Source organism: Carica papaya, chromosome 5 (genome assembly GCF_054855325.1).
Source record: "Carica papaya isolate Zhongbai chromosome 5, ASM5485532v1, whole genome shotgun sequence".
Classification (NCBI taxonomy): Eukaryota; Viridiplantae; Streptophyta; class Magnoliopsida; order Brassicales; family Caricaceae; genus Carica; species Carica papaya.
In genome coordinates, this window is record NC_142313.1 from 12634120 (window position 1) to 12904020 (window position 269901).

At 35.8% G+C, this 269901-nt stretch overlaps 19 protein-coding genes across 50 annotated transcripts; 8 read left to right on the top strand and 11 right to left on the bottom strand.

The window, feature by feature from the left end:
• Positions 1-10209: 10209 nt before the first annotated feature.
• LOC110814167 (3-oxo-5-alpha-steroid 4-dehydrogenase (DUF1295)) lies at positions 10210-12864 on the bottom strand. Of its 3 annotated transcripts, none has more exons than XM_022041542.2 (4): positions 12725-12864; positions 11479-12639; positions 11102-11365; positions 10210-10987 (listed from the first exon to the last, which is right to left on the bottom strand). In XM_022041542.2, exons 2-4 carry the CDS (start codon positions 11707-11709, stop codon positions 10508-10510), a joined length of 975 nt encoding a protein of 324 aa, XP_021897234.1. In that variant the 5' UTR covers positions 11710-12639; positions 12725-12864; the 3' UTR covers positions 10210-10507. The 3 variants fall into 3 exon arrangements, with proteins under 3 accessions (XP_021897234.1, XP_021897232.1, XP_021897233.1); XM_022041540.2 differs by lacking the exon at positions 12725-12864 and having other exon boundaries at positions 11479-11970; positions 12241-12589; XM_022041541.2 differs by lacking the exon at positions 12725-12864 and having other exon boundaries at positions 11479-12023; positions 12241-12589.
• Positions 12741-24247, bottom strand: TOC33 (translocon at the outer envelope membrane of chloroplasts 33). Its single transcript, XM_088219443.1, has 8 exons — positions 24082-24247; positions 23786-23904; positions 23551-23662; positions 22851-22971; positions 22470-22734; positions 13382-13450; positions 13133-13294; positions 12741-13043 (listed from the first exon to the last, which is right to left on the bottom strand). Exons 2-8 carry the CDS (start codon positions 23879-23881, stop codon positions 12975-12977), a joined length of 894 nt encoding a protein of 297 aa, XP_088075569.1. The 5' UTR covers positions 23882-23904; positions 24082-24247; the 3' UTR covers positions 12741-12974.
• Positions 24248-83334: 59087 nt separating this feature from the next.
• Positions 83335-88764, top strand: LOC110813860 (transcription factor-like protein). 2 transcript variants are annotated; one of them, XM_088220238.1, is made up of 4 exons: positions 83335-83776; positions 84990-85549; positions 86849-87760; positions 88052-88764. In XM_088220238.1, the coding sequence occupies exons 1-4, from the start codon at positions 83585-83587 to the stop codon at positions 88350-88352; spliced, it is 1965 nt and encodes a 654-aa protein (XP_088076364.1). In that variant the 5' UTR covers positions 83335-83584; the 3' UTR covers positions 88353-88764. The 2 variants fall into 2 exon arrangements, with proteins under 2 accessions (XP_088076364.1, XP_088076365.1); XM_088220239.1 differs by having other exon boundaries at positions 83340-83776; positions 84996-85549.
• Positions 88765-89107: 343 nt separating this feature from the next.
• LOC148253757 (UNC93-like protein 1) lies at positions 89108-91354 on the bottom strand. Of its 2 annotated transcripts, XM_088220243.1 has the most exons (3): positions 90477-90697; positions 89580-90378; positions 89108-89518 (listed from the first exon to the last, which is right to left on the bottom strand). In XM_088220243.1, the coding sequence occupies exons 1-3, from the start codon at positions 90553-90555 to the stop codon at positions 89248-89250; spliced, it is 1149 nt and encodes a 382-aa protein (XP_088076369.1). In that variant the 5' UTR covers positions 90556-90697; the 3' UTR covers positions 89108-89247. The 2 variants fall into 2 exon arrangements, with proteins under 2 accessions (XP_088076369.1, XP_088076368.1); XM_088220242.1 differs by having other exon boundaries at positions 89580-91354.
• A 767-nt stretch (positions 91355-92121) lies between these two features.
• On the bottom strand, positions 92122-106421 carry LOC110825494 (uncharacterized). 2 transcript variants are annotated; one of them, XM_088220244.1, is made up of 9 exons: positions 105903-106421; positions 105721-105774; positions 105542-105625; positions 93847-93972; positions 93361-93428; positions 93073-93142; positions 92880-92945; positions 92731-92808; positions 92122-92646 (listed from the first exon to the last, which is right to left on the bottom strand). In XM_088220244.1, the coding sequence occupies exons 1-9, from the start codon at positions 106233-106235 to the stop codon at positions 92605-92607; spliced, it is 921 nt and encodes a 306-aa protein (XP_088076370.1). In that variant the 5' UTR covers positions 106236-106421; the 3' UTR covers positions 92122-92604. The 2 variants fall into 2 exon arrangements, with proteins under 2 accessions (XP_088076370.1, XP_088076371.1); XM_088220245.1 differs by lacking the exon at positions 105542-105625.
• Positions 106422-106656: 235 nt separating this feature from the next.
• Positions 106657-110044, top strand: LOC110814180 (Plastid-lipid associated protein PAP / fibrillin family protein). Of its 2 annotated transcripts, none has more exons than XM_022041559.2 (8): positions 106657-106821; positions 106911-107024; positions 107117-107251; positions 108309-108404; positions 108905-108985; positions 109356-109442; positions 109634-109695; positions 109785-110044. In XM_022041559.2, the coding sequence occupies exons 1-8, from the start codon at positions 106657-106659 to the stop codon at positions 109900-109902; spliced, it is 858 nt and encodes a 285-aa protein (XP_021897251.1). In that variant the 3' UTR covers positions 109903-110044. The 2 variants fall into 2 exon arrangements, with proteins under 2 accessions (XP_021897251.1, XP_088076372.1); XM_088220246.1 differs by having other exon boundaries at positions 106944-107024.
• Positions 110045-110809: 765 nt separating this feature from the next.
• On the bottom strand, positions 110810-129298 carry LOC110814140 (DUF3754 family protein, putative (DUF3754)). Of its 7 annotated transcripts, XR_015819212.1 has the most exons (15): positions 128785-129289; positions 128388-128708; positions 127964-128143; positions 127284-127419; positions 126164-126498; positions 125696-125825; positions 125352-125480; positions 125146-125211; positions 123331-123410; positions 122991-123087; positions 122772-122861; positions 111718-111771; positions 111551-111625; positions 111337-111432; positions 111156-111266 (listed from the first exon to the last, which is right to left on the bottom strand). XR_015819212.1 is itself a non-coding variant. In XM_022041504.2 (14 exons), exons 1-14 carry the CDS (start codon positions 129180-129182, stop codon positions 111114-111116), a joined length of 2235 nt encoding a protein of 744 aa, XP_021897196.1. In that variant the 5' UTR covers positions 129183-129298; the 3' UTR covers positions 110810-111113. The 7 variants fall into 7 exon arrangements, 3 of the variants coding, with proteins under 3 accessions (XP_021897196.1, XP_021897197.1, XP_088076363.1); XM_022041504.2 differs by lacking the exon at positions 111551-111625 and having other exon boundaries at positions 110810-111266; positions 111337-111402; positions 128785-129298; XM_022041505.2 differs by lacking the exon at positions 111551-111625 and having other exon boundaries at positions 110810-111266; positions 111337-111402; positions 125146-125190.
• A 455-nt stretch (positions 129299-129753) lies between these two features.
• Positions 129754-133340, bottom strand: LOC110814188 (uncharacterized). 4 transcript variants are annotated; one of them, XM_022041573.2, is made up of 3 exons: positions 133187-133339; positions 132292-132357; positions 129754-131728 (listed from the first exon to the last, which is right to left on the bottom strand). In XM_022041573.2, the coding sequence occupies exon 3, from the start codon at positions 131655-131657 to the stop codon at positions 129873-129875; it is 1785 nt and encodes a 594-aa protein (XP_021897265.1). In that variant the 5' UTR covers positions 131658-131728; positions 132292-132357; positions 133187-133339; the 3' UTR covers positions 129754-129872. The 4 variants fall into 4 exon arrangements, with proteins under 4 accessions (XP_021897265.1, XP_088076367.1, XP_021897263.1 ...); XM_088220241.1 differs by lacking the exon at positions 133187-133339 and adding an exon at positions 132967-133172; XM_022041571.2 differs by lacking the exon at positions 132292-132357 and having other exon boundaries at positions 133187-133340.
• Positions 133341-133984: 644 nt separating this feature from the next.
• On the top strand, positions 133985-136404 carry LOC110814129 (GRAM domain family protein). The gene is made up of 4 exons (XM_022041494.2): positions 133985-134562; positions 134710-134811; positions 135678-135952; positions 136109-136404. The coding sequence occupies exons 1-4, from the start codon at positions 134505-134507 to the stop codon at positions 136283-136285; spliced, it is 612 nt and encodes a 203-aa protein (XP_021897186.1). The 5' UTR covers positions 133985-134504; the 3' UTR covers positions 136286-136404.
• Positions 136405-144238: 7834 nt separating this feature from the next.
• LOC110814176 (cathepsin B-like protease 2) lies at positions 144239-147145 on the top strand. The gene is made up of 10 exons (XM_022041556.2): positions 144239-144464; positions 144911-144964; positions 145069-145149; positions 145327-145483; positions 145615-145694; positions 145777-145902; positions 146102-146320; positions 146644-146757; positions 146847-146882; positions 146975-147145. Exons 1-10 carry the CDS (start codon positions 144381-144383, stop codon positions 147107-147109), a joined length of 1086 nt encoding a protein of 361 aa, XP_021897248.1. The 5' UTR covers positions 144239-144380; the 3' UTR covers positions 147110-147145.
• A 3292-nt stretch (positions 147146-150437) lies between these two features.
• Positions 150438-171959, top strand: LOC110814134 (metal ion-binding protein). Its single transcript, XM_088219493.1, has 19 exons — positions 150438-151039; positions 151446-151577; positions 155256-155327; positions 155724-155794; positions 155917-156016; positions 156113-156211; positions 157425-157551; positions 161509-161642; positions 161725-161784; positions 161979-162214; positions 163555-163984; positions 165574-165897; positions 166019-166654; positions 166771-166944; positions 168394-168624; positions 168703-168986; positions 170047-170331; positions 170510-170632; positions 171417-171959. The coding sequence occupies exons 1-19, from the start codon at positions 150890-150892 to the stop codon at positions 171547-171549; spliced, it is 3801 nt and encodes a 1266-aa protein (XP_088075619.1). The 5' UTR covers positions 150438-150889; the 3' UTR covers positions 171550-171959.
• A 4838-nt stretch (positions 171960-176797) lies between these two features.
• On the top strand, positions 176798-183132 carry LOC110814154 (glucose-1-phosphate adenylyltransferase large subunit 1-like). 9 transcript variants are annotated; one of them, XM_088219388.1, is made up of 16 exons: positions 176799-177150; positions 177778-177811; positions 178300-178824; positions 179026-179148; positions 179249-179422; positions 179600-179692; positions 179869-179952; positions 180045-180100; positions 180248-180341; positions 180435-180547; positions 180799-180871; positions 181087-181167; positions 181251-181337; positions 181417-181521; positions 182194-182300; positions 182583-183132. In XM_088219388.1, the coding sequence occupies exons 3-16, from the start codon at positions 178597-178599 to the stop codon at positions 182770-182772; spliced, it is 1608 nt and encodes a 535-aa protein (XP_088075514.1). In that variant the 5' UTR covers positions 176799-177150; positions 177778-177811; positions 178300-178596; the 3' UTR covers positions 182773-183132. The 9 variants fall into 9 exon arrangements, 8 of the variants coding, with proteins under 8 accessions (XP_088075516.1, XP_088075514.1, XP_088075511.1 ...); XM_088219385.1 differs by having other exon boundaries at positions 176799-178202; XM_088219386.1 differs by having other exon boundaries at positions 176799-177811.
• On the bottom strand, positions 183029-185900 carry MAN1 (Glycosyl hydrolase superfamily protein). Of its 2 annotated transcripts, XM_088219394.1 has the most exons (6): positions 185745-185900; positions 185222-185583; positions 184902-185081; positions 184681-184800; positions 183720-183925; positions 183029-183582 (listed from the first exon to the last, which is right to left on the bottom strand). In XM_088219394.1, the coding sequence occupies exons 2-6, from the start codon at positions 185549-185551 to the stop codon at positions 183222-183224; spliced, it is 1197 nt and encodes a 398-aa protein (XP_088075520.1). In that variant the 5' UTR covers positions 185552-185583; positions 185745-185900; the 3' UTR covers positions 183029-183221. The 2 variants fall into 2 exon arrangements, with proteins under 2 accessions (XP_088075520.1, XP_021897212.2); XM_022041520.2 differs by lacking the exon at positions 185745-185900 and having other exon boundaries at positions 185222-185724.
• A 7582-nt stretch (positions 185901-193482) lies between these two features.
• On the top strand, positions 193483-206880 carry LOC110814184 (knotted 1-binding protein). 7 transcript variants are annotated; one of them, XM_088220611.1, is made up of 7 exons: positions 193485-193694; positions 194199-194285; positions 195283-195350; positions 195453-195605; positions 195792-195865; positions 195956-196093; positions 199766-200235. In XM_088220611.1, the coding sequence occupies exons 3-6, from the start codon at positions 195303-195305 to the stop codon at positions 196089-196091; spliced, it is 411 nt and encodes a 136-aa protein (XP_088076737.1). In that variant the 5' UTR covers positions 193485-193694; positions 194199-194285; positions 195283-195302; the 3' UTR covers positions 196092-196093; positions 199766-200235. The 7 variants fall into 7 exon arrangements, with proteins under 7 accessions (XP_021897258.1, XP_088076735.1, XP_088076736.1 ...); XM_022041566.2 differs by lacking the exons at positions 194199-194285; positions 199766-200235 and adding an exon at positions 206571-206880 and having other exon boundaries at positions 193483-193694; XM_088220609.1 differs by lacking the exons at positions 194199-194285; positions 199766-200235 and adding an exon at positions 200345-200521 and having other exon boundaries at positions 193483-193694.
• A 2348-nt stretch (positions 206881-209228) lies between these two features.
• Positions 209229-210521, top strand: EXPA17 (expansin A17). The gene is made up of 3 exons (XM_022041569.2): positions 209229-209448; positions 209550-209871; positions 209961-210521. The coding sequence occupies exons 1-3, from the start codon at positions 209313-209315 to the stop codon at positions 210268-210270; spliced, it is 768 nt and encodes a 255-aa protein (XP_021897261.1). The 5' UTR covers positions 209229-209312; the 3' UTR covers positions 210271-210521.
• A 483-nt stretch (positions 210522-211004) lies between these two features.
• On the bottom strand, positions 211005-214869 carry LOC110814196 (integrator complex subunit-like protein). Its single transcript, XM_088219784.1, has 6 exons — positions 214643-214869; positions 214257-214454; positions 212730-212853; positions 212091-212164; positions 211714-211871; positions 211005-211415 (listed from the first exon to the last, which is right to left on the bottom strand). Exons 1-6 carry the CDS (start codon positions 214732-214734, stop codon positions 211249-211251), a joined length of 813 nt encoding a protein of 270 aa, XP_088075910.1. The 5' UTR covers positions 214735-214869; the 3' UTR covers positions 211005-211248.
• Positions 214870-221744: 6875 nt separating this feature from the next.
• LOC110825031 (germin-like protein subfamily 2 member 4) lies at positions 221745-222871 on the bottom strand. The gene is made up of 2 exons (XM_022055497.2): positions 222634-222871; positions 221745-222523 (listed from the first exon to the last, which is right to left on the bottom strand). The coding sequence occupies exons 1-2, from the start codon at positions 222746-222748 to the stop codon at positions 221976-221978; spliced, it is 663 nt and encodes a 220-aa protein (XP_021911189.1). The 5' UTR covers positions 222749-222871; the 3' UTR covers positions 221745-221975.
• A 20619-nt stretch (positions 222872-243490) lies between these two features.
• LOC110820030 (germin-like protein subfamily 2 member 4) lies at positions 243491-244741 on the bottom strand. Its single transcript, XM_022049401.2, has 2 exons — positions 244352-244741; positions 243491-244243 (listed from the first exon to the last, which is right to left on the bottom strand). The coding sequence occupies exons 1-2, from the start codon at positions 244464-244466 to the stop codon at positions 243696-243698; spliced, it is 663 nt and encodes a 220-aa protein (XP_021905093.1). The 5' UTR covers positions 244467-244741; the 3' UTR covers positions 243491-243695.
• Positions 244742-248108: 3367 nt separating this feature from the next.
• On the bottom strand, positions 248109-254255 carry POL (Protein phosphatase 2C family protein). Of its 2 annotated transcripts, XM_088219494.1 has the most exons (5): positions 253682-254252; positions 251095-253537; positions 250376-250489; positions 248705-248969; positions 248109-248379 (listed from the first exon to the last, which is right to left on the bottom strand). In XM_088219494.1, the coding sequence occupies exons 2-5, from the start codon at positions 253315-253317 to the stop codon at positions 248264-248266; spliced, it is 2718 nt and encodes a 905-aa protein (XP_088075620.1). In that variant the 5' UTR covers positions 253318-253537; positions 253682-254252; the 3' UTR covers positions 248109-248263. The 2 variants fall into 2 exon arrangements, with proteins under 2 accessions (XP_088075620.1, XP_088075621.1); XM_088219495.1 differs by lacking the exon at positions 248109-248379 and having other exon boundaries at positions 248773-248814; positions 253682-254255.
• Between the last annotated feature and the right edge of the window lie 15646 nt (positions 254256-269901).

Genomic DNA, 269901 nt, shown 5'->3' on the forward strand with positions numbered 1-269901 from the left:
TCAAAATGAAATGTAAATAAATTACAGCAAAATTATGTTGACATTCATGAAAAATTATCTCTTTCAACAACCTCAGCCATACCTTGTAGAGGATGATATTCCAAAGGGTCTGAAAAGGCATTTTCTTCATAATTCGTGCATTTTATTTTTTATTTTTATTATTTTTCAAATAAATTATTATTATATTTTTTTAACCTTTTTGAGAGTAGCCCTTCTTTTAACCCAGTAAATCATGTTGTCATATTTTTCAAATTTCACATTATTGAAGATGTGTGTGATAGTGTTATTAGTGATACGGTGCGTATCACTTAGTTTGTGATGTAAGTAGTTGTCGTGTTCTGTTATGGGTGGCTTTTCAAATTTTCATTTTGCCTCTTTTCTGTATCTTAGGTTCTGTATCTTAAATTATGGATCATCAGATGATTCATTTTCTACCCCTAATAAAATGAGTTTGCTCTCATTAGATCTCATTTTTTTGAGCTCTGAAAACTTATTTATGGAATTAGAATGGTAAGGTCCATAGAAAAGAGGATCAACATTTGTAAGATTTTAGAGATCTTGAAATTGACAATTCAGAAAGATTGAAGGATAATGGAGATTGGAGGAAATAATAAAGAAACATAATTGAGATTTGGAAGTATACCAAGAATAAGAGCCATTACTAAAGCAAATTCTCTACATCTGCATTCATTCGATAATCCAAGTATGTCAATGGTTTCTACTTTGTTGAGTGAGAATAACTATCTCAAATAGAGCAAATCTATGAGGATAGGAGCAAAACTCAAATTAAGGTTTATAAATAAGCAATTGCAGAAGACAAATTTTTTAGTGCAGACGTGGAGTTTGAATTCAATTTAAAAAGATATAGTAGATATTTTCTTATATACTACATCTGGTAAATAATTGTGGGATGAGTTGGCAGAAAGATTTAGAAACTGTAATGGTCCTCAGTTGTATCAACTTCAAAGAGAAATTAGCTTGATTACACAAGACAATCAAATTGTTTCTCAATATTTTACGAAGCTCAAGAAGCTATGGGATAAGTTACAGTGTTCGATGCCTTTGCCACAGTATACATGTGGAGTAATAAGAGAAGTAGCTGATCATAATTCTTCAACCAAATTGATGCAGTTCTTGATAGGGCTTAATGAAAGTTATGATGGTGTACAAAATCAAATCCTGATGCTTGATCCATTACCTAATATCAACAAGGCTTACTCCATAGTATTAAGGGTTGAAAAGCAAAAAGAGGTGCAAATATGAATCACTGATGTGATAGGTAATGCAAAAATGTTGGTGCATGGTCAAAATTATAAAATGCGTAAATAAAGGAGTTGTTGATAAAAAACTTCTTGGTAAGCCTGATTTTTATAGAGTTGATAAATCAAAATTATAGCACATATACTGTCATTACTTAGGACATATAAGAGAAAATTGCTTCAAATTGCATGGTGTGCCAAATTGGTACAAAGAGGTGGCGGAAACTAGGAAGAAAACTGGAGTTTGTAATGTGGCTAATGTAGCAGAAGTAGATATAGAGGATGAAAGTGAGAATAATATTTCAATATATTTGAGTATAAAAATATAAAATATAATACAGACTGAAATGACAAAGCATATGAACAACAAGAATATTATAGCAGAAGGACCTATGGTGAACATTGCATACTTTATTGATTTTGTAGATACTATCTTGTCTAATATTGCATTTGGTGCATTGAGTTTGTTAGAAGTAGGGAGCTGGATTATAGAAACTGGAGCTTCGAATCACATATGTCATGACCTTAACAACTTCAACATATTAAACTAGTAAATCATAAAACCCAAGTCTACCTACCTGATGATATACTCAAACTAGTCCATCATATAGGAGATGTTCACCTATATATCAGCCTCATTCTTACAAAAAACCTTACATATACCTTTAAATCTAACTTATTTTCAGTCAACAAGTTATCAGAAACAATTTTAATTTGATTTTTGTTTTACCCTTCATATTGTTTGTTGTAAGACCTTCAGACTGAGAGATTGTTGGCTATGAAAAGGTGGTCTATAAGCTATACATCCTATATTCTACTTTATTTGATGCTGATATGATTTATTATCATAATAGTTGCTTGAAACAAATTCATAAGATTCCTAGTTTTTTGTCTATGAATTCTCATTGTAATGTTATTTTTTATTCTCGAAATAAGTTGTTTGTACAATTAATATCTTCGCAAAAGACTTGGTTATGTATCTCCACAAGTGTTGTCTTACCTTTTTTTTTATCCATAATAAAATGACTCAAGATTTATTTTTGTGTGATGTATGTTCTTTGACTAAACAACAACAGTTGAGTTTTTCAAAAAGTGTTTCCAATTCTTATGAGATTTTTCAATTAATTCATATTGATATTTAGGATCCTTACTCTCAACCATCTATGACATGCACATTATTTTCTCACTATTATTGATAATTTCAGTAGATCCACATGGACTTTTTTAATGATATACAAAATACAAGTGGTTTTCATTCTTTCTCTTTTTTTTAAAAAAAATGGTGCATACACAATTTAATGTTTCTATTAAAACTATCATATATAATAATGACAGTGAATTTACTAGTCATAGCTGCCAAGAATTGTTTTCTTATCAAGGCATTTTACATCAAGAATCTACATTATATTCTCATCAACAAATGGTAGTTTTGAGAGAAAGCATAAATAAATTTTACAAATTGCGAGGGCTTTTCTTTTTCAATCTAGTTTACCAACAAAATTCTAGGGTGAGTCAATTTAATAACTTTACATTAACTCACTATCATTTGTAAAGATTTTTTGTAAGCCTTATAACTTATAACTCTCTCATCTTTGATACCCGTTAAACAAATTTTCACGTCTTTTAAATGTTCTTATATTCTTATCTTGCAAATCAATCTCATCACTCTAACACACCTACCTACACAACTTATATGCTTACATATTTTCACTCATAACAAGTATACAATATTTACACATATTCTGATGCACGATTTAACTTCCACAACTATTCAACCATCAACCAATATACATATATACATGCAAACCCTTTATACAAATAGTTTTAGACATACACATACAACCAATACACATATATACATGCACACCTTTTATACAAACAGTTTTGTACATACACATACAATAACTCATAATAGATGTATAGCTTTATATATAGACATACATATTCACTTTCACACATTTAATTATATATATATTCATGAAGCACTCACACACGATAACATACAGACACATGATGTGTTTGCTAAAATGTGTTAGAAAACTTAAACAATTTATAAAATCTGTAAATAATTTCTTTTAAAGAAAGTAAAATTTTATAAAAACATGAGCGTCTCTAAATGAGACTAACCCAATCTCTTACTTAAAATATGATCAGATAGATGTTAGAATCCTTATTGATTTGGATTTACAATCATCTTTATGTCCTAGTTATTACCCACATATTTTTCTCGTTTACAAAAAAAAAAAATTAAGCACGTTAAACGATGAACACTTCAAAAATAAATATAATACAAAAGTTGATAGATTTTTACCTTTGATGTGGAGTTTAGGTCATTGAGGTAACCGCATGCCGCCAGATATGCATCACCGGGATCACCACATACTGCCACATGCCTAACACGTGCTTTGAGAGTTTTGTTTTGCAACATAGAGCTAATCAAACGATAGTGAGGTAATGTAAAGATTTTTTATAAACTTTATGACTTGTAACTCTTAAGAAGGGATTCATAGTTAAAATTTTAAATTTTAGCATGCTGTTACATAAATTGTAGCGCCCGGGAAATTGAAGAAGAAAAAAAAAAAAAAAAAAAGGGGGGGGGGGGGGGGGCCACGTCAGCAGACCCAGTCAGCAGTCTCGGCCAACCGGGACCTGCCACGTGGCAAGACCACGTCGATCCGGGACGGGCTACGTTGGCGATCCGCGTATGCGCGATCGGACGGCCCAGATCAAGCGTGCGATCGGACGGCCCAGATTAAATCAAAATGGACGGCTGAGATCAAAAGGCAAAAGGGTATAAATAAGACCCCCACACCAGACCACAAAACCCTAGCCACCTGCCCTCGCCGGAGAAGACGAACTAGAAGCCGGCCGCCGCCACCCGCCACCGCACCGGAGGGATTTCTGACCGCCGATCGAGGTAAATTTCATACCTCCGACTCGTTTTTCTGCGCTGATTTCCCCTGTGGCCAAATCAGAGCTAAAATCCCGGCCAAACGGCCGGAAAACACGGCTGAAACCCAGCGGCGTCGCCGCGCCCCTCCTCAGTTTTTGCCTCCGATGAGGCCCTTCCCGGCCTCCGTTTAATGCAATTTTTATATCACCGTGATCACCATTCTTTTCTCTACAGGTTGATCGGAGCCGAATCACCAAAACACGAACTTCACCGGAGAGCCGCCGCACCCGAGAGCACCGCCGCCGCACCCGAGAGCACCGCCGCCGGTAAGCTTCGGTTTTCCGTAATTTTTTGGCCCCCCGAGGGCCCTAGAGTTGTTTAATCGCAAGGATCGATGCAAGTGTAGCCAAATTCGGCCGAAAACGGCCAAACCGAGGCGAATCGCCGCCGCAAGCGGCGGTGCCGTCGCTGGAGCACGGCGGAGCTGCCGTGCCGGAATTGCGATATTGGCCGAAAGGGGCCCTGGGCCTAATTTGGGATTTTTTGGAACACGTGCAGGTACCAGTAGTGCGTTTCAGTTCCCCGGGAAAAATTCAGGAAAAATTATGGACAGTCTGTAGGCGCACTGTGAAGCCGTGTTCGGACCCCGAAACAAGTAAGGACCCCTCACCCTATTTCCTATCACGGTATTAAAGTTCAATAAATGATAAAGTGGTATTTCATGAATCAACGAATGTGTGAAATTGCTTAAGGTCGCTAATGGAGCCCGAGTCTAGTGTGGTTGTCGGTTAACTGTTATTTGCCATGTTTTACAGTTTTAAAAGCAGTATGAGGTTTGATGTTTTCATTTTATAGTTTTGTGTGCATATTTTACTGTTTTACTGATTATGGATTGAATGACTAGGGTATTGATGCTGTATGTTGTCTGTTTGGCATAAATTACCGTTTTGCTTGTTTGTATGTGGATTGATAATGCTGACTGAGGGAAAGGAGAATGAAAGATTATGTAAATGGGTAGTTGTATAATGTGGTCAGCCTGACTAGATATCCTGGGAGATGGTGGACGGACCGGGTCCGTAGGGAACCCTACCGGGATTGTGGTCTCCCATACCGGACGGGGTATGGAGATCTTATGTGTTTTGGCGCCCATACCGGATGGGGTATGGGGACGGCCCGTTTCACCCTCATACCGGACGGGGTAATGAGGTTTATAGTTTTGGCGCCCATACCGGACGGGGTATGGGGACGGCCCTGGAATATGATTTCAAGTATTAAGGGTTAACGGGTAGCGGGACCCCTATGGATCCCCATGGATACTAGTGGGCTGGTAAAAGAGAAAAAAATATGTTGTGTAACGATTGAATTACAAAAGGCTTTATAAGTATTATGTTATACAGTTCGTATATAATTTCATGATGATGATAATGTTATTGCTTTCGTATACTGTTTTATGGATTCCATCGAGGTAAGTGGATGGTGAAGGATTTATTATTGATAAAAGAATTTGTTGTAAATTATGCTCCATTGGTCTTTTTGTGTTTTCTACCCACCTTTACCTCCGTGACGGTGAGATATCGTGATGTCTTTACTGGGCTAGTGTAGCTCATTCCTTATTTAATCATTTCAGATCAAGAGGACATCGTTCCCGAGCCGGTTCCGCAGGAGGACGACAAAGGGGACGCCTAAAGACTCCATAGTCATATTCGTAGCTTTTACTTTCAAGTTTCTCCTTTAGGTAGTTTGATATTTTATATTTTGTGAGCACGTTTTTGGTTTTAGTGTAAGGGATGTTATTCGAATTTTGACTTCGCTTCCGCATTTGATATTTTTAATATACATTTCATTTTAAATTTCCGGGGCTTTACATAAATTCATTAGGTTATGTACCTGGAGTAGCACTCATTTCTCAGTAGAGAAAGTGGAACGTTACAATTTCATCATGTTAATACCTCTCTTCTTCCATTTCCTATTCCATATGATTATAATTATTTGAATGATTCCTCTATTATGATTATACAGTTGTTGATACAAAGTCACTTAACCAATTAGGTGACCTCCTAATTCTAGAACTATTACCCCTTATCCATTATGGATTTATCCATTTTATCATTCACCTAATTTCACACCTGAATATATGTGTTTCTTGGTAAAAGTTTCTAGTATTTTAGAACCAACGACTTTTAAACAAGCATTTACTGATGCAAATTGGATAGTTACTATGCAAAATGAATTGCAGGCCTTTGAAACGAGTGAGACTTGGGAGTTAGTTGATTAGCTTGTTGGAAAAAGACTTATTGGATCAAAATCAGTTTACAAAATTAAATACTTACCTGATGGTTCTATAGATAGGTATAAGTAAGACTTGTTATTAAGCTATAACCAAATTGAGGGTATCGATTATATTGATTCATTTTCTCCTGTTGCCAAGTTAGTGATTGTTAGGATGTTTCTAGCACTAGCTACTGCTAAACATTGGTCTATTCATCACTGTGATACAAATAATGTTTTTCTTCATGGTACATTACATGAAATATATATGTTACCACCACAAGGTTATGATAAAGCTTTACAAGATCAGGTTTGCAAATTGAAAAAGTCCCTTTATGGGCTTAAGTAGGCCTCTAGGGAATGGAATCATGCTTTTACACAACATTTACATGATTATAGCTTCACTCAGTATGCCCATGATCATTGTTTATTCACTTTATCTTGTCACCAAAAATTTTTTGCCCTCCTTATTTATGTTGATGATGTTTTAGTTACGAGTACTAATGAGTATGATATTATAATAGTTAAAGCTTCTCTTCACCAGTAGTTTACTATGAATGACCTGGGGCATGGTAGACATTTTCTTGGTGTTGAAATTGCTAGGTCTCCACTTGACACTTATCTTTTTTAGAGAAAATATGTACTTGATATATTAAAAAACTAAAGATTACTTGGTACTAAGCCCACCATGACACCTCTTCCTAAAGGTTAGAAATTCAATACTGATTCTGGTTCAACATTTAATGAACCAAATAAATACAAAAGGCTCATAGGGGGGTTGTTGTATCTTAATATTACTAGACCTTATTTAACTTTTGTTGTTCGACAGTTAAGCCAGTTCATGAGTCATCCTATTTAAGTTCATTGGGATGGTGATCTTCATGTGTTTTGTTACCTCAAGCAAACTCCTTCAGTTGGCCTATTCTTTCCTGCTGATAATAATTTCTCTTACTGCATTTTGTGATGCTGATTGGGCAGCATGTTAAGATATTAGAAAATTAGTTATTGATTTTTATATTTTCTTGGGTTTTTCTCTCATTTCATTGAAGACCAAGAAGCTTTCTCATTTAAGTGCTAAAAGTTGAGTACAGGAATATGACTTTTTACAGTATGGGAACTGCAATGGGTTTCATATTTGTTGAAAGATTTTGGGATTTCTCCTCCTTTTCCTATTGACTTGTATTGTGATAATCAAACTATTTTATATATTGCAGCAAATTATGTTTTCCACAAAAGAACCAAGTATTTGGACTTAGATTGTCATTTGGTTTGCCAACAGTTTTAAAGTGGATTCATCAAACCTTTGCATGTCTCTTCTAGCCACCAACTTGTTGACATTTTTACTAAACTACTTTATGTTCCCCAATTTTCCTTATTATTGCCCAAGTTAGGGTTGGTTGAAGAAGTAAATGCTAATGCTATTAGTGATACGGTGCATATCACTTAGTTTCTGATGTAAGCAGTTATTGTGTTCTGTTATGGGTGAGTTTTTGAATTTTTATTTTTCCTCTATTTTGTTTTTCAAGTTCTTTATCTTAAATATTATATTATAATTATGAATCATCATATGATTCATTTTCTATCATCAATAAAAATAAGTTTACTCTTATTAGGTCTCGTTTTTCTTAGCTCTGAAAACTTGTTTAATTATTGTCCTCATCGTGCTTCAAAAGTGTAAAGGTAATTTGCTAAAAAAATAAAAGTAATGTGCACAATCATTCACATTAAGTGGTTAACATAAACACATGAAAATTATATTAAATATCACAATTTGGTATAGACAGATCTATTTTTGTTTTTCTTTGTCTTTTTTTTTTAACCAAAGTGAACGTAAGACAAAATAAAATAAATAAAAATAATAAAAAAATAATAATAATAGTAACAATAATGATAATATTATCTGAGTATGGACAAATTAAATCTCCCTATCCTCTTAGATTTTAACTATTACTATTATTATTACAAAAAAAAATTTGTTGCCAGACAAAATTAAAATATGACACATAAGCTTATGTCAGTAGATAGGTGTTTTACGTATTTTCGTTTAGTTTCATTTTCTACACTTAATTTTCCTCCATTAGACCTGGTGTATCTTTTAGTGTCTAATTTCATCTTAGACGGATTAGTGAGTAACTCCATTTTATATTTATTATAAATTATTATTACAGCAATCATGAGTACGATAATTTCTACTAAAATATATTAAAAATTCTGTTTAGAATTATAAGAGTTGAATTGATACAGAGATAGAGCATTTCAAAATGAAAATTGAAATGTATTATTTTAATTACAAATAAAATAATTTATATCACCTCAATTTTTTTGTTATTTTATTGTACTCTACATTTTCTCATATGATTTTATAAATAAAGTATATACTATGTCCCAAACATAGTCGTGGACACTAATCTACCTTCTAACCTCCTCACAAAAAAAGGCTCAAACTCTGAGTTCTACATGGAAGAGGGAGAAAAAAGAGAGAAAAAAAAAAATCAATTATAAGTTTAAAAAATAAGAACTATACAAAAGATTGTGCATAGAAGTATTAAGAAGTTTTATTACTACAACAGAAATATTAAGAAATTTCAGGTATTAATCTATTCTTTTAATATAATATTTAAAAAGAAAAACCAAATTATATCTTTAAATGGGCATAAAAACACTGTAAATATCTTTTCTTTTTTCCAAGTAACTCATCATTGCTCCTCAAACATTTAACAATTACTTCAATAGGTGGCTAAGAAGATCTACTTACATAGGTTGTACTTGTGATGGATATGCCATTACTTCAACAAGGGCTTGAAGCAATCTGGTGTATGCCTGCTCAAAGTTGGCAATGCAATTATATTATTTGAAATAAAAGAAAAAGTAAATAAAAAAAAAAAATTATTATTAGATATAAAAAATAGTAGTGCATGTCAGATAAAAGGCAGACGCTGAAGAACAAAAACTCTCCCCATCTCTGTTTACTAGTTTGTTTATGCAATAATAAAAACAAAAGGAGAAGAAACAACAATTCTGACACCCCAAAATGTAGCTAGAAGAGAGGCTACAGACAGATCTCATCACATGCATTTGCAGAATTCTCCATTCCTCAATTATCTAAAATCAGACTTTACAAACAATCATGTCTTTTTCCTCACACTGCATAGAATTTTACTAATATTCATGCCAAAATCGAATAAATGTTAACTCACAAGTGCTAACTGAGCTCAGACATCTGTAGCCAAGCACGAGTAAAAGTCGACAATCAAATATGACATAAAACTTGGCAATTGGTTATTATAACAATGAGCAAGATCTTAATGTATGGGGTAAGCTGATATATAAATGTCTCATTCCCCTTTTGTTGGTCCACATTGTAGAATAACTTTGTATATTACAACTACCGAGGTGGTGGTGAAGTTGATCGGTAGCTAGTAATTTATGCAGGCTGTCTTGTCTTAAACAGTAACTCAGAACTTTCAGGTAATCTCTTGTACATTTCATAAATGAGATCTTACCGAAGTTTCCCTCACAGATACACCTAAAACACAAGTAAACTACCAGGATGTAGCGGTATGTACATATCTATCGTACGACATTGGATACACCCACCAAGTTAATCGCTCTAACCAACAGATCACTTAGTATACCAACTAATACCCACTTGCCCAAGCTTTCAAGAAAGGCGATTAAAAAGCCAGTATTTTTTATGTCATTTCATCTTTATTTTACTGCTTCTGAATTTTGAGGCAAAGAAGCAGTTAGCAGCAGACGCATCCTCACGATAATATGAAGCTAAATTCATAAGGCATGAATCATAAACTCCCATATTAAATATTTAGTTACACTTTGTAGAGATTTCACACTTACTACATCATACAGCTTCAAAGAAATATTGGAAAATAGAAATTTTAGAGAAAAGCTGAGAGAATTCTCACAACTCTGTTCAAAGATATTTGAGCAGGCAGAAATAACTCCCATCCTCCTTCCAATTCAACAAAGTACATGAACAAGTGCTCAAGGTACAAGATAGGAATTCAAGATATGGATGATATGAAATAAGTTAAATTCCGAAGCTTGTACCACAGTTACAAATGTCAGATCAAGTGTCCTTCTCTTTAACTGCAGATGCAGATGACCTGAACCAGGGGATCCACACTGATGTTGTCTTCTGATATAGACTGTACGCTTCAGCTCTATATTGTTGCTTCAACATTCGTTCCTCCACAAGCAAAGTCACATAAGCTAAACACAAGCTATTGATTAGTGCTCCAACAACAGTCCATCCCTGTCCCAAGTTCCATGCAAATATAACCAGTCCCCACCACCATAATTGTTCCCCAAAATAGTTAGGATGACGCGAGTACTGCCACAACCCACTGTCTAAATTAGGCACCACTGGCTTTCCAAGCTGTTTTAGCTTGTTGTTTCTGGTTACAAATTCATGGAGCTGTGTGTCAGCGTAGTGTGCTATGACAATGCCACTGAAGCAAACCGACACAGCAACAAAATCCCAGACATTCAACGCCTTATCAATCGAATGAACCACATACAACGGGAGACAAATCCCAATAAGGAAAACCTGCATAATTCAGCATAAAGAGATTCTTTCAGGCAATTCATTGAACAGTCAGATTCATTTTCAGGTTCGTCATGTTATGTTAGCCTCAACCAGCTAGAAACAGTTCAAATTTACCTGCTGCGAAGCGTAGACGGCGAAGAATGAGACCCACCACCAGTGTTTGCCATATTGTCGGCGCAAATCGTAGAACCTCCAATCTTCCCTCGCACCCCACTGCCATTTTTCACGCCTGAAGTAATTGTGGGTGAGCCTGATACTCCACACCCACGTCATTACCATCACAATTCTAGATCTCCACCAATTGTACTGCGCCAAAGGGTGCGTTGCGTAGTAGTGAAGAAGCATCACCGGTATGACAGTCCAATACAAATCTATCATCTGCAAACAAGGAACCAGCAAAATTCATGTCGACCAGGAAAGAGATAAAGGAACTAGGAATTATAACTAAGAACAGATCAAATTAGACGAAGAGGAAGGAAATTAGTACTGACCCAGTGACTGGATTGGATTTGACCGATGACCCAGAAAAGGACGTTGACATTGAAGAAGAAGAGGATGTTGGCTAAGAGAAGAGGCTGGTTAAAGCACCACGAAAACAGAGAAGAGAGAAAGCTGGTTTCTCCGGTAGGAGACTGTTGGTAGTTGAGGAAGAAGACATAAAACAATATTGACGGAAGCGAAACGAGAAATGCAATCACCGCATTTTTCAAGTTACCGGCCATATCGAGATCTCTAACTGGCTTTTTTGGTGGCTGCTTACATTTCGAATCACAAGCCTACTTATATCTGTAGTTTTTGCTCTGCAACGTTCAAAAAGTAAATAGAAAAAGGACAACGGAGGAGTCTGGAGTGGATCTGTCCGTTGATGACGGAAGCGGTTGCCCACAGCTAATTGCCGATGGCCCATAGGCATGATTAGGTTTAGTTAATCATACTCATGATTTGATGAATTTTAAAATTTGGAATTTGTTTGGAGGAGTTTTCTGCAAAAAAAAAAAGAACAAAAAATGTCTGCAATCTGCAATCTTCGTGATTTCTGCTAAGATTGACACTGGTCAATTTTCACGGTCATACATTAAAACATTACTAAGTAATTTACTTAATAGTAAATAAAAAAATAAAAAATAAATAAATTCGCGTAGCAGAAAATAATTAATTTGAAAATTAACAGGAAAGGCAAATATTAAGATTTCAAATCATGTAAAAGCCGTTCAGAATCTGTGTACAATCATGAGAGTTGTTAACATGCTTACGGTGTCTTTAATGATGATGGTGATTTACGGCCGATAGCTGCAATCATATGCTCAAATGCCTATGTACATTATCATGGTCCCCCCATGGCCATCCTCTTATTCTTCATCTTCCAGACCTTCCAATCTCTCCCCAATCTACGCACATAGAAAGCAAAAACCTGCCCAACTCACTTCCAGCCACCTACTCTTGGGATGGAGGGGCCATCCATGGCTGCTCCCGCCGCTTCATAGGCTTAAAAGAAAGGGCAGAGGGTCCTCTTCAACATGCAATATTTTATTCCTACTTTAGCAGGCTTGGTTAGGTGCTGGAGAAAATTATGTTCCCTAAAGCATATCAGTGCTCGAAGCATCATGGGCTGTTCTGGTCATTCCGATCTCTCTACTTCAAATCAAAACAAGCTGGAATAACAGGTCAGATGCTCAAATTTATTTGCCATCCAGATTGAAGAAAGGGAACAAGAGAGAAAAAACAAAAACAGAAAACCTGAGATAAAATGCAGTGACAGATAAGCAGCAACTCTATTCTCCAACCAAAAAGAAAACTGAAGGTACAGATCCTGCCTACTAGAAGAATTACACAGAGCAGACTACAGACTACTAAAAGAAACATTAACAAGCTTCAGGAATGACAAATTTTAATCTGGAAAGACTGAAAAAAAGAAACAATAATAACAAAAAAGCACTGGAAAGGGATAACAGGATTAGCAGTTGATGAGACAACCATCTTGCAGCTCTCACAAAGGTCTGCCGCTTTTTGCTATGTCATTTCTGATCGCTCTTTGTATCAATTTGACAACAACAAACTGCAACACGGACAGATGAGCCAGTTTAATTGATTTTATAACAAATTAGTCAACTGAAACTTCAAGTTACAGAAGTCCAGAAACTTTACCTGAACCGCAATTATGAGTGGGATCAACATCTTTCCCCTGTCATCTGAGTTAGACCCATCTATCAACTTCTTGTCAACCACAATAGCTTTGCTCCTACTAGTTGCAACATCTACAATTCCTTTTACCAAGTTTGGAACCCAAGTTTCACCATTTGGAAGAACCTACATCACCACAGGAAGCAATATTTTCAAGAACAAAACCACCAAAACAAGCAAATCATCCACAATTTTAGGAAAGGTGGTACAGACCTTTTCGTCATTCTCATTTTTATTGCATCTCCCACTGTTCTCAACCAAAATAACTGGAACAAAAGAGTCCTACAAGAAACAAAAATGAGCAGCAACCAACTGAGCTTAGCAGTAATCGGATGAAGTAGCAGTTCTCTCATGTAGCAGTCTATTCTGTTTTTTCATCCAAGTTCATGAGCCGATAAGGCTACCAAAAACTGAATCTCCTATGATGCCATTACGAGTACAAGTCACTATCTTTTACATGTCTACCCATAAAACTCCACTTTCCAGACATTGATCTATGCAACTCCCTAATTTTACATTTTAAACGTTTCACAGGATTTGAAGCGAAGACATGTTTTATTATCCATGTTTAATATCTTCTAGCCGCAATTTTGTATAATCTGATTTAGACAAAAAAAAAACTGTCACCATGTGATAAAATTTTGTTCCTCCACTGATTACAATCTGCCTTAGGTTCAAGAATGAAAACACAGGCCACATCCCACTCAAAATTATCAACTTATCCAGGGTAGAATTCAAGTGGAAGAATTTCAGTTGGAAAAATATAGGCAGCACATGGAGAAAATAAAGGATAAAGGTAAAAATCTACAGAAAAATGGCTTTCGATATTAGTCAGTGCAACTGGATTAAATGGTTCATCTCTTCAGCCTCCTTTGTTGTTCTGATTAATGGGGGACCTTGCAGGTTCTTCAAGCCCTCCTGAAGCAAGGTAACTCTCTATCCCCCTTTCATGTTATTTTGTTCATGGAAACTTTCAACAAGATGACCACCAATGCCATAGAGAAAAATCTGTTTCAGAGGAGGAGGATGGTGAGAATGAGCAGGTGCTGGCCCATCTCCTCTTTGCTACTCTCTTTTGTAAGCAAACATAGCCTCATTCATCTATATTAGATGCCTCCTGTTGCATTTTAGGCTCTCTGCTTAGAGATCCATCTAGACAAATCAGAATTGGTCCATCTGGAGGGTGTGCTTGCTCAAATTTGGAATCCCATGATCAGTAACATGGAAACATCGCTAGCAGTTGGAAAAGAAGATATCTCCCTAGAGGTGGCAGATTTACTCTCATTAGAAATACACTCTCTAATCTCCAAATTTATTCAATTTTTCTGTTCTCCATGCTCATCACTGGCTAAAAGCCTTGAAGAAATCCAGTGTCGTTTCCTTCAGAGCAACTTGGAGAAGAGAGGAATTATCACCTGGTTAATTGGAAATATATCAAACAGCCTATATCTGCTTGGGGTTGAAGTATTTGATCTCTCTCCCTATTTAATATGGCTCTCGGGCTCGGTGATTATGGAGACTTCATATGAGTCAAAGGAAGCTGTGGTGGAAGATGATTAGGACTAGATATGGCCTCATGAAAGGGGATTGAATGACAGGTATGAGTAATAATGCCCAAGCTTTGAGTTCATTGAAAAACATTATAAATAATTGTCATGAGGATTCTGACCTTATTAATTCCAAGGGCTGGATATGGATTTAGAATAAACTTATGGGAGAACTTGTAGTGCGGCACCTCTTGAAATATCCTTTCCAATCACTTTTAAACTAACTTTTAAAAAAGAAGCTAAAGTTTGGGATTGTTTTGAGCAGATCAGGGTTGTGTTTCCCAGCAGATTACCTCTCTAAATACATCTACAAAGAAGATTAAAAAATTGTAAAAATTTGAGAAAAATATTTACTTTATTTTCTACTAGATTTTTTATGTTAAAAATGATAAATATATGTATAAAAATTTCCAAATACAAATAAGAAAATTTTATTATAGAAATTATAATATTATGAGAGAAATTAATGGCAGAGCTATACACAAAAAATATCACGGTTATTTAGGTAATAAAATATTCGTGTCAATACTTCTCTCAAGTTGATGCAAAGATATCGCACATGCCCAATTTGCATATCAAGTTGTAAAGAATTTTGTTGCAAAATCTTTTGGTGAAAATGTCTGTCACCTGATTGTTAGAAGACACATGATGTAAGCATAAGGAGTCACCAACCACTTTTTCTTTTATGAACTGACGCGGTTAATCTCAACATGTTTCGTCCGATTATGTTGAACTGAATTTTGGACAATACTAATAACTGCTTTATTGTCACAAAACAACAATAAACTTTCTTTTTTAAACAATTTTAATTTCTTAATTAGTTTTTACACCCATAATAATTCACATACCCTTGAGCCATTGCTCTGTATTCTACTTCAGCATTAGAACAGACAACTATACTGAGCTTTCTGTTTTTTCATGTAATCAAATTGCCTTCAACGAATGTGCAGTATCTGGTAATTGACCTTGTATCATCTGTAGATTCAGTCCAATCGACATCCGAAACCGAGTCTGGTCACAATTTGCTGGGAGGATGCGCAACACTGCGCGTTTGGGAAGTGTGAAAACTAGAGAGTAGATCACGATAATCAAAGAAAGAGGAAGGGCGTGCAGCTCTGCGTCAAAAACAATAGGAACTCGATGTGAAAAACCAGCAAAAAACATGCACGGCTGCGTGAAAACAGATCTGCAAAATAGGGACCTTACACGAGTGGCCGTGTGTGAATTAGAGCAGATGGGTCGGGTGAGACCGAACATGCAATGCGTGAAGGGAAGGGTTGTGTGTGAAGAAGTGGCACAATGCGCAAATAGGTGGGTTGAGTTGTGCATGCGCAAAGGGACTAGGTGCTGTGTGCGAGGGAGCCAGACACCATGCGTGAAGGAACCAGAGAAGCAGCGCAAACCAAAGGCGTCGGGCGTGCGCGATAAAATTAGACACCGTGCGCAAGGGAAGCAGAGTGAACCAGCGAGTCGGGTCAGGTTGCATGAACCAGAAAAGGGAGCAGCGGGAACCAGAGGCCATGTGCGAGGAAGCAACGGGAACAACTAGGTGCGACCGAAGCAGAGGGGTCGGGTAGGGCAGAGATGAACACTGGAATAGAGCGACAGGCCACCGGTGGGGTTAGGACCCCATTTGAATGGGGGTTGAGAATATTCTAAGGTTTTAAAGAAATTCTGAAATTAAAAAATCCTAAAATACCCTTATTTTACTCTAATATCATGTAGAAATTTAGAAAAAATATTTACTTTATTTTCTACTATATTTTTACCGTTACAAATGACTCATATATATACAAGAATTTTTAGGTACAAATAAGAAAATTTTCCCTATAAGAATTACAATATTATGAAAGAAATTAATGGTAACTCTATATAGAAAAAATATCACGGTCATTTAGATAACAAAATATTCATACCAACAGAAATATGTAACCCTTTATCAGGTTCCTTAGACATATACTCAGCCAAGGATTAGGGTTAAGAATAGTAGAGTAGCATTAGGGAGAAGAAGGCAGCGAGAAATGAGAAAGAAATGAGGGAGAAAAGAGAGGAAGAAAAGAGGAAGAAGGAAGAAAAGGTGAAAGACAGAATTTTCTGGTAATTGAAATCAGTAATCGTATGCCTGCTTTGCATTGCTATATTCCAGCCTTTTCTACCCCTTACTGCTAATTCTGCTCCCAAATAAGACAAATGACAGAAAGAAGCAAATTAGAAAAGTAAAACAGAAAACCAAAAAAAGAAATCAAATATGCTAGAGGCAGTACATCTGCAACGAACCCTAGTAACTAAACCTAACATTTGCTAAAACACTAGTAATTAACTGTAGTGATCAGAATTTGATACTAATGACCTGATAACCAGTCATTTGGTTACCATTAAGGGTTGACGCCTCTTCTTGTACACCTTTGGTGGCTTCATGGGCCCTGCAGGTGGGATCTGTGATGTATGGGATGCTGGACTTGGGTCCTCAACCCTTACAATCCCCCCTTCCCTCCCACCTGCCTTAAAGTCTATCCTTGTCCTCAAGGCAGAAACTGGAAAATGTTTCTGCAGATCAATTTCATCTTCCTTGGTGGCTTCCCCCTCAGATTACATTCCTTTTATGCAAGACAAGACTGTCAAAGGTTCAGTCCCCAGTAAGCCTTCTTGGTCCACAACTGGGATGGCTGGCCTTGGGCTCTCCCTCTCCCTCTCTCTCCCTCCCTCTCCCCCTCTCTCCCCCTCTCTCCCTCCCTCCCTCCCTCTCGCCCCCTCCCTTCCTCTCTCTCCCTCCCTCCCTCCCTCTCGCCCCCTCCCTCCCTCTCGCCCCCTCCCTTCCTCTCTCTCCCTCCCTCCCTCCCTCTCGCCCCCTCTCTCCCTCTTGCCCCCTCTCTCCCTCTCCCCCTCTCTCCCTCTCCCTCCCTGTCCCCCTCTCCCTCCCTCTCCCCCTCCCCCTCCCTCTCTCTCTCCCCCTCTCCCTCCCTCCCTCCCTCTCTCTCCCTCTCCCTCCCCCCCTCTCCCTCCCCCTCTCCCTCCCCCTCCCCCCCTCCCCCTCCCTCCCCCCCCCCCCCGCTCCCCCCCCCTCTCTCTCTCCCTCTCCCTCTCTCTCCCTCCCTCTCCCTCTCTCTCCCCCTCTCTCCCCCTCTCTCCCTCTCCCTTCCTCCCCCTCTCGCCCCCTCTCGCCGCCTCTCTCCCTCTTGCCCCCTCTCTCCCTCTCCCCCTCTCTCCCTCCCCCTCTCCCCCTCTCTCCCTCTCCCTCCCTGTCCCCCTCTCCCTCCCTCTCCCCCTCCCCCTCCCTCTCTCTCTCCCCCTCTCCCTCCCTCCCTCTCTCTCCCTCTCTCCCCCATCCCTCCCCCCCTCCCCCTCCCCCTCCCCCCCTCCCGCTCCCCCCCCCCCTCTCTCTACCTCTCCCTCTCTCTCTCCCCCATCCCTCCCCCCCTCCCCCTCCCCCTCCCCCCCTCCCGCTCCCCCCTCCCTCTCTCTCTCCCTCTCCCTCTCTCTCTCCAAGTCCATCCTTGTCCTCAAGGCAGAAATCTGGAAACTGTTTCTGCAGATCAATTTCATCTTCCCAGGTGGCTTCCTCAAGATCCCAATTCTTCCACCGTACCAGAACTTGTTCAACTCTTATTCCCCCTCAGATCACATTCCTTTTATGCAAGGCTCTCAGAGGTTCAGTCCTGAATATATCTTCAAAGCGCATATGTTTTCCTGAGTAGGACTTCTTAAGTTGAGAAACATAGAACACTGGATGGATATGGGACCCTTCTGGCAATTTGAGGCAGTAGGTAGCGGCTCCAATTCTCTTTTCTACTTCATATGGCCCGAAGATCTTGGCTGACAGCTTAAGCTGTCTCTTGTTGGACACTGAGACCTACCTGTAGGGTTGTAACTTAAGCAACACTAATTCTTACTCCTCAAATTCACACCTTGACATGTGTTTATCTGCATATTGCTTCATGCAGTTATGTGCTCCCAGGAGATAGTGCCTAAGCATCTGACCCATTTTTTCTCTATCTTCCAAAAACTACTCCAACTTGGCTGAAGGTGTCTTTCCTTCAAAAACATCAGAAAAATGGGGAGGAGGAAATTCATAAAGCACCTGAAGGGGCTCATCTTCAAGGTAGAGTAATGGGTAGTGTTATATCACCAGTCAACCAAACTTAACCATTTGGCTCAAAGTTGCGGGTTATGAAAAGTCATGCAGTGCAGATAGGTTTCCAAAAATTGGTTCAACCTCTCTTTTTGTTCATCCGTGTGTGGAAGATAGGTGGAACTAAGGTGCAAGATGCTACCAGTTAGCCTCATAAATTCTTGCCAAAACAAGCTAGTGAAAACTTTGTCACGATCCACGACTATTACCTGAGGAGGACCGTGTAGTTGGTGGATGTTGTCTACAAAGAGCTGGGCAACTTTGAAGGCTGTAAAGGGCTGCTTAAATGTCCATATTGAGTGAACATGTCCACCACCACCAAGATTGGGTCCATGCCTTGTGATTTGGGTAAGCTTTCCACAAAATCAATCGAGATGTGAGACCAAGCTTGTATGGACAGGTAGGGGCTGCAAGAGGTCTGGCAATGGCACCCTTTCGATTTTACACATTTGGCAAATATTGCATTTTTGCACTCAACTCATTACATCTTGCTTTCCCTTCCCAATAGAAATATTGTTTGAGTCTAGCATAAGTCCCCCTTGTACCAAAAAGGGCTCCCACAGTGGAGCCAAGACATTCTTGGACGAGTCCTTGCCTTAATTCTTTGTTGTCTCCAACCACAAACCTTCCCTTGTAATGCACAACTCTATCAAGAATTTTATAGTGAGGCTTGGTATCTGGTGCCACTCGAAGTTCTTGAATTAAATCAACACCTTAGCATCTCTGCCATAATTGTTTTCTATTTCCTGCACCCATGCCGGTGCAACCATGATAACCAGTGTACTCAGCTCGCTGTCCGCTTCTATTTCTGTCCTCCTCTCACCCAATTGTTCCTCTTTTGTATCCCTCTGTTAGAGGATATCCACCACCTTATTTCTACCTCTTTTTAATACTGAATTTTGCAATTCAGGCTCAAACAAGTGTTTGATGCTCTTTTTGTCGGTTTTGATGATGAAAGAGTTTCCCTCCAAGTAATGTCTCCGCTTATAAACCTCATACAAGATGGTTTGTAACTCTTTTAGGGCTCAAAGTCTGGCTAATATATGTAACGGGACACCCTCTTGTATTAGGACAGCTCCAATTCCCCTTCTTCTAACATCAGGATCCGCTACAAAGGGTTGAGTGAAATCTGGTAGTCTCAAAATCGGAGCTGAGGGCATCTTTTCCTTCAACAGTTCAAAAGCTTTCAAGGCTTCTTTGATCCACTTGAATCCATTATTCTTGAGCATGTTTGTGAGAGGGCAGCTGATCAACCCATGCGCCGGATATGAAGCAAGTCGTTCGTGTTGAGCCTTTGATTGATAGCATCACATACAAAGACCTCTACTTTCGAAGGAACTTTAGCTTTTCAAAATACCTTGTCATTGTAGAACTATGTAGTTGTGGGGTTTTCAATTAGGTGGCTAAGAAGGACTTATATGAAAACAACCCTGAAGGCTTGAAAATCCAAGACCAACTATTAGGGTCCCATGTAGTGTTGGATCAATTCAAGCATGGTCAGTAGGATTAGAATATCAGAAGTCTCCCTATCATATATGTTTCAATTGAAGCAAAAGTTTCAAGATAGTCCTCCCCCGTTATTAGATGTGCAACTAGAGACATGGGCATTATGGCTACTAGATAACTTACAGGTCTTCTTCTTTAAAAAAAGTCACTATCTTCCCTCATTCTTCCCCTTAACTCTTGGACTCACAAAAAGAATCTTATGCTTTTTATGCTTATGAAAAAAAAAATCAATTTCGCTTGCAATCTCATCCGATTATGTCCCTATAGAAAATCTAAAGCCATAACAAGGTGGTGACCCATGAACAACTTTGAAATGTGTTATTGTTGATTTTAGAGAAAGAAATAATAATTTTATTTCTCACCTTTTAATCTGTTACACTTAAGGTATTTATAAAATTTTTATTCAATTGATATAGAGAAATTCTTATTCTATTATATTTCTAATAATATGAGATTATTATTCACATAAAATCATAAATATATAATATCAACTAATTAAATAATAAATTAAAATAATTAACTACCAAAATATGATAGTTAACACTCCTCCTCAAATTGGTGCAGGGATATATCTCATGTCAACTTGCAGACCAAGTTTTAAAGAACCATTCTATAGTTTACCAATACCAAAGGATGCCCAAAAAGTATTGCAAACTAGAACTAGATCTGTCAGGCAACAGCTGCCTTGGTTCAATTGAAAAACCGGTTCAGGTTCAGCTCAAAAAGGACTCGAAATTGGCTCAAAAAAGGGTTTGCACTCAGCTCAAAAACAACTCAAACTCGGCTCAAAAAAGCTCAAACTCGACTCAAGAAACGATTCGGCTAAAAAACAGCTCGCCTAAAAAACAGCTTGGGTCGGGCTTAATGTTGGCTCGACTGGCTCGGCACAAGCGGCTCAGCTCAAGCTTCAACTACCTAAGCTCAAGTAGATCTACAGTACACGACACGACCACAAAAGTGAAGCAGGTCGCGCCTGCAATCTTATACGAAGGCATAGCAGGCAACATGTCTGCGAAGTGAAGCAGATCGCAGCCAGAAAAGCTTCACCGCATGTGGCTCTGCGTGTGGCGGAGAAAGAAGGTTGTGTGTTTGTGCATCTGTGCAATGCAAATCTCTCAGGCAACGCCTCTTAGTCGATTTGTGTGCGACAGGAAGGAATGTACAATTTGGGTGCTTGTGAAGAGCAAAATCGCGCGGCCAATCAAAATGAGGCAAATCTAAACAAGGCGGTCACGAGGCTCTATGCGCGGTGGAAGAAGGAACCCATGGCTTTGAGCACGGTGGAGGAAGGAACCGGCTGTCTTATCACTTCCTCTGGTATGTCCTCTCTTCCCCTTATCTGGCTCTCTTTCTACTCAACCTATTTTTTTTATTTTAGGGTTTGAAAGAACCTGAAATTAAAACTCTAAAATAGGTTTATTTAACTCTGATATCATGTTGATTTTAGAGAAAAAAATAATAATTTTATTTTTCACCATTTAGGTTGTTACACTTAAAGTATTTATAAAATTCTTATCTTATTCTACTAGATTTCTAATTATATGAGATTATTATTCTTATAAAATCATAATTACATAATATCAACTAATTAAATAATAAAAATCAATTAATTAAATAATAAACTAAAATAATTAACTACTAAAACATGATAGTCAACAATTACTAAAATTTGTAACTCTAGTCAACACTCATGTAGGCATTATCTTATCCTACCATGGTCTCTCTACAAGAATGAAGCACTCCCCAATATAAATTGGAGCTAAAGTATCAACCCTTATTTACTGATATGATCACCCCAAAAAATGTAATTGCTTCAAATATAACTGCCTCCAAAAGGGAAGCATTAGTATTGTAACTACAATCCCATTGTAATGGGAGCCCCAATTAGAAAGCTTGAACTCATTGACCTTACCTCCTACTTTGGTTAACTCACAGGCTCCATGGGAGATCAGATAACCTCCCATCCCAATATTTAACAATTCCCCAAATGAAAAAAAAGTAAAAGCAAATCAATAAATTATTTTGACTGCAGATTTCATTGTAAACCATTGAAGGATACATTTGATGTATTTGTATATAGAAATATGTTTATAAATGAAGATAGAAAGAAATAACCTACCTCAGACTCTCGTTTCCTAATCCGAGCACCCAAGCGGATGGTCTTTATAAGAGCCTCTGATCGTTTAAAGGAAAATACATCATAGCTAAGTTCATCAGGTGGGCATAATTGGGCATGAGTCAGGACAATCAAACTTCTACACCAAATTTCCTTTCCAAAACTTTGGGTAATAGCTTTAATGACCTGCTTGTCTAGGTCATCCACTCTGTATGCATCCAAACGGTCAACAAACAGCATGACATCTATGGTCTTATTCAAGAGAAATCTGCATTGTAAGAACCATCTATGATGATAAGCAATAAGTAATAAGCAAGTTGTAAGCAATGATATCTCATGGAAAATAAATAACTGGAAATAAGGTCACAAAATCCTAGTACTAACCCCTTTATCAACTCGAGTGCTTGATAATTCACATATCCACCCTCCACAAGTCCTGGTGTATCAATGATGTTAATGGTGAATCCTGCCCGGCTGCGTGTAACCATTACTGGTCTCAGCCCCTCTGCCTGCAAATGAAAGAGATTTGTAATAATAGAGATTTGAGGTAGAAATCACAGCACACCAACCCAACAACGCACAGGATTTATCTTTGTTTGGACCATACAGACAATTAAATTTCATTTCATTTGTAAAGGAATAAAAGAATGAAGTCATTTGCAAATGAATTTTACTATTTGCAATAATTCCTGATATTTTATTAGTTTCTGTAGAATTCAATCAATTGTTAGACTTTGGGAAACAGAAACATGAGTATGAAAAGATATTTCAAGTTCTACCTTTCCAAATTCCCAATTTTATTTTCAAATCTCGTCAAATTTGATAAATTTAAAAATGCACTTGGATTCCATATGAAATTCATTTTAAAATGACTTCCATAATTTGGAATATTAAACAAAAAATGTGGATTAACAAATAAATTCTAAACCTTTTACAGAACTAATTCTCCCTCTCTAATGCAGTCTATTTAAGCATGAAAGAGTGGAAGAGGAAAAAGCTCTCCTTCATTCATTCTGTTGTCATTTAAATAGTTTCACTCCCCTTCATTCACTCTGTTGTCATTTAAATAGTTTCAAAAGACTACGTGCCTGGAAAGAACTCACTCTGACGGCTTGTTCTCCGATAAGAGAGTTGACAGTTGAAGATTTCCCCACGCCACCTTTTCCCAAAACGAGAATTGTCAAGACATCAACATTCTGCAACAAAATCAGAATTTTTTTTTTTTTATAAAAAAAAAGGAAAATCACAGAGATAGTTTAATCAACAATATGCAGCCAAAACCATAGTAGCAGCGATAAGGTAAATTCAAATACTAAAACCTGTTGCTTCAACTTCCCGAGCAATTCAATGAGCTTGGACTGCGTGGCGGCGGGGAACTGTTGGAGCCCGACCCATTCACGGATGAGGGACCCCATTGATTCCTTTACCTTACTAATTTCTACACCAAAGAACCCAGAGAACTGGTAGTAAGTATACCATCTCAAACTAAAATGAAATTCGAAAAGAGGGAGAAATGCCGACTGTAATAAACCATAAATCCTTAAGAAATGATAGTAATAACCGAAAAGATAAAGAAGAAGGTAACGGGATGATATATGCTGCAGTTTCTACTTACTTTCAGTGTGGGCTGCAACTGGAAGGAAGCAATGAGTTCATGGAGATTTGGGGATTTAGGAATTTGTTTTTTTCCGCCCAGAGAAATGGTATAATCCTCTCCTCTCCCGGATTTCACTTCGCACTATTATGTATCAGAGTTATACCTTCATGTTATTCCCCAAATGGGTGACCAACAAAAAAAACAAAAAAAAAAATTCTATATTATAAAACCAGTTCCGATTTTAATTTTTCTCCTAGTTTTAATTTTTTTTCATATGCAATTTCTCTATTATATATTATATTGTAGTAAAAGATGTTAAGGTTTCATTTTGAGATGCTTTGTCTATTTTGCATCTGGGATATGTCATTAAGTGTGTCCAAAATATTATAAATATTTTTAATTTTTAGTACAGATGATAACAGTTTTTACAATATACCATAAAAAATAAAATGATGTATATGAGTAAGTATTGTATTATGTTTGGTATTTAGTGGAGTATTAATTTTTTGGACAAGTTTTAGTATTTTTTTAATATTTAAAAATATATATATTAATTTAACTTGATTTATGTTTATGTTTTTTTTGTTTAAAAGTAGAAATATGATAAAATAGTTTTTTTTTAAAAAAAGGTAGTAGTACTTTTAGCTAATAAGAGAAATTCCTTTTAATTTTTTATAAGGTAAAATTAAAATTTAGAAATAGATAATCATGATAAATAATTTCTGTTGTGTAAAGTAGATAATATTTTGAATGAATATATTTATTAACTTATCTTTCATAAGTTAATGAATTAAATATTTTTAAAATAAAGATATAATATTAATTTGTCATTAAGAATTTTATATTTATTATAAATTATTAAAATAACATTTATTTTAATTTTAAATAAAATAAAATATATATTTATATTAAATAAATAAAATACTTTTTAATATAGGAAAATAATAAGTATAAAACTATGCTGACTTTCTTCAAAAATCTCGCAAACATTTACCCTTTTGTTGATTTTTCAATTCACAAATTTTGATTATGAAATGGAGAGGTAACAAATTATAGTAAACCCTAAGTGATTCAATTGATTTATATGTACTTGAATATAGAAGTCTTGAGTAGTAAAGATACGTAGTAATATAGAAACAGTAAGTATTGAAACTTATCTATAATTATTGTATAAAATTAAAAATGGTCACGATACCAATTATAAAAAGATACGATCATTCATAAGTTTATAAAATAGAAATTTTTTTTTTATAAAAGGGTATGACTCTTTATGAATATATAAGGAAAAAAAAATTATTTTTATTTAATTAAAAAAATATATAACATTCAGAAAAAATATACATTATCATTTTTTCTTTGACGTTAAGTTAAATCATAAGTAGATTTGAATTTTCGGGTGTGAAGATTAACCAAAATTCTAATAGCATTTGGGAGAAAATAAAAGTTATCAACAATTGTTTTCTATAAATAGAAAAATAATATTTTATCGTATTGCCTCCCCATTAAAAATAGTCATAATATTCTCTAACAGTAGTATCATAGTCAAATTGTTTGCATCTGTCTCCGTAATAATCATTCTCAATCTAGATTAAATTTGTTGATTTTTTTTTATGATGAATCTAGATGACATATATATTTTTCATTAATAATCAGTAACTTCTTATTTCTTTTATGTGTCAAACACTAAATTATAGTAAACCCTAAGTGATTCAATTGATTTATATGTACTTAAAAATAGAGGTTTTGATTAGCAGAGATACGTAGTAATATAAAAATAGTAAGTATTGAAACTTATCTATAATTGTTGTATAAAATTAGAAATGGTCAGCATACCAATTGTAAAAAAATATGACAATTCGTAAGGTTATAAAATAGAAATTTTTTTTGTAAAAGGGTATGACTCTTTATGAATATATAAGGAAAAAAAATTTGTTTCTATTTAATTAAAAAAAAATAGAAAATATTTAGAAAAAAATGTATTATCATTTTCTCTTTCACGTTAAGTTAAATCATAAGTAGACTTGAATTTTTGGGTATGAAGATTACTCGAAATTCTAATAGTATCTAGGAAAAAATAAAAGTTATCAACAATTGTTTTCTATAAATAGAAAAACAAGTACTTTATCCAATTACTTCCACATTAAAGATAGTCATAATATTCTTTAACATTAATATCATAATCAAATTATTTGCATCTATCTCCGTAATAATCATGCTCAATCTAAATTAAATTTGTTAGTTTTGTTATGATGAATTCAGATGACATATATATTTTTCATTAATAATCAGTAACTTCCTTTTTCTTTTTTATGTCGAACATTAAATTATAGTAAACTCTAAGTGATTTAATTGATTTATATGTACTTAAAAATAGAGGTCTTGATTAGTGTAATATAAAAACAGTAAGTATTGAAACTTATCTATAATTGTTGTATAAAATTAGAAATGGTCACGATACCAATTGAAAAAAGATACGACAATTTGTAAGGTTATAAAATAAATTTTTTTTTTGTAAAAGGGTATGACTCTTTATGAATATATAAGGAAAAAAAATTTGTTTCTATTTAATTAAAAAAAATAGAAAACATTTAGAAAAAAATGTATTATCATTTTCTCTTTCACGTTAAGTTAAATCATAAGTAGATTTGAATTTTTGGATATAAAGATTACCCGAAATTCTAATAGCATCTAAGAAAAAATAAAAGTTATCAACAATTGTTTTCTATAAATAAAAAAATAAGTACTTTATCTAATTACTTCCACATTAAAGATACTGTTAATATTCTCTATAAGTAATATCATAGTTAAATTATATGCATCTATCTCCATAATACTCATGCTTAATTTAGATTAAATTTGTTGATATTTTTATGATGAATCCAGATGAAGATATATGTTTTTCATTAATAATGATTAACTTCTTTTTTATTTCATGCGTCGAACATTAAATTAATATAATTAATAAAAATTAAAAAATCCCAAATATTTTGTCTTACCGTCAGTGGAACAATAAAAAAAAAGGGATGTGTGTGTGCATTGTATGCATGAAGGAAGAAAAAAAATGGGAGAGAGAAAAATGTTGAAGATATATATATATATATATGTAAGCATATATATATATATATAATACTAAAACAATAAAATCAGAGAGGGGAGTCACACTGTGTGTGCTTGAAAGATAAAAAAAAGGAAGAAGATACACTCTGATGTGTGAAAAAAAAAAAAAGCACACCGTGGGCACGTGAAAGAAGAAGAAAAAAATGGGAAGGAAAGAAGAAAATGAGAGAGATATATATATATATATATATAGATATATGCATTATATAGATATATAGAGATATAAATATATATGCATATATGTATATATATATATATATATATACACGTCTATTCTTGGAAAAGAAGAGAAGCCTTAGATGTTAAAAATGGAAATTGAACCATTCACCTTGTCAGCGTTACTCTTAATGTAGCACTTTCATCACCGTTGGGCTACCTGCATGTTTGTATTTTTTTAGCAAATTTGTTGATTTGCAGTACGAATATTTTAATAGTATTTGGTGTGTGCATGTTATTTTATTTATTTGTCCTGACATGTTAATATTTTATAGTATTTTTTTAATTATCATTATACTAATATATATTAATTAGTTTATATACGTTAGTTAGTTACGTATTTTTTTGGTTAAGTTGAAATAATTACATATATTTATGTTATAATTTTTTTATATTAATTAATTTGGTAAAATTAAATAGTTACATTTAATTTTTTTGATTACGATAATTAAACTATAATATTTCTAATTTGTATCATATGTGATAATTATAAGTTTAGTGAAGTTTTCGAACATGTAATATAAATAATAAAAATTTGATAATTTAATTATAAAAAATCATGCCTAATATCTATTTTTTTTATATAGTTGTAGAAATGGTAACCAAGAACATGATTACTGATTTGTCCAACAACGAAAAATTGGATGGGACAAATTATGATATATGGCATAGAAAGATTATGTAATATTTGGGTAAAAAAAAATGACACGAGATAAATTTTTTTCTCTTTAATGTTTAATTTAAAATATTTGATTAATTTAATTTAATTTATTTTTATTTAAGTGAAATTTTGAGAAAAAAATGAATTAAGGACGAGATTGAAAATAATTTTGGAGAAAAAGAGCAAAAATTTAGGTTCTGAGAGTGTTTTTGAAAGAAAAATTAAATAGGATGTCAAAGTATAAATAAAAAAAGTTCGGCCACGTAGGACTGCCCAATTAGCAGCCTAGACGAATCAAAGCGCAACGCATGACAAGGCGCATTGACATCGGTGCCACGTGGGAGGCCACGCTGGCGATCCGCATGCCCCACGATCAAACGATCCAAGCTTGATCTCGCGCGCATGGACGGTCTGGATCTGTTTCCCCCTTACGTGTGATCAGACGGTCAAGATTAATCACGATGAGCGGTTCAGATTTATTTTCTCCTAAAGCACGATCGGACGGACGAGATCGATCATGATGGACGATTTAGATTAACGTGGGATGGTTATAAATACTTCGCACCACACAAAAACCTAAACTCTAACTACCAGCCCCCGTTGGAGAAGAAGAACCAGACGTTGGAGAAGGAGGCCGACCACTGACCGTTGCCGCGCTGGAGCCACTGTCGACCGCCAGAAAAGGTAAAAATTTCTCCTACCTGCTCAGAATTCGATTCTAAGTATCCCTGTGGCCAAATCAGAGTAAGAAAAATGGTGGGTGAGCCAAAAATCACATGTAAAGCCTGGCGGAGCCGTTGCGGCTAAAACTCCAAAACCTTTTCGATGAACCCCTACTCGATTATCGTTTCACGTAATTTTTCAATCATTGTGTTCACTATCCTTTTTTGTGCAGGGTAACCGAATAAAGAATCTCAGCCGCGAAGGAGGACCAGCGGAGCTGCCACACCCGGAGGTCCCCCCACCGGTAGGTTCAGTTTTTTGTGATTTCTTAGCCAACTGAGGTTCCTAACGTGTTTTTTTGCAGGGATACGGCTAAAACTGATTAGTTCACAATTGTCTTGATTCTTGTCTATTTTTTGTACTATCCTACTTACTTGATTTTCGTATAGCATATATTCTTATCTTATAGTTCAATAGTCTTATCAACTTATCTAGTTATTTTATTTATATACCGTCAGCATGAATGTAGTTTTAATTGATTTGTGAATGTGATATGAGATGTTGGTATGAGTTTGTTGGTTGTTTGCTATGAGAATCTTTATGTGAAATATTTATTAGGTACCTAGGAAAAGGGCGGACGAATCCGGTATATAGGAAACCCTACCATGAACGTTATCTCAGTCGGACGGGACTGGGAAGTCCCTTACTGGGAAGGTTTGAGAAGTATGATTCATCCTCATACCAGATGGGGTATCAAGGCAATGAAATGTTTGGTGCCCATTACCGAACGGGATATACGAACGGCTGATTAATTATTAAAATTAAATATTGGGTTCATGAGTAGGAGGGAAATCCCTATGGACCCCCAAGGGTACCAGTAAGTAGGTAAGAAAGGAAAACTATTATCTCTCGTTCTCTTATGTGTGAAAGTAAAAAGTGATATAGATATGGATCTTCATAGGTTGTTTATAGAAAACTCGTTACTGTAGGTACGGAATAGACGGTCTTCTTTATATTAAATGAATTTACTCAAATTAAGTGCTCTATTAGTTGTTTTATGATTTTTACCAATCTTCAGTTTTCAGTATCTGTGATTAGTATCATATTCTTACTGGGCTAGTGTACCTCACCCTTTCATTAACTATTTCAGATCAAGAGAATTAAGACCTAGATCTCAATCAGCAAGAGGATTGTGAGTAGTTCATTATCCAGACTTTCTTCAAGTACTAGTGAAGGTTGTCCTAAAATATTTAGTTATTCGCTTTTTGTTTCATTTCTTTAATTTCTATTTGTCTTTTATAAGGAATATTCCCATAGTCTTATTGGGCATTCAAAATTATTGTGTAAGGAATATAAACTCTAACTCTATTAATTGCTTCTGCATTAAATTTATGAATTTATTTTCCTTTAAGTTTCGGGTCTTTACAGTTGGTATCTGAGCCGTATTCCTCAGAATTATTCCTTGTACAAAGATTTAAAAACACCAAATACAAACTACCACTCAACCTTTAATTGTGAAATACAGGCATAAGAAAATGAGAAGAGGAAGAACCCCACTAAATCGAGCAACTCGGGATGACTCATTTCAAGAGAATGTTAACCGACTCTTTGCGATGCTGGAGAGACTCATCTCTGCCCAGTAGCCCTGGAAGGAAATGATGGAGCCACCCTTGCAGCGGGAAGATTCAGAGCCACCTCAGTATAACCTTGCTCCTCCACTGTACCATCCCGACACCATTACAGTACAATCTGGTGCCTCCACCACATCATCCAGTACTGTCAAATACAACTCGTTGTCTCCACTATATCATCCGACACCACCACAGGGCCATACGGTCCCTCCCTAACATAATCCAGTTCCTCTTCCGCGGGACCTAGTTCCATCCATGATGGAACTACGCTACATTAAAAGGTACAAAAGACTAAACTCATTTACTTTTGCAGGTGCATCCTCTTTTGAAGATGCCGAGTATTGGTTTGCTGAGATAGAGAAGACTTTCGCGACTATTAGGGTGGTTCCTGAACCGAAAGTTGTACTTGTCACCTACATACTTGTAGGAGAAGCAGACAATTGGTGACATCTCAAGTAGGCCATCTTGCCCGATCTAGTTATTTGGGAACAGTTTTTGATGACCTTCAATATAGAGTACCTCCCATAGCACCTCTGATATTTGAAGGAGATGGAGTTTGTACAACTAGTACAAGGTGAGATGACTATGTCGGAAAATGCCCGAAGGTTCCTAGAGTTGAGTTGATATTTCCCTGAGAGCATGATGGATGAGGGCAGGAAGGTAAGGAAGTTTGAGTGGGGTCTCCGCCTTGAGATCATACAGCAGCTGTACGTATTTGAGCTTAGTACCTACTCGGCTGTTTTGGCCAAGGCACAAGTAGTGGAGAGGAACCTTCGCATCTTTCCTCCAGCAGTGGGAAATCCTAGATCTCCAGTTTCATACCACTAACTAGCACCCACTGCATCAGTTCAACATAACAAGAGGCCTAGGCCAGTGATTCAGGCTCCTCCTCAGGCTCCGGTAATAGGCTGCAGTAGGACTTGCCAGTACTATGGCAAGGATCATAAAGACCGACCCTGCTATTGTCTTAATTATACTTATCGCATATGTGGAAGTACCCAACATTGCACGAGAGAGTGCTCGCAGAATCAGAACCAAGCCAGACCTTCTATCCAAGGCAGAGCTTACAACCTAACTCAGCAAGATGTTGCAGCCAACCCAGACGTGATACAGGGTACGTACACTATGTATAATCACCTTGCACATGTTTTAATTGATACTAGTACTTCACATTCATTCGTCTCACACACATTTACACAAAACTTAAATGTATCACTGGAAAGACTTGATTTTGTATTGTTTATATCTACTCTTGAAAGTAGGACACTACTAGAAAATGTTATATACAAAGCTTGTGTTATAGACACAACAGGTAAAAAGTTGAGTGTGGACCTGATAAAGATTGACACGGGAGACTTTGATGTAATCCTAAAAATAAACTGGTTAGCAGCGTACCACACCACCGTAGATTATTTTCATAAGAAATTTGTATTTAACCCTCCTAACAACGAGTCATTTACAAGTTAATGAAAATTTTAAATGTTATTTCCCCATGATAATTTTCTAATTATATAGTGCTTTAACTATGTTATCTTCTGTACATTAGACAAACCTAAGAAAGACGTTTGCATTCAAGAGATCCGGATAGTTCGAGAGTTCCTGGATGTATTTTCTGATGAACTACCCGGATTGCTAGTAGATAGAAAAATTGAGTTCACCTTAGATCTTTAACCTGGCACTGAGCCTATCTCTGTTGCCCCTTACCGCATGAGCCGTATTGAGATGGAAGAACTGAGGAAATGGATCAATGAATTATAAGACAGTAGGTTCATCCAACATAGCGTTTCTCCTTGGGGTGTTGGAGTCACATTTGTAAGAAAAGGGGATGGGACGTTACGATTGTGTATTAATTATAGGGGATTGAACTGAGTTACGATCAAGAATAAGTATCTCATTCTTAGAATTAATGATCTTTTTGATCAGTTGTAGGGTGCCTAAGTCTTCTCCAAAATATATTTACATTCAGGTTACCACTAGGTAAAGATCAAGGCAGAGAACATTCTTAAGACAGCTTTTAGAACCAGATACAAACATTATGAATTTCTAGTCATGTTCTTTGGACTAACCAATGCACCAACCATTTTTATGGACTTAATGAACAGGGTTTTCAAATAATTCTTATATCAGTTCGTTATTGTCTTTATCAATGATATTTTTATCTATTCAAAAAGCAGAGAAAAACACGCTCACCACCTGACTCAGATTTTATAGGTTCTCAGGGAGAAGAAACTATATGCAAAATTGAGTAAGTGTAGGTTCTGGCTCGAGCATACTACCTTTCTAGGATACATCATATTAAGAGATGGAGTATCAGTGAGCTCTGAAAAAGTTGAGATAGTGTTGAGATGAGAAAAATTAACATCGGCTAAGGAGATTCGTAACTTTCTGGGAATGACAGGTTATTACCACAGATTTGTAGAAGAATTTTTCAGCCTAGCCGCTCCTTTGATTCAGCTCATAAAGAAGAATGTCAAGTTTGAATGGAACATGGATTGTGAAAAGAGCTTTACAGAACTTAAGAAACGGTTGACTACTGCACCCGTATTAATTTTATCGAGTGGAATATATTGATATATAGTGTACAGTGATGCCATTTACCTGGGATTGGGTTGTGTTCTGATGCAGCATGACAAGGTTATAGCTTATGGATCCAGGCAGTTGAAGAGTCATGAGAATAATTACCTCACCCACAACTTAAAACTTGTCGTCATTATCCATACCTTAAAGACTTGGTGCCATTATTTGTATGGAAAAAATTTTGAGATTTTTACTGATCATAAGAGCTTGAAGCACATATTCACTCAGAAGGATCTGAACATGCGTAAGAGGCATTGGATAGAGCTCCTTAATGATTATGATTGTAATATCTTATATCACCCGGGTAAGGGCAATATAGTAGTTGACACGCTCAACAAAAAAAGTGCAGGTATGTTAGCTCACATAATGGTTTCTAAATACAGGATAATAGGAGCCACACAACAAATATGACTTCAGGACTTAAAGAGAGTTGCATACTTGGCCCACCTGACTGTCCAACCCGACTTGATCCAGAGAATAAGAGAAGCTCAATTAACCGATTCTACCATAGTCGTCCTCAAGAAAGATGTAGAACAGGGAGTATATCCAAAATTTTGAGTCTCTGTTGATGGATTGCTCAGATTTCATGACAGGATGTGTGTTACAAATGACAGTGAACTAAAAAGAGATATCATGAGAGAGGCTCATAGCTCCAAAGTTCGCCATACATCCCAAAAGTACTAAAATATATCAAAGTATGCGACATCGGCTTTGGTCTAGCAAGATGCAAAGAGAAGTAACCGACTTTGTTTCTAAATGTCTAGTATGCCAATAAGTTAAGATAGAGCATCAACGCCTAGATGGGTTACTTTAGTTATTACTGATCCCGTAGTGGAAGTAGGAACATATCATAATGCATTTCGTAACAGGGTTGCCTAAGGTATGGTCAGGACATGATACCATTTAAGTAATTGTTGACTAGCTCATCAAATCTTCTCACTTCTTGGCTATCAAGATGACCAACCTCTTGACAAGCTATCAAGAATGTATATCCGAGAGATAGTCAGGTTATATGGAGTTCAAGTGTCAATGGTATCCGACAGAGATCCTAAGTTCACTTCTCGATTTTTGTCTAGTTTTCAGTAAGCTATGAGAACGAAACTGTCCATTAGCATCACATTCCACCCTCAAACTGATGGATAATCAAAGAGGACGATTCGAACACTGAAGGATATGTTCTAGGCTTGTGTTCTAGACTTCGAGGGCCATTGGGATGATCACCTATCTCTGATAGAATTTGACTACAATAACAGCTATCAGGTAAGTATTGGCATGGCTCCATATGAGGCATTGTATGCCACCCATACAGATCACTGATCTGTTGGGAAGAGGTGAGTGATAGAAAATTATTTGGCCCAGATCTTGTGGATGAGACTATAGTCAAGATAGTTAAGATCATAAAGAACATTCAGACAGCTCAAAACAAACAAAAAAGTTATGCGGACTCTTAGAGGAAGGATTTAGAATTTGAGAAAGATGACCGCGTGTTTCTTAAGGTCACTCATTTCAAAGAGATCACTAGGTTTGACAAGAGAAAAAAATTAAATCCTCAATTCATTAGACCATTTGAGATCTTAAACTAAATTGGTATGACTGCTTACAGACTGGCACTACCTCCAGAGTTATCTAGGGTTTATAATGTGTTCCACGTATTTATGCTACGCAATTACAACCCAGACCTCTCACACATTTTGTCCCATTAGCTCTTTTTACTCCAGGAGGATCTATCCTATGAGGAGGTACGAGTAAGCATTATAGATCGGAGGAGTAGAGTACTCCGCAACCAAGAAATTCCATTCATCAAGATCCTGTGGCATAACCATACGCAAGAAGAGGCCACTTGGGAACTGGAATAAAGCTTCAAGGCCCAATACCCCCAAGCTATTTAATTGAGTGAGAGAGTGACCAATTTGAGGGACTAAATTTTCTTAAGGAGGGAAGAGTTGTAATACTTGGGCTTGAAAAAACGACCCGAGATAAATTTTTTTCTCTTTAATTTTTAATTTAAAATATTTGATTAATTTATTTTATTTTTATTTGAGTAAAATTTTGAGAAAAACGAATTAGGGACGATCTTAAAAATAATTTTAAAAAAACAGGTAAATATTTATGTTCTGGGAGAGTTTTTGAAAAAAAATTAGAAACAAAGGGTCAAAGTACAAATGGAAACATTTTGGCCACGTAGGACCACCCAATCAGCAGCTTCAACGAATTAGAGCGCACCGTGAGGCAAGGCGTGCTGACATTGGTCCCACGCGGGAGGCCACGCTGGCGATTCGCATGCCCTACAATCAAATAACCCAGGATCAATCCCACTCGCGTGGATGACTTGCATTCGTTTCTCCTTAAACGTGATCGGACAGACTAGATCGATCGCGATGGATGGTTCATATCAACGCGAGATGATTAAAAATACTTCGCATCACACGGGAACCTAAACCCTAACTGTCAGCCCCGTTGGAGAAGAAGAACCAGAAGCCAGAGAAAGAGGTCGACCACCAACTGCCGCCGCACCGAAGCCACCGTCATTGCGTCGAAGCCATTGCCGCGTCGGAGCCACCGCCGACTGCCAAAAAAGGTAAAACTTTTTTCCACTCAAAATTTGATTCCGAGTAACCCTGTGGCCAAATCAGAGTAAGAGGAATAGTGGGTGAGGCGAAAACTATGGGCAAATCCTGACGGACTCGCAGCGGCTAAAACTCCAAAATCCTTCTGATGAGCCCCTTTTCGATTCTCGTTTCATATAATTTTTTGATCATTATATTTACCGTATTTTTCTATGCAAGGTAGCCAAAGAAAGAACCTCAGCTGCGAAGGAGGACAAGCGGAGCCGCTGCACTCGGAGGTCCCCTGCAGGTAAGTTCGATTTTTTTGTGATTTTTCAGCCAACTGAAGCACCTAATGTGTTTTTCTATAGGGATACAGCGTAAATTGGTTAAAATTGGCCAAAACTGACCAGGTTGAAGCGAACCACCATCATGGGCGGTGGAGCCGACGTCAGAACACGGTGGTAGAGCTGACGTTAGAACACGATGGTGGTGCGGTGCTGGATCCCTAACATTGGTCGGAATAAGTTTTGGACACCGATTTTGGATTTTTTTTAGTATTTTTAAGTGTGTGACGAGTATTTTGAATTCCAAAAAAAAATTTAGAGAACTCAGTATCCATTATGAGACGTAGTAGACAACTCGACATCTTGAAATACCGAGACGGATAAGGATCCCTCACTCTGCTCTCCGTTATAGTAAATTAAGGCTTAATGATGTCTAATTTTGTATTTTTGTGAAAAATTAAAAAACTTCAAAATAATTACAGGTTACTAGTGGAGTCGAAACCAGTTAGTTAATAATTGTCTATTTTTCTATACTGTTCTACTTGCTTGATTTTTGTATAGCACATGTTCTTAATTTATAGTTCAATAGTCTTATCAACTTATCTAGTTATTTTGTTTATATATCGTCAGCATGAATGTAGTTTAACTGATCTATGAATATGATATCAGATTTTGGTATGAGTTTGTTGATTGTTTGCTATGAGAATCTTTATGTGAAACACTTACTGGGTACTTAAGGAAATGGCGGATGAGCCCACTACATAGGGAACCCTACCGTAAATGTTACTTCAGTTGAACGGGGACTGGAAAGTCCCTTACCAGAAAGGTTTGGGAGATATAGTTCACATTCATACCTGACGGGATATCGAGGCAATGAAATATTTGGTGCCCATTACTGGACGGGGTATGAGGACAACTGGTTAATTATTACAATTAGATATTGGGTTCACAAATAGGGGGGACACCCCTATAGACCCATAGGGATACCAGTAAGTAGGTAAGAAAATGAAAGTTTTTGTTTCTCGTTCTTTTATATGTGAAAGTGAAAAGTGATATAGATATGGGTCTTCATAGGTTGTTTTTGGAAAACTTGTTACGGTAAGTATGAAATAAACGATCTTCTTTATATTAAATGAATTTACTCAAATTAAGTTATTCATTAGTTTTTTTATGATTTTTACCAATCTTCGATTTTTTGTATATATTATTAGTGTGATATTCTTACTGGGTTGGTGTAGCTCCTCCTTTCATTAATCATTTTAGATCAAGAGGACCAAGATCTAAATCCCGATCAGTAAGAGAGTTGTGAGTAATTCACTATCCAGACTCCCTTCAAGTGGTAGTAAAGATTGTCCTAGGATATTTAGTTATTCGCTTTTTGTTTCATTTCTTTATTTTTTATTTATTTTTTATAAAGGACATTCTTGTACTTCTATTGGTATTCAAAATTATTGTATAAGAAATGTAAACTCTAACTCTATTAATCATTTCTACATTAAATTTATGAATTTATTTCCCTTTAAGTTCCGGGTCTTTACAGATTCAGTATCCTCTTAATGAGTGTGAGGTTTTGGAAACCTTGACCACTACTGTACCTGAGAAAAAATATATTAGTAATGACCAGTACAATGAGGTTCTGGCTGTATACCAGGAATGGTCCAAGAAATATCGTTTTTGGTGTTATACTATGTTGTATTACATGCATAACGATCTCATTGGAGAGTTTGAAAGTTGTTCCACAGTTAAAGACATACGGGACAAGTTTATGATCAGTTATGGCCAGACATCTGCTACAAGGCTCCGTGCCTTGGATTTAAACTGGATGAAATATGAAATGGATCGAAAGCACAGTATAGCTGAACACTTACGTGTCATGAGTGCTATGGTTCGTGACCTTAAGGCTGAAGGGCATGACATAAGAGATCAGGAACAGGTTTTAAATGTGATTCGTTCACTTCCAGATGAACCTGAATGTTGAAAAAATTTTAAACTCTTGATGGTTTATAATGAACACATTAATACTTTTTCTGAAATTGGTAGGCACATTGAGATAGAAGTTGAGCATCAAAAAGGCACTTAATTCTTCTAATGTGGCACTTGTTGCCCATCGGGTCAAACCCAAAGGAAACAAACCTAATTATGCCAAGAAATTTAAGAAAAGTCAGCACCCATTTCAAGAAAATGGACCTAAATGTTGTGTGGCCAAACAACATAAGGCTAAGGGTTATAGAGAGAAAAACGTAGCGCGCATGAAGTGCTACAACTGTGGTAACAAGGGTCATTTTGTTCGTGATTGTTCCGAGTCAAAGAAGGTACCTTTATCTATTTTACCTCTTGATTCATTTGTTTGTTCTCATGCATTAGTTACTAATTCTTTTCCTAATTGGAATATAGACACGAGAGAAAGTAAACATGTAGTTTAAGATCGAACTGGATTCGTGGACTACCATCGTGACCCGGTGGGTTCGCAAACTACTTTATTGAGCAACGACAGCGAAAAAGATGTCTTTAGAATCAGAGTATACCAGCTCAAAATATGTGAAAGAAATACTTTACTCCTTCATTATACTCTCTACGAATCTGGGGTGCGATGTTGTTTACTTTTAGTTATTTCTTTATTGAGATTTGGTTTCTCTTTTAACTTTAAGCCTAGTACTTTAGACATTTTATATTATGGCAATGTATTTGGTCATGGGTCTTTAAGAAATTATTATTTTTTTATTAACTTAGAAGATAATATATATAATAATTCTTTGTGTACTTATGTTTCTCGTTTTGATTGTGATTCTGAATCTGTTAAGTGGTATGCTAAATTTGGCCATATTGGGCAAGACCGAATGAGTAGACTTGCTAAAGAAGCTATTCTAAATCGACTTACTAAGGTTAAGTTACATAAATATGAGTCATGCTTAGTCGGTAAAGCGAGTAAAAAGCCTTTTAGTAAGGCTTCAAGGGCGTCAAGTCCCTTAGAATTAGTCTATTCTAATATTTACAATCTTTAAATATCAAATCACATCATAGTGCCATATATTTTCTCACTTTTATATATGACTATTCACGATATGGATATGTGTCTCTAATTTCTCATTACCATGAAATGTTAGATATGTTCAAAACTTTTGTAGCGAAAGTCAAATATTAAATGGATCAAAGAGTAAAGACTCTTCGAATCGATCGTAGTCGTGAATATCTTTCTAATATGTTCAAAGAATATTGTGAGAAAAATGATATACGTAGCCAACTTACAATTTTTCATACTCCGCAACAAATGGTGTTGCAGAGCGAAGGAATTGTACATCACTAGACGTGGTTAGATTGATGATGACACATGCCAACCTCTCTAATAATTTTTGGGGAGATGTGTTACTTATAGCAACCTACACCAAGTAAAAGTATACCCGTCACTTTATATGAGTTATAGAACGGTAAGAAACCCATTTGGATCATTTCAGACTATGTTCATAACCCAACCCATAAGCACGGAAAACTAGGTCCAAGAACAACTAAGATAGTTTTTATCAGATATTCCAAACATTCAAAAGAATATATAATGTTTGGAGAACACCCGAATGGTGGCATGACTAAAATAGACTCCCGTAATGTTGATTTCTTTGAGGATGAATTCCCAAATATTGATGAAATAAAAGAGAATTATGAACTGTATGGGTTACAGGAGGACATGCAAGTATCTATTAGTGAAAGAGAGATATTGAGAACCTATCAAGTCACCAAGGCTAGTGACATTCCACCAAATGAAAGAGATAATAGGAGTGATTCTATTATTTTAAATGGTGAAAACTTGCTTACAAATGATAATCCACCAGAAAATGGGGTTAGTCCTCAAGATCCAAGCTTGAAACATGAGCTTAGTTTTCAAGTTCCAAATCCCATGACAAGGGACAGTGAGAGAGATTTATCATTTAGTTAGACAGGTGATGAAGGTCCTAGAATCCGAAGGAGTGAACGTGAAAAAATTACCGGATGATATTTTTAAATCAAAAGAGAAATTTTCGTATGCACTCCTTTAGAAATTGAGGAATCCATCTCCTTTAAAGAGGTTATGAATTCACCAAACAATAAAGAGTAGATTGATGCCATGATGGATGAGATGGACTCAATGACAAGAAATAAGGTTTGGGAACTAGTTGATCTCCCGCCTCGATGTAAGTCAATTAGAAAAAAGTGAGTTTTCAAGATAAAACGTGGAGCAGATGGATCAATTAAAAAGTTTAAGGCCCGACTAGTAGCGAAATTTTTTACCCAAATTGAGGGTATAGACTGTGAAGAGACTTTTTCTCCTATAGTGAGATTTGCCTCTATTCGCCTCCTTCTATCCCTGGTTGCCCATTTGGACTTAGAATTATTTCAAATGGATGTTAAAATTATTTTCCTCAATGGTACACTTGAGGAAAAAATATATATAGATCAACCTATTGAGTTTTTCTTAAAAAGTCAAGAAAAGAAAGTTTGTCGTCTTAAAAGATCCATATATGGTCTCAAGTAGACTTTTAGACAATGGTATTTTAAATTCCGTGAAGCCATTACTTCGTTTGGCTTGTTCATGGTAGATAAAGACCATTGTGTGTATGTCAAGAAAACAACTGGAGGGATTATGCTTATCTCATTATACGTTGATGACATACTATTAGCTAGAAACAACATAAAGATGATCAATTCCACTAAGCAGTGGTTGTCCTTTGTTTTTGAAAGAAGGACATGGGTGAAGCCAGGTTTGTCCTTAATATGGAAATAATGAGAGATTATCCCAAGAAGCTTCTAGGACTGTGGTAAAAAGCATATATTAATAAAGTCTTGGAACAATTTCGGAGGCATTGCTCCAAACTCATTGACACTCTTGTGGAAAAAGGTCTAACATTAAGTCTTGATCAGTGCCCAAAGATAGATGAAGAGAAAAAAAAAAGAGCAACATTCCTTATGTTAGTGCAATAGCCAGTTTAATGTATGTCACGTTGTGTACACGACCGTACATTTTTTTACGGTTGATTTGGTAGGTCGTTATCAAAGCAACCCTGGACCTGCTCATTGGCAAATAGTTAAGAGAATCTTGCACTCCTTTATGGTACAAGTGACCTAGTCCTCTATTATCAAGGAGGGAACTTAAGGTTAAAAGGATATTCAGGTGTAGACTGGGGTGGGGATTGGGATGAGTTTAAGTTAACCTCAAGATATGTTTTTGTCCTTGGTGGATGTGCCATATCTTGGTGTAGTAAAAAGTAAGACTATATTATTTTATCTACAATGGAAGCAGAGTATGTTGCTAGTTGTCTTGTTGTACAAGAGGTAATTTAGTTGAGGAGCTTTCTACAGGATCTCAACATCACCCCTAAAGTTGATGAACCCATAGAAATGCATTGTGACAATACTGTTGTTATACAATATGATCAGGATCTAAAATTTCATAAAAAAATCAAGCATATTAAGAGGCGTTATCACTTTGTTGGAGGCACTATCTAAAAAGGAGAAGTTGTTATTAAGTTTATATCCACTAGCAAAATGGTTGCTTTTGCTGATCCTTTGACTAAGCCTATACCTAGAGATGCTTTTCGGGGTCATGTAAAGAGTCTAGGTTTGCGTAGGCTTTAAGTTTTGATTGGGATTTGATACATAATGTACATGTATTTTTATGTATCGATCATTCATGAAATAAAAGTTGTTATTTTCTTATGAAATATTCATGATCATAATTGCATGATTAGACACGTAATAATGTCTCCAGGCTTTATGATCGAACTTATCACGCGGATGATCTCCCTAACACTTGAGTAGTGGGCAGGATAAGACTAAATTATATCGGCATTAAGTATGTGTAATATGGACTGTCTTTATACTTATGTTGTATTAATGACAAAATACTAAAATTTATAGTCGTCTTAGTATATCTATAAGATGAGACTCTATAGAGTCAAATATGAAATATACTCGATTTCATACTAAAGCCTTATAATTGAATATCGAGTATCAGGTCATACATTGAATATGTTGATTAAGTGGTTCGAGTTAGATACTTGAGTAGTATCTGGACTTGTGATTCGCACGACATAAAAGAGTGGCATGCCCAACTTAGTGGGAGCTATGTTGTGACATACATATCATACTATATGTGTTATATGACGATCGATATAGGGAGTGACAAAATAATTTCCTATTTTTTAACTTTTTGAAACCTATGGACTCTTATGTCCTCATTGTATGATACCCTTCAACTTGGAGTTATCACATGAAGTCAAGATTTGATGTTGCTACTTTAATATGTTTCCAAGGGCCACAACTGATACGATCCAGCAGAACATGTTAGGAAAACAGTCAAGTTGAAATGAATTGTTATGAGTGTCTAAGGAAGAATCTTTCTGACAACATCACATAAGCCCGGACAATTATATTTTGTATATAACCAAGTAATATAATTATAGTATAGAGAGCCAGTGTATACTAACGGTGATGTTCAAATGATCTGGGGTATTATAAATATGAAAGTGTTATATTAGTTATATGGTGACTTAATATAACACTACTTATTGCCTTTTTAGTCGCACACCCCATATCATGTATGAAGCGTGAGAGATATATTGATGTGGTAATATATTTTGGTTAGTGTGGCTGAGTGGGAGATGTTGTATAAAATAAAAAATGTCCACAATACCCATTGTAAAAAGATACGATCCTTCGTAAGTCTATAAGATAGAAACTCTTCTTATAAAAAAGTATGACTTTTGGTGAGTATGTAAAAGAGAAAAAAATTATTTCTGTTTAATTGAAGAAAACAAATAACATTCAGAAAAAAATATATTACCATTCCCTCTAACCATTACCATACTTGGGTTTTGAGGTGTGAAGATTATCCGGAACTTTAGTAGCATATGGGAGAAAACAAAAGGCATCAAAAATTGTTCTCTATGGGTATAAAAATAAATATTTTATCATATTACTTCCGCATTAAGGTTAGTCCTAATATTCTCTAACAATAATCATTTCCTGCTGTCACGAGGGCGGGGGGGGGGGGGGGGGGGGGGGGAACAATTGACACAGTTTGGTTCTTGTACGAAATCCTATATCAAATGACAATATAACTCAATGTGTTTACTTCTTTCATAAAACACAAAGGTAGTGTCTATTTACAAAGTTGTTTTATTATTACAGTGTAACACTATTATTTCTGAATGATTGATTCTAGGACTGTTCAAGAGGTACCCAATCTAAGTCAGCTCATAACAAACACTAGTCATTGCTTTATATTTTACTTTCACTAATGTAGAAATTGCATGCTACTTTTTAGATTTCCAAGAATTTTTAAGTAGAACATAATTTTCTGTGATAAACTTTATTCTATCGAGGCATCCTACCTAGTCACTATCAGTATAAACATTGAATTTTAATTTAGATAAGCTTGGGTAAAACAAACCTTATCCTGGTGTTCCTTTAACATACCTCAAGACTTTGGAAGTAATCTATAAGTGATGATCTTTAGGACTTCCTATGAATTGACTTAGGACCTTAATTGAGTAAGCCAAGTATTATATAGTCAGTGTTAAATACATGAGTCTCTTAATCAAACTCCTGTATATTATTAGATCTAAGATTAGCACTACTCTATCATACATTATTTTGCATTCTAAGCTAGTGACAGTACTAAATTTCTGCCACCCAATATATCTACATCCTTTAACAAGTCAAATGCATATTTCATTTGGAATATGTGTATTCCTTTTCTAAACTTGACAATCTCAATTCTAAGAAAATTCTTTTACATTTACTAAATCTTTAACTTTAAATTCATTATCCAGCCTCTCATTCACTTCATCTATTATGCTTTCATCATCTCCTACCACAATTGTATCATCAACATAAACAAGTCATATTATAAAACTATTACCACTTCTCTTCACGAAGAGACTATAGTCAGCCTTAGATTAACTGAATCCTTGTTTGATGATGAAATCTGAGAACTTTATATACCACTGGCTTGATGCTTGCTTAAGGTTATACAAGTTTTTCAACCTTTTGCATACATTACCTAATATTCTTCTCATATGCCTATGAGGTAATTCTATATATACTTCTTCGTTTAGATCTCCATGTAAAGAGTTAAGAAAATTTGAATCAATATTATATTCGTCATTGGTAAGAAGTTCTCATAATAATCTAAACCTTCTCTCTAGGTAAAACTCTTTGCCACTAATTTGACATTATAACTTTCACTAGATTTATCTGTATTAAACTTTACTCATTTGCACCTAATTACTTTCTTTTTAGTGGGCAACTCTATAATGTTTTATGTTTTATTTTCTGCAAAAGCCTTAAGCTCACTTTGCAAAACATCTTTCTAATCCACATATTTGTTGGCCTACTCATATGAGTTTGGTTCTGTTTGAGATGCCACGATTAATATGGACTTGGACTATAAAGGAATGTCCAAGCATATAGTGTCATACATCAAAAACTTCTTCATTAGGGCCTGAACCTGTTGCACCTGACAAGACTTATTGAGTTGAATCCTCCAAATCTCTTAACTCTTTAAGTTCAAAAAACTCATTCATAACTTCCCTCATTTTAAGTGTTTTCTAGGTCATAAGATATTGAATTACACAATGCTCTTGTGAAAATATTAAACAACATTTGCATCTTATGTTAGTCTTGTCGCGGATATCAAATTAAAGTTGAATGAGAGCATACACAACATATTATTGAGTACTAATTTATCACTTAGTCTAATAACCCTAACATGATACATATTCACCTTTTCTCCATTTGGAAAAACCACTTTAGAACCAGTATTTGATGTGATTTAGGTGTACAAGTATGGTGTATGGACAATATAATATAATGCTCGAGTGTATATGATCTAATGAATATGTGTGTTTTCACATAATTTCAATGAACAAACATTAAAATAAAAACATATGCTAAAGAATCTAACTAAGCTTGATTCTTATGAAGATTCAGATGATGATTGTACCATGTTGACAGGAGGTTAATTATGTTGAATGAGTGTCATTAGTTGATTGTATGGTTTTTTAGTTAGGACATGTGGCTCATTTGCATTTTATTAGCTATGTGATTCAGAGGAGAACACTTGATTAACCTTTGATCCTGTGGCTTTGCTATGAGACTTTTGTCCTTAACCCTTATAATAAGTCTCAGTAGTATGTCATGCTATGTTGCAGTTAGAGCACACACTCATATTTGAATTTTCCTTAAAACATTTCTTTAATGAATGTCCACTCATCTTACAATGTGTGTAGTAATACTTTTCCTTATTAGAGTTTATGGTTTTCCATGTTTGTTTGTCTTCTAATACTAAAGGCTAAAGTTGAAAGATTGTAATGTATTCACAATACGCAACGGAAGATATAAAATAGTTAAATATGATCTATTTGTATTTCAACAATTATATTGCAAATTAAAAATTAAATTTAAAATATATTTGATAGCGGGTTCTCGAATTAAAATTTTTCAAAAATATAAAAACTATATGCGTATCTATACCGAAACTAACATTTACTAATCAACTCTTTGATCAATGGAATGCAAGAATAAATTAAATAATATTTATATTAAAATTTTCTCATAAAATCTTAACAAAATTGAAAGAAAAAATTTCCTTAGTTTGTTTCTTAATTTTAGTGTGTGGTTCACCTTCTATCTTTTTAATTTTCCTGCACCCTTTTTATATTTATATGTATATCTCATATATATATATATATATATATATATATATATATATAATTCGGTAGCACAATTAGGTTTTTAACCTAATTGTGTAGCTGCTCTTTTTATACCCCTTTTTTTCATAACCATATTATATATATACACCTCATATATATATATATATGTGTCAATACCCCAATTATATATATTGTTATATACATATGTATATTTCAAAAACTCAATTACATATATATATATATATGTCATGTCAAGTCCTTTTTTCTTTTATTATTATTATTATTTTAATCATACAGTTTATCAATTAATCTAATTCAAAATTAAATTTTATAATAATTTCCATTATTATAATAATCACACATATTATATTATTACACTAATTGTATAAAAACTAACAAATATAAATATTAATTTTCTATTTTTAAAGTAGAAAATTTTAATTTATCTTCAATATTAATTATATAATATGTACTAACAAAGAATATAATAATATTCTATTTAGAATAAAATTTTTATTTATTTAATTAAATTAAAAATTTTAATTTAATTACTAAATAATTAAAATAATTAATATATTTAACAAAAGTCAAAACATTCATTAATGTGCGATCACATAGGTCCAATACTAAACCAGCAGCAAATTGGTCAAACTAATTTATTAATCAAAGTTGATGTCTGTCAATATTCCTTAATAACTGAATAGCATTAAGTGTACAATTACTCTTAAGAACCTGCTAAAAAATTATATAATATTTTCTTTTGTCATTATTGTTCCGGGTTAACCCTACAATATAGTTTAACTGTCAAATACCAACATGTAACTGACTTTGTTTCAAGTCAATTATAACTGACTAATAAATGACATAATTTTTTTTTTCTTCTTTCATTCAATTACTTTGAGCAAGGTCTGAATGTAATCGTTATAATATATAATAATATAGAGTTTAAACTTATTACTAAAGTTAACAAATTTTATCTTGATCAATCACCAATTTTACAAATATTTAATCTTATTTAATATCCTTTCAACTATAATTCTATGACTATAGATGTGCAGAATCAAAGCATGATATATGACTTATTAATTACTATGATAATTTTAGATCAAAGAAAATTTTTGCATCTCATTATTTTAAGAGAATATTCTATTGATAATTTAAGATAATATTAACCATTAAAAATTTTCAATTAGATTAGTTTAATGATCATATCTCCACATGCATCATATATATATGTGATTTAGTTAATGAGATCAATTAATTTTATCTTATAGAGACCATCACATACATATTAGTCTTACTAGATTATGAATGTTCTATTTTGATTATCTAACTATCAAAAATATTTCAGATTAAAAGATAAAAGACTTCACTCTTATTATCAAGATCTCCATCTTTATGTAAAGTCTCTAAATTTAATTAAATATTTTATCATATAAATTAAACAAAAAGATAATAAATATTATTAATAAAAATATTATTGTCATATATTAAAATAAATTGTCAAATAAAAATGCATTCAATATATTATACAAATAATTAGATCTTGGTCATAACAATTAGATCTCTAACAATCTCTCACTTGTACTGATCTAATTTGTTATGTACTTCATTCCCAATTTCCATTTATGCTTGTCAACCCTTTGCACCAAGAGCCTTAGTAAATGAGTCAGTTGTATTATCCATTCCATTAATCTTTTGAATTTTAACGTCCACACGTTCAATGATTTTCCTAATTAAGTGGTACCTCCATCAGAATGTATTTGGATTTTTTATGCGATCTCGGCTCCTTTACTTAAGTGATAGGTCCAGTATGGACACACAATAATGGAATTGGACCTTCTATTGAAGGGACCGCACTAAGTTCAGTTAAGAACTTTTTCATCCAAACAGCTTCCTTGATAGCTTCATTTGCTGTTATATATTCTGCTTCGGTTATTGAATAAGGTATCGTAGCTTATTTGGAACTTTTTTAACTCACTGCACCACCATTTAAGGTGAACACATAACCAAATGTAGATTTGTTATCATCTTTATAACCTTACAGCTTTAATTCATATTTTCTATAGATGAGGAATTGGTCTTTAGTTCTTCTTAAGTACTTGAGATTGATTTTTACCACTTCCTAATGTTATTTACTAGGATTTCGTCTGATATCGGCTAATCACTCATAGTGCATAAGCCACATCAAGACTTGTACATGTCATGGTATATATATAAGTTCCCACTGCGTTAGCATATGAGACTTTACCCATGCGTTCTCTCTCTTTAGAGGTTTTAGAACAATTCTCTCTACTGAGAGTAATTCCAATGCCTATCGATAGATAGCCTCTTTTAAAATTTTTCACGTTAAACCTCTTCAAAATGGTGTCAGTATACATAGACTGAAAAAATCCAAGCAACTTCTTATATCTACCTCTATAAATCTTTATTCCCATATAAGCTGCTTCTCCCAAGTCTTTCACAGAGAACTGTTCAGATAGTCAAATCTTAGTATTTTGTAGTGCTGGTATATCATTCCCAATGAGCAATATATCATCAACATGTAACACTAAAAAATAATCGTACTTTGGCTAACCTTTTTGTACACACAAGGTTCCTCTTCATATCTAACAAAATTGAACTTTTTAATTGTTCTGTTAAAACAAATATTCTAGCTCCAAGATGTTTACCTTAATGCATAAATGGATTTTTGTAGTCTACATACTTTATCATGATCAGATGGGGATATAAAACCTTCATGTTGTGTCATATAATACATATCCTCTTCCAACTCATTATTTAAAAAAATTATTTTCACATCCATCTGTCATATCTCATAATTATAGTAGATAGCTACAACAAGTAGAATCCAAAGAGCATTGCTACAGGGAAAAATATTTTGTCATAATCGATTCTTTCTTTTTGACGGTATCCCTTAGTAACAAGACGAGCTTAATAGGTCTCCACTTTTTTATCTGCTCCATTCTTTTCTTGAAAACTCATTTACAACCAATAGACTTTATATCATTTGAAGTTTCAACCAAATTCTAAACTTTATTGACTTTGATGGATTTCATTTCAGATTCTATGCTCTTTATCCATTTTTCATCATCAGAGCTTTGCGTAGCCTCTTCGTAGGCTTGAGGTCATCATTATCATGCCTAACCTCATTTGATACATCATCTTACACCATAAGATTCAACTTATCTGGTGTACGATGTTATCTAGCAAACCTTCTAAGAAGTTCGTATACAACTTGTTCACCTTATACTAGATTAGGTTGTTGTTCAATTTGATTTTGAATAGGTTTATTAACTAGTTTTTGAATAACATTTATTTCTTGAATCTCAACAATTGGAGATGACAACTTCTGTAACGATTCCGCAAATTCTAAAGGAGATAAATTATAAATTTAGTGCGGAAGTGAAATAAATAATTAGGGTTTATATCCCTGACACAATAACTAAAAGTACCAAATAGAGCTTACAAGCATAACCCTTTTAAAAGAACAACTAATAACTAAAGAAATAATTTAAAAGTGAACAAACTGAACATTCTACTCGTAACCCTCTTGTGGATGGGGCTCTAGATCGTAGTTCTCTTGATCTGAAATGGTTAATGAAAGAATGAGTTACACTATCCTAGTAAGAATATCATGCTACTCACCTACACAGAAATGAAGGTTGGTAGAAATAATAAAAATAACTAATGGAGCTCTTAATTAAGCAAATTCGTTTATCATAGATAAAATCATTTACCACCTACTTGTCGTAGTAAAATTTACAAAAATAACCTATAGAGTAAATAATAGAACACATATCATAATTTTATATGCAATCAGTTGTAACAACAATTTTTTCTTTTATCAGCCTACTGGTATCCATGTGGGTCTATAGGGATGTCTCCACTACGCGTGAACCCCTTTTTTTAATATTTTTAATTTAACGGGTCGTCCCCATACCCCATCCGGTATGAGTGCCAAATTATCAAATCTCAATACTCCGTCCAGTATGAGGGTGAAACGAGCCGTCTCCATACCCCGTCCGGTATGAGTGCCAAATTATCAAACTTCGATACTTCATCCAGTAAGAAGCAACATTCACAGTAGGATTTTTTATGTACTCGGTCCGTCTACCATCTCCCAAGATATCCAGTGAGGCTGCCGTCTCATCCACCAACTTAATCAAATAATTTTTCATTTTCCTTTAATTTTCAGTTTTTCAATTCAACCGTAATCACATAAAACAAGTAAAACATGCATCAAAGGAATACAATCGCATCATTATATCAATTTCAATATATTATTATGCACTTGAAAACAGTAAATCAGATAATCGGTTAAGTATAGCAACAATAGTAAATAATAGGTTCTGGCTCTATTAGTAACCTATAATTAATTATGAGTGTTTTCTAAATTTCACAAAATACCATATTATTTAAAATTAGACTTCAATTCTATAACAGGGAATAAGGTGAAAGATTCTTACTTAAATTGATGTTTGAAATACTAAACTTTTGACTGCACCTACTGACAATCCCTAGGTTCCCTAAATTTTTCCTTTGGGGATTAAAATGTGCTTCAAGTACCTAAAAATATCCCAAAAAATCCAAAATCAGTGTTAGGAACCCTTTTTGGCTAATTTTGGAATTCCAGCACGGCAGCTCCGCCGTGCTTCACCGATGGCACCGCTGTCCACGGTGGTGGTTTGCCTCGGATCGACTATTTTTGGTTGTTTTCAGCCGATTTTATACCAATCCTTGGAAAAAAATATGCTAAGGGACCTTAATTGGCCGAAAAAAGTCAAAAAACTAAAATTTACCAGCAGCAGGGTTTTACGATTGGGTGTTTTGCTTTGGTCAACTTGTAAAGAAGGAAACGATTATTACAATGGTAAAAGAATTACGCAGAACGGGAATTGGGAAGGGCCTCATCAGAGGCATTTTTTACAATTTTTCGCTTTGCTCGCAGTTTTCGACCAATATATCGGTCCTTTTGCTCTGATTTGGCCATGAGGGTGTTTAAAATTGAATTTCAAGTAAAAGATTTTTTTAACCTCTTTTATGGTCGGAAGTGGCTCCAGCACAACGGTGGGCAGCGGGCGGCTTCCTTCCCAGCGGTTGGTGGCTTCTTTCCGGGTGGCTGGCTCTTCTTCTCCGGCGGTGGTGTCTGGTGACTAAGGTTAGGATTTGGTGTGAAGATGGTTATTTATATCCATCTTTTTTTAATCTGGACCGTCCAATCTCGATTAAATAAAAAGTGGATCTGAATCCTTCATCGCGTTTAATCGTGACCGTTCGATCGCGTCTGAAGAGGGAAACAGATTCGGACTGTTTGTGCGCTCGGGAACAAATCTGGATCGTCCAATCGCAGGTACGCATATCGCCAGCGTGGCCTCCCGCATAGCACCGCATCAGCATCCCTTGCCACGCAGTGTGCTCTGATTCGTCGGAGCTACTGACTGGGCATCCTACGTGGCATAATTTTTTTAAATTGCATTTTGACCACAAGTTTCTAATTTTTCTTTTAAAAATACCCTCAGAACCTAAATTTTCATCATCTTTTTCTAAAATTATTTTTAATTTCATGCTCCATTTAATTTCTTTCGTTTTTACATTAAATAAGAAGTAAAAAATTAAAAAATTATATTTATTCATTAATTTTAATTACAATTAAAATTAATTAGGGCATTACAACTTCCTTATCATCTTCAAAACATCTAGTAAAGGTTGCTCAACTTGTTTCTCATGATTCTCTTCTTGTATTGTTCCATTAGTTTTTTGAACTTGATCAAGTTTAATTCTTTCACTATGATTTCCTTCAAAAAGAAATTTTCTTTCCAAAAGGTTGCTCCGTTGGCCACAAAACACTTTATGGTCAGATGTTTGATAGAAATAATATCTCATTGTTTCTTTGGGATACCCAATGAATCTATACTTATCAGATCTTGAGTCAAATTTATCAATTTGCAATTTCTTAACATAAGCTGGACCACGCTAAACTTTAAAACATCTAAGGCTCAGTTGACATCATTTCCATATCTAATATGGTGTTGTAGAGATTGACTTAGTGAGTACTTTATTTAACAAATATGTTACAATTTTCAAAGCATATCCTCATAAATTAATTGGAAGATTTGTAAATACCATTATTGACCTCACCAAATCTAATAAGTTTCGATTTTTCTTTCAAACACACCATTGTGTTGTGATGTTCCAGAAGGGATCCACTGTTAAAGAATCTCACTCTCTTTGAGAAATCCAGTAAAACCATCATTAAGATATTCTCATCTTCTATCAAACCTTGGCACTTTAATGTTTTTACCAATTTGTTTCTCATGAAATCTTTTAAATATTTTAAAAAACTCAGATTCATATTTCATAAGACACACAAATTCATATCTTGACATATTATCAATGAAGATGATAACGTAAGAATATCCTCCTCTAGCTTAAATTTTTATGGGGGCACAAACATAAGTATGAATTAGTCTCAATAATTCAGAAGCTCTTTCTCCACTTCTAGTAAATGGAGATTTGGTCATTTTTCCTTTGAGACAAGATTCACACGTTGGATATAATTCATAATCATATTTTTTAAGGTAACATTCTTCGTACAACTTGTTTATTCTTTTCTCTCCAATATAACCAAACCTATAATGCCAAATATATGTATGATTTACTTGATCATCTTTTTTTCTCTTAAGACTAGAAACATGTAAACCTGAATTTTCACTCATATCAGGTAAGACCTAAATATCATGTTGAAGATAACTATTTGCATATACATCATCACCATGATAAATATAGCAAATTCTATTATTTAAAATAATATGAAAACTATGTTGGTCCATAAAAGATATTGATATTATGTTTGAAAAAAATTTAGGAACGTAATAACAATCCTTCAACAAAAGTATTTTGCCCATAAGCATCCTAAGAGAAATTGATCCTATAGTTAGGGCCGCAACTTTTGCACCATTTCAAACTTGAAGATTAACTTCGTATTTCTTCAATCTTCTACAAATTTGCAGTCCCTGCAACTTATTGTAAATGTTAAATAACTACCGGTATCTAATACCCATATAGACGGATTAATAGAAGTTAAAGAAATCACAAAAATATTTTTCATTGAGGTCTCACATTGTTTCTTATCTTTCAGATAAACAAGACACTCATTGCAGTTTCTCTTCCAATGCCTTTTTTTCTTGCAGAAGAAACATTTAACATCAAATTGGTTAGTTTTTCCCTTACCTTTTAGTTTGGTCACACCACCTTTAAATGCAATGGGTTTATTCTTGGGTTTCTTCTTACCATTACCCTTCTTATTAGAAGAGTTGCCAACCAACATGACAGTTCATTTCTTCTTCTTAGTTGCAATTTAATTTTCATAATCAATCAATATATTAAGCATTTTATGAATGTAACAGCCCCAAAAATTCATAATGAAATGTATATTAAAAATATCAAATGCGGAAGCGAAGTCAAAATTTGAATAATATCCCTTACACTAAAACCAAAAACGTGCTCACAAAATATAAAAGATCAAACTACCTAAAGGAGAAACTTGAAAGTAAAAGCTACGAATATGATTATGGAGTCTTTAGGCGTCCCCTTCGCCTTCCTCCTGCGGAACCGGCTCGGGAACGATGTCCTCTTGATATGAAATGATTAAATAAGGAATGAGCTACACTAGCCCAGTAAAGACATCACGATATCTCACCGTCACGGAGGTAAAGGTGGGTAGAAAACACAAAAAGACCAATGGAGCATAATTTACAACAAATCCTTTTATTAATAATAAAACCTTTACCATTCACTTACCTCGGTGAAATTCATAAAACAATATACGAAAGCAATAACATCATCATCATCATGAAACCATATATATAAACTGTATAACATAATACCTATCAAGCTTTTCGTAATTCAATCGTTACACAACATATTTTCCTCATTTACCAACCCATTAGTATCCATGGGGATCCATAGGGGTCCCGCTACCCGTTAGCCCTTAACACTTGAAATCATATTCCAGGGCCGTCCCCATACCCCGTCCGGTATGGGCGCCAAACCATAAACCTCATTACCCCGTCCGATATGAGGGTGAAACGGGCCGTCCCCATACCCCGTCCGGTATGGGCGCCAAAACACATAAGATCTTCATACCCCGTTTGGTATGGGAGACCACAATCCCGGTTGGGTTCCCTACGGACCCGGTCCGCCACCATCTCCCAAGATATCTAGTCAGGCTGAACACATTATACAATTTCCATTTACATAATCTTTCATTCTCCTTTTCCCTCAGTCAGCATTATCAATCACATACAAACAAGCAAAACGATAATTTATGCCAAACAGACAACATACAGCATCAATATCCCGGTCATTCAATCCATAATCAATAAAACAGTAAAATATGCACACGAAACTATAAAATGAAAACATCGAACCTCATGCTGCATTTAAAACTGTAAAACAGGCCAAATAACAGTTAACCGACAAACACACTAGACTCGGGCTCCATTAGCGACCTTAAGCAATTTCACACATTCGTTGATTCATGAAATACCATTTTATCATTTATTGAACTTTAAAACCATGATAGGAAATAAAGTGAGGGGTCCTTACTCGTTTCGGGGTCCGAACACGGCTTCACAGTGCGCCTACAGGTTGTCCCCAATTTTTCCTGAATTTTTTCCGGGGAACTGAAACGCACTACTGGTACCTGCACGTATTCCAAAAAATCCCAAATTAGGCCCAGGGCCCCTTTCGACCAATATTGCAACTCCGGCATGGCGACTCCGGACAAATAAAATTTTATATTTTTCGCGTTCTCCAGACAAATAATATAAAATTAAAATAATTCTCCTCATATTTTATGCAATAAATAATTTTATTTTATTCTCGAACTACAAGTTTCTTTATTTTTAGACCATTCTTTATAAACAAGAAATAAATAAATTTATTTGTTTTGATAGTAAACTATATAATAAAATATCTTATATTTTATTATCATGAATTCAATTTTAAATTGAAAAATATAATTATCAAAATAATTGTAAAAAGTATAGTAATCAAATTATCTACATGCAATATGTCCTAATAAATTTATATCACATGTAACAATTAATTCAAAATTATATAAAATAACAAATATACATACTACAATTAAATAAAATTAAATATGCTAATAATATATATTTATGATTATCAAAATGAAAAAATATTCAAATTTTTTTTTTGTAAATATATAAACAAAATATTCCAAAAAATTTTACCACCCACACATTAGATATATACATATCTCATATGTCTATATATATAAGTTGGTAGCAGGGGCTACAACCCTAATTTGTATTTTTCTTTTTTGTAACAGCTCGTGAACTAAAAAGAAAATAAACTATGAATTGAATGCGGAAGTGAAAAAAAATAGTTAGGGTTTACATTCCTTACACAATAATTTAGATTACCAAATAGGGTTATAGGAATGATCATTTTAAAAGAAATAATGAAAAATTGAAGAAATAAACGAAAAATAAGCAACTGAGCATCCTACTCGCAACCCTCTTGCGGGTCGGGCTCTGAATCCTGGTCCTCTAGATCTGAAATGGTTAATGAAAAAATGAGTTACACTAACCCAATAAGAATATCACGTTACTCACCGACACAGAAATGAAGGTTGGTAGAAATCATCAAAATAACTAATGAAGCTTTTAATTTAAGTAAATTCGTTTTTCATAAATAAAATTATTTACCGCATACTTACCGTAGTGAGATTTTTAAAAACAACCTATAGAGTCAATAACATATAACATACCATAATTTAATATACAATCAGTCGGAACAACAACCTTCCCTTTTATTAGCCTACTGGTATCCATAAAGGTCCAAAGGGATATTCCCACTACACGTGAATTTTTATTCAATATTTTTAAATAACGGGCCATCCATATACCCCATCCGGTATAACCGCCAAAAGATATCATCCCTCAATACACCGTTCGGTATGAGGGTGAAACGGATCATCTCCATACCATGTCCGGTATAAGTATTAAATTATCAATCCTCGATACCCCGTTCGGTATGAGGCAACGTTCACGGTAGGGTTCCCTATGTACCCAGTCTGTCCACCATCTCCCAAGATATCCAATAAGGTCGTCGTTCATCCATCCACTTAATCAAATAATTTTCCGTTTACCTTTAGTTTTTCATTTTTCAGTTTAACCGTAATCATATAAAACAAGCAGTACATGCATCAAAGGAATACAATTGCATCATCACACTAATTTTAGTATATTATCATACATCAAAAGGTGTAAAATCAGGCAATTGGTTAAATATAGAAAACAATAATAAATAACCAGTTCTGGCTCCATTAGTAACCTGTAATTAATTATAGATATTTTTTAAATTTCACAAAATACCATATTATTTAGAACTAAACTTCAATTCCATAACAGGGAATAAGTTGAAAGATTCTTACTCAAACTAATGTTTAACATGCTAAATTTTGACTGCGCCTATTGGCGGTCCTCGAGTTCTCTGAATTTTTTTTCGGAGATTAAAACGCACTTCAAGTACCTAGAAATACCCCAAAAAATCTAAAATTAGTGTTAGAAACCGATTTTGGCCAATTTTAAAAATCCAGCACGACGGCTCCACCGTGCTCCAACGACGGTACCGCCGCCCACTACGGCAGTTTATCTCGAGTCGGCTGTTTTCGGTCAAATTCGGCCGATTTTGTACCAATCCCTGTGAGAAAATACGTTAAGGGACCTCGGTTGGCCGAAAAAAGTCAAAAAATAAAAACTTACCAGTGGCAAGGTTCTCCGGTGCGGCGGCTCTACCGGCTCACCTTCGCGGTTGAGTGTTTTGCTTCGGTCAACCTATAGAGAAAGGAATGGTGATTACAATGGTGAAAAAATTACACGAAACGGGAATCGAAAAGGGCCTCATCGGAGGTGATTTTTGTCTTTTTCTGTGGCGGCATTGTCGGGCTTTGTCTACGATTTTCGACTCATCTGCAGGTCTTTTTGCTCCGATTTGGCCATGGGGGTGTTCAAAATTGAATTTCGAGCAAATAAATTTTTTTTTTACCTCTTTTGGCAGTCGAAAGTGGCTTCAGCACGGCGGCAACTGGCTCTTCTTCTCCGTTGGGGGTGTATGGCGGCTAGGGTTAGGATTTGGTGTAAAGAGGGTTATTTATATCCGTCTCCTTTTAATCTGGATCATCCATCGCGTTTGATCTGAACCGTCTGATAGCGATTAAATTGGGAGTGAATCTGAACTGTTCATCGTGATTTGATTTGAGTCGTCCGATCACGTTTAAATAGAAAGTGGATATGGACCGTTCATCACTTTTAATCGTGACCGTCCGATCGTTTCTGAGGAGGGAACAGATCCGAACCGTTCGTGCGCGTGGAAATAAATCTGGGTTGTTCGATCGCGGCACGTAGATTGCCAGCGTGGCCTCCCGCGTGGCACTGCGTTAGCGTGGCTTGCCACGCGGCGTGCTACAGTTCGTCGTGGTTGCTAACTAGGCGTGATACATGGCGTAATTTTCCTAAATTATATTTTGACCCTCAATTTCTAATTTTTCTTTCAAAAATATCACAAAACTCAAATTTTTACCATTTTTTCTCAAAATTATTTTCAATTTCATCCTTCATTCAATTTTTTTTCAATTTTACCTTAAATAAAAATTAAAAAATTAGAAAATTATATTTATTCATTAATTTTAATTACAATTAAACTTGATTAGGAGCATGCATTTTTCGTTTTTCTTTTTTTTTTAAATTTTTGTTCATCCACATTATATATATATATATATATATATCACTCATATATTCATATACATATATTTCGGTGGCAGGGCAGCAGGGCCAACAGCCCAAATTCTTTTTTTTTTCTCGCACATTATATATATATATATAAATAATTTGGCGAAGGTGTAGTGACTGGAGAAGAAAAAAAATGGAGGAAATAACGCCATTTTAAAGAGGGGGAAAAACGACATCGTTTTAGAAGGGAGAAAACGACGTCGTTTTGGAAGGAAGAAAACGACATCGTTTTGAGTAAGCTGGTAAAGTATAAATAGAGGTCGGGAAAGGGAGAAGAGGAGGAGAAAAAAAAAGAAAAGAGAGAAAAGCAGAGAAGGAAGAAAGCGGAAAGGAGGAAAAGAATAGGGGAAAGAAGGTTCCAGAAAGAGAGAGATGAGAGTTAGAGCAGAGAGGAGCGAGAAGGGAGAGAGAAGAAGGCCGCGGACGGTGACGGTGATATCAGCAGAAGGAAGGAAGATGGAAATGGGAGGTACGGTGAAAATTTCGGTTGCGTAGGTGTAGTGTGAGTTGTAAATTGTATGTAGGTTGCGGAGTCCGTAGGTGGCGTGACAGAGCTGAGAGGTGGAGGTAGGCGGTGGAGTGTGTGACTGTTCCGTACATTCGTGGAGGAGACCATGGGGAGGGAGAGGATGGTGATGTTTGGGGCGTATAGGAAATCCGTGGGAGAGAGTGGAGGTTGTGCGAGGATAGTGTGAGCATAGAGGGATGGCCTCTGAGAGGAAGAGTGAGTGAGAAATTTACTGTGTGTGGGGGATCTGAGATGACGGGGGGAGTTGTGTGCGTGAGTGGAGGTGCGGAGTGAGTCGCGAGCGGAAGGAGAAATATTCGGTGAGTGTTCAGTGGGAGGGATGAGTGCAGTGATTGTGACGAAATGAGTCGGGAGGCTTCGAACAGCCCTGGGGGGCAGAAGAATAAAGGAAGAGTGAGTGATAAATTTAGTGTGTGTGGGGGATCTGAGATGACGAGGAGAGTTGTGTGCGTGAGTACGCCGGAGAAGAAGAACAAGACGCCGGAGGAGCCGGCTGCCGCCACCCGCCGCCGCACTGGGGAAGTTTCCAATCGCCGATCGAGGTAAATTTTCTCCCCCTTGCTCGTTTTTCTACGCTGAGTCCACCTATGGCCAAACCGGAGCCAAACCACCGGCCAAACGGCCGGAAAACCCAGCCAAAACCCAGAGGCGCCGCCGTGTCCCTCCTCGGTTTTTACCTCTGATGAGACCCTTCCCAGCCTCCGTTTGATACAAATTTTATACCACTGTGATCACCGTTCTTTTCTCTACAAGTTGATCGGAGCCAAACATCAAAACGCGACACACGCCGAAGGAGCCGCCGCACCTGAGAGCACCGCCGCCAGTAAGTTTTGGTTTTTCGTGATTTTTCGGCCCACCGAGGGCCCTAGGATTGTTCTATCGCAGGGACCGATGCAAGCATGGCCGAATTCGGCCGAAAATGGCCAACCCAAGGCGAATCGCCGAAGCTTGTCGCCGGAGCACGGCGGAGCCGCCGTGCCGGAATTGCGATATTGGCCGAAAGGGGCCCTAGGTCTAATTTGGGATTTTTTGGGACACGTGCAGGTACCAGTAGTGTGTTTCAGTTCCTCGGAAAAAATTCAGGAAAAATTAAGGACAATCTGTAGGCGCACTGTAGAGCTGTATTCAAACTCCGAAACAAGTAAGGACCCCTCACCCGGTTTCCTGTCACGGTGTTAAAGCTAAATAAATAATTAAATTGAACTTTGTGACTTTATAGATGTATAATTGATTAAGGTTGCCAATGGAGCCCGAGTCTGATACAGTGTTGGTCTGTTATTGTGTAACACCCAAATGAAAATAAATATTTTATTTATTTATTTTTATTTTTATTATTTATTTGGATTTTTATTTAATTTAATTTAATTTAATTCAATGAAAATAAAAATAAAAATAATTATAAAATTGGGTAAAAATATTATTTGGATTTAATTGAAATTGATTTTGGGAAAAAAAGGTGAAAATTTGGATTCTTGAGGTATTTTTGAAAAGAAAATCGGAAATCGGGGGTCAAAACGTAATTTAAAAAAGTTGTGCCACGTCAGCACCACGTCAGCAGCCACGTCAGCGACCCGGTCAGCAGCCCCGGCCAAGCAGGATGCGCCGCGTGGCAAGGACACGCTGACCAGGGGACGGGCCACGGGGGCGATCCGCGTGCGCGCGATCGGACGGCCCAGATCCGTTCCCGCGCGCACGGACGGCCCAGATCAAACGTGCACACGAACGGCCCAGATTAACGCGCACGGATGGCCCAGATTCAATCAGGCACGGACGGCCCAGATTGCATCGTGATGAACGGTCCTGATTTAATCCCAATTAAATCGCGATCGAACGGCCCAGATTCAATCTTGATGGACGGTCAAGATTAAAAGGCAAAGGGTATAAATACCCTCACCCACACCAGACCAAAGAAACCCAAGCCGCCAGTGCTCACCGGAGAAGAAGAACCAGACGCCGGAGGAGCCGGCCGCTGCACCAGGGAAGTTTCTAACTGCTGATCGAGGTAATTTTTCTCCCCCTTGCTCATTTTTCGACGCTGAGTCCGCCTATGGCCAAACCGGAGCCAAACCACCAGCCAAACGGCCGGAAAAACTCAGCCGAAACCCAGCGACGCCGCCGCACCCCTCCTCAATTTTTGCCTCCGATGAGGCCCTTCCCGGCCTCCGTTTGATGCAAATTTTATACCACTGTGATCACCGTTCTTTTCTCTACAGGTTGATCGGAGCCAAACATCAAAACGCGACTCACGCCGGAGGAGACGCCGCACCCGAGAGCACTGCCGCCGGTAAGTTTCAGTTTTTCGTGATTTTTCGGCCCACTGAGGGCCCTAGGGTTGTTCTATCGCAGGGACCGATGCAAGCGTGGCCGAATTCGGCCGAAAATGGCCAACCCAAGGCGAATCGCCGCCGCAAGCGGCAGCGCCGTTGCCGGAGCACGGCGGAGCCGCCGTGCCGAAATTGCAATATTGGCCGAAAGGGGCCCTAGGTCTAATTTGGGATTTTTTGGGACATGTGCAGGTACTAGTAGTGCGTTTCAGCTCCCTGAAAAAAATTCAGGGAAAATTAGGGACAGCCTGTAGGCGCACTGTAGAGCCGTATTCAGATCCCGAAACAAGTAAGGACCCCTCACCCTATTTCTTATCACGGTATTAAAGTTCAATAAATGATAAAACGGTATTTCATGAATCAATAGATGTGTGAAATTGTTTAAGGTCGCTAATGGAGTCCGAGTCTTATGTATTTGTCGGTCAATTGTTGTTTGTTCTATTTTACAATTTTAAATGCAGTATGATGTCTGATATTTTCATTTCATAGTTTCGTGTGCATATATCCCTATTTTATTGATTATGGGTTGAATGACTGAGAACCCGATGTTGTGTGTTGACTTGTTTGGAATAAACTACTGGTTTGCATGTTTGTGTGTGATTTGATGATGGTGACTGAGGAAAAAGGGAATAAAAGGTTACGTGAATTGATAAATTGATAATGTGGACAGCCATACTAGATATCCTGGGAGATGGTGGACGGACCGAGTCTATAGGAAACCCTACCGGGAACGTGGTCTCTCATACCGGACGGGGTATGGAGACCTTCTGTGTTTTGGCGCCCATACCGGACGGGGTATGGGGACGGCCCGTTTCTCCCTCATACTGGACGGGGTATTGAGGTTCATGATTTTGGTGCCCATACCGGACGGGGTATGGGGACAGCTCTGGAATCAGATTATAAATGTTAAGGGTTCACGGGTAGCGGGACCCCTATGGATCCCCATGGATACTAGTAGGTTGGTAAATGAGGAAAATGTATTGTCTAATGATTGAGATGCAAAGGCGTGGTAAGTATTCTGTTAGACAGTTCATATGATTTCATGATGATGATAATGTTATTGCTTTCGTATATTATTTTATGGATCTCATCGGAGTAAGTGGACAGTAAAGGATTTTATTATTGATAAAAGAATTTGTTATAAATTATGCTCCATTGGTCTTTTTGTGTTTTCTACCCACCTTTACCTCCATGGCGGTGAGATAGTGTGATGTCTTTACTGGGCTGGTGTAGCTCATTCCTTATTTAACCATTTCAGATCAGGAAGACATTGTTCCCGAGCCCGTTTCGCAGGAAGACGGCAAAGGGGACGCCTAAAGACTCCGTAGTTATATTTATAGTTCTTATTTTCAAGTTTCTCTTTTAGTTAGTTTGTTCTTTTATACTTTGAGCACGTTTTTGGTTTTAGTGTAAGGGATGTTAATCAAAATTTTATTACGCTTCCGCATTTGACATTTTTAATACACATATTTCATTCTAAATTTTTGGGACCATTACATATTGTTTGGTCTAATTTTCAGTATTAAATGCAGCATGATGTTTGATGTAATTATGTTATGGTCTCGTATGCATGAACGATGGTTTTTTTTATTATGCTTTGTATTATGGTGAACCCGATACTGTGTTGTCTTGTTTGGTGTCAATTACTGGTTTACATATTTGTGTATGATTGGATGATTGAGACCAAGGAAAAGGGCAAAAAGATTATGTGAATTGATAAATGGATAATGTGGACAGCCTGACTAGATATCATGAGAGATGGTGGACAGACCGGGTCCGTAGGGAACCCTACCGGGAACGTGGTCTCTCATACCGGACGGGGTATGGAGACCTTCTGTGTTTTGGCGCCCATATCGGACGGGGTATGGGGACGACCCGTTTCACCCTCATACCGGACGGGGTATTGAGGTTCATGGTTTTGGTGCCCATACCGGACGGGGTATGGGCACGGCTCTGGAATCAGGTTATAAATGTTAAGGGTTCACGGGTAGCGGGACCCCTATGGATCCCCATGGATACTAGTAGGTTGGTAAATGAGGAAAATGTATTGTTTAATGATTGAAATGCAAAGGCGTGGTAAGTATTCTGTTATACAGTTCATATGATTTCATGATGATGATAATGTTATTATTTTCATAAGTTGTTTTCATGAATCTCACCGAGGTAAGTGGACAGTAAAGGTTTTTATGTTAATAAACGAGTTTATTATAAATTATGCTCCACTGGTCTTTTTTGTGTTTTCTACCCACCTTTACCTCCGTGGCGGTGAGATAGTATGATGTCTTTACTGGGCTGGTGTAACTCATTCCTTATTTAACCATTTCAGATCAGGAAGACATTATTCCCGAGCCCGTTCCGCAGGAAGACGGCGAAGGGGACACCTAAAGACTCCGTATTTATATTTATAGTTCTTATTTTCGAGTATCTCTTTTAGTTAGTTTGTTCTTTTATATTTTGAGCACGTTTTTTGTTTTTGTGTAAGAGATGTTAATCAAAATTTTTATTACGCTTCCGCATTTGACATTTTTAATACACATATTTCATTCTAAATTTCCGGGGCCGTTACATTATATGTACTAACAAAAAATATAATAATATTTTATTTAAATTAAAAATTTATTTATTTAATTAAATAAAATTTTTTGATGTAATTATTAAATAATTAAAGTAATTAATTTATTTAACAAAAGTTAAAACACTATTTTATGTCAATTATAACGATATGGTCTAACTGTTAAATCTAATAGATAACTAATATATTTTATGTGAATTATAATAATTAATGAATGACATAAAAAATTCTTTTCTTCTTTCGTTAATTGCTCTAGCCAATATCTTAATATAGTCATTATAATAAATGATAATATAGAAGTTAAACTTATTAGTAAAGTTGACAAATTCTGTATTGATCAATCATTAATTTTACGAGTATTTAATTACATTAAATATCCTTTCAACTATAATTCTATGATTATATGTTTAGAATCAAAATATAATAAATGACTTGTTAGTTACTATGATGATTTCAAGTAAAAAAAATTCTTATATTTTATCATTTTACAAGAATATTTCATTGATAGTTAAAATAATATTAACTATTACGAATTTTAAATTGAGTTGATTCAATGATCATATCTTCATATGCATCATTTATATATGTGATTTAGTTAATAAGATCAATTAATTTTTATCTTATAAAGATCAACATATGCATATTAATTTTATTAGATCATGAATTTCATATTTTTATGATATAACGACCAAAAATATTTTAGATTAAATAACAAAAGATTTTATTTTTATTATTAAGATTTTAATCTTGATGTAAAGTCTCTAAGTTTAATCAAATAATTTATTATATAAATTAAATAACAAGATAATAAATATAATAATAAAAATACTATTGTCTTATATTAGAATAAATTATAAAATAAAAATATATTTAATATATTATACGAATAATTGGATCTTGAATATAACAATTATATTCCTAACAAAAATCTTATTTGTTAGAGTTTACAAAGATTTTTTTATGTTTTTTCCTCCTACTATAAGGTGGAGAATGCCTCATTTAGGTTAAGAAGTGGTTTCTTCATTAATATTTGGGTTTTATTCTCTTGTAAAACTCATTCAGGGCCATAAGAAATTTCACATAAAATTCCTTTCTTGGTATTTAGTAATAGCTATCAAACCTCCACTGTTACTATTATGTATAAGTTTATAATTCACAAGTTCATCAATCAAACTCTTACCCTCTGTATGCATCATGGTAAATGGTAGAATTTTAATGTATGGTATTTTACAGGTATGAAAAAATCGTGTTTGTTTCAACTTTTAATAGTAACATATGGTATTTGACTGACAAATTTTGGGATAAATTTTTAAACCATCAAATTGGTGGGTATTTTTGTAGCGCCCGGGAAATTGAGGGGGAAAAAAAAAATGTGTGCGCCACGTCAGCAGCCACGTCAGCAGACCCAGTCAGCAGTCCTGGCCAACCAGGACCTGCCACGTGACAAAACCACATCGACCGGGGACGGGCCACGTTGGCGATCCGCGTGCACGCGATCGGACGGCCCAGATCAATCGCGCACACGGACGGCCCAGACTTAATCGCACGGACGGCCCAGATTTAATCGCACGGACGGCCCAGATTTAATCAAAATGGACGGCTGAGATCAAAAGGCAAAAGGGTATAAATAAGACCCCCACACCAGACCCCAAACCCTAGCCGCCTACCCTCGCTGGAGAAGACGAACCAGAAGCCGGCAACCGCCACCCGCCGCCGCACCGGAGGGATTTCCGACCGCCGATCGAGGTAAATTTCATACCCCTGACTCGTTTTTCCACGCTGATTTCCCCAGTGGCCAAATCGGAGCCAAAATCCTGGCCAAACAACCGAAAGCCAGCGGCGCCGTCGCGCCCCTTCTCGATTTTTGCCTCCGATGAGGCCCTTCCCGGCCTCCGTTTAATGCAATTTTTATATCACCGTGATCACCATTCTTTTCTCTACAGGTTGATCGGAGCCGAATCACCAAAACACGAACTTCACCGGAGAGCCACCGCACCCGAGAGCACCGCCGCCGGTAAGCTTCGGTTTTCCGTAAATTTTCGGCCCCCCGAGGGCCGTAGGGTTGTTTTATCGCAGGAACCAATGCGAGTGTGGCCGAATTCGACCGAAAACGGCTAACCCGAGGTGAACCGCCCCCGCAAGCGGCGGCGGCGTCGCCGGAGCACGGCGGAGCCGCTGTGCCGGAGTTGCGATATTGGCCGAAAGGGGCCCTGGGCCTAATTTGGGATTTTTTGGAACACGTGCAGGTACCAATAGTGCGTTTCAGTTCCCCGGGAAAAATTCAGGAAAAATTGGGGACAGCCTGTAGGCGCACTATGAAGCCGTGTTCGGACCCCGAAACGTGTAAGGACCCCTCACCCTATTTCCTATCACGGTTTTAAAGTTCAATAAATGATAAAACGGTATTTCATGAATCAACGAATGTGTGAAATTGCTTAAGGTCGCTAATGGAGCCCGAGTCTAGTGTGTTTGTCGGTTAACTGTTATTTGGCCTGTTTTACAATTTTAAATGTAGCATGAGGTTGGATGTTTTCATTTTATAGTTTCGTGTGCATATTTTTACTGTTTTATCGATTATGGATTGAATGACTGGGATATTGATACTGTATGTTGTCTGTTTGGCATAAATTATCGTTTTGCTTGTTTGTATGTGGATTGATAATGCTGACTGGGGGAAAGAGAGAATGAAAGATTATGTAAATGAGTAATTGTATAATGTGGTCAGCCTGACTAGATATCCTAGGAGATGGTGGACGGACCGGGTCCGTAGGGAAACCTACCGGGATTGTGGTCTCCCATACCGGACGGGGTATGGAGATCTTATGTGTTTTGGCGCCCATACCGGACGGGGTATGGGGACGGCCCGTTTCACCCTCATACCGGACGGGGTAATGAGGTTTATAGTTTTGGCACCCATACCGGACGGGGTATGGGGATGACCCTGGAATATGATTTCAAGTGTTAAGGATTAACGGGTAGCGGGACCCCTATGGATCCCCATGGATACTAGTGGGCTGGTAAAAGAGAAAAAATATGTTGTGTAACGATTATATTACGAAAGGCTTGATAGGTATTACGTTATACAGTTTATATATATGATTTCATGATGATGATGATGTTATTGTTTTCGTATATTGACTTATGAATTTCACCGAGGTAAGTGAATGGTAAAGGTTTTATTATTGATAAAAGGTTTTGTTGTAAATTATGCTCCATTGGTCTTTTTGTGTTTTCTACCCACCTTTACCTCCGTGACGGTGAGATATCGTGATGTCTTTACTGGGCTAGTGTAGCTCATTCCTTATTTAATCATTTCAGATCAGGAAGACCTTATTCCCGAGCCAGTTCCCCAGGAGGACGACGAAGGGGACGCTTAAAGACTCCATAGCCATATTTGTAGCTTTTACTTTCAAGTTTTTCCTTTAGGTAGTTTGATCTTTTATATTTTGTGAGCACGTTTTTGGTTTTAGTGTAAGGGATGTTATTCAAATTTTGACTTCGCTTCCGCATTTGATATTTTTAATATACATTCTATTTTGAATTTTCGGGGCTGTTACAGTTGGTATTAGAGCTGCATTTCCTCGGACCCATCCCTTACACAATAGTGCCTTAGAAAAATACTCACCGATATATCGTTACTCAATCATTCCTTGTGAATGCAGGTACACGGGAATGAGGAGAGGAAGGCCCCCACTAAACCGAGCGGCCCCAGATAATTCACTTCGGGAGGATTTAGATAGACTATTCGAGATGGTGGAGGCTCTCGCAGCTGCCCAGCGAAGGCAAGAGGAGAGAAGAGAGTTACTGGGACCTCCTCCGCTAGCGCAGGTTGAGCCCCCGCTACAGCAGGCTGATCCCGAGCCACCCCGGCAAGAGCCTGTTCCTCCACAGTACCACCCGACACCACAGCCGCGGTACGACCCGGTACCACAGCCACAGTACCAACAGGTGCCGCCGCAGCACATTCCAGTGCCCCCACCACATCAGCAGGCGCCACCACAGGGTCCCCCAGTTCACCCTCAGCCGGCCCCAGTCCCTCTACCTCGGGACCCCGCTCCTTCCTTGATCGACCCCGGCTTCATAGAGAGGTACAGAAGACTGAATCCTTCTACTTTTTCAGGGGGATCCTCTTTCGAAGAGGCCCAATACTGGCTGGCAGAGACTGAGAGAGCTTTCGAGACCTTGGGAGTAGTTCCTGAGCAGAGGGCTGCCATTGCCTCCTACATGCTGGTAGGGGAAGCAGTACGCTGGTGGGAGCTCAAGCGGGCCACCCTGCCTGCACCAGTTACTTGGGAGCAGTTCCTAGCGGCCTTCCATGCGGAGTATCTCCCTAAACACATCCAACATCTAAAAGAAATGGAATTTGCTCAATTGGTCTAGGAAAATATGACAGTGTCGGAGTATGCCCGTAAGTTCCTGGAGCTGGGCTGACATGCCCCGGAGACATTGTTGGATGAGGGCCGGAAGGCCAGAAAATTCCAGTGGGGTCTCCGCCCGGAGATCAGACAGCACTTACTGGTGATGGAGCTCGAGACATATTCGGCAGTCCTGGCAAAGGCGCAGATCATAGAAAGGAGCTTCGACACCCGCCCTCAGCTAGCGGGAAGTTCCCGACCCTCAGCCCATCTCCGCAGGCCAGCACCTACTATGCCTGTCCAACCTAGTAAGAGGCCCAGACCCGCCGTCCAGGCCCCTCCTCAGGCTACGGGGGCAGCACGTGGGAAGATCTGCCAGTACTGCGGCAGGAATCATGGGGACCGACCCTGCTACCGCCTCAACAACACCTGTCGCATATGCGGCAGTGCCCAGCACTATGCGAGGGAGTGCCCTAGGAACCAGAATCAAGGGAGACCTCCAATCCAGGGCAGAGTTTACAACCTTACCTAGAAGGATGCCGACGCAGACCCGGACGTGGTACATGGTATGTATACTATCTCTGGCCACATTGCTCATGTTTTGTTTGATACTGGTGCATCACATTCTTTTATTTCACATGTTTTTGCTTCCAAAATTTGTGTATCACCTGATAGACTTGATTCATTATTGCTTGTATCTACCGCTGGGGGGGAGACATTGCTAGGAGAGGTTGTCTACAGGGCATGTGCCGTGGAGATAGCAGATAGGAAATTGAGGGTAGACCTGATAGGGTTAGACACAGGGGATTTTGATGTAATCCTAGGAATGGATTGGCTAGCGGCGTATCACGCCACCATAGACTGCTTTAACAAAAAGATTGTATTTAATCCTCCCAACGATGAGCCATTTACAAGTTAATAAAATTATTCGGTACTGATTTTCCCTAATGGCAAATTCTTTTTTTTCTTAATTCCCAGTGTCTTAATTTTGTATTTTCTCTAACTAGGTAAACCCAAGAAAGAAGTTTGTATCCAAGAGATTCCAGTAGTCCGAGACTTTCCAGATGTATTCCCGGATGAACTGCCCGGTCTACCAGGGGACAGAGAGGTCGAGTTCACCATAGACTTACAGCCAGGAACCCAGCCCATCTCGGTAGCTCCTTACCGAATGAGCCGCATCGAGATGGAAGAACTAAGGAAACAAATCACTGAGCTACAAAACAGTGGCTTCATTAGACACAGCATTTCCCCATGGGGTGCCGGGGTTACTTTTGCAAAGAAAGGGGATGGAACGTTGAGACTGTGCATTGATTACAGAAGGATAAACAAGGTAACAATTAAGAACAAGTACCCTCTTCCCCGGATTGATGACCTTTTCGATCGGTTGCAGGGTGCACAGGTCTTTTCTAAAATATATCTACGATCAGGTTACCATCAGGTAAAAGTGAGAGCAGAAGACATCCCCAAGACGGCATTCCGAACCAGGTACGGACACTATGAGTTCCTGGTTATGCCGTTTGGGCTAACCAACGCCCCGGCCATCTTTATGGATCTAATGAACAGAATCTTCAGAGAATTCTTGGATCAATTTTTCATCGTGTTCATCGATGATATCTTAGTCTACTCAAAAAGTAGGGAAGAACATGTTCATCATCTTGCCCAAGTCCTACAGGTACTCAGGGAAAAGAAGTTGTATGCGAAGTTGAGCAAGTGTGGATTTTGGCTCGAACAAACCGCCTTCCTAGGACATGTTATATCGAAGGAAGGGGTGTCGGTGAACCCCGAAAAGGTTGAAGCGGTACTTGGTTGGGAAAGGCTGACAACAGTTAAGGAAATTCGCAGTTTCCTAGGAATGGCAGGTTATTACCGCCGGTTTGTCGAAGGGTTCTCTAGTCTAGCAGCTCCTCTAACCCGACTCACAAAGAAGAATGCAAGGTTTGAATGGAATGAGAACTGCGAAAGGAGTTTTTCAGAGTTGAAGAAGCAACTGACTACTGCACCAGTGCTGACTCTACCGAGTGGATCAGGAGGGTACACAGTTTATAGTGATGCCTCCTATCTGGGCCTGGGTTGTGTCCTAATGCAGCATGGAAAGGTTATAGCATATGGGTCTAGACAGCTAAAGAATCATGAGAAGAACTATCCTACCCATGACTTGGAGCTTGCCGCAATCATACACGCCTTGAAAACCTGGCGCCATTATTTGTATGGAGAGACCTTTCAGATTTACACCGATCATAAGAGTTTGAAGCATATCTTTACTCAGAAGGATCTCAACATGCGTCAGAGAAGATGGATGGAACTCCTCAAGGACTATGATTGTGACATCCTATACCATCCAGGTAAGGGCAACGTAGTGGCCGATGCCCTCAGCAGGAAAAGTGCAAGCACCCTAGCCCATCTGATGGTTTCAGAATGTAGGTCCATTGGGGCTACACAGTAGGTTCGCCTGCGAGATCTGAAGAGAGTCACATGTTTGGGCCACCTAGCAGTCCAACCCGAGTTAATCCAAAGAATAAAGGAAGCCCAGTCAGTCGACCCCGCCCTAGTAACCCGCAAGAAGAATGCAGAACAGGGAGTGAGCTCAGAATTTCAGATCTCTGCCGACGGATTGATTCGTTTCAAAGACAGAGTGTGTGTCCCAGACGACAGTGAGTTAAAAAGAGACATCATGACAGAGTCCCATAGTTCAAGGTTCGCCATGCATCCAGGAAGTACGAAAATGTACCAAACTATGCGACCTCGGTTCTGGTGGAATAGGATGAAGAGAGATATAGCCGACTTTGTATCTAAGTGCTTGGTATGTCAGCAGGTCAAAGCAGAACATCAACGCCCGGGCGGGTTACTTCAGCCTTTACCGATTCCAGAGCGGAAGTGGGAACACATCACCATGGACTTCGTATCGGGACTACCCAAGGCACGATCGGGACATGATGCTATATGGGTAATTATTGACCGACTCACTAAGTCTTCCCACTTCCTGGCCATCAGAATGACTGATCATTTGGACAAGTTGGCAAGAATGTATATCCGGGAGGAAGTCAGACTGCATGGAGTTCCAGTAATAGTAGTATCCGACAGGGATCCCAGATTCACTTCTCGGTTTTAGAATAGTTTCCAGCAAGCTATGGGAACAAAGTTGTCTCTTAGTACTGCTTTCCACCCCCAAACCGATGGACAATCAGAGAGGACAATTCGTACGCTGGAGGATATGCTCCGAACTTGTGTCCTTGACTCCGGGGGCCATTGGGACGACCACCTACCCCTGATAGAGTTTGCTTACAACAACAGTTACCAAGCAAGCATTAGCATGGCCTCATACGAGGCGCTATACGGGCGTCCGTGCAGGTCACCGATCTGTTGGGAGGAAGTGGGCGATAGAAGATTGTTTGGTCCGGATTTGGTAGAAGAAACCACGTCCAAGATAGTTAAGATCAAGAAGAACATCCAGACAGCTCAGAGTAGGCAGAAGAGTTATGCTGATACCCAGAGGAGAGACCTGGCCTTTGAGAAAGGCGACCGGGTGTTTCTTAAAGTCACCCCCTTCAAGGGAATTAGTAGGTTCGGCAGGAGGGGAAAATTAAACCCCAGATATATTGGACCCTTTGAAATCTTAGACAAGATTGGTACCACTGCCTACAGACTTGCACTGCCTCCTGAGCTCTCCCGGGTTCATAATGTGTTTCACGTATCTATGCTACGTAAGTACAACCCGGACCCTTCTCATGTCTTGGCTCATGAACCGCTTCCACTCCGAGAGGACTTGTCTTATGAAGAAGTACCGGTCGGTATCACGGACCGAGAGAGCAGAATACTCCGCAACCGGGAAATATCATTTGTAAAAGTCGTGTGGCAGAACCACACGCCCAGGGAGGCTACTTGGGAACTGGAATCAGAATTTAGGGCCCAATATCCCCATCTGTTCGATCAAGAGCAACGAGGCAAATTTGGGGACCAAATTTCTTTAAGGGGGGGAGAGTTGTAGCGCCCGGGAAATTGAGGGGAAAAAAAAAACAACGCGCGCGCCACGTCAGTAGACCCAGTCAGCAGTCCTGGCCAACCAGGACCTGCCACGTGGCAAAACCACGTCGACTGGGGACAGGCCACGTTGGCGATCCGCGTGCGCGCGATCGGACGACCCGGATCAATCGCGCGCACGGACGGCCCAGATTTAATCGCATGGATGGCCCAGATTTAATCAAAATGGACGGCTGAGATCAAAAGGCAAAAGGGTATAAATAAGACCCCCACACCAGACCCCAAACCCTAGCCGCCTGCCCTCGCTGGAGAAAACGAACCAGAAGCCGGCCGCCGCCACCCGCCGCCGATCGAGGTAAATTTCATACCCCCGACTCGTTTTTCCACGTTGATTTCCCGAGTGGCCAAATCGAAGCCAAAATCCCGGCCAAACAGCCGAAAGCCAGCGGCGCCGCCGCGCCCCTTCTCGGTTTTTACCTCCGATGAGGCCCTTCCCGGCCTCAGTTTAATGCAATTTTTATATCACCGTGATCACCATTCTTTTCTCTGCAGGTTGATCGGAGCCGAATCACCAAAACACGAACTTCACCAGAGAGCCACCGCACCCGAGAGCACCGCCGCCGGTAAGCTTCGGTTTTCCGTAAATTTTCGGCCCCCCGAGGGCCGTAGGGTTGTTTTATCGCAGGAACCAATGCGAGTGTGGCCGAATTCGGCCGAAAACGGCCAACCCGAGGTGAACCGCCGCCGTGCCGGAGTTGCGATATTGGCCGAAAGGGGCCCTGGGCCTAATTTGGGATTTTTTGGAACACGTGCAGGTACCAATAGTGCGTTTCAGTTCCCCGGGAAAAATTCAGGAAAAATTGGGGACAGCCTGTAGGCGCACTGTGAAGCCGTGTTCGGACCCCGAAACGTGTAAGGACCCCTCACCCTATTTCCTATCACGGTTTTAAAGTTCAATAAATGATAAAACGGTATTTCATGAATCAATGAATGTATGAAATTGCTTAAGGTCGCTAATGGAGCCCGAGTCTAGTGTGTTTGTCGGTTAACTGTTATTTGGCATGTTTTACAGTTTTAAATGTAGCATGAGGTTGGATGTTTTCATTTTATAGTTTCGTGTGCATATTTTTACTGTTTTATCGATTATGGATTGAATGACTGGGATATTGATACTGTATGTTGTCTGTTTGGCATAAATTATCGTTTTGCTTGTTTGTATGTGGATTGATAATGCTGACTGAGGGAAAGAGAGAATGAAAGATTATGTAAATGAGTAATTGTATAATGTGGTCAGCCTGACTAGATATCCTGGGAGATGGTGGACGGACCGGGTCCGTAGAAAAACCTACCGGGATTGTGGTCTCCCATACCGGACGGGGTATGGAGATCTTATGTGTTTTGGCACCCATACCGGACAGGGTATGGAGATCTTATGTGTTTTGGCGCCCATACCGGACGGGGTATGGGGACGGCCCGTTTCACCCTCATACCGGACGGGGTAATGAGGTTTATAGTTTTGGCGCCCATACCGGACGGGGTATGGGGACGGCCCTGGAATATGATTTCAAGTGTTAAGGGTTAACGGGTAGCGGGACCCCTATGGATCCCCATGGATACTAGTGGGCTGGTAAAAGAGGAAAAATATGTTGTGTAACGATTGTATTACGAAAGGCTTTATAGGTATTACGTTATACAGATTATATATATGATTTCATGATGATGATGATGTTATTGTTTTCGTATATTGACTTATGAATTTCACCGAGGTAAGTGAATGGTAAAGGTTTTATTATTGATAAAAGGTTTTGTTGTAAATTATGCTCCATTGGTCTTTTTGTGTTTTCTACCCACCTTTACCTCCGTGACGGTGAGATATCGTGATGTCTTTACTGGGCTAGTGTAGCTCATTCCTTATTTAATCATTTCAGATCAGGAAGACCTTATTCCCGAGCCAGTTCCCCAGGAGGACGACGAAGGGGACGCTTAAAGACTCCATAGCCATATTTGTAGCTTTTACTTTCAAGTTTTTCCTTTAGGTAGTTTGATCTTTTATATTTTGTGAGCACGTTTTTGGTTTTAGTGTAAGGGATGTTATTCAAATTTTGACTTCGCTTCCGCATTTGATATTTTTAATATATATTCTATTTTGAATTTTCGGGGCTGTTACAATTTTATTTATTTCTCATTATACTCCCATCTAATTTAATTAATTCCATATATATTCTGACAATTAAAAATTCATCAAATTAATATGATAATATAAATAATTATTATTTATTTTATTAAATATAAAATTTTAATTTGATTATGTATAATAATTATTTATTTAAATACAAATATAATTGTATTGATAAATAATTTTTTTTCCTTACATATTTATTTTATACCATTTACTATTACATATAATATGTAGAGGTAAATTAGTAATTTAGCTAAAAATACAACCATACCATCTTATCATCCAAACAAAAATATGTTATTAACATATATTAATATACCATCATCCAAACGTAAAAAAATTTTGTCATTACAATCATGTGTTATTGCCATTCAATTACTAGCATTACTATACATTAATAAACCATCACTGAAATTTATCAAAATAAACCCTTAAATTTTGAAATCACAGGATTTTGGTTTGCTTGAGGTTTATAATAGATTGTTTTATCTTATAGATTATCGGTGCATTTTATTGAATATGTCTCTACTCAAGATCAATTTATATATGATGTATTATCTCTACATAAAAGGTATTGATCTTGACATCAAACGACATATGCATTTTAAATCCACTTGACTACGATGTCCTTACATCGTAACCAATGTTCCTTAAGGAGTTAGTCGGACTCGTCGACGTGACCAAGCTTCGGCAATGGAATCGGTGTTGCTCGGTTGATCGTAAGTTCCATCTATGAAACTCAATTTGTTTTTGGCATTCAAAGCTATTCTGATTGCTCTCTCCCATGTGTTGTAATTGTTGTCATTGAGGAGGTTGGATACCAAGATCAATCCAGGATGGTCGGCACTGTGAAGAAAGAAGGGGTTTTGGGAATCATCTGATTGCTCTCTAGCCATTGAAGATTAAAGTTTGAAGCTCAATCACTGAGCTGAAAAAAAAATTTGTTCGATTAAAAAAAAATGCTCTGATTGTAACACCCAAATTTTTATTTTATTTTATTATTATTGGAATTATTTTGATTTTATTTTATTTTAATAATTAATTTATTAGGTAATAATTATGTGGTTTTAATTTAATTTAATTTAATTAAATAGAAATAAAAATAATAATAATGATAAAAAGGGGTAAAATTATTTTTTAGATTTAATTGAAAATGATTTTGGGAAAAAGGGGATGTGAATTTATAAATGGATAAGTTCGACAGCCTCACTAGATACCCTGGGAGATGGTGGACGGACCGGATCCATAGGAAACCCTACCGGGAACGGGGTCTCTCATATCGGACGGGGTATGACGACTTTAAATGTTTTGGCGCTCATACCGGACGGGGTATGGGGACGGCCCGCTTCACCCTCATACTGGGCGGGGTATTGAGGTTTATGGTTTTGGTGCTCATACCGGATGGGGTATGGGGACAGCCCTGGAATTAAGATGAATGGTTCACGTGTAGTGGGGACCCCTATGGATCCCCATGGATACTAGTAGGCTGATAAAAGAAGAAATTTGTTGCCTGATGATTGAAATACAAGAGTATGAGATGTGTTATGTTACAGAGTGTGCATGATCTTATGATGTTTATAATGTTATTGTTTTCATAAGTTGTTTTCATGAATCTCACCGAGGTAAGTGGACAGTAAAGGGTTTTATTATTGATAAATGAATTTGTTATAAATTATGCTCCATTGGTCGTTTTTGTTTTCTACCAACCTTTACATCTGTGATAGTGAGGTAGTGTAACATCTTTACTGGGCTAGTGTAGCTCATTCTTTACTTAACCATTTCAGATCAGGAGGACTTGGTTCTCGAGCCCATTCCGTAGGAAGACAGCGAATAGAAACATAAAGATTTATTAGTTTTCCTTATAGTATTCATTCATAGTATTTCATTTAGTTAGTTTATTTTTTCATATCTTTAATACGTTTTAATTATTGTATAAGAGATGTTAATCATAATCTATTTTATTTCGGTTCCGCACTTAGAATAAATATATACATTTCCTTTTAATTTTCGGGGTCGTTACAGTTGGTATCAGAGCCGCATTCCTCAGACTCGTCCCTTACACAATAATATTTAGAGAAATACCAACCGATTAATCGTTACTCAACCCTTCCTTGTAAAATGCAGGTGCAGAGAGATGAGGAGAGGAAGACCCCCACTAAACCGAGCAGCTCGGGATGATTCGCTTCAGAAAGATGTGGACAGAATATTTGAGATGCTAGAAAGGATTATTGCTACCCAGCAAGGCCGAGAGGAGAGAAGGGAGTTACTCGACCATCCCCCACTACTACAGGTTGAGCCACCGCTACAGCGAGCGGATCCCGAGCCACCCCAGCACGAGCTTGCTCCTCCACAGTACCCCCCGGCACCACCGCCGCAATATAATATGGTGCCCCAGCCACAGTACTGTCTGGCACCACCACAGTACAATCCAGTGCCCCCATTTTATCAGCAGGTGCCACCACAGAGCCCCCCAGTCTATCCTCCGCCCGGCCTAGTCCCTCTTCCACGGGATCCAGCTCCTTCCCTGATTGACTCAGGCTACGTAGAGAGGTACAGGAGACTGAACCCTTCCACTTTTGCAGGGAAGTCCTCTTTCGAAGATGCCCAATACTGGTTGGCAGAGATAGAGAAAGCTTTCAAGACATTAGGAGTGGTTCCCAAGCAGAGGGTTACCCTTGCTTCCTCCATGTTGGTGGGGGAAGCAGGTCGTTGGTGGGAGCTCAAGCAGACCACCCTGCCTACACTAGTCACTTGGAAGCAGTTTTTAGCAGCCTTTCATGTAGAGTACCTCCCCGAGCACATCCAACATCTAAAGGAGATGGAGTTTGTCCAGCTGGTCCAAGGAAACATGACGGTATCAGAATATGCTCGTAAGTTCTTAGAGCTGGACCGATACTCTCCTGAGACATTAATAGATGAGGGCAGGAAGGCTATGAGATTCCAGTGGGGCCTCCGCCTAGAGATCAAGTAGCACTTATTGGTACTAAAGCTCAAGACATATTCAGCTGTTTTGGCAAAGGTGCAGATCGTGGAGAGAAGTTTCAACACCCTTTCTCAGTCAGCAAGAGTCACAGACCCTTAGCTCCACCCCGCAGACTAGCACCTACTGCGCCTGTCCAACAAAATAAGAGGCCCAAACCGGTAATCCGGGCTCCCCCTCAGGCTCCAGGGGCAGCACGTGGCAAGATCTATCAGCACTGTGACAGGGATCACGGGGACTGACCATGCTATCACCTCAACAACACCTGTCACATATGTGGTAGTGCCCAGCACTATGAGAGAGAGTGCCCGAGGAACCAGAACCAAGGAAGACCTCCTTTTCAGGGTAGGGTTTACAACCTCACACAGCAGGATGCCGATGCCGACCTGGACGTGGTACAGGGTATGTACACTATCTGTAACCATATTGCTCATGTTTTATTTGACACTGGTGCATCGCATTCATTTGTTTCACATGTTTTTGCATCCAAACTTAATGTATCACCTGATAAACTTGATTCAATGTTATTTGTGTCTACTGTTGGGGGTGAAACACTATTAGAGAAAATTGTCTACAGGGCTTGTCCCGTGGAGATAGCAAATAGGAAACTGAGTGTAGACCTAATAGGGTTAGACACGGGGGATTTCGATATAATTTTAGGGATGGATTGGCTAGCGGCGTATCACGCCACCATAGATTGCTTTAACAAGAAGGTTGTATTTAATCCTCCTAATGAGGAGCCATTTACAAATTAATAAAATCATTTGGTACTTATTCCTTGATGGCAAGTTTCCTTAATTTTCAAGTACTTTAACCTTGTTATTTTCTCTAACTAGGCAAGTCCAAGAAGAAAATTTGTATCCAAGGGATTCTGGTAGTCCGAGACTTTTCAGATATGTTTCCGGACGAATTACTCGGACTGCCAGTGGACAGGGAAGTTGGAGTTCACTATAGACCTACAACCAAGCACCCAGCCCATTTCGGTTGCTCCTTACCGCATGAGTCGCGTTGAGATAGAAGAGCTGAGGAAACAAATCACTGAATTGCAAGACAATGGTTTTATTAGATACAGTGTGTCTCCTTGGGGTGCCGGAGTCACTTTTGCCAGAAAGGGAGATGGAACGTTGAGACTGTGTATTGATTACAGAGGATTGAACAAGGTCACAATCAAGAACAAATATCCCCTTCCCAGAATTGATTACCTCTTCGATCAGCTGCAGGGTGCGTAGGTCTTCTTCAAAATAGACCTGCGATCAGGTTACCATCAGGTGAAAATAAGAACAGAAGACATCCCCAAAACGGTCTTTCGAACTAGGTACGGACACTATGAGTTCCTAGTCATGTCATTTGGGCTAATCAACGCCCCGGCTATCTTTATGGATCTGATGAACAGGGTCTTCAAAGAATTCTTAGATCAATTTGTTATTGTGTTCATCGATGACATCTTGGTCTACTCAAAAAGCAGAGAAGAGCATGCTCACCATCTAGCCCAAGTTTTGCAAGTCCTCAGAAAAAAGAAGCTATATGCAAAGTTGAGTAAGTGTGGATTCTGGCTTGAGAGACCGCCTTCCTAAGACACATCATATCGAAGGAATGAGTATCAGTGAACCCCGAAAAGGTTGAAGCGGTATTTGGTTGAGAGAAGTTGACATCAGTTAAGAAAATTCGTAGCTTCCTTGGAATGACAGGTTATTACCACAGGTTCATCGAATGATTCTCTAGTCTAGTGGCTCCCCTAACCCGACTCATAAAGAAGAATTCCAAGTTTGAGTGGAATGAGAACTGTGAGAGAAGTTTTTCAGAATTAAAGGAGCGGCTGACCACTGCACCCGTACTGGCTTTACCGAGTGGATCGGGAGGATATACAGTTTATAGTAATGCCTCCTATCTAGGCCTGAGTTGTGTCCTGATGCAGCATGGGAAGGTCATAGCCTATGGGTTCAGACAGTTAAAGAATCATGAGAAGAATTACCCCACTCATGACTTGGAACTTGCCGCAATCATACACGCCCTGAAAACCTGGTGCCATTATTTATACGGAGAGACCTTTCAGATCTATACCGATTATAAGAGTTTGAAATACATATTCACTCAAAAGGATCTCAACATGCGTCAGAGAAGGTGGATGGAACTCCTTAAAGACTATGATTGTGATATCTTGTATCACCCGGGTAAGGGCAATGTGGTGGCAGATACTCTCAGCAGGAAAAGTGCAGGTATCTTAGCTCATTTGATGGTTTCAGAACGCAGGCAAATTGAGACCACACAACAGGTTCGACTTCAGAACCTGAAGAGAGTCGCATGTTTGGGCCGTCTGACTGTCCAGCTTGAGTTAATACAGAGAATAAGGGAAGCCCAGTCAGTCGACCCTCCCCTAGTAGCCCGTAAGAATGATGCAGAACAGGGAGTGAGTTCAGAATTCTGAATATCTGCCGATGGATTACTCCGGTTCCAGGACAGGGTGTGTGTTCCAAACGACAGTGAATTAAAGAGAAACATCATGACAGAGTCCCATAGCTCGAAGTTTGCCATGCATCCCGGAAGTACCAAAATGTACCAAAGCATGCGACCCCAGTTTTGGTGGAATGGGATGAAGAGGGACATAGCTGACTTTGTATCTAAATGCTTGGTATACCAGCAGGTCAAGGCAGAGCATCAATGCCCAGGTGGGTTACTTCAGCCTTTACTGATCCCGGAGTGAAAGTGGGAACATATCACCATGGACTTCGTAACGGGATTACCCAAGGCACGTTAAGGACATGATGCTATCTGGGTAATTGTTGACTGGCTTACCAAGTCTTCCCACTTCCTAACCATTAGGATGACCAATTCCTTGGACAAGTTGGCAATAATGTATATCCGAAAAATAGTCAGATTGCATGGAGTTTCAGTGACAGTGGTATCCGACAGGGATCCCAGGTTCACTTCTTGGTTTTGACGTAGCTTTCAACAGGCCATGGGAACAAAGTTATCTCTCAGTACTGCCTTCCATCCTCATACTGATGGACAATCAGAAAGGATAATTCGTACACTTGAGGATATACTCCGAGCTTGTGTCCTTGACTCTGGGGGCCATTGGGACGATCATCTACCCCTGATAAAATTTCCCTACAACAATGGCTACCAAGCGAGCATTGGTATGGCTCCGTATGAGGTGTTATATGGGTGCCCATGCAGATCGCCGATTTGTTGGGAAGAAGTGGGCGACAGAAAATTATTCGGTCCAGAGTTGGTGGAGGAGACCACGTCTAAAATAGTTAAAATCAGAAAGAACATTCGGACTGCTTAGAGCAGACAGAAGAGTTATGCGGACACCCGGAGGAGAGATTTAGCATTTGAAAAATGCGACTGGGTGTTCCTTAAGGTCACTCATTTCAAGAGAATTAGTAGGTTCCGCAGGAGGGGAAAACTAAACTCCCGATTTATTGGACCTTTTGAAGTCTTAGACAGGATTGGTACTGCTACCTACAGACTGGTACTGCCTCCAAAGCTCTCCAAGGTCCACAATGTGTTCCATGTATCCATGTTACGTAAGTATAACCCGAACCCCTCTCATGTTTTGGCTCATGAACCGCTTCCACTCCAAGAGGACTTGTCCTATGAGGAAGTACCAGTCGGTATCACGAACCGAAAGAGCAGAATACTCTATAACGGGGAAATATCATTTGTAAAGGTCGTGTGGCAGAACCACACGCCAAGGGAGGCTACCTAGGAGCTAGAATCAAACTTTAGAGCCCAGTATCCCCATTTGTTCGACCAATAGTAAGAGGCAAATTTGGGGGGACCAAATTTCTTTAAAGGGGGAGAGTTGTAACACCCAAATTTTTTTTATTTTATTATTATTGGAATTATTTTGATTTTATTTTATTTTAATAAATAATTTATTAGGTAATAATTATGTGGTTTTAATTTAATTTAATTTAATTTAATAGAAATAAAAATAATAATAATGATAAAAAGGGATAAAATTATTTTTTTGGATTTAATTGAAAATGATTTTGAGAAAAATGGGTGAAAATTTAGATTTTAGGGGTGTTTTTGAAAAGAAAATCGAAAACCGGGGGTTAAAACATAATTTAGAAAAATTGTGCCACGTTAGCAGCCACGTCAGCAGCCAAGTCAGCAGCTCCGGCCAACCAGGACATGCCACGTGGCAGAGACGCTGACGCAGGAAGGCCACGTAGAACGGGCCACGTGGACGATCCGTGTGCGCGCGATCGGACGACTGAGATCCGTTCCCGCTCGCACAGACGGCCCAGATCAAACGCACGCATGGACGGCCCAGATTGCACGCGTGCAGACGGCCTAGATTGAATCACGCACGAACGGCCCAGATCGCATCGCGATGGACGGTCCAGATTCATTTCTATTTAATCGCGATCGGACGGTCTAGATTAAATCGTGATGGACGGCTTAGATTAAAAGGAGAGGGTTATAAATAATCTCATCTACACCCAACCCCAAACCCTAGCCGCCAGAGCCCTCGCCGGAGAAGACAGCCCAGCCACTAGAGGAACCGACCGCCGCCACCCGCCGCCGCACCGGGGCACTTTTCGACCGCCAAACGAGGTAAAATTTTTTACATTGGCTTGGATTTCGATGCTGAACCCCCCTGTGGCCAAATCGGAGCCAAATCACCGATCAATTAGCCGAAAAAAGCCGCCGAAGCCCAGCGGCGCTGCCACAGATTTTCTCAATTTTTGTGTCCGATGAGGCCCTTCCCGTTTTCTATTCGATATAATTTTTATACCACTGTGACCACTGTCCTTTCCTCTATAGGTTGACCGGAGTAAAACACCAAATCACGACTCGCACCGGATGAGCCGCCGCACCCGAGAGCTCTGCCACCGGTAAGTCTCAGTTTTTTGAGTTTTTTCGGCCCACCGAGGGCCTTATGTGTGTTTTATCATAGGAACCAATGCAAGTTTGGCCGAATTTAGTCGAAAACGGCCAACCTGAGGTGGATTGCTGTCGCTTGCGGCGGCACCGTCGCCGGAGCACGGCGGAGCCGTCATGCCGGAATTCCAAAGTTGGCCGAATAGGCCCTGGGTCTGATTTGGGGTTTTTGGAGACATGTGCAGGTACCGGAAATGTGTTTTAATTTATGAAGAAAAATTCAGGGAATCTAAAGACTGCCCGTAGACGCAGTGAGAACCCGATTTCAGACTCCAAAACAAGTAAGGATCCATCATCCTATTTTCTATCACGGTATTAAAGCTTAATAAATGATAAAACGATATTTTATGAATTAATAGATATGTATAATTAATTAAGATTGCTAATGGGGCCCGAATCTGATGTATTTGTCGGTCTGCTCTTGTTTGATGTATTCTACAGTCTAAGTGCAATATAGTATTTGATTGTTTATTCTGTGGTTTCGTATGCATGAATCACTATTTAATCTATTATGGTTTGAATTATTGTGAAACCAATGTTGTGTTGCCTTGTTTGGTGTACGTTACTGGTTTACGTATTCATGTTGATTGGGTAATTGAGACTAAGAAAAATAAAAAGGGTATGTGAATTTATAAATGGATAAGTTCGACAGCCTCACTAGATATCCTGGGAGATGGTGGACGGAGCGGGTCCATAGGGAACCCTATGGGAACGGAGTCTCTCATATCGGACGGAGTATGAAAACTTTAAATGTTTTGGCGCTCATACCGGACGGGGTATGGGGACGGCCCGCTTCACCCTCATACCGGACGTTTATTGAGGTTTATGGTTTTGGCGCTCATACCGGACAGGGTATGGGGATAGTCCTGGAATTAAGATGAATAGTTCACGTGTAGCAGGGACTCCTATGGATCCCCATGGATATTAGTAGGCTGATAAAAGAGGAAATTTGTTACTTGATGATTGAAATACAAGAGTATGAGATGTGTTATGTTATAGAGTGTGCATGATCTTATGATATTTATAATGTTATTGTTTTCATAAGCTGTTTTCATGAATCTCACCGAGGTAAGTAGACAGTAAAGGGTTTTATTATTGATAAATGAATTTGTTATAAATTATGCTCCATTGGTCGTTTTTGTTTTCTACCAACATTTACTTCTGTGACAGTGAGATAGTGTGATATCTTTATTGGGTTAGTGTAGCTCATTCCTTACTTAACCATTTTAGATCAGGAGAACTTGGTTCCCGAGCCCGTTCCGTAGGAAGACGGCGAATAGAAGCCTAAAGATTTATTAGTTTTCCTTATAGTATTCATTCATAGTATTTTCTTTAATTAGTTTATTTTTTCATATCTTTAATACGTTTTGATTATTGTGTAAGGGATATTAATCATAATCTATTTTATTTCACTTCCGCACTTAGAATAAATATATACATTTGTTTTTAATTTATGTGGTCGTTATACTGATACCATGTTAGGAACGGAGGAGAAGACAAAGAATGATGGAGCAAAATTACTCTAATTTTTTTGATTGTATTCATGGACAACAAAAGAATATATACAGCTTGTACAATGGCAAAGAGAAGAAAACAAAAACAGTTACAACAACTAATTAATCAAAAAGATTATAATTAACAAACTAATTTCATCTAATCAATAATTAATCTTAATACTAAATTAGATTCTATCTATAAATCCTAATTTGTTTTTAACCCTCAACGTGCGTTTCATGAATGTAACCTATGTATAATAGATATTCATCTCGAGCAAGTGAGGGACTAATAATGCACTTAAGCTTTCATTTATTTTGATATAAAACATACTGTTAAGGTTTAAGAGATTTAAAATCATCTCGCTTAAGTTTGTAGGATTTGGATTTTTGGTGATTTAATTCAAGTTTTTATTTTCTGTTCTAACTAACACATTGATACCATGTAACAAATTAACATTTTTATTGTACAATTTTACTATTGAGAAGAAAAGTCAGAAAATACCTCAACTCATTCAAAGAGACACAAAACCCAACTACCACAAGAGGGAAAACCTTATTAGAGGAGGTCTTGTAATCAATCGCACGAATGAGGATTTTGGAAAATGTGAGATACCTCGGACACAACATATGCGCATACAACATGCTTGTCTTTGGGCGAGTTTAATGAAACGCCACGTTCTGGTTTCTTTTTTTTTTTTGTGGGTTTGGGTGCAGAACCAGTTCCTTCGAGCCCAATATCCATTAATAGAATGAAGTGTCAAAATCAATTCATTTTTAATAAATAAGTACAAAAATAAGCCGACTGTTCCCCCTTCTCGTGACGCATCTGGAAAGGATTATATTTCAGTTTCAATACTCGCCCTTTCTGTATTACTACATATCTCCACTAATCAAGACCTCTATATTCAAATACGTATAAATCAGTTGAATCAGCTAGGGTTTACTATAATTTGCTGTCTCTCCATTTCATAATCAAAATTTGTGAACCGAAAAATCAAGAAAAAGGTAAATGTCTGCCAGATTGTTGAAGAAAGTTTTGAAAGAACAGGAGCAGTTAGAACAAGAAGAAAAACGTCGTCAAGAAGAGGAGCAGCTCGATGATGATGAATCCGACTCTTTCGATTCCGGTGGTCGTTCTTCTAAGAATCCCTTTGACCTTCTCAACGACGACGACGACGATGATGACCCCGAGCCTAACCAGGTCGGTCTCCTAATTCTAGCCATGATTTGATTCTTTGCATTTCTTTTTTGTTCATGTGACGATAATTTTTACTGTTGACACGGATATCGAAAGTTAATTCCCTGAAAATCTCTCTTTTTTCTTGAACATCCACTCGCTTCATTTCCAATTAAAGCTATTTGTCCAAGTAAAATTTTTATTACGACTATTGGAACACCCCTTGCTATGACTTCGAGATTGTTATCCTCATCCACTGTTGTTGTGGGTCTGCTTTTAATCTTTGGTTGTAGGTTATGGTGGTCGAAATTTTGCAGAAATGAATTCCGAGTTAAATGAAGTATTTTTGTAATTTCTTCGTTCGGTGGGAATTTAAAATTTGTAGTTGCAGAACTTACATATAAGAGTAAAGTAGATATAATTATGTGTAAATTATGATCATCTTGTAAATATCAAGTAACTAAAATTTAGAAGTTTAATAAGAATAGAATTCGTCTGAATCAACAGCACCGGTATTGTAATAGTAGTGCGCATGAGACTCGTGCTGTTATTAGATTTTGAATCTTTTACATTCCATCAGTAATGGGTTTTTCTTTCCTTTTCTGCTTCGTGAAAGAGGAATGAGATAACTGAAATGTAAAGGAACTTAATTCACAGCTGCTATAGAATCTAGAGTTTGTAAGACTCTAGATTTTACTCAAATAGATAAGATTGTAAGATTTAAAAAATTACCCGTCATAATCTCTCTTATGTGCTTCTAGTCTAAGATATATTATGGAGTGTCATTTAGACGTGTAAGGAATTCAGCATTTTGTTGTACCTTTTTTGTTGAAAAAAAGAAAACTTTTTGAGGATTATACATCAGAAATACCTTGGCAACTTGATCATTGAATTGGAATCTTGTCCTCATTGACATCTTCTGTTTATGTTAGTGTAAGGTAAAATATGATTTTGTACTTTGATTTAGGGAAATAGCCAATGTGTTCTGCCCATGAAGCAGAGCAATTAATGAGTATAAGATTCTCAATTCATTTCTTAATGCTAAACTTGAAACCGTTTTAGCATAGAAAGCCCATAAGGAATGAGGAATTATGCACCATTTTGAATTTTTCTAAAATGTATTCATCAAAATCTAACATTTAATAACAATTATTATTTTCACTGAGCTCCAAGCACAATATTGCCAGTGGAGGCAGAGATAGCAGTTATTCAATCTTTTACTAATAGTTTAGTTTAGCTGCAGGGAAATGGAACGTCGTTCACTGATACAACTTCCACTGGAAGCAAGGATAAACAAGTACAGTCTCTTTCAAAAAGTACCATCAATGTAGTTTCAAACTCCAATCAGAAGTCAAAGAAAAAGAAGATGAAGAAAAACAAGGAAGGTGCCTCTTCTAATGCACATAAGATTGAAGCACCATTGGATGCGGCTTTAGAAAATTTCTCTTTGGATGTTAACTTGTCTATCCTTGACCCTGGTTTGGAAAAGATAAGATTAGAAAATGCAAAAGTACATGATAACTTTCTCAAACAAAGTGCATCTCCCATATTACAAGTGGATCCTAAATATCTGAATGTTGAAAATGAACTAAGAAGAATATTTGGTTCAAAAGTGGTGAAATCATTTGAGAAAAGCAATCAAAGTGGGAGTTCTAGACAGGCACGTGGGGGAAGACGTGGTTGCCATCATATTAGAAAAACCATTTTAGTCTATCCATCTGATCACTGGCCTCGGTGGGATGGATCTTTCTCAATGGAATTTCTAGAAAGCAAGGATGGTGGTTATCATCACTTCAGGTAATGATAACTCATTAATTGACCAACATTTCTGAGTAGGTTACTTCATACTCTTTTGTTTACCGTCTTTTTTTTCTTATCTTTCTTGGATATTAGGTCAATGTTTTCAGTTTGAAGTTTAGCAGTATCTTTTTTTCCATTTATTGATGGATTTACTGTTTGCCATTTATGAGCACTAAGATAAGATTAAAATCTGTATAGTGAGCCACTGTTTCTTCTTAGTCAGAGACCGTGTATTCTTATTTGCTAAGTAATATAGGTAAGTTGTCCATGGCATATGTTGTTGCCAGTGACTGTGGAGAACGATATGTAGATCAGGCATACATTGCATTTGTGTTTGGATAGTGATTTATGAAGGTGTTGGTTTTGTTTGTCACTTATATTTATGGCATGATAGGTGGTGGTTTTGGTGATAAATGCTTTTGCTAACTGGAAGCAATATGAACATCAGAAGTAATTTGAACTGATATTATGGTAGTGATTTTTTTAAAGTATTGGTTGTGTTGGTCAGTGATTGTGTGGCGAATTTCAATCTCACAATTAAGTAGCAGTTGGTTCAATGACTAAATGATCTTACCGTAAGTAGCCTTCTATTTGGCCTTTTCCATAAACAACAAAGAGGACATTCTTGTGTTTTGTAAATGAGATTTTGTCTACTGTGCCTCAAGTTCAATCTTTTGCATGAAAGTGCTAGAAGCCAGCTTGTATCTTGTGATCTTGTTTTCCTACTGGTGCTTTTCTAATGAAACTAGCCACACAATCACAATGATTGGTGTGAATAATGAGCTGCTCTGTCTGGTAGTAATCACCATTATAAGTGCTTTTCTGATGAAATAAGGCCAACCAAGAATCGGTAGTGATTTTATGTATATTAACTTAACCATTCACCCATTATATATGATGCTCAAGATTTGCAGCAAGCACATGCAGCTCTCCTTGCATGATATTATTGATAAATGAGAATTGAGAATTGCCAAGTGTTAGAGCTGCCATTGGTCAAGTGACTGATGGTTTGACCGCTGATGAACCATTACAATATTGTCTTGACATTAAATTTTTGGTAATTTTTTATTAATTTCACAACTTAAGCAATCCCCATCTTCTGAATAAAAGCATGATTAAGAACCTCATTTGTAATATCATGTAGATCTCTTTTCTTGCTTCTCCCTTTTCTCATGTGCTCATTTCCTACTCAATTTACCACTAGAACATAATGTCTCTGATAAAATTTTCCTGTTTGTCATTTTTATTTTTATGTCTTTACACGTGCCCTTTCCTTTTCTTATTTGTTTGATGTAGATACGTGCACTCATCTTCATATAGTCGAGCCCAAAGAGCATTTCAAGCTGCACAAGCAATTCATGACTTGAATGGTGTAGCGAGTGTTCTCTTGTATAATCCTTATCATTTGGATTCACTTATAACAATGGCAGACTATTTTAGATTTGCGGGTGAACATCAAATGTCAGCAGATGCTATAGCTAAGTGTTTATATGCATTGGAATGCGCATGGCATCCTATGTTCACTCCATTTCTGGGTAACTGTCAATTAAAATTTCACCATGAAACAAACAAGCCATTGTTCACAACACTTTTCAGTCACATGAAAAATATGGACAGGCGTGGTTGTCATAGATCTGCTCTAGAGGTTTGCAAGCTATTGCTTTCACTTGATGTAGATGATTCCATGGGGGCCTTGTTCTGCATTGACTACTTTGCTTTAAGAGCAGGCGAATATACATGGTTGGAGCGGTTCTCTGAGGAGTATAAAAATGATAACTCCTTGTGGTTGTTTCCAAATTTCTCGTATTCACTTGCTGTTTGCCGGTTTTATCTTGAACAAGAGCAATCCTCACAAGATTCTGATATGGATGCTACAAAAGCTACTTCAGCGGATTTGATGAAACAGGCTCTGATGCTTCACCCTTCAGTTCTTAAGAAACTGGTTGCCAAAGTACCTTTAAAAGATCAGGCATGGACAAAGATACTAAAACACTCCTTTTTTCATTTAGATCAGACGAGGATCCCATCCTTGGATCACCTGATTAATATATATGTAGAAAGGAGTTACATGATATGGAGACTTCCTGATTTGCAAAAATTACTTAAGAACAGTGCACAACTGGCTATTGAGATGTTGGATCTCGACGGAAGTGATGCTAAGAACTGGGCTTGTGTAAGAAAAGAGGCTTTTCCCTCAGAGAAAAATGAGTAAGTACTTAAAATTCTTTATACTCTTAGCCAATTTTGTTGTAATGTCGCTCCCTTTTTGATATAGAGTGGAGGTTGGATTCAGATTTTATGAATCCAGTAAGTACCATCAAATAATTAAGTTAGGTAGATCCCTTACTGTTTTTGTCCTCAGATAAATTCTGTAGATCATTTTAGCAGAATTGTTTGCTGTGATTAGTTTGATAGTTATGCAGATGCAAACTGCAGTTCAATTGACAATTCTTTTTTTGAGATAAAAAGAATTGACAAATTATTTTTGCTTTGTGCTAGGTATCCTCATTTGATGGTTCAGGATTTTTCTGATTCAATGCCAACTCTTCCACCCGATAACCTTCAAAATTTTATAGCTGATATGAGGATGAGGGAGGGTGCCCAGAATGGTGATCAAATTGTTAATCCAGTAGATCGGGGCCATCCACCACCACCACATGATATAGCAAATCGCAATCCTTTGGCTGTTCTATTTGAGTCAATTCTACCGTGGGTTAATTATAGTGATGGAAGAGATGGTGCTGGGATTGACGAGGATGACCCATTACATAGGCATGGTGGGGGCAATGAAGACCATTGAGGGTTCCTGCACTAAGAAACCAAAAAAATTCTGTTGTGAGCTAGAAGTGTTCTTTCACTGTGATGTTACTGATACATATATTTTTCAGTGCAGAATGCGAAATATCCAGTGAAGCTGAACATGTGATACATTCAGCTGAGATATCTTCTTTGTACAGAGTAATCTCTAGGAAACTTGCAGCCAAGATTTACTTGTGATATTTTTCAATTTTGTGGTGGCTACTATTAAATTTTATGCAAATGTACTTGTTCCTTGCCCATAATGCTCTTCTACTCTGGTGCTAAAACCATACGATGATCGCGGGAATGATGGAACTCAATTCATTTAGTTGTTTATAGGATGTCACCTTTCAGTTCTTGAAAGTATAGACTCAATTTTAGTTCATTTTTAATGGAGTTTCGACATTCAAAAATATTCCTAGTTAAATCCTTACTGTTACATAACTACTAAAAGAAAATTTTATGTAGCAAGACTTATTGTTTTTGCTTACACTCACTGGTGGTAATAGAGTCGTACGTTCCACATTTTGCACATCTTTCAATTGTTTAGATGGTTTGTAAGTTTTATATGCTTTTATATATGTAATATATAGTTATGTAAAGTTTCTAACATTTCGAAAATTAAGCTAAATTTATAATTTAGGTCATTGAAAGTATCCAGCTACTGTTAAGAGTTAGATGCCAAGGGGATTTTTTTAGGTTGACAAGTGGGATTGAACGCGCATATTTAAACTCCACAAAGGAACTAAACATATGTGAGATGAAGCCAGCCAACATCAATTACAAATGAAAAAGTTGAATAAACAAATTGGCACATAAAATATGATGCCTTATTCAACTTTTGAAAAATTAGGGTTTGTTGGCATCAAAAAAAGAAAACAAAAGACAAATATCAATCAAGTGCTAATCTTGTCGAGTTTGGTATAATCTTCAGTGATAACAGGCAGTGTTGATGATGGCAAATCAGAAGCATTGGCATCATCTGCAGGCTTCTTCTTCTCATCATTTTTCACGGCTAACATTACCAAAACTATAAGCAATGGATAGCTCAACATAGTAAGCACCCAGTTCACTATTAACTGGTTCAGCAATGGCACCTTGCGTGTATCTATCTGCCATGCAACTGCACCTCCTGCACTTTGCACTCCTTTGTAAAACCCTGTATACCTGCGTTACAACATCATCTTAGATTCTGATATAAATAAAATCATGTAAATATGGTTTTTACCTGCTGAGGATTTCTGAATCATCAGCCAATGCGCCAATTACCCAATACACCATGCTTTGGAACATGGCATCCAGTAATCCATAGCTGAAATACAGGACAAATGGTCCAGCAAAAGAGCTTCCAGATGCTTTGAAGTCCAGCCTTTGTGGAGGATCTTTAGCTGAGTAATTCAACTGGTTGGCAAGGCCACCACCCCAAATTGCAGTACCTAACAAACCCACAATTCCTATCCCAAGAAAACCCCTTTTCCTTCTGCTCTTAAAACTGAAATCCAAGACATACCCAATTGCAACTGATCCCACCATTTGAGCACCCCAGTAGAACACATTGTTCAACCCTCTGGTTCTCAAGGTGAACATCAACCCATTTACATTATTAAACTGGTAGGTGTAAAAGAAGTTGCTGGCCCAAGCTGCAGGCACTATAAGAAGCAATCTCCAGTTAAGAAAGAGCTTCAAGATCTCCACACTCTCAGTGGAAACATTTGAATATTTGATGTTGGTGCAATGAGAACCATCATCTCTAACGACACGGCTTGGGGGTAGAATTGCCAAGGAGAGAAGGGCACCAGCAGACATGAAGCACATGAAAGCTATATAGGTTTGATCATTGACACTTTCAGCCTTAAGCCGGTGATAATTCGAGATGAAAGGAATCAGCCCACCAATAACACCACCCATGTTGAAAATACTCCAGAAAAGAGAGATATAAGTGCCTTTGCGATCATGGGGAGGATACGAAGTCATGATAGCACCTTGTGCAGCCCAAAGAAGACCAGCACCTACACCAAGCAAAGCGCCTGCAATAATGGCAAAGGTCTGATCTTTATAATGGTTGTAGTAAAGGAAAGAACCAGCGTAAAGGACATAAGTTAAGCAACCCGCAGCAAGGGTTAACCTAGGTCCAAAGATGTTATAGATGCCACCACCAAGGACTCCAAAAACAGAAAAAGTGGTGTAGAGAGCAGTGTTGGCATTGTTGGCTGCAGTTGGGTCGACTTGACCACCACCTCCCATGCCGCTCAGCGCATTGAACATGCCTGGGCAGCAAAAGCATACAAACCCAATTAATATCACCTGGACCAGCGGTGAGTTGTACCTGAAACGAGAAGACTGTACTGTTACTTTGGATGCTTCTTCATTCCCTACAAACCCCATGATCGATGCTCAGAGATTCTGTCAGAAGGAGTATCTGTTTTTGTGTAAATGGGTATCAAATGATGTTTAATTGGATCATGAATATGGCGTTTTATTGGGAAAAATCGGCCTAGATATCAGCGGGGTAAGATTTGGATTGACATTGTTATTGTTTCTTGAACAAGTTGCTTTCCGTTGCTAACTATGCTGGCCTTAGGATGAGGGTTTTTCCTGTTTGTCTTTTTATTTGGAGCACCCATCAGAGCCATAGCTTGAAATTCTGTGCAGAGGACAAATAGGAGGGAGCTGGAAATCGCTTTCTTTTTTTGTTGTTTATTTGGTGGATGATGTCATCGGTGCCTTCACGCCGAGTTCTTTCTTGTTTGTGTCTATGAGCAGAAACAGTTTTTTATGCCAAACAAAAATTTGTGTCAATAAATATAAATATAGAAGCAAAAGAGAGCCTTGACGGTTACTGTAAATGGAGTTTGAGATAAAACCTTTTATAATTTAGTAGGGAAAATGACAATCAATTATTCTTGCTTTGACCAGGCTAAATATATATATATATATGTATATTATTTTATATATAACATCACTTGAGCAGAGAGAGGTGTGTTTCATTTGACTATAGGAAAACTTAAAGAAGTCTTTTATATCTGGTTGTTTTAGAATAATCAAATACCATATTCTATCATTTATTCAAGACAACCAATCAAATACCCTTAATAATTTAATTCTCATTAAAAGATAAGTATCAAGATATTAATCTATTTAGAAAAGAATATATATATATCTATCTTCTGCCGTCTCACTCCAAAGCAGTATCTAACGTGGTTAACCATGATTCTTTGTGGCTCCTACAAGATGAGTGGTAGATTCTCTCGTAGCAGCTCCCACAAGGTAATCAAATATCTAGACCGTGGTTTTTTCAATTAACAATTTCTTGTCTCTCTTATTTTTGAATGTAAATACTAATCTACCTTGACACCCGAATACCATGACATAATATTTTATTATATTTGAGTCTGACCAATTTCAATAAAATATTTAAAAATTATTTTAAATTTTTGTACTGCACGGGTTATTACATTAATATAAATACTATTACTAAAAGATTTAAAAAAAATTTATCTGAGTCAGGTCGGAAGAATTTTGGTAGGCCAAACGCTTCTCACCTTGCCTTCCAACTGCATAGATCTTAAGAACACATTCTTCTAAATTGGTGTAATGACACATTCAATAGAATATTCACTACTTATAACAGTCGAATTCACGAACAATGAAGGAAAAAAATTTGCCAATTAAATGAATCTTTACGGATTACATACGTTTTCCATATCATAAAGAAATATAACAGTTCTACTAGGCATTCAAGTTCTTGACATCACTATGATTCATCATACTAAAGACTCATAAGATGAAATTCTAAGATTATAGTAATAAAAAATTACAACCAGATTTACTAAACTTAAGATCGTACTAATGCAAAGTTATCAAATTAAAATAATATCTAGTACCAAATAGACTTAAGAGTTAAACAACCATTTTGTCCAATAATTTAACTTTCCTAACTCAAATGACAATCAGTCCACAAAAACTTAAGGTGACATCGAAAAATTAAACCTGTCGCTCGTAGCTGCAAATACTTTTGGGCCTACCAAGATAAGGTGACATGTATGGTGGTTTTAGGCAAGACCAAGAGGCATGACCAAGAGATTCCGGTATTAATCAGTTGAATTCTCCTTGATAAGCATTTCTGACTTCTGAGATATAGATATATTTTCCAACGAATGCCACAAGGAGATCAGTCTCATACCAGTTCCAAATCATACACTGCTTTTCTGGACTAATTTAGTGAATCAGAATTTATCCTTTTCGTGATAGAATCACCTTTTCCAGCAGATTGTCATCCCATCTCCAATTGGTACCTAACATACCAAAATTTGATTTACAGATCAACTGAAAAGAGCTCTATAGAACTTATATCACATAAAGGAATATCATAAACTTACCATGCTGATGCTTACACGATTATCCTCCATCAATTTTTTATTGAAGTTCCTAATGCTGACGGTCTTAGCATCATTTACCTGCTCAAGAAATATAACTAGTACAGAAAATTTCAATGGAAAAGATCCACAAATAACACTGGGAGATTTACCATTGGGTCGACGACTTTTCCATGCCAAAGGACATTATCAACAACAATGACTCCACCAACCCTAACCTGTAGTAAGAGACAAACAGCTACTTCTTAACTCTTGGCAAGAGAAGTTATGAGGTATTTAACCAAGGAAGCAGACAAAGAAATCAATCTAGAGAAAACAGTTAAAACATTGCCGTTTTCTTCTTACCAGTTGTAGTAGTAGTTCAAAGTATTCCTGATTCATCCTCTTTTCAGCATCAACAAATGCAAAATCATAACTACACAAAAGATGATATGGAAACAAGTCCTTTGAGACAAAACAAACTGAGACAAAATAAGCTGCAAGTGGTTAAGAAAAACAGATAAAGAAAAAGAAATTTATAGCATGATTGATGAGCAAATTCTCACTGCAGACTTCCACGTTGCCATAATGCAATGCATTCGGAAACTACCATTGGTCTAGCCTAGGAAAACCTAAGGTATGGGGCACATTCACCTGCAAGCTTCATCATTTAGGAGCAGAGACTTCAGGGTATCAATTGCAAGTCCATGCTTTACTATCACCTGATTAGCATATTATGATAGAATCAGAAGCATACAAAAAAGAAAAGTTAAGTAGAAAAAACCTTTTAAGACACCTATAAACACACTCAAAAAGAAGTTGATCCTTATTTCAGAGAAATATGAGCACAGATTATATTGCCACCATATGGTGGCTAGTAGCAGTCCCAATACCCAGCCTGCTATTAAAAGAAAAGCGCCACACTTTTAGTACATTTAATCTAAAGAGCTCAATATGATAGGTTTCTGCTCAGCAAGAGGGATAAAGATGGAAGCGCCTCAGTAACAACAACTTTATTAAATCAACATTTCAAAACGAAGTACAGCAGTGGTACAGACAATTTTCTAGCTGTTGCAGGAAGAAGCAATTTACCACGTTGCTACTTGGAAAGAAAAGGTATACAGGTAGCATTTCTCTCACCTTGTGTGAAACACCAGCTAGCTCATAATACTTTTTGGCAACCTCAAGACACTTAGCATCTCTTTCACAGGCCACAAAACAACCTGAATCTGGTAAAACTAATGCAACGGCCAAAGATGAATATCCCTTATGAACAAAAAGAAATAAAATTAATAAGAAGCCAATATGTTAGTTTGTTCTATGGCATGCTTAAGAGTTAGGATTTTGAAATAATCTACAAAGAGGTAGAGAAGCTAATAAACATGCTAATATTAGATGGTTTGAAATATGCCATGCATCAAGTAACCTCAGTGGAAAATGCCAAGAGGATGCTTTTGCTGCTTTCTTACAAAAAAGGAAAACAAAACAAGAGGGATAAACCAGACAAATACATGTCCGGGAGCATATAACCTGCAGGATAATTTAGAAAAATGATAAAACAAAAATATCATGCTTTCTTCAAAGATTTTATATTGAAAAAATTAGTAAAAAAGAGGAAATAGGGAGAAGAAAGAGAAGAGAAAATATAGAGCAGCTGCAAGTGATATCCCAAGATTAGGACAATACAGAGGAATTGTCGATGTAAGGATGAAAAAATATGTTTCTTGATCCAATCTTGTATCTCATAAAAAAGAAAAACACCTCCTTCAAAGCCCAAAGTGAGCCTACATGCAATCATTTCCTCTTTTTGTTTTCTTTTGGTGGTGGTGGGAGGGGGGGTTTCTACTGAAAGAAAAGAGTAAAAATGGGCGGCCAGTGGGATAACCTCTCTCTGTGTAACCATAAAACAGCCTAGCCAAAAGGAACGAGAGGCCTAGATGAATCCAATTTTTTGGCGACATTCTGAAGGATCTGACAATCATTTCCTTTTTTTTTTTGTTTCTACAGAAAGAAAAGGGTAACAATGAGTGGCCCCGGTGATAATCTCTCCCCGATTGCAACCATAAGACATCCTACCCTATATGAACTACAGGCCTAGATGAATCAATTTTTTGGGCTTGCAACATTCTTCAGGATCTGTGCCTGGAACTTGTATAGGTGCTCTCTCAAGATGGTCAAGCTATAGCCAGACAATCCCTCCAAAAGGTCCAATTGGTTGAACTCTTTATGTAGCAGCCCCGGTAATTCAAAAAATGGAAATTATATTATAAATATTAAATGCGGAAGCGAGATCAAAATTTCAGTTAACATCCCTTACACGAAAACCAAAAACGTACTTAAAGTATAAAAGATTAAACTAACTAAGAGAGAAACTCGAAAATAAAACTATGAGTATGGCTACAGAGTCTCTAGGCATCCCCTTCGTCGTCCTCCTGCGGAACGGGCTCGGGAACCATGTCTTCCTGATCTGAAATGGTTAAATAAGGAGTGAGCTATACTATCCCAGTAAGAACATCACGATATCTCACCGTCACGGAGGTAAAGGTGGGTAGAAAAACACAAAAGACCAATGGAGCATGATTTACAACAAATCCTTTTTATTTATGATAAAACCTTTACCATCCACTTGCTTCGGTGGAATTCATGAAGCAATATAAGAAAACAATAACATTATCACAAACATGGAATAATATAAACTGTAAAACATAGCACTTATCACGCCTTTTGTAATTCAATCATTATACAACATATCCTTTTCTCATTTACCAGCCTACTAGTATCCATGGGGGTCCATAGGGGTCCCGCTACCCGTTAACCTTTAACATTCATAATCAGTTTACAGGGCCGTCCCCATACCCCGTCCGGTATGGGCGCCAAAACCATAAACCTCAATACCTCGTCCGGTATGAGAGTGAAACGGGCCGTCCCCATACCCCGTCCGGTATGGGCGCCAAAACCATAAACCTCAATACCCCGTCCGGTATGAGGGTGAAACGGGCCGTCCCCATACCCCGTCCGGTATGGGCGCCAAAACCATAAGATCTCCATACCCCGTCCGGCGTGTGAGACCACAATCCCGGTAGGGTTCCCTACGGACCCAGTCCGTCCACCATCTCCCAGGATATCTAGTCAGGCTAACCCCATCATACAATTATCAGTCTACACAATCTTTCATTTTCCTTTTCCTCAATAAGCATCATCAATTCACATTTAAACAAGCAAATCGTAATTCATGCCAAACAGACAACATACAGTATCAGTTCTTCAGTCTTTCAACCCATAATTAATAAAACAGTAATATATGCACTCGAAACTATAAAATGAACACATCAAACCTCATAATGCATTTAAAGCTGTAAAACAGGCCAAATAACAGTAAATCATAAATCACACTAGACTCGGGCTCCATTAGCAACCTTAAGCAATTTCACACATGCGTTAATTCAAGAAATACCGTTTTATCATTTTGAACTTTAATACCGTGATAGGAAATAGGGTGAGGGGTCCTTACTTGTTTTCGGGATCCAAATACGATTCACAGTGCGCCTACAGGCCGTCCCTAATTTTCCCTGAATTTTTCCCGGGGAACTGAAACACACTAACGGTACCTGCACGTGTTCCAAAAAAAACCCAAATTAGGCCCAGGGCCTCTTTCGGCCCAAATCGCAACTCCGACACGGCGGCTCAGGGCCTATCACCGTGAACGGGCCACGTTGGCGATCCGCGTGGGTGCGATCGGACGGCCCAGATCAATCGCGTGATCGGACGGCCCAGATTTAATCGCACGGACGGCCCAGATTTAATCAAAAACGGACGACACAGATTAAAACAAAATGGACGGCTGAGATCAAAGGGCAAGGGGTTATAAATAGAACCCCCACACCAGACCACAAACCCTAGCCGCCTGCCGCTCGCCGGAGAAGACGAACCAGAGGCCGACCGCCGCCACCCGCCGCCGCACCGGGGAAATTTCCGACCGCCGATCGAGGTAAATTTCATACCTCCGACTCGTTTTTCCACGCTGATTCCTCCTATGGCCAAATCGAAGCCAAAATCCCGGCCAAACGGCCGGAATACGCGGCCAAAGACCAGCGGCGCCGCCGCGCCCCCTCTCGGTTTTTGCCTCCGACGAGGGACTTTCCGGCCTCCGTTTGATGCAATTTTTATATCACCGTGATCACCATTCTTTTCTCTACAGGTTGACCGGAGCCGAATCACCAAAACACGAACCTCACCGGAGAGCCGTCGCACTCGAGAGCGCCGCCGCCGGTAAGCTCCGTTTTCCCGTGATTTTTTGGCCCCCCGAGGGCCCTAGGGTTGTTTTCTCACAGGGACCGATGCGAGTGTGGCCGAATTCAGCCGAAAACAGCCAACCCGAGGCGACTCGCCGCCGCCAGCGGCGGCGCCGTCGCCGGAGCACGGCGGAGCCGCCGTGCCGGAGTTGCGATTTGGGCCGAAAGAGGCCCTGGGCCTAATTTGGGTTTTTTTTGGAACACGTGCAGGTACCGTTAGTGTGTTTCAGTTCCCCGGAAAAAATTCAGGGAAAATTAGGGACGGCCTGTAGGCGCACTGTGAATCGTATTTGGATCCCGAAAACAAGTAAGGACCCCTCACCCTATTTCCTATCACGGTATTAAAGTTCAAAATGATAAAACGGTATTTCTTGAATTAACGCATGTGTGAAATTGCTTAAGGTTGCTAATGGAGCCCGAGTCTAGTGTGATTTATGATTTACTGTTATTTGGCCTGTTTTACAGTTTTAAATGCATTATGAGGTTTGATGTGTTCATTTTATAGTTTCGAGTGCATATATTACTGTTTTATTAATTATGGGTTGAAAGACTGAAGAACTGATACTGTATGTTGTCTGTTTGGCATGAATTACGATTTGCTTGTTTAAATGTGAATTGATGATGCTTATTGAGGAAAAGGAAAATGTAAAATTGTGTAGACTGATAATTGTATGATGGGGTTAGCCTGACTAGATATCCTGGGAGATGGTGGACGGACCGGGTCCGTAGGGAACCCTACCGGGATTGTGGTCTCACATGCTGGACGGGGTATGGAGATCTTATGGTTTTGGCGCCCATACCGGACGGGGTATGGGGACGGCCCGTTTCACCCTCATACCGGACGGAGTATTGAGGTTTATGGTTTTGGCGCCCATACCGGACGGGGTATGGGGACGGCCCGTTTCACCCTCATACCGGACGGGGTATTGAGGTTTATGGTTTTGGTGCCCATACCGGACGGGGTATGGGGACGGCCCTGGAAACTGATTATGAATGTTAAAAGTTAACGGGTAGCGGGACCCCTATGGACCCCCATGGATACTAGTAGGCTGGTAAATGAGAAAAGGATATGTTGTATAATGATTGAATTACAAAAGGTGTGATAAGTGCTATGTTTTACAGTTTATATTATTCTATGTTTGTGATAATGTTATTGTTTTCTTATATTGCTTCATGAATTCCACCGAGGTAAGTGGATGGTAAAGGTTTTATCATAAATAAAAAGGATTTGTTGTAAATCATGCTCCATTGGTCTTTTGTGTTTTTCTACCCACCTTTACCTCCGTGACGGTGAGATATCGTGATGTTCTTACTGAGCTAGTATAGCTCACTCCTTATAGAGGGACTGGGACCGGCTGAGGGTGAACTGGGGGACCCTGTGGTGGAACCTGCTGATGTGGTGGGGGCACTGGAAAGTGCTGTGGCGGTGGTACCGGGTCGTACCGCGGCTGTGGTGCCGGTTGGTACTGTGGAGGAACAGGCTCCTGCCGGGGTGGTACGGGATCAGCCTGCTGTAGTGGGGGCTCAACCTGCGCTAGCGGAGGAGGTCCAGGTAACTCCCTTCTCTCCTCTTGCCTTCGCTGGGCAGCTACGAGAGCCTCCACCATCTCATACAGTCTGTCAAGATCCTCCCGAAGCGAATTATCCTGAGCCGCTCGGTTTAGTGGGGGCCTCCGCCGGGCGATCAGACAGCACTTATTGGTGATGGAGCTCGAGACATATTCGGCAGTCCTGCCAAAGGCGCAGATCATAGAAAGGAGCTTCGACACCCGCCCTCAGCTAGCAGGAAGTTCCCGACCCTCAGCCCCGCTCCGCAGGCCAGCGCCTACCATGCCTGCCCAACCCAGTAAGAGACCCAGGCCTGCTGTTCAGGCCCCTCCTCAGGCTATGGGGGCAGCACGTGGAAAGATCTGCCAGTACTGCGGCAGGGATCATGGGGACCGACCCTGCTACCGCCTCAACAACACCTGTCGCATATGCGGCAGTGCCCAGCACTATGCGAGGGAGTGCCCTAGAAACCAGAATCAAGGGAGGCCTCCAATCCAGGGCAGAGTTTACAATCTTACCCTGAAGGATGCCGACGCAGACCCGGACGTGGTACATGGTATGTATACTATCTCTGGCCACATTGCTCATATTTTGTTTGATACTGGTGCATCACATTCTTTTATTTCACATGTTCTTGCTTCCAAAATTTGTGTATCACCTGATAGACTTGATTCATTATTGCTTGTATCTACCGCTAGGGGGGAGACATTGCTAGGAGAGGTTGTCTACAGGGCATGTGCCGTGGAGATAGCAGATAGGAAATTGAGGGTAGACCTTATAGGGTTAGACACAGGGGATTTTGATGTAATCCTAGGAATGGATTGGCTAGCGGAGTATCACGCCACCATAGACTGCTTTAATAAAAAGATTGTATTTAATCCTCCCAACGAGGAGCCTTTTGCAAGTTAATAAAATTATCCAGTGCTGGTTTCCCGAATGGCAAGTTTTTCTTGATTTCCAGTGCCTTAATCTTGTATTTTCTCTAACTAGGTAAACCCAAGAAAGAAGTTTGTATCCAAAAGATTCCAGTAGTCCGAGACTTTCCAGACGTATTTCCGGATGAACTGCCCGGTCTACCAAGGGACAGGGAGGTCGAGTTCACCATAGACTTACAGCCAGGTACCCAGCCCATCTCAGTAGCTCCTTACCGAATGAGTCGCATCGAGATGGAAGAACTAAGGAAACAGATCACTGAGCTACAAGACAGTGGCTTCATTAGGCACAGTGTTTCCCCATGGGGTGCCGGGGTTACTTTTGCAAGGAAGGGAGATGGAACGTTGAGACTGTGCATTGATTACAGAAGGATAAACAAGGTAACAATCAAGAACAAATATCCTCTTCCTCGGATTGATGACCTTTTCGATCAGTTGCAGGGTGCACAGATCTTTTCTAAAATAGATCTACGATCAGGTTACCATCAGGTAAAGGTAAGAGCGGAGGATATCCCCAAGACGGCATTCCGAACCAGGTACGGACACTACGAGTTCCTGGTTATGCCGTTTGGGCTAACCAACGCCCCGGCCATCTTTATGGATCTAATGAACAGAATCTTCAGAGAGTTCTTGGATCAATTTGTCATCGTGTTCATCGATGATATCTTAGTCTACTCAAAAAGTAGAGAAGAACATGCTCGTCATCTTGCCCAAGTCCTACAGGTACTCAGGGAAAAGGAGTTGTATGCAAAGTTGAGCAAATGTGGATTTTGGCTCGAGCAAACCGCCTTCCTAGGACATGTTATATCGAAGGAAGGGGTGTCAGTGAACCCCGAAAAGGTTGAAGCGGTACTTGGTTGGGAAAGGCTGACAACAGTTAAGGAAATTCGCAGTTTTCTAGGGATGTCAGGTTATTACCGCCGGTTTGTCGAAGGGTTCTCCAGCCTAGCGGCTCCTCTAACCCGACTCACAAAGAAGAATGCAAGGTTTGATTGGAATGAGAACTGCGAAAGGAGTTTTTCAGAATTGAAGAAGCGACTGACTACTGCACCTGTGCTGGCTCTACCGAGTGGATCAGGAGGGTATACAGTTTATAGCGATGCCTCCTATCTGGGTCTGGGTTGTGTCTTGATGCAGCATGGAAAGGTTATAGCATATGGGTCTAGACAGCTAAAGAATCATGAGAAGAACTATCCTACCCATGACTTGGAGCTTGCCGCAATCATACACGCCCTGAAAATCTGGCGCCATTATTTGTATGAAGAGACCTTTCAGATCTACACCGATCATAAGAGTTTGAAGCACATCTTCACTCAGAAGGATCTCAACATGCGTCAGAGAAGGTGGATGGAACTCCTCAAGGACTATGATTGTGACATCCTATACCATCCAGGTAAGGGCAACGTAGTAGCCGATGCCCTCAGCAGAAAAAGTGCAGGCACCCTGGCCCATCTGATGGTTTCAGAATGTAGGTCCATTGGGGCCACGCAGCAGGTTCGACTGCAAGATCTGAAGAGGGCCACATGTTTGAGCCATCTAGCAGTCCAACCCGAGTTAATCCAAAGAATAAAGGAAGCTCAGTCAATCGACCCCGCCCTAGTAACCCGCAAGAAGGATGCAGAACAGGGAGTGAACTCAGAATTTCAGATCTCTGCCGACGGATTGATTCGTTTCAGGGACAGAGTGTGTGTCCCAGACGACAGTGAGTTAAGAAGAGACATCATGACAGAGTCCCATCGTTCAAGGTTCGCCATGCATCCAGGAAGTACGAAAATGTACCAAACTATGCGACCTCGGTTCTTGTGGAATGGGATGAAGAGAGATATAGCCGACTTTGTATCTAAATGTTTGGTATGTCAGCAGGTCAAAGCAGAACATCAACGCCCGGGCGGGTTACTTCAGCCCTTACCGATTCCGGAGTGGAAGTGGGAACATATCACCATGGACTTCGTATCGGGACTACCCAAGGCACGATCGGGACATGATGCTATATGGGTAATTGTTGACCGACTCACTAAGTCTTCCCACTTCCTGGCCATCAGAATGACTGATCCCTTGGACAAGTTGGCAAGGATGTATATCCGGGAGGTAGTCAGACTACATGGAGTTCCAGTAACAGTGGTATCCGACAGGGATCCCAGATTCACTTCTCGGTTTTGGAATAGTTTCCAGCAAGCTATGGGAACAAAGCTGTCTCTTAGTACTGCCTTCCACCCCCAAACCGATGGACAATCAGAGAGGACAATTCGTACGCTGGAGGATATGCTCCGAGCTTGTGTCCTTGACTCCGGGAGCCATTGGGACGACCACCTACCCCTGATAGAGTTTGCTTACAACAACAGCTACCAAGCGAGCATCGGCATGGCCCCATACGAGGCGCTATACGGGCGTCCGTGCAGGTCGCCGATCTGTTGGGAGGAAGTGGGCGATAGAAGATTGTTTGGCCCGGATTTGGTAGAAGAAACCACGTCCAAGATAGTTAAGATCAAGAAGAACATCCAGACAGCTCAGAGTAGGCAGAAGAGTTATGCCGATACCAGGAGAAGGGACCTGGCCTTTGAGAAAGGCGACCGGGTGTTTCTTAAAGTCACCCCCTTCAAGGGAATTAGCAGGTTCGGTAGGAGGGGAAAATTAAACCCCAGATATATTGGACCCTTTGAAATCTTAGACAAGATTGGTACCACTGCCTACAGACTTGCACTGCCTCCTGAGCTCTCCCGGGTTCATAATGTGTTTCATGTATCTATGCTACGTAAGTACAATCCGGACCCTTCTCATGTCTTGGCTCACGAACCGCTTCCACTCCGAGAGAACTTGTCTTATGAAGAAATACCGGTCAGTATCACGGACAGAGAAAGCAGAATACTCCGCAACCGGGAAATATCATTTGTAAAAGTCATGTGGCAGAACCACACGCCCAGGGAGGCGACTTGGGAACTGGAATCAGAATTTAGGGCCCAATATCCCCATCTGTTTGATCAAGAGTAATGAGGCAAATTTGGGGACCAAATTTCTTTATGGGGGGGAGAGTTGTAGCGCCCGGACCGAGGGAAAATTAAAAAAAAAAAAGCCACGTCGGCAGCCACGTCAGCAGGCCCGGTCAGCAGTCCCGGCCAACCGGGGCCTGCCACGTGGCAAGACCACGTCGCTCCTGAACGGGCCACGTTGGCGATCCGCGTGGGCGCGATTGGACGGCCCAGATCAATCGCGTGATCGGACGGCCCAGATTTAATCGCACGGACGGCCCAGATTTAATCAAAAACGGACGGCCCAGATTAAAACAAAATGGACGGCTGAGATCAAAGGGCAAGGGGTTATAAATAGAACCCCCACACCAGACCACAAACCCTAGCCGCCTGCCGCCTGCCGCTCGCCGGAGAAGACGAACCAGAGGCCGACCGCCGCCACCCGCCGCCGCACCGGGGAAATTTCCGACCGCCGATCGAGGTAAATTTCATACCCCCGACTCGTTTTTCCACGCTGATTCCTCCTATGGCCAAATCGAAGCCAAAATCCCGGCCAAACGGCCGGAATACGCGGCCGAAGACCAGCGGCGCCGCCGCGCCCCCTCTCGATTTTTGCCTCCGACGAGGCCCTTCCCGGCCTCCGTTTGATGCAATTTTTATATCACCGTGATCACCATTCTTTTCTCTACAGGTTGATCGGAGCCGAATCACCAAAACACGAACCTCACCGGAGAGCCGCCGCACCCGAGAGCGCCGCCGCCGGTAAGCTCCGTTTTTCCGTGATTTTTTTGGCCCCCCGAGGGCCCTAGGGTTGTTTTCTCACAGGGACCGATGCGAGTGTGGCCGAATTCGGCCGAAAACGGCTGAAAACAGCCAACCCGAGGCGACTCGCCGCCGCCAGCGGCGGCGCCGTCGCCGGAGCACGGCGGAGCCGCCGTGCCGGAGTTGCGATTTGGGCCGAAAGAGGCCCTGGGCCTAATTTGGGTTTTTTTTTTTTGGAACACGTGCAGGTACCGTTAGTGTGTTTCAGTTCCCCGGGAAAAATTCAGGGAAAATTAGGGACGGCCTGTAGGCGCACTGTGAATCGTATTTGGATCCCGAAAACAAGTAAGGACCCCTCACCCTATTTTCTATCACGGTATTAAAGTTCAAAATGATAAAACGGTATTTCTTGAATTAACGCATGTGTGAAATTGTTTAAGGTTGCTAATGGAGCCCGAGTCTAGTGTGATTTATGATTTACTGTTATTTGGCCTGTTTTACAGCTTTAAATGCATTATGAGATTTGATGTGTTCATTTTATAGTTTCTAGTGCATATATTACTGTTTTATTAATTATGGGTTGAAAGAGTGAAGAACTGATACTGTATGTTGTCTGTTTGGCATGAATTACGATTTGCTTGTTTAAATGTGAATTGATGATGCTTATTGAGGAAAAGGAAAATGTAAGATTGTGTAGACTGATAATTGTATGATGGGGTTAGCCTAACTAGATATCCTGGGAGATGGTGGACGGACCGGGTCCGTAGGGAACCCTACCGGGATTGTGGTCTCACATGCCGGACGGGGTATGGAGATCTTATGGTTTTGGCGCCCATACCGGACGGGGTATGGGGACGGCCCGTTTCACCCTCATACCGGACGGGGTATTGAGGTTTATGGTTTTGGCGCCCATACCGGACGGGGTATGGGGACGGCCCGTTTCACCCTCATACCGGACGGGGTATTGAGGTTTATGGTTTTGGCACCCATACCGGACGGGGTATGGGGACGGCCCTGGAAACTGATTATGAATGTTAAAGGTTAACGGGTAGCGGGACCCCTATGGACCCCCATGGATACTAGTAGGCTGGTAAATGAGAAAAGGATATGTTGTATAATGATTGAATTACAAAAGGCGTGATAAGTGCTATGTTTTACAGCTTATATTATTCCATGTTTGTGATAATGTTATTGTTTTCTTATATTGCTTCATGAATTCCACCGAGGTGAGTGGATGGTAAAGGTTTTATCATAAATAAAAAGGATTTGTTGTAAATCATGCTCCATTGGTCTTTTGTGTTTTTCTACCCACCTTTACCTCCGTGACGGTGAGATATCGTGATGTCCTTACTGGGCTAGTATAGCTCACTCCTTATTTAACCATTTCAGATCAGGAAGACATGGTTCCCGAGCCCGTTCCGCAGGAGGACGACGAAGGGGATGCCTAGAGACTCTGTAGTCATACTCATAGTTTTATTTTCGAGTTTCTCTCTTAGTTAGTTTAATCTTTTATACTTTAAGTACGTTTTTTGTTTTCGTGTAAGGGATGTTAACTGAAATTTTGATCTCGCTTCCGCATTTAATATTTATAATATAATTTCCATTTTTTTTGAATTACCGGGGCTGCTACATTCTTTATGTAGACAGGTCAAAAGCTTATTGAATAACTGGTATTAAGCGAGAGATGTTGCCAGTCCAGAACCAAACTTCTGAAGTGTTTTTTATTGACCTCTTCACCACTAGATCATCACACTTCATAGTATCACTTCCTCTATTTCAATCAGAACAATATATGGTAGAGGAGAAAACAGATCTCTTGTGCTCATTCCTTACTTGTGTGGAAGTTTTTTACATGAATATCCAGGAATATCTCAAGGCTGGAATTGAAATTGTAAAAGCTCCCACCACACAAGAAAATCAAGCAGTCCAGATAGAGCACATACTAATTTTTAAATCTAAGTTTACTCCAAATCAAGACTCTAATGGAGGAAACGGTATCAAAGGCAATAGTTCATCTGAAAAATTATTGGCCATTTTTACAAGAAATCCAGCAGCTTTCCCCAACATTGCAAAAACAAGAACTTAAAAGGAAATGTGAAAAAATTAATTATTAGGTAACCCATCCTTCCGATCCAAGTTTCATAAGTTTGAACATGTGAAACAAATAGATAATTTTGGCCGGTCAAATTTTCTTTACATTAGTTCAATAACCAAACAAGTGACTACAAAGCCAAATTTCTACAGCATTTAGTTTTCGACACACATCATAAAGATTAGAAAAGAAACAGTAGAATGTAATCTGTTGGGTGAATTAGGCACCAAACAGAGACAATACCGTATAGATACCAACTTCAATGCACCTTTTGGCGCCTAGAATCTGTACAAGCATTGCAAGCAGTTGTGCCTGATCAGGGGATGCCTATAACCAAAAAAAGTCTCCATAGTCCATACTGTCAGTGAGACATAGAGAAGAAAAATAACATTAAAACAAAACAGTTTTGCGGGAATGAATACCTGCATTTGACTTCCACACATACTGGCAGTCTCTTCTCGGAGTTGCCGCAGAATCTAAAACACATGCAGGAATCACAAGCGCAAGAAAAATAACTGAAAGCCTAAACCAACACTCGTTTTTTTAGGCAAAAGCATACACAGAGAGACTGAGTGAGATAGGAAAAGAGGGCAATTGAAGATACCTCGGGCTCGCGAACATTGGCGATGACGTAGTCGTAAAGGCGAGGAGTGAGGCTGATAACCTGTTTATTCCCGTACTTGGCGTCATCGGCGACGACAAAGGCGTCTGTGGTAAAACAAATCCCGGTGTTCCGGTGACTAAACTTGACGGACTTCAAGCCTACAAGATGCGAGAGCGTTCTCCTCTTTGGTAATCTCCCAACAAGGGCAGCGCTTTTGTGGGCTAATATGTAATAAAGATTAACACTAACCGATACACTACTCGCCATTTTCTGGCACGATGATTTAGGAATTAGCTTCCTCGATCGTCGACGATGGTAACAGTACGGGTGCATGGATTCGGGTAGGGCCGAATCGGGTAAAAAGCTAGCCGCGTGATCCAGTTGGATCGGGTCATTTTGGACCCGGAGCGGGAAAAAAAGGAATGGAGGGAATGGGTCCAATCTAATGGGATAAATCAATTAAACATGTTCATAAACTTCCTTGATAAGAAATTATTAGGCCAAATTTCCATTGCCCATCTGCTGAAGTCCGTGAAAACCCAATCTTGTTATTGTATGAACCAAATATCAATTGATGTCAACTAAATTGAATCTCAAGTTTCGTCAATTGTTCAGCTTCGGCTTTTGTGCTAATTGTTTGCGTTGTAGGACACTGGACTCAGGATACGAACATTGAGCGCATGGATTAGAGCTTGTGCTTTGCTTCGATTTACTCAGCTGTTGATAGTGGCGATTGAAACCTATTTTTAAAGAAATGCAAGCATTAGCCTTCACTTTCCCTTTATACCCTGCAAAAGGGAAGAGTGGTTTTGGCAATGTGAACCCTTTTTGGTTAAACCTTAACCTCAAGGGCACAAATATCCTCCCAGCTCGCAGGAGATTTTCATGTTCAATGGCTGTGGCCAATGACACCGTTCGGGTTTGTCTTCTTCGATTCCGTTTTTTCCCTAAATCTCCTCACTGTTTATTGTTCTCCTCGCCTGCTATTTGGATTTGTTAGTTTTCCAGGTGTCTGAGTTTGGTTTAGAGAACAAAAAACAGGAGCTGTTGAGAGCAACCCAAGACACACAACGAGGTCTCGTTGCAACGGCTGATCAACGCTCTGTCATTGAGGAAGCTCTGGTCTGCTTCCCCTCATTTTCTTCGGTCAAAAAGTAATGGGGAATATGGAAATGAAGTTGAATTATGTAGTATTTTAGGCATAACTCTGGCAGGTTAGCGTGGAGGGGTACAACAATGGTGCGCCAATTGACCTGGTGATGTTGGATGGGACTTGGCGCTTGCAGTATACATCTGCCCCTGATGTCCTTGTTCTTTTGGAATCTGCTGCAAGACTTCCTTTCTTTCAGGTATTACTAATGAAAATGTTATTTTCGGCATTTCAAATTTTCTCATTCATGCCACGATCATTTTACCTCCTTTTGTTGCTTTTCTATCAGCCTCAGTATCATAATTTACTTGCCATTTACAATAAATTAGGCAGGAATGAATGAAGAATCCATACAAATAGATTTTAAATTTGGATAAAAATAGCACTTCAGTTCCAATTCAAGTTGATTATTTATGTAATTTCTTACTTAACATGTGGAAATATAAATGCATTCTTATTATACATAAAGTGTATAAATTATAAGTCGTTTATACATAAGCAATAAATACGATACAAGAATTGAGTTAGAATAGAAAAAATTTAAAACAAGCGCAATGTAATAGAATTTGCTACAGGATGGATGGTAATTAAGATATTGATTTATATGTTTGCTATTGTCAAAGTAATTTTGATCGAATCTGGAATATTGTTTTAATTTCATATGGAGTTTCACGGGAACTAAATTTTTTTGTCATTCTAATATAATTTACTACCTACGCTAATTGAATTATATATGAATTTGCAAATGAATTTATGACATTTAAGGGTTTGTTCCAAAATAGCATTTGATCCTTATTCTAATTGCTTTCTATCTTAGTTAATTGTTAAAAAAAAATTTCTTCTTTACCCCTTTTGATAATTTGAGTTAGCCTTTTTTTTTTGTCAACACAATTTTATGAACAGTATAAAACGTTTTAAGTTCTTTTACACTTTTAGTAAAAGACTAAGAACTTAAGAGTCAAATTAAATAATTAAGTATTAACAGAAAGTAGAAAATAAAGATTGTATTAGCTTTACCAAATGCTTAAATAAACTAATACAAAAGACGCATGTTACCCACACTTTATCGACTTATTTCTTTTTAAAAAAAGTTATATTAGCTTATATGTTGTTATAGAGTTTATAAATATGAGCTCTTATGTCAAAATAAGTTGAATCAAATAGAATTTTGACAAATATCATTTGCTAAATAAATTGACTTCTTTCCAAATGTTATCTTCTTTCTTTAATTTTGTTGTGCTTGACTATTCGAGCAGGTTGGACAGATCTTCCAGAAATTTGAATGCCTGGATAGGACTGATGGAGGCATTGTCCGTAATGTTGTTAAGTGGAGTATTCCAACATTATTAGAGGTAAAGTTTTGCCTTTCTGTCTTCTCAATTCGCCTTCTTGAATCTTAGTAAATCTTGCACATCACGAGTGTTTTCCCTCTACAAACCCAAAAAACAACGATAGGAGGACCACCCTGATTCATGGGAATTTATTTGCATCCATATGCATAGAATTTTATCTTTCTTATTCTTTTTTCATTAGGTTCTTTCGTTTGCAATGCCTTTGTTTCATTTGTTCACAGGTCAGTGTAATCTTGATAATTTGTTTCGTTCATTCTCTAATCTAGACGTTTTCTTGCCAAAAGTCGTCTTAGTTGATGTGTCACTTTTTTCATATGAAATTTGGAAGAAAACAAAGCCATAAACATTTATACTTGGGAGCTTGTGATCAGACAGAGTTATTCAATTTGGGGCTCTTTCAGTTGCATTTCACTGGATACCTTTCCTGAAGATAGTCCATATTCATAGACAATTTAGGCCACGTTATGTTGAATAAAGCTTTTGATTCCTATGTTTTACAGGAACAAGAAGGTGCCACACTCGTTGTTTCTGCAAAATTTGATCTTGTTTCTGTCCGTAACATCTACCTTCAGTTTGAGGAGGTCAGTTGCCCTGCCCTAAATGGAACATATTTTAATTTGGTAACCTGAACCACTACATAATGATGAAATACATGGACTATAACTGTTTTACAGTAGCTATGTACTTGAGGCTTCCAAGATGTACTCAAGATGGTAGACTTACGTTAGCAAATGAAGTGACTTTCTCTATTAAGATATTTGATATCTTCAAACCAGTTGAAAGGAAATTATCTTCTGTAGTGTGGCAGATTTATAGTTTCGTACCTATTTGTTACATGAGGATTAATTCAATCAGGCACTTTCCGTCGGTTAATTTTTGTTATTACCTTGGGAAGACAGTATTGGTTATCATTTAAGGGGAAAAAAGGAGCTCACAGCTAAATAATGGCAGGTAACTGTTCAAAGCATAAAAATCAGTGAAGAGCTGCAAGCTCTCATAGCACCAGCGATACTTCCACGATCATATCTAAGTCTACAGGTAAATAAATGTAGATTACTGATTTTGGGTGGTATTATTTTTCATTGAAAATGTCTGATAAGCTGTAAAAAGTTATTAAGGACACTGACCATGATAGTTGTGTAAGTTGAAAATCAAATATTTGTCAGAGTAAAGAAGTCAATAACTAATTCCAAAATTTTCTTTAAAAACTGTCTCTCTTTAATGCCCAGATCTTGCAGTTTATACGTGCTTTCAAAGCCCAAGTTCCTGTAACAAATCCAAACCCAGGAAGGTAAATCACATATGTTATGACCTTGTTTGGTTTATCAAAAAATGTGATTCTCTATATCTGACATAAACGAGAGAATATCTAAACTGCAGGAGATCAGTGGGTGGACTATACTATCTTTCTTATCTAGACCGTCATATGCTTCTTGGCCGAGCTGTTGGGGGTGGAGGAGTATTTGTGTTTACGAAGGCCCAGCCTCTTGAATTGTGAGGAACAACATTGATTTATTGTTTCCTGTGATCAAACACATGATTTATATGATCATGAACTCGTGATGTTAGATTATGTAATTGTATAATGTGTAAAGTTTTATGTGTGAATGTTATGTATAAAGTGTTACTTGTGTCTTAAATGATGTATTATGCATGATAGTCGTAATTATGTCGAAATAAGGCAGAATAAGTCTGGATTAGGACGAGAGTGGTTAAGATAATTTTGGAAATAACTAACTACTCTTTTATTGTAATAAAGGCACTGTCTTTCCAGGCAGATTTTTTCATGAAAATTTTTACAAAGAAGTTTGAGTGCTCTCCCAGAGCCTTTAAACTAATTTCTAGAATGGGCAAAGGAAGAAAAAACTCAAAAACTTCTAAACTCCTACTAATTTTTATGTTCATAGGTTCATAACAAGATCCATTCGGAGGACCATAACACCTAATTTATATGAATAGATGAAGTATCATGAATCAAGATTTATATGGTCTAGGGTGCCCAAGATGAAGGAACATTTTCTCAGTATGGAGAGTTCAAGAATTACAACCGGCTATTCTTTTTGTCTTATTAAAACTGTAAAATTGTCTCATAACTTTTACCTACCCACGTAAAAAAAACCTGTAGATTTCACAGCAATCTTGTTTCATAGAATCTCTGCACATATGTAAGCATTGGGATAGTAGGTAGGCCACTATCCTTCAATGTATATATAATTTTTTTAAAAAAATGATATTTAATGTAGAAAAGGTCCGAAATAACTTCCTGGTAATAACTTGTTAGTTAACTTATGAAAAAAAAAATTAATTCTAAATTATGTAAATGTATTTTGATTTATCAAAAAAAAAAAAAAAACTCTTTAAGATAATTGAACTTTAGTCTAAAAGATACTTCACAAGCTTTTGAGTTAGAGCAACAAACATAGACAATTAGATACCCATTTATAAACAACATATACAACTTAACTGAGGTCCAAATAGAAATTTCTACAAAATTAAGAATGCTACAGCATATACAACTTTGAGAAGAGCCTAACATCCTCTTCTTCCCCAAGAAAAAAATATAAAAACAAACAGTTGGTGAATTAAGCCTGTGTAATATTAATTTGGAAATCTATTGTGAATTGCCATATATACTGGCACTATATGCTAAACAGCGATCAGAGTGTCTTCCAGAAAGAAAAGAATAGATTGGATCATCTGTTGAATATACTAGCTGAGCAAACTATTCCAACGTTCTTTGAGAGCTTTGTATGCTTCTAGACAAGGAAGAACTTGCAGCCGAATTCTTACATCAATAATCGACTCTGACACTAATCCTAGCCTTGTCAATGTCTCAATTGCCTTTTCAACCGGCATTTCAACCTGCATCATCTTCTACCAAATTAATTGTCATATATGGTTATTAGAAGACAAAAACTCCTTGCCTTTTTACCTTTGCCTTGAACACATCGTACATAAATCTTTCACATCTGTCTCCAACATTTTTGTAGCAAATAACCTATTAGTCAGAAACAAGCTTGGTGACGTCCTGAATTTAGTATACCAAGCCAAAAGTTATTGTTTTCACTTTCCCAAGGAAATAAGAAACGATGTCTCTTGAAAACTTTTATAGTCAACCATAAAAAGATTAATCTTAAATCAGTAACCTTAAAAAATTAGGACTTCTGGCAAACAGGATGTTTAAATATGAATCTCGACTCATGTTGGAGCACTTTCTCTACCTTAATCACAAAGTGCCCGATAGAAAAAGATGAGGGAACAAATTAATGTGATCAATAGACAAAGATGGAATGGAATTATGGTAGGAGCAAACCTGATTCTTCTCCCCTTTAAGCAGGACTGCGTACATCAAAATAGCTTCCTTGTACTGCATACAATAGGTAAAGAGTTAAAGAATCAGACATCACAGAAACAAATAAAAACTCATAGCCACTGCAGTGGAAGGACTTCGCACTCTTTATCTATCATATTTAGTTCATCCTTAAAGAAGGTTTTCAGATTATTTCAATACCAGATAACCAAAATAATCCACTCCATTCTAATACCTTCATGCAAGAAAATTTGATCGCCACATACCCCACATCATAACGAATAACCATAACAGGCTAATCACTTGGACAAGATAGGTAATTTAATATTTATGTGATGTGGCTCAAAGAAGGGACGCATAGCAAGTCATGATTCGGTCTAGCAATTATACTTTTATAATATAAAAATAATAAGTTGATTTTTCACATCAACTTAATATTTTAAGATAATCAATCCCCAATACATGTAGTTAACATGATATTACACTTGAAGAATTAAGAGCTAGAATCGAACTTCCTCATTTCTGTACAAAACTAAAATTCAGCATAAATATAACCTAAATTTTTCTACAATTCTAACATAGTGAATGGCGTATGATATATAATATGAGAGTAATGCGAGGACTCAGTTCTCACTAGATTAAGCTGTTGTGATGATTAGTTACTTGGCTTCATTATTTAACATATATCATTTTCTCAAAAAATCCTTTAGTAATAATAGTAACAACCTATTCAGTGAAGATTTCGTCAAATTAATATAAAATATTTTTTAAAAAAATAAAAATAGTGTGGAAAGATTAATTCACAAGCACCAAGAAAGTATAAAACCATATATAAAAATATTACATATCGATCAATATATCAATAAAGTTTTTAAAATCCTCCGGTAAATAAAGATGATGACCTATAATCAAAAATCCAGAAGTTGGAACCATCTATTTTTAACTCTACTAAAGACATCTTACACCTTCTCAAAGCCCTCCTGTTTCTCTCTTTCTACACTACCCAAAAAGTAACTAGGGGAATGAGAATAAAATGCTTCTTCAATTTGTTAATAACCGTCCATGCCCAAATTCTTCTCGTCCCAAACCGCCCATCATCTAATTGATGCTCTATAGTCCATAAGCAACAGTCCACAATTTATACACAAAAACAACACCATAAACGGATGTGTTACTGTTGAAGATTGAGTTTTCCATGGAACAAAGAGTTGATTTTGTTTTCTTCAGACTTTATGTTAACTGTTTCCTTCTGATATTGATAGCTTTTGATAACAACTGTCAAATAGGAATGGAGTTCCATGTTTTTGTTTGGCTCTGTATCTTTCTGCTTAAATTATGATATGTATCAGAATTGGTAACATTAGTTGAAGTCTGCAAATTTTTCCTTCCATTTTGTATATATATATATGTATGGAAAATGTATGTCAATTAAAAAAAAATAAAACATTTTTCCTGTAGTAGAAAACTCCTATTTTTTCTGCAATTTTTTCCTCTTCACTTTCTTTCATATTTTTCTATTTTTCAAGAATTTAATTAACTAATATTTTTTTAATAATGGTATTAGAGCTGCTCTTCTTGTGGGCTATGAGGAGTTAAGCAAGCTTGCTCTTTGATTAAATATCGTCAAGTTGACAAAAAATGGTCATGAATGTGAACTTACCTGCACCACCAGTGTTTACAGGATAAAATTATGGTTTTTGGGTTGTAAGGATGGAATCATATTTGCTTGCTTATGACTTGTGGGCTTCTGTAGAGGAGGATTATATTAGGGTGCTTTTACCTGAAAATCCTACATTGCCACAAATTCGTCGAGATGCATAGAGCTCCATAAAGAATTTTAAAGGTCTATCCATTCTCCATTCAGCTGTATCAGAAGATATTTTTCCAAAACTGGTTGGATTTAGAACGACAAAAAAATCTTGGGATTATTTAAAGAAAGAGTAAGCTAGAAGTGCAAAAGTGAGAGGTATAAAATTATTAACATTAAAGAGGGAGTTTGAACAAATGAAAATGCAAGAAGGTGAAAGTGTTAAAGACTACTCTACCAATGTTATAAATCTGGTGAATCAAATTAGATTGTTTGGAGGGGATTTTAAGGATCAAAGAGTAGTAGAAAAGATGATGATCAACCTTTCAGAGAAGTTTGAATCAAAACTCTCAGTGATCGAAAAAACTTGCAATCTGATAAAGTTGACAGTGGCCGATCTGATAAGCAAGTTACAAGCTCAAGAGCCAAAAACTTCAATTAAAAGCGATAGTAAGGGAAAGCAAGTTGCTACAATCTCAAAAGAAGCTGGTCAATCTTTTGGGCTTAAAAGTAAAGAGCAGCAAAGCTCAAAAGAGTCAAATAAAAAAGAAAAACTTTTTGTTTGCAGCCTTTGTAACAGAAGTGGGCATCTGGAGAGTAAATGCTTGAAGAATTTGCAATGTAGAGTTTGTAAAAAGACATGACACATCGTAAAAGTTTGTTGGAAAAGAAATAAAAAATTACAGAATTCACAACAGCAACAAAAACAGTCTACTGAGTAACAATAAACTAACTTTGTGGAGAATCAGACGTAGCAGAAGTGCCATTTGTTTATGGTTACTCAAGATCTTTATGTACCTGATGTTGATATGTGGTACATTGACAGTGGTTGTAAAAGCCACATGGCTAGAGATCGGAAACTATTTTCTAGTCTAGATTCCAGTTGTAGAACCAAAGTGAAATTTGGAAATTGTATGATTGTGAAAGCTCAAGGCAAAGGTTCAGTGCCAATTCACACTAAATAAGGTACAAAATTTATTATTAATGTCTTATTTATTACTGATCTAGAGTAAAATTTATTGAGTGTGGTTCAAATGCAAACCAAAGGATATTCAATTTTATTCAGAAATAATTGCTGCCATGTATATGATGCTGTAAATATTGAGGTTGTGAGAGTTAAGAAGGTTGATAATAGTTATATTTTATATTTGAAGCATGTGAATCAAATTGCCTTGTCTATTAAAAATGATGAAACATGGCTGTGGTATAAATGTTTTGGTCACTATCACATTGATGCATTAAAGTTGATGCAGAAGAATGGTATGGTGAATGATATGCCTATTATTTCTGGTGGAGAAGAAGTATGTGCAGCTTGTCAGTATGGTAAAATGCATAGGACCAGTTTTTCTACTGATAGAGTTATTTGTGCAATAAAAAAACTTGAACTAATCCACTCTTATGTTTGTAGACCTATGAGTGTTGCTTTCTTAAATTGCAATAAATATTTTATTTTATTTATAGACGATTTTACAAGGATGACTTGGGTTTATTTTCTCTCAAGCAAGGGTCAGGCGCTTTCTGTGTTTAAAAAATTTAAATCATATATAGAAAAGTAAAGTAGGTGTGAGATAGCAAACTTAAGCTTTGATAATGGCAATAAATATATTTCAGCTGAATTCAGGAAATTTTGTGATGATTATGGTATATTGCAGCAATTTACTGTTACTTATTCATCTGAGCAGAATAGAGTCTCAGAAAAAAGGAATAGGACAGTAATGAAGATGGTCAGATGCTTGATGTTAGAGAAGGAGTTGCCCAAAAGTTTTTTGGACTGAAGCTGTATATACTACAGTTTATCTGCTTAAACGACTTCCCATAAGATCAGTTAAAGAAAAAACTCCAATTGAGGCATGGAGTGGTTCAAAGCCTTCAGCAAAGCACTTGAGAATTTTTGGCTTAATTTGCTATACACTTGTTCCTTTTGTGAAGAGGACCAACTTGGATGACAGAGCTCAAATTGGTATATTCTTGGGATATGCAGGATAAGCCAAAGGTTATAGAATTTATTATGTGTATTCTGGTGAAGTATATGTCAGTAAGGATGTAAAATTTGATGAACAAGCTTGTTGGAATTGGGAGAAGAAGCAAGTTAAAATAAAGAAAATTGAGGAAGGCTCAGTTGCCTTCGAGTCTACATCCGGTCCGACTAATTATATTCAATATGAACAAAGCGACCATGATGTTGATTCAGATCCTACTGCTGATACTCCTACCAAAAAAACAAAATCATTTGCTGAAATTTATGAGAGATGCAACTTAGCAGTTATAGAACCATCTAACTTTGATGAGACCTCAAAGTATCCTAAATGAAAAACAATTATGCAAGAGGAGTTTGACACAACTTGCAAGAACGAAACATGGGAGCTCACATCAAGACCTCTGAACAAGAATGTGATAGGGGTCAAATGGGTCTACAGAACTAAGTTTAATGCTGATGGGTCAGTCTTCAAGTATAAAGTTAAACTTGTGGTGAAGGGATATGCTCAGTTTGCAAGAGTTGAGTTTGGCAAACTTTTGCACCAGTTGCAAGACATGAAACAATAAGGTTACTTGTACCTCTTGCAGTAAAGAAAATTTGGAAGCTGTTTCATTTAAATGTGAAGTCAACTTTTTTCAATGGAGCCTTGGAAGAAGAGATTTATGTGGAGCAACCTCAAGGCTTTTAGATTTTTGAAGATGGTGATTGTGTGTATAAGCTAAAGAATGCCTTATATGGGCTTAAACAATCTCCTAGAACTTGGTACACCAAAATTGATTCACATTTGATCAGCATGAGTTTTAGGAGGAGCAAAACTGAAGCAACTCTTTATGTGAAGGGCGTTGACAGGAACAATCAGCTTGTTGTGTCAATATATGTTGATAATTTGCTGGTGACAGGAGGAGACTTAAAGATGCTAATGCAATTTAAACAACATATAGTGGCAGAGTTTGAGATGTCGGATCTTGGGAAAATGACTTATTTCATTGGTATAGAGGTCAAACAACTTGATGATGAAATTTTTCTTTTTCAAAAAAAGTATGCATGAGATGTCTTAAAGAGCTTTAAAATGGAGAATTGCAAGTCAACTACCATACCACTTTCTGCAGATGAAAAATTGTCAAAGTTTGATGAAGCTGAGAAAATAAATGCAAGTTTTTATAAAAGTTTGATTAGAAAACTCCTTTATTTGACTGCTACCAGGCAAGATTTAATGTTCTCAGCTAATTGTTTATCAAAATTTATGAATTCACCTAGTCAAAAGCACCTTGGAGCAGCAAAAAATGTGCTGAGGTATTTTAAAGGAACTATTGGTTATGGTATTTGGTATTCAAGAGAAGAAAGTGATGCATTGCAAGGAAATTCTTATAGTGATGGGGTTCAGATGATTGCAAGAGTACTTCAGGATTTGTTTTTTCATTTGGATCACGTGTTTTTGCTCGAAATTCAAAGAAGCAGGAGGTTGTAGCTTAGTCCACTACTGAGGTTGAATATATAGCAGCAGCTGCAGCAACAAACCAGGCTATATGGCTTAGAAAAATTTTGAATGAACTTAATATGGTGCAAGAGGTTCCAATTGTAATTTATGTGGATAATAAATCTGTCATTGCAATTGCAAATATCCCGGTTTAACATGGAAGAACAAAACATATTAAAGTGAAGTATCATTTTCTTCATGAAGCTGAGAAGGATGGTGAAGTTCATTTGGTATATTGCAATTTAAATGATCAAGTTGCTGATATATTGACCAAAGCTCTGCCTAAGTGTAAATTTAAAGATTTAAGAGTTAAACTTGGTTTGTTTAAGAGAAAACTCAAGAAAGAGTGTTGAAGATTGAGTTTTTCATGGAACAAGGAGTTGATTTTGTTTTCTTCAAACTTTATATTTACTGTTTTTTTCTAATATTAACAGCTTTTGATAATAACTGTCAAATAGGAATGAAGCTTCATATTTTTGTTCAACTCCATATCTTTCTATTTAAATTATGATATATATCAGAGTTAATAGAATTAGTTAAAGTCTGTAAATTTTTTCTTCCATTTTATATATATATATATATGTATGGAAAATATGTCAATTAAAAAAAAAACATTTTCTCTGCAACAAAAAACTCCTATTTTTTCTACAATTTTTTCCTCTTCACTTTCTTTCATATTCTTCTATTTTTCAGTAATTTAATTAATTAATATTTTTTTAACAGTTACATGCCTCCACCCCACTTTTGCACAAAAAAAAAACCTATTTACCAATATTTTCCCTTCCTGATCAGCTTGTCAAGAGTAAGAATGCACCATCGACCTGCCTCTCACACAAAGAAACCAACTCTAGGTGAACCATTATCCTTCTAGATTTGTGGACAGGGAAAGCAAGTACCGTAGTGTTACTTTTAATCAAATATTTATAGGAAAATCTGACTAAAAAAGACCCTCTAACATTGAATCTCCCAAGTGGTTGATCATTATTCTCATTGCCTGTAATTGTAGCAAGGGTATAGAGGAGAATCTCATAATCTTTAACTTTCTAATTATTGAGATTTATTATAATTTTTACATTCCACTCTCCTTCCTCCAAGTCACTATAAGACTCATGAATTGAAATATTCTTGTATCACGCAATATAATAGATCTTGGGAACTGTTCTTTGAGTGACTCCCTCTTTAACCAGACATCAAGTCAGAAACTAATCTTGTCCTCAGTACCAACCCTCCAGCAAATACAATCCTGGAATTTATTTCTGCAATGCATATTTTTTCCACATCCCCTTCCCATGGGGTCTACATGAGAGCTTGATACATTACCCTCTATCCACAGTCCCAAACATCGCCTTTATCACCCTCAATAAAAAATTACCATTTTCGTTCATGAATCTCCATAAGTCATTTTTCCTGTAGAGTCATATTCACCTCCACCAAAGATCTCAAGCCCAACCCTCCTTGATACGTAGGATTTTTAACCTTATTCCACACCATCAAGTAATACTTTTTCCTACTTTATATCATCCTATAAGAATCTACGTTGAATTGATTTCAGTCTCTTAGCTACACTTACAGGAATTGTCAGTAATAACATATGACAAATAAGGTTATAGGTCATTGTGTTTTTTGTAAGTGGGAGTCTCCCTTTTTTAGATAGGAAAATTCTCTTCCATCTGATCAATCTCTTCTTAAATCTCGCTACCATAGGGTATTAAGCCACCAAGTCTTTATATTGAACCCATAATGGTGCATCAATATTTGATAAGCAAATCCACGCTTCTACACCCCGAAATCCTCGCCAGCATGGTAACACCCCTCCCAACATCTAGTCTCACCAGTTCAGATTTCGCCAGGTTGATATTGAATCCAAAGACGATTTGGAAGCTCAAAAAAATATATCTAAAGTTAAGCAAGGCTCTACTCATCCGGTTCACAAAATAACAAAGTATTATCAGCAAAAAAATGTGAGTTATATCTTCCATATGCTCACTTTCACCCACCTATAATCCCTTACATATCTTCAGATTTTTGGCTCTTAAATAACATTTTATTGAGAGATGCCATAACAACGATAAAAAAAAGAGGAGACAAGGGATCATCTTATTTAATACTAGTGGAGGCATTGAAAAATGATCACAGGTCCTCATTTACCATAACCACAAAAGGAGCTGTAGAAATATATGAGTTGATCCATTTTGCATTGTTTGTCCCTAAAACCCAGTCATCTAAACATATAATCAAGAAAGATACAATTTACATGATAATAAGCATTTTCCATGTCCAATTTACATAACACAATTTCATTAGCAACAAGAGTCGCATTCAGATCATATGTTTTCTCCATGCCCCTCTCAATTCTTGTGAAACAGATCATCCACGATTTAATTAGCAACAAGAATCACATTCAGAATCTGTTTTCTTTTTATAAAAACATGATGATACTCTCCCATCACCCTACCTATCATCTTCTCCATGCTCTAAGCCAACACTTTCGTAATAAGTTTCTACTAAACTGATACGTCTAAAATCTTTTATTTTTGTCACTCCTTTACCTTAGAAATAAGAATCACAAAGGAAGAGTTTACACATCTAACAAAAGACTCAAATTCATGAAACTCCTTAAAAAACTCAAAAATATTTTCTTTCATCAAATACAAAAATTTGTGAAGAAAATTCATGTCAAAACCATCAGGTTCAGGAGCTTTATCCTTCCTACATTGCATGAGTCCCTCTAGAATCTTCTCTTTAGTGAACTCTCTATCAAGTGATTTCCGGCCCCACTCATCCAATGACGTAAAATTCAGACCATTCAGCTTAGACTCTAGTTGAATTCCTTACAGTATAATCTACTAAAGAATTTCATAAACCCTTCCCTCAGTTGTTCATTAACCTTCACCAAATGATGATCTATATTAATCTTCCCCACATAATTGATTCCTCTTTAACGATTTGCTATGCAGTGAAGAATTTTGTGTTTCTATCTCCCTCCCTTATCCATCTAACTCTTGATTTTAGTCTCTATGAAATCTCTTCCATTTGCATTCTATTTACCCACTCAAGTTGTATGAATTCATTGCAAGCCAAATCTTCAGTAGACAAGCCTCCTTCCCCCTCCATGTTGTCCAAGGCCTCAAGGTCCTATAGTAAAGATTTTGTAACCATAGTATCTCCTTACCACTCCTTACACCACTTCTTTATTTAGCCTTAACTTCTCTCATCTTCTGAACCACTCTGAAACTAACATTACCATCCACCCTCACCCCACTCTATCATTCACTGATCTTGTCACATAAGCCATTAACTCTTAACCACTTATCCTCAAATCTGAAAGGACGAGTACCCAATTTAATCCCTTTGGAAGTTAGGTAAATGGAGAAATGGTAAGAGATAGTGTGTTGCAAAATTTTTGTACTACTTTGATAATTGAGATTGGCACGGGATAGACACCAAAAAACCTATCAATTGTGGAACATGTTAGATTTAATCCCTTATTGAACTATGTCTATTTACCTCCCATGAGAGGAAAGTCCAATAATTCAAGCCTAACTAGAGTTTCTCGAAACTCATCAGCGTAAATCTTCGAAAAGTACTCTCCTGATCTCTCTTGTCTACTGCAAACCATATTGAAATCTCATCCCATCAAGGGAGGTTCGATTTTTGTTTATATTCATCCAGATCATTCCACAACACACACACCTCTCTCCCTCCTCACCTATGTGGTATACACTAGCAAACACCTATCTCCACTTATTTCTTTTATTTTCAACTAGGCATAAGACAGAGCATTCCTTACACAACACCTTCACATAATTAAGTAAACTATTGTTTTATATAAATAGAATGCTACTAGAAGCCCCACTAGCTGGAAGTTCTTTCCAACTAATCTCCTTAATCTGTCGCAGGCAATGCTAATCGAAGTGGAGTACATCTTAGTTTCCTGAAGGCAAATTACCCCCGACTTTCATCTATTCATAAAATCTCTTATCACCTGTCTCTTCTTATGGTCATTGATTCCTCTAACATTCTAAGAGATAATATGACCAAACATTAATTAAGTATTCACAATCACCTCATCTTCCATCTTCTTCCCCTTCCTCAAGTTGCCACAATTGATGGAGGATTTCAACCTCCTCAAATCTCTAGGTTCCTCCACCCATTATCTATTTTTATCCCTGGATTTTTTCTTATCTTCTCCCCTCTCACCTTCTCCTTTTTTCTTTTTTCAATCTCTTTGAAAAGCATCATGGCCTGCTCCTCTAATCCATCAAAACCAACCCCTAACATTCTGCTAATTCGTTGTATATTCTGGAATGACCCATCTAGAATTATCTTCCTCATTCATCTCTCTCCTGTTCCCCCTTCTCATCCTCCAATAACACCTCAGCCTTCTGCACCATAAGCATTTCTTTCAGCCCAGGCTCCCCTTCAACCTAATCATGCACCATCAAAACCACCACCAGCACCGAGCAGATCCCTCTTCGTCCTTCTCGCAACCTTGCACACTATTAAACTGGCTTCGACTTCCATCACCATTTCTTTAGCCGATTCTTCTTCCTCCTGAGCTCCACTAAACTCCCCCTTTTCTCTGTTATCCTCTCCATCGCCCAAATCTGTTGTAGCAGCCACGTTCTTGCGCCTCCTATATTTTTCCTGGTTTCCCCTTAGGCACAACTCGGGTTTCAGCTTCTCATCTCCTGTCGCAATTGGACTTGGGTCTGAGGCTTTTAACCCGCTTCTCCTTCATGTCTTACTTAACTCGTTTCCCTTTCTCAACCTAGCTGAACCGTGGCTTAAATCCCGTATGTTTTTTATCTTTTGGCTCTCCAGACCAATATCCATTCAAGCCCCCCACATAATCAAAACGGCATCCCTTAATTGTGTTTTGATGGATTTCGAATTTAGTCCGATCCATCTTGAAGGCGGGTCTCTTCTTCCCTACCTGGCTTGCCCTCTCGCATACCTTCCTTTATTGCGTCAACGAAACTCCTCTCTCCTCTCACCTCCAGTCTCACAATCAGCGCCATCTTACACCTTGGACAGTATAGTAAAACTGGCATGCTATCGTGAATTGCCTCAGGCTATGCCTATCCTTCTGTTTTCTCAATTTTATCTCCTTTGGTTGCCCCCAGCACCTCAAACTTCCTCTCCACCATTCAGACAACGCCACCATTATCTTCCACCATCCTCCGGCCAGTGGACCTTCCAAAATGAAGATGCGCATCACTTCCTCCCCTTTCTTCTCTGTGATGACCAAAAACTTTCTCCGGTTATTACCTCTTAATATCAGTCATAGATTGTGGCTTTTGCTTGCCTTATTCCGACCCCACAACTTCCCTCCTTCGTCCAGTAATGCTCATGCAAAAGTCACAGCAACCATTCAACTTCATCCTCCCAAAAGGTGATTGAAGCCCTAGACCCTCTCCTTTTTAGCTCACCCTATTTCTATCCGCTATCTTCCCCACAAAAACAATATCAAATGATTTGCTCTTTGTGACCAAAAATTTTCTAGTCTGAGAGAGCACCATAGACTGCCTCCCTGCTCACTGAAGGATGAGAGAAGGAGGAGAGACTATGTTCCCCGTACAGATGTGCTCAGCCTACATCTGAACAGTTTTTCTCGCTCACATCTTCTGTTGAATTTTTTTCGATCTGTAATACAACAATTGAGCAAGAAATAGACTAAATCCAGTATAAAATACTATGTATCATTATATCTAATGAAGGAGTATTCTGTTTTGCATTTCGTGTTAAATTTTTCTCCTGCATTTCTGGGAATATAAACACCAGGATTTACTCACCTGTTGCTGTTGAGAAGCATCAAGAAGAAAATGAACTGAGCCGAAGCCACCGGCCAAGGTTTTCTCATAGAGAGTCTTGTTGACAAGAAGCTACAGAAATATCAAATAAATTCCTCAGAAATTAACTAATATCGTAGAGTGGAGATAGAACTAAAAGTTTAAACTCATGATAATAAGTAAAGATTCTCAATAACGAATCTGTTGATCTGTTCCACTCACTTGATATCTATCCCATGTTTGTTTGTAACCCAAAGCCACACGAGTCACATATATTATTAGAGCACTGACAGCAATTACATCAAGAAATATTGCTGATCTGTGATGAAAAAAAAAATTTTGGAAAAAAGAGAGAGTTATAAGCAGTAGACCAGACAAATAAAGAACAAGAAAGAAAAAGAAATATTCTGTACTGATAAAAAATCAGTATAAGGGGGAAACTAACATAAGGATGTATGCAGACATAAGATATTTTCTATGACTACTATTCTTATCTGCAACATGGTAATTCTGAAGTAAGTGACATTTAACTAAAAGCCAATACAATTGAAAACTAACATACGGAGAAGATAAGATGTCCTCAAATTTGTAGTTTATGAAATATGCCAAAAGTCCCAATATTGTGGCTGCATCCAAACGTACCTTCAAAGGAGATCAAATGCTATTAGTTCAATAGGCCAAAAACTTCTGTTAGAGCATTCTTTCTTCATCATTAAAAGTATCCATTTTATACTTCTGAAAATATTTAATTGGAGGTTTTATAGTGCTTGGCTCAAAAGGGTAAGCCAGAGATTAAGGAGTATCATTCAGAAACTTATGAAATAATAAGTCCCAAACTTTCGTTCTGTATGATTCTAAAAAGATAGGTAGCACTTTCAGAAAGACTGAAGCTTCAGATGCTCATTGCAATGTATTAGCTAAATTGCTTACCACATTTCTCTAAGCATGCAGCATATTTGAGTTGTCTTTACTTTTCCAAGTATAACATGATAACATCCACCAAGTTATACTATACTCTGAAATGGAAATATCCTCACATTACTGTGATCAAATTTTTGTCTCTTAGAAAATGATAAATGATAAAAAAAAGGGTCAGTTTGGGTAAAGATATATCAGCCAGTAGTGCAGCTGAAAAAATTCACATCATGGAGTTTATGATAGAAACTAAAAAGATAAATACTAAATTGAGTCATTTCCTAATCGCTTAAATTTTTTGGATAATTGGTCTTTACATTAATTGTTCTGCATGGTACCACAAGTGCAGAATTCTAAGTCTTCATGCCCGTAAACTTTTACTAGCTCATCTTGCATATAAAAACCATCACCAAGAGATAGAAGGCTAGATTAGGCTCAAGCATCTTCTCTTATTCTTCACATCATCTTAAAGTTACTCATAGTTTGATAGTTCATTCTATGTTGACAAATTAATATAGTTACAAGGTTAAGCCGCTCATGCTTTCCACAGGCTATTATAAATTTTATGATTCTTTTTTTCTTTTTGCACTTAATTGGCCCATGCCAAGCTGCTTTGCTGTAAAACTTTATACCAAATGAAACAAAGATAGAAAGTTAGTTACTAAAGACATATTAAGAAGATAGCTGGTCAAATTGAAAGGGACTGTTAAGAAACAAAAAAACCAAATGAATTCAGGATAGAAAGAGAGGTTCAAAAAGAAATCCAATATAAAGTAGGAGATATATAGGTAATCGACTTTTCTAGTTTATAGAAAATGAAATGAACAATGGATATAAGAGATCACATGGAAGCAAGGCTTTAATGTAAGCAGCTGTAGTGTCCCATTGATGAGACTTCTGTTCCCATAAAAAGGAATAGACTAAATAAATCAAGGAGAGAAAAATAATAAAACAAGTGAAAATGTAAGTTGTTTAATTTAGGAAATTAAATGAAAAATGCATAAGAGCTTTGCGAAAAACAAATAAAGTTGAAAACAGAATTAAAAAAAGGGGTCAGGACTCAGTTGAGTCTCCATTTTCTTGAAATGAAGGACAGTTCTGTAATTTTATTGAAAATTAATGAAAATTAAGAAAAACTACAGTATGCCCAGTGGCATAACTATTATTCGCCTAAACCACAATCTCAATATTTCAAAGGAAAGTTAGATAAGATTTAAAAAAATGGACTATAAACAAATAGTTTTAAATTAATGTGCTTAGCTTCTAGTAAGCAGACAGTCATGGGCTAAGCCACATAAAATGGATGTTGGGAAGCTGGCATCTGCAATACTACATTATTGAACTTACAAACAAGAAGATGAAAAGAAAAACATGACCACCTCTTTATACAATTTTGAAAACCTTATCCTTGACAATCTTGATGAAAATCTAAAATATGTCAAATAAACATTTGTGCACATACTGTGTCTATGATACGGAAAGACAGCTTCTTGTGAGGGAAAATAACCTGCAAGTGATAAGACAAGAACTGAAAAGATTCAAGATAGAAATTTAACAGCATCAAGGAAACAACTGTCAAGAAATGATTATAACTGCCTCATTAAAAAAGTAAGGCACGAGCATGAAGATGACAGAAATTACAAACATTGATGTGTTAGAAATATTTACTGGCAAATCTGGAATTGGAATTCTTTCATATATTTTTAATTGCAGAGATCGAGATTCAGCTTTATCATTTCCATCTCCTTCACCCATATCCTTTGTATAAAGCAAAATCAATTCTTCGAATGCTGGCTCCTGCTCATCAAAAGCACCAACCCAGGAGACCATAAATGGTATATACAACCAAACTTCCATAACCAAAATTGACTAACAGCTCTTTATTAATGCTTGGGTAGTGTTTAAATATTCCCATAGTTGAAGAAGGATAAACTGTAAATACCCATCCCAAAAATTCAGTAATGAAGATAATTTAATGAAATAAACCATATGAATTTATGTACAAGGAATACCTGGAGAATTGATGGTGACAGAAGAATAGAAATGGAAGTTTTGAACTTTTTCCAAAAATCATTTCCACAAAGTTTATTTGAAGCAGGCTTCCATATATCACTAAGTGTCATTCTTGATAAGAAAATTGACCTGAGTGAACAATTTTTTTATTACTTCATTTCAGATAATAACAATCTTAGCTCAAACCTTTTAAGAGCTTGTCAAATAATAGACCACAGATGTAGAAATCAAGTAAGAAAAGAAAAAATAACACTTGGCAGGCGGTAATGGCTGTATAAACACTTCAAACCAATACTTTGAAGAAAAGATCCAAGTAGCACCTCACGTATACATATTAAGATGCATGTACATCCATTAGGAAAACAACATTTGTATAGCTATCATACTAGAGATGAATATCTGAATAGGAAAAGCTAATAAATACTAAGAAAATTACCTGAGCAGAGAGAATTTAAAAAGTTACAAACCTTAAATAAGGTTCAGAAGCATTACTTTCACTGTCAAGTGGGAATGGTTTCTCAGGAGGAGGAGGAATTAATCCAATCCATGCAAGTAATTTTCTAAGGAGCCTTTCACGGGGTCCAACAGGTGCCAGGAGTCCTTCATAGCGACTCACTGCCTTCTGTGCTGCTAGCCAAATAGGAAGGTCTCTGTCTGACAGTTGGTCTATTCGCAATTCACTATCAGAAGCTTGTTTGTTTTTAAGCAATGACTGCTGAAAAATGTAAAGCTCCTTAAGCCAGAGCTTCATTCTCTTGGTCCAATCTTGTATTTCTGGTGCATTAGATGCATTACTGAAAGCCTGTCCTAAAATAGTTGAAACAGAGCAAGTCAAAAGCAAGCAACAGATTCAAAACTATATTCATTCAATAGGAAGAAAAAAAATTAATAAAAATTAGCAGCCAAAAAATCTTCAAATTTTAAATATTCAATCTTGACACCTTTAAATAAGCTATCTTTTACAACATTAAGGTAAAACTTCTTAGTGAAACATGATACCTCAAACCAGTAGAAGAGGTACTTTACCTCTAGATGCAAAGCCTGTAGTTTAAGTCAATATTAAGGTAAAAACAGAACTGCTAGACTCTAGACAATATGAGCAAAAGTTTTCACCAACTCCAATCACAGGATACATCTCGTCCTACGTATTCATGTGTGCCTAAATGTATATGCCTGAAGCAAAATATTTTTTTAAAAAAAAAAAAAGCAAAGAACTGCAGACCCTAATAATTTTCAAAGGATTTACAAAACATATAGATGCTCTGCTAAAACAAATTCTGAAAATTTTTAGCGCTTAACTCAAACTGACAATGTTAAGAAATTCTCTCATGTAGGCATGCACCTTTCTCTTCAAAAACACTCAATCTGACGTCGATGAAGTGAAATATGCTCCAGTTGCACATAGAAGAACATATAGCTCTAAAATCTCTTAGTTGATTAAACAGTATCGTAGATTCTATGTGTTCACTGAGAAAAATAAAATAAGGTCTGATCATCAAATCATACTAGAACAAAAATTAGAAGAGGGACTGAGACAAAAAAAAAACATTTATGAACCAGTCACTAACAGAAAAAGAAAAAAGTGACCTCCTTTATCAAATTGCCAAAATTTCCCAAGGGCTTTGAAACAATAGAAAATATTCCTCTAAGAAGTTTTGACTGTATGTAATCCAGCTTCTCAACAATAAGCAGCCCCTTCTGCCTTTCAGTTGCATATCCCCGCCTGTAATGAAAAATGTGATCAGTTGAGAAAACAAAATAATTTTCAATATTTGCAAGGTAGAGCATCTGGAACATCTAAGGTAGGCTAGTATGCTGAAGAAAAGTAAAAAAAGTAACACTCTTTATCCTTGTATGGTAATGATATGAAAACATAAATGTGCAAAGACATCAGAGTTTTGAAGTTTCTCGATCATGGTGATAATGAGATTTCATTATAAGGATAAGAGCTCTACCCAGGTAGTTTGGGTATACTTTAGAGATACCTTAGATCTCCACAAGTAAACAAACTTCAAAAGGAAATAAAATTATCACCCTTTGATGTTTTCTTCTTTTCCCATTTCTTCTTCAATCAAAAGAATAATAAAATATATGAAATCTGGGTCCCTGGAACCCCAGAATTGGCAAAGGAATGAATGAAAACCAACATCAACCTAAACTCTATATTTTTTGTTTAAATCTACTTCAATATTGAGGCAACAAAGAGGACAATAGTTTATAATACAGACTTTCCAAAGCAACTTGAAATATATAGCTACCATAGCTACCTGAAGATAATTGCATTTGATTCAGATGCTCTCTTCCAATCGACATATATAGGCAAAGTAAGTAAATAGTCTGTGTTCAAGGCAGATGTCAAGGCCAAATCCTCAACTGATAGTTCTTCAAACTGAGCGTCACTCAGAAGTTGCATAAAAGCGTGCTGGAAACGAGTGGCAACCGCAAGTCTAGAAAATCCAATTTATGTAATAAAAGAGCATAATCCAAATTTGCACTAGTCAAATTGAACTAAAACCAGCATAGAAATTAGATGTTAAACCAAATTAGACTCTAATATCGAAAGGGAAGGAAGAGCGGGATAATTGAAATGGCTACTTCTGTTAAGTGGTCTTTAATTGGCTTGCAATTTACTATAGGGACAAGATAATTAACGCAGATTAAGCTGAAGAATCAAGGGAATTGGAGACAAACCTAGTCTTCCCCTGGGAATGTGACTTGGCATTTTTGTCTGAAGAACCTAAGAGGTTCCTCAAGTCCAGACCATAAGTGAAGGGTAATGGCAACTCATGCAACCCATTGTATTCTTTGCGACATCCATCTGGGCTCCCATTTTCAGAGACACACTTCTCCCCGTTGGCTAAAACGTGCTGGTAGGCGGCTCCTGTTTCAGAACCAGCCGATTGTCCGCCGCCGGCTCTCTCGTCATCGTCCATATTCTGAGTGGAAAAATAATCAGATCGCATTTGCTCCAAAATGCGCTTGTGCTCCGCGTGAAGAATAGAGTCCAAGCACCTGCAGTTGCACAAATACATAAGAAAATCACTAAGTTAGATGGATACAGCAAAAAGCAAAGGATTAGTCCACCGACGAGGAGAAGAGGAGAAATTGGTTTGCATCTTCATCCTTAGAGTCAAAGAGTGCGGAAATTATGCCGTCCAAGAGTTCAGACTTGGAAACAGGGATGTACTTCTGACGAGGCACTCGGATTTTTGAAATTCCTTCTTCTTCGTCGTCGTCTGCGCGAGGGTTGCCAACATTCATTTTAGTGTTCCTATTGTTGAGACTGTTGTTATCGCTCTGTGTGTCAGATTCTATGGCCTCTAAGTTGCAGGGAATCTTGAGAGAGGCAGCGACGGCAGTGTTGACGGTTTGAGGCACGGGTAAAGACGAACAACGAGGTCTTGTTGTTGATGATGAAGATGATGACGATGAAGGTAAAGCGGTGAAGCAGGTGAGCATTCGGAGCGAGAGCATTGAGTTGGTCATTGAAGCAGCTATGGTTATGGTTTTGGTTTTGAAAGGAGCTGGTGAGGGGAAGAAGACAGTGGAGAAGACAACTTATTAACGGTTTGAAGCAAACCACGCGCCATCCTCTGCGTTCTCTTGGATAAGAAAGCACATCAGTTTGGATTTAACCAAGTCAAATTATAGTGTTTTTTTATTTTTATTTTTAAAAATAAAAAATAAAAAAAAAAATTAGTATATTAGAAATTTAAAATCTAATATTTGTAATACAATTATCATTGTTATTATATTAAGGTGTCTTATTTTCTTAACGAAGCTGCAATTCATATTTTTAAATAATATTTTATTATTTTACGAAACTTGATTTTTATCTTATATTACGGATTGGGGTAAGAAAGTTCATTTCAAAGTGTCCAGTATGATCTATAAAGAATCCTAACCGCCATGTGTATTAAATGGAAATTACTCAACAAAAACTTGAATTAACTTTTACCCACCTTGAACTGCGACAAGGTGACCAAATTTATCAGTATCCCTTGTATCATCTGACAAGGTATTTGGGGCAGCTAAGAGACGTCCAAAAACATAACAATTGGCAAAGAGATAACATGGACATAAGGATTTTCATTTACGTATGTATGTACTGATTTACATATGCATGAAGCCATGTATCTGTAAGAGCCCTACATATATAGCTCCATCAGATTTCGTTCAAGGTCCCTTGTCCAACAGGGCATCTTTCCAACCCATGAACTTTACCTTCACTGATTTTGCAGCTTTGCTGAGTTGTTGATTTGATTCTTTTGGATTACCAGGCTCCAGATCAGCACCTGCAGTTACTGATTTGCTCAAGTCCTCACAGTTAAGCTTCAATTGACCCTTCCTTCGCTTGTATGTTAAGGGAAGCACAGCTTCATCCTTGATCCTCACTGACTCACTGTGATTACTCGAAAGATTATCAAGTTTTCTGATGCTTGCATCATTTTGGCCATTAATCTGAAATGAGGAAGTTGATATTGCTCTTTCCCGAGGAACACTGCCAATATCTGAAATTCTCGGAATCACTTCTGGAAGTCTTGAATGGATAGAGATCCGCTCCTTAGGAATGGTATGCAAGTGCGGCTCAAGTTGGTAGTAAGGAATAGCAAATGGGCATTGCTCCAAGGATTTTGGACAAAATTCTTTGTTTATTGTGCCCAATTTCTTACACCAATGTTCCCCATTAAAACCCTTTCTCTCATCACCTCCAAACAATTTGTGTTTTCCTGAATCATCAATATCGTCAAACAGATCCATTTCCCTGTTTATCTTTCTGGTAGAACTTTGCACGTCTCCACTGCTTCGTAAAGTAAGCTCCTCATGATTCAAGACACACTTAGGAAATTCTGGAATTGAATGGACCTTGCTGCCACCAACATTCTGCCAAAGAGAAGGTAATTCAATAAGCCCGCCTACATTCCCAGGGTATGTAGATGTTGGAAGAGGAGATGAAGTAAAATGCTCTGAACCTTGAGTTCTGACCAGAGAAATCGGTTGCAGTCGTCTTGGCATCACATTTGGTTGCATTGGTCTAACTGCAGGACCTTTTGGAACTACTTTCAGTAGACCTTTTGCTACAGTTCGACCCTCTTCTGATATGTCCCTGAAGATCTTTGGAGTACGATTATGGAATGCACTATTCTTGGATGCCTTAACTTTTAGAACACCCCTGGCACCACAGCTTGGTACGAGAGAAGGCAAAATATTATTTGGTCTCTTACTTTCCATAGACTTCACTTTATTTGACAAAAGGCACACAATTGCATCTGACTTAACATCCTCATTTAGAATATAGCCATCTGTGGGAACGGTATTAAGGTCAAGCAAATCAACGTCCCTCCGCTTTCTATTTTTTGACCACATATAAAGTCTTTCAGTAACACCTACCTTCATTTCACACTCGTCCCACACCCTCCCCATGTCCTTGAACATCTGAACCATTTTATCATGGTAGGATATTAGGGAATGATAATACTTTCTCTTTTGAAAGAACTGCAAACATTCTCTATAACAAGCCACTTTTGGTGGATAAAATCCACCTTTCAATCTTCGGAAAAATTTGTCCAGGGGATTTCCAAAAAATACATCACTACCACCAAGGAGCTCGCTCATAGTCAGAAAAAAAGTTTGCTGATCCATATCAGGGAGATAAGCTGACAGTAAGAACCTTTCTTCCTCTGTCAAACATAAATTCCATGTTTCTAAAGATAATATGTCCCTTAAGTGTGGAAGGTCATAAAGTTCGTATGGTATGATGCAGAGCTGATCATCAACCATACCTAGTTCACAGTTCACATCTGTAAGGGCACAATCATCACAATCATCCCCTGATTCTGTGCCCAAGGCTAGGTTGTCCTCCATCCCAGTGCCTTTGAGATTAGAGGGGTAAGATGTTTGGTTGCAATAGCTACTCGCCCCTGATAGCTTATGGTTGATCTTCAGAATGCCCATTGGCATGAAGAGGGTGAGCTCCACAATTGAGTCACGGGAAGATCATAAATTTGACTCGATTGGGGGAACAAGGATATCTGCACAGAGTAGATGTTGTAGTCAGTAATAAAATTTGTAGGTGATCAGTTCCTTAAAATCTGACAATCAAACAACCACTCTATCCTATATAATAGCATTAGAGCTTCCAAGTCAATTCATAAGTTTTATGACCTCGTGGAAGTAACTATGAATTTGCAAATAATGATTGGAAAGTAATTCCATTGAGCAGATGAGCAAAGAATAAATGTTTCACTATCAAACAAAGTCCAGGCAAACTAGACTCGTAATCTCACAGCCTACTTGTCCAAAGGTCATTTGGGTAACAATATGAAATAGAAATAAGAATAAACAAAAACGGAATACAATTGGAATTGAGAACGGTATTCTAATTATATTTCGAGTCAATGTAGACGGATATATGATTCTTATCTACTAAAACAGAAATCATAAATATTTATGCATCTTCAGAGTAGTATTCTCCCTTTTTTAATAAGAAAAAAAAATTCTGATGAGATTCACATATCAAGGATATCTTGTAACTATGATAAATGAATAAAACCAAACATAGCCTTAGTAGTATGAAGAAACAATCGACACATACAGGAGAACAACTGGAACTGGACACATCTCAAGTTCTTTATGTTACATACGAGCCCATTTCTTCAGCCTTAAACATTTTCAAAGACAACACATCAGAAAAAATTATTCCATAATGACCTGGATTTTCAAGCTAGAGGAAAATGAAATTCACATGACTTCAAGATGAAACTATTTTCAAAGCAAGGCCTAGCTGCATATTAGAATGATAGCAGTGATTAATCGTGATCCATAAGACAAACATATGAATAAGCAGATTCTGATTGATCCTACAGAAAGCCTACCAGCATTTGCCAAAGTGGCATGAATTATCGTGCAGAGACAAAGGCATATATGAAATTTTTCACCACACTACTTCAGTTCACAATATTTCCAAGACAATGCTGATATAATTACGTCTACAATAAAAAGAAAACAAGGACCAGTAATATAGCTCTAAAATCATGGTAAAAATCCAGAAAAAGAAACTCACATTGTTAACAAGAAACTTTAAACAGTATAAAGAGGAACACGTACAAACACCAACGAGAGAGATTGAAAAATTCACTTCACAATTTTGCAAAATCAAACGGACTCAGTGTATTATTTTGATTCTACAAGCGGATGAATGAATATATTGATAGATCAGAAAACTACACCAAAAGAAACAGTGAGCTACTACAGCAATTACGATAATTACCAGCAAATTATTGAGCTGAGGCTGTTAAGAAAAGAGAGAGTATGAAACTAAAAAAAATCATCAAAATCGAGGATAAGAAGAAGACTAGCAACAACAATCATGAATGATCCCCATAGAAAAACAGCTCGAACCCAGCAAGCGAAATCAATGACTCGTGCTGATGAAGGAAGAAATTGAGAAGGTAAAACAGTGATTTGGGGATAAGAGTAAAGAGACTTACATTAGTTGCATTCGGATGAAACGAAAACCCAAAACTGTGCAGAAATCCCATTTTCATTTCTAGTATATTTTACCTTTACCTCTTCCACTCTCGTCTTGTTCTCTTTCCCTTTTAATTTTTTCTTTTTATAAAAAAAAAAAAAAAAATTGTATATTACGTACACAGAGGGAGTGTGCCATAAACTGAAACAACAGTCTCCATCACTCCCACCATTTCTTAACAAACATTTATTTCATTAATTAATTATTAACTAATTTTATTACTAAAATTAATTCGTTAATCAACATTATTAACTACGTAACGAACAGCAAACACCTGCCGCTATTAGCTAAAGCCGTGTTTGGTTGTTGCAAATTAGGGCTCCTAATTTTAGGAAGTTATGGAAAGAAGTTTACTCACGACACACCTTGAATGAGAGAGAACTTACATATTATCTCCTAACATTTTTTTATTATTATTTATATATATATATTTATTTTTATGTTTTCTCCCTATCTACACTTGATTGTGTATATTCAAATATTATTTAAAATAAACAATTAATCACTAACAAAAGTTAACAAAAATCCTTACTGAATGTTGAAATTCACATAAAGAAAACTTATTGCAATTATAGTTATTTTAATTATAAATTTAATTTATTCAATCTACTTAACTTAAAATTAAATATTTAATAAAACGAAATATTAATAAATGTATGCATAAAGTTTTAGTAATTATTAGCAAAGTTATGCTCATGTCACAATTTTACCCTTATAAAAGCATTCAACCGTATTTTTAATTTTTAAAAAATTATAATTAAACTGAAGTGAAATTTGATTGTCCATTTTTCATTACACTTCCTGTTTTTGTTAAAATGTTAAATAATTCCAGCATCTTCAGAATCAAATTCGTCTGATAATTTTGTTTAAGGCGCCGATAAGTTTTGTAAAAGGCAGCAAATGAAGAAGAAGACTATTAACAAACAGACCAAAAAGCAGAGAACCTCCATCTTTTGGAGACCCATGAGCAGGGAGCACATGCACATGCACATGCGATTCCATTCAATCGCTTAACTCAGTTCTTCGTCGTCCCTGCCGGATTACCGGATCGTGACCGATTTTCATCCAACAACTAGAACTCATAAAAAGTATACCAGAATCAGAATCAGAATCGGAGACACAAGGAAAAGTGGCGGGAGTGATGGTGATGGCGCCAATTTGGTGGATCACGCAATTACCTTCTTAATTAATCGACAACTATCCTCTTTCGCAAAATCCACAACTCACGAAACCGAGCTTCCTACGCAGATTTCTCCCAACTCTCAATTTCATCGTCAATGAACAACGACAGTAATCCTTATATACGGATCTCACCAACGTCAGCATCCGGCAGGGGTGAGTTTGAGTTTTTCATAAAATTTTCTTTTTACGATTATTAATGGAAACCTAATAAACCTCCCTACTCTCCCCGCGGTCTAATTGATATGTGATTAAGTATGTTATTGTGTTATGAAATTAAGCTTGGGATGGGAGGTTTTACAGGGCCGATGGGTGTGTTATGCGATGCGTTGAATCGATGCGGAAAGAGAATGGAAGATGCCACGCGAAAAGCGGAGACGCTTGCTGACAGCTTTTGGCATCATCGTAAGTCCATTCTTTTTATAAAAAAAAAAAAAAATTCTTCTTTAATTTCCTTTTTCTTTTGCTTTGAGTTGATAATGGGTGCTGTCTGGAAGATTACCATTTCACTAGTACTTTTCTTCGTAAGACGATGGAAGTTGAACCTTCTAAGCACAGGGTTTTTCTAACCTTGAACCATTTTTCCTGCTTTTGAAATATTCAGAATGGAGTTTTTCTCTTCTTTGTGTTTTCCTATTTGGATCTTCTTTATGCAAGTTTTGTTTCCCATTTAAAACCAGTAGAAAGAGATTTCATTGACCTTGATAATGGCGAAAATGAATCCATAACTCCAGAGAATCAAAGAGATTTTGAAGACTACTGGACAGCGTGGAAGTGAAAATGAGTCCGTGCTCTCATATCATTTTAAGTTCATGGTATGGGACTTTAGGAGTTTTAATATGTGAATGTTGGTTTCGATTTTGATTCTGTTAATTAATTTCAGTACAAGGTAGAGTTGGGGTTACACGCGAGTAGATGTATTAACATATAAATAATAATAAATTGTGTAATTTTCATCAGTTTAAACTTTTGGGATAATTTACTATAATTAATTATTTTATAGATTCTGATAAGAATGTTAGAAACATTCAAACATTGGGACTTCAAATTGATAATAGTTAGAGGTATTTCTTGTTTGCTGGAATTGCTCATTGTTCTGTTGTCTCTGTTCTTGTGCTAAATTTCTTATAATATCCTTCAGCTGCCAGAATAACTTTTTGTTTGATCTTCACTGATTGATTGCACAACTGAGGGGACTTCTCGAGATTGTCTGAAAAATACCTCATGAGTTTAGGTTGTAACGTATCAACTGTTATTGATTTAATTTATAGTCAGGGTGAGTCCTAGTCTGAGTGATGCAGCAATGGCAAGGCTTGCTCAGGGAACAAAATTGCTTACAGAAGGAGGGCCTGTTAAGGTATTCCAACAGGAATTCAACCTTTTAGCTGGAGAGAAGCTGTTAAATTCATTCGTTTGCTATCTATCGACATCCTCAGGACCTGTAATTGGGACTCTTTACGTTTCAACTAAACGAGTGTGCTTTTGTAGTGATTATCCACTCTCTCGATATTCTCCCACCGGATCCCATGACTGGATGCACTACAAGGTAACATATACATATTTGTTGGGTTAGTGTCACTTGGCTTGTTATCTCTTTATCACTTTTAGTTGTTAAGATGAATGTTCTGCAAGGATGGGATTTTGATTTTCTAAGAACTTGTATATCTGATATTAATGTATGTACGTATATATGTATATGCAGGTGGTGGTGCAGGTTGATCAGCTGCGGACAGTGAATCCTAGTGCAAACAGATTGAACCCTTGTGAGAGGTACATCCGCATTGTCACAAATGATAATTATGAATTCTGGTTCATGGGATTTATATCATATGACAAGGCGCTCAACACTTTAAACCACGTCGTACATAACACAGACTGATTTCTCTGGAAACCCTCCTACTCTTCATGAATATACATAAATGTTGGGGTGTAATAATTTGTGTATTACCAGCTAAATTTCTGGACTGATAAATATATATATATATATATATATGGATACTTTCTTTTATAATCACAAAAATTTATTAACCTAGCTGGATTGAAAGGAAGAAGAAATAGGGAACTATAATAAATATTGCAAGATATACTTATAGCAGGCCAGGGCTTTAAGTAATTCATGAAAGATTTAATATGCACAATAACTTTAGTACAAATACCATTTACCTTATATTGGAATTACCACTGTTTAAAGGCCTCAGTGATTTTAAAGAATTCAGATTTTCAATAGTAGCTTTTAACTTCTTGACAGACACCTTAATTTATAATGTTCTTACAATAGCCTCAAACACCTGTATCTCTTCGGGTCGATGCAAATTTATTACGTTTGATGATTTCCATTTTCTGGTGAGATTGATATTTTTTAATTTAATGTAAATTGCTTTGATTTTTTCACAAACATAAACTATTTATTTTTATTAAATTTAATTTGGATAAATAAAAATTAAAAGATACTATATCATATTAATAACGTCTTTTCATAGTTATAATTTTTCTAATTACATAAATGTTAGGCATATAAAATAAAACTATTAGGCAGAGAATTTTAGTGCCAATAAAGTTTTTTTTTTTTTAACAATGAAAAATGTTAAATCAGATATTTAATTCATTGTATCTCACTCAATTAAAGAAATTTAGTTGTTACAGAATAGTTTTTTTTTTTTTTACTCAAAAACATAATAGATTAATCAAAATTTAACTCAACTAAATTACTATATTTTGTTAGTTATTGTATTAGGTTAACTTAATAAATTTTTAGTCAAACTAAATCAAATATTATAAATTAATCATTACTAATTTATAATTTATTCACAAAATAACAAATTTTACCATATTTTGCTGGTTAGTACCGATGGAGCTAAAATTATATTTAAAAAACTATGTAAAATAATTTTATATCCTTTTGAAAATATAAATATTAAAAAACAAAACTAGCAACATGCACAAAAAAAAAAAAAAAAAAAAAAAAAAAAAGTATCAGGAAAACGACGAGCCCACTGGATTGTACCGCCCTGCCCATCCCTAGTTATGGGGATAGATACAGACCAATGAACCCACTTATAACATCACCATTCAGTCGGGTTCAGACAGGGAGAAAAGAAACCACCAATCTTTGTAGTTTGCAACCCATTTAAACTAATCAAAGGGTAACTTCCGAGTTGTATACTACTACAAATATATATACATAAGTATAAATATATTGAGAAGATAACTATATCTATATGTATTTGTTTTTTTTACTCTAAAACAACGAATCATAATTACACAATTTATATCGAATCATTCCAAGTTGTAACTCGTGAGCTCTCTTCACGTGCAGAAATAATTTTAAAAGATAGATATTATATCCATTAATTTTAATTCCACTTGAAATTTTTCAAAAGATTATTTATAGATCTATATAATTAGAAAAGAGAAATAGTTCTTAGCAAGGTAATTAAGTCCATACTCATTAATATTTAAATTTTTTAGACATTAAATACTGATGCAAATATATTTTGGTGTATCAAATTTTAGATTTGTTGGTGTAGGTGTTCATAATTTTATATAGAGTTAAAAATTAAATTGTCACAGATCATACCATGTCTTATAAAGTAATCATCGGAGCATATTTATTTAAATCACATAAACTCAAGTTAAATAAAATAACTTAATTTTATTAATCATAACAGAATTACAGAAACATTACATCACTTAAATGTAAAACATAAATATATGAATGAGACTCTGAATTTTCTTACTTACATTACTAAATAGGAGTACGAAACAATAATCTTAATATCAAAGCCTAACTTCAAAACTTTCATCTATATCACCACTCACTCAGCAGCAGTAACTTCAGTATTTAGAGGGTGATAGAGATGTGAGATAAAATATCTCAATAAGTAATATTATGAAATCACAATATAGTACATACAATATATAATTTATTTACACACAACAAAACATATATCATATAATCTCTGTAAAAGCCCAAAACCCCTAGCAGAGATTTCAAGTGTTGTGGCCCCAATCAGAATAATAATAATAATAATATCATATTCTTTTATTTAGCAGAAGAATTAACGGTTTGAATATTACATTCCTTACACGTTTATTTAAAACGCCCAAATAGAGCTATGAAAATGCTTTAGAACTTGAAACGAGAAAACCATTAACAAATAAATATTATTAACCTCTATTCGAAATTGACAAAGAGAAAATAGGTAATTGTTTAGCTGATCTCTTACTGTTCAGGATCGGGGTCTTGGTCGTCCTAATCTGAAATGGTTAATAAGAAAGGAGTGAGCTACACTAATTCAGTCAGAATATCAATGTCTTATCACTTACACGAAAAATCAAAGAATTGTAAAAAAACATAAGACAATCAATAGAGTATCCTTGTAATAAAACTCGAATGCTAGTGCATTCATTACTCGTTTCACTGAAAATACTAGTATTTTCTCCTTAACTAGTAGCTTCTCAAGCGTCATACATTAAGATAAAATCATAATAACAATTTAATTACAAATAGCATACATTTCAATTGTTTGGTTCTTCACTATTTGACCAAAGTCATATTTTTTACCATACTCATTCTACTCTACCATTTTACTTTTCCCTATCGGTATCACTAAGGGTCCATAGAGATCCCCACTATGCTTGGTAAATAGATACATACACTTTCTTGGTAAATAGATCAGTCGCCCCTATACTCCGTTCGATAATGGGTAGCACAACAAAAAATCGTCTTAATACCCCGTCCGGTATGAGCGAAATTTATAAACTCCTAACCCCGTTTGACATAGGACTTTCCAGTCTCGTACGGCTAAGGGCAACGTCCACGGTAGGGTTCACTCTATGTACCAAGTTCGTACATTCTTTTCCATGATACCCAATAAGCCCTCTTATATAATGACATTGATTTACACATGCATATTTTCTATTATTATTTAGCCCCCCTGTAACACATAAGACCCATACTTCAAAAATACAAAAAAGTGAAATTCATGCTTTAAAATTTATTAAGGAATAAAACTATTAAATAAAAGTGAATTAAAATATCATAATAGAATAAAAGCACCACATGTCACAATAACATGAATAATAAAATGAAATGATAACTCAAGGTGGAATTTTAATAAAGTAGAAAGTGAAAATGAAGCACAATAAAGTACCCTTCCACAATTCAAGGTGTGTGATTAATGTAATAGTCATAATGAAAGAAAAATGAAACGAGTTAGGCCAACTAAAATGAAATAAACTAGTAAAAAACAAAGTAAAACAAATTAAAATGAAATATATATATATAAAAACAATTAAAATCAAATAAAAATATAGATAAAAATAACGTATAGACAACGTAAATAAGATAAAGACGAATATGAACAAATCGATTATTAGCTCCATCAACAACCTGCATTTAATCAATCAAGGAATTGCCAAACTATTTAAAACTTTCCGTTTACTGTTGATTAAGCTTTAATTTAATCATAACAGGAGAAAAATATGAGGGATTCTTACTCTGGATCGGTGTTCAGGAACTGTCTTTTTCACTACGGCTTACGACGGTTCCTGATTCTTGAATTTCTTAGATTTTTCTGGTAAAATTTGAAAATGTACATCAAAACGGCATGACAATATGCAAAGAATGGCGAAAAATGCAAAAAAAACTCACTGGGGGTTCCGACGCAGCGGCACTGCTAAGCTCTGTCATTTGGTCCTCCTTCTCCAGCACTTCTCCCTCCTAGCCAAACCAATTTTGGCTAGTTCCTAGTAGAAATTTGTTTAAATCGTGGTTAGGAGGCGTTTTTCAGAGAAGGGAGGGAAATATTTTGGCCTTACCGATGGTTTTGGTTCTTCGGTGCAGCGGCTCAGCCAAGCTTCATCGTCCCTCTCCGTAGTTTGCGACTTTTCTTAGTTACTCTACATCGAAAATGGTTTAGGCAGTTAAGGATTGGAAAACGGGAAGAACAGGAAGAAAATTTGGGCTTACTGATGCATTTTGGGGTTCTGGTATGATGGGGCCGACGTTTCTCCAGCAACTGAGCTCTCTTTCGACCACCCTTCTTCTTCTTCTCTAGTCGCCCTACGTCGTCTAGGGTTTTGGGGCTGACTGAAGAGAAGTTTAAATACCTCTCTTCAACCAATCTGGACCATCCATCCCGAGAGGCGTGGAGGCACGTGGACCGTCCGATCGCGCTTATTTAAAAAATTCATCCAGTTGTTCGATCTGGGAGACCTGAAGACACGTGGGTCATCCAATCGAGCTTATTTAGGAAGCCGGTCTCGATCGTTCACTCGCGCGAGAATGGTCTCAAGCTGTTCGATCGGCCTAACATGTGGGTTGTCAGTGTGGCTTCCCGCATAGAGCTCGTGTTAGCATGGCTGCCACACAGTGTCTGGTGATTTATAGTGCTACTGACTGAGCGTTCACGTGGCCCTTTTTTTCTCTTTTCATGAATTGATCCTTGCTTCCTAAATTTTTTTTAAAACAGGTCCCCCTTATTTATAGTTGTGTCCAGATTTCTGAATTTATTTTCGAAAAAGTCCAAAATTAACCCTTTAATTATTTTTTGCCATTCAGCGATAATTTAATTTTTATTCACTCATTCCACGACAAAATAGAAATTAAAAAGAGATAAATTAGTGAAAATTCATGAAATTAAATGAATCGAAAGTGTTTTATTCATTCAAAATTAAATAGTTGTGTCTCAAATTTAGGGTGTTACAATCTCTTCAAAACAAATATGAATCAGAAAATGAATACACAAATTAGAAAATAGATCCATGTTGTATATTTCATCACTATTATGGAAGATCAATAAGTTATCATACATTATGCATAGACACAAATACTTATCACTGATTTTTCATGTACCTAAATACAGAACGATATATAAGAGTTCCTTGAAATACTGTTATCCCCCCGAATACAGAACGGTTACGGCATGTAAATTAGACTGTTTTCTCATATATTCAAACATGGAACGGTTATGTATGGGTGCACACTTATCATTTCGTCAATACACCTGAACACGGAACGATTATGTATGAGTGCACACTTATCACTTTGTCAATATACGCGAATACAGAACGGTTATGTATGGTCAGATTGAAGTTTAACATAATTCAGATATTTTCGGAATAACTTCTTTCCATAATGAGTGATGCACACATATCAAAATTACATTTCGAAAACAAAAAGTGAAATAGTACTTATATCGAAGTAAAATTTTAACAAATACTTAGTTAACAAATATGAAATAAAATTCAAATACTTTTACATTTTCATACCGAAAATACGTAAAATATTCTAAAATTATGTAGGTTAATGAATCCATAATATCCACTTATCTTAGATCCTTAGCAATCGTAATTTTAACTCCAATAGAATTCCGACTTTATTTATAATATTTTTCTCTAAAAAATCTGACAGAGTTTCAGAATGATTTTTGATCACTTTCTTGACTAAAAAATATCCAACACAATATTAAAAAACTAATATCAAAAACAAAAAAAAAAACTGAATTTCAAAACTTAAGAAAAAACTTACATTTATAATGATTTATAACTTTCTTTTGATCGTGAGCCTTATTTATCTTCTCTTCTTCTTTCTCTGCTCTCACAAATTTAGTAGAGTTTTTACAAGATTTTTATCTAAAACTTCAGAATACTCTAAAAAATCACACAGTTTGTACTCCACCTTCTTTCTTCACCTCTATGTTTTTCATTATTTTTTTCTTATCTAGAATGTTTCTTTCTTCCTTCTCCTATCCTCTATTAATTGGAGTGGATAACCACAAGAAAAAGGTTGCCACCATTCCGTCATACTATTTCATCTAAAAGTTGTTAATTTTCATTATGTCATTTCACTTAAAAGGTTACCACTTTTCATATGTCGTTTTTTCATATGTCACTTCGTTTAAAAGGTTACTACTTTTTATATTTCACTTGGTTTAAAAGTTGTCACTTTCTGTAATGTCATTTCATCTAAAAGTTACTACTTTTAAGTTGTCACTTTCTGTAATGTCACTTCATCTAAAAGTTACTACTTTTAAGTTGTCACTTTCTGTAATGTCATTTCATCTAAAAATTATTACTTTTATATGTCATTTTATCTAAAAATTATTACTTTCCACTATGTCATTTTATCTAATAGTTACTACTTTTTATTATACTATTTCATTTAGAAGGTTCTTACATTTTTTCATATCTCTTTATGCTTATTCTAACTCTTTCATTCTTGTTTATCATTTTTTCATTTGACTCTAAATTATATTTTTAATCTTATTATATATTTCTAAATACATATAAATGTTAAATTAAACATATTGAATATAAAAAATTAATACGGAAGTATTTTCAAACTATTACACAAATCATTAAGGGGAAAAAACGATCACAACCATCTTAAATTAATTTTTTTAAAGAAATATATTAAATTAAGTTTTGTTATAGCCTTTCACGTTAGTGTTTGTAGGTAATTTGGACTCTAAGTTTGAACTAAACTTTATTAGTTTTAAATTTTAGTTTCATTTAAATATTGATTTTTTGTTGGTTGATTTGTTTAATTTTATAATTTATAAAAGTAATACAAAATATTTAGTAATTTTATTTTTATTTAATATTATTTTATGTTAATTTAAATTAGAATATGATAAATTCAAAGATCTTTATTGATTACATTTTTTTAATGTAAATATAAAAGAAGAATAAAATATGATAAACCAAATTTCACACAAGCCCATCTAAAAACTCAAATTTTAGAAAATATTTTCTAAATAGGGTTGATGGGTGGTGAATAATTTATGTAGATTACAAAAGTGTTTTTCAATTTTTTTGATATTAAATAAATATTAATCCAATTTATTTGGTTAAGTAAACTAAAAAAAAATTGTTAGATTTGAACTGTATAACGCTTAGAAATTTTTTTATTCTGATTTCAACTTTTTTTTAAAAAAATTATTCATCAATCAGCTAAGTATTTACTTGATTTTTGTTGGATTATAAGCTCATATAGTCAATCTTGTTTTATATGTTTCTTTTTTTTTTGTTATATATTTATTTGTAATGTGTTAAGCTTTGGAGCATGGTTGACTCATCTTATAACTTGATCAATAAAAGCTCATGAAATTTTTAACAACACTTTTAAAATTTTTTATGCAATTAGCAAATATTTCAAGGACTTGTAATCATTTAGGTTTTAATTTTTTTAAAAAAACAAAATCTCAATTACCCATTCAAGAATTTGTTGTTCATCTTCTTACTAATTATTTTTTTAAAAAAATAATTTTATCTTATTAAATAATATATACTTATCAATTTATTAATTAAATCAGGTTTTATACTTAACTATAAATAAAGAGTAGGCAATAATAATTTTATAATGAATGAATAAATAAATAAATAAATAAATTCCAGATAAAGAATATATTCTTGCTGTTCTACACGTTAAAAAGAATAAATTTATTAGTTTTATGCACATATAAATGAACTAAATTTACTTATAATTAGATTTATATCAGTTAATTAATTTAATGATTTATTCATAAAAAACAATATTAATTTATATACTGTTAAAAAGTTTATAAATCGTGAAATTTATGATAACAACCTCTGGAGGAGTTTTAGTGTTTATAAACAAGGGTATAAAATATCTTTCAGCTACTTATCGTGATTAATCAGAGGAGTAGAATCTGCCATCCATTTTGACCTAAGAGGGAACTTCAATGACAAACCACCCTAGAGCAGGGAAGATTCATCGGCTCTTTACACGTCTTTAATCATTATTGGTTTTCTGGTTTTTTTTTTTTTTTTTTTTTTTTCAGTTTTCCCTATATAAAAAATGGCCAATTAATGATCTCTTCGCGTCGCAGCCACTGACCTTATCCTCTCCAACCAACAAAGGGAGGAGACCAGCAAGAAACCCTTTTCATTTCCAATCCAAACAGCTCCTTTCTTCACTCTCAGGGAGGAGAAGAGGAAGGAGGAGGATCATGGCTGCTCCTATTTCTGCCATCCAGCTCCTCATGACCTGCTTTTTGTTACTTTTTGGGGCCATCTCCACCTTTAATATTCAGGTGATTCTTTTGTCTTTTTGGGGCTTTTTTTTCCTGTTGCTTCTTGTTTCATGTTCTGGTTTATTTGGATGTATAAAAATGGTTTTGGATTTAGCTTACCTCGATCGGAATCTATTCTTAAACTGCTGATTATTATGGGAAACTTCGTTGGTGTTATTGGGCCCTAGTTTTTAGGACGCTTCTGATGATTGTGAACTTGTCATGTGAAACATTTCACTTATGTTAATTATCCAGCTCTAGAATTTTTTTTTTCTTTTTTTTTTTCACATTTCTGATTAAGGTGGATTGAAGTATATATATACTTGTATGTATGCTAAAGACGTATGTTCTAGATCTACTGCTGGTAAGATTGCTTCACCCAATTCCTTTCCATAGCTTATATGCTGTTGTTGTGTAAAAAACATTGTGTCGGCTGTTATGATATAGTGGTTGCTATGTATCCGCAGGTTATGGCAGTGGAACAAATTCCCGAGCTCAAACTCACCTCTCGGATTCTTCAAGTATTTTTCTGAATGGGAACTTTTTGTTTTTCTTATTTCTTTATTTATTTTTTGAGTTGAATGGGGATCTAACAATTTTTTTGGTAATTGCTTGCTTTATGCAGGATTCAATTGTCAAAGAAGTAAATGAAAATCCCAATGCTGGATGGCAAGCCGCCATGAATCCTCGATTTGCCAATTTCACGGTGAGTCATCGGTTATCTTACGTTGTCTCTCACTCTCATATAATTTTAGAATTCTAAAAGTTTAAACTGATACGAAGTGATTTGTTCAATTATTTATACTTTAACGTATCGAACATTTCTTGTACGTGCAAATGTGTTGTCTATTTCCTATATCCAAAATATTTACTTGATGTACAGGTTGGTGAATTTAAGCGCCTTCTTGGAGTCAAACCAACGCCTAAGAAGGAATTGTTGGGTATCCCTGTTGTAAAACATGATAAATCCTTGAGGTTGCCAAAAAATTTTGATGCAAGGACAGCTTGGTCACAGTGTAGCACCATTGGAAGGATTCTTGGTTAGTTAAATTCATGTCTTTTCTGAAATTGGTTTCTGATTCCTTACATTAAAGAAGAAAAGAGAAATGTGGAAGGTTCTGACTTTATTTCATTTTACATGTCAACTTATGGATGGCTTTGCATATCAAAGATCAGGGTCATTGTGGTTCTTGTTGGGCTTTTGGTGCTGTTGAAGCGCTATCTGATCGCTTTTGCATTCATTTTGGCATGGTAATTAATTTTCGTATAGAATACAGCAAATTACTGGTTATTTATTCTTCATTTAACCTTTGTGTATATTCTCTACATGCAGAATATCTCTCTTTCTGTAAATGATCTCTTAGCATGTTGTGGCTTCCTATGTGGATCTGGTTGTGATGGGGGATACCCAATTGCTGCTTGGCGATACTTTGTATACCGTGGTGTTGTCACCGAAGAGGTATCTTCCATTTGTTCATTTTATTAACTTGTGTTTACATCATTGCAGCTTTCACTGTTTTGTCATACTTGCTAGCGTCTATCACTTCATTTCTTGTGAGATTATTGAATTTTCTTGAATAATTATTCATTTTGAACGCTGCTTGTGTCATTTGTTTTAACTCCGATCATAATATCTAGCTTGTGCATGCTAATTGCAGTGTGATCCATATTTTGATGATACTGGCTGCAACCATCCTGGTTGTGAACCAGCATGGCCTACTCCAAAGTGTGTGAGGAAGTGTGTTAAGGGGAATCAGCTGTGGAAACAGTCTAAACATTACAGCGTCCATGCATATAAAATTCACTCCGACCCACAGAATATAATGGAAGAAGTATATCGAAATGGACCAGTTGAGGTGTCCTTTACTGTTTATGAGGTATATAATAAAGCACTATACCTCTATATCCTCAGTTCTCGCTTCTTAGTATGGTGTATCTTTTATAAATATGAACATGCTACCACTTTGGCCCATTTGACACAATTAGTTAGAACCAATTCGTTTTCTGTGTAACAGAAGCTCTAATAGCTTTGTGCTTGTTCTTGATTACTTGCAAATGATACTAAACTTCATTGGTCTTTTCTTCAGTTTGTGATCATGGTGCAAGCTACACTATTGTGTTTTAGTAATTTTTAACTCCAGATTTCTGGTGCTTAAGAAATATAAATCATTAAAATCTTGTCTTAATTTTCATTTGACAGGATTTTGCTCATTACAAGTCTGGAGTCTATAAGCACATTGCTGGTTCTTCGATTGGAGGTCACGCGGTTAAACTTATTGGATGGGGAACAACTGATGACGGAGAGGATTACTGGGTAAATCAACTGGTCATAGTTTCAAGCAGTTTATCACCGTATATTCCATTGATCTAATTGCTTGGCTGTTTACTCTTTTTCTGTTGCAGCTTATCGCCAATCAGTGGAATAGAAGCTGGGGTGAAGTATGTAAAGTTTTTTTCTACATTGAATGACTGACTGTGGGGAGAAGAAAAGTATCGTGTCTGATTAAGTTGTATGTCATTTTGAACTGCAGGATGGATACTTCAAGATTAGAAGAGGAACAAATGAGTGTGGAATTGAGGATGATGCAGTTGCTGGTTTGCCTTCAACCAAAAATCTTGTTAAAGAGGTTGTGAATGAGGATGGTCTGGAGGATGCCTCAGCTTGACATTAGGTTGTTTTACTTAAAGGGCGTGTTTGTTTATGCACTCTCTCGTGATATAATATTAGAATATATTTGTTACAAGAATGGAATCTGAATCCTGCTATATTATGGGACTGTACGAGGCCGAAATGGTCGGTAAAACTCCATTGAATGTGGTAGCAACTTGCTTGTATCCAACATTCAATCTCAAAATGGTCTCCGCAAACTCCCATGGATATTTTACCAATTTCCAATCTAAGATAATAGTAGTTATGGCGCATTTGGTTTGTTCTGGCATGTTTCTTCCTCACTTTCCAACACGCACACACACAAATACAATCTCAAATAATAATTTTGATTGTCATGTTTTTTTTGTGCGTTTTTTTTTCTCTTTTGTTACTGAAGGTGGGAGGATAAAATTATTTTCTTTTCTTACTTCCCGCAGATTTTCTTTTAAGCTACGCAAATGATTAAAACACGTTTTATTAACAATGTAACTTGTATTATTAATAACGTACTATCAATTAATTCGAGTTGTGGGCGTGGGTTAGTTTACATAAAAAGAAAAAAGAATTATTTCTTATTTCGATTTTTATTTTGTGGGTTGTTTGGAGGGAGAGGAATGTTAGGGTTTTTAAGAGTATTGAAATAGACATTATAAATATTAGAGATAGATGGTTTATTATTTTTTGTTCATGAAATATTAGATTGAGAAGATATTAAAACTGTTATGGACTACCTGATCGACTTGTAATTTTGTTTAAAAAAATATATATTATATCAATTAATTCAAAGCTTTTAATTCTAAATACAGAAATATTATTATTTTTTTTGGGTGATTATTAGTTAACAAGGGAAAGAAGATGGGTAAGTTACAAGAAAAAAATTATGTAATTGAATTTAAAAAGTTACCAAGCTACAACTTCATTAAAAATTATAATATTCAATTTGTAAATAAGCATCTCTGTAATTAAAAATTAATCAAAAGAGCAAAAACTCTTTCCAACAAATTTCTGTAGACTTAGAAATTAACACTAGTGCAACAGTTATATGCTTAAAGTTTAATTAATGTCATATATATATTTAGATGTAATTCAATGTGATATAAAAATTAAAAAAAATATTATTGTTCGTTTTTTATATTCTTAATTATCTGATTTTATGTCATTTCGACTAAAATTCAACAGAAATATATTAAATGATCATGTTTAAATATTCAGTTTAACTTTATTCATAAGAATAATTATAAAGTGACATACTTGAATTGAGCAAAAAAAAAAAAAAATTACAATATATCATAAAACAAAAATGAAGTGTGTACTAAACAAGGATAAACTTAATTCGGAGTTATTACTAAAATAAATTGAATTGGGGATTGAAATTGGTATTAAATGAAGTTGAAGGGCTTGTTTATTTTGCGTACAATGATTTTTGTTCAAGTGGTTTGGATGATGAATCTACATGTAATGAAGTTTGATTGAACTTATTTAGAATCCTCTCTACTTCTTTTGTTTGATTTGCTAATTTGATGGTAACGTATTTGAATAGTTCATGTTATTTTGAGCTTGTACTGAATGCATTATTTCTTTGTCTGCTTTTGAGTCATACACAAATCTTCTGAATTAAATAATAATTATAATAGGAAAGTAAAGCATGAGTTTTGGCGTTGCATTTTTAAAATTATAAATTTGATGAGGTTACAACTTTTAAAAGTTTTCTAAAATGTATCATTCTGCAACATATGTTCAAACATCCATGCTAACCAAAAAAAAAAAAAAAAACAATTAATTAATTTATATAAAAGGTCAAAATTAATTTAATTTTTTTAATGTAAAAAACTTGTTTTGTAACGGTCATAATTTTCCTCCTCTTAAATTACAAGTGAAAGTTTAAATTTTAATATTCTTAGTTTAACAATTTTTTAGATTGTTTACATTTAACTTCATCAAGAATTCTTCTTTCTCACTTGGTGCCAATTACACCAACTACTCCGCGTGTAATTGCTGTCAATATAATGTTTGCTTTTGCTTCATTTCTCAACTAAAAATAATTCCAAAATGAAAGCTTCAAACACACTTAAATCATATATTAAATTATTCCTTTTATTATATTAATTATTCTTAAAACATATAAAATTGAAGAAAACAAAAATTTATCGCAACCACAAATAACATCTTCAAAAATGGTCACTTTGTGAGTAGATTTATCTGTAAGTTACGTATTTTTTGATATATTAATTTTCTAAACATCGAATATATAATACTTGATGTGAATATTAAATCAATTAAAATATAAAGTGTGTCTAATTTAAATTTATGTAATATTTTATAAATTTGTACAAAAGTTTAAGTTGATATATAACTTTGAAAATGTGGGCACTAGTCCAATAATATACTTTTTCTTCTTCTTCTTCTTTAGGAGGCTTAGAAATATAAATGCCATTTTAATCAAAAGAATTGACTGTTTCTTTCTTAATGTATAAAAGTTGACATAAAAACAATAATTTTATTTATTTAAGTAATATTGGAAGGTGTTTGTTTGTTTATTTGTTTAGGAATTATTCAATGGAAAAACATAATTTCTCATTCTTGCTAGTGGTTCGAATTTCCATTTCCAAGCTTCTGGAAGGAGAAGATGTTTTTTCTTTTCCTTTTTCGATAATCTTGGGTTTGGTGGAGAAGAATAAAAATTAATTATAAAAATAATGCCATTGATTTACTTGTTAAATTGATACATCATATTTATTTATGTCTTATAATAAAATTTCATATTTAAAAGATATTAAAGGAAATATTCATAGATGTAACCGTGTGAATGAAACTAAATTTGACTTCTCTTCCTTGAATAATAAAAAGAAACTCTTCACATATTTCCCTTTCCCATATAATATCTTTTCTTCTTGGATGTGATCTTATCTACTCCATTAAATACAATTTGTTGTCATTCATGAAACTATTTTTATACACTCAACAACAATTATTATTATCCCTTTATAATTACTAAAAATTATTTATACATATACATATAAAATTAATTTAAAAAAAAAAAAAATCAAAGGTGCTGACGAGTTATCCAATGAAGCACGCGACCCAGTAGGGTGTCAAGTCATCCATGTACAAATCTAAATATTTTTTAATTATACAAATATATTACTAATTACTTTATTTACTGTTAAATTTGTTATTATTATTATTTTTACAAAAAAATTTAATAAAATAATACATTTTTAAATAAAACTTAAAAGAAGAGATATATAATAACCATTATTTATGCAAGGAGTGATTAGTAGTATTATGCTTGGCATTTAATTACTTCCCCAAAGTATAAATTAATTACCAGTGTTGAGCAAATCCCTCTCCCTCAACACCCAATAAATACCCTCCTCACCCTTGTTTGTTTGCTGGTCAGCTTTTCTTTTTCCTTCTTTGTATTTGTTCTTCTGTTTGGTCCATTTCCTTTCTGCTACACCGGAAATTTCTTTTCCTACTTTGGTATTTGTTCTCTTCCTGTGAGCGCTAGTGGAATTTCTTTCCCTTGTACTGGTTTTTAGTACTACAGAATTCATGCATTCTTGTGGGATAAAACCATTGGACTTGCGGCATTTTGGACTGGCGAATATCCCCTAAAATAACTAGAGAGAGGTTTTAACAAGAGTCATTTGCAAATAATTATGGGAAATTAGAGAAGTAATTGGATTCTTCAACTCCTTGGGCGGAAAGTATTCTGAATTTTGTGCGTAAAGAGTAAAGTTAAGTGTTCCGGTCAGAGAGAGAGAGAGAGAGAGAGAGAGAGATTAAATGATCCATGTCGATACCAAAGGAGCCAGAGCAGGTGATGAAGATGAGAGGTGGATCAGTGCTGGGTAAAAAGACTATTCTCAAGAGCGACCATTTCCCTGGCTGTCAAAACAAGCGCTTGTTTCCTCACATCGATGGGGCTCCCAATTACCGCCAGGTTCTTTTCTTTCTTCCTCTCCTTCCTCGTCGTTTTCCTCTTTTCGTGTGTATTGATCAAATGTTTTTTCTCTGATTTGAAATTTCTTGCTCGCCCAAACTTAACTCAAATCTGTGCCTTGCATTTAGCTTGTGACTCGGGTTAAACGACAGTTTCTCAATTGTTTTTTTCTGTCTAATTCTCATTTCTTGTATTTATAATCGACGATACCTCTTGCAGTGCATTTCCAAACCAATTGTTGGTTTGAACTACTGAATAGCGAAATGCAAGTGAAAGATATGATGTTAGCATATGTGATTTATCTTACTCTGTTTCTACTTATCAGTGAATACAACATTGACTTCACTGATTTTTTGTGTCAGCAATCCTCTTCTTATTTGTTTCCCTTCTGTGGTTGCTTCAATAGGCTGACTCATTGCGTGTCCACGGTGTGGCTATTCCAACAGTGGTTGGAATTCATAACGTACTGAAGCACATTGGGGCTCAAAAAGATGGGAAACGAACCCAAGTTCTTTGGATTAATCTCCGTGAGGAACCGGTAAGATATTTGTCTCCTTGCAACTTCTTAAGCTCTCATATAGTTAATGCTTGGCTTTTGCACAATTAAGAAAAAACAAATGCATTTAAAGTATCATATGTTTATTTGTGTATATTTGTGCCATGGAGAATGCTCTTTGCATTATATTGTAATGAACTGAGATCAAGTTTACAATTGTTTATGGGATTGTTTAAGGACATTTTAGAAGATCTAAAAAAAGGAAACACAGTGTTGGTAATTTTAGATAAACAACAAACGGCTTATAGGAATGGTAGTTGGCTTTGACAGTTGAAATTTGGGCAGTATTAATTACTCAATTTCTAATTATAAAATTACAAATTCACCACAGGCTCATCTTGTCACTCAAAAGTGCTAATTGTTGCTGTTTTCGAGGTTTTTGGGCCACAAATATATGCTACACTTTTCTCTGTAACACCTAGGATGTGGGATGTTAAACTAATTTGCCTATATGCATTTATTCCTGCTTGCCTAGAAGATTCATGCTCCCAATTTCACGTTGCAATTATTAGATTCTAGATATTGGGATTTGAGGGTTGTGATTCCTGGCTCAAGTTATATGGCCTCTTCATCTCTTGTTGTCTAGAATAATTCATTATGTGGCTTTTGGCCACCCATTTCATGTTTGCTTCAAATATGTTGCCTTAATAAAGGACATGAAGTCCCTGGCAGCCTTCCAAGAACACAGATAGATCACTTGTTTAACTCTGTTGGACCATATATAACATCTTTTTTTAGAATTTTCTTTTAATGGGATGAAGATATTAGACCTTGAACTTTGAGAAAAGAAAAGATACTAATCTTGCAATCATGTTTGTCTTGCTTGGATCTTTTGGCAGACAAAGATTGATTTATAGGAAAGAGAGAAAAGAAAACTTAATAACTAGTCATGTTTTTCAAAATGCATTGGTGCTATATTCTTCTTACCCTTATCCTGCTGATTTAAGAAGAAAACTAAATGGGCTTAGATGATGTGTAAATTATATCTCCTAATTTCATTTGCTTGACATACCCACCCAATTGAGGTAGCATTACCTCTGTGGATGTTCCATTCATTTCTATCCTGAGAGTCCCTTCTAAATAAACTATTCGTCTATTCTGTGGTCCCTGACAGTTAACTTGGAATGTCTATGTGATATAACTGATATAGTTACTGCTGGTGTCAGTGCTGATGACATGATGTTCTTTGACTTGCTATAAGTCAAAGATGAAATTCTTTATACCACGATAATATTCTTTCTGCATTTTATATATAGGAGCATATCACCCATGCAATTTGGTATGAAACATGTGATTATTTTTATTATTTAATTGTGAGCGTGCGAACAACAAAGAGTTTAATATCATATGTTGTTAGAATCCCACATGAAACCTGGATGGCAATTTACGATCTATGAAAATAATTCTCCTATTTTATATAATTAACTGTTAATTAGTTGTTTTGTGGAAATTTTGAATGGCAAAATAGTGGTCTTGTGTTGATATTTGTTGTTACAGAATAATAGAATGCTTCCATGTCCCTATCTAGTCCGTTTTGTATCCTTAAACTTCCATGTCCCTATCTAGTCCGTTTTCTATCCTTAAATTTCCTTTCTTTCCACAGCCTTGAATCCACGTAAATATCCATGTACTATAAATAACAATGGTAATGGCAATACGCGCTATAATAGTTTAATAGCATGGTACCAGAGGCTAGTTCGTTTACGAGGATTCGTGGTTTATGGGCACACCATGCTTTTGCAGTACCACGTATTAATTTCTCCAATAAACATGGACCTTTTCTTGCTCAAAGGAATAAGAGCAATTGTCCAAAAAACCGTACTGGATTATTTTGCCAAAACAAAAAAGTTGGTTATATTTATGAGCCTTAGAGCTTGTTACTCGAGTAAAGCCTAGTTGCCTCTAAAAGATGTTTGTCATAAGTTTTCTACTTCCTCGGAGCCAGGGCTAGTGGGCCCCAAAAAAAGTTCATGACAAGTTAGTTTGTGAGAATTTGCTTATTATTCATTGAACTTGATGGGAAATTGAAGTTTGTGGTTGTTTTTCAACTGAAGGTTGATCATTCGTTAAGGTCATCATTGTTCTTTGTGTGTTTCAATGGTTTAACTATAAGTTGAACCTTAATGGAGCTTGTCATTGTTCATTCCATTGTTCATTATATGGAATCTGAGGATCAAAGATTACATGTAGAACCCCACATATATATTTAGCATAGATAACTTAGAACTTTAAACAAATTATTTCTACCAAACTCACAATTAACTTGCAATTGAGAACTTGAGTGATTGGGATGAAAGAAACAAGAATGAATAAACGCTACAAGATAACTTAATAAGTTAATTCAATTCTTGATGTAACAAGAAGAATAAGAATTCTCACTTGTCAAAGTTCTACCAAAGATAATGAAATTCATTCAATAATCAAAGTCTATCATATTACATTGAAAGGGAGATATTTATATTTTAAAACATTTGGATTCTACCAACAGTTCATAATTAGATGATATAGGAAAATATGAATAAAATTTCATTATCTAGAAAATAACCTAGGAAAATATAGTACTAAATGTTCTAGGGAAACATGGTATTCAATAATTTAGGGGAACATTATATTTAATGACCTTGGTAAAACATGGTATTAAATGATTTAGGAAACTATAGTACTAAATAACATAGGAAAAGATGATATTAAATAATCTACGGAAATATAATATTAAATGACATAGGGAAACATGGTATTAAATGACCTAAGAAAACATAAACAAAATTTAATTATCTAGAAAATGACCAAAATGATCATAAACATTCATTCTAAATTACACACTTGGACAAAATTAATGATTTTCTTTGTCTCATTTGATTCTTTAAACAGTCCACATGCGCTAAGTTTTTGTTGTATCTATCTTTGTACTAAGTCTTAAAATGTATGTTTTAGTTTCTTGGCTTAAAATCTTGTGATTGGACCAATTGGCATAGTAATCTCTTCTTCATGCTTCTCTTTGTGTGATCTACTCGGCCTTTTGAACCCATGTCTGGACCCGTTCAATTCTTTGATCACTCACCTTGTTTTTCAAGTGAAGGTTGATCATTCCTTAAGGTCATCGTTATTATATTATGGTGTTCCATTGATGGTTTAATTGCAAGTTGAACCTTAGTTGAGCTTGTCATTGTCATTGTTCATTCAATTGTTTTTCGATTCTTTGTTCATTCACCCTGTTGAGCTTGTTATGAATAGTGGTTCATGGAAGTCATCAAGATACAAGTTGCTGTAATTATTTCTGTTGTACTATAGTTTCTTTTAAGAGATTTATTTGCTTTATTTTATTTGTAACAAGCTTTGAGCTTATGTAATCTCCAGCTTGAGGGGATTGTTGGAGAATAAAAGAACATTTTTTTATGTGGTTAGTTTTCTAGTCTTAGGTTTTATGCTCTAGTTTCCATAAATTCGCATTTGCTATTTCTCCAGTATGACAATAAATACTATAGTAATAAGTTATCAACTGTTATGAATATGTTTTAATGGGAAATAAGATCAAAATTTATGCATAATAACTACAAAATTTATGCATAATAACTACACATGATAACTTGTATTTGACAATTTTATGCACAACTACTTGGATTTTCCAGTTTATATATTACCTCTTCATGCTTGAAACAGGTGGTATACATCAATGGACGTCCATTTGTTTTGCGTGATGTGGAGAGGCCCTTCTCCAACCTTGAATACACGGTAGCAAACTTCATCACATTCATTTGTTGACTTCTTGATGTTATCTCTGTTTTCTTGCTCTAATACTCTTTGTTGATACAGGAAATCTTCTAGTTAAGAAACTGGTCATCTTAGTATTTGTATCTTATTGCTGAAATATGACACTATATCTTTTCACTATGAATGCATATGTTCGGGAGTTTGTTTATGGAGCATATAGCTGTTCGTCTAAAACAATTTTCTTGTCATTATGGGCCTCTCATCAAAATTCAATTTTAAGGATGATTCAGTGGATTCAACATATGTAATGTATGCATGTCATGTGTGCAGACACATGTATACATATGCATTCAACATAGGTCGACAATGACCAGTATTATAATTTGTTTTGAAATTTCAATCTTTTGTCTTGATTAGGGAATCAATCGGGCTCGGGTTGAACAGATGGAAGGTCGACTGAAAGAAGATATTCTTATAGAGGCTGCAAGGTATTTCCTCTGGTTGCATGCTGGCATATTTCTCTAGGACCTAGAAATATTCCAAATTGGTTTTACCATTCACGACTTTTTTTGCATGATAGCGAATTTTATTTGCATAATTGACATAGCAGATATGGAAATAAGATCCTTGTCACTGATGAACTGCCAGATGGTCAGATGGTGGACCAATGGGAACCAGTATCTTGTGATTCTTTGAAGACGCCACTTGAGGTATAGGAATCATTTTCTTATTTCTGATAAGCATCATTAAGCCATCAATTTTCAATTGATTATCTTTATCTCTTCTCTTTTTGGTTTGAGGTATAGGTTTATGAAGAACTGCAATTGGAAGGTTACCTTGTTGATTATGAACGTGTACCTATAACCGATGAAAAATCACCAAAGGAGCTGGATTTTGATATTTTGGTGAGTATGATATTAAGTGCTGAATCAGCGGAAAATACTTATTCGTCAAAAGCATCTTCCCAAACCTCTCTCTTCTTACCCACTCTCTACCATTGTGTTCTTAGGTAGAAAATATCCTGAGAAACATGGATCTTTAAAAATAAGAATTGAAATCTTTATTTTTTCTCTTATTGCAGAGTCGTGCGGCTCTCTTCCATTTTAAAGTACAATGATATACTAAAAAATAAACAAATCAAGCAATCAATGACACTTAGTTAATTACAAAATATACACTGTGAAATCAATCACTTATTTTCTGCTACTAAATGTCAATCACAATCCCATTGTATCCGGGATTTTCACAAAAATTTTTGTCATTAAATATCAATCATAATCCTTTAACATATGAGATTTCCACACTTCCCCCCCAAATTGGATTGTAGATATCGATCGTATACAACTTGCAAAAAAACTGTCAAAATTCTGTCAAAGAAGACCTTTGGTGAGGATGTCTGTGATATGATCTTTTGTAGGCATATTAATCATGCAGATAATACCTTTTTCTATATTTTTAATAAAATGTCATCCACATGCTTAGTCTATCATGTTGTACAGGGTTGAGTGAGATACTGATGATCATTTTATTATTATTATTTTTAAATAAAAAGTATGATATAATTTATTAGTTTACAAGCACTACGGGGGTGCTAACTCATGTCCGCAAATATTTACATGTAAATTAGGATATCAATAAGGTCCATTAAATAAAGAGGATGATGTATAACTAAAAAATCAAGAGTTTGAAACCATCTATCTCTAAGCCTATCAAAATCATGATCCACCCTCTCAAAGGCTCTCCTATTTCTCTCTTTTCACACCACTCAAAATATAGTAAGGGGAATGAGACCTACATGTCTCTTCCGACCACTAATACCCTTTCAAACCCAAATCTTATCCCTTATCAAACCAACATTCACCTAACTAATCCCCGGTAACCTGTAAGTCATAATTCATAATTTATACGCGAACATACACCAAGTAGGACGTGATTATAGGACTCCGTATCCCTTTTGCACAGAAAAAAACCGTTCACCATAATATTTCTCCTTCTCATCAATTTGTTGATAGTTAGGATATTTGGGCCAAGGTTAGCACATCAATAGTCTTTGCATTTGAACTTTTGGGTGATAATACTTTTGATATTGATTTTATCTGCACTTCTTTACCTTTTCAGGTTCAGAAAATTTCTCAAGCTGACATAAATACTGAGATAATTTTTAATTGTCAAATGGGACGTGGACGAACTACAACGGGGATGGTGATTGCAACTTTGGTTTATCTTGACCGGATTGGTGCTTCAGGTAGCATGATTACTTTCTCTTGTCAAATTTTGTTGTTCAAAAGTGCTAATTTTCATTATTTCTGGGTTTTGAATGTGCTTTTCACCATTATCAACTTTAAGAAGACTTGCTTGAGAAATGAGTTGCTTGGATTGAATATTTTGTTTTCCAAATTTTCATCTTTGTAGAGTGCTTCATGAAATCTTATATAAATGAATATTTATTCTAAGTAATGAAAAATGTATTTCTTTTCTAAGAGGTAAATCATGTTCTTTTGTGCATACATTACAATAAGTAATCAATGGTCTTGATAGATGACCCACCAAGAGAGTGGAGAAATTTGCTCCAGATCAGCAATAACCCGTGTCCTAGGTTCCTACACATTCACTTTTCTTCTTGTTCTAGATTAAATAACAAAAAGTTTGAAAACCTAAAAAGCAAGGAATCTCTACTTGGACTGCTAGATTTCTTATCATTTTTCTAAAAACTTCTCACATACTTATAGGTGAGCCACTAGTTGAATTCATGCATATGAGTGGTGACTAGATTTAGTGTTACATGTAGGAGGCATAGACCTATAGGCTGAACTTTTTTCAGTCATACATGTACCTAGATAATATCAATATGCATAATGCTGTTATTATAATTCTATAAATCTGTATATGACCGCAGACAGAATAATCAGTAATTAAAATGAATTTTACATAAATCAGATCATTTTCAAATAATTTGCCACTTGGTTTAAATTATCCATCCTGGTGGTAGGTTCAGCATCTAGGAAGTCATTTGCATTTGTACAAGTACCTTTACACAGTGCAAACCCACCATAGTTTCTGAACTAATTTGGCAACCCTGAACTTCAATAATCTAGCTCCAAGGGGATAATCTGGGAACTTGTAAATCATACTTTATTCTAAGTGGATGAGAACTCAAAATTCATGCTAAAAACAAGACTGTCACATGAAAGCACATTCCATTTAGAGGTCTCTGTCCATATACAGCAAGCTCTTTTATTTATCTGTGCTCAGTTCCAAGTTTTTACTTAGTGCTGTCTTCTAATCTCATTTGATGTTTCTAGCTTCAAGTCTTAGGTCTATTGAGAGTGTGCCCTGTCACACATAACCATTCAAGTTCATAGGGTTATTAATAGAATAATCTCATCCTCAAAACACTAGGAAGTCATCTATTTGAAACAGGAGAAAGAATATCATAAAAGATGGATTTAACTATCATTTCAAACAAAGAGCATTTTTGTTGAACTAGCTAATGCCGAGTGAACTATAAACTTCAATAGTTTAGGATTCTGCTAAATGCAACCTAGCTTACTGAGTCCCTCTCCTTTGCTGTCAATAAAATTAAATCTTGTTTGAGACCCTTAGATAGAAGATATACTAAAGTTTTCCTTAATTTCATAAGCATGCCTCAAGCTTATCGATTCAGAAATTCTATTGTAGATCTCATTATATGCTGCTGAATTGTAGCTTGATTGTCATAGAAAATTGTAACAGTTATCATATTTTTATCCTATAATAGGACATCAAAACACAAATTTCACAATATTCCCATACCTCTTCAGCAGAGAACAAAGCTAGAAAGTTTGATTGTATGGAAGAATGTGTACTACAAGTTTGCTATATAGGTCCAAGGAATAACACAAGGAAACTTTATATTGATTGTTTTTCCATCTACTAGTGATGGATTACGTGTAGCTGCACCATTCTTCCTTACACAAGGAAAATTTCTGTAGTCCAACCAATAGTTGAAAGTACCTTTAAGATATCTTTTAACAAAAAAATATTTTTAAGATATCTAAGAAAGTAGGTGCAGCTCAATTGTGAATTTCTATAATTATTAGTGAATTTGACTTTTGGTCCTCATAAAGTTATGTGAGGCATGATATAATGATCAAATACACAGCAGTCCAAATAAATTGAGGTCATTTCAGCTGTGAAATGGTTTCTTTATGGTTTACCAATTTATACCCTAATGTGAAGTGTAGAAGCTGGAGAACTTCCATAATTTCTGAGAATTTTCTCAAGGTAGGTTGATTGAGTTAGTATGATAACACCATCATCCAACCTTCTAATTTCAATTCAAAGCAATCAACTCATCCCTGATCTTTGAACTTTATGGAAAAAACTTGCTAGTGATCTTTACCACTCCATGTTAGTGCCGACTAATATCACACTACCCATGTGTGGACAAGATAACTCCAAAACTCACCTAGCATGAGGAAACAAAGCTTCAACATTGATTTTCTCATAATCATCAGTAAGCATGATGTTTCTGAACCTCTGGTGCCATTTCTTCATGTCTACTCGATTTGATGAATTTGTTAACCTTATTGATCATTTTCTGGGAAAATAATCCTCTGGTTGTTGCAATCATGTTTCTCATTAAGATCACCTTTAGGAAAAGCAATTGTAAGATCCTTTTGATGAATGAAAAGAGATATTGTAAAGTAGCCAAAGCAATCATGAGTGCAATAGTAGTATTCCTTGCAAGGCAGTGCATGGATGTGAAAGTAATAAGGTCCCTAGTTTTGGTAGCGGCCTTTTGTAGCAAGTCTGGTTTTATACTCAAAACCTTTACAAAGACCGATTTACAACCTTGGATTTTGCACCCTTATAGTAAATAAATCAAAATGCATGTAGTATTGAAACAATGGAATGCATTTCATCATCAATTGGTTCCGTCAAGAAAACAGTTTCTTTTGAAGCTCATTGCTTTGAGGAAGTGGTAGGATCACCCTCCTTATGGTAGATATCTTCCACCCCATACTATTTGAGTTTTGTCATTTAGAGGAAATCTATCCTCCATGAAGCAGCATGGTTCATCCAATAATAAAGTGACAGGGAGCTGGAGATCCCAAACTCAAAAATCTGTAATCTTTGCTGATCAATGAAATACCAAATAAAAGCACAACTAGCTCCACCAGGATTCAGCATTGGTTTTCTATAAATTTGGTATGATCATAAACAAGATAGACCAATACAAAAGATGGAGCTAGACCATTAATATAGTGGGAACAATGGTAAAAATGTTTGAGTCATAAATAATAACTTTTGAATTTATAAAAAAATATTAAGAAACTTATGGAAAATTTTATTGTTTTTCATATTTCTTAAATTTCTCTTTCAAAAAAAGTTTGTATATCACAAGTTAATATATAAAATTTGGTTATGAAACCACTTTTTTCTTTTTGTTTTTTGTATTAAATGAGTTATAAACATAAGGTATGTAAGTCAAAATAATATTATTTAATTTTCAAAAAATATATGATTATTAATAAAGGAACTTATAACAGAACTGGGGAAAAAAAATGCCTATGAAACTCTAGCATTGAGAGCAAATAATAAACTTCTTTGGGGCAAAGACAATTCAGCTGGCAAACTTGGAGCAAACAATTGGTATTAACCTATTAAGGATTGCAGTGCAAACAAAAACCTTAGCCTCAAAGAGAGCAAAAACCTTCAGGAAGTATTGATCAAAGACATCATTTTAAATGCTAGGCTTTTGGGTTAGAAAAGCAAAGAAAGATTTGCAACTAAGAATAGACAAAATTCTAAAGACCAAACTCTATGATTAGGACCCAAAGAAACAATGACAGATTCAACAAGTTTAACCAAAGAAAGCATCAACACCTTCAAAAAGTGAGCTTCCATCTTTTGTTGGGAAATGATAATCATATCTAAAAAACCTGAATCTGTATTGGTCATCTAGCTTTGAGGTTGGTAGCACTTATTTTCATCGATTAGTGCAAAACCATAAGGAAATGGGATCAAACCAAGTTAAATTGGACCACAAAGAGATCAAGAGTTGCTTGATCTTGTGTGCAACAGGAGGCTCCAGCTATCTTCACGTTGTATAATTTGTATATTATTGTCATTATCCTTATATACATACATATTTATTTTGTTTCAAATGGTTTAGAAATAAATTACTGATTTTGTGTATAAATCTGTTCGCATAATACAGGTATTCCAAGAAGCAATTCTATTGGCCGAGTTTTCGACTCTGGTTCTGTTGTTGCTGATAATTTGCCAAACTCTGAGGAGGCAATTCGCAGGGGAGAATATGCAGTTATAAGAAGCTTGATTCGAGTTTTAGAGGTACTTATTAATAGCTTATCTTGCCCTCGTTTGAACATTTTCCTTTACTTAGACTTTCTGTTAATTAAAGGCATGCCTTTAGGGTGGTGTTGAAGGCAAAAGACAAGTAGATAAAGTGATTGACAAGTGTGCCTCGATGCAGGTATGGCTCTCTTAGACTCCTAGTTCATTTGGATTAATTTTTGTGTTCTTGATCTAATTTTATGCAAATTTAACTGAGTTTATAAAGCTTTGCTCATTGATAAAGACGTCTTTTCTGAGAAAAAGATTTAACATTTATTTTTTTAAGTTTTGGCATTGCTAGCATTGATGTTTAATTTTTTAATTGGCTTGCAGAACCTAAGGGAAGCAATTGCAGCTTACCGGAATAGTATTTTGCGTCAGCCAGATGAAATGAAAAGGGAGGCAGCACTCTCATATTTTGTGGAGTACTTGGAAAGATATTACTTCCTTATATGCTTTGCTGTCTATATCCATTCAGAGAGAGCAGCCCTCCATCCTAGTTCATTTGGTAATAGCAGTTTTGCTGATTGGATGCGCGCAAGGCCAGAGCTGTACAGCATTCTTCGCAGGTATTTATGTGCGCATGCAGTTATTTTATTTGTGAATGTATGGTTGGTATTTTCATTAGTACAACTGTCTAACATATTGAAAGAAATATGTGAATTGCATCTGCACGTGTATTGGTATCAGGATTAGTAATCTGTCAAACACATTGAATCAGCAAAAATGTTAATTTATATGGTTGAACACTGACTAAGTAAAATACATCAACGTAAATTAAGTTGCTGATTTGAAAAGAAAACATAACTAAGCTGTGGACAATTGTAAAGAGTTTATCTTGTTTAGATATGTAAAGCAATCCAAGAAGGTCGCTGTACTCCTATCAAAACGAACAAGGTTGGGTACCTTATGATGGTGCCTTTTTTCTTTGCCGGATATGGATGATTACCTATTGAGATTGTTTTAATTGCAGATTGCTTGGTGAACTAGACTCAGGTTCAGCCACATGATTTTGGTTTCCCCACCATCTAGGAACAGGCTGGCTCTTTCTTGTTTGTGTTTTCTTCCTTTGTTTTTGAATTCCATGATTCTTGGGAAGAAGCATTCCACTAGTTGATGTGTATATTATGGCATTTGTTGGCTGCAAAATTTAATGTGATTTTTCTTATCAACGAGGAAGAAGGAAGAGAAAAATCTTATAGAACTGAGTTCCAAAACATAGTAATTCTATTTATTATATTAAAAAAATTACTATTAAATATTATATCTAATAAAACGAAAAGTAAGGTTGTTCTATTCCACAAAAGAACCAACAAGAGACCCACCCTCAAGCACCATACCTTTAATCGTCTATCCTAATCATGATTTTCCTACCCCTAGAGGGACAGGTCCTCTTTGGGGCCAGTTGTGATCAAAGGGGGATTTTGAACACCTACCACAATGGTTCTCAGTCCCATGCTCTAAACCTCCAAGCTACAGGCCCCACTCCGACCTTTACTAGATATGTTCTTCCAATAAATGGGTTTCCATCCCCGAAGCTACAGGTCCCACATTATTTCTACTAGATATTTACAGAGACAACCTTAAAATAAGTATCTTTCCTCTCTTCGGATATTTCAGATTAAGAATATTTGGTGCCTTCCTTTCTACGCGAAACCATGTATTTGAGGTGTGAAATGGTAGAGTTTATTATCAATTTGTGACTACGATCCTATGAAATCATGTTGCAACTACTCAACTATTGATTGATATCTGTCCATAATTCGAAATTTTTTATGGTGTGGAATACTTGATTTTCAATAGTGTGGAGTACTTGATTCTGAAGATAACTATCTTTGTTGGTACTCAAAAAGATATATTAGATGACATTGAAGGAAGTGATCATTTATGTAGTTTACTCTTTCTGCAGGTTGCTCAGGAGAGACCCAATGGGTGCACTTGGATATGTAACACTGAAGCCATCTTTGATGAAGCTTGCTGAATCTGCTGATGGCCGCCCTCATGAAGTGGGTGTAGTTGCTGCTCTGAGGAATGGAGAGGTTCTCGGAAGTCAAACTGTTCTAAAGAGTGATCACTGTCCTGGTTGCCAAAACTTAAGTTTATCAGAAAGAGTGGAGGGTGCACCTAATTTCAGAGAAGTTCCTGGGTTTCCTGTCTATGGAGTTGCCAATCCAACCATTGATGGAATACGTTCTGTTATTTGTAGGATTGGTGGCTCTAAGGGTGGTCGCCCAGTTTTTTGGCACAATATGAGAGAAGAACCTGTTATCTACATCAATGGAAAACCATTTGTGCTGCGTGAAGTTGAAAGGCCATTCAAAAACATGAGAGAGTACACGGTAAATTTTCTTTTTCCTTAATATTTTAGAAAAATAATATCCATGTCAATTTGGCCATATACGATTTGCAGTGCCATCTCGCCTGATATTGTTATTTTATATTGTTCATGTTGGGTTTTCTTTTTCCAATATCTGTGCTTCATTAACCCCTTTACTTTTTTAGCTTTTCAATTTACTATTAACTACTAGTATTAATATTATTATTATTTTAAAATTTTTCTTAGCAATACCTTTACCTAATTATATAATACTGCACCAAGTAAAAGAAAAATGTTATCAGATATGTTAACTCTTCGTGTTAGTCACCAGCATGATATCACAATACTCATTTTCCATCTTAATTTAGGATGCATTTGGTGGACATTTAGGACATAACAAAATAACAAAGTATAGGATTAAACAGAGTGACAATGTCATGTATTTGGTATATGAGTTTGGACGGAGTAAGTGTTATTTCTAACTAATATACTCTTTTGATGATTAGTGCCTGATTTTCTTGCTTTTTCTGATGGTTTACAAAAATTGTAACATTTTAAATTATAAAAGTAATTTTAATTAATAGTTAAATTTACAAGGAATATACATGGACAAATTAAGACACACCACAATTTTTTAAACTTATTAATATTCAAATGATTTGAGGTGAGTATCAAATTTAATAAATTAATTTTATTTTAAAAGAAATTATCAAATTATTAAATTTCAGTAAATGATAGACATAATTAGAAAAATTGATTAAAACAAAAATTATCAAATTAAAGTATTATAAGAAAATAAAATATTAGAATTAGACTTTTTTGGCACAACCATTTCAGTTTTAAAACGTTAACTATAATAATAAACCATTTTAAAAATGTCACCAAAATGGCCAAATAACTATAATACCGTAAATAATTATGATGCTTGTTTGAAAATCTGAAAAGAGAAACAAGGGTATTTTTGAAATTTTACAAAATCAGGTATACATCTTTTGATGAAATAAATTAGTTCTACCATTTTGAAGGAAGAAATTTTGTTCATGATTTGACAGGTTATGTCCTTTCCACATCTCTTTTTTTTTTTTTTTTCAATCAACAAATGAAAGACTGGAGTCTTTTGTGAAATCTAATCTTGTCATTTTATGGTTATGAACTGAGGCATAGGCATGGCAACAGTGTGTCCATAAACAGATGAAGAAAACAGCACGAAATACTTCAGAAGAAAAATCATGTCAAGACATTGTTCCATAAACAGAATTTTATTTTTTTATTTTACTAAATTAATTGGAACCACAGAGGGATTGTGTGGATGTGTACTTCGCCACCTGCTTTTGGATCATCATGTTCATGCTGCACAATGTGCGTAATAGCATGTTATGGACTATGGTCTTGAGATCTATTAACCTGTTGTGAAAACAGCTCAACAAGTCCTTCTAAACTGGGACATACACATGGCAAGGCCACAGCATATGATGCATTTTGTCCATTATGTATGAATTGTTCTTCTCTTCTACCAATAGACTCCCTCCCACGCCTGGAGGAAAATTGATATTTAATGATGTTATGTCTGACTTTGTCTTTTATATTAAGTACTTCCATAACCTTCTTCAGGGGATTGGTCGTGAAAGAGTGGAAAAAATGGAAGCTCGTCTAAAAGAAGATATTCTGAGAGAAGCAGAAAGCTATGGGGGTGCAATAATGGTCATTCATGAAACAGATGATGGGCAGATATTTGATGCATGGGAACATGTGAATTCTGATTCTGTTCAGACCCCTCTTGAGGTTTTTAAATGCTTAGAAGCTGAGGGTTTTTCCATTAAATATGCACGCGTGCCAATCACTGATGGTAAGGCTCCCAAAAGTTCTGATTTTGACACATTGGCGATGAATATCTCTTCTGCTTCCAAGGATACTGCTTTTGTGTTCAATTGCCAGGTTGAGGCTTTCGTTCTTTTTCCTGTCTTTTTTGTTAATTAATGTCCATTAACTGTCTGTCTGCTTTGTCATTTTGTCTTCCTTTTAAAAGTTCTTTTTCATTGAATTTTGATGCTCACAGATGGGTATAGGAAGAACGACCACTGGCACTGTAATGGCTTGCCTGGTAAAACTTCGTATTGAATATGGGAGACCTATCAAAGTTCTACTTGACTATGCAATTCATCAAGAGGTGGATGATGGTACCTCAAGTGGTGAAGAAACTGGATGTAATGTCACCACAAGTCCAGAGGAAACTAGAGATAGTGACACCACATCTACCTCCAGTATCACAAAAGTGAGAACTGAAAAGGAGCAAGGTCGTGCTTTTGGCATAGATGACATCTTGTTGTTGTGGAAGATTACAAGGTTATTTGAAAATGGTGCGGAATGCCGTGAAGCACTGGATGCAGTTATTGATAGGTGCTCTGCACTACAGAATATACGGAAAGCAGTCCTGCAGTACAGGAAGGTATTCAACCAGCAACATGTTGAGCCGAGGGTGAGGAGTGCAGCACTGAACCGTGGTGCTGAGTATCTGGAGCGATACTTCCGTTTAATTGCTTTTGCAGCCTATCTTGGAAGTGAGGCATTTGATGGGTTCTGTGGACAAGGTGGATCTAAGATGACATTCAAGAATTGGTTGCATCAAAGACCTGAGGTTCAGGCTATGAAATGGAGCATAAGATTAAGGCCTGGGCGATTTTTCACCGTCCCTGTATGTCTGCACCCCTTCTTTGGTTATGGGACCCAAACACTTCACTAACAAAATCCTTTTGTTTATTCTCTTACTTGGATTGGTTTGAATTACTAAATTTTGATTTTGGAATGCAGGAGGAATTAAGAGCACCCCATGAATCCCAACATGGAGATGCAGTGATGGAATCAATTGTCAAGGAGCGTAATGGCTCTGTTTTGGGAAAAGGATCTATACTTAAGATGTATTTCTTTCCTGGTCAGAGAACATCCAACCACATGCAAATTCATGGTGCACCTCATGTATATAAGGTACTCTCAACAAAGATGGTAGTTTTTCTTAGAGGTATCATTCTCTAGGCTTCAGTATCTAACATGTTAGATATTTTTCAGCAAGGAGAAAAGTTGTTTTGATAACAAGGTACCAATTGTTTTAGGCTGGTATTACTTATGATTCCATTTAGTTACAGAATGTTAAATTACCAAAGAAGGTATACAGATAAAAATATAAAATGTGATAACTTAATTCTATATTTCTAATATAAAATAATTAAATATTTAAATAAACATTTTATAAATATATAAAAACAATAAAATAAAGGAAATGTTCTGCAAGTCATGGGACTACTATGGTCATAGATTCATACTGGTTGTCGTTATAACCATCTCCAGTTGGATATCCCAGTTAGCTCAGGTCACAACTTATGACCACGTATGAACGAATACTTGTTTATTGGCTAAGCTGCACCAATGGTCAAGACTGGGTTCCAGCAAGTTGTCTGCAATTGTTACCAGATGTTGGTGGTGATCAGTGGCAGTGATGGAAGCCGCTGACTGGTTTGGTGGTGAGTGGTAGTTTTGGGTGATTGAACTTTAAAAAAGTTTTTTTTTGTAAAGGAATTTAAGTAGTTTAGTTTAAATTGAATAGAGATGTGGTAAGTAGTGGTATTTGTTTAGGGTGATGTTTAAGTTAAAGCTAAGAAGCTAAGCAGAAACAAATGGACCCTAGGAGTGATAGATTATATACTACCAATGGAGATAATTCCTCAGTGTATTTAATTGCTAACGTTGTTCCTATCTGATATTCATAGATTTTCTTTTTAGTACAGAGATATGACTTTCAGACATTATTGTGTATCCAATAAAGATGGGAAAATTATATACAAAATAGATCTTTTATAGTCTTGATAAGCAGCTTGACATTTAACTTGAACTGTCAGGATGTAATTGTTTTGATGAGTTTTCTTGTTTCTGGAGAACTTTTATGCTTGAAAATGAAAAGCACTAGTTCTTATAGCCCTTATAGTGCCTGGTCTTACAAGCTGCCTCACTAACTGAAAATTTTCATTTTGTTGGATGAAAGCTGGTTGTTAGATTTTTGCTTTATGCAATTTGCCTGTCTAGCCCTGTTAGCTGCAAGCAGTTTATTAAATAGTTTGCTGAATTGCTCGAAAGTGGTTCCTATGTTTTATCATTATTCGAACTTATATTTATATCTGCCAATAGGGTAAGTTCAAAGGGTGTATCCTTGATCATGATGGTGTACCAAGATTTTTCATGATCATTTAATGATAGGCAAACACTTGCATTCTATTTGTTAAATGGAATAATTCTATCTGTTAGTGTACTGGGATAGCAAAATCATGAATATAGGCATGCAAAGACACATTTAGACATACAAATTTCCATGAAAAGCTTATTTCTTGTTGCTTAAGAAGTATACAAATGCACGACATTTAGGCAGCAATTTAATTGTTTCAGGTTGACAAATTTCCTGTATATAGCATGGCAACACCAACTATTGCTGGTGCAAAGGAGATGCTTGCGTATTTAGGTGCCAAGCCCAAAGGAGAAGGTTCTGTTGCTACGAGAGTGGTGGTAACTGATCTGAGAGAAGAAGCAGTTGTTTATATTAATGGCACTCCGTTTGTCCTAAGGGAGCTGAATAAACCTGTTGATACACTCAAGCATGTTGGAATCACTGGACCAGTGGTAGGTTATCCTTTATGTATCCTCATTTAGTGGAAGTTATACTGAGTTAAGTAAAGTTCTTTGACACTTCTTATGCAGGTGGAACACATGGAAGCGCGACTAAAAGAGGATATACTATCTGAGGTCAAACAATCAGGTGGTCGAATGCTTCTACACCGTGAAGAATATAGCCCGGCATCAAAACAGTCCAGTGTGATAGGATACTGGGAAAATATTTTTGCAGATAATGTGAAGACACCTGCTGAAGTATATGCTGCTCTGAAAGATGAGGGTTACAATATAACATACAGGAGGATACCCTTAACTAGAGAGAGAGAGGCTTTGGCTTCTGATGTTGATGCTATCCAATACTGTAAAGATGAGTAAGTACTATCCTCTCCAATATTACTGATTAGGAATTAACAAGAAAAAGGAAAAGATAACTGTAATTGCTAACTTATATCTTTGTCCAATGACTTCTCTTCCGGTTTTGAGTGCCTCAGGTTATATAGTGATTTATTTCCTTTTCGCCATTTCTGTCCAAATGTTAGTAGACCAGCAGGAATAGCTAATTGTGAACTTGGCACAATGTTTATTTGGCTGCACAACATTTTCAGTCACCTCCCCTTCCCCAAAAGAGAACATTTATTTACACCAGAGGACTGACCACATGTTAAGTTTCCCTAGCATAACTTCTAGTTGAAGGTCTGGATGGCAGTAAGGTTCCATTAAGAGAAGACCATTTGGTTTCTTTAAGGGCTTTTAAGAGAGAACAAACATTGAATTTTTCGAAGAAACTCACTTTTCTTAGGAGGAATCTTTCTTATCTTGTTCAGATTTACTTTGCATTTATAAAGAAATTATGTAGATTGTTTCAAGGAAGTCAGGCAGCTTCTTTTTAGTAGTAGCCAACTTTCGCTATCTACTGGACAGACTTTTACAACTGCCATGACCCTCATAACCGTAAAATTCATATGGAACTGAGAAAAACTGAACCAAAGAAAACAGAATAATCTGATCTGCAGACTGCAGTTTCCTCCATTGAATCTAACTCAGCCATTCCTTCCTGATTGGCCATGTCGCTTTCTTTTCTATACATGAACATTATCGCGCTAATAACATCATAGGTCATCAGTTTCCTCCAAAACAAGATTTATGTACATTTGACTGTTTAAAATTTTGAATATTCAGAGTTATATGTTTTGTCCTTTTTCAGCCTTAACATGTCTTAAAAAATGGTGCTGAACCTCTTGAGTGTTTGACTCAAATTTAAATATGTTTCCTTTTTCCATTTTCTGGCAAGATGTTAATTTTTCCTTTATTCAATATGAGTGCTGAATAATACTTGATTTAGTGGGTAGCATTATATGTGATCTTCCTTTTTGAAAATTATACTTCATTGCAGAAATTTTGATGGATAAGCAATGTTACTTTTGTCTGTAGCTCTGCAGGAAGTTACCTTTTTGTCTCACACACTGGGTTTGGAGGAGTTTCGTATGCGATGACAATTATTTGTCTAGCTCTTAAAGTGGGAGCAGAAATTACACCGGAGATTCCGAAATCATTTGTCAATATATATCCATATTCTGCAGCTGAAAGTGACCTGCCTTCTCGAGTTTCTGATGAAGAAGCACTCAAGATGGGTGATTATCGTGAAATTCTAAACCTTACAAGAGTTCTTGTGCATGGTCCAAAGAGCAAAGTGGATGTTGACACTGTTATTGAATGGTATTTCTTTTTCAGTTCTTCTTCAATCTAAGACAGGGCATCACTTTATTATATTGAAATTTTGATAAATGATATTCCCTTATCTGGAGTGGAGAAGGAAAAAATAACATTCTTTGAGGCTTCTAGTGATTGACACATCTTATATGGTGGTGCTGAATCTTTTCCTATATGTTAATAGGTGTGCAGGTGCTGGCCATCTACGAGATGATATTCTTTACTACAGTAAGGAACTTGAAAAGCATGCAAGTAGCAATTGTGAGGACCGTACACACCTCATGGATATGGGTGTAAAAGCTTTAAGGTTAGTTTGGTGCATCGTAGAAATTAAATTCCCTTGCTGATAATGGAATCTCGCCCCAGTTCTATATTACCAGTACTAATGACTAAAATCTTCTGCCCAATGTTTCTCCTTGATTTTCTGTGGCATTAGATCCTTGTGGTTATGTTAGGAAGATTGAAATCTTTTAGTGCAAGGAATGCCTGGCTTTCTTGATGATGATTCAACTAATGATTGTGATTTGTAGATCTCCTTCTTTTTATGTGCAGTATGTCTTAACATTTGCATATAGTCCTGCACTCTCTCAGAGGTGGTTTCCTCATGCATTGCACACATGTTAATCACGTGAATTGTACAGCATGCTCATTATTTAATGACATAATTTGGAATACTGCACATCATGGTGTTCTCTTACGTTTTCAGTTGATAATGGTACTAACTTTTAAAGCCATGTGGATTTTGGGAATTATGTCACGTAATTTACTGAAGCTACAAACTTTCCCTTCGAGCTGATGTCCCTTTCTGATGCAAAGTATTTGTTCAAATGCCATGGGTGTTATATGTAAAATTGGAAGTCTGATTTCATGTTTTGATCTCTTTGTCTCATCTTATGAAGCCTATGGATCTTTACCTTTTTAGATTTGCTCACTTTCATGTTTTTTAAGGAGCTGATTACATGGACTTTTGGCCATAAAGCCCATTTACATGCAAATAGATAGACTAAAAACTAGTAGATTTACATGTTTCTTAAGAGACAGAAAGCAAGCACTATTCTCCAATGTGTAATTGATTTCTTGACCATCTACAGGCGGTACTTTTTCCTTATCACATTCAGGTCCTATCTCTACTGCACTTCCCCAGGTGAGACAAGATTTGCTTCATGGATGGATGCAAGGCCAGAACTTGGTCATCTGTGTAATAACCTTAGGATAGACAAATAGTTCGAAGCATATATAGCAAATTCTTCTATATATAGATATAATCTATGTACAGCCAGTTGTTGGTTGTAGTTTTCTTCCATCAATAGCCATCTTCTGCTTCCTCCCTTCCTCTTCAATGCATGCTTGACAGGGTAACTAGAGTGTAGAATTTGGTGACAGGAAAGCCTTTAGTTGGTGTTCACAATCTGCAATTTCAATGTTTGGAATCTGAGCTCAGCCCAAAATTCCGAGCATCAGTATCTCAATTTCAAATGTTTTTGCTAGATTGCTTATTCTTAGACATTGTATAGTTAGTGAAAACAGAATTGAAATATGTAAATTTTCTGTAATTATAGAATTGTACAACTCTCTCCCATTTTATAGTACAATAGTTTACCAAAAAAGTGAAATAAATCAAGTAATTGACTGCATCTAATTTATTACAAAATATACACCTAATTAATTAATTAAATCAATAAATAATTTTCTGGTATTAAATATGAATCACAATCTCATACATTTGGGATTTCTATAATGATTTTTTGCTATTCGATATCAGTTACAATTCTCTAAGATAATGAATTTTCACACTTTCCTTTGAGTTGGATTATAGATATAGATCAATCTAACTCGTGGAGGAAACTGTCAAAACCTTGTGAGGAAGACCTTAGTGACAATATTTGCAATTTGCTCTTTGGTAAGTACATATTTTATGCAGATAATACTTTTTTCAAATTTTTTTATAATAAATATCAATCCACTTTTACATATTTGGTCATATCATGTTGTATATGATTGAGTAAAATATTGATGGTGACTTTGGTTTCACTTCTACTTGCAACTCCTCTAAAGTAGTTTTAGTTGGAGTCCTTCATAAATTTCTTGTGCCACTACTCTAAATTTTGCTTTATTATTATTTTTTGCCACCATATTTTATTTCTTACTCATCCATGTAGCTAAGTTCTCCTATGCATATGTGCAATATTCGAAAGTAGACATTCTATCTTTTGTTGAACATACATAATCCACATCTATAAACACTTTTATTTTCCTAGTTATTCTTGAAGAATAAGCCCTTTCTTGAAGAGTCTTTAAGATATTTGACAATATTATAAACAACAGCTAAATGAGTTTCTGATGATGATGCATGTGTTGACTAAGTACACTTACTACAAAAATAATATTTAGTCGAGCATATGATATCTTATTTTGCCGACTAATATATGATACTTTCATATTTTAATTAGTCCTATATACTCGGTTTATATTCCAATATACCAGTTTCAATCAAAAGATCGTATATATTATTTTCACTGAGAAATAGTTATCATTCTCTTTGATCTGATAAACTCCATCCTTTATAAATATTGCATTAGTCCTAGGTCTTTGATCTGTGACCAATATTTTTTTTAATATCTTAATATATTATGAAGCATCACCTATAAGAATTATGTTATTTATATAAATGATAAGGATTTTTTTCCTCCACTTTTAGACTCTCGAAAGAAAAAAATGTGATAAGATTGCCCTTATTGATACCTTTGTCCTTTTATCACTTTAATAAACTTATTAAACCATGTTATTGGTGATTGTTTGAACCCGTATAGAGATTCCTTCAATTTATATACTTGATATCTTTTTGTATCAAAAGTATGTAGCATTGTCATGTACATTTCTTCTTCTAAATTGTCATTAAGAAATGCATTATTAATATCCAACTGCTTAAATAAGCAGTTTAGATTGACTGCCAAAGATATAAGAACCCAAATTGAGTTTAGTTTTGCCACGGTGCAAATTTTTTTCTATAATCTTCATAAGTTTGAGTAGATCTTTTTGCAATCAGTCGAGTTTTATATCATTCAATCTAATCAACTCTATATTGCAATGTAAACACTCATTTGTAGCCAACAAACTTTGCCTTTATGCAATGTTTTTATTTCCTCTGTTGCAATATTTTTTTCAAGTCTTATATCTTTTCCATGATTGCCTCTCTCCACTTAGGAATCTACAATACTTCGTATATCTTTTAGAATTCTTGTCCTCAAAAAATTAGTGATAAAGGTACCATATCTTGTAAATAAAGTATCATGGGACATGTATTTTGAGTAAGAATAAAGAGTATATGATTGAGTTATTTTTTTAAGAGCAATATGAAAACTCAAATAGCAGACTTATTAGGTGATAAAAAATTACTTGAATCAACAAACTCATTAGGTGATAAAAAATTATTTGAATCAACAAACTCATTAGGTGATAAAAAAGTATTTAAACCAACATAATCAAGATGATAAAAGATTACTTACTACTTATTCTAGATCAAAAGACTCATGATTAGTCAGAGTTATCATTAATCTTGATTTTTTTAATGCTTCAGGTAAAATTCTCATTGTACTTTATCTTTAGTCTTCGTGAGTAAACTAATATCTTTTTTCTCATTTGTTGTTTTAAATCTCTCTCTAAGCTTAAATTTCCTTCTATAAATGACATATAATAATTGGATAAAGTGATCAGTAGAGATGGATAAGAAAGATTAAAGTTCAAATAACACCAATCTTTATTCAAAGTTTCTCCTTGAATATTGGTGTCTCGAAAATAAGAAGTGTTTTAAAGCATATAATATCAAGATTGACAAATATTTGATCAGTAGATGGATAATAGGATTTATAGCCTTTTATTGCATAGTGAGTGTCCAATGAAGAGAAATTTATGCGCTTTTGATCCAATTTGTCATAATAGGAAAAATGATCGTATGAACAAATGCGAATTGCACAATAAAATACTTCGAGATGACTTATGCCAAGACAAGAGGTAGGAAAAATTATTGGAATTTTTAAAAAGAAGTTTTGAACGAGAGAACTAGGTTAAACATTCAAATAATGACATGTATAAAGGTTAAAATGGTGTCTGCTTAAAATGTTTTTAGCACATTCATAGTGATTATTAGGGCACAAACAACCACTAACAGATGTCGATTTTTTCGTTCGATGACTCCACTTTGTCATAGAATATTAACACATAAACTTTGATAAATAATTAGATTTTTTCAATGGTAGTCACTAAAAATAGAATTGAAATACTCTATGCAATTATTAGTACATAGAATTTTGTATATGTGTTTGAAACTTGGGGTGAATCATTGAATGAAAATTGATGAATATTGAATGAACATTTGTTTTTTTTTTAGCAAGTACACCTAATATACTTGAGTGCGATCATCTAAGAAAAAAATAAACCATTTTATTATGTGTTTGATCAGGAGTACAAGAAGGTATTTGCAGATCACTATGAATCATGAAAAAAGGTTTGGATTGTTCGTATTCTGATTCTAGATATGGTGCTCGATGGTGTTTTACAAGTTCACACCCTTCATATTGAAATTCAAAATTCTCTTCATTGAAAAAAAAAACGAAAAAACTACATTTAAAAGACTGAAAATTTACATGATCATTCTATAATGCCATAACATAATTTAATTTTTCCTATAAATAGAAGCATAACTAGAAGTTAAAAATTTACTTTGGTTACTCGCTTCAATTTCTTCAAAATAATAGAGTTATTTATATTCCTTAACATTGTCGATCAACTTCCCTAACGATATGTCTTGTAAAATATAATAAGGTAGAATGAATACAACAAAACTTTAGTCTTTTGCCAACTAAGTGACAAATAATAAATTGCACAATAATTTTGAGACATAAAAAATGAATTCTCAGATCAGAGAGTATGAGATTCGAATATTCTCTTTTCAAACGACTGAAGAAAGTGAATTATCTATATTTTTAACGTTCAAATTTGCAGGACATGGTTAAGAAACACCAGGATCAATTGTCCTAGAACTTTTTCTTCTAAAAATAATGCTCCATGCCTTAAATTACCTCTATGAGCATGATCCCATGAAAATATGCGTAGGGGAGGATTAACTTGATATTTGAAAATTAGAAAAGAGCTTAACATGTTGTTGCCATTATCAAAAGTTTTTCCATTGAACTTCTCTATAGTGAGTTAATCGATTTTTGCCATTATCAAAAGTTTTTTCCATTGAATTTCGTTATAATGAGTTAGAGCGAATAGCTTTTTGACGTGTTCAAATTCATGATTGAGTACACACCTTATTCTTCAAAGAGAATTAACCATTTATTGACGGTTTCTAATATTGAGAGTTGGGTCAGTTCTGATACTATAAATTTTATTATTAAATATTTATAGTACAAGAGCGTATCAAAAAAGAAAAAAAATAAAACAATTTAACTGCAACATAATTAATTACAAAATATACATAAATGTATTTAATTAGTGAAATTAATCACTAATAAATATCCTCATAATAGTTATTTAGCATTAAATATTAATTACAATTTTCACAATTAGGTATTCTATTCGGACGTAGAATTGGAGGGAGCTCAAAATATCTTCTCAATTGCTTGATTGTTTGCACAATAATTAATGTAATCCTTCATTTTTTATCTTTTCTTTTCCCCCACTTTTTGTATTCTGCAATCCACTTTAACCTTAGTCCAAGGTGTGTTTAAAAGTAGCTTTAATAGATTTATGTTCTTTAGTGAAACTAATGATTTGAGTAGGTTGCTAATTGACAATTTGAATAAAGGTAAATTATATTTTTCTCCCCAGTATACAAAAATTCTCACATTTTAAAATTAAACAAACACATATTTTATAAATCATTACACATTTAAGGTGCATTTTAAAATTTGACTATTTAATCTAATGTTAATATTAAAGTTAGTATATTATCATTCTACTTCATAATTATTAATTTTAATCTCTTGTGCCAAAAGGAATTTAAAGGTTTGGATTAAGTCAAATTCAAGACTAATTCTATTTATTTATTAATTTTATATATTTATAATCAACAACTAAAGACAAATTCTATTTCTATATTCAAAAATCCAAAAAAAAAAAAAAGTAATATTTTAATTCTATTTTATCTATCATATATATTTGATAATTTAAATTAGGATGTATTGGTAGCAATTACAGTAAAATAAAAATTTTCTACTAAATTAGAATTAAATTATATAATTGGTTAATTTTTTGTAATTATCATATTAAATATACTTTTATATTTAAAAATTATTTATTATGTAATTTATAGTCAATTAGGAATTAATTCTATTTTTATATTAAAAAACTATTTAAAATCTATTATTTACTATATATATAAAAGGAAGATGAAAATTACCCCATACGTATATATATTATTAAAATAAGAATATATCATATGACCATTTTCCCTTCCCCCAAAACGGTAACGTCTTACGGAAGTCATTAAAGTTTTCCATGAAACGTCACCGTTGCGTGGGAGACTTAAAAAGCTTCTCGCTTCCTCTTCGTCCGGAGAGTGAGGGAGGGAATGGAGTGAAAAGTTTTCTTCTTCTTCTTTTGCAGGTGGCAAGGAGCAGGTGAGGCAGGAGACGATTACGGCAACTGATTATGACGATTGGTGGACGACGATGAGGATGTCAAACACGAAGCTGAAAAAGGAAACTCGGAGAGCAAGCCAAGACAGAAAGCTCAGCTGCGATGATGAAGATGGTGACTCAATGCCAGCCTGGGGAAAAAGAAAAGAGGAAGCAGGAGGAGCGTCGATTTGGGTTGGAGTTGGTGAGTGGTTTCAGTTATTAATGAAGCCGAACCCAAGAAAGAAGGGACACAGCTTTTTGAGGAGAAAACAGAGAAAGGAGAGCATGGACTTTGGAGAATGTGGAATGTCTTTCATATATATATATATATATATATCTTTGTTAAGAACTATTTAAATTTTACCAATATATTGGATTTTGTAAACTGATTTGGAAAAATGCAAGAACAGATAATTTAAATTGGTTTTGGTGATTATTAAATTGGTTTTGGTTTTGGTTTTGGTAGAATTAATAAATGTAATTAAGCATTTTTTTTTTAAAAAAAAGAAGGAGAAATGAAGCTTTTAATCAAGTTAAAAATTTTAGTAAATTGAAATGTTATAAAATCACAATTTTGAAATTGAGTAAATCATCCCTTGTGTTAAAATGCATAATTGAAAATTAATTCATGTAAATCAAATTTGGTCTTGACAATATTGCATCACGTTGTAATTAAGTAAATTTTGGTAGTATTAATATGGATTTTTTGAGTTTTATTATTTTCCCTTTACTGGGTTTTTACTAAAAGTGATTATTAGCATGTTTAATTAACTGATATAAGGCCTTACGGGCTCTAATGCTCATTGACATGGTTTGGTATATTTTACAGGAAATGGTGATGGCGTTTTTGGTGTTCTGATCTGGTAGTGGCTTTTCTACTAAGTTTAAGTTGTACGAGAATCTGAATGACTTAACTGAGTTTCATGAGAGAGAGAGAGAGAGAGAGAGAGAGAAAGTAGTGAAATGATATTTTTGTAGATGAAAAAGGTGAATAATGTTGTTGATGTAGCCATTCCTTGCTGCATCTTGAGGCAACTTAATGATTGTTGCTTTTCCAACTTATAAAACTAAGACAATCCTAGTTTAATTTTGTTTTATTTTTGTCTGATAAAATTCTTCTTGTCTCCTGAAAACCCAATTGGTTGTCCCCATCTCCAAATCTCATTGCATAATCTCTTACTTTTTCTTAATAGTTCTTTAATAGGATATTGTTAATGCCTTTGGATTTCTACCATGGTTCATGTTTCAGATTGAGTAAGCTAATAAAATTTTCTTCCCACATTTTGGTTTCTACATATACATCTACAGTTTCTAATAATGTCACATTGTATTTTCCTTATCCTTCTCTCAGAAAAGACTTGGAGTTGCATTTCAAATCCCAGTTCCAAGATAGACGAGTTTTGAATTTATTTAATGGATTATCTCATCTTGAGATGCTTCCTTTTGGCTTTCATGTTGTATGATAGTCAAGCTGATGAGAGCAGAGGAGAAGGCTTGATCTCCATATTCTATTCCTGAACAAAAGGATTGTTGAGCATCAAGCTGATGAGAGCAGAGGAGAAGGCTTGATCTCCATATTCTATTCCTGAACAAAAGAATTGTTGAACATTCATTCTTCTTACTATTTTGATTTTGGTACTCAAGTCACATGGAAATTCTTGGTTCTAGCTGTTGTCAGTCCCCAAAGCTGCCATTGTCTTGCCATAACAGATTATTGTCATCTCCATTGTTTGTAAATACAGAGGGAACTGGCTTTTTAGACAGTACAATATGTGATGTCCATGTAGGGAAGTTCAAGATCCTCAGGAAGAGATGTCCCAAAACCAAAAGGTTCTTGACTACTTCTGTTCTCCCTGATGTTGCTAAAGATTTCATGGTAACTTTCACTTGTTTATCTGCCTGTTGGACAATATTATATGCATTTGCATAGCATTTTACTTGCGGAAACAATACCATGTGGTTCCTGAGGGCCAGTTTCCTTCTTTCATATAGAGTCTTAATTTCTATTTTTTGCCAGTGCATCCTCAATGTTTTGTATAAAGTGCTCCAATATGAGAAGTGTGATACTGCACTGCAGATCTTCCAGGAAGAAAGATTTGCAACATCAGTAGCAGACCCAAAGACTGTTGCTTCTATCATATTGGGTGGTGGAGCTGGAACACGACTTTTCCCTCTTACTCAAAGAAGGGCTAAACCAGCTGTAATCTAGCTTAAAGCTGCTTGATGACTGCACATCAAAATTGATTTGAAGCACATTGACTGAAGCATTTAAAATTCTTGATGCTGTACATGGTATGCAGGTGCCAATTGGGGGATGCTATAGACTGATAGACGTGCCTATGAGTAATTGCATAAATAGTGGAATCAACAAAATTTTCATTCTCACTCAGTTTAATTCTCGATCTCTCAACCAACACATTGTTCGAACGTATAATTTAGGAAATGGTGTACACTTTGGCAATGGGTTTATCGAGGTAAGCTGATGAATGATGATGATGGCTAGTGGTATAGAAACACAAAATTAGGATTTGACGATTCCATTTATTTTACTTGTAAACCAGTGTTTGCAACATTTTTATGACATCTCAAAAGCTATTTTAGTTGCCAACATAAATTAAGAAAATGCTCCATAACTCCTTTTGTCATAATAGGTACTAGCAGCTACTCAAACACCCGGAGAATGGGGAAAGAAGTGGTTTCAGGGTACAGCAGATGCTGTTAGGCAGTTCATTTGGTTGTTTGAGGTATGTGAAAGTTCTCAGAGTTATTCTGTCTTTTGGATTGTCATCTAGAATTAGACTTCACATTCTGATTTGGGATGGTCATCTAGAATTAGACTTCACATTCTGATTTGGGATGGTACCAAGATAAGAGTATATGTAATACAATGATAGTGACATTTTTCTGGTGACCTGTCTAGGATGCTAAGCATAGACACATAGAAAACATTTTGATACTATCTGGCGATCATCTCTATCAAATGGATTACATGGATTTTTTGCAGGTTGGGTATAGCTTCTGACTTTTAGTTATTTCTTTAGTCTAGTAGTTCCACTGATTATGTAGTTTACTGAAAGGATACATCTCTATATGCAGAAGCACATTGATTCGGGTGCTGATGTATCTGTGTGTTGTCTCCCTGTGGATAACTGGTGCAAAATACTTTTAGTACAATTTATCTGATCTGTAATTCCAGCATCTTGTTAGCATGCCTTTTCTAGATTGTGATCTTATGTAGAAAAGATCTTGCATCAAACTTTGTTGAATCATGTCTCTTTCTGATTTCTTCTTTCCGGCAGTCGTGCCTCTGATTACGGATTGGTGAAGATTGATGAAAGAGGAAGGATAATAGAGTTTCAAGAAAAACCAAAGGGTGAATGTTTGAGATCCATGGTTGTCACTCTCTTTTTCCTATGCTTATTTAGTTCATTGAAATGGTGTTATGAAATCAAACAGTTGTCTGACTGAAAATGTTGACTTTCACAGTTTGTAGATACAACTGTTCTAGGATTATCTGATCAAGATGCATTAAAATTCCCATATATAGCTTCTATGGGTATATATTTATTCAAGACAGAGGTTCTACAAAAAATTCTCAGGTAATATATCGATTTTGCAAGGAAATTTCCCATTTTTGTTGGTCTTTTTTTTCTTGTTGCAAGTGTAACACTAGATTCTACCGTCATCTGTAATATTTTCACAGTTCACTTCAGTCCATTTAGTCTTTGATTACTTTTTTATGGAATTATTGATATATGAAATGTTTTGAATGGCCTCAAAGTACAATTCATTGCCGTTTATTGCCTGGACTATTGCTTTTCTTTTTATCTATGGTTTTTCTTCCCTTCAGGTGGCATTATCCAGCAGCCAACGATTTTGGATCAGAAGTCCTACCACTGGCAGCAAAAGATTACAATGTTCGGGTAGACACTCAGCTCACCTGGGTGCAATTAGGGCTGAAAACAGTACTTGTTTAATCAATGTTATCTTCTAAGACTTAAGAATTCTATTTGAGCTGATTATTGCTCCAGAAAGCAGAAAAGATAAATTTGAGCTGATTATACTCTATCCTTTTGTGGGTTTCAACGAATATTCTACTAAAATTTCTAAGAATCAGAAATTACTCTTTTCATAATAGGCTTATCTATTCAATGGCTACTGGGAGGATATTGGAACCATAAAATCTTTCTTTGATGCAAATTTGGCTCTCACAGAGCAGGTATCTTTCTTTAAAATTTATCTCACTGTGATGAATCCCTTGTCAGAAGGGGTAATGCCTTTAAATTTGCTCTTTTTTTGAAGCCTCCAAAACTCCATTTATATGATCCACTAAAGCCAATTTTTACATCTCCCCGATTTCTACCACCAACCAAAATAGAGAGATGCCAGGTATGGTTTTAAAGATTGATTATTTTTTATGATTATTTTAGTGCATTTATAAATCACTTGAGGCTCCTGTCTATTGTAGATAAGGGATTCAATAATTTCCCATGGGTGCTTTCTGAGGGAGTGCACTGTTGAACATTCTATTGTGGGTATTCGCTCAAGGCTGGAGCAGGGCGTGGTGCTGAAGGTTACTGTTCTTCTTCATCATACTTCATTTTCTTTTTCTAAAATAAGCAAGCGTAACTTCATGTCAAGCTAAGTATGAAATGTGTATAGTAACTCAGAATATCATGTAACCTCTAAAGAAATGAAGTTAAGTGTTTCAAGGCCACGTTTTTAATTAAGATATAATTTGGGAGATTATGCAGATTGGTCAACAGTAAAGGAGAAATAGCAAATAGGAGATATATAAGTAAGGTGACTTTTCTCAAAAGGAAAAGGAAAATTGAGTGTGAAAGAACTAAGTCAGATGGCTTACTAACACAAGTGACCAGTAGAAACCATTTTTAATGGGGTAATCAAGATACGAATTCTTGAACTCCAACTCTAATACAAAATAAAATAATTGATTTTGTTGACCACTTATCCAAAACTTTAATCTATATACTCTATTACATGTGGTCCTCCTACTAGCAAAACACAAAAGAAAAAAAGAAAAAGTCAGCTACTGACCTCCAATAGGAAGTTCTTACTGTCCTTAATCAGGAGGCAAGCTATAGCAGGTGACCAGTTAATAAGTTTGAGAACTGAATTTGCCTATGCATTTAGTATATCTATATCGATAGGTTCCACAACAATTAGTTAGCTACTTTTTACTGCTCCATTATTTGGTATTATAGTTTCCAATAACACTCTACAGGATACTCTGATGATGGGTGCTGACGACTATGAAACTCAGGAAGAGCTAGCAACCCATTTGACAGAGGGAAAAGTTCCAATAGGTGTTGGAAGATATACCAAAATAATGTGAGTTTACTCTACTTTTTTATGGTTTAGAGCATTTCAAGATAATATAACAATTGCAAGGATCTGAATCTTGTTGGAGAAATACGTTCAATATTCTGTTTGTATTCATTTGGCAATGGGAAACTTGTTCTTTCACAGCATGCTGATGTGAAATCACTTTGAACTCTTTTGATCTCCTGTCATCACAACTATTTATTTCCTTCTTATCTTGTTTCACGTCACAATGTGCTAGATTTGGTGTATTTCAAGCGAGTAGATATGATATATACCTATATCCTGCAGGAATTGTATAATTGACATGAATGCCAGAATTGGAAAGAATGTGATCATTTATAACAAGGATGTAAGTTATTTAACCCATAGTACCTGCCAGAAAATGGAAAACTCCAATTTTTATTTACTCCCCTCTCACTTACTCCACATATGCTTAAGTAGATCAGGGAAAGAAATTTGCTACTTTTCTTTTTGTTAAACTGCAGAATGTGGAAGAGGCAGACAGACCATCTGAAGGATTCTATATTCGATCTGGAATTACTGTAATCACAAAAAATTCTATGATAAGAGATGGGACAATAATTTAGGGATGATTTAGAAGGAGCAGGCTACAAGGATCATTCAATTGATGCCCATGCGCGAAAAATTTAAGTTAAGATTGTGTTTTCGTTAAAACATTATGGGAGAAATATATGAATAAATATTCGAGTAGCTGTGTGCAAGCCAGATCAGCCTTTTCCCTGGAGGGAGTTCCAATGATTGGTACTGTATATATATTGATTAGCTGTTTCAAACATTGATAAATACAAAGACAGAAGACAACATTTTTAGATCTCAAGATCAAGAGTACTAAAAGAACAATGACATAACATATGTTTGGTTTTTGTTGCTACAGTATGTATGTTATGTTTTATGTATTATCAAACCCTAGTAGAGATGAGAGAGATTGATAGATTGTTGAGTAATGATATTGGCAGTTGAAGAGCTCTCTTCCAAAACAACTTGATACCCATCTCCCTGATTCTCTGTTCCTCTTGTCATTAGCTGCCAAAAAATAGCACCAGCACATGAGCCTCCAGTGCTGGCACTGTTATAGACTGCAGTGTAAACCTTCTCGAAATACATGTTCCTCTTCTCCAAGGTGAACCCAGATAGCTTTGAAGACCTACCAAATTCCCCTATAACCACTGGTTTTCTGATCACTGAATTGCAATCTTGAGTATGGACTTTGATCCAGTTGTCCACGAAAGCATTCTGCTCGCTTTCACTTGCTTTTTCCCATGGTAGCCTGATACACAATCGATCTATAATGAGCCTTATGTTTTTACTGCTCATTTTCACTTGCATATGATAAAAATTTTGAATAAATTATTGAGAATTGAGTTTATATAGAATTTTACATTGCATGTAGAAGGGTATATATACCATTGTTCAGGGTAAATATGAAGAGTGGCAAAATCGATTTGAGGAATTTGGTTATTGGAAATGAAATCAGTTCCAGTTATGGCAGTATTAGGGTTGGATTGCTTCCTCTGCGGCACAGATTCCCCATAGAATCCTTCAAGCCCTATTTCCAATAGATGATCGTTGTCAATGGACTTAACATGTGCTGCCATTTCTTTAACCCACTCCTGTCAATACATTATACAAAATTAACATTTTACTTTTTAGAAATATATATAAATCAAAAATCAACTGAACCCAGAAAGATTCAGTAACAGATTAAGAGAAACAAGTGCATTGAGTCACAATCATGAGAAATATAAATGATAAAAAAGTTAGATTAAAGAGAGAGTCAGTTTCAGAGTCCAGCTTGAAGAATATTCCAGAGTAAGTAGTAATGAAAAAAAAAGGACATGTAAGGCTGTGCTTAGATTAAATGCCATAAATGTAATTTTGGATTTTTCCTTCGTGTTTTCTTGTTTTTATTCCATATCCTGCATTGCCTTTTACTTTATTCCTCCTCCGTCTTCTCTGAGAGTCTATAAGCTAGTTAATCTAATTCATCCATTCTTTTCCTTAATTTCCAATAATATATATTTATATAGTTTTTTGGTGGTAGTGAAAGGTATATATATACACACACACACACACATCAGATGTGACAATTTTATTTAATCTTGAGTTATATACACTCATACATACAATATTCATAATTGATAGAAATTGACACCTTCCTTTGGATTATGTAAATTACAATGGACCCTTCTAATATCATCTTAATTACCTGCACTAATTAAGGGAAACCATGTCGATGTATATGTATGCGTTAATATCTGTAATTAATTTTTATTTAATTTTTCGTCTCGAAATAAAATCATGAAATAAATGTAAATTAAAGATAATTAAGTACAAAATGAATGTTAAATATATAGAGAAAGAAGACCTGAATTTTGGATCCGGAGGGATCGTTGCAGCGAGGTTCATTCATGAGTTCCCATGCAAAAATAGTAGGATCGTCTTTGTATGTCACCCCGGTAATCGTATTCTTTCTCGTCAGCACTGCCTGTTCACCATCAACGTTTTAGATTGAAACAAGTGCTAATCAGTCTTCATAATATGTATATATATATATATATTATATAGATCGTACAGGGGTTACTGGACCTGAACATGGTTTTTGTAGAATTCTTTAACACGATTATTGGTATAAAACTCATCTGGGTCGCTACCATTTGCCCACTGTACGTATCTTTTTCTTCCTCCAAAATCATCGAAGTTATTCACCAAGCTTAATATCAGATAAACCTTGTACTTCCCAGCTTCTGCTACAACAAAATCCAGTCCCTGATCCAGATTCATTTCAAAATTCAAAAATATGTTTACAATGAATAGTACATATATATGTGTATGTATATAATGTTTAAGCAAGTGATGTAAATGAAATCAAGTTAAAATGTTAAATAAATTGCTGAAACAAAACTTACCTGAAAGACTTGTTCATTGTAATGTCCAGGAGAAGATTGAAGAGGGTTCCAATCGCCATCGTTGAAGGCCCAAGTTCTTGCAATGTTCATGCCTGCTTGTCTGGCTTGTTGCAGAGCTGCAGTGACATTGGACCTTGAAGAAGGATCACTTGCAGAATTCATCATCCAATAAGCATTAAATCCATTCAAGTAAACAGTCTTTCCATTCATCACAAAATGCACGCCTTGGGTTTTCACAAAACTATTACTACTACCTTCGCACCTTCCATGAACCAACAACAAAATCATCATCATCACCTTTTTAAACAAAACAGCCTTCATCTTCCACATCGCCAGTTGTGTATGTTTCTTCTTATCTACCTCTGGAAACAACAACATGCACTAAAGTTTAGCTAGTTCTCTTTTTCTTCTTTTTTCTTTCTCTTGGTGATATATATATACATATATATATATATATATATTTCAGGAGATAAAGATGAAGAAGAAGAAAAATGGAGGTAATGTTATTAAGCAAAAAACATACCAAATAAAGAGTGTTGGTGGGTGTGGCTTGTGGCTGCTTGCTCTTATGGATTTATATATACACACACCTTTTCTTTTCAGTGTTTGGCGATATCTACTGATTTTAAAAAGGAGGTCATAAATTTATTTTTGAAAAAGTTAAATTAGGATTATATTTGAAATAATTTCAAGTTAAAAGTGAAATTAATTTATAATTTTACAATTTAATGTGAAAAAATAAGTAAAATTATAGATAAAATAACTAACATTGAGTTCATATGGAATATCATATAAAATTGGAATAATTCATTGATCTACATTAAGAAACTTTAAATAAGCTGAATATTTTTTCATCTCTTAATATATAATTTACATTTATGGGCCTTGGCCTCTATTGAATAAGTTTGAAAATGAATTTTCTAAATTATAAATTTTCCAACATAATTTAAGAATTATATTTTTAAGTAAAAGCACTTTACTAATTGTGTGATATATATATACTTATCATAAAATATAATTTTATGACGAGAACGTATTGAAAAATATAGTTTGATTTAAATTTATAATTTTTTTTCATAAAAAAAAGAATATAAAATTAAAAAAATTCTTATATAATATTTATTATTTTAAAAATATAAATAAATTAAAACCGTAATCTTTATAATATGATTAGTTGATTTTAAATATTTGTCCTCTACTTTTCTTAGAAAAATAAAATGAATTAAACCAATCCTTGTAGTCTTACAACTACTCGTGAAAAACTTTGTGTTAAAGATTCAATTTTCATGGCCTTTTGAGTCAAACAACATAGGGGCTTTGTATTTATTGCATGCTCATTACCACATTTGACTGGGTAATTAATGGAAAATTATCTTTAAGTTATTCTTAATTTGTAAGCTAATCATCCACGTCTGTTTGGTGTATATACTTGACCTAGAAAAGGAAGCCATTAATACATATTAATGCATAAATAGGTGATTAATTTGGAGACGGTAATGTATATACATATATATATATATATATATATACCATGATATGAGTATATATGTTATATCTCGTCACATGGTGCATATGGACTGAAAAGACAATTTATTGGAACATAGAAGCAAGCCATACAATTAATCTTCTTCTTCAGGTACTTCATAATTTTATGTCTAGTTCATATATTACTTTCTGTTTATTAAAGAGACAAAAAAAAAAAAGAGTAAGAGTTTGGTTTTAAGTTTAATCCTTAGTTATACTTAATTAATTACAAATGTGTTACCTAATTTATTTAAATATGAAATGATAAGAAAGATTAAAAAATTAATTAATTTTTATTTGGTACACAATATACTTGTAGTTGAACCACTTGAAATAATTTCAACAATTAAGATCCATAAACACACTTGGTCCAATGGCTCCAAGGTTTCACAACTACAAATAGAAGTCTCACGTTAATTATAGGTATATATATACACACACACACACACACACACACACACACAATTCAATCTATATATTAATTTTTGTTGTATTAATGTAAAATTGACGTACGCTCAGCAAAATATTCTTTTTATATTTTATTAATTAAATTGTGTCCAACAGCTATAAGATTCATGAAGAAGGGCATAATACATATCTCTCAATATCTATAAACTATACAGAATAAATAGACTAAGTAATTGAAATATCTCAAAAATACTATATAATGATATAGTTATATGTAAAGTTAATATGTTATTATTTGTATACAATTAGTGTTACATCTATTGTATTATAATTAGTGTTGCATCCATTGTGTTATAATTAGTGAAAATGTATTATTTAATTTATGAATGTATGTATATATTATTTAAAAGAATATGTTATCTATTTTATTTTATACATTTAAAAAATTTTACATATTGACAAGAGTTAGTGTAACACCCATTAATTTTATTATTATTATTATTATTATTATTATTATTAATTTTTAATTTATTTTATTTAGTTTATTTTGTAATTATTGAAATTTTAATTGATTTATTTAATTTAATTTAATTTAATTTAATTTAATAAAAATAAAAATAATAATAATGATAAAATTAGGTAAAAATATTATTTGTATTTAATTGAAATTGATTTTGGGAAAAATGGGTGAAAATTTAGATTCTGGGGGTATTTTTGAAAAGAAAATCGAAAACTGGGGGTCAAAACGTAATTTAAAAAAGTTGTGCCACGTCAGCTCCACGTCAGCAGCCATGTTAGCGGCCTGGTCAGCAGCCCCGGCCACTCCCCCCCTTCCTCATGCGAGGTAGGCTGATATATTTTATTTCAATTGACAAAGCTTGGCTTCTTCAAGTCGTTTGAAGAGCTCCAGATAAAATCACGCACCATCCGGTCAATTTGATCGTAGAGAGAGCTGCATAGAGCAGTAGTCTGCAAAGCATAGGTAAGAATAGTCATAAGAACCGATTTAATCAGTGTTAGACAGCTAGCCATAGATACGAGACTAGTTTTTCAACCAGAGAGCTTATTCTGCACATTCTCTATAATGTATATGTAGGTTTTAGTACTAACTCTACCATAAAATAAAGGGACATCCAAGTAATTGCCAAGATTATTAGAGGTTTAAAAGTTAAAATCTGTATTAATTCTACAGGTCTCACTAATGGGCACATTATAAGAAAAGAAGATACAGGTCTTGGTCTTGTTGATTTTATGTCCCGAGGCACCACAGAAATCCTCCAGCACCAACTTGATAAACTGCACTTGGCTAGTAAAAACCTTGCTAGAGAGGATTAAGTCATCAGCGAAGAACATGTGTGATAATTTAGGTCATTTCTTACCTAGAGATATAAGCTACCAGTTATTTTGGTTGACCAATAGCTCAGTGTATTAGGAGAGACACTCCATGCGCAACACAAAAATATATGGTGAGAGAGGGTTCCCCTGGCTAATGTCTTTGGAGGGGGTGAACTCTTTAGTGATATTCCCATTCCAAAAGAGTTGCATAGAGCAAGATCTGATGATAGTTATCCAACCATTTTTACCTTTATTCTGTCTCATAAAGTGAATGACCTCTTGTGCAATAACGATATTGTAAAAAATACTCTGCCCCTCTATAAAACTCATTTGGGTATTGCTGATTAAAACTGGTATAATTCCCTTAAGCTTGTTGGTAATGATTTTGGTGATGATTTTGTACAAGATATTAAGAAGGCTAATTGGCCGAAATTCTTTGATGTTCGTGGGTTTAGCCAGTTTGGGAATCAAGGTGATTACGGTTCAATTGAGGCCTTTCTCTATCTCTCCCCTTGGAACATTTTCATCACCATCTCACAAGTCAAGTCCCCTACGATGTTCCCATGATGTTGAAAGAAAGACGTGTGAAGGACGTCTGCCCTCGGAGTTTTGGGGGTTTTCATGTCGGAAAACACAATACATATATCTTCTCTAGTGATAGGGACATTTAACATGTTGAGTATATTCGAGGTAAGAACCGAAAACCTACCCCTTATCGTAAACCCCTGGCCCCTCTGCTGGTCTTCAGAGTAGAGGTCTTTTAAAAAACCAACAGGTATGTGCTTAAGGTACCACTCATTAGTGACCAAGTTGTCAGTGCTATCTTCGAGCATAACAATCTTGTCTTGTCTGTGACGAGCCATGGTGTAGCCATAGAAATACGTTGTATTCTTGTCACCATAGGAAATAATTAAACTCACATTTTGATTTTTGCTTACAATACAATCTTTCTTGTAGTAAAACATCCTTCAGTTCTTCATGGATGACTTCCTTCAACCAAAGAAGATTATCAGAGTGAGAATGTTCTAGAGCGTTTTGAATGCTCGAAATTCTAGCCATCAGAGTTATCTTCTTTCTAAAAATATGGCCAAAGATAATGGTGTTCCACTCTTTAGCCTATCTTAAGAAGTTCTCCATGGTGGCCTAGAAAGAGACAAAGCCATTCTAACTATGTTTGACCAGGTTTGGGAAGTCCGGATGGGTGATCCCAGCTGCAAGGAAATGAAACGGTTGGGGCTTCCTACAGTGTGATTGGCTGATTCTAGTTTTGATAAGTAGAGATTTATGATCAGACTAGAGCTTAGAGAGGTGTTGTACTAGTGTCTCAGGAAAGACATTGTATTAGAACGCGTTGGCAATGGTCCTGTTTAGGTGTTGGAGGAGGATGCCTCTCCTCTAAGTGAAGTTCAGAACAACATAATCTACCTAGAGAAGGGAATTATAGGTAATAAACTGGTTAAAGTAAAAGCAACCTTTATTACCCCCCAGTAGCACCACCCCTCCTATTCGAATTATTTAAGATTGTGTTAAAGTCTCCTGCCAGTAACCAAGGTCTTTTGACGCTTAGGCTCAGTTGGTTAAGGTGCTCCCATAAATAACCTTGAACATAACACCTGTCTCCTGCTCATTCTAATGTATTTTGGTGTGGATAAATTGACAGTTATTCACTAGGATTTTTATTTAGATGAGGTCGTTCCAAAGCAACCAAATGCCCCCGAATAAGCCTCGAGCTTCCACTCTATGAGAGGAATTGAAGCCTAATTTATGGATGATTCTGTCAACCCTGTCTTTGGCGATATGAGGTTCCATCTAGGCTGTAAAACATTTTATAAAGAAAAAGATGAAGAATTGTAAGAAAAGAGGAAGGAGAGCTTTTCTAAAACATCTTTGAGTCTTGATTTTATAGAGACAATTTAGAAGCTATCTAAGGTTAGATTGAATTAATTTTTTGGATGACTTGTAGTATATGTATGTTTTTTTATCATTGGATTTTTGTTTTGATAATTAAATTGTTCAAATAGTCTGTTGAAGACATAAGTAGTTTTTAGTTCATTTTAATGAGATTACTCTAATTTTTCTTTTTTATTTGGTCCTTTTTTATATTAGATAATTTGGTACTTGTTTCGTTGTTGAAATGGTATCATTTAATTGACATAATTGACTACATGATTTTTTTTTTTCCTTTATATTGAATGATTTTTCACATAAATTTGATGTGTTGGTTTTAATTTATATACAGCTGCTCATTATAGTTTTATTTTTAAGAAATTGATATGATAATTAGGTGTCACTTATTGTCTATTATGAGATAAAATAGTCTTGTTCTTTCCACATTTTTGTGTGTTTCAACTCCCAAGTCAACACAAGTGTTACAACTTGATACAATATACCACCAACACAATATAATATGCAGAGTGGTAATTAAATGCTAAATTCAATTTCGTAATATATATATCTACCTTATAAGCTCTATATCTTATGTTATTATTATTAAAATAATCACCCTCAACAATTTACATTCGGGTGTAAACTTATGATCAAAATAAATCCTCTTATAAGTGATCATTAATTTAATTTGTATAGTATACAAGAGCAGCAGAGTGAGTGATGGATAAGTATCATGGTCCTTTTTTTTTTTTTTTTTTTTTTTTTGAATGAAATGGATAAGTATGAGTTGTAACATCAACTAATATGGATGTATATATATATATATATATATATATATATATAGTTATAGTTATTAAGGATAAGAATAATTAAAATCATCGCTTTAGATTAGGATTAGAACATGGAAGAAGTAGAGGATAATAACACGAAGCTTAATTACTTGTTGAAGCCGAAACTCTGAACTGATAGAAATGGTTATAAATCATTATGTAGATAGTTGAATATTGTTGGACGTGCATGCAGCTGTGGCCTAACTTACATACGTGTTCTTTAAGCAACTGATTCATAAGACGCGGATGTTTCATTACAATGTCAAGACACAAGGGGTTGCCACACACACACACACACACACATATATGTATGTATGTATGTATGTATGTATGTATATATATATATGTTATCACATTGTGGGGTATGCTGCTTTTTCTCTTCTTTACTTGGGGCACAAAACAAATCTGATTTTATCATAACTAAATTTTAACTTCTTTATATAAGGAAATAATTGTTTTATATATTTATTTATTTATTTTAAATTGTCAGTGGATTAATCAAATTAATTTCGTTAAATTGGTGAAGAAGTGATGTTTAGTTAAATAAAAAAGAGTTATAATTTGAATAAGGTAGGTAATATATCCTTGAGAGTTAGATTTGCTACTGTGAGTTTTAATTCTTTGCTTCCTTTTTATTTTTTATTTTCTAAAATTTATGAATAATTTGAATATTACTAATAACTAATATATTTTATTCTTAATATTATTAATAACTACTAATCATATGTTTAATCATTTGAGTAGTTATTTTGTTAACTCGTATAGTTGATTTTTTAATTAAATAAAATTTTCAATCATCATTCGAATCAAGTCCAACATGGAACTACTGAACTGTCTTGGCTAATTAGATGATTGTTAACTAACCATGATAAAACTATATAGTAGTATATATATATATATATTAGATAGCTTGTTAATGTATTTGTTGTAAAAAAAAAAAAAATTGAAAGACTTGATTGAGATTGAATATTAAGAGATTAGTACAGGTAGCTATGCTTATCATAATTATCATGCGGATGCTATCTTTCATCCTTATCTATATATTCATAACATATATCAGCCTATATCTGTACGTCTACAAAATCTGGGTCATCTAGATTACCATTTTCAAAACTTGAAACTCTTGAGCTGGTGATAATTAATTAACATATGTGAAGTTAAATTGCAATTTCAACCTCCTGCATGCCACTTTTAGGAATATTACTTGGTATTTGGTCAATGACCTTTTGACATACGACGGACACACCCGACTATCAAAATAAACCTGTTGATCGAATTTTTATAGAAAAAAGAAGAGATGAGTAGTTTTATACATGATATATACGTATATCTCTTAACAAAAAAAAAAAAAAAAACAAGAAAAAAAGAAAAGGAAAGGAAAATAATATTAGAAGAACATGTATTTATTATTGGTTAATATTTTTAGAGAGTAAATTTGAGTTTTTGGGCCGTGCTTTTCATGTAAAACAATAAAAATAATAACAATTTCAAAAATACAAGGAAGCTGTCTTTTGTATTATCGAACACGTAAATTTATGTCATTGCAGTAAACTGCATTTGTATGTATGTGGCACGGTACCATGGCTTTAAGCCAACACGTCCTGGTGAAGGAATGTACATTAACTTGTGCGATGCTACCATACAATTGATAAACTCCTCTTAAAATAAAGTGAAGCGGATATGCTTTTCTAAACCTTTAACGTACAGAACGTGAAACGCGATTGTAGCAATGAAATCATATATTCTCTTCAAATTTCTTTGTTGAGAAAGATTTTCAAGTTTTTATTTTTAAAATAAAAATGGGATAACTCAAAACATAATAAAAATATAAACCCAAAATTAATACCGGTAACTAAATTAGGCATTAAATCAAACAAATTGTTTTAATCTATAAAAATTTAATGATTCAGTTTTAAATGTTAAATATTTCTTTCCAAAATAATTGCATGTTGTATATTTTATGGGCTTCAAGATATATCACTTAGACTGCCCATCAGTTGGGTAAATGGGCCCCTTTTCTTTAGAAATGCTTCGCGAATCATTTGTTTCTTTTAGAAAAGCAAATAAAATGATTATTATCAAGAGGTTCAAATAGGTATTTTCTCGTATAAGTGTGTATTCAAATTAGATTTTTACAGTTTATATGCATTTTTATTTTTATTTTATTTAAAAATTATTATATTGTTAATAATATACAACAATTTAATTATAAAATATGTGAATTTATAACTAAAAAATATATATATATATAGTTATGCAAAATAATTTATTTTTAAAACCATCTTTATGGTTTTGGCGGAGATTTCCATATTAAAAGCGCGCGACCGTGGAAATTCATTTGCCAGTCCGTCTGTAAAACACTCCCACTCCCCCAACTTTTTTTCTTTTGTCAGAAATCACGGCGTAACCTCGATTTTCTTCAAGTCGAGGAGGAAGTTGGAAGCACCATTCCGATTAAGGTGAGAAGCAAGTCAGGCTTCAAGATCAAGGTAAAGCTTTCAGTTCGATTGATCGATTTCCTTTTTCCTTTTTATCTAAATTCGATAAATCTGGAAAACAAACTCGATTATCGTTCTGTTATTACCGGTTTCCTTGCTCGAGCTGAAGCTTTTTGTGTTACTTATTGTACGATTATGCGGAACTAGTGATCTGGCGAACTCTGTTACTTCCATTTTGTGAATTTTTAGGGAAATGTGCCGACGATTGGAGTACATTCCTTATTTGATTATTATTTTAAAAATCCTACAATTGATTTCTCATTCAGTTTCGTGAATTTTAACACAAAAGGCTTTTACGGATTTGTTACGTTCGTGGAGGACAGTAATACTCTCACCAAGCCACGGTTTGCAATCTGCTTTTGTTTTATAAGATGCGTATTTCTTTCTTCTTTCTCGTAACGCGTATGTTTCTGGTGATCTTGCCATGAGAATGAATTTATTCCCCTTTTTCACAAACATATGGTTTTTATTTTCAAATGGAATGCTATGTATCAGTTACTAGGAACCTACCACAGCTTTATTGATGCAATTACGCGAGAAATCAATTTGGCTGGATTAATTTGGTTGGAAATGCTATTTCATGTAAGATTGGCTTTAGTTCATTTAGCAGTGAATTACTACTCCTAATTCTAATTTTAATAATGTTAACATATATAGTTAAAACATTATTTGTTGTATTTCAGATAACATTATTTCCATTTAAACTCATTTAAAGAAAAAAATTAAATTCCTAATCTTTAAGGTGGGAGTTGAATTTCTGTCAGCAAAAAAAAAAAAAAAAAAAAAAAAAATTCAAGGTGGGATGGTAACTCAAATTTTTATTATTTAATATTAATATGAAGACTACCGCTCTGTCAAGAATAATCAATTAATTTTTTATGTACAGAATTTATTTGAAAATTCCAATTACTTAAAAAATGACATCCTATAAAATTTCAAACAGAATTGAAAGAGAGCCTTCTAAATTTCTTAAGAAATTAATGAAAATTTGGCATGTATTATTTAGTTCCACTTAGAGATCTCTAGAATGTCAATTTTATTTTTATATAATTTTTATTATTTTCTAATTTAACTAAGTATAAAAATTCAAATAAAATTCTGCAAAATAATTTATTTATTCTACACATAACTTAAATAGGAGAATTAAAACTAATAATTATTAGGAATTGAATGTATAGAAATATAAATAAAGTATAAATTTTAGAACGAGAATAATATTATAAGTTTAATCTTAATTCCAGATGGATTTGAGGTTTTGGGTTTTAGCTGGTAATCTATTACAATAGGATTCAATATGAGAGCGAAGTTAATCAGGTTGTGAAGTAAATATGAAAATTGTAGATACTATGTTCGAAATTATTGAGATGAAGGAATGAGTAGGAATTGATAAAATATGAACTAACAATAGTTAGACTGAGGAAACATCAAAACCCATTAGCTCTTACGGTACTAGTTGAAGGGCGCAAGTGTTTAAGCATATTTGCTCCTTTCTTATTTTCTACTCGTATGTGTTCCCATATATTTATTGTGTCTGAACAAGAGCTGTATCGTCCATGAACATTGGTTGCCATTTTTTCAGCTTGTTAACCAATCGCTGAAATGGACGGTGAGGACACTGGACTTTTGAGGAAACGCATTAAACCAATTGTATGTTTCTCTTTCTCCTTCGTCCTTCCAGCCTCAGTACCAGTTACAGAGAAATCAACTTTGTGCCTGCTAAAATGCCCGTATCTGATCTCGTGATTTTAGATAGAAGAGAAGGAAGGGGAGGTAACGGATGAGCCAACTTTAAATATGGTAGAGAATGAAGAAACTGAGGCTGAGGCTACCGTTGTAGGTTCTGAGGAAATGGAACTTGCTATTGCCCAAATTCTTGACAAGATTGAGCGCTTCACTCAGCTGGTAGCTATGTCAACAATGTCCATAAAGTTTATGAGTTGATATTGAACGGATCATCTTTTTTTTTCTTTCTTCACGAGTAACTGAGAGATGGAGCTAGTTCCTACGTTGCAATTTGTATGGGTTCACGGAAGCGTAGGAAGCTTTTTCTGCTCATTGGTTCTTATATTTTGTAGTCTACTCATCTAGGTATCTGAGCTGCTAGAATCAGGGAAGACAATGTTCAAAGAACTAGGCAATTATTTTGAAGAGCAACTGATAACGTGAGTCATAAAAGAGCACTTGTAGAATTATAATTTACATAGTAGAGCTATTACTGGGTACGTGCTTTTTACATATATTTTGCATTGCAGGAGACATAAGGAACAAATGGAAAAATGGCAAGAGGAGATCAAAGAATTGCGCTTCCTTGATGCTTCGAATGAGGAGGCCAGTGCTATCTTGCATAATGCTCGTTATTTACTTCGGAACTCTCACATTGACATCTGAAGGTAATCCTCATTGATTGTTCCATCTTGTGCAATGGATATTAGCCAACTGTTCCATCTTGTGCTGTGCCCTAGATAAATGGAACTTTAGCTTTCTTAGGTTTTACTCCATGCGCAGCATATAATGGTCCAAATTTCTTAACTTTAACTCCCTAGGAAAGTATGGAATATGAGCCAGAGGAGAGCATCCTTAAAAAGCTATAAATGGGTGGCATAAATGGCTGTATGATAACTAGTGTTATACTAATACTTTTGCCATCAGTAGCCAGTTCAGCCAGGCTTTCAGGTTTGTGTAATAAGACCATTGAAGTTGTACGAAAAGAAAAAGGGCAAAAGGGTAACTTAGACAAGTGGGGAAACAAGAAATTGTAATGGGTTTTCCGTAATTCCCTTTTTCTGCTTATTCAACTTGTATCTATAGTAGTATAAAGAGTGTAACTGGTGGGAAAGAGCAATAACAGAAATTTGGATTCAGAATTCCTCAAGTTTGAACTCTCGTTCTCTCTCTTATTCTCGCACTCTTCTCTTTTCTGTCTCTATCTCTATGCTCTCTAGACAAGACAAGAGCTCATGAACAAAGCTCTTGACAGTTCGTGATGGCACATACACCTTAGATATGTTTTGAGCTTGCAGTTCACCACCTGAGTCCTGCCATTTGTTCGCAGATGATAGGATGTAGAATATGTGATGCTCATCCCTCGTAATTGAAACAAATCTTGCCAAAAATGCATCTGGGAAAATAGTCTTGATCATTGTCAATTTTAGCTGATAAACCATGCAACCTGAAAACAACATTCATAGATGTCTTTACCACTGTGATTGCCATATGTGATTGCTGCATAAGGATGAGTCAATGGCAGAAAGTAGACATTTTATGAGACGATCCACCATAACCAACACAGCCTCTCTTCTCCTTCAGTTTGTAAACCCTCAATTAAATTCATGGAAATACTTGTCCATGGTGCCTCTGGTACTGTGTTAGAAGTGGTGTTTAGGATGGTTGCCACATCATAAATCTGTTTGTGTTTAAATTTGAAAATTTTAAAGTAATGCTTCCTATCTTTTAGGAGTTTATTATTTTCTTATTTATCATGTGATCATGACCTATTTTTAGGATCATGAATTCAGTGGTTAGTTAATTTCAAATCTATATAATGTATGTTTTGAATTTAATGAAAAACTGAACTTCTCTATAAAGTTGTCTATGTTTTTCTGCTGCAACTTCGCTCTAACAATAATTGGTATCAGAACATCTTTTCTTAAGGGACCTGTAAGTGTTCTAGATTGATTTCAAGTGGCTGTCATGGATGCAGAATCCAGCTTCTCGTCGATCACTCCTCCCGTTTTTTACGGTGAAAATTATCAGATCTAGGCTATGAAGTCGAAGGTTTATCTAGATGCACTGCACCTCTGGGAAGCAGTAGAATATGACTACGTGATTCCTTTACTACCAAATAATTCCACAATGGCGCAGACCAAAATCATAAAAAAAAAAATATAAAGAAGTCGAAGGCAAAGGCTTGCCTATTTGCAGCAGTATCATAAACCATTTTTACCCAAGTCACATCGCTCAAATCAGCAAAAGCAATTTGGGATTATCTTAAATCAGAATATGAAGGTGATGAGAGAATCAAATGGATGCAAGTGTTGAATTTGATAAGAGATTTTGAACTACAAAAGATGAAGGAGTCGTAAACGATCAAAGAGTATTCTGACAGGCTTCTAAGCATCAGCAATAAAGTGAAATTGCTCAGTTCTAATCTACTCAACTCGAGAATAGTTGAAAAACTGCTAGTAACGGTGCCTGAAAAATTTGAGGCTACCATTACAACCTTAGGAAACGCAAGAGATTTGTCAAAAATCTCTCTTGCAGAACTCTTAAATGCTTTACAAGCACAAGAACATTGAAGGGTCATGAGATAGGAAGGACTAGTTGAGAGAGTTTTGCCTATGAAGCATCAAGACAATATGAAGAATAAAAAGAAGAAGGACAAGAAGACAAATATTGGTGGTGAAGCAGGCGTTAACAACAGTAAATGAAAAGGTGGAAATGCTGGTGGAAATCAGTCACCATGTCATCATTGTGGCAAAAAAGGCCTGTAATACTTTAAATTTAATTTTAATGTAATTTAAGATTTATTTATAAATATAATTTCTTAATTTTTTAATTTTTAATTTTAATTTAGAGTAAAAAAAGAAATAAAATTGATGGAGAATGAAATTGAAAGCAATTTTGGGGAAAATTGGTAAAAATTTCGATTATGCGAGTATTTTTGAAAGAAAAATCGGAAATCAGAGATCAAAACGCAATTTAGAAAAAAATAGTCACATAGGATGCCCGGTCAACTACCCCAACAAACCAAGACGCGCCACGTGGCAATGGACGCTGACGCGGTGCCACGCGGGGAACCACGCGGATGATCCGCATGCCTGCGATCAAACGGCCCAGGTCCGTTCCCGCGCGCACGGATGGCCTGGATGCGCTCCCTCCCAAACGCGATCGAATGGTTCAGATTGGATTGCGATGGACGGCACGGATTGGATCGCGATGAATGATCAAGATTCACTCCCTATTTAATCACGATCGGACGGTCCATATCAAACGCGATGGAGGGGCCAGATCAAAAGCAGACGGATATAAATAACTCCCATTCGCACCCAAATCCTAACCCTAGCTGCCAGCTCGCCGGAGAAGAAGACCTGGCCGCCGGGAAGGAGCCGCCGCATTGGAACCCTTTCCGATAGGCCAAAAAGGTAAAAAAAATTTCTTTTACTCGGAATTCAATTTTAAGTTCACCCATAGCCAAATCAGATCAAAAAGACTGGCCAATTGGCTGGAAAATGCCGGTGCAGCCCTGCGGCTTCGCCACGGAGAATTTCACAAAATGCCTCCGATGAGACCCTTCCCGATTCTCGTTCTGTGTAATTTTTTCACCGTTGTGATCACCGTGTCCTTCTCTACAGGTTGATCGGAACAAAACACCCAACCGTAACGTGAGCCGGAGTAGCCACCGCACCGGAAAGCCTCGCCGCCGGTGAGTTTCGATTTTTTGTATTTTTTCGGCCAACCAATGCTCTTTAACATGTTTTCTCGCAGGAATCGATGCAAAATCGGCCAAAAAAGGTCGACTCGAGGCGAACTGCCGCTGCTGTTGCCGGAGCACGGTGGAGCTGCCGTGTCGGAATTCCAAAATTGGCCAAATGGGCATTGGGACTAATTTTGGGTTTGTTTGGGACATTTGTAGGTACTATTAGCATGTTTTAATTCCCCAAAAAAAATTTAGAGAACTCGGGAATCGCCCGTAGGTGCAGTCGAACAGCTTAATTTTTCGGACATCAAATCGAGTAAGCACCTCTCATCCTATTTCTTATCATAAAAGTGAAGTTTAAATAAATAATAATATAGTATTTTAAGTGTGCATAATTAATTACGGATTAGTAATAGAGTCAGAAGCGAAAATTGTTCTCTATTGATTTCTGTTGATTTATTTTACAGTTTAAAAGTATGATAGTATTTGATTTATCAATTTTATTGTTTGAATGCATGTCTTGCTGCCTTACCGTTTAGTTGGAAAATTGAGATATGATTGTATTTTCTTATGCATGTTTGTTTGTTTGTGTGATTATGGTTGATTTGGAAAATGGAGACTAACGGAAAATGGGAAAGTTGTGTAGGAAGATGAATAGATGAAAACGACAGCCTTACTGGATATCACGGGAGATGGTGGACGGACCAAGTTCATAAAGAACTCTACCGTGAAGGTTCTCATACCGGATGGGATATGGAGACATGATAATTTGGTGTTCATACCGGACGGAGCATTGAGATTTAATAATTTGGCGCTCATACCAGACGGGGTACGTGGACAGCCCGTAATTGAGATTGTTAAGGGAAAGGGTTCGCGTGTAGCGGGGACATCTTTATGAACACCCATGGATACTAGTAAACTGGCGAAAAAGTGACAGTTATTGTTTAGTTTATTAACGATGTATATAGACTTGTGATATGTGCCATGTTGCTGATTTTACATGAAACTATTATCTGTATGATATTAATTGTCTGCATAGGTTATTTTTATGAATCCCACTACGGTAAGTGAACGGTAAATGATTTTATTTATGATAAACGAATTTATTTAAATTAAGTGCTCTATTAGTATGTTGATTTTATATCAACCTTTACTTATGTGTCGGTGATATACTGTGATATTCTTACTGGAGTAGTGTAGTTCATTCCTTATTTAATCATTTCAGATCAAGAGGACCAGGTTTCAGAGTCTGATCCGCAGGAATATTGCGAGTAGATGTTACATTTCTTTATTTCCCGTTTATTTCCTTATTCTTATGTTTTTTTTAAAAAAGTGAATTTCGTAATGTTATTTGGTACTTTAAATTATTTATGTACGAAATGTAAACGCTGAACATTTATTACGCTTCCGCATTTTAATTTTCTTTTATTTCTTTTAAATATTTTCGGAGTCGTTACAAGGCCACCCTCATTTTCGGTGTTGGAGAAGACCTGATGCAAAATGCTGTAAATGCAATTAAACCGGTCATCAAGTTGTAATTTGTAAAGTTAAGACTCAACAGCGTAACATGAAAGCGCAGGCTGTTGATCAGGAGGAGGACCAACTTTTTATTGCAACATGTTTCACAAGTTGTGAATCAAGTGAAAGCTGGCTTGTTGATAGTGGTTGTACAAACCACATGATATATGACAAAAATATTTTCAAAGAGCTAAGAAGTACAAAATCCACAAAAGTCAGAATTGGAAATGGAGATTACATCTCAGTCAAAGGAAAAGGAACGGTTTCAATCACAGGGTGTGTAGCTACATCACTAATTTCTGATATACTTTATGTTCTTAGCATTAATCAGAATTTGCTCACTGTCGGTCAGCTAATTGAGAAAGGTTTCAAAGTGTATTTTGAAGACAATCACTCTTTGATTAAAGATGCAACAAATCAGGACATATTTAAGATCAAAATGATGAAGAAAAGCTTTATGTGGATCCTATAAAGAAAGAAGAATCAGCTTATTCAGTAAAAGAAAGTGTGACTAAAATTTGGCACAAGAAGTTTGGTCATTACCATCATCAAGCAATGCTCAGGCTAAATTTGTAGCAAATGGTAAGGGATTTACTTGCTCTCGAAAGTGATTTGCCCCACTACAAAGCATGTCAATTTGGAAAGCAGCATAGGCATTCATTTCCAACATCAACTTGGAAAGCAACAAAAAAATTGCAGCTGATACACACTGATCTTGCAGGTCCAATGAGGATACCCTCTCTCAACGGTAGCTTATGTTACATTATATTTATTGATGATCTAATAAGAATGTGTTGAATTTTCTTTTTGAAATTTAAATATAAAGTTGTTAACCTATTCTGAAAGTTTAAAATAAAAGTAGAAAATGAAAATGGCAGCACAATCCAAACTTTGAAGTCAGATAATGGCACTGAGTACACATCATATCAATTTAATATTTTTTGTAATGAAGTAGGAATACAATATCAGTTAACAATACCGTACACTCCACAGTAAAATGGTGTTAGTGAAAGAAGGAATCGATTTATCATGGAAATGGCAAGATACATGTTGCATGACAAAGACTTAGCAAAGTTTTTTTGGGCAAAAGCTGCAAATACGACAGTTTTTCTCCAAAATACGCTTTCAACCATAGCAGTAAAAGATATAACACCATTTAAAGCATGGTTCGACTATAAACCCACAATGATCTTTCTAAAAGTATTTAGGAGTCTTTGTTTCACTTATGTTCCTCAAGTAAAATGCGATAAGCTGGATAGAATATCAATACCTAGAATTTTTGTTGGTTAGAGCACCGTTTCAAAAGCTTATAAGATCTTTCATTCTCAAACAAAAAAGACAACCATAAGCCGAGATGTATACTTTATGGACAGTGAAAAGTGGAATTGGTCCAAAAACAAGAACTCTCATCCAATCTCAACTGAGATAAAGATCTATTGTCCCATCCAAAAAAGGTACAAACATGGTGTAGATGAATGGGAGGATGAAGCTGTAGATGATGTTCCAATTAGAGGCACTCTTTTACTCTCTGATATATATCAGAGTTGTAATATAGCTATGTGTGAGCCAGCACGTGTTAATGAAGCAAAACTAAATAAAAAATGGATGGTTGCAATGAAGGAAGAGTTGTACATGATCGAGAAAAATAATACATAGCAGATTGTTGACGGACCTCCAGATAGAAAAATCATTTGAGTGAAATGGGTTTTCAAAACCAAACTCAATGCTGATGGCTCCATCAACAAGCAGAAGGCGAGGCTTGTGGTCAAAGGTTATGCCCAGATTTTCGGAGTGGACTACTCAGACACATTTGCACTAGTTGCCAGGCTAGACACCATTAGGTTGCTGCTTGCTGTTGCAGCACAAAAGGGCTAGAAAGTGTACCAGCTCGATGTTAAATCAGCATTTTTAATTGGTCTTTTGCAAGAAGAAATCGATGTTGAGCAACCAGAAGGCTTTGTGAAAAAAAGTGAAGAAGAAAAAGTTTTTCTTCTCAAGAAGGCTCTCTATGACTTGAAACAAGCTCCAAGAGTCTGGTACAACAGAATTGATGATCATCTGCTAAGTTTAGACTTTGAAAAAAGTCTATTTGAGTCTATCCTTTATGTCAAGTAATCTGATGTTAATATTCTTGTTATCTCTTTTTACTTGGATGATCTTTTGGCGACTGGGAACAATGCAACTTAATTGATGAATTTAAGTTGGAAATGATGAAAGTTTTTGAGATGACTGATCTTAAATTGATGACTTATTTTCTCGGAATGGAGATCAAGCAAAGTCAAGATAAAATTTTCATTTGTCAAAAGAAGTATGCACAGGAAAATCTCAAGAAATTCTATATGGAAGATAATAAGTCAATGAACACTCCTATGTCAAAAGGAAAGGCTAAGCAAGGAAGATAGAACTGAGAAAGTGGATGAGGCACACTTTAGATGTCTGATTGGGTGCCTGATGTATCTTACAGCGACAAGGCTTGATATCTTGGTTGCTGTGAGTATTTTATCTCGGTTCATGCATTGTGCAAGTGAAATGCACCTGAAAGCTGCTAAAAGGGTGATTAGATATATCAAAGGTACAATCAACTTTTGCATTAAGTTCAAGAAAACCAATGAGTTCAAGCTATTTGGTTTTTCCAATAGTAATTGGGCAGGATCTATTGATGATATGAAAAGTACCTCTGGGTATTGTTTTAGGTTTGGATCAGGAGTTTTTTTATAGAGTTCGAAAAAACAAGAAATAGTAGCTCAATCTACTGGTGAAGCATAATTTATTGCTGCAACTGTTGCTGTAAATCAAGCCTTGTGGCTGAAAAAAATATTGAGTGATCTTCATCTAGAGTAGAAGGAAGATACACAGATCTTGGTTGATAATTAAGCTGCAATAGCTATCTCTCACAATCCAGTTTTCCACGGCAAAATTAAACATTTCAACATCAAGTTATTTTTCTTAAGGGAAGTGCAAAAGAATGATTTTGTCACCTTAGTTTATTGCAAAACTGATGATCAAGTAGCAGATGTATTTACCAAATCTCTGCCAGTTAGTAAATTTGAAACAATCAGAAAGAAACTTAGAGTTTGCAGCATCTAAACAAAGAGAAGTGTTAGAAGTGGTGTTTAGGATGGCTACCACATCAGTAAATCTGTTTGTGTTTAAATTTGAAAATTTCAAAGTAGTGCTTCCTATCTTTTAGGAGTTTATTATTTTCTAATTTATCATGTGATTATGGCCTATTTTTAGGATCATGAATTTAGTGGTTAGTTAATTTCAAATCTATATAATGTATGTTTTGAATTCAATGAAAAACTGAACTTCTCCATAAAGTTGTCTCTGTTTTTCTACTACAACTTCACTCTAACAACATACTGGCATTGCCTGCAACAATCCTGGATAAGCTACTAATTCATATTTGCATTTCTTAGAAATATCAAATTGGCATATCAAGTTCCAAGGATCCTTCTCCTTTCCAATAAAAAGAGCACGCAGCTCTTTTAAAAGTAGCTCGTACTCCTGGTTTAGGAGACTCATGAAATTCTTTTAATAAATTAGACCTCAACTTTGGATCACAGCTAACCACCAAATTATATTTCCTACATGAATATCTTCATGCTAGTTAAAAGGGGAACTAGTGAGTTTTCCATCCTTCAATGGGTTGGATGAGATCTTATGTGGCAGGATCTTTTCTCCAAATATCCTTGATCTCTTGCATCAGTGTTATGTGGACAGGAGTTATAAATTATGCTGTTAGAAGCTACGACAAGGCATTTTCTGCAGCATTCTCCTTACCTATTTTGCACCCAATTTCATAATCTAATTCCGTAAGTTGAAGTGACCTCCTTAATTGACTACTCCCATCCTTTGTTCAAGTATTTAAGACTATGATGATTCCCACTGATTATAAACTTACTGCCCACAAGGTACTGCTGCCATTTGGATACTGCAATACAATTGGAAGCAACTCCTTCTCATCTACTGACAGTAGTTAGTTCTTAGGAGAAAGACTTGCTGAGGAAAGCACTAGAATGCCCTTTTCCGACAAATATACTCCAATACTTCTTGACATGCATCTGTTTCCACTATGATTTGAGCGTATTGGCTAGTATCAGGTTAATAAAAAATTGCAGATTCTAGCTAAACCACTAACCGAGATGCTAAAGATTTACAGGTTATAGCAGCAAGATGGGAAGTTCAGTCATTTGAAGTGTTTAAAACTGTTCTTACTCAGGCAGTTGTCTTGGCTTTACCAATTTATAGTGAATTGGTTTTAAGGCCATGTTTTTAATTAGACAGTGGATGTATCATCATAGGTTGGGAGGGAGGATCACTTTATTGGGTGGGTCGTCTGTTGATTGTAGGTATTAGTGACTCTTCTTATTCTAAGGTTTCGTGAACAAAAAGATTGTATTGGATGTGATAGGCAGTAAGAGTAAGGTTGATGATACACCATGATTAGTACATCTTTCTGTATCCGAGCTAATGCATATACATGATGGACATTTGAAGGGAGTTAGGCTCTCACTAGTGCTTCCAGATATGGTTTTAAACTAGCCCAGAAATGGGTTAGTTGGTGTGCATTTGGTAATGAAACTTAAACAAGACAATAAAAAAATTATCAAAATATTCTTACTGAGAACCAATCTGCCCTAAATTTGTAAGTTCGACAATTGGGTCATAATGGGGTGTCTCTCCAAATCTAACATTCAAATATACCAAGTAGTATCCCCACCTAGACCACTTCTTGCTCAACCTACTTTTCAGCAATTTTTACTTTCTTCAGCATCAAAATATTTTTGAGCCTTCTACACCTAAACCTTAAGGTTTTCTCCATCAAACCACGAAAATTCCTGCTTAGGTTTATGCAATCTAAAATATCCGTATTGTTGTTTTAGTTTGACTCTATACTGAGTTGCTCTCTTCCTGCAAGGCAATTCCTCTTGAGACTCCTCGACCTCATTGCCATTCTAGGCCCCTTTGTGGTTACCATTTTGATTTTTGTGTTATTTCATTCATATTGTCTCTTCTTTTCTGGGTAAATCGGTCTGACCCTTTCTCTAGTCCTTCCAGTTGTCAAAGAACTCATCCAATTGCCTATACTTTTGTAATTTTGTATTTTCAGAGACCATTGGTCCTCTACTGCTGCCCAAACAAGGTATAGGGGAAAATTTTATTAGAAAAGAAATACGGAGAGAGATAGAAAATACAGATAGAGGTTGGAAAATTTTTGTACATTCATCTATACTGTTACTACTAGGAATACCTTGAGATTGAGAATCCGTAACTTAAGAACAAAAATTACTTCCTAATTATGCATGTTAGGGCTAATATACGAATTAAAAGTAAGAATTGACGATGAAGTTATAGCTTAAAAACAAAAAAATATGTTCTAATTATGCATTTTATGACTACTATAAAATTAGAAGTAGGAATTGATAAGAAATTGGATAGGAATTGCACCAATAGGAACATTAGGTTCTTAAGTTACACTTACCACAATCCCAACCTGAATCCTTGATATTAGGAACTCAGTTCCTAGGTTTTATTAGTGGTATTTCCGTTGTTGCTGACTAAAGCTATTTTCTTCCTCCAACGAGGATCATAATCCACATGTCATTCCCCCTCTTGATTCTTTGCAGAACCTCAATTTGTTGAAACTAACCACTAAAATGAATTCTAAATACACTAAAGTTTTCACAATATGCTTCTTTCTACCTGCTTAGCTTCACAATATGCTTCTTTCTACCTGCTTAGCTTGAATTTCCTCAATTGACCCTGAAATAAGTTCAAATAAGCAGCCAAATGACTCAATGAAAAGCTGCTCGTTGGTTTTCAGCCTTGGCCTTGAATCTATTTTATGCAGAAATTATCAAATTCTAAAACTAATATTTCAGCGTCAGTGTAACCTAAACGTGGAAGTTGATTCACATGTTGATGTGCAGGTTTTTCTATGCCATTCTTTCACGTGGTTATCAAACGGAACAACTGCCTTCTTCATTTTGGAGATTTTCAAGATACAAGACAGAATAATTTGGCTTTTCAGGTTTCAAGCATTCCTGCTTGAATCGCACATTGCTTCTCTCAAATATAAAAGGAAAGAACAAAAGAAGAATTTGAATTAGTTTCTAGTAGAACTTTTACAAAGATGAACCAGAAACAAAGTCATAGTAAAGCTCTGATGGTATATGTTAGCCACGTTTATGTTAGAGATATATATACCCTTTCTTTTCTCGAAGGGGAGATAAACCTTCATTTTGGATATGCATTAGAGATATGCCCTCTCCTCACATGTTCTCATCACATACATTTTTGAAGTTTACTCGAAGATATCAAATTTTATTTGGAATTACTCTTTTGAGCTCAATTATAGTGCTCTAAAAGGATTATATCCTATATATTTATTCACAGAGAGTTCATGTTAAATACACACTCATTATTTGCATTTAGCAATAAATATATCAATTCAAATTAATGATAATGTATCAAAATGTAGATTTAGTTGCACTCTTTGATGTTGAGGCAGTGGTTTATGCTAACAAAGAAACTACGTAGCATAAACTTTTAAGGGCTGTGTATGGATGGTGGAGATGGAGGGAATGAAAAGAAAGAAAGAAAAAAAAAAAAAGAAATTAAATGAGGAAATGAAGGAAATTTTTTATTTTAATCTTCCGGTTTCCTCCGCTCTTTTATAATTTGAATTTGAAATTTTCATAATTTTTTTGAGTAAATTTGAAGGAAAACGAATGTGACTTCTCACAGTGACCTTAATAGCAAGAAGATCTATCAAGTTGTTGTCAGGTGCCTGCTCCACCTCCTCTGTATTTTGATTTAGCACTAAATCGTTTATCATTATGAATTGAACTATTATTATTCAATCTTTACATCATGTTATCTTCGTATTAATCCATATATGTGACATAATAAAATTAATCTTACCAACTGATGTCGGTGTAGGTGTAGTAGGAATCTCATAGATGCCTGTTTAAAGTCTGAACGTAATTCATAGGTTTTGAAATTCCAAAAGATTAATTCATTATTTAATTAGCGAATGCAATAACTTGACTCGCATAGCCATTCAATTCTCACAATGTGACCCCATGTGTATATATAAATATGTTGGGTGTTGGAGAGCTAACAGAAGATGTCACTACCCATGTGCCACGTTCATGGGCCTCCCTCAAGACATGGCTTAACATATGGTGTACTCTAAACTTAGACTTTTAGTATAATATATTAATACAAATATGAAAGCTGACTTAACATATAGCACCCTAAACATGACTTGGGATTTAACATTAATACAAAATATAAAAGCTGACCTATATGATGAGCTGATACCTTATCTTTAATGATTAATAAGTCTTATTCTTTTATTTTAAATTAGTATTTCTTGACAAACAAGGCGTAAGGTACTACCAAATACACAGTGATTGCATGTAGTTGCAATCATAAAAATAGTATCTATATGTATAGAATAAAGTTGACTTTAATTTTCAGTTACAGAATCTTCTATCCGTTTGTTTGGTCTAGCCAGCCATAGAAAACTACGTTTTAGATGGTAGTATAATATGCGTTAATTTTCTAGCTTGTAAAAAATACAACTGGATTTGGTAATAGTTTAATTGCATGTTTGGCAACTTGCATGTCAGAATGTACTATTACGTACCACGGAGGTGCTTCAGCTAAAGTCTAAAAAGAGCAACCACTTATCATTTATATAAGTTTATGAAGTTTGATTTAAGTTAAACTTCTGTAAATTAATGGCACAGTAGTTAAATCAAACCAAAAAAAAAAAAAAATTCTTATTCGCAGTTTATTTTTAAACCATTAGTTTTAATGAAAAAACTATAAAACCTTAATGTTTAAGGAATAATAGTTTTCAAAAATATAATGTAATGACTTTAAAGTAATTTCAAATAATTTTAAAAAAAAAAATTAATTTGCACTAACATAACAAAAGAAAAAGAATACAAGTAGATCTGTCATCTTTCTTATTTTTGGTTTTCACATACCACATCAAATTAATGAGAATGATTAATTTGTCATTTTCTTACTTGAATGGAAAACGAAATGGTGTTTGTTCCTCCTTTTTCCATAAGCAGGTGTGATCCTACATTAATCCTGTTCTTTTGAGGGTATCATTGTCTATATAGCTATTTATATTTATAAATTTTAACTAAAAATTAGCCCTTCAACCGTATGATACAATCATCTATACATTTTTTTTGGCATCGGATACTTTAAGGTTTGTTCGGATGGTCAGATTGTGTTTTGAGTTCTGTTTGAGAACTTTTTCACTAATTGATTTTGCAGAGCAATTTTAAAGGTAAATTTCTCGTATAATGTGTAATATTAATTAAAATTCAAACTATACTGTTTTTTCTTTCCAAAGTTCTCCTTACCGTAATAATAATATTTTTAATGGATTAAAAGAAGTTAAGACCGCCGCCATTGGAGCACATGGTATTGGTTGTTGGAGGTGGGGAGATGAAATTCTCAGTCAACGTTAATTGTTCAGGGAGAGTACCGCAATTTCCATAATCAATATTTTATAAGCTCACCAAATCCTTAGGAGCTACTATATAAAGGCTAGAACACGAGAGTAGGTTGTGTTAACCCTTCAAGTTTAGCTTCTTATCTTGGGTTAAAAGGGTTTTTTTTCCAAAAAGAAAGGCATAGAAAAAATGAGTAGACTTTTTTGTTTAACTAGTTTGATATTGCTTTTAGGTATCTTTTCAACTGAACTTGGCTCAGTCTCAGCGGCTTGGCTGAAAGCCCATGCAACTTTCTATGGCGGAAGTGATGCTTCCGGTACAATGGGTAAGCACCCATGTCCATTTTCCTCCCCTCTTTACCTTCTTTAACATGATTATAATTTTATTAATTGTATTGTTTTTTGGACTGATGTTGGGATTTTTCAGGTGGTGCATGTGGTTATGGCAATCTGTACACAGATGGCTACGGAATCAAATCAGCAGCACTGAGCACAGCTTTGTTCAACGACGGCAAGGCATGTGGTGGGTGCTATCAGATATTCTGTGATGCAACCAAAGTTCCTCAATGGTGTCTGAAGGGAAAATCCATTACCATCACCGCTACAAATTTCTGCCCACCAAATTACAATCTCCCAAGTGATAATGGAGGGTGGTGCAATCCCCCTAGACCTCACTTTGACATGTCTCAGCCAGCGTTCGAGACCATAGCCAAGTACAGAGCTGGAATTGTACCAATCCTATACAGAAAGTAAATATAACCATACCATAAGTACATCCATTTTTTACTTTTTCTTTAGGAGTATGATTAAACGAGGGTTGTTTTGTGGTGTATAACAGGGTTGGATGCAGAAGAAGTGGAGGAATCAGATTTACCATAAACGGAAGGAATTATTTTGAGCTGGTTTTGATATCAAATGTAGGGGGAGCTGGAGAGATTTCCAAAGTTTGGATAAGAGGATCAAAATCAAATAAATGGGAGGTTATGTCAAGAAACTGGGGAGCAAACTGGCAGAGTCTGAGTTATTTGAACGGCCAGAGTTTGTCTTTCAGGCTCCAAGCTAGCAATGGCGGGATTCGTACAGCTCTCAATGTGGCGCCTAAGAATTGGCAGTTTGGACAATCCTTCAAATCCAATGTCCAATTCTAAATCATTTTCCTGGATCCAAAACAAAATAGCTCCAATCATTGTCTTCTTTGAGAAAAATTTACTCTCTTCCCTTTGTTCTTGTTGGTTAAGTCTTTCAGTGTATTTTAAAGGTGGTGGTGTTTGGGTTGTGGCTTAGCGTCCTGCAGAGAAGCCCACCTAAATTTGTATTTGCCTCCTCTTTTTATGTTTATGGGGGCAGAAAGTTGCATGTAACAAGTCCATTACGATGTCGTATAATCAAATTATTATATATTTTTAATTTTATTTTCATTCGCCATTGACCATAGAATTTAAAGATAAACTAATTAACTGTACATGCAAAAAGAGTACGAAAAATTAATCAAACCCAAATAAAAAGCTTTTGTAAATTTCAAAAATGTTCCAAATTTTCTTTTAGGAATAAAAAGCAAGAGAGGTAGTCAAATGACCGTGGTTGTGACCTTAGAGATACTATTTTCTATAATGAATATAGTTTGATATGGTATATTACTGAATAATCTGATATAATTCTATATTAACACAGTGATATTTATAAATATTAAATATTAACTAACTATATAATACACATCTATTAATTATAATACAATAAAAATAATTTACAAATAATAATACACACAAAAACATAATACAAGTCAAGTCTACTACCCTTTGTAGAGAAAGGGGTACATCACCAAGGAAACAAACTAGGGATCCATTTTGTTAGAAACCTACTTGAACTGCCAAGTACACCGGGGTTCAACCTTCATAAAAATTTAGATTAATGTCAACCACATCAATTTCAAAGATATTCTATTATCATAAAGCCATCTAATCTCTCAAAAAATGTACACAAGTTACATCAAGAATAACTGTATGAACCATAACACTTTTTGCAGCAATGCGTCTTTGCATTGACTAACCAAACATCCTGTAGACACAAGAAAGCATATCATAACTAATTGACAGACAGTGGCTACAGATGCAGAGCATAGCCATATGTCATCTCCGCATCACTCGGTTCCTTTCTCGTTTGCGGAAACGTTCTAGCATGAACTCATCTGTTGCTGCTTGTCTAGTTTTCCCTGCATCTGAGCTACTAGTATCAGTGGGTCGAGGGCCAGCATCATCATCCTGTGAACCTCTGTCCTTGTAGAGCTCTGGATGTTCTGCAAGTTTCTCAAATATAGTCAGCAAAGTTAAATAGAACTAGGAAGAACAGATGACGCCCAAGTAACATAAATTTTTTTCTTTTTTTTCTGAGAAGAATAACATAAAATTTCAGTAAGCACTGCGCGTAAAAATTTCCTAGAGAAAGAATATTCCAATAAAAGGGCCCTTCTACTCAAAAGAATCTATCCATGCACACTGCAGACATCCGCTTTGCAGAAAAGTAAGCTCAACATCATATGTATATCATCAATTATGATCAAAAGGAAAGCATTTCCAGGAGAAAAAGTAAGCAACCTCTTCTAAGTTTTTCAGCATAATCCTTTCCACGTTGGAAATAGTCTGCACTGTAACTTGAGGGGATACTAAATTCGGATTTCGTCCTACCCATGAGTCTCTTCTCTTGCAAAAGCTTTTTAGCTGCTTCTGTCTCCTCAATGTTTCTCAACTTGTATCTGCAACCATGGAAACAACACCATCCATTAATATGATATGGAATTGACACCCTTCTGGATCAAGGGATCACATATCACAGCACAAATGCAGAAAAAAACAGCCACACAGAAGCTAGATTGTTCCCCTGGATAAAAAATTAGAATGTTGGCAACTAATCGTCAGTGAATGATACACAAATAAAATTGCATTCTATTCCAAGAAATTAGAAAAAGACATACTCAATTGGCAGCTGAACCTCAGCAATCCCAGTAGTCCACTGTGTAGAGCTTTCTTCTGAGTTACGCTTTTTCACCTGAGAGAAAATTGGAAAAAAATGAGAAAACAACCATGAAAAGAAAATCTTCGTGCACAGCAAAAAGAAATGTAGAAAGCCCTCCACTATCTACCCATGCTGATAATATACATAAATTACTAAAGCCAAACAGAGAAAATCCCCTCAAAAACAGTATTAACAAATCTAACATATAGATTACATAAACATGATAAGCTAGAACCATTATAGAAAGTTATGCAACATTAACAAATTTATATCATGGACAAGAAAGGCTAGAACCAAACACAGAAAGTACAAAAACATGTTGCAAGCTATTTTACCATAAAATTAGTTATGCATTTGCTAAAGTATGCTGCATTCACAACCTAGATAATTATTCAGCCGAACTGAATTTCCACACCATAGAAACCCGTGTTATTAGGTAAACAAAACTAAGCACTTATTAATGAACATGCATATTAAGCGTATCTAATGTTACATACAGAAACTCTACAATGAAAAATTAGCTGCCTGGCTATAGTTAAGAACCAAAAACAAAATGCAAATTTAGATGTCTAAAAGCATCAAAATAGTTACAATTAACCTTAAGATGCTCTGGAATTTTGTACAATTCATCTTCTGCACGGTTTAACTCATTCTCAACTTGGTCTATATTTTCAATATTCCTTCCCCTTTTCTTTGCCAATTCTTGTTCAACATACTTCACCCTGTTTAACAATGTAACCATCAAGCAACAAAAAGAAAATGTAACATTGTTATCTAAGACTCAAAAAATTGAAGGGGGGGAAGCATGCAATATCCTGTAAAAAGCAACTCAAATTCTCCTTTCTCAACTAGTGTATCTAATAGCCAAACTGAATTACAAGAAATCCAAACGACAGAGACGTCAGAATGATGAGAGTCAGAAACCAATTATTCATTGACTATCAGCAGGGACTATCACTTAACAAACTTCAGATGGGCAACAAGAATTTGAAGAATTAACCAGAATCAATGGCAGACAATATACTTCTGGGTCAAGGCATTTTGAATGATCCCAGACACAGGATCATAAGAATTTCCTGAAGACAAGAAATTAGATAAAAAAAGAGCCTTTTCATTTTCAAGTCCATCCAAGTGAAGCATGTTTCTTTCTTTTATTGTGAGGGAAAGCAGAAATTCTATTGAGAATAAATTTAACAGATAAGACAGAGGCAAAGCACTAGCCCCGAATTTAAGTTGTATTGCATATCTGCCAAAGAATGAATATCACTGACTGTTCGCCCTGATAACCTGCCTTTTACCCACCCCTCAGTCACCCTGCCCTATTTACCCTCCATTTTACCTAAAAAATAAAAGATAGCATAATATTTGAGTATTAAATTAACAGATTGTTTTTTACTTTAAATTTTAAAAATTAAAACAGAACCAAATACCAAATTCCAAACAGATCTAGTATCATAATTGTTACATAAAAAATGACTAATTTTAGAATATAAGGAAAAGAAAAAAAGACAGACTGAGGTGGATATACACCTTAACCTGCACTTAGGGCATACCTGTTACTGGTAAAGTATTTTGTTCCATATCCATCCTGCAACCCATTTATGCTATCTGTTTATTTGCCACACCCATCCTGCAACCCGTTTTTTCTATCTGTTTATTTGCCCCACCTGGGGCAGGGGCGGTTAGTGGAAAACCCACCCATCCTTCATCCCTAATATGATAGAACTCATGAATATCAGCAAGCTGGTATTCTTCCCTCAATGCCCACCCTCCAAACACTTGCCTAAACTTATAGCATGAAAAGACTAAAATGCTTAAAACTGACATTCCATCACTATAAACATAGTGGTCAAAGGAACAAGGGGAAGAGAAGATGCATTTTCAACCGAAAGCATTTGATTAATATGGACAATCCCAAGTTTAATCCAAGATATGGCCATACCCAAAAATTTTTAGACATCTCTCACATTCTATTATATTCTATTCTATTCTATACTTCAACAGATAATGCAGTACAACTCAAAAGCACCATCCTTGCAACCCATTAATTCAAATTCTAGAAGTGAATGTATAGAAACATAAATTATGTGTTAAGAGAGAGATAGAGAGAGATGTGTATAATCACATGTTAGGATCTTCGACCATAACAGCAGTCTCCTGGGCGAAAGTATCTTGCAAGACCAGCTCCTCCTTTTCTCCATCCCCCTCGTTTTTCTCGGTCACTTTCGCCACTACTCCTGCAGTCTGTACCGTAGGGATTGCCGGGATTCCAGATTTCCTCTCCCTCTGTCTCTGCAAGAACTTCACCTCCTCCAATGCCAATCTGATATCAGTCTTCCGTTAATTTACTTAATACACAGACACGAAAATATGAAAACTTCACGTCCATAAAAACGTTAACAAAATCTCCGAAAAGATATTGGATTAGAGAGAAAGTGAGAGAGAGCGAGAGAGAAAGAGAGAGATAGATAGATAGAGAGAGAGAGAGAGAGAAACCCTAATTATTGAGACCTTCTTTCCTGCTCGTCATCTGATGCGTCGTTTTTGGTTGGATCGTCTTCATCTTGTTGGAAACTTCTTTTCCTAAAATTCCTCTTCCGCATCGAAACTGTCCTTGAAGCTCTTGTTTACTCTTCCAGTAAATGATTGCGAGCTTCTATTATCAGTTCTTTCTGTTTAGGCTTCAGGGAGGAACTCCGCCACCCACAATTTGCAAACCCTTTAACGAAACGCACCGTTTTTCCTCTTTCTCCAGTCATGTGCTTTGGGGTTCAGCTATAGTTAATAAACAGGGTTATAAGTGAAATGTTTTTTTAAAAAGAAAAACTAAGAAATAAAATTTGAATCTTAATATTTTTATTTACTTTAAATTTATAAAATTTTACAATATTAATTGAAAAAATAATCAATAATCTTATTTATTAAAAAATTAAAAATCTTAATATTTTGAACATAAAATTTTTTATTAAGTCAAAGGAATTAAGAAGTATAAATAGAAGATTCAAGATAGTTACACATATTCACGAATTTGTTGGTTGTTCAATTTCATAAGTTTGTAAAATGAAGTTTCTTGAAATTCATATTTGCCTTGAACTTGTTGATTTAGGTTTCATGAGTTTCAGCAAGGCTCATTTATAATATGTTTTAAATTTTAGAATATTATACACCATCACTAATGTTCGGACCCGAAAATCGACCCGAGATGAATTTTGTATTTACAAAACAATTATATAAATAATTAATTTATATAATTGTTAAAATTTTGAAAAAAATAAATTAATGATAAAATTTAAAATAATTTTTAAAAAATTGGTGAAATTTTGAATCGGGGAATGTTTCTGAAAAAAAAAATTTGAAAACATGAGGTTAAATTGCAAAAAAAAAAAATTGGTCATGTGGGACGGTCCGGTTAGCAGCCCCAGCGAATTAGAGCACATCGCATGGCAATCCCGCTAAAATCGACACCACGTGGGAAGCCACACAAGCGATCTATATGTCCGGCGATTTGACGGTCCAGATCTCATCCTGCACGAGTGAGCGGTCTAAATACATTTCTTCTTTAGACGCGATTGAACGGTCAGATTCAATTCAATCGTGCGGTCCATATTTATTTCTCGAATAAGATAGATCCAATGGACGAAAGAGGGCCATGTATTCCCGAACGGACAGCCGAAATCGACACAGGGTGGGTATTTAAGTATCATGTTCCAATGAACCCTAACTCTAGCAGCACAGCCTTAGCCGAAGAAAAAGAATCAGACACCGGATAAGGAAGTGGACCACCGATCGCCGCCGCACCAGAGCCACTGCTGACTACTGAAAAAAGGTAAAAAAATTTCATTTTCGCTTGAATTTTAATTTCGAGTCTTTTTGTGGCCATATTGGAGCAAAAGAGATGACAAGTGAGCTAAAAATCGTGAGCAAAGCCTGGCAGAGCCGTAGCGGTAAAAACTCAAAACCCTCTCTGATGACCCCCTTCCCGTTTTTCGTTTCACACGATTCTTTGAAAACTGTATTCACCGTCTCTTTTTGGTGCAGATTAGCCGAATAAGAACCCCAGTCGCGAAGAAGGACCGATGGAGTCATCACACCCGGAGACCTCCCCAACTGGTAGGTTTTGGTTTTTGACTTTTTCGATCAACCGAGACTTCCTAACGTATTTTTTTGCAAGGATACATGTAAAACCGTTCAAAATTGGCCAAAATAGTCAAAATCAACTAGGCTGAGACGAACCGCCGCTGTGGATAGCAGAGCCAGCATCGCTGTGCCAGAACCCTAAAATGTGCCAAAAAAGTTTTTCAACACCGATTTTAGTTTTTTAGAGTATTTTTTGGTACGTGACGAGTATTTTGATTTCTGTAGAAAAAATTTAGGAAACTCAAGAACCATCAGGAGGCTTAGTAGATAGCATCCCGTTTCGAAATACCGATCTTGGTAAGAATCTCTCATCTTACTCCTTGTTATGGTAAATTAAGGCTTAATAATCGAATATCTTGTGTTTTGTGAAAAAAAATTAAAAAAATTCTTAAAATAATTACAGGTCACTAGTGGAGCTAGAAACTGGTTAGTGTACGATTGTCATAACTCGTCTGTGTTACTTATTTATTTTTTTATATTGCCTAAATTGTTTATTGTTCTACCGTATGATTTAAATTACTACTTTTAATTGCTTTATCATTTATTGATTGTCTAATTGTAATTTTTATCTGATTGACTGATTTGAAATAAATGTTTTAATTATATTTCTTAATTATTGAGGTATGAAATTGTATTGTTTGTTTAAATATTATTTGATTGATCTATGAATATAAAATGAGATATTGGTATGCGATTGATGAAAATCTATATAAAAAGGTTTATTGAGTATCATGGGAAAGGGTGGACGGGCCCAATATATAAGAAACTCTACTGTGGACATTACCTCAGTCGGACAGGGCTAAGAAGTCTCATACCGAACGGGTTTAGGAGATATTGTTCACTCTTATACTGGACGGGGTATTGAGGCGATAGTTGGTTTGGTACCTATTACCGGACAGGGTATGGGGATGACCGAGTTAATTGATAAATCTATATATTGGGTTTATGAGTAGGAAAATATTCCTATGGACCCCCAGAAGTACTAGTAAGTAGGGAATGAAGTGAGTTTACTGTTATTGTTCATGTAAATGTGTCATAAGAATGATATTTGAATTTATTATCTTCATATATCATTTTGGAAAACTTGAAACAATAAATACAAAATAAATGATTTTCTTTTATGTTAAATGAATTTACTTAAATTAAGGGCTCCATTAGTTATTTTATGATTTTTACAAACTTTTAATTTTTTGTATTAGTGATTAGCGTGATATTTTTACTAAATTAATGTAGTTCACTCTTCTATTAATAATTTCATATCAAGAAGAATAAGATCCAGATCCTGATCAACAGGAGGGTTGTGAATAAATTACCTCTTAGACTCCATCAAGTGCTAGTAAAGGTTAACCCTCTAAAATATTTATTTATTTGTTTTTAATCATTCATTGATTTCTTTTTCGAACTGTTGTAGATGGTACATTATCGTATCTCTATTGGGTATTCAAATTTACTGTGTAAGGAATGTAACCCTAACATTATTATTTGCTTCCGCATTTAAAAATATAAAGTTATTTCTTTTAAGTTTCAGGCTATTACATCATCTAATATAGTTGCTACATATTCATTTTACTTACAGATATATAACTCTCTTCTTAATTTTGATTATATGTTGGCTTTTTTGAAATAAAAATAAAAATATTAAACAAAATTAATACCAATGTCATGAAAATATTGTAAGTTTATTTATTTATTTTCAATTAATTTATAATAAAGTGTCTCTATCTTAAAGAAATTATGGTCAAAACCTGATTCAATCTAATTTAATTCACAAGCATGTTTAAAAATAATGTGAATAAATATTTAAATTTTAATATAAGAATATAAACAAATAACTATTGATTACAGACAAATTTATTGTTATCGTAACTATAGAAATTCATGCTTTGATTTAATGCATCATGATCAATATAATATTGAAAAAATTAATTTTTTTTATTTTTTTATTTTTTTTATCAATATCTTTATATAAAGATAAAATAAGAATATCAAATAATGTCACTAATATGTCCTTGTAAAATGACTACTTGTTAGTTATTATAATTTTAAATTATATACAAATCCTAAAATTATAATTTAGAATGTGTTCTTTTAGATCAATTAGTTGATATGTTAAAAAGTTTAAAACATTATCAGACAGCCCCTTCATATCTTTTCATGAAGGAAGTGATAATTAAGCCTTAAATTATTCGTATGGTTATTGAAAAAAAATAAGATTAACATTTGGGTAAGTAACGCTAATGCCATTATAATATTGAACCTAACTAGTAAAATATGGTGTTGAATATTTAAATTAGTAATTCAATAATCATTTGCCTAAAATTTGCACACATATTCCCAATTTTTCATTGTCAATGAGTTTAATACGAATCCAAATTATATAAATTCTAACTCACAACTAAAACACAACTCAGGGTCACATGGGAGATTACATAAGCTTAAGAGTTCATGGCCATAAAGGAAATCATGGATACATGAGCTTAAAAGTTATGACCATATTTTATTTTAAAAAAAAAAAGTTATGGCCATATTAAAAGGAGAGGAAGACCTAACTCAAGATGGAGCTCACAGCCACAAGGGAACTTATAGAAGTTCATGGGTTCATTATCTTAAAAGGGTACGATTTAGGCCTCCTCGAGTATGAAAGTCACGACAAGATTAATACAAGGAAAAAGTATCACAATTTGGTCCATTTATGTGGAAATAAAAATCCAATTCAAAGAGAGCAAAGTTGATATGAAAAAAATCCCCATTATTGAATCCATTTTATGGTGAAGTTGGGCTATATAGATAGAATATTACTAAATCATGGGCTAATAAACTTAAAAAAGACTTTAACGTGTATGTTAAAGGATATATTCATGAAGAATGCTTGGCTAGAGTTTAAAGGCCTTGAAAAAGTTAAGTCGAACCCATTATTCATGGAAAAAGGTAGCCATTAAAGTGTCCTATAATCCAAGAAATCTAAGAGCTTAAGAGTCCTACATTTTATGGATTCTCTACTAGTCCTTTTGTAAGTATTTTTTATCATCAAAACCAAACATTAGTGTGTCCTAAAATTTATGGATGTTTAACTAAGTAATTATCCACATAGTAGACATCAAGAGTCGTCAAAATCTTGGACTTTTGGCTAAGTAATCTCCTTATGATTCACTCTTCTTATCATGGACAACTTGGATAGAATTATAAAACATATTAAACACATTCAGGATCAAGAATACTTATCTTACAATGACATGGTTGATTCACTCATAAGAGATTTTTTCTCACACATGAGAAAATTTTTCTCATGCAAGAGACTTTTTCTCCTTTATCTCATCATAATCGGCCAATATAAAAAGTCCTTAATCTCTTGAAAATGGATCATTCACCTTTGGAGAGTCCTAACCAAGATTTTGAATCATATTTTACATGTGATTTTATCCCTTAAAGTCTTGTCGTGATTCTAAATCCTCTAAGCTGCCTGTTTTTCCTACAATTCTTATGTCACACTCTTATCATCAAGATGTGGATTTCCACTTCAACTTTCATAAGGAATCAAGAGTCCTTATCTTGTCAAACCTTTTTCATCTCATTACCAAATCTTCAAGGATAGATATCAAGCATGGATGATCGTAATAGAAGAGAAAGAGTCATTTATCGTTTATAATTTATCATGTGTAATTTATTATTTTCCTATATAAGCATTAGAAATATATATACTAGATTTTATAAGTTTGATTCCTACTATAATTCTTTTAGCTTACATTTATAAATAGACATCATCCATCAGTTGTATTCATTCAAGTTTTCATCAAGAAAGTATTAAGCTTTCTAGCTTCATACTCGATGGCTTTTGTGGGAATGTTTTTGTCTTCAACCTTCTTATTGAGTGAAAATTTGATTATACTTATTAAGATAACTCTTGTGGTATTTTATCAATTTTTATTCTTTTTTTTAATTATCTTAATTTCAATCATAGATTGAGTGTGGAAGTATGTAGAGTTTATTTAAGGATTAAATTTCTATGCTAATTGCGTATGTTTGGGTTCGAATGCATTGTTGATTTTGGGTTCTACATCATAGTTTGATTTCACTAGTAGATAGAATTACGAATGTTATCTTACCCCAAGTAACCTTCTCATAGGTAGAAGATTTATCCTCACTTATGATGAAGTTAAACTCTTCGACTATCTTATCAAAATGTTTATTCTAACTATACTAAGTTTATATAAGTTTATAAATAGATCTTCACATCTCAATCTATGATATTGGCTGACAAACTTGAACCATTTAACTTGTGTCATGTATAAATATTTTAGTATTTCTTTAAGGAAAGTAAACTTAATACCTATCTATGATACCTCATAACTATAGTCTTCAACATGATTATTGATTAAGTAACTTCGTGAATTAGTCGATTAAGTTAATATATATATATAAACCTAAGGAATATAATGAAATTAATGTTTAATATATAATTATAAGATATTTTTAAGAAATATTGTATATTAGATTTGAGTCTAGTATTTAACTATATCAGGGACCTTTGAGTTTTAAAGAACCAATTTTATTAATTTAAAATATTTACCAGTTCTTATACTTTGAAAAGATATTATAACTTAAGTTTCGATATTGGAGGATTGTAATTAAAGAAATTTGACCAAATTTTAGAGAAACTAAATCATATTTATAATTCATATTTATGTTATAATATAAATTAAACTAGTTACCACGTACATTTCTCATAAAAGAAATTATAGGTTAAAAGTTAAACTTTATTTAGATATGTTCTTATTTATTATTATATTATCATCAACATATGTGTATCGGTTATTGATGATTGTATGAATTTATATATTCAAATAAATATTTTAAATATATATATACAAATTAAAATATAATATTATTTAAAATATAAAATTAGATTGTGAATTATTTTCAGTAATAAATCTAGTAATTTTCGCATTCAAAATTCACAAACTTATCATAAGTTTGTTTTTTTTTTTTTTTTTTTTAAAAAAATGTAGAAACATTCCAATAATAAATTGTTTGTAAGATAATTGGTAGGTAGTAGAAAAGGTATGATAGTTTATACTCAATTTTGCCTTCTCCATAGAATTCTATGATGAATGATTGAACTGTGTTATTATTTACCTACCAATCATGTTTAAAAGGGAAAAAAAAAAAAAAAACCATTTGATATGGTAAGCAGTCTCTCTCCTTAACATCATGATATCTTACTTTCCTTCCATTCCAATTATTTGGCATACACCATAAAATACTCTGCTTCTTTTTTAATTAATTACTGTTAGCAAATGTCCTTGTGTTTATTTCAATAAAATTCCATTTAGCTTTTTATAATCTATTAATACATTAATTAATTAAATCTTACATTTTTTTTTTTTGAGTACATACATAAAAATAACAATTTTTAGGACTTAAATAAAAAAGTTTACCTAACGCCCACACAAGTTACGCTTCAAGCATCTCAGTCTCATTATAATCAACAGAAATTTGAATTATTCGTAACTCAAAATGACATAATAATATTGTTAATTACAGATATCCAGTTCCACCCACTCCAGCAGTTTCCCATTGTGTAAAAAAAAAAAAAAATTAATATCAGCATTCCCAACTGTTCATAATAAATTCGTGCAACAAAAAAAAAAAAAAAAAAAAAAAAAAAAAGAAATTCGGGCACAGAATGGAGGACTACTCAACATGCTTTTTAACTTTTCTTGGGTGCAAGCCTGGACTTGATTTTCTCAATCTCCTTCGTCCCAACCTGGAAAGCCTTGGTGAGAACATTATCAGGCACATCAGGTGTGGACGCAAACAGAGTAGCCGCGATGGACTGAGTTCCCGGCAACTGGCTATTGAAGGCTGAAATGACGGCGGCCGGTTCTTTCTTATTGTTCTTCTGGAAATGAACCAGGCCTTTCGGGAACACAAAGATCTCACCTTTCTTAATTGTCTTGCTGAATAGCTTGTTGCCGGTAGTGATAAACCCTACATCCAACTCACCTTCCAGAACGAACACCATCTCGGTGGCGCGTGGGTGCGTGTGCGGTGGGTTAAGACCACCGGCCTCGTAGTCGATCCGGGAGAGCGAGACGCCCAATGTGTTGAGACCTGGAATTTTCTCAACGTTAGCGCCTGTTACGACCGAACCCACCGAGTTATTAATGGTGGCCGGGTTGGCCAGGCCGTCGAAGAAGAAATCGTCTGCTGTGATGTTGGCTGTCGCCTTGCAAACAAAGCCGTTAATGGCGATTCCTGTAACAAAATAAATAAATTAGCGAAACACATTCGTTAATTGTGATAAATTTTGGTGGGTGAGGAGATATACAGTAGATTGATATACATATATATATAGGGATATATACCTGAAGTCCGATCAGCAACGCAAAGGTCCTGAAGCATATCGGGATCGTTAGCGACAATGGAAGAAACGGAAGAGAGAATTAGGAGAGATGCGAGAAGGTAAGTAATGGAGGCCATGGTTGGAAATTGGAGGAAGGCTGTGGAACTTGGTTGACTTTTATACTGAAGAGAAAATTGTTAAGAAAAGAAATAAATGGTGGATGTATAGAGAGAGAAAGAGGGAGAGAGTGATGGAATACCCAAAAGAAAAAAAAAAAAAAAAAAAAAGGAAAAACAATGGAGAGGAGACTTCAAAGAGATCTTCTTCATACATCCAAGGCAAGTTTACATGGAAGATTGACTCAGTATTTGGTTTCATCATATTAACTTTTGCTGTTTTATTTATTTTGTTTATATGCTTAATGTTATTATAATTAGGATTAGGAACATCCTAATTATTGCAGAGAATGTAGTGGTTGAATGGTCATGTTCATTTTCTTGCAGTTGTAAGTAGCATGGCTCAAGCCTGCCCCAAGTAAGATGCTGTGTCATTATAAAAGGGGAAACGAGTATTGACTTCAAAGCTATTACTTATAAAAACTTACTTCCTCTAGATTTTGCTTTTTGTGTTAAACTAACAAACGACATGGACAATACATTTATTTTTAAATTATTTTATTTATATTATTTAAATTTTAACTTCAACATATTATTCTTTATCATGTGTTTTTTTTTTTCTTTAAATATTAAATAAAACTATTACAAAAAATTATTTCAAAAAAAAAAATATTCTCTCTCATCCTGATATTTCTTATCTTTTTTTTTATTATTATTATTTTTGTATGTTCTATTAAGTCTATCATTCTTTCTATTATTATTTCAACAAAAATACAAATCACAAAATATATAAACCTTTACTAATATAAAAAACTGCCTATTTTTTCTACAATTCTTGTCACACACTCTATCTCACCAAGATGGATGTGAATTTCAACTTCAACTTTCGTAAGAAATCAAGACTTCTTACCTTGTCAATACTTCTTCATCTCATAGCCAAATCTTCAAGGATAGATATCAAGCATGGACAGTGATAATCGAAGGGGGAGAGTCATTTACCATTTGTAAATTTATCATATATAATTTATTGTTTTCCTAGTAGGCATTAGAGATAAATATCTTATATTTTAGAAGTTTTTTTCCTATTGTAATTCTCTTGGCTTACATTTATAAGTAGTCATCATGCATTAGCTGTATTTTTCACATTTTCATCAATAAAGTATCAAGCTTTCTACCTTCATATCTATGGCTTTAGTACTCATTAAGGAGGTTTTGTCTTCAACCTTCGTACAGAGTGAAAAATTGATTATATTTATTAAGTTATCTCTTGCGGCGGCGTTCTATTAATTCTTACTTTTTTTTTTTAAATTATTTTAATTCCAATCATAAATTAAGTATAGATGGTTTATTTAGATATTAAGTTCTATACTAATTATGTATGTGTTGGTTCGAATTGTATTGTTGATTTTGGGTTATGCATCATAATTTGATTTCACCAATAGATAGAACTAAGATTATTATCTTACTCCAAATAACCTTCTTGTAAGCAGAAGATTTATTCTTATTCATCTCAATGAAGTCAAACTCTGAGACTATCTCATCAAAATGTATATTCTAACCATAATAAGTTTGTATAAGTTTATAAATAGATATTTATATCTCACTTTATCATATTTATTAACGAATTTGAACACTTTAATTTGTGTCATGTATAATTTTTTTAAAATTTTTCATTAAAGAAAGTAAACTTAATACTTATATATGATACGTCATAATTATAACATCTTATAATTACTAATAGTCTTCAATATGATTATTGACTAAGTAAATTAGTGGATTAGTCAATTGAGTTAATATATAAAAGATTCTTAAGAGATATTATGTAACACCCGGAAAATATATAAAAAAAAAATTTTGATTATATTATTTGAAAAAAAAAAAAAACAAATGCCACGTCAGCAGACCCAGTCAGCAGTCCTGGCCAACCAGGACCTGCCATGTGGTAAAACCATGTTGACCGGGGACGAGCCACGTTGGCGATCCGCGTATGCGCGATCGGACGGCCCAGATTCAATCAAAAACGGACGGCCCAGATTAAATCAAAATGGACGGCTGAGATCAAAAGGCAAAAGGGTATAAATAGAACCCCCACACCTGACCACAAAAACCCTAGCCGCCTGCCCTCGCCGGAGAAGACGAACCAGACGCCGGCCGCAGCCACCCGCCGCCGCACCAGGGAGATTTCCGACCGCTGATCGAGGTAAATTTCATACTCCCGACTCGTTTTTCCACGCTGATTTCCCCTGTGGCCAAATCGGAGCTAAAATCCCGGCCAAACGGCCGAAACCCAGCGGCGCCGCCGCGCCCCTCGATTTTTGCCTCCGATGAGGCCCTTCCCGGCCTCCGTTTGATGCAATTTTTATATCACCCTGATCACCATTATTTTCTCTACAGGTTGATCAGAGCCGAATCACAAAAACACGAACCTCACCGGAGAGCCGCCGCACCCGAGAGCACCGCCGCCGGTAAGCTTCGGTTTTTCGTAATTTTTTGGCCCCCCGATGGCCCTAGGGTTGTTTTATCGCAAGGATCGATGCAAGTGTGGCCGAATTCGGTTCGAAACGGCCGAAAACGGCCAAACTGAGGCGGATCACCGCCGCAAGCGGCGTCGTCGTCGCCGGAGCACGGCGGAGCCGCCGTGCCGGAATTGCGATATTGGCCAAAAAGGGGCCTTGGGCCTAATTTGGGATTTTTTGGAACACGTGCAGGTACCAGTAGTGCGTTTCAGTTCCCCGGAAAAAATTTAGGGAAAATTAGGGACAGCCTGTAGGCGCACTGTGAAACCGTGTTCGGACCCCGAAACGAGTAAGGACCCCTTACCCTATTTCCTATCACGGTATTAAAGTTCAATAAATGATAAAACGGTATTTCATGAATCAACGAATGTGTGAAATTGCTTAAGGTCGCTAATGGAGCCCGAGTCTAGTGTGTTTGTCGGTTAACTGTTATTTGGCCTGTTTTACAGTTTTAAATGCAGTATGAGGTTTGATGTTTTCATTTTATAGTTTCGTGTGCATATTTTACTGTTTTATTGATTATGAATTGAATGACTGGGATATTGATGCTGTATGTTGTCTGTTTGGCATAAATTACCGTTTTGCTTGTTTGTATGTGGATTAATGATGCTGACTGAGGAAAAAGAGAATGAAAGATTATGTAGATGGGTAATTGTATAAATGTGGTCAGCCTGACTAGATATCCTGGGAGATGGTGGACGGATCAGATCCGTAGGGAACCCTACCGGGATTGTGGTCTCCCATACCGGACAGGGTATGGAGATCTTATGTGTTTTGTCGCTCATACCAGACGGGGTATTATGGGGACGGCCCGTTTCACCCTCATACCGGACGGGGTAATGAGGTTTATAGTTTTAGTGCCCATACCGGACGGGGTATGGGGACGGCCCTGGAATCTGATTTCAAGTGTTAAGGGTTAACGGGTAGCGGGACCCATATGGATCCCCATGGATACTAGTGGGCTGGTAAATGAGGAAAATATGTTGTGTAACGATTGAATTACAAAAGGCTTGATAAGTATTATGTTATATAGTTTATATATGATTTCATGATGATGATAATGTTATTGCTTTCGTATACTGTTTTATAAATTTCACTGAGATAAGTGGATGGTGAAGGATTTATTATTGATAAAAGAATTTGTTGTAAATTATGCTCCATTGGTCTTTTTGTGTTTTCTACCCACCTTTACCTCCGTGACGGTGAGATATCGTGATGTCTTTACTGGGCTAGTGTAGCTCATTCCTTATTTAATCATTTTAGATCAGGAAGACATTGTTCCCGAGCCGGTTCCGCAGGAGGACGACGAAGGGGATGCCTAAAGACTCCATAGTCATATTCGTAGCTTTTACTTTCAAGTTTCTCCTTTAGGTAGTTTGATTTTTTATATTTCGTGAGCACATTTTTGGTTTTAGTGTAAGGGATGTTAATCAAATTTTTTTGACTCCACTTCCGTATTTGATATTTTTAATACACATTTCAATTTTAAATTTCTGGGGCCGTTACATATTATTTATTAGATTTGACTCTAATATTTAACTATATCAGAGATTTTTGAGTTTTATAATTTCAAAAATTTACTAGTTCTTATGTTTTGAAAATATATTATAATTCAAGTTTTAACAGTTGAGAAATGTTAGCATTAGTATATCACCATTGAGACATGGACATATTTTTTCTTGAAAGGATATATGAAAAGTTTATTTTACAAAAAATATAAAACTTTTAAAAAAATAAAAAATCTTGATTGAAATTAGAAAAGAACTTAAAGGATTATAATTAAAGAAACTTGACTAAATTTTGAAAAAATTTAAACATACTCATAATTCATATTTATGTTATAATATAAGCTAAATAGTTATTACGTACATTTCTTACAAATAATTTTAAGTTTGAGTTGAACTTAATTTACAGGGGTTCTAACTTGAGGATTATTTGTTATTATATTATTATTGATTTCATGTATCATCTATTGATAAGTGTATGAGAATTCGCAAGTCATGCATCGAGTAAGGTCAAATATTTTTTGGTTTTTTCATATCTTTTTTAATATTCGGTCATATGAATCTTTCTTTTACTCTTCGTTCAGATGAGGGAGAGGCTTTCGTCTTAATCGATCTTAAACATATGTTATCTTTTATGTTACCTTTATTGCTTCTAGTATTTTGTACTAAAATCTTATCTTTAAAAAGAAGAACTCCTACTTCTATGCTAAAGTGCTTGGATGGAGCAAACTAGATAAATTTTTTAATTCTATCTCTCTGATAAAAAAAAACAAATTTCTCGACCTCCTCTTTTATGAAAATTGAAGACTAGGGGGAGGGATAAGTCCATTTTTGTCAATGTTTTTTTATTAGCCTTTCACATTTTGGATGAGAATGAGAAGGGTTGGATAGTCGTAAAGGAAACAAAGCTAAACTCTCATTATGTTATATTCATTCCAATGAGTAGAAAAAAGATACCACTTTTAAGTAATAACGATTTACCAAACTCGAACTGATATAAGGAATGTAACGATCCCGGAAATCCAAAAAGAAATAGATAGTAAATTAAGTGCGGAAGTGAAATAAAAGGGTTAAGGTTTACATTCCTTATACAATAACTTAAAAGTACTAAACAACATTACAGAATTTACCCTTTGAAAGAAAGATAAGAAATAAGGAAATAAACGGAAAAAGAGAAAATATCTAGCATCTACTCGCAATCTTCTTGCAGATCGGGCTCTGTAACCTGATCCTTTTAATCTGAAATGGTTAAACAAAGGATGAGCTACACTAACACAGTAAGGATATCGCACTATATTACCGACACAAAAGTAAAAGTTGGAATAAAATCAAAAATCACTAATGGAGCATTAAATTTAGCAAATTCATTTATCAATCATAAAATCATTTCTCGTTCATTTACCATAGTGGAATTTTATGAAAGCAACTTATAAGAACAATAATATCATGCAGACCAACATTTCATGCATAATCAGCCATCATAGTGCATATTATAAATCCATATCTATTATCAATAAATCAAATAATAACTGTCACTTTTTTCACCAGCCTACTAGCATCCATGGGGGTTCATAGGGATTTACCCGCTATACGTGACCTCTTTCCTTTAACAATCTTAATTACGGGCCGCCCCCATACCCCGTCCGGTATGAGTGCCAAATCATTAAACCTCAATATATCGTCCAGTATAAGGGTGAAGCGGGTCATCCCCATACCCCGTCCGGTATGAGACAACGTTCACGGTAGGATTTCCTATGTACCCGGTCCGTCCATCTCCCAAGATATCTAATAAGGCTGTCATTCCATCTGTTTATTTAATCACACAACTTTTTTATTTTTCTTTAGTCTCCATTTTCCAAATCAACCATGACCACAAAAGCAAACAAACATGCATCAAGGAATGTAATCATATCTCAATTTTTCAATCAAACAGTAGTCACGTAAGGCAACAATTCATGCATTCAAATCATAAAAGTGATAAATCAGATACCATCATTCTTTTAGATTGTAAAATAAATCAACAAAAATCAATAGAGAATAATTTCTGCTTCGGGCTCCATTAGCAATCTGTAATTAATTATACACATTTATTTAATTTGCACAAATACCATATTATTGTTAATTTAGACTTCAATTCTATGATAGGGAATAATAAGCTGTTTATTGCACCTATGGGGGTCCCTCGATTCTCTGAATTTTTCTCCGGGAATCAAAATGCGCTAATAGTATCTACAAATATTCCAAATAAACCCAAAATCAGTCCCAGAGCCCACTTGGCCAATTTCAGAATTCCGGCACGGGGGCTCTGCCGTGCTCCAGCGACGGTGCCACCACCTGCGGTGGTAGTTCGCATTGGGTCGGCCGTTTTCTTCTAAATTCGGCCAATTTTGCATTGATCCCTATGAAAAAATACGTTAAAGGACATCGGTTAGCCAAAAAAATACGAAAAATTAAAACTCACTAGCGGCAGGGCTCTCCGGTGCGGCGGCTCCTCCAGCTCACTTTGCGGTTGGGTGTTTTGCTTCGGTCAACCTGTAAAGAAGAAAACAGTGATCACTACAGTGGAAAAATTATGTAAAACGGGAATCAGGAAGGGCATCATCAGAGGCATTTTGTGAAATTTTATGCGGCGGCGCCACCGGGCTTCGCTGGTGTTTTTCGGTCAATTAGCTGGTTTTTTGGCTTCAATTTTGCCATGGGTGAGCTTAAAATTGAATTTCGTGCAAAAAAAAAGTTTTTACCTTATGTGGCAGTCGAAAAGGGTTCTGGTGCAGCGGCAGGTGGCGGCGGTCAACTCCCCGGCGGCTGGGTCGTCTTCTCCGGCAATGGGTCTGGTAGCTAGGGTTAGGGTTTGGTGCGAATGAGGGTTATTTATATTCGTTCGCTTTTGATCTGGACCGTCTGATCACGATTAAATAGGGAGTGAATCTGGACCGTTCATCACGATCTAATCTGGGCCGTCTGTGTGTGATTTACTCTGGGTCGTCCATAGATTATTTCGGCAAGAAGGTTGTATTTAATCCTCCTAATGATGAGCCATTTACAAATTAATAAAATCATTTGGTACTTATTCCTTGATGACAAATTTTCTTATTCGTCGAGTATTTTAACCCTATTATTTTCTCTAACTAGGCAAACCCAAGAAAGAGAATTGTATTCAAGAGATTCTGGTAGTCCGGGACTTTTCATATGTATTTCTAAATGAACTACTCGGACTGCCAGTGGACAGGGAAGTCGAATTCACCATAGACCCACAACCAGGAACCCAACCTATTTCGATTGCAACTTACCGCATGAGCCGCGTTGAGATGGAGGAACTAAGGAAACAGATCACTGAAATGCAGGACAGTGATTTTATCAGATATAGTGTATTCCCTTAGGGTGCTGAAGTTACTTTTGCCAAAAAGGGAGATGGAACGTTGATGTTATGTATTGATCACAAAGGGTTGAATGGAGTCATAATAAAAAACAAGTATCCCCTTCCTAGGATTGATGACCTCTTCGATCAGTTCCAGGGTGCGCAGATTCTCCAAAATAGACATGCATTCAGGTTACCATCAGGTGAAAATCAGGATAGAAGACATTCACAAGACAACCTTTCGAACCAGGTATGGACACTATGAGTTCCTGGTCATGTCATTTGGGCTAACTAGCGCCCTAGCCATCTTCATGGATCTGATGAGTAGGATTAAGACAATTCTTGGATCAATTTGGTATCGTGTTCATCGATGACATCCTGGTTTTTTCAAAAAGCAGAGAGGAACATGCTCACCATCTAGCTCAGGTTTTACAGGTTCTCAGAGAAAATAAGTTGTATGCAAAGTTGAGTAAGTGTGGATTTTAGGTTGAGTAGACCACCTTCCTGGGACACATCATATCAAAAATGAAGTATCAATGAACCTTGAAAAGGTTGAAGTAGTGCTCGACTGTGAGAAATTGACATCAGTTAAGGAGATCCGTAGCTTTATGGGAATGGTGGGCTATTACTGCAGGTTTGTGGAAGGGTTTTCTAGTCTAATTGCTCCCCTGACCCGACTCACAAAGAAGAATGTTAAGTTTGAGTGGAATGAGGACTGTGAAAGAAGTTTTTCAGAATTAAAGAAGCGGCTGACTACTGCACATGTGCTAGCCTTACTGAGTGGATTAGGGGGATATACAGTTTACAGTGATGCCTCCTATCTAGACCTGGGTTGTGTTTTAATGCAGCATGCGAAGGTTATAGCCTATGGGTCCAGATAATTGAAGAGTCATGAGACAAAGTATCCCACCCATGAGTTAGAGCTTACCGTGATCATACGTGCCTTGAAGACTTGGCGCCATTATTTATATGGAGAGACCTTTTAGATCTATACCGATCATAAGAGTTTGAAACCCATATTCACTCAAAAGGATCTCAACATGCGTCAAAGAAGGTAGATAGAATTTCTTAAGGATTATGATTGTGACATCTTGTATCATTCGGGTAAGGGCAACGTGGTAGCCGATGCACTCACTAGAAAAAGTGTAGGTACATTAGCCCATTTGATGGTTTCAGAATGTAGGCAGATTGGGGCCACACAATAGGTTCGGCTTCAGGACTTAAGAAGAGTCACATGTTTGGGTCACCTAACCGTTCAGTCTGAGTTAATCCAGAGAATAAGGAAAGCTCAGTCCGCCGATTCTGCTTTAGTAGCCCTTAAGAAAGATGCAGAACAGGGAGCTAGCTCAATATTCTGAGTCTCCGTCGATGGGTTGCTCAGATTCTAGGACATGGTGTGTATTACAGGTGACATTGAGTTAAAGAGATACATCATGATAGAGGCCCATAGCTTAAAGTTTGTCATGCAACCCAGAAGCACTAAAATATACCAAAGTATGTGACCTCGATTTTGGTGGAACGGGATGAAAAGAGATATAGTTGACTTTATTTCCAAGTGTTTGGTATGTCAGCAGGTCAAGGCAGAGCATCAACGCCTAGGCGGGCTACTTTAGCCATTACCGATCCCAGAATAGAAGTGGGAACATATCACTATAGACTTTGTGATAGAATTACCTAAGGTATGCTCAGAACATGATGTCATCTGGGTAATTATTGACTGGCTTACTAAGTCTTCCCACTTCTTGGCCATCAGAATGACCGATCCTTTAGACAAGTTAGTAAAAATGTATATCCAAGAAATAGTCAGATTACATGGAGTGCTAGTGACAGCAGTGTCTGACGGGGACCCCAGGTTCACTTCTCAGTTTTGGAATAGCTTTTAGCAAGCCATGGGAACGAAGCTGTCCCTCGGTACTGCATTCCACCCTCATACCAATGGACAGTTAAAAAGGATAATCCGTACACTTGAGGATATGCTCCGAGCTTGTGTCCTTGATTCCGGGGGCTATTGGGATGAGCATCTACCCCTAATAGAGTTCGCCTACAACAACAGCTACCGAACGAGTATTGGCATGGTTCCGTATGAGGTATTTTATGGGCACCCATGCAGATCGCTGATTTGTTGGAAAGAAGTGGGTGATAGAAAACTGTTCGCCCAGATCTGGTAGAGGAGACTTTATCCAAAATAGTTAAGATCAGGAAGAACATTCAGACGGCTTAGAGCAGGCAAAAGAGTTATGCGGACACCCGAATGAGAGATTTAGAATTTGAGAAAGGCAACTGGGTGTTCCTTAAGGTTACTCTTTTCAAAGAAATCAGTAGGTTCGGGAGGAGGGAAAAACTGAACTCCTGATTTATTGGATCATTTGAAGTCTTAGACAGAATTGGTACTGCCGCCTACAAACTAGCATTGCCTCCAGAACTTTCCAAGGTCCACAATGTGATTCATATGTCCATGCTACGCAAGTATAACCCGGACCTCTCTCCTGTCTTGGTCCACGAGCCTCTTCTACTCCAGGAGGATCTATCCTACGAGGAAGTATCAGTCAGCATTGTGGATTGAAAGAGCAAATTACTCTGCAACTGAAAAATTTCCTTTGTAAATGTCATATGGCAGAACCACACACCGAGAGAGGCTACATGGGAGTTAGAATCAAACTTTAGAAGCCCAGTATCCTCAGCTGTTAGATTGAGTGTGAGAGAAAAATTTGAGGGACCAAATTTCTTTTAAGGGGGGAGAGTTGTAACACCCACCTAATTTTTTATTTTTTATTTTTTATTTTTTATTAATAAATATAATGATTTAATTTATTTTATTATATTTTGTTTGATTTTAATTTAATGAAAAAAATTAAGTAAATTGATAAAGGATTAAATTGAAAATAATTTTGAGAAAAAAGAGTGAAAATTTGGGTTTTATGGGTATTTTTAAAAGAAAAATCAGAAATCGAATGTTAAAACGAAATTTAGAAAAAATACGACATGTCAAACGCCCGGTCAGCAGTCCCGACCAACCAGAACACGCTAAGTGGCAGAGGTACTGATGCAGGAGGCCATGCGGGGGGAGCCACGGGGGCTATCCGCGTGCGCACGATCGAACGGCTGAGATCCGTTCCTGGGCGCATGGACGACTCTGAGTAAATCGCGCACGAACGGCCCAGATTCACTCCTTATTTAATCGTGATCAAACGGTTTAGATCAAAAGCGATTGACGACCCAGATCAAAAGCGGATGGGTATAAATAACCCTATCCGCACCCAAACCCTAACCCTAACCACTAGAACCCCTAGTCGGAGAAGACAACCCAGCTGCCGGGGAGCCGACCGCCACCGCACCGGAACCCTTTCTGACTGCTAAAAAAGGTAAAAATTTTCTCTTTTGCACGAAATTCAATTTTAAACTCACCCAATCCAAATCAGAGTGAAAGAACCGGCTAATTGGCCAAAAAATACCGACAAAGCTCGGCGCCACCACCGCAGTGAATTTCACAAACTGCCTCTGATGAGTCCCTTCCCGATTCCTGTTTCGTGTAATTTATTCACTGTTGTGATCACCGTTTTTTTCTCTACAGGTTGACCGAGCGAAACACCCAACCGCAACATGAGCCGGAGGAGCCACCGCACTGGAGAGCTCCGCCGCCGATGAGTTTCGATTTTTCATATTTTTTGGTCCACCAATGCCCTTTAGCGTGTGTGCACGTAGGAATCAATGTAAAATCGACTGAATTCGGCCAAAAATGGCCGACTCGAGGCAGACCGCTGCTGTGGACGGCGGCGCCATCGCTAGAGCACAGTGAAGCCGCCGTGCCAGATTTCTAAAATTGGCTGAGTAGGCCCTGAGACTTATTTTGGATTTATTTGGGACATTTGTAGGTACTATAAGTGCGTTTCAATTCCTGAAAAAAATTCAGGGAACTTAGAGACCACCCGTAGGCGCAGTAAACCATTTAGCCTTTCAGCGTCAAATCAAGTAAGGATCCCTTACCCTATTCCCTATCATAGAATTGAAGTTTCAATAAGTAATAATACGGTATTTTGTACAAATTAAATAGATGTGCATAATTAATTACGGATTGTCAATGGAGCCCGAATCGGACATTATTTTCTATTGATTTCTGTTGATTTATTTTACAGTATAAAAGTATGATGGTATCTACTTTATCTATTTTATGGTTTAAATGCATGTATTACTGCCTTACCTGATCATTGTTTAATTTTGGGATTTTAGACATGATTGCATTACTATATGCATGTTTATTTATTTATGTACTTATGTTTGATTTGGTAATGGAGACTAAGGGAAAACAGGAAAGGGGTGTGATCAAATAAACAGATAGAATGATAGCCTTACTAGATATCCTGGGAGATGGTGGACGGACCAGGTTCATAGGGAACCCTACCGTGAACGTTGTCTCATACCGGACGGGGTATGGAGACTTGGTAATTTGGCGCTCATATCAGATGGGGTATGGGGACGGCTTGCTTCACCCTCATACCGGACGGGGTATTGAGGTTTAATGTCTTAGTTCTCATACCGAACGGGGTATGAAGACGGCCATGTAATTGAGATTGTTAATGAAAAGGGTTCACGTGTAACGGGGACACCCCTATGATCCCCTATGGATACTAGTAGGCTGGTGAAACGAGAAACAGTTATGATTTGGTTTATTGTTAATGCATATGAATTTATAATATATTATATATTACTGATTGTTCACAAAGTTATGATCTGTATGATATTACTGTCTTTATAGGTTGTTTTCATAAATTCTACTATGATAAGTGAATGGTAAATGATTTTATAATTGATAAACAAATTTGCTAAATTTAGTGCTCCATTAGTTGTTTTGATTTTATACTAACTTTTGCTTCTGTGAGGATGATATAGTGTGATATCCTTACTGGGCTAGTGTAACTCATCTTTTATTTAACCATTTCAGATCAAGAAGATCTGGTTCCAGAGCCTGATCCGCATGAAGATTGCGAGTAGATGGTAGATACTTTCTATTTTTCATTACTTGTTTTATTTCTCGTGTTTCTTTCAGAGAATTCATTCTGTAATGTTTGTTTAGTACTTTTAAGTTATTGTGTAAGGGATGTAAACCTTAACCTTTTATTTCACTTCTGCACTTAAATTATTATATATTTTCTTTTGGATTTTCGGGGTCGTTACAGATTTCCTTAAAAAGAGTGACCTTAAGAAACACCCGGTCGCCTTTGTCAAATTCCAAATTTCTCCTCCGGGTATCCGCATAACTCTTTTTCCTACTTTGAGCCGTCTGAATATTTTTTCTGATCTTAACTATTTTAGATATAGTCTCTTCTACTAAATCTGGGCTGAGCAGTTTTCTATCGCCCACTTCTTCCCAATAAATCAGCGATCTACATGGGCACCCATATAACACCTCATACGGAGCCATGTCAATACTCGTTTGGTAACTGTTGTTGTAGGTGAACTCTATCAGTGGTAGATGGTCATCCCAATGGCCCCCAGAGTCAAGGATATAAGCTCGAAGCATATCCTTAAGTGTACGGATTGTCCTTTCTGACTGTCCATCAGTTTGAGGGTGGAATGCTACACTAAGGGATAACTTCGTTCCCATGGCTACTGAAAGCTATTCCAAAACCGAGAAGTAAACCTGGGGTTCCTGTCAGACACTACTGTCATTAGCACTCCATGTAATCTGACTATTTTCTGGATATACATTCTTGATAACTTATCCAAGGGATCGGTTATTCGGATGACCAAAAAGTAGAAAGACTTGGTGAGCCGGTCAACAATTACCCAGATGACATCATGTCCTGAGTGTGCCTTAGGTAATCCTGTCATAAAGTCCATGGTGATATGTTCTCACTTCCATTCCGGGATCGGTAATGACTAAAGTAGACCGCCTGGGCATTGATGTTCTACTTTGACCTATTGATATACCAAACACTTAGAAACAAAGTCAGCTATATCTCCTTTCATCTTGTTCTACTAAAATCGGTGTTGCATACTTTGGTACATTTTAGTACTTTTGGGATGCATGAAAAACTTTGAGCTATGACCCTCTGTCATAATGTACCTCTTTAACTCACTGTCATTTGGAACACACACTCTGTCCTGGAATCTGAGCAATCCATTGGCGGAGACTCAAAATTCTGAGCTAACTCCCTATTCTGTATCTCTCTTGAGGGCTACTAAGGTGGAATCGGCAGATTGAGCTTCTCTTATTCTCTGAATTAACTCAGTCTGAACGGTCAGGTGGCCCAAACATGTTACTATCCTCAAGTCCTAAAACCATACTTATTATGTGGCCCCAATCTGTCTGCATTATGAAATCACTAGATGAGCTAATGTACCTGTATTTTTTCTACTGAGTGCATCAGCTACGACATTGTCCTTCCCAGGTGATACAAGATATTGCAATCATAGTCCTTAAGAATTTCTATCCACTCTCTTTGATGCATGTTGAGATTTTTTTGAGTAAATATGTATTTCAAACTCTTGTAATCAATATAAATCTGAAAAGTCTCCTCATACAAATAATGTCGCCAAGTCTTCAAGGCCTCTATGATTGTGGCAAGCTCTAAGTCATGGGTGGGGTAGTTTTTCTCACGACTTTTCAACTGTCTGGACCCATAGGCTATGACCTTCCCATGCTGCATCAAAACATAACCCAAGTGCAGTAGTTAGCTGCTTTTTTAGCTCTGAAAAACTTCTTTCACAGTCATTGTTTCTCTCAAACTTGACATTTTTCTTTGTGAGCCGAGTCAGAAGAGCAGCTAGACTAGAAAATCCTTGCATAAACTTGCAGTAATAACCAGCCATCCCTAAAGAGCTATGGATCTCCTTAACTGATGTCAATTTTTCCCAGCCAAGCACTGCTTCAACCTTTTTAGGATTCACTAACACTCCATCTTTTGATATGATGTGTCTCAGGAAGGTAGTCTGCTCAAGCTAAAATCCACATTTACTCAACTTTGCATACAATTTCTTTTCTCTAAGAACCTGCAAAACTTGAGCTAGATGATGAACATGTTCCCCTCTGCTTTTTTGAATAAATCAGGATGTCATCGATAAACACGATAACAAACTAATCTAAGAATTGTTTGAAGACCCTGTTCATCAAGTCCATGAAGATAGTTGGGGCGTTGATTAGTCCAAATAGTATTACTAGAAACTCATAGTATCCGTACCTGGTTCGAAAGGCTGTCTTCGGGATGTCTTCTGTCCTGATTTTCACCTGATGGTAACCTGAACGCAGGTCTATTTTGGAGAAGACCTGGGCACCCTACAACTGATTGAAAAGGTCATCAATTCTAGGGAGGGGATACTTGTTCTTGATCGTGACTCCGTCCAACCCTCTATAATCATATACATAACCTCAACGTCCCATCTCCCTTTCTGGCTAATGTGACTCCGGCACTCCAAGGGGACATACTATGTTGGATAAACCCACTGTCATGTAATTCAGTGATGTGTTTCCTCAGTTGCTCCATCTCAACATAGCTCATGCGGTAAGGAGCAACCGAAATAGGCTGGGTGCCTAGTTGGAGGTCTATGGTGAATTCGACTTTCTTGTCTACTGGCAGTCCGAGTAGTTCATCCAGAAACATGTCTGAAAAGTTTTGGACTATCGGAATCTCTTGAATACCAATATCTTTCTTTGGTTTACCTAGTTAGAGAAAATAGCAGGGTTAAAATACTCGACGAATAAGAAAATTTGCTATGAAGGAATAAATGTTAAATGATTTTATTAATTTATAAATGGCTCTCATTAGGAGGATTGAACACAACCTTCTTGCCAAAACAATCTATGGTGGCATGATACGTCGTTAGCTAATTCATTCTTAAAATTATATCAGAGTCCCCTCTGTCTAATTCTATTAAGTCCACACTCAATTTTTTACCTGTTATATCTACGACACAGGTCCTGTAAACAACTTCTCCTAATAGTGTCATACTCCCAACAGTAGATACAAATAACATAGAATCAAGTTTATCAGGTAATACATTAAATTTTGATGCAAAAATAGGTGAAATAAATGAATGTAATGCACCAGTATCAATCAAAACATGAGTAAGATAGTTACAGATAGTGTACATACCCTGTACCACGTCCGAGTTGGGTTCTGCATCCTGCTAGGTGAGATTATAAGCTTTACCCTATATAGGAGGTCTGCCCTGATTCTGGTTCCTTGGGCACTCCCTCGCATAGTGTTGGGCATTACCACATATGCGACAGGTGTTGTTGAGGCGATAGTATGGTCAGTCCCCATGATCCCTGCCACAATGCTGACAGATCTTATCGTGTCCTGCCACTGGAGCCTAAGGGGAAACTTGAAGCACCGGCTTGGGCCTCTTGTTCTGTTGAATAGGCACAGTAGGTGCTGGTCTACGGGATGGAGCTGAGGGTCTGAGGTTCCCCACTACCTGAGAGATGGTGCAGAAACTTCTCTTCACTAGCTGTGCCTTGGCCAAAACGATTGAATAAATCCTGAGCTCCAGCACAAACAAATGTTGTTTGATCTCTGGGCAGAGACCCTACTTCAACCTTCTAGCCTTCCTGTCTTTATCCAACAATATCTCAGAGGAATATTGGCCCAACTCTAGAAACATGCGAGCATATTCTGACACAGTCATGTTTTCCTGGACCAACTGTACAAACTTCATCTCCTTTAGATGTCAAAGATGCTCTGCAAGGTATTCTGCATGAAAAGCCGTCAGGAACTGTTCCCAAGTAACTAGAACAGGCAGGGTGGTCTGTTTGAGTTCTCACCAGCGGTCTGCTTCTCCCACTAACAGGTAGCAAGGGTAACTTTCTGTTCGGGAGTCACTCTCAAGGTCTTGAAGGCCTTCTTTGTCTCTGCTAACCAATACTCGACATCTTCAAAAGAGGATCTCCTTGTAAAAGTAGATGGTTTTAATCTCTTATACCTCTCTATGTAGCCTGGGTCAATCATGGGAGGAGCATGGTTCTGTATAAGAGGGACTAGGTCATACTGACGATAGACTGGGGGGCCTTGCGGTGGTACTTGCTGATACAGTGGGGGCACCGGATTATACTATGGCGATGCCCAGTGGTACTGTGGCTGGGGCACTGGATCATACTGTGGTGGTGCATGTGCAATAGCAGGGTCGTACTGAGGTGGCTCGGGATCCTCTTCCTGCAGGGGTGGCTCAACCTGTGACAGCGGGGGAGGGTCAGGTAGCTCCCTCCTCTCCTCTCGGCCCTGTTGGGCAACAATGAGTCTCTCCAACATCTCAAATATCCGGTCAACATCTTTCCTAAGCGAACCATCTCGGGCTGCTCGATTTAGTGGGGGTCTTCCTCTTCTCATCTCTCTGTACCTACACTTCACAAGGAAGGGTTGAGTGATAATTCATTATTTTTTTGTTCTCAAAGGATTATTGTGTAAGGAATAGGTTCGAGGAACGTGACTCTGATACCAATTGTAACGACCCCGGAAACCCAAAAACAAATAGATAGTAACTTAAGTGCGGAAATGAAATAAAAGGGTTAAAGTTTACATTCCTTACACAATAACTTAAAAGTACTAAACAACATTACGGAATTCATCATTTGAAAGAAAGACAAGAAATAAGGAAAAAAATGGAAAAAGAGAATATCTAGCATCTACTCGCAATCTTCTTGCCGATCGGGCTCTAGAACTTGGTCCTCTTGATATGAAATGGTTAACAAAGGATGAGCTACACTAACTCAGTAAAGATATCACACTATATCACTGACACAAAAGTAAAAATTGATATAAAATCGAAAACTATTAATGGAGCATTAAATTTAGCAAATTCATTTATCAATCATAAAATTATTTCTCGTTCATTTACCATAGTGGAATTTTATGAAAACAACCTGTAAGAACAATAATATCATACAGACCAATATTTCATGCATAATCAGCCATCATAGTACATATTATGAATCCATATCCATTATCAATAAATCAAACAATAACTGTCACTTTTTCCACCAACCTACTAGTATCCATGGGGGTTCATAGGGATGTCCCCGCTACACGTGATCTCTTTTCTTTAACAATCTTAATTACGAGCCGTCTCCATATTCCGTCTGGTATGAGCATCAAATTATTAAACCTCAATACCCCGTCCGGTATAAGAGTGAAGCAGGCCGTCCTCATACCCCGTCCGGTATGAGCGCTAAATTACCAAATTTTCATACCCCGTCCGGTATGAGACAACGTTCACGGTAGGGTTCTCTATGTACTCGATCCGTCCACCATCTCCCAGAATATCTATTAAGGCTACCATTCCATCTATTTATTTAATTACACAACTTTTCTATTTTCCTTTAGTCTCCCTTTTCCAAATTAACCATGACCACATTAGCAAACAAACATGCATCAAGGAATGCAATCATATCTCAATTTTCCAATCAAACAATACTCATGTAAGGCAGCAATTCATGCATTCAAATCATAAAAGTGATAAATTAGATACCATCATATTTTTAAACTGTAAAATAAATCAATAGAAATTAACAGAGAACAATTTCCAGTTCAGGCTCCATTAGCAATTCGTAATGAATTATGCACATTTATTTAATTTGCACAAATACGATATTATTATTAATTTAGACTTCAATTCTATGATAGGGAATAGGGTGAGGGATCCTTACTCGACTTTGATGCCCGAAAAGCTAAGCTGTTTACTGTGTCTACGGGGGGTCCCCAGGTTCTTTAAATTTTTTTTCAGGAATCAAAACGCGCTAATAGTACCTACAAATATTCCTAATAAATCCAAAATCAGTCTTAGGACCCACTCGACCAATTTTAGAATTCTGGCACGGCGGCTTCGCCGCCGGCACCACTGCCATCGCCCCTAGCTGCAGTCCACCCCGGGTTGGCTATTTTTGGTCGTTTTCGATCGAATTTGACCGATTTTGCATCGATCCCTGCAAAAAAATATGTTAAAAGGCCTCGATTGGCCCAAAAATTATGAAAAATCGAAACTCACCGGTGGTGGAGCTCTCTGGTACAACAGTTCCTCCGGCTCACGTTGTGGTTAGGTGTTTTGCTTTGGTCAACTTGTAAAGAAGAAAATGGTGATCACAACGATAGAAAAATTATGTTAAACGGGAATCGGGAAGGGTCTCATTGGAGGCGTTTTGTGAAATTTTCTGCGGTGGCGCCGCCAAGCTTCGCCGGTGTTTTTCGGCTAATCGACCGGTCTTTTTGCTCCAATTTGGCCATGGATGAGCTTAAAATTGAATTTCATGCAAAAAAAAAGTTTTTACCTTTTTTGGCGGTCGGAAAAGGTTCCGGTGCAGCGGCAGGTGGCGGCGGTCGGCTTCTCTGCAGCTGGGTCATCTTCTCCGATGAGGAGTCTGGCAGCTAGGGTTAGGGTTTGGTGCAGATGGGGGTTATTTATATCTGTCCGCTTTTGATCTGGACCGTCCATCACGTTTGATTTTGATCGTCCGATCGTGATTAAATAGGGAGTGAATCTGGACCGTTAATCGCGATCCAATTTGGACCGTCCATCGCGATCTAATCTGGACCATCTGATCGCGTTTGAATCTGACTGTTCGATAGCGTTTGGGAGGGTGCGCATCCAGGTTACCCACGTGACCTCCTGCATCAGTGTTTCTGCCACTTGGCGTGTCGTGGTTGGTTAGGGTTGCTGACCGGGCATCTGATGTGGCGAAACTTCTCTAAATTGCATTTTGATCCCTGTTTTCCGATTTTTCTTTTAAAAATCCCTCAGAATCCAAATTTTCACTCATTTTTCTCAAAATTATTTTTAATTTAGTCCTCCATTAATTTTATTTCATTTTTACCCCAAATTAAATAAAATAAATTAAATTAATAAAAATTATATTTATTAATTATTTAATTAAAACAAAAAAAATTTTGTGGGTGTTATGAGGAATCATATAAAAAAACATCATCAACACAAAATATGGTTGACGTATTTCGTATGGATTCATATTTATAGAAAAGCCATAAAAGATGGTTATAAAGAGGTTTGGATCGAGATGAAAGGTAAAACCTGCTACTCAAACTTGAAAGATTAGGTGGGGACAATCTTGGAAGTTTCGATATAAAAAAAGGCCTACTCTCCTTCTATTACATGCAAGGACCTGACAAATCTCAAACGTCTTTTATCACATGCATGTTCTTTAGCATGACACAAAGACAAAGAACACATGAGTATTCGCAATGTGATTTAGTACATTCTTGAGGATCTTGCCGAAAATGCCTGAAGTAGCCTAATCACTTGAGTGCTCCAGCCCTACGCTAATCCCAACCGAGGATTCCTCAACTATCTTTGATATAAATGATGGCCTTTTTTTATCTCATCTGTATTCCAATCAAAGGTTGAAGATCCATTTTCCCACATAGTTTGTCGGTCAAACCAGGAATCAAGGTTCGAGCATACAAGTCTAAGTCCTAGATGAGAAAGGTGATGTTCGCTAACCACCTATAGGGTATCTATATATCTTGTGTACTTTTTTCCAAATGAAAGGATGAAACTATTATTTTCTTCTAAACCACATTTGCCTTTATTAGTAAAGAAGACAAAAGAATAAGGAGCAATATTTATTCTATCTTCAAACTCATTCTTAGGTAGCCCAAGTGCATCCATCGAGGAGGTCTTTTTTTTAGATGCTACGTTAGCCTCATTGACAATATCGGCATCGGTAGCATTCCATTAACATTACAATATTGTCTATATGAAAATTTTTCTATGGTGTAAAAATTAGAAAAAGCTTTGTGGAAGGCATATCTTAGGTGATTATGACTTGATAAACCTATATAAAAAAAAACCTTTACTTTGCCACTAAATGTGTATATCTATTTTTTTCCAACATGTGTCTTTCTATAATATAAGATTTACTTGGTTAGAATGAGACAGTAAATAAAAAAAACTATAAAGTAGAAATAATAAATAATTTGTAATAAAAAGATGAGATAATTAATAGGTATTAGAAAAGATACGATCATAATCCCTTATCATCGAAAAGAAGAGATAACATAATAATTAATAAGCCTTGCTAGAACTAGTTGAACTCATTTTGCCTTTTCCATTCTATCATGAATGATTGAATTCAATGTTGCCAATCATGTTTAAAAGGGAAAAAAACATAATATGGTAAGCAGTCTCTCTCCCCTCTACAACAAATTTTGACTTCCATAAAATCCTTCACTATTATTTATATCAATTAAAACAAAACCCATCATATCCTACTTACTTTTCAAAAATAAAAATTAAAAAAAAAAAAAAAAAGCTAACATCATGTCTTACTTTCCTTATTCTTTCCTCCCATTCCAAGTACCTGGCATACACCATAACATTGCCATTTATTATTTATTAATAATCAACAGAAACTTTTTTCTTTTTGTATTTCAATGAAATTGAATTATTTTTAACTCAAAATGACATAATAATACTTTTAATTACAAATATTGCGGCTATACCCACTTAATTATTTCCCGTTCCGTATAGGAAATTAATATCAGCATACTCAACTGTTCAAAATAAATTCGTGCAAAAACAAACTGAAAAAGAGAAGAAAAAAAAAAAAGAAATTCAGACCCAGATTGGAATGAGCACTCAACATGCTTTTAACTGTTCTTGGGTGCGAGCCTGGACTTGATTTTCTCAATCTCCTTCGTCCCAACCTGGAAAGCCTTGGTGAGAACATTATCAGGCACAGCAGGTGTAGATCCAAATAGAGTAGCCGCGATGGACTGAGTTCCCGGCAACTGGCTATTGAAGGCTGAAATGACGGCGGCGGGTTCTTTCCCATTATTCTTCTGGAAATGAACCAGGCCTCTCGGGAACACAAAGATCTCACCTTTCTTGATTGTCTTGCTGAATAACTTGTTGCTGGTGGTGAGAAACCCTACATCCAACTCACCTTCCAGCACGAACACCATCTCGGTGGCTCGTGGGTGCGTGTGCGGTGGGTTAAGACCACCGGCCTCGTAGTCGATCCGGGAGAGCGAGACGCCCAATGTGTTGAGACCGGGAATTTTCTCAACGTTAGCACCTGTTACGACCGAACCCACCGAGTTATTTATGGTGGCCGGGTTGGCCAGGCCGTCGAAGAAGAAATCGTCTGCTGAAATGTTGGCCGTCGCCTTGCAAACAAAGCCGTTAATGGTGATTCCTGTAAGAAAATAAATATATTGAGAAAACCCAATTGTTAATTGTGATAAATTGTGGTGGGTGAGGAGATTTACAGTAGATTGATATATATATATATATATGTATATACCTGAAGTCCGATCGGCGACGCAAAGGTCCTGAAGCATATCGGGATCGTTACCGATGATGGAAGAAATGGAAGAGAGGATTAGGAGAGATGCGAGGAGGTTAGCAATGGAGGCCATAGTTGAAAATTGAAGGAAGATTGGGATTAGTTGGGTTATGGAAAGTTGAGAACTTGGTTGACTTTTATACTGCGGAGAAAATTGTTAAAAGAAAGAAATAAATGGTGGATGTATGGAGAGTGATGGAATACCCAAAAAAAAAAACAAAAAACAAAAAACAGAAAAACAGTGTAGAGGAGACTTGAAAGAGATGATCTTCTTGATAAATCCAAACCAAGTTAACATGGAAGATTGAGTCAGTAGTTTGGTTTCATCATATTTCATTTTTTGGTTGTTTATATGCACTTGATGTTATTATAATTAGCTTAATTAGGAACAAAATTAGGAATATCCTAATTGGTGGAGTTGTATTCTCTAAAGAAGAAAAAAGAAAAAAGAAAAAAAAAAAAAAAAAAAGGAATGCAGTTGTTGAATGGTCATGTTCATTGTCTTGCAATTGTAGGTGGCATGGCTCAAGCCTGCGCCAGGTAAGATGCTTTGTCATTAAAAAAGGGGGAAGAAGTATTGACTTAAAAGCTAATATTTACAAAACTCAGTAGCTCTAAGTTCTTGCATTTTGCGATAAATTAACAAAAGACATGGAAAAGACATTTGTTTTTAAATTATTGATTTTAATCCTTTAAAAATTCAACCTCAATAATGAGTTAAAAAGTGCAAAACAAAAACAAAAGATTTATTCCATTTGTTTTTCTTTTTAAATTTTAAAATGAAAGTCATTACTAAAAATTCAAAACAAATGGTTCTTCACTTGGCATCATCCCTTTGTTATGGAGGCAAAAGTTTTCACTTAGCAAAACTCTTGGCCTAATTAATGGAAAGATGTCACTTTAATCTAATTTGCATACTCATACAGTTTCTTATTTTTTATTATTATTATTATTTTTGTTACTCTCATATATCTTATTAAATCTAATATATATATATATATATATATATATATCATATTAAAACTTATTCTGTGATGCTTTTATATAATAGTTATCTATAATGCCCAATCTAACACATAGGTTAGATCTCCCATTACCCACTTCTGGATCACCTCTCTTTCTTATTAGTTTTGGGTTAAATACTCATTTTGGCTCCTTTGTGCAATTATTATTATTCCTCATACTTTAGCTCTTCAGTTATATTAGACACCAAATTTGTTGTTAATTAGTTAGTAAAAATTTCAATATTTTGTGTATCTTTTATCTTCATTTCTTTCGTTAATAATGATGTCTAAGAATTAGAATATACTTTTTTAAGGTACCTCTTTTGTTTGTACCTAAATTTCTCAAAAGAAAAATATATTTGTATTAAAAGCTTGTACTTTATACGTAACAATACACAATTTTACCTACAAAGCTAAATATTTTATAAATCAACTTCTATGAAGAATGTAGCATACTTTCACGGGTTCCCAACATCATGCTTGTAACTTTTCCCATTGGCCTATGCATCACTTTTCTTATCTCCTAAACTGTTTATAATGACCCAAACTACCATCTTTGTGACATAGCCAATATTAATTTAGAAGTTCAACTCCCATTAAATGATAAGTAGGTAATATTCATAAATGATTGAAGGTCACTAGAACAATGCTTTCTCATTGCCCTCTATGTTCATAAATTTTGACACATAGAAACCCTCACCCATGTCAAGTAGGTTAAGTTATTCGTAATGCTATAAATTTAGACTTATTCTTTTACATGGTGGAATTCAAAATAGTTCTTATTGAGTTACGATAATCACTTTTTACCAAAATAAACTCACACCTTGGTTATTGAACATAGGAACTTTACCATTTGGAATTCCCTAAATGTTTAGATCTGGTATCTCATCTTAAAAGTTCTTTCAATCTCCCTTGGTAATAGATTATGTGTTATAAGTATTAAAGAGAGAATCATTTAGTAATTTTATTCCTGTAGGACATCTCTTCTAGTGATAAGAACTTGATTTCACAACCACATCAGTAGTTGTCCTTACCACCACAAAATCCAAAAAGTTCCCTTCTTAATAGTGCTTCAGTTCACCTGTTTTCCTTCCATAAACTTGTGTTTCTCATTTGGTAGTTTGACAACATACCCTCTGATTGGATGATGGTATTTCATGGTTAATTAATGTAATGTATGATATTTGGATGAAGAAATCTTATTTGTTTCCTGATAATATAGTTATTTAAGGGTGTTTTATGGTATCCAAAAGATAAATTTTAGACGAATTTTTAAAACCATTAATTCAGTAATTTTTGATGGACTCATATTTTTGATTCAGTTATACTCTCATTAAATTTTGTTAATTCTTATTTTACCCTAAAAAAACTCTCATTTATTTACCAACATAATTATTTAAAACACTTTTTAATTTTTTATTTCTTAAAATAATTTTAAATTTAATATAATAATATGTAATTATAATTATTTATTTTTAATATATGAATAATTTTAATTTATTAAAATAAAATTAATATGGTAATATAAATAATAATTATATATTATAAAAATATAATAGTTTAATGTGATAATATGTAATAATTATTTATTTAAATATAAATTTAATTATATTTTTATATATATTATTTTTTATTCAATATTACATATAATAAAGTAATGATAAATTGATAATTTAACTGAATATACAATCATACCGTCTTATTAATTCAAATAAAATAATTGTCAAATATGATATAATTTTATCATTACCATCATATACATTAATTGCCGGCTACAAAATTTATACAAAGAGAGCAAACAAAAATTGTTAAAACAATATATTACTTAACCTCTATACAACTTAGGCACATTCATTTGATCAAATTGTTTCCCAAATTATATATTCCGGGACAATTCATTACAATCTTATTATTCTTTTTCTTTTTCCAATGCAGGATGTGTAAGATTAAAATATATATATATATATATATATATACATACTAACATACACAATACTTTCACACAAACACATAAATTACAAGGTATAGTTACTTTGGCCAGAAGGTCCTCGAAAGTTGTAAAATAAGAGCAAAGATAGGAAGAGAAATACATAGTACAGCATGCATGGTTCTCCCTTTTATGGCCACTGCACTACATCAAATTCCTGGGATTAATGCGCACATGGTAATGGAAACAAAAGAATCAGCACAATACCTTTTTTTGGGATAGTCCCTCTTTGAGAAATTTGTACAACAGGCACTATTAAAAATAAAATAAAATTCATCAAGAAAAATAAATTGTCTTTTCTTTCCTTTCCTTTCCTTTCCTTTATTCATACTATACTACAATTGTACCAGAAAGGCCAAAGACTAGCTAACTTGTGTTTCAGTACTGATAGGGCATGGCCTCCTACAATCTAGAACAACTGTGACTATGCTGGGAAGAAAGATTCCGACCCTAAGTACCCTATTTTTCGCATTAATTCCGACTACCTCCACCCCTAAACAGCAAAAAAAAAAAACAAAGAGGTATAGAACTCTATTCTCTAATTTTCTGACTAAAGCTTAAACCAAATGATAGGGAGGACATTAACAGATTTCTATACAAACACTGCTGTGAAGAGGAGACTGCATGCTATGCAATCCACGCTTGGCACCATTGCTTTCAACCAAACCAATGGGCTAATACAGTTAAGGTGCGGCCCTTCTGTAGGATGTACTATACACCATGCTGCCTTATAAGAGAACAAAATTTTTATAGTTCTATTAAAGGAAAAAAATTGTAAAGACTGAGATTCTCATTTCCAAAATAGATGATTTACCCCTTGCTTGAAAATGGTTACAACGCTCAAACAATATGCAAATATGAAAAACCAAAAAAAGAAAATCATCCAGATGATCTCCAAATCCTACCCTCCAAGGAAACTACCATGACAGAAACATCATCATGATATTTACGTCGATCTCCATGAGGAATATCAAGCAAATCATGAAACTCCATTCCTGCACCAACCAAATTCAGTGATCATTACATTACAAACAAGTAATCAGGATTCAGGAGGAAGTCAGGCAGTCTGATACTGCATAGTATTCCAAATTCACAAACTGCACATGTTTCTTTTGATATGCTTTTCTTTTTCTTCAGAGAACAATAATTCTTTCTATTGTGATCTTTAGGAGTTGGAATCAAGAGATAAAATTTTGCAATTCCAACTTCCAATTAGTTACCATTTCAAGCACACCACATTGAGTAAAACTTGTCATGCTTCAACTATAAATGCCAGAAGCCTAATGAGATTAAACAGAATAAGAAAGTAGATCCACTTACCATTCTTTTTGGCTGCTCGGAATAGAAGTTCCGCAATGAGATATTGTGCAGGATCACCTTCTGGCACATTTTCCATGAACCATGTGACATGGGCAACTACCTCTTCATTGCTGAAATATTGATAAAGCCCATCAGAAGATAGTACCAGGAATCGGTCGCTTGAGGTTAGCCGATGGTGAAGAACAAAAGGGATACAGCTCAGATATGGAGCAGTTCCTACATAATCAATCCGAAACATTTCTAGCAGAGCTTCATTACAAGTTGGCTGCAAAGAAAGCCAATCGATTCATCATGCCATAGATGACAGAACCAATAACAGACATTATATGCAAAGAAATACCTATTATATATATGTATTGAAGGTCAATAGCAGATAGTAATTGATACTTGACAGGACAGGTAATACCCAAGAACTGAAAGTAAGCACAATCAATACACCAGAAGGTTCCTGACATAGCATCTCAACCTGTTTTATTAAATATATTTACCCAATAATTCTAGTGGTTGATATCCCTGAAATGAACTAGAAACGCCAGTACAGAATCACAAACATATGGAAATACATGTGCATTTACACACTCAAATGTACATATGAAGGTGCCGGTTCGTTAATCTGATACACAGATAAATTAACAATTTTGTTCTCTCTTCAGACCACAACTGCAACTTAGACGCTCAAACCCTGCAACACATGCTATAAATAAATTTCTTGAGCTTCCCCGAATTTTTAGATTTCAACTTTGTTTAGATTTATTCTAATACGAGGGGGGTAAAGGCCCCTGTGTTAAATTCCAGGCCATAAGACTAGTCTTCGATTTATCACATGCAGATTGGCACAATCTTTGGAACTTCTCTTTAGGCCCTAGTTCAATTTATTTGCAGTATAAGAAAAGCACCTAGCATATCCCAATTCACATGTTCTATGCATAGACAGTACAAAATCGTGTGTAAGTCTACCAGTAAATTGCCCCAGTGATTTTTCTGGAGTGGTCTTGGAGTCATTTTGTGAACCCATTATCAGAACTCAAGTTGGTTTCTTCCACATCCTACTATATGCTGAGGCCAATTGAAATCCCACCTACTTAGTGGGGTTGCTTCTTATCATTAATAGCTTATACAATAACTTTATAAGATTTAACAAAAATGAAGCAAGATATCTTAGGGACTTCCAAAATGAGTACTACAAATAGCATAAACATAATTATACATAAATACATGTATATTCCTAAGAACAGTCCTCATTTGATGACTATTTACCTCCATGATTCTTTTTCACAATTTACATGGTACGGAAACTCAAATTTCTTGACCTAAATATACTAGATTTCACTATCATTTCAGCACTAATCTTTCACTACATTTTATTTATGATATTGACATCCAGTCCAGATCTAAAATCTACCACATCACAAGAGGCCGTCTTAATTTCAGCCAGAAGAAAGAATAAAGCAATTGCTACTCTCATTGTCAACAATATCTCTACTGCACACTTTTCCAACAGACCGTAATCTTGCTGCTATTTATTATTTTCCCCATTTTTCCCATATATGAAATCCAGTCAATTGATGGAACCAGCATGCTACTTGGACATAATTAAATCATAAAATAAGTTACAGTATGAGCATCACACTGCAAGGAAAGTGAGAGATCAAAGTTACAAGTTCCACCAACCTTCTTCAAGAACCCAGCACCAAATGCTCTGGTCACCTTAAGTTGGCCTTTCACTCGATCATTTAGAATAGCTTGACTGTCATCCGGATGTTCAGCTTTTATCCTTAAAATTTCCTGTATTAAGGAAATCATCAAGCAAGATTTTTAACTAATCAACTGCTAAACTAAACAAAACTTTTTTCTTTTGTTTCAATACATTTCTACTTCGGAGCAGTCAATATTTGGTTTGATTTAATAATAAGTGAACTTGTTTTCGACAGATGGAGTGGTGCAGTATTCCCATTAATAATACAAAGAAAAAAATGAGAACTAAAGAAAAAATATTTGCTGAGATTTAAATTCGCATGGAAGTTCTGTGTGCTCTTATCTTCAAATCTACCATAAGAAACTTCTATTTTCCTGAGGTTCAGCACATTCATGTATTTGCAAGACATATATGGCACCACATTCCAGTTTGGATTTCCGACACCATCGCATGGCAAGTACACAAAATGTCAGTTCAAAGAAAATTTTATCTTACAATAACAAAGGAAGTGTCTCACTTGTCTATGTGTAAAAGATCAAAAGAGTTCAGATATTTGTGCACCTTTAAGGACTAAAAATCTTTTTTCCCAGTGTGTACAAGTGCACAGTCAACTGATAAATATCTATGAGCAAATTGGAAAAATAATATCCAATAGAAAACAAATCTAAAGTTTTCAGAGGAAGTGGAAGCACACCTGTTCAACACTTGTGCTGTGATCAGTTGAAAGTTGAACTGCCCTCATCTTTAATCGGCACATTGAGATGTCCCGGTTCTTATTTATCATATTAACCTGACTGGTTTGATTATGCATTGGAGACTCCTCGGATATTCTGTCCAGCTCCATTCGCACTAGTGATTCTCTGGACCTGTTCCTATGCCTTAGATCATCCTTTGCAAAATTGGGATTAGGTTGGCGATCACTAGGCCTTTCTTGTGCCAAGATCACACGACTATCACCAAGGTTCATGACATACACATCCTGATCCTTCATTAGCATCACCAGGACGCATGATCCCATCAAAGCAAGCTCTGGATTTGTGTCACGAGACATCTCCACCATTTCCATATATGCATCTTCAGTACTTTCAAGAGCTCTAGCCATTGCTCCTAAAACAGCACCATGATCGACAACTCCAGATCTGCATCTCCTAATAGGTCCCATGGACTCCACCATTCTCTCGTCAACATAGGTATCTTCTCTGTGCCAATCATAACTCCAAGGAAATAGCTTCTTCCTTAGAGACTTCTGTTTCCGGTACATTCTTCTAATCTTTGAGCCTATCAAAGATGTCCTTGTACCGTGCCTTTGCCCTGAGACAGAAAGGCCAACTGAAGTACCTTCATTAATAGAATCCTGTCCATTCCCTCCACCTTCTCTGGAAGTAGATAGATCTCCACCCCGATGGTTTGAACTGCCTCCCTTGAGGTTCAGCAACTCCCGCGAATCCTTATTATATGGATCTTTCTGGCACTCAGATAAATCCTCAATTCTGTTTTCAACCTCTAGAAATGAGAAAGAACCGTGTCCCTCCCATGTTTCCATCTGAAGTAGCTCATAGAGCCGCATGCTTTTACTGCCTTGACCAGCTGAATTTGCAGGAGGAACAGAAACAGATGCAGCACCTGAGATGCTAGGATTTTCACAAGTAGAAGATTGTGATTCAACTCTTCTCCTATTTTCATTTTCCTCAACTATTTCAGTATTTGATGACTGAACACTGACAGTTCCAGGATCACATGATTCCTCTGCTCCAGAAGAAGCTACTTGACTCAACTGAGAATTTGGCTCGTCATCTTGGCTGCAGTGAAAATCAGCATCAGCAGTTCTAGCTTTAGTAAGTTTGTCATCTAAAGGCTTATCCTCATAATCCCAAAGCAGCCCTTCCAGTTCTTTATCTATGGCTTTATAGAGATGGCTCATCAAAAATTCTGGTGCATCTGGTCCACTAAAACCATCATATATACCAATAAACAACCATCCCTGTTCTTCTGAAAGCACAACATGAACCCTATCTTCACCAGCCTTGCCATGAGCCCATTGCAAGTTACGACTATTCCCATATTCCCCTTCGGATGGTCCAATTTCCAGACAGTTTCTAGAGGCTTCTGTTCGAAATTTTGGCTCCTTGGCATGCCATGCCAATTGGGTCACAGGATGCAAAAAAAATCGATTCATACAACCTGTTCCCATTGAATGTTTTGAGAAGGTTCTGGAAAGAGTGCTTCTCATCGGCCCACTCACACTTCTCATGAAATGCTGGAATCGAGGTCTTCTACGTCCACGTGCAAGTGGAGCAGAGAAGTTGGATTTATCAGTAGCATCAAGAGGCCCTGACATTGCCCCCTTCTCAATTGGACCAGACATAGAACCACCTCCCCTATCTAAAGGACCAGAAGCAAAACCTCTTTCTAAGGGTCCAGACATGAAACCGTTTAAAGGTCCAGACATGAACCCGTTCAATGGTCCAGACCCACGAGGTACTGGCTGCAAAGGAATTGCAGCAAATGAGGAGGTGCTCTCAAATGATGCAGCAGGTTCTTGAACATCACTGGCAAACAATGCACTCTGATTACCAGTCCTAGCCGTAGAGACATTAGCACTAACAGATGCCCCAGATATTGTCTTAAATGTGGTCTCAGAGAAACTTTTGTTGGGTCTATGTAAGCTTGAAGGATCCTCTACGGTTTCATGCCTAAAAGACCCACTCAAAGTTTCAGAATCAAGGGCACTTGAATCAACAGTAAACCTCTCAGAATTTGATGGAGTAATAGCAGGAGAGTCAAAAATCGTAGGCCGAACATAACAAAATGAATGGCCTAATCCTTCATCCAGCGGCTCAAGGAATTCTAAATCAACATCGCTTTTCCCATTGAACGGCACGAAGCAACCAACAACACGCGAAGTGCCGTTACCCATCACTTACGATAATAGAAAAAACCTCTCAATCCAGACCTCTAATACGGAGGGTTTATGTGATTTTTCACCATAAGCAAATAGATACTGAACGAAAGAAGTCGAAGGAAATATCAAATACCCAATAAACCCCTCAACCACCAAATGATTTATCTGGAAATTACGCATCATCAAATTCTCACACTCAAAGCATATAAACACAGTCCCAAATACACAACAGTTCCTGATAAAATCAAAGCAAACACAAAGTTCAGGTGGTCAGCTGTGTGAGCAGCTGAATTCTCCAAGAAGTAGAAAAACAAAAGAGTGAAACAGAATAGATAGAGAAAGGGCAATAACAAAAACAGTGAAATGGTGGTGATCTGACCTTGAGAAGACTGTTGGAGCGTGAATAAAGCAGTGGATCGAGCACAACCCGTAAACAGATCTAAAGGAGCGGCATGGGACAGTAAATGGAACACATCAGATACAAACAAAGACACAAAACCCATTTAGATTTTTATGGAATCTGACAAAGTACCCAGAAAAAAATAACAAGGTCAGATTGATTCGACCCATAAGACTTAATCATGCAGACATGAGCAACTGTGCAAAATCTTCATTACTCTTCTCAATGAGCAAAACCCAGGAGAGATTTTTGGTTCTTTCTTTTTAAAAACAAAAAAAAAAAAAAAACAAAAAAAGAAAACAAGGAAAACAAAGAAGAAGGTGAACAGAAATGGAGAGCGAAGAGCTCTCCTGCTGGCAAATTAAAAAAAGAAAATCAAAAGCAGAGGAAATGTGAGTGTTGGTTGAAATATTAAACCCAGAAAAAGAAACGATTTGGTCTTTCTGAGTAAGAAGAATCAAAGTTGAGTTCATCAAGGAGAGGAGGGGGGGGAGGTTCTCTTTCTTAGGGTTTTCAAATGGTTTGGGAGGGTAAAAAAACTGAAAAAAGAAAATGAAAAATTATTTAAAATAATTACGTTGAAAAGTTGGGAATTGGGGGTCTTTTAATTTCGTTTTTCTTTTGAGGATTTTGAATTTTTAAAGTTTTCCATGCAAATGATTGGTGGTGTTGGAGTCAAATAAACATAACACATCATCATGATCGTCAATTTGGTGGGGACACTAATCCTTAAATTTTTTTTTTTAATTAATTAATTAAATTTTCAATTATTCATTATTTTGTAATGCTTTTTTTTATTACTAAATAAAAGTTATCACCTATTAATTAAAAACATAATTATAATGATAAATAAAAAGTAAATATTATGTACTACTGCCTTGATATATGAACCGCTTTCCTGCAATTAGGACCCCAAAAGACTCAAATTAATTTGAATTGAATATTTTTCTAACTATAACATAAAAAATAAAAACACTAAAAATCTTAAAACATAAGCAAATTACTGACTTACATTTAATTTTCCCAATTATTCTATTTAGAGTTAATTAATTAATTTTAAGATAGTGATTTGTGGGGAAGGTGGCAAACTAATAATAAGTATGATAGTTGGTCCCCTATCTTCATAACTCCCTGCAATGAACTTCAATTTCACTTAAATGCCTAAAACATTTGTAGCTTCTATCAATCATTGTTTAATAATTAAAATCAATACCCAAATAAATAAATCCTTATTTTTCGCGCAACATATAAAATTCTTTTTCTATTTTTTAAAACTAAATAAATTTTTAGTTTTATATTCTAAAAACTGTATGTATTTTTCATGAGGTATAATTTGCAGTTAATGGAATCCAAAAATAATAATACTATTTAATTTTTTTTAAAAAAATCATATATCTAATCATTTTAGTTATATTAATTACTAATTTTGCATGCGAAGAGAACATACCTAAGAAAAACTTGGAGATTAAAAGATTAAAAAAATTTATTTTATTTAATTATTTCATATATTTTTAATAAAAATAATTAATAGATGATAGAATAGTTAAGAATGAGATTTTTTTTTTTTTTTGTATAATATTATATATTTTCAATATATATACTTTTAATATAAACAAATGTCATTTAGTAATGTTAAAAATGAAGTGGTATGTTTAATAAACATGAAAACTCAATAATTGATCATACTAATTTTTACTCTACCTTCCTGAAGCTCATTCTTTCCCCAACTCCATTTAAAATAATCCAATGAATTCCTTCCACTCTTTTTATTTTTGAATTTTATTAAAAACGATAGAAAGACAATTTTTATTTGATATAATTATTTGTGCAAATATTTTACGATTAAGAAGCAACTGTTTCTCATATAAATTGTATATGAATCTATTATAACTACAAGATACCCCGTCACCGCGAATTACTGCATTTACTTGAGTGATCCAATTGGTGGTTTTTGGCTGGCTAATAGGAGAAAACAAAAATTTAAAGGGTGTTCCTTGAATTTAAATAAATTTATGATGACACAAGATTCTTAAAAAATCAAAATTTGAAGAATTTTATTAAGTATGATGTTTTTTCGATCTTCCAAATGCCTGAACTTTTGTATAATATAAAAAACATCATAAAGATTTTATAGTTTACCTTTGACAATTTTCATAAAGCAATAGAAAATTACATCTCTTATGAGAGTATTTTTAAAATTTTTTCAAAAAGTGTTATTATCATTTTTCTAAATTGTGACATCCAAGATGTCCCGTGACACACACCTCATATCCAAACATCTTATTTATAATATCCTCCAAATCAACTATACTCTATGCATTAAAATCATCGAGTTTAACTAATAAGATATTCATCATTCAAGTTACAATTCCACTATATCAAGAAAACTCAATAAAAAAAACTCATGAAATGTTTCCAGTCACTGTTTGAATATAAAATGAATAGGCGTTCTGTATAATTTATTAAACATTCATCTCTCTAATTTCTTACTTTCCCTAGGTGGGATCTCCCAAGTTGGGACTTTGGTTCCTCCTCCAGTCTTACTATATCTGCAAATGATATATAATGAGCATAATCTAACTTAGTAAAATAAATTCAAAACACAAATATGATACAGAAATACATTTGAACATTTACTCTAGTATTACCCTATTCCCCATCCTCATACTTCCCTCGCCACACTCTCTTTTTTTCTCACCCTACTTTATCCCTACTTTGCCTCCAACCACCAAACACTCTACCAATCTTAGTTCGGCCACACCAGCCACTTATTGGCCTCAATCTAGCCACACACACACCCCAACCTTTTGACCACACACGCACCCCGACCTTTCGACCACACACACACCCTTTTCGGCCTTGGTTAGCCACACAAACACTCCATTTTCGCACTCCACCATCGACTTCACTCCCCACACACACCAGCCTTTCCTCGGTTACACATGCACACATACCAACAATATACAGCCACACACGCACACCAGCCCCCCTTGGCCACAAGCACAACAACTGTACACCGCCACACACACACACACACCGACCTTTTCTTGGCCACACATACCGACAATACATGTCACTCATTCAACTAACTTTCCCTTGGCCTCACACTTCAACCATCCCCAACCACAAATACGCACGCACTGACCTATTACTGGCCACACACACATACATACAAGCACTATATACACATACCACACTACTCAATCCGAGTATCACTGCACATAATACATTATTCACACGCTAGTAAAAACAGGTACCAGAATCGGCACCACAACCTCCCACTCTGCCACTGCCAACATCGACGCTTCAATATTCATCTTCTCTAGTATCGATATCGGTACCTCACCAGCAAAATAGCCATCGATTTCTCACCAATCCTCGACTTAACTCCATTTCGGCCGATTCTCTTCCCTCTCCCTCACTTACACTCAGCTCACTAGCCATTTAACATCTCCCTACCTCTTCCCGATTAGACCTCTTCCATATTGATAATCTACATAGAAATTCAATCAATATCACCATAACAACATATGAGTATAGGAATTTATTTACCTCTAATTTCCATCTCCTCCTAACTATGTAAAATACTCTCCACCGGTATGTTTCTTCGACCGATGTTATTGATCTCTCCTTCCCCTCTTCCCTCTCATTCTTTTCCTGTCAATCGACTCCCTCTCTTTTTTCCTCTTTCTATTTTTTTTTTCACTCCCTTTTATATACCCTCCTCCCCATCAAATCCTACCCATCCATCCTAACCCTCTAATCCCCACCACTCATTTGTTTGACTCTCTTCCCCCTTTGACTCTATTAAGGTATTACAATCATCATTAATGTTTCTATTAAAACTATAAAAAAAACCAAATAAAAAGATTTTGACTGGTTTGATGAGTTTAATCAATTTGATATTCATCTTAGAGTTTCTAAAAATGAATCCATCAAATATCAAAGTTGTAATTTAAAATACATAAATTGAAAAAATTAAAAATCATAAAAAAAAAATAAAAGTATAGACAATTCCATTTATAATCATTCATACTTTACTCAATAAGTTTAATTAATTTCTTTATAAATATTACAAGAAAACAAGGGAAATTAGATACCCTTACCTCAAATTTATGTTATGGTTAAACCCCATATATAACTTATCATTCTAATCATAGAGGTTCTCATGCACTATAACTTAATATGTGATTAAACCTATAATTCTATATAAAAATGAGAGGTCTTTTAACACTCTTTGCAAGAAAAATACTCAATCCATCATGTGTTTCCTTAAGATCAAGGTCTAATTATATGAATTTACAAACTTCCATTTCATATATTCTATAAAATGTAGAGTTTTTTTTATTTAAGATTAATATTGCTTATTAGTATTTTGTCATAAATATAGTTAGCCTGATTTTTAACTTTTAGAAAGTACTTTCTAGTCAAATTTCATAAGATATAGGACAAAAATTATAGACCATACCTAGTTTATCTGTAACAACCCCAGAAAAATTTAATATTGGAAAGGCATATATATAGATAAATAATCTGAATTTGCGGAAGCGTATTAAACATTGCAATTAACATCCCTTACGCAATACCAAAATGTGTTCAACAAATGAGGGAATAAACTAATTAAAATAAATGCTCGAAAGTAAGAACTACAATTATAACTATGGGATCTTTAGGCGTCCCTTTCGCCGTCTTCCTGCGGAACGGGCTCGGGAACCAAGTCTTCCTGATTTGAAATGGTTAAGTAAGGAGTGAGCTACATTAGCCCAGTAAAGACATCACTCTACCTCACTGCTACAGGAGTAAGGGTGGGTAGAAAATAAAAACGACCAATTGAGCATAATTTGTAATAAACCCATTTGTTCATAAAAACGTTTACTTTCCATTTACCTGGGTGAGATCCATAAAACAATACACAAGCAACACATTATCATCATCATGTTATCACATAGACTTTATAATACAATATTTATCACGCGTTTACATTTCAATCTTTAAATAACATAATTCCTCTTTACCAGCCTACTAGTATCTATGGAGATCCATAGGGGTCCCGCTACCCATGAACCCTTAACATTTATAACCAGATTCCAGAGCCGTCCCCATACCCCGTCTGGTATGGGCGCCAAAACCATGAACCTCAATACCCCGTCCGGTATGAGGATGAAACGGGCCGTCCCCATACCTCGTCCGGTATGGGCGCCAAAACACATAAGATCTCCATACCCCGTCCGGTATGAGAGACCACGTTCCCGGTAGGGTTCCCTACGGATCCGGTCCGTCCACCATCTCCCAGGATACCTAGTCAGGCTGTCCACATTATCCGTTCGCCAATTCACATAACCTTTTATCCCTTTTTCTTTAGTCACCATCATCAAGTCACACACAAACATACAAACCAGTAGTTCATGCCAACAAGACAACACACAACATCGGGTTCTCGGTCATTCAGTCCATAATCAATGAAACAGTGATACATGCACACGAAACTATGAAATAAAAACATCAGACATCATACTGGATTTAAAACTGTAAAATAGAACAAACAACAACTGACAGACAAATACACTAGACTCGGGCTCCATTAGCAACCTTAAACAATTTCACACAGCTATTGATTCATGAAATACCATTTTATTATTTATTGCACTTTAATACCGTGATAAGAAATAGGGTGAGAAATCCTTACTTGTTTTCGGGACCCAAAATAGGCTTTTCCGAGCGCCTGCAGGTTATCCCTAAATTTCCTGAATTTTTTTCTGAAAAACTAAAACACGCTACCGGTACCTGCACGTGTCCCAAAAATCTCAGAATCAGACCTAGGTCCCCTTTCGGCCAATATCAAAATTCCGGCACGGCGGCTCCGCTGTGCTCCGGCGACGGCGCCGCCGCAAGCGGCGGCGATTCGCCTCGGGTTGGCCGTTTTCGGTCGAATTTGGCCACACTTACATCGGTCCTTGCGATAAAACAACCCTAGGGCCCTCGGAGGGCCAAAAAATTATGAAAAACCGAAGCTTACCAGCGGTGGTGCTCTCGGGTGCGGCGGCTCTCCGGTGTGGTTCGTGTTTTGGTGATTTGGCTCCGATCAACCTGTAGAGAAAAGAATGGTGATCACGGTGATATAAAAATTGTATCAAACGGAAGCCGGGAAGGGCCTCATCGGAGGCAAAAACCGAGGAGGGATGCGGCGACACCGCTGGGTTTCGGCCGTTTGGCCGGGAGTTTGGCTCCGATTTGGCCACAGGGGAACTCAACATTGAAAAACGAGCTGGGGGTATGAAATTTACCTCGATCGGCGGTCGAAAAACTCCCCGGTGCGGCGGCGGGTTGCGGCGGCCGGCTCCTCCGGCGTCTGGTTCGTCTTCTACGGCGAGGGCTGGCAGCTAGGGTTTTTGTGGTCAGGTGTGGGGGGTTTATTTATATCCTTTGCCTTTTAATCACAGCCGTCCATCTTGATTTAATCTGGGCCGTTCGATCGCGATTTAATTTGGATTAAATCTGGACCGTCCATCGCGATTAAATCTGGGCCGTCCGTACTTGATTGAATCTAGGCCGTCCGTGTGCGTGCATCTGGGCCGTCCGTGCGCATGCTTGATCTGGGCCGTCCGTGCGCGCGGGGACGCATCTGGGCCGTCCGATCGCACGCACGCGGATCGCCCACGTGGCTCGTTCTCGGGTCGGCGTGGCCTTGCCACGCGGCAGGTCCTGGTTGGCCAGGGCTGCTGACTGGGCCGCTGACGTGGTTGCTAACGTGGAGCTGACGGGGCACAATTTTTCTAAATTGCATTTTGACCCCCGGTTTCCGAATTTCTTTTCAAAAATACCCCCAGAATCCAAATTTTCACCCATTTTTTCCAAAATCAATTTCAATTAAATCCAAATAATATTTTTACCCAATTTTATCATTATTAATATTTTTATATTCACAAAAATTAATTTAAATTAAATTAAATCAAAAAAAATAAAATAGAAAAAATTATTTTGGGTGTTACATTATCTTCTCCATATTATTTACCTTGAAAATCAAAGAATTTAATGTTTTATTCAAGTATCAAGAAAAAAACCCTATAGTCAAATATCATGCTCGTATTCATACTCTTATATCAATTTTTTGTTTTGTTTTGTTGTCCCCTCAAAATCTTCACTTTGGCACATCTTACATCTCTTCATATAGGCTGTCATTTATCGTTTTTGTTCTCTATGTAATTTTCAAACAATAAATCTTAAAAAAAATTTATTTTGTCTTGGTATAAGATCTCTTTGGAGATTTGTAGATCTCTTCACTCTTTGTGATACTTTATTGTTATTTTTTTTTAATGCAATGAGTTAAGACATAAATTCATTTTTTAAGATAAATGAGATAGTTAAGGAACTCTATAATTTAGTTTATTCTGTTAAACTCTTTATAAATAATTTTTTTTTTTTTAAAGACGTGATTATATCAATTTAGTTGATATATCTACTTAGTATGAAATCCATTTTTAAATTTATGCAAATATCACACAAAATAGTTCAATCTAATTAAATATATGGTGTGAGATAGATTTTGGTAGCTTATATGACTTTTGAGAATAAACAAAAAGAAGGGAAGGATGCAATTATTGCTGAAATGAGTCAATGACACTACATGGACAGGAGACTTCTCTCAGTCCTTCCTTTATTTTAGTTTTCAAACTCAAATAATATGAAAACCATTTAATGATGCATTGACATGCTTCTTTTACATTAAAGAAAAAGAAAGAAAAAAAAAATTAAAAAAATCTGTCATTGCAGGAGCATATATATATATATATACATATTCAATATGGAGATATAAATATAGGTGGCTCATCCAGTGTCTTCTTCTCCCAGTTAATTTTATTCTTTCAATTGCCATTTTAGGCATGCAAAATAATTTCTTTCTTTATTTCAGAGAAACTCAACATTGGGTATTCATTTACCTATATAGCATAGGATTATACACCAAGGACAATTTTTATTTATTTATTTATTTTTCTTTTTATATAAATCCATTCAATTTTGGTGTTTTCGATGGCACCATAGCCTCTCATTTCTTAAGTACATATATATATATAGAATGACACTTCATGTAGCAAAGATAAAATAAAAAATTTCTCTTTAAAATTTTTTATCACACTTTTATTTCTCTTCCTTTGTCCTCAATTTGGAGGAATAGAAAATTGGAGTATCAAGGAAAACTCAAGTAAAATATTTTAATCGTCAAATGAGTAATATATGAATATGTTAGCACAACTATCAACTTTAATACAAGCGAGAAGTTGTTAATATAATAATACATTCTTCTAATCTAATCAATTAGGACGCATGATATAGCACTAGTATATAATGATCTTCGTTCCTTCGTCATTTTTATTAATAAACATTTTTTTTAAAAAAAAAATTCATAAGTTTCTTGTTCTCTTTATGAATAGAATAATTTTTATATTCTATTTTTACATTATGAAAAATATTTCAAACTCTTAAAAACAATTGAATAATAAAAAAGATAACAAATCAAATTTCTAAAACTTTAAAAAGTTTGACAGAGGACATTTATAGATCCAATTTAAATTATGTTATAGAATTAATGTGATTTATTCAATTAAACACTTTATGTAAATTATTATATTAGCTCTCGAAGTTTGTTATTCATTATAATTTAGTTTTTGATATTTTTATTTATTTCAAATGTTTTGGTTTTTTTTTTAAATTTTAATTAAGTTATATTTAGATAATGACATGGTAAATGAGAAATATATATATACATATTTATATGTTTCTATAAAATAATTATCAGGTAATAAGATCATTCATCTCTATGTCATTTATTACTAGATAATATGATTGATTAATTTGATTATATTTATCTAATTAAAAAATAATATCTTTTAATTGACCGTGCTGCAAATCATAATGTTTTTCTAGACTAAGTACTTTTAATTACATAAAATATACTCTCCAAGTGGTAAGTACTTTTAATTATTTTTGAAGACCAGCTCTATATAATATAAAAAGTTTTATATGTTAACATAGTAGACACTCGCAATAGTACACCAAGCATGATCACTTCAATGGATTAATGTATCAATGAAAAATAGTGAACTTACTTTCTTATCACTTTATAAAGTGTTTAGACAAATTAAAAATATTAGTCCCTTACACATGGTGTATTGTCTTCTTTTCTTCCTCTTTTTCATAAGGCTCATAAATCTTCTCTTCAACAAAGAAAAAAACAACAAAAACAAAAACAAAAACAGTCATCACTTATTCTTCCTCTAAGAAACTCCATACTTACCTAAGAAAATTTTTTGTTGTTTCAGAGACTCACTAAAAATTAGGAGTGATAGAAGGGACTTATTATAGCCTATACGTATCTTTATCTCCCTTAAAGCCTTAAAACACCTCTTTTAATACGGTTACATCTCTACACTCTTTTAAGATTAAAAAAAAAAGAGAATAACTGTGGGTTTCAACCTGAATTAAATTAAGAATAGTTTATCTTGCAGATCAACATGTTCATATGTAACTAAACTTTTGTAAGCAAACCTTGAGTTTTAAATTCCATTTTAAAAATTTGTTTATTTCGTTGCATGATCAAGACATGTATTTATAGCATGGTATTTTTATTTTTATTCTTCATTTAATAGCTTTAAATGAACTATCAAGAATACATACTAGATCTATTTCTCTTTCTTATTCGTAATTTTTTATGTTGCTGGCAATTATAATCACTAGTGGCTTGTTCTATTAGGATGTTAACATCTCTGCATGGCAGTCCTACACTAAGGATTTTTTTTTGTAGGGACTTTGTTGGTTATCCTCCCTTTTTGTCTTTTAATCATTATAACAATTGTCTACAACAAATTTTCTTATGATATTTTCAATCTTAGTCTTAAGTTATGTATATTCCCCAATATCATGGCCTATATGAAATACATAATATTTACTCTTATTAAACTCGTTGTTTGTTTTTAAATCCAGGTGCCGCTTGACGAAACTATCTTCCCCTTTATATTTAGGATTATAAAAAAAACTTGTCTTTGATGGCTTGTAATTTATTAGCTCTAAGAGGTTTTCAAGGACTTATTCTTTCATGCAAAGATTTGTACGTTTTTTTTTTCTACTTAAGAGTCACCCTTCTATCTTCGATTTTTATTATCATCTTTATTATGCCTTTTTTGTGTGCCTCACTAACCTCCTAAGTGATCATTCCATCTTACATTTTTCAGCTTTTGGATAAAATTTGACCATGGTGTTAAGAAGATTTTTAAATAAATAAAATTTAACTTCATAATTACGTACATTATAATTACGATAGTTGCAAGAAAACCTTCATGAGACCTATTATCCATTAACAACTTTACTCTAAAATCCAAAATAACTCATTTTTTATCTACTTAAACTCTGGAGAGCCATATATAATTTCTTCAACTTCAAACTACTAATAAATCATGATAAGAAAGGATTAGCTAGCTCCTTGAAATCTTCAGTGTTATCATGTTTAAGGATCTAGAACCTATGAAACCTCATACAGTCCATGGAACTCTATAGTATCTTTATAATAGTTTAAATAGTTGACAAGGTTTTCAATTACTGCTCAAATTTGGGGAGTTTAGATTTTGGTGGAATTGTTTTCTCTAAAATTTTCATATAAAGGGTGACCCTCTAAAATAGTTATAGTAGTAGGGGTAATTCCTAATTGGAAGTTCTTCTTTAGCTTTTCAAGATGGACTTCTACACTAGTACAAGAATTATGGATAACTTGCGAGCTCTTGGTTTTGATGGATTTCTATTATAGCTTTTAACAACTTCCTAAAGGCAGTCCTTCTTCACATTACCTTGGTGAACTTAAACATTACTCTTTTGATGTTCTTAAGGCCTTTCTTAATAGTTCACCCTCTAAAGCCCTTCTAATGTGGTGTTTGATGATTTGAGTGTTTAATATCATTCTTCTTCTGATCTTAAATGTTGAGGTCCCTACTATTTTTCACCTACATGGGCTTTACATGTCTCTTTGTTTCATCTAACATAAAGTAGAGCCTTTATAAAATTGTCTTCTAACAAATCTCACTAGATAGCATTTCATTTTTATCCTAGAGATTGTTTGGTATCTCCATAATACTCATGATTCGCCACGTGTAGTAGAAGTAACACTTGATTCACTTCCTTCTATATTATTTCAAAGATATCTATGGTTCTTTTTTTTAATCCTTCCTGCATATGAAACTAAATTATTATAGGTGAAATTTTTCCTTAGTGATTTGATATCATAAAGATACATTTTTGTTCATTTTATACTTAAAGTTATAAGTATATTAACATAAAATTGTGAGGACGGGATGTTCTAAGGAAAAATAAATCACTAGTAAATAACAATTAGGAGGGGACACTTTAACATTAAAGTTAATATGAAAGCATTTAAAAAGGAATTGAGAGATTTAGTAGGGTAATGAGAAATTTTTTATCATAAAAATAACATGAAAATATAATTATAATTCAATGTAGTTCAAGGTATAGTTAAGCATAGAAATTTAAGGATATGATTGTTTTCATGAAGTTAAAAATGTTCAAATAATGATGTGATTTTTATCTATTAAGGTCATTTATTAGGTTATTAATTTGTTAATCACCTATTTATTTGATTATATATGACATGTTTACCAGGTTGTAATATAGATAACAACTTATAATTGACATATCTTGTTAGAAGAGACATTATTTTTATGTAGTAAGAAATTATTTGAGAAATTAATCCCTAAATCACGCGTACAATCACAACAAAGTAAATCATATAGAAAAGAACACTATTTTAATGTGGTTTGGCAGTATGCCTACATCTATAGTAAGACCAATAAGAAAGTCTGTCTATGATAAAAAAAAAAAAAGTATATCGCCAATAGGTTATCAAACATATATATATGTACATAGACTATTAAAGTTTTTCTTAAACAAAATTTTTTTACGATATACATAAATTATTCTACAGGATAAATTTATCAAACATATATATGTACAGAGACTATTAGAGTTTTTCTTAAATAGAAACTTTTTACGATATACATAAATTATTCTATAGGATAAATACAAATTATCTCCAAGATATACATAAAATATCCACTAGAATAAACAATAAATATCCCTTAAAATATATGTAAGATATCCCCAAACTTCAAGCCACATCAACAAATCTTCATATTAACTTAAATTCCCTCTATCATTAAAGTGACTAACTGTCTTATCGCATTGTCTTGCCAATATGACCCCACATGAGCACTACTGAGTATCGTATACTTTATTCAAGTCTAGGTCGCGTTTAAACTTACTACCTGATACCCGAACGAAGTGACATCTGCCATCAAGTTCTTCACATATAACATCAATCATTTTATCTGCATATAAACTCCCTAGTTCCTACAAATCAATTGTCCCTACAACTGATAAGTTATATGCAACTAAATTCTCATATCTCTATGGTAGTATAATCTATCTTCTATTGTTCTTGTTGATCAAGTACACCATCACCTTCTTAATTAAGATCCTGCATTTCATTCTCTGAACTATTGGACTGAACTTCTAATTCTACTTATTCTCCAACACCGTGATATGATTTTTCTATTGCCTTATCATGCTGACTGTTTAGTGAATCAGACTCATTAAATGTCACATCTCTCCTGATAATCAACTTTGGAGACTTGGGATCACTACGTCACATTTTATAGTCTTTTACTCCATATGCATACCCCAAGAATATGCATTTCTTTGCTATAAGCTCAAGTTTACCATCCCCAATATGATATAAATAGAACAACTAAATACTATTGGTTGAGAGTAATCAACAAGTGACTTAGACCATACCTCAAAAGGAATTTTACTCTCAATAATTATGGATGAAGATCTATTAATCAAGAAACTAACAATATTCACAGCCTCAACCTAAAATTATTGTCTCAAACCTGAATGAGATAATATGTTTCGTGCTCTATCACAAAACATCATATTCATGCATTCTGCAATACCATTCTATTATGATGTACTAATACAAGTTTGGTGTCTCATTATGCCTTCCTTACTGAAAAAACAATTATACGCATGATTGTAAAATTCTAACTTATTATTAATTCTATGACACCTGATCTTCCTCTTAATCTACTTCTCAATCATGATATTCTATATGAAAAATGTTGAAAATGCCTTTTTTTTTACATTTAGAAAATATACACATATCTTTTGAGAGTAATCATCAATCAATATCATGAAATACCTGATACCATTCTTGGAGAGAGTTCTATATAAACCCCATAAGTCCATAATCCAACTTGTCTATAGTCTTGTGCATTGTCTTTTTGTTAAACTTCACTTTGGTCTACTTATCAAATGCATAATGTTCACAAAAGTTCATGATTCCTTATTTATATTTATTCAACAAACTATATCTGCTCAAAATAGATAACCCCTTATCACTCATAAGATTCAAATACAGATGTTACAATTGATTCTGATTATTGTTTCTTGATGCTACAACAGCTTCCCTTGAAACTGTACTCTCTTAAAGAATATACAATGTAGATTCTAAAGTGTCATTCATGAGTATCTTTGAGACTTGACACACTTCAAGGGTATCATTATTTATATGATATTTATAACCCTGAGACACCAATGTAGAAAGAAAAATCAGATTCCTCTTCATCTTAGGAACATGCCAACACTCAATAGTTCTGATGACATCATTAAACATTCTTAATATGATATTATCAATTTCAGCTACAGTCAAATGACTGTCATCTCTCATATACACAATACCACTCATCACCTTATAAGTAATAAACCGATACGTATGTGGACTCATGTTGAATGTAGTACCAGAATAAAGAATTCAAGAATTTTTTCTATGATCCGAATTCACGTATAGAACTACCCCAATACTACTATCACTATCATCATATAGATCTTGATATGATATTTCTCATAACTCTTCCCCTATTTACCAAACCTTCGCCTTTTATCCTATACTTTGGAAAGTTTTTTTAACTCCTTTGATTTTAGTGCGTTACCAATATCATTGAATGAAATACTATTTTTTCCATACAGAAAGTATCAATAAAAGTCTCATATAAAGATGATAATAAACATAATGCAATCAATGTTTGATCCTCATTGTCAAGCTTGATATCTATGCTATTCAGGTTGATAATTATAGAATTAAACTCATCAAGATACTGTTTAATAGGTATATCTTCATTCATTCTCAGATTGTACAACATTTTCTTTAAATAAAAGCAGTTTATTAGTAATTTTATAAAATATAGCTCTTTTACCTTCCTTCATGTAGCTGAAGCCGAAATCTCTCTAGCAATTTTTTTACAGAACATTATTAGTCACACTCATAAAAATCGCATACAAGACTCTATCTTGCAGATCTACTTTATCTGACTCTCTCATACCCTCATGAAATCTTTTTTTAATTTTCCTTCATAAACTTTAAAAAAGTAAGGGCAATCTCATTCTAATTTTTTACAGACTGAAACGTTCCACCTCTCAAATTTTTTTATTTTATACTTTGTGGATACTATATCGAATTCATACACTGTGTACCAAAAATAAATAAGTAGAGAAAAATAATACTGTTAGAAATAAATAACCACTCACAGGAGTCACCACCACGTATAATAGTACCGCGCATAACCACTAAAGCACACATGCACTGCCCATGTGCTGCTGTTGAAACTATCACGAGTCCCTGTAGGCCACCACACATTGTTGTGATTTCACCAGGAATCACCACAGAAAAATTAGTGGGTTCAGATCCAGCACAAATTTGGTGAAAATGTGCCAAAAACGTCATTGATATATGAAATCGTGTGATTCAGCCCCGTGATCTTCTTCCTTCGACGAGCTTCGACATGCATTCTCTCCCTAGCACAGTAGGAGCAGTTTGGCACAAATTTGGTCACCCGTGACTATCACCGCTCCTTGAACGTTTTTTATTCACACTTGTTCGAGATATGAGGTCGAATTATTCTTGGTTACATAGAATTAACTACCAGAGCAGTTTGGCACAAATTTGGTCACCCGTGACTATCACCGCTCCTTGAACGTTTTTTATTCACACTTGTTCGAGATATGAGGTCGAATTATTCTTGGTTACATAGAATTGACTACCATGCCTCTTTATCTTCTCCCCACCGGTTGCCGAACATCTATTACTGTTGTCACTGCCTCTCGTCTTGGGGAAAAGGTTAAAAAAACTCAACTGTTGCAATTGGTCTTCTGGTTTCCCAATTTTTTTTCTTTTCTGTGGTTCTCTCCCTAACTGATATGGTTTTCTCTCTTTAACTCGAGCTTTGATACCACTTGTTAGAAAAATTAATTCCTAAATCACGTGCACAGTTACAGTAAAGTAAAGCAAATAGAAAAAAAAATATAAGATTTTAACGTGATTCGACAATGTACCTATATTCACGGACAAGACTAATAAATTTTTTTTCACTATAATAAAAAGATAGTACATCACCAATAGATTAACAAACTTATATGTAGAGAGGCTATTAGAGTTTTTTTCTCAAAGGAAAACTCTATGATATATGACATGATAAATACAAACTATCCACAAACTATACATAAAATATCTACTAGGATAAACACTAAATATTCTTTAGGATGTAGAGAAGATATCCCCAAAATTCAAGCTACATCAGTAGAAATCTATCACGCATCTAACAATAATTTCAACAAATTATTAGCTATTTCAATAAATAGATCAATTTATATAACGATATGGACTCTCTTAAGGCAAACCTAACATTTTTAACCCATTTATGCTCTATTCGGCTTTTAATCCTTCTCACTCTCATTTTTACACCTATAAAAAGCTGACCATTTTAAGATAAAATTTATATTCACTTCTTTGCTTAATTATGCATATTAGTATATAGTAATAGGAGAGCCTTCTTAATCACCTAGCAAACTTTTAACTCAAATTTTCTTTAAAAAATTCATTAATTTGCTTATTAAGTTATATGTTATACTGCAATTTAATATCAAAGCTCTCTTTTTAGTGACAATTTAGTCGTGGATATATAAATTTATTCTAAAATGTGACTTTTTTTTTTAAGTAGTAAAAAATCTCTGTCTTGCTTAGATGACATAAAAGAATAATTAAAAATATAATACTTCTATTCAGGAGTAAGAATTAAACAAAAAAA

Bases quoted from the DNA above. Each gene is read 5' to 3' on its own strand.
- LOC110814129 (XM_022041494.2), top strand. From the start codon at position 134,505: ATGAACAACGACAGTAATCCTTATATACGGATCTCACCAACGTCAGCA. The intron at 134,563-134,709 runs GTGAGTTTGAGT...GAGGTTTTACAG, and splicing joins AACGTCAGCATCCGGCAGGG to GGCCGATGGGTGTGTTATGC. The intron at 134,812-135,677 runs GTAAGTCCATTC...TTTAATTTATAG, and splicing joins TGACAGCTTTTGGCATCATC to TCAGGGTGAGTCCTAGTCTG.
- LOC110814184 (XM_022041566.2), top strand. From the start codon at position 195,303: ATGGACGGTGAGGACACTGGACTTTTGAGGAAACGCATTAAACCAATT. The intron at 195,351-195,452 runs GTATGTTTCTCT...TCGTGATTTTAG, and splicing joins GGAAACGCATTAAACCAATT to ATAGAAGAGAAGGAAGGGGA. The intron at 195,866-195,955 runs GTGAGTCATAAA...TTTGCATTGCAG, and splicing joins TTTGAAGAGCAACTGATAAC to GAGACATAAGGAACAAATGG.
- LOC110814180 (XM_022041559.2), top strand. From the start codon at position 106,657: ATGCAAGCATTAGCCTTCACTTTCCCTTTATACCCTGCAAAAGGGAAG. The intron at 106,822-106,910 runs GTTTGTCTTCTT...TTAGTTTTCCAG, and splicing joins TGGCCAATGACACCGTTCGG to GTGTCTGAGTTTGGTTTAGA. The intron at 107,252-108,308 runs GTATTACTAATG...CTATTCGAGCAG, and splicing joins CAAGACTTCCTTTCTTTCAG to GTTGGACAGATCTTCCAGAA.
- EXPA17 (XM_022041569.2), top strand. From the start codon at position 209,313: ATGAGTAGACTTTTTTGTTTAACTAGTTTGATATTGCTTTTAGGTATC. The intron at 209,449-209,549 runs GTAAGCACCCAT...GGGATTTTTCAG, and splicing joins TGATGCTTCCGGTACAATGG to GTGGTGCATGTGGTTATGGC. The intron at 209,872-209,960 runs GTAAATATAACC...GGTGTATAACAG, and splicing joins GTACCAATCCTATACAGAAA to GGTTGGATGCAGAAGAAGTG.
- TOC33 (XM_088219443.1), bottom strand. From the start codon at position 23,881: ATGGGGTCCCTCATCCGTGAATGGGTCGGGCTCCAACAGTTCCCCGCC. The intron at 22,735-22,850 runs GTTAGTACTAGG...CTTACAATGCAG, and splicing joins GCACTCGAGTTGATAAAGGG to ATTTCTCTTGAATAAGACCA. The intron at 13,451-22,469 runs GTAGGTTATTTC...TGTTTCTTGTAG, and splicing joins TTAGGAAACGAGAGTCTGAG to GACTCTTTTGTTCCAGTTAT.
- LOC110825494 (XM_088220244.1), bottom strand. From the start codon at position 106,235: ATGCACCCGTACTGTTACCATCGTCGACGATCGAGGAAGCTAATTCCT. The intron at 105,626-105,720 runs GTATTCATTCCC...TTTTGGTTATAG, and splicing joins TGTGTGGAAGTCAAATGCAG to GCATCCCCTGATCAGGCACA. The intron at 93,143-93,360 runs GTGAATGTGCCC...TCTTTTGTGTAG, and splicing joins CTAAATGATGAAGCTTGCAG to TTATGATTTTGCATTTGTTG.
- LOC110814176 (XM_022041556.2), top strand. From the start codon at position 144,381: ATGGCTGCTCCTATTTCTGCCATCCAGCTCCTCATGACCTGCTTTTTG. The intron at 144,965-145,068 runs GTATTTTTCTGA...TGCTTTATGCAG, and splicing joins TCACCTCTCGGATTCTTCAA to GATTCAATTGTCAAAGAAGT. The intron at 146,883-146,974 runs GTATGTAAAGTT...TTTGAACTGCAG, and splicing joins GGAATAGAAGCTGGGGTGAA to GATGGATACTTCAAGATTAG.
- LOC110820030 (XM_022049401.2), bottom strand. From the start codon at position 244,466: ATGGCCTCCATTGCTAACCTCCTCGCATCTCTCCTAATCCTCTCTTCC. The intron at 244,244-244,351 runs GTATATACATAT...ATTTTCTTACAG, and splicing joins CGTCGCCGATCGGACTTCAG to GAATCACCATTAACGGCTTT.
- LOC110814167 (XM_022041542.2), bottom strand. From the start codon at position 11,709: ATGGCCGGTAACTTGAAAAATGCGGTGATTGCATTTCTCGTTTCGCTT. The intron at 11,366-11,478 runs GTCAGTACTAAT...CCTTGTTTGCAG, and splicing joins AAATCCAATCCAGTCACTGG to ATGATAGATTTGTATTGGAC. The intron at 10,988-11,101 runs GTAAATTTGAAC...TGAATTATGCAG, and splicing joins CCGTCTACGCTTCGCAGCAG to GTTTTCCTTATTGGGATTTG.
- POL (XM_088219494.1), bottom strand. From the start codon at position 253,317: ATGGGTAACGGCACTTCGCGTGTTGTTGGTTGCTTCGTGCCGTTCAAT. The intron at 250,490-251,094 runs GTGTGCTTCCAC...TCCTTAATACAG, and splicing joins ACAGCACAAGTGTTGAACAG to GAAATTTTAAGGATAAAAGC. The intron at 248,970-250,375 runs GTTGGTGGAACT...CTTTCTTTGCAG, and splicing joins GTGCTGGGTTCTTGAAGAAG to CCAACTTGTAATGAAGCTCT.
- MAN1 (XM_022041520.2), bottom strand. From the start codon at position 185,599: ATGTTGTTGTTTCCAGAGGTAGATAAGAAGAAACATACACAACTGGCG. The intron at 185,082-185,221 runs GTAAGTTTTGTT...AATCTGGATCAG, and splicing joins ACAATGAACAAGTCTTTCAG to GGACTGGATTTTGTTGTAGC. The intron at 183,926-184,680 runs GTCTTCTTTCTC...ATGTATTGACAG, and splicing joins CCTCCGGATCCAAAATTCAG to GAGTGGGTTAAAGAAATGGC.
- LOC110814196 (XM_088219784.1), bottom strand. From the start codon at position 214,734: ATGCGGAAGAGGAATTTTAGGAAAAGAAGTTTCCAACAAGATGAAGAC. The intron at 214,455-214,642 runs GTCTCAATAATT...GACTGATATCAG, and splicing joins GATGACGAGCAGGAAAGAAG to ATTGGCATTGGAGGAGGTGA. The intron at 212,854-214,256 runs GTGATTATACAC...ATTGTTAAACAG, and splicing joins ATGGTCGAAGATCCTAACAT to GGTGAAGTATGTTGAACAAG.
- LOC148253757 (XM_088220242.1), bottom strand. From the start codon at position 90,736: ATGGGGTTTGTAGGGAATGAAGAAGCATCCAAAGTAACAGTACAGTCT. The intron at 89,519-89,579 runs GTAAAAACCATA...GTTGTAACGCAG, and splicing joins GATTCAGAAATCCTCAGCAG to GTATACAGGGTTTTACAAAG.
- LOC110813860 (XM_088220238.1), top strand. From the start codon at position 83,585: ATGTCTGCCAGATTGTTGAAGAAAGTTTTGAAAGAACAGGAGCAGTTA. The intron at 83,777-84,989 runs GTCGGTCTCCTA...AGTTTAGTTTAG, and splicing joins ATGACCCCGAGCCTAACCAG to CTGCAGGGAAATGGAACGTC. The intron at 85,550-86,848 runs GTAATGATAACT...TGTTTGATGTAG, and splicing joins GGTGGTTATCATCACTTCAG to ATACGTGCACTCATCTTCAT.
- LOC110814140 (XM_022041504.2), bottom strand. From the start codon at position 129,182: ATGACCAACTCAATGCTCTCGCTCCGAATGCTCACCTGCTTCACCGCT. The intron at 125,481-125,695 runs GTATTCCTTGTA...TTTGATGAGCAG, and splicing joins TGTCACCATCAATTCTCCAG to GAGCCAGCATTCGAAGAATT. The intron at 111,772-122,771 runs GTGAGTAAATCC...TATTGTATGCAG, and splicing joins ATGCTTCTCAACAGCAACAG to TACAAGGAAGCTATTTTGAT.
- LOC110825031 (XM_022055497.2), bottom strand. From the start codon at position 222,748: ATGGCCTCCATTACTTACCTTCTCGCATCTCTCCTAATTCTCTCTTCC. The intron at 222,524-222,633 runs GTATATATCCCT...ATTTTGTTACAG, and splicing joins CGTTGCTGATCGGACTTCAG to GAATCGCCATTAACGGCTTT.
- LOC110814154 (XM_088219385.1), top strand. From the start codon at position 178,597: ATGGAAATTCTTGGTTCTAGCTGTTGTCAGTCCCCAAAGCTGCCATTG. The intron at 179,953-180,044 runs GTTGGGTATAGC...CTCTATATGCAG, and splicing joins ATTACATGGATTTTTTGCAG to AAGCACATTGATTCGGGTGC. The intron at 180,548-180,798 runs GTAATATATCGA...TCTTCCCTTCAG, and splicing joins GTTCTACAAAAAATTCTCAG to GTGGCATTATCCAGCAGCCA.
- LOC110814134 (XM_088219493.1), top strand. From the start codon at position 150,890: ATGTCGATACCAAAGGAGCCAGAGCAGGTGATGAAGATGAGAGGTGGA. The intron at 157,552-161,508 runs GTAGCATGATTA...CGCATAATACAG, and splicing joins TGACCGGATTGGTGCTTCAG to GTATTCCAAGAAGCAATTCT. The intron at 161,643-161,724 runs GTACTTATTAAT...GCATGCCTTTAG, and splicing joins GCTTGATTCGAGTTTTAGAG to GGTGGTGTTGAAGGCAAAAG.
- LOC110814188 (XM_022041571.2), bottom strand. From the start codon at position 131,657: ATGCCAATGGGCATTCTGAAGATCAACCATAAGCTATCAGGGGCGAGT.